Source organism: Lichenostomus cassidix, chromosome 22 (genome assembly GCF_008360975.1).
Source record: "Lichenostomus cassidix isolate B80296 chromosome 22, HeHo_3.0, whole genome shotgun sequence".
Classification (NCBI taxonomy): domain Eukaryota; kingdom Metazoa; phylum Chordata; class Aves; order Passeriformes; family Meliphagidae; genus Lichenostomus; species Lichenostomus cassidix.
The window spans coordinates 4,537,114-4,772,423 of NC_139502.1; the positions used below are offsets into that span (position 1 = coordinate 4,537,114).

General features: G+C 48.3%; 6 protein-coding genes and 1 long non-coding RNA gene across 27 annotated transcripts; 3 read left to right on the forward strand and 4 right to left on the reverse strand.

Annotated features, from left to right (window-relative positions):
• Positions 1-9,803: 9,803 nt before the first annotated feature.
• Positions 9,804-49,880, reverse strand: GFPT1 (glutamine--fructose-6-phosphate transaminase 1). Of its 4 annotated transcripts, XR_014856235.1 has the most exons (21): positions 49,753-49,880; positions 40,900-41,007; positions 40,390-40,497; positions 38,882-39,007; positions 38,110-38,168; positions 36,828-36,962; positions 35,823-35,884; positions 34,988-35,067; positions 33,987-34,040; positions 30,795-30,900; positions 29,440-29,603; positions 28,770-28,865; positions 28,378-28,475; positions 27,187-27,307; positions 25,456-25,613; positions 23,528-23,642; positions 23,149-23,276; positions 22,143-22,310; positions 21,658-21,819; positions 10,160-10,504; positions 9,804-10,113 (listed from the first exon to the last, which is right to left on the reverse strand). XR_014856235.1 is itself a non-coding variant. In XM_085080774.1 (20 exons), exons 1-20 carry the CDS (start codon positions 49,757-49,759, stop codon positions 10,475-10,477), a joined length of 2,085 nt encoding a protein of 694 aa, XP_084936900.1. In that variant the 5' UTR covers positions 49,760-49,880; the 3' UTR covers positions 9,804-10,474. The 4 variants fall into 4 exon arrangements, 3 of the variants coding, with proteins under 3 accessions (XP_084936900.1, XP_084936898.1, XP_084936901.1); XM_085080774.1 differs by having other exon boundaries at positions 9,804-10,504; XM_085080772.1 differs by lacking the exons at positions 9,804-10,113; positions 10,160-10,504 and adding an exon at positions 16,983-21,069.
• Positions 49,881-52,649: 2,769 nt separating this feature from the next.
• NFU1 (NFU1 iron-sulfur cluster scaffold) lies at positions 52,650-67,573 on the reverse strand. The gene is made up of 8 exons (XM_085080776.1): positions 67,422-67,573; positions 65,183-65,289; positions 62,429-62,564; positions 59,985-60,051; positions 59,077-59,191; positions 57,460-57,523; positions 55,107-55,281; positions 52,650-54,379 (listed from the first exon to the last, which is right to left on the reverse strand). Exons 1-8 carry the CDS (start codon positions 67,466-67,468, stop codon positions 54,332-54,334), a joined length of 759 nt encoding a protein of 252 aa, XP_084936902.1. The 5' UTR covers positions 67,469-67,573; the 3' UTR covers positions 52,650-54,331.
• A 2,193-nt stretch (positions 67,574-69,766) lies between these two features.
• On the reverse strand, positions 69,767-152,413 carry AAK1 (AP2 associated kinase 1). Of its 15 annotated transcripts, none has more exons than XM_085080757.1 (21): positions 152,219-152,413; positions 127,232-127,350; positions 125,074-125,182; positions 122,827-122,969; positions 117,694-117,815; positions 116,173-116,254; positions 114,148-114,280; positions 112,807-112,910; positions 111,763-111,842; positions 110,166-110,320; positions 109,801-110,072; positions 107,761-107,982; positions 104,382-104,608; positions 103,576-103,733; positions 103,105-103,221; positions 101,319-101,414; positions 90,753-90,854; positions 89,120-89,221; positions 88,160-88,270; positions 84,831-84,935; positions 69,767-75,422 (listed from the first exon to the last, which is right to left on the reverse strand). In XM_085080757.1, the coding sequence occupies exons 1-21, from the start codon at positions 152,379-152,381 to the stop codon at positions 74,290-74,292; spliced, it is 3,855 nt and encodes a 1,284-aa protein (XP_084936883.1). In that variant the 5' UTR covers positions 152,382-152,413; the 3' UTR covers positions 69,767-74,289. The 15 variants fall into 15 exon arrangements, with proteins under 15 accessions (XP_084936883.1, XP_084936882.1, XP_084936884.1 ...); XM_085080756.1 differs by having other exon boundaries at positions 104,382-104,614; XM_085080770.1 differs by lacking the exon at positions 69,767-75,422 and adding an exon at positions 81,182-83,256 and having other exon boundaries at positions 104,382-104,614.
• Positions 152,414-160,086: 7,673 nt separating this feature from the next.
• Positions 160,087-172,210, forward strand: ANXA4 (annexin A4). The gene is made up of 13 exons (XM_085080427.1): positions 160,087-160,337; positions 163,724-163,780; positions 164,890-164,965; positions 165,345-165,439; positions 165,728-165,841; positions 165,993-166,083; positions 167,939-168,018; positions 168,393-168,449; positions 168,863-168,956; positions 169,384-169,479; positions 169,984-170,042; positions 170,325-170,447; positions 170,713-172,210. The coding sequence occupies exons 2-13, from the start codon at positions 163,778-163,780 to the stop codon at positions 170,770-170,772; spliced, it is 948 nt and encodes a 315-aa protein (XP_084936553.1). The 5' UTR covers positions 160,087-160,337; positions 163,724-163,777; the 3' UTR covers positions 170,773-172,210.
• Positions 172,211-173,083: 873 nt separating this feature from the next.
• GMCL1 (germ cell-less 1, spermatogenesis associated) lies at positions 173,084-193,965 on the forward strand. Of its 3 annotated transcripts, XM_085080424.1 has the most exons (15): positions 173,084-173,347; positions 173,809-173,936; positions 176,679-176,771; positions 177,079-177,176; positions 177,645-177,757; positions 180,235-180,300; positions 180,483-180,567; positions 180,755-180,845; positions 181,031-181,171; positions 185,831-185,900; positions 188,602-188,661; positions 190,342-190,417; positions 191,173-191,318; positions 191,494-191,581; positions 192,683-193,965. In XM_085080424.1, the coding sequence occupies exons 1-15, from the start codon at positions 173,172-173,174 to the stop codon at positions 192,809-192,811; spliced, it is 1,560 nt and encodes a 519-aa protein (XP_084936550.1). In that variant the 5' UTR covers positions 173,084-173,171; the 3' UTR covers positions 192,812-193,965. The 3 variants fall into 3 exon arrangements, with proteins under 3 accessions (XP_084936550.1, XP_084936552.1, XP_084936551.1); XM_085080425.1 differs by lacking the exon at positions 188,602-188,661 and having other exon boundaries at positions 173,086-173,347; XM_085080426.1 differs by lacking the exons at positions 188,602-188,661; positions 190,342-190,417; positions 191,173-191,318.
• Positions 193,966-196,570: 2,605 nt separating this feature from the next.
• Positions 196,571-229,815, reverse strand: LOC146428116 (hexokinase-2). Of its 2 annotated transcripts, none has more exons than XM_085080423.1 (18): positions 229,657-229,815; positions 214,918-215,080; positions 208,713-208,861; positions 208,371-208,490; positions 206,305-206,400; positions 206,104-206,203; positions 205,659-205,842; positions 204,638-204,793; positions 204,268-204,501; positions 203,686-203,990; positions 202,963-203,111; positions 202,143-202,262; positions 201,950-202,045; positions 201,089-201,188; positions 200,800-200,983; positions 200,361-200,516; positions 199,622-199,855; positions 196,571-198,762 (listed from the first exon to the last, which is right to left on the reverse strand). In XM_085080423.1, exons 1-18 carry the CDS (start codon positions 229,780-229,782, stop codon positions 198,618-198,620), a joined length of 2,817 nt encoding a protein of 938 aa, XP_084936549.1. In that variant the 5' UTR covers positions 229,783-229,815; the 3' UTR covers positions 196,571-198,617. The 2 variants fall into 2 exon arrangements, with proteins under 2 accessions (XP_084936549.1, XP_084936548.1); XM_085080422.1 differs by lacking the exon at positions 229,657-229,815 and adding an exon at positions 223,344-223,495.
• Positions 223,617-226,384, forward strand: LOC146428117 (uncharacterized). Its single transcript, XR_014856188.1, has 2 exons — positions 223,617-223,693; positions 225,342-226,384. It is a non-coding gene; the product is annotated as an uncharacterized LOC146428117 (long non-coding RNA).
• Positions 229,816-235,310: the final 5,495 nt, after the last annotated feature.

A 235,310-nucleotide genomic window follows, 5' to 3' on the forward strand; every position in this document is an offset into this window, starting at 1 on the left:
TAAAAAATCACAGTTGCTTTGCTTCCCTCTGAGAAGGGGACAGGTTAAAAAACCATAAAGTTAAACCTGAGCCCAAGCTCAGAAGAGATGATGTAAACCTACTGATGGCAGCTCTGGGTCAGTCAGGGCAGGAAATTACACAGAAGTGGCTGCACAGCTCTGCATAAAGAACCATCAGTACTCTGGGGAGAAAAAACACGGGGACCTGGACAGGCTGGTTTTCCTTTCCATCAGCTCCAGCCTCACTGCCCAGGAAACCCTCAGCCCCTGAGTCCCAGGAAGCCCCACTGTCCTACCACCAGAGCACCTGATCAAAACAGGACAAATTACCCCAGAAAGAGCATTTATTTTGGAGCAAAGTTGCCCCAAAGCGTCACAAGGACATGGCTGGTCCGTGGTCACCCCAAGCTTGATGCCTTATCAGCTGGTAAAAATATGAAACAGACACAGCAGTAAAGGGAAAAAGGGTATTACCTCAGTTTTAATAGGATTTTAGGTGCTCAACTCATCAAAGGTGAAAACACGCCAAGGAGCACGCATGTGTACAACGTGTATACAAATTTATGGACTTCACAAATTAGTATATCTGCCTAAAATCCCCCAATAAGAAACTTAAATGAAGTAATTGTCCCCCTATTCTGATTACCCCTCCTAAATGAGACTACAGCCTAGGTGACAAAAACATGTTCCAGAGAGGAAGCTCCATTCAAGGTTGGAGCCTCTAGTTTTGAGATAGTATGAATATTTGGTCTTCCCACTTTGCAAAACCCCGAAACATAGCTAAATGTCAGACTACATGAGTTATAAACGTGTGGTGCTGTCCATGGAGTGTTTGTGAAGGGTACACGGGGAGGGAAAGGGTATAAAAATGTATTAAAAGGGTATAAAAATGTATTAAAAGGGTATAAAGAGAAAGGACAAAAAATCATCAGGCATCACAAGCCTCATGGGAGCAGGGCTGGGCTCCCAGGGCAGGCTGCCAAGGGCAATGGAGGCTCAGGGATGGGTTTGGGGATGGTGGGGGGCAGAGAGCCTTGGGAGCAGCTCACTGTGGGACAGGGAAGTGGGGAGACCGGGATGGGGCTGAGGCAGCTGCAAGGAGCCCAAATGGGGAGTCCTGGCTGGGCCATTTGCACTGATTTCTGTCCTTTTTGTGCTGAGGCTGCAAGGGAGAAGCTGCTCTATCCTGGGCTTTGTCCCTCTGGATAGAGGACAGGGAGCTCAGGTGGGCTCAGAACACCCCCAGCAGTGGCTGTGTCACAGGGGGTGTTCCCAGGGCTCTCCCTGCAGGTGAATCCTGCTTGTTCTTCCAAAGGCTCGTCTACCCTGGGAAAGCTGAGGAGCTCCTCACTTGGCAGGGAAATAAATTGCTTTTTTCTTCCTAAATTTGGCAGAGAAAGCCCCATCTGAGTCAGAGATAAGGGTTTGTGTGGGGCTGATGGAAACGCCAGGGAGACTCAGACAGAGTATGCTCTCTGTTGTGGTGTTGCTGGAGAGTGTAATGCATCTCTTTTTTTAAGAAACAGCTATAAAATAACTTGTAAAAATAACATGAGCTATAAAATAAATCAGTGGATTCAGACAGTGGCTGAAAGTCCGTAGAACATTGCCAGAACTTTTAGACTATTTAAGTATTTTTTAATACTTAAATGTTTTGAAGGGTCTTTCCTGCTAATGTGGAAAAGAAAAATATCTTGGAAAGGTCTGGAGAATGAGGGGAAATGTTTCCTCTTGCCACAAGATCAGTGCAGTTGTCCCCCAAAGTGAGGTGTCCCTGGTGGTGAAGGACTTGTCCCCTCCACCCAGGGGACATCCTGGCTTGTGCTGGATGTGTCCAGAGCTGCAGCCGTAACAGGGAATTCTGTAGTTACTCACAGACATTAAATCGTGGGGCCTTTTCCAGAGCTGGAGGAATTAATAGGGATGGAGAAACCATAGCATGCAAAAATACCACAGGGAGTGGAAAACTGAACTTAGCAATGAGGTAACTTCTACTCACAAGAAAGCTGGGGATTTCTATATTCCACTTTCCATTCCCATTTCAAATCCTCCCTGGCATCTCCTCTGGGTGTGTGAGCCTTCAGCTGCTTCCAGAAGATGCTTTGTGCTTCTCTCCTGCTGCCTGCAAGACCCTGTGGTCACTTTGGGCTCACCAGGAAATGGCTGGGAACAGAGGTGTTGGGATCCTTTTTTGAGGTATTTCTTACTCAATGGAAAGTCTCTGGGAAAGTAAAACCCAGGCAGGAACAGGGAATGTCTGCATTCCTTCAGTCTGTTTCACATGTGAAATGTGAGCACCTTTGGCCTTGGCAAGCTTTGTCTGCCTGTAAGCATTCCCATGCAAGATCCCATCTTGCCAGGGCTGTGACCTGTGTGGACAAACCTGGAGCTGTTTGAAAGAAAAGCTGGGAAAAGTCCTCTGGGAAAGCGAGATTTTTGGACTCTGCAGTGCCTGGGTTCAGATAGAATGAAAATTTCTGTACATGACAGATGCTCCCGACTGAAGTGGCTGAGGAGAAGGCTGGGATTGATTCCCAGGTTTTATTTAAGATGTGGGCACTTGTGAGCCTTTAAACACCTTAAATAAAAGGGTGCAAGGATGAACCACCTGGAAATACCCTCCCCATCAGGGGCCATGCAGGGCCTCACCCTCCCTGTCCAAGTGGCTCCAGTAACCACAGCAACAGCAGATGTGGAAAAAAAAAACACTGGGAATGAATGGGGGGTATTTTTAGCTGTGTCTAAAGCAGGGCAGGTGAGGAAGCAAGCCTGGGCTACACAGGCAGCATTCCAGGGACTGCCAGAGCTGATCCTGTGGGATACAACTAGGGAACTTCTGTTTTGGTGTGAATTTGACAGTTGTTAACTTTTGGGGGGTAAGATGAGTGTCTGCGGGTGTGAGACACTTGAAGTAAAAGTGATCACAGCCGCCTGTCCCACAGCCTGCCATGGAAATTGGAGAGATTTCCAGTTGCTAAAAATGTATTGAAATAACTGCAGTAGCATCAGACAGTTTCTTGTTTGTTTCTTTAAACAGTCCAGCTCAGTAGGTCAAATTCTGAAGTCATCCTCACTTGTCTGCCTCTGCCTGTCCCTGTCTGGGGAGGAATCGGGATGGCTTGGTCCAGGCTGCTCCCCCAGCCTGAGATAATCCAGCAAAAATAATCTACTTGCAAAATAAAATAAGTATTTCTCTTTTAATTGAAGAAGGATGTGGAGGCAAATAACCTGTCGAGGGTGAAAGAGGGAGTTGTTGGCAGAGCAGTGAATTGTGTCCTGAGTGCTCTGAAACACTTCTGTGACAACAACTCCTCCTCCAGACATGACAGCAAACCCTTGTTTTCTCCTTGGCAGCTGTAGGAGAATCTTATAAGCTGCATTTTGGAGACTGAGGAAATTTGCATTGACCCAGATAACACAGAGAAATGCAGTTTTAATTGCTGACTGTGGCAGAGGGTGTACTGAAGGTACATGTTGCACCCTCAGTCTTCAGAGGCAAAAAAAACCAGGAAAAGTGTTCAGCAGTTTTGTCCCTGGTCCCTCTGGCTTTCCAGAGCAATGGGGTTCCCTGGCTGATCCCAGTGGAGGTGATGGAATGAGGCTCCTGTGCAGCTCCTTCTCAGGGTGCAGACCAGTCTGGAGGGGCCAGTACAGCAAGAGAAACCATTTCCATCCACTGCCTGGGCCCATCTCCCAGACAGCAGTAATCCCAGGTTTGGGAAAAGCCAGGTCTGGAGGATACAAGGAGGAAGCTCCTGGAGCAGAGCTCTTGGTGGCACTTGTTGCTTCAGAAGTAGAACTGGAGCTCAGGTACTGGAATACCAGGTTCAGTGGAAGTTTCCTCTTCTTAATAATTTAAACCTGTCAATTTGCTGCATCACCAGTGTTCCCAGCTGGAACACACATTCCCTTGAGATTTAATGGCTGGAACCAGGTGCTGTGCTCTGAAAGGGGTCTGTGCTGCCCTCAGCTCTGGCTTTGTTGCAGACCCTGAGGGTCCCTTGCAATTCTCATGTCCTTCAGCCTTACAGGAGCACCAGGGACAGGATCTTGATCAGTGCCATCCCCTTGGTTCTGTTGCTGCTCTCTTTGGGCAGGAAAAGCTGAGCAGCTATGGAGTTTTCTGACAAAGACACCCAGGATTAGTTCCTGTTAACAGATTCCTGGTTCTTTAAACATCCAAATGTTTTTCCAGAGCAGGCAGGCGAAAGTTTAGGTAATGCTACAAACATGAAGGTAACTCTATCTTCTTCTCTGAGGCCAGTTTGGCAGGGGCTCACAGTGCCCACTGGAATTGGGAGACAGCAGATAGTGACTAAGATTAAAGCCCTGTGTGGCTGCTGATCCTGCCTGGATCCTCTCAGGATCCCAGCCCATCCTGTTTCCGTGGAAAGGCCAAGCAGACAAAAGACTTCCGTGTGTTCTGTCTGACATGGGAATGAATGAAAGGCAAATAATGGTAGAGGGGAGGGAGAGCTGGGGTTTTCCTCTCAAAGCCAAAAGCTTTTCAGACATTCCTGGGAAGCATCTCAGAAATGGGAGGACCACCAGCAGTAACTGTATCTACCATTTGAGAAAACCATGAAAACTCCCAAAACTTGGTAATAATCTGGGACACAGTGTGATGTCTAATGCCATAAATCCAGAGCCAATGCCATGTATCCAATGCCATGTATCAAGTGCCATGGATTTCACTGATCAATTCCCTGAGCACAGCCCTCGGTTGTGCTGCTGCTCCCAGGGGAGCAGGAGAGGCCACAGCAGCACCTCCAGTAACAAACTTCCTGGTTTTTGAATCAGAAGGGTCTCATATCCCAGACAGCTGAGAGAAGTACGTGCCTGGATGCCAGAGAAATGCCACATTCTCTTTGTGCAGCTTTTCCAGGGGAGCTGCAGCTGTGATCAAGTTGTGCCCAGCACTGGAGCCATCTTGTGCCTGGTCCTTCCCTGGGAAGCTGTTACACTCCTGAGTGTGAAAGTTTCCTCTGTGCTGCTCACACAGCCCAAAAGCACCAGGGAAATGCAGAGGGGCTGCCCCAGATCTACCCCTGATGCTGCCAGGAGAGGTGTTCAAGTGGAGCTGTGCAAGGCCAGGTTGGAAAGGGCGTGGAGCAACCTGGCATAGTGGAAGGTGTCTCTGCCCAGGGCAGGGCTGGGACTGGATGAGATTTAAGGTCCCTTACAACCCAAACCATTCTGGGATTCCATGATTTGCAGGTCCCTCCTGGCTGTCATGGTGCAGCAACATCCCACACGTTCCTGCAGCCTGTGGTGGGTTAAACCCCCTCAGTGCCTGGTGCCATCAAACACAGGGGTCCTGGTCACCATCTGTGCCATTTTCCAGCACAGATTTTCCTGTGTTGTTGATTTTCCCACCTCCAGGATGGGCTCTGACTGTGGGGGGGTTTGTCCCCCACTGACACAGGGTTTGCCCTACACTGAGGAACAGAGGGAGCTGTGTCTAGAGACAGCTGCTGGTGCTGGAAGTGCTGGGGCATCCTGCCCTCAGTGCTCTGCAGGGATGTTTTATGGAATAAGGACTGCTGGGCTTAGCCTTCACTTTATACCCCTTCCAAATGATTTCTTACTGCAAAAACTTAGCTGACTCAGGCAGCAGCTGAGCCAAGTGTGGGACCACCCAAGCCACCAACCTCATCCACTGTGGCACATTTTAACATTCCTACAACATAAAATTAAATAAATAAGAAACAGACCCAAATGCGAGGAAGAAATAAGAAGGCACAAACTTGCTGGCAAACAGCCAGAGATTCCATTGGTTCAGCAGGATAAACACAGATCTTCATGGGGAACAGCAGGTAGGGATCCTGTTGGCTTAAGGGATCTTAGATTATTCAGTGTTAGCAGGCAAAGGTCATGGAGCACAATAAATAAATCACAGTAAATCCAAATCTGGGTTTAGAGAAGGAACCGGAGCATTGCAATTCTGACACCTCTGAGCTCCCACTGCAGAACAGCTCTGAAACCAGTTTAAAGAGGGGAAATCACAGAAATCACTGCATGGGATTGCTAGGGAGGAAGGAAACTTCCCACTGGCTCTGGAGGTGGGAGCAGGGCCAGGACATGTGGGACGGGTGGGACATGGGACACGAGGGAAATGGGACACAGGGGACAAAGGCACAACAAGGGGCTGCAGAGCCACGGGTGGCCCTGCTGGGGTGTGCAGAGCAGAGCTCCTGAGCTGCTTCTGGGAGATCTTTACCTCTCCATATTTGCTGCAGTATTTAGGGGAGGAGAATGCTGAGTCCCCAGAGGAAATGTTTTCATTTCCCTACAAAGTAATTCAGATCTAGGCTTTAACAGGGGAGCTTTATTTGTTGTATTTGTTTGAAAACAACAATGGCAAATTATTTATCTGAATATTTACTGAAAACCGTGGTCTAGCCAAAATTGAAAAATAAACCATTTTTTCTCTCTCCTCCCTCCCTTTTTTTGCCTTCTTTTTACCAGAGGCCTTTTTAAGGTCTAATATATTTTTCAAGCTGACAACTGTTACTTTATGCTCTACTGCAGACATCTAAAGCATCTTGGCAGAATCACATTTACATACTGCCCTATGCATCCCTTCTCTAGAAGACTGATCCGAGGGGTGCTGGTGGCTGGAGGCTGTTGGGGGGTTTCTCTGAGTGTTTCCTCCCCTTTTATCCCAGTGAGAGCTGGGAACAGCCATGATCCTACCGTGATGGTCTCCCCCTGCTGCATGGGAGCTCTGCTGCCACCACGAGTGGTCCTGGTCCTGCTCCTAGTCCTTGGTTCCTCCCTGCTGCAGACAAACCTCTGCAGGCACTAAACTAGTTCAGTGCAATCCTCCTGAATAATGCTGAGCTAAACCAGCAGCGAAGGGTTTTGAGTTCATTTGGGGTGGCTACAGCAGGCGGAGTGTCCTTGTGCCTGTAAGGGGAAGGCTGCAGGGAATTCTCTGAGATGTTCCTTTCCCTGTGGTCCCTGTTGTGTTTGGAGAAAATGCCTTTGAATTCAAGTAATGCCAACTCCTTCTGGGGAGACAGCGAGGCAGCATCAGCTGCACTGGGGATGTCTGTCTGTCTGTCTGTCTGTCTGTTGGTGTGTCTGTGTGTCTGTCTGCAGCCAGCTCAGCGATAAATCACTGCACTGGAACCTCAGGATGTTGCTTTGGGTTGGGTTTTTTCCCTCCCTCTCTACAGCAGAAAAGCCACAGAAGGGATGAGCTGTGCCAAAAGCCCTTCCCACCTGCAGGGTTTTCAGCCGGGGTGGATTGGATGTTCTGTGTGCCCAGTCCAGAGTGCTGCAGTTTGTAATGCACTGATGGATCCCAGAGCTGCTTCCCATGCTCCAGGGATGAGGGAGGAGGCTGTTGGAGGAGCTCAGAGGATCTCTAGCCCAAGGAGGAAGGGGGATGTTGTCTCAATTAGGAATTTCTTGCAGAGCTGCACCAGTTTGCAGCAGGAGTGGAGCTGCTGGTGATGCTGTGCAGGAGCAGGAGGAGTCGCATCAGCCTTTGGACACACTCTGCATCATCAGTGCTTCGGTTTTGTGCAAAAGCATCAAAGCTTTTCCCGGCTTGGCTTTGTCAGTCCAATTAAGTCTGGAGCCTTTTTGTTCTATATTATTTTTTTAAATGCATTTCCACCAGAGGAGCTGACTCATGCTGGGCTCAGCCTGCAGTGTTTGTGAGGGTCCTGTGCCATGGTGGCTGATGTGTGTACACATCCAAAGACTGGACTGATGGTCTTGGAGGTCTTTTCCAACTTTAATGATTCCATGATTCTGTAGATGGAGTGTGTATCCGCTGGTTTATTTAGACCCATGTGTGGGCTTTGAAAACATTGCGAGGAGGAGGGGACAAACTCACTTACACACACACACAGCTGTCCTTTATTACCCTAAAATGAGGTTCTGGCAAACAGCAGCCCCACTCCTGCTCAGATGGTGGGAAAAGTGAGGATGTTCCAGGTTGATGTGCAGCAGTGTCCAAGTGGAAGCAGACTTGAATCATACAATCATGGAATGGTTTGGGTTGGAAGGACCTTAAAACTCATCCAGTCCCACCCCTGCCATGGGCAGGGACACCTCCCACTACCCCAGATTGCTCCAAGCCCTGTCCAGCCTGGCCTTGGACACTTCCAGGGATCCAGGGGCAGCCACAGCTTCCCTGGGCACCCTGTGCCACGGCCTCCCCACCCTCACAGGGAAGCAGTTCTTCTGGCTGTCAAATCTGACCCCACCCACTTTCACCCTCCTGCACAGCCTGACCCAAAGCTGGGAAGGTTCTCCTCACTGCAGTGACTCACCTCAGCCCTGAGCTGCTCCTGAGAATTTATGTCAAACTCATCCCCTGCCTCCAGCAGATTTCCCTCTGCAGTGCTGCTGGAATGAACACTTCCCTGCTTGCAGCCCTGTCTGCCCTCCGTGAGAGAACACTTTGCTTTGTCTGCACAGCTTTTCAATTTCTCATGCGTCCTTGACCTGGAGTAAATCTGTCCCAGCCCAGCCCAAGTGCTCTGGAGTAGCTGAAATGGAGCAAGATGTCATTCTGGGGTGTTCTATGCTCTAGTTTGGATTTTTCCCCCCACATTCCAGGACATATTGACAGAACTGGGATAAGGATGCTTTATAGCTCAAAGGGCCCATGTTCCAGGAATTTTCCGTACCCTCCAGAGCTGGATTTTGCACAGCCAAGCAGGCTGGGGGATGGTCAGGCTGTGTGTCCTGTGCTTTGGTGTCCAAGGAAGTGTCCTGGCCCATGGCAGGGGGCCTGAAACACGATGATCTTTAAGGTCCCTTCCTACCCAAATGATTCCATGAATCCATGAAAATGGATTACCCTGGTAAACCTGTAGTCACGGATTGCTCTGGGGGTGGCAGCAGCTCCTGTGCAGGTCTATGGCACCACTGTGTCCCCAGCCCCTCTCTGACAGCATTGGCACAGGTCTGCTAAAGCTGGAGGTGTGGGACTGGACATTGTGGGTTGTGTTAAAAATCAGAAAAGCTCAATCTTTCACTCCAAACAAGCTGTCCAAGCCAGTCTGAACCATGGCCTCATCTCACATCGACACCTCCAGCACTTCCTCACCAAGGTCTGTGTTACCAGAGCTCAAAGCACTTTGGAAAGGACAATCAGACCCAAAGGTAACTCCTGTGCCAGGGATTGTCACAGCCAAATGGTCTGGGTGAGTCCTGGTTGTATCTGGGGTGGTGACAATCTAAGGCCAGGTGAGATCTGGGGTTGTTCTGTGCAGCTTTGTGCCCAAAACCCTCAGGAATCCTTCCCCTGCTGGATTTATGGCAGTGGGAGCTGGGAATGTCCCCCATGGGCCAAGAGGCATTTCCCAACATCCCTCCCCAAGCTGAGCACCAAACCGCTGCTCCTCTGCATCCCATATGGGCTGGGAGTTTTCTGATCTAATCCTATGGAAGCTGGTGGTTTTCTCTGTTCCCAGGAGCTTGCTGTGGACATCTCAGCAGGTTTTTGGGTTGGACTGGGGGGATTTTTGACTAATTGCCCTTGTCTGCATGGGCCTGGTGTGCTAAAGTGCAGGACTGTCCAGGCAGGCTGTTGTGACAAAAGCACCACAAGGACGGAAGGCTCAGCCCTCACACTCTGTGTGAGACACATCCCCACCACACTCACAGGCAGGGGGAAATTTGAGTCAAAGCCCTCAGAACTGTCATTGAACAGGAAAAGAAGGCGGAGCAGGAGGGAGTCGTGAACTTGGCCTTGTTTCCTGGGCTGCAGAAGCCAAGAGGGGAAGAAATCATCCAAGAACAAACTGGCATTTCTAAAGCAGAACACTCCTCTTTTGGCATTTGCTCTAAAAATCAAGACAATCTTTGGAGACTTTTATTGTTTAAAACCTACAAGCAAGACAAGAACTGCAGTGCAAAACACAACCAGAGAGTAGAGTGACCTCTGCATGTGTCACCTATCAGGGGGTAGCTCTAGGCTTTGTTCAGTGCTAAACACTCACATTTAGGGCTGCTGGGCAGGGCTGTGGAGCAGATGGGACCTGACTGGAGCCACCACTGCCTTGGTGGGGCCTGGACTGAGCCCAGGGGTGGTGTCACCCTTGGGGTGACATCACCTCTGGGATGGTGTCACCCTTGAGATGGTGTCAGCTCTGGGATGACACCAGACATGGTGTCACTCTTGGGATGACATCACTCCAGGGCTGGTGTCATCCCAGAGCTGGTGACACCCCAGAGACAGTGTCACTCTCGAGGTGGCATCCCCCCAAGTCTGGCATCACCCCAGGGCTGGAGTCACACCAGGGATGATGTCACCCTTGGGATGGCATCACCCCAGGGATAGTGTCACCTCAGGATTGGTGTCATAGCAGGGATGGTCTCACCCCTGGAATGGTGTCACCCTTGTGATTGTGGTACCCCAGGACTGCTGTCTGGATGCCACTGCTCACCCCTTGCTCCTGCTCCTCGAGGCCCTGGATGGCTGCAGCAGCTCCGGGGGAAGTGCTGGTGCTCAGTCTCTGGAGGCAGTGATGCGATCGACCTGCAAAAGGGACAGGCAGCCATAAAAACAACAGCCCTGGGATGGGGAATGATCCACCTGCAAAAGGGACAGGCAGCCATAAAAACAACAGCCCTGGGATGGGGAATGATCCACCTGCAAAAGGGACAGGCAGCCATAAAAACAACAGCTCTGGGAGGGGGGTCTTCAGCTGCTTGTGGGTGTCAATCCAGCACCACAAGAGTGTGGGGAATGAAAACCCCTGGATTTTAGGGTACATGAGGGTATTTGAGGGTATTTAAGGATATTTAAAGACTTTCTGGGGTGTTAACGCTGGTTGAAACAAAGGAGGACTTGGTGTGTGCACAATGATGAGGATGCAGACTTGGTGGGATCACTCACTGTCAGGGAGAGACTACAGGAAACACTCAGCACAGTGCAGGGTAAATCTCTGCTCCACAGGGATGTGTGAGGTAGCAGAGCTCCACTTCTCTTTCTGGCCTGTCTGAAGAGGGGGGTCAATGTCACCTCCTCAGCTCAGTGCCATCCCGTCTGCCATCCCCTGTGGGATCCTGTGGGGAGTCTGCAAACAGCCCTGGGCCCTTGGGGATGTTGGTGAATCAGTGGTTGTGTTTTGGGTGCAATGAGTTACAGGTACTGTCCAAACATGGTGGGCAGGCTGGAGGGTCAGTCCAGCACAGAAACTGGTCTGGTCTTGGCTCTGTTTCCCTGTGAAACCTCCTTGCACTGGAGCTCTGCAAGAGCTGTGGCTCCTGAGGGACCAAGGGAGGGGGACAGGAACCCCCAGCCTCATGTGGGTTGTCAGAGACAGGCTCTGCCACGTTGGTGCTGCCTGGGGACCACCCAGGATCCCTCACTCTGGGCTTTGACACCCATTTTCAGTCTGGGAAGCAGCATCCACAGGCTACATGGCCTCAGGAGCAGCTGTAGATCTTCCTCTCTTTTTCCCAGCCATAGAATAAGGGCAGATATTTCCCTTTGGAACATGGGGCTTTCCACAGCCACTGAAACAAGCAGGTGGTGTCACAGACTGCAGCACCCCAGGTCCTGAGCCTTTGTCCCAGATGAACATCTCCCTGCTTGTTCATGCCGATGACAGAGGCATTTCTAAGCTGCTGCTCCACGGTGTTAAAGCCCAGCTCTTTTTTTTTTCTATGATAAGGCAACCACCCTTTAAAACCCAAAAACTCCAGAACAATTTTTCTCGAAGCTGTGACCAGTGTAAGGCCAGCTCTCCACACTCCCTGGCTGCTGGCCCTCTCCATACCAGCTGGTCACATCCAGCTGCTGCATTAAAGGGAAAACAGCTACAAATAAATCACTTGTTTTATTGCCTTTCTGGGTAGGTATTGGCCATGATACCACTTAGACACATGGTAACACAAATGGGAGGGGTGTGACATCCAGAGCACTCCTTGGAGAAACGGGACAGATTTTAAAGTGCAAAGGATTTAGGAGCAGGATTGAGCTCTTGTTTTGTCTCACCTGCTTAGCAGGAGCTGTGACTTACACCTTACACTGCACAAAGTGGCATCTGGTGGCTGAGCAATGACCTTTCTAGGAGAGGAAAGGACAGATGTCCTTTTCTGGGAGAGGTAATTGCCCCCAAATATCTGCCTTCCTGCCCTTTCATTGTGCCGTGGTTTCACCCCGGTGAGATCCAGCCTGCAGGTTCTCCCTGAGCCCGTTCCTGCCCCTCTCAGCTGGGCCAGCAAAGCCTGGGATGAACCTTGGGACCATGACAAGCCCTTGTTCCTGGCTGGCAGCATCTGGAGGAGGCTGAGAGGCAGATGGCTTTCAACCCTGCTGATCCCTGTCCCAGCTCCTGTGTCCTGCAGCAAAATTTCCTCCCTAATCTGCTGCAGGTGCCTCAGGACCCACTCAGCCCCCACCTCGCTTGGCTGGAGTCCTGCAGGGACATCCTCAAGCCACTCAATTCATCTGACACTTGAGGCCATGTCTGAGACTTCCCAAGGGCCTGAGGGAGGGGACATGGCTGTGCCAGGCTGAGGTCTCCTCCATTAAGAGGAGGATGAGCACTGCCATTCTCTGTCAGCACAGGCTGTCACACACACCCACTGCATCACAGAAACCTGTCCCTCCTCATGGTTTGGCTCACTGGCAATGTGTGCATCATTCCCAGCTTTGTGCTGGGATTCTGAAATCCCCCCTAAATTCCAGTGGGTGATGGCTGGAGGCTCAGGCTTGATGTTGTGTCACCAGGGAGGTTGGAGGTCACCCTCTGAGTGTAAACATCCTGTCTTGGTGGGGCACGTGTGCCTGGAGTTTCCTCAGGAAGGGCCAGTTGGGGCTGTTCGGGAAGAAGAGAATTTTAATTGTCAGCAGTTTCAGTGCTGGAAAAGCCTGTCATCCTGGGGAAAGGAGCTGCTGTAAGAAATGCCAGCAGGAATGTGAGTCCTGCCACAGCTCAGAGTGGCTGGTGACCACAGGGGCCACTCTGTCTGTCCTGGTCTCATGCTGGGGAGGAGGTTTTGTGGCTCCAGATGGCTTTTCCCAGTATCCATGTACTGGAGGGTGGCTCTGGTTACACAACCAGCTTCAGACACATCCTTGGGGTTTGCCACTGTGTCCCCTGTGCAGGCTGAGTGTCCTGCCCAGCCCCAGGTGCCACAAGTACCCAACTGGGAGCTCGAGGGCAGCAGGTTCTGGAGGCAGCTGGCACAGGCAGGGAGGGGAGGCAGTCAGTCCTCCTCCCAGTGACTCCCTGCTCATGGACAGGACAGGCTGCTGGACTGTGCCACCCCTGCAGCACTTGTGTGTCCCTGCCCTGCTCTGCTGGGGACATAGAGCTGTGCAGGCAGAGCTGGCTTGTCCACTCTGGCCAGGAGGCTCCAGCCATCCCCTCCCTGGTGCACATTAATGCTGGGCAGGAAGGGGAGGAGAGGAGCACAAGGGGATGAGAGGAGTGCGAGGGGATGAGAGGAGCACGGAGGGATGAGAGGAGCACGGAGGGATGAGAGGAGCAGGAGGGGATGACAGGAGCAGGGAGGGCCTAGCTGCTCCCCTGCAGGTTTGCTGATTGCTGCTCTTTGCAGGAGCTGCAGCAGCACTTTGGTGCAGGCAGGGTTTGCCAGAGCAAGTAATTTTGTCCTTAACAAGAACTTTGGGTGACCTCCAAGCCCTCTGGCCAGGCCTCCCATGCTGGCCCCATCGTGCACATGGTCCCAGTGTATCTCCCAGTGCTCTGGGGAGCCTAACTGGGCTGAGCTCTGGGCTGTGGTTGTCACTGTGAGTGCCCCGGTGTGTCTGGGCTCTCTGCCTTGCAGGATCTTGGGTCACAGCACTGCTGCTGCTCCCTGGGCAGTTTATTTAAGCTTGTTTCCATAGGAATTTGTAAGGACCATGGGAACATATTTTATTTGACCTAAAGAACAAAGAATGAGACTGAGGAGGGGGAAGGAGTCCTGTCCTGTCTGATTTGTGGGTCTGATTTTCCTGGGGGACTGGCTAACCTCCTCAGCACTGAATGGACCATTCTGGTGAGCCAGGTTTTCTTCTTTCCAGTGCCTGTGCTGTACTCCAGTCATCAGATAAATGCATGGAAATTAGTCAGAATAGCCTCTTTTGAAGCACACAGAGTGGGTTTGGGGTCACAACAGCTTTTCTGCCTGAGCTGCAGCCAAAGAGGGTGAGCCTGTCCAGGAGCCCTGGCTGTGCCTCCGAGGGGAGCAGCTCCATCAGCATCTGATGGTGCCACCAGAGCAGGAGCAGAGGATTTGCCTCCTGGGAAAGAACAACGATGTCTCCTGGAATGCACAGGGCTGTGCAAGAGCAACGTGAGCTCCCAGGGTGCTGCCACCCTGAGGTGCCCTCGAGGCAGAGGTGGCTCAGGGAGCTGTGGCAGAGCTGGGAGATGAAGCCAAGCTGTTGCAGCCTGTTCCTCCCTGGCCCTTCCAAGCTGCAGGAGCTGGAGGTTGGAGCTGGATGTAACAGCATCAGGGAGGTGCTGGCAGAGCTGCCCAGCACAGATGGGGGTGGGCAATGAGAGGCAGCTGCTCATTCCTGGAACTGGCCAGGATGTCTCTCCGAGATGGATTTCCACCACTGTGCAGTGTTTTTCCATGTTTCCCAGGATGTCCTGTCAGCTGTCACTAAAGCTGATGCCCTTAAATCCCTCTTGCTGATGCTCTAAGTGCTGAGGAGATGCTCTGGGGGACTCCTGAAAGCACCTGAAAGGGCTCCTCAGGGTACAGCCCTTGGAGTGAATTACAGTGAATCACAAGTTCCACAGGTCACGGGTGCTGCTCCCAAGAGCTTCCTGCTGTCTCCTCCTCCTCCCTGTGCACAGGGGGTGGCTCTGTCACTTGCTGTGTCCTCAGACCACAGTCTGGCTGTGACTGTGGCTTTCTGGGGAGGGCAATTAGCAAAGAGCTTTTAGCTCTCTAAGGTGTGCAAAGAATGGACACTGCTCCCAAACCAGTCTGTGAATGGGCTGAGGTGTAAGGATGGCAAAGCAGTGTGAAACAGCACCCTGGTGACTGGGAATCAGTTTTACAGGCAAAACATTCCACCCATGTTCTACCTCTGTCCAGCAAAACATTGCTGTGTACCACTTTCTTTCCAAACTTGTTCGTGTCCAAAGGGATCTGGGGCAAGAATTCCCCACAGCATTCCCTAGGGACTGCTGCTCCCCCTCTGAGCTCAGTGACCTAGAACTGCCTTTTGGAGGGGGTAGGTGGCATTTCTGCAACCTGCATGGGCATTTGCTGTGCCAGCAGCTCATGCTCAGGGCTCCAGGTGTTCTCTGCAGTGGTGACAACAGAACATGTGGAATTACCACCACTGCCAGGGGCTGGCCATGCACAGCCCTCACACACACAGTGAGCACCACTTTATCCCAGCGAAGGGAAGCAGAGGTCAAATAAACTTGCAGGGAAGTGTTCAGGCAGCAGCTTGAGGCTCAGCACTGCCACTGCTGGGAGCCCACACACTGTGGAGTGTGAGGAGAACATGGCAGGTTGCTCTAGAGGGGCCCAGGAGTGCTTTGGAGCAGCCAATCTAATGTCATTTATTCAAACCAAATGCTTCTGCCAGTCTGGGAATCTCACTTGGCCTCTGGGAGTTTATTTATCTGCAAATGTCAGCTTGTATGAGCCAAACTGTGCAGGGTTGAAGTTTCCATGCATGGGGCCTGCAGTCCTTGGCCCCTTGTCCCACTGCTTTTTGCCACAGCAGGATTTAAGCTCTGGCTTTTTGGCAGCCAAAGCTCAGGTCTGACTCACCAAGGACCCACGTGTGGCCCTTTGCAGGGCCCTTCATTGTCACCTGCACCTGCTGAAGCTGGTGCTGTGCAAGGCTGTGCTTGGCTGGTTCAGGTGGGAGGAGGAGCTGGCAGTGCCCCCTGGTGCCCCTCAGGGTACAGCCCTGGGGGCGAATTACAGAAACAGAGGTGCCCCGGGTGCCTGGAGGTGCCACCAGCCCTGTGACAGGAGCTGGTACATCCCAGCTCTCTGTGGCTCAGGGACAGACAGGGGCTGGTGCAGCCATGGAGCCACTTGGGGCAGATCCTGCACCCAACCACCTTCCCAGGCCAAATCCTTCACCATTCCCTGCTCCTTCAGTGTCCTGAGAGCCATGAGCAGAACAGCCCTGGCCTGGGGCTCTTGGACCTGTTCTTGTTGCCATACCAGTGAGAACTGCTGGTTACTCCTGCAGAGCTGAATAGGCAAAAGCAGAGTCTTGCTCCCAACTTTTCTTGCACTCCCAAGGACACATGAGCATTGCTCCAAGGCAGGAAGCCCAAGACAGGAGCCTTGGGACTTTTCAGTGCTGGTATAGCAAAGGTATTTTAGAGAAGCCTGAGCTGCTCCCTTTGTCTAAGAAAATAAACAACAATGTTTGATGCTGCTCCCCTGGAGAGGCGAAGATCCCTGAGGAAAGGAGTCCATGAACGGTCCAGCTGGAGGGGGGGTGGAATTTCAGACAGCTTTCTGTCACTGTGGGTTTCCCTTACAAAGTCACCCAGGTGTGTTTTAGCCCTGACCAAACCCTGAGCCCCCAACGTTGGTCTGACCAGAATGTGACCCTCGTGGTACCAGAGCAGCAGCTCCAGGCCCAGCCTTACCCACACAGGGCTCTTCCTTCTTTTCTGTCCTTGGAAAAAAAGCCATGAAATTTCAGAAGTTGTGGAATGGGGGTAACACTTACTGAGTATGGGTCAAGTATGGTCTGTGCTGACTGTAACTGTCTCAGTGAGAGAAAAGGGGTAATTAAATAAGAATTAAGGTACAGAAGGTCACAGAAACAGTTCTGCCTTAGAGGGATCTTGTGAGCTTTCTTGTAGAGTGGAAAAAATCACAGTTAGGGAAGGGCAGGTGAAATATGAAATACAGGCTGTATCTCTGACTTGAAAATAGCCTGGCTGGTCAGAAGAGGGGCAAGTTAAGCCCTGAGGTTTTCTGCTTTTTACACCCAGCCCTTAACTTCCACAGGGGTTACACCTGTTCTTAATGGATTTAACTAAAGACCCGTAATTCCATTTGTTGAATGTAGGGCACTTGATTTTATTCAACGGGTGAGATACAAAAGAAGTAAGCAAAAAGACAAAACCCAAATTATAAAACACTACAGACAAAAGTAAGACATCTTCTGCATACAGCACATGACAGGAAACAGTACAGTCTGGTCCCCACAACCCAAGCCAGCTGGATATGTACAGCAGAGGCAGAGAATCTACAAGGGAGGAAATGTGGGTTTGCCACTCAAATGTCTATTTACAGAAACTGAATTGAAGGCAGATAGTTTTCTTTCCTTTTATTCAACCCAAATACTTCTGTTTCTTCTTCTTCCTGTTTCTGATGAAGAGGAGGGAGTCCATGCTTTGAGGCAAGTTTGGTACATTCAGGTAGGATCTAAAATTAGCCACAGCTAAACACTGACGTGCTACTTAAGCCACTTAATTTCAGTCCCTCCCTCCATCCAACACAGCCACCAGGCACCTACTTGTGGCATCAAGGACTCCTAGGGACAGCTACGGAAGGGAAAGGCCCAATTCTGTACTAGTCTGGGTTTTACTTATACCTTTAGATGCTTCACTCTGCAGCTTAACCAGACCTCTGTGACTGGGCTGGGCTTAAGGCTCCAGACTAAGGATTCTGTGTGAGGCCCATGAGCTCCATCCCACATGGCTGGGAAAGGCTCTGGGTGAAGCTTTTGGCTCTCCCAGTACAGGGGGTTAAGCCTGACCCAATGCAGGGTGTCCAGGCAGCTTTTTGGACAGAAGGGCATCCCCACCTCACACAGGAGATGGCATCTGCCCAGGCACTGCTGGGGGCTCTTGGTAAGAACATGCACAGACAGTGCTGACTATGACAAATTTGGGAAAAAACGGTCCACAGTGCTTCTGCAGCAGAGCCAGGGGGAAAAAACCTTCCTGGCTGCAGCATATTCCATGTGAAGCTTAATTTCCGTGTGTGTGGAATCTTCTCAGCAGTGTGGAATCTGTCTGAGAACTGCTGGGCAGAAACATGTGCTGAGCTGGGAGTTCTCTGGTCTTTGGTAATTAAACCCCCTCAAGACCTCCAGGCTTCTATTTGAGTCTCTGCAGGTGAGGAACAGAGTTACTTACCCCAAAATAAACTGTGACCAAAGTAGGCAGGAATAGGAGCTGCTATTCCAGATGGCCAAGGCCTTTATCTGTATTTACCTGTGGCTCAATTTTAGAGACAGGGCTACTGAATTTTTCAACACCTCAGTGAGGAAGGAGAGAATTTTACCGGCTCAGTAAGCAAAACATTGATGTGAGAGATTAGAAGACTGACTGGCTGTTAATAAATACCACAAGACATCCTAAAAGTTTTCTAAGGAAAAAGAAACATCATCTGTTCATCGAAATGCAACACATGGACAAAATGAGGTAAGGAAAGCTAAAAAGAGTCCTTTGTACGTTCTCACTTCACACTGCATGGCAACAACAACAACGAGATGCTTAATGGGTTCCCTGCCATGCTCAGCAGAGAAATTCTTCATACAGGTGTGCTCCAGAGCATCCTTTGAGACTGAGCCTACAACATCCATCAGCCTCACTGCAAAAGCTACAAACCCTCAGTTTTGGCAGACAAGAGTTTGACACACTCCAGGCAGTTTGCTGGCAGGAGCTGGGGGAGGGCACTACCTGTTCCCCTGATCCATCATGAGTTCAATGCCTCCAACTACAAGGAAATAAGGATTTGTCTGGCACAGCATCCACCCAAAGAGCGCAGCACGATCTCTACAGTTTCACCGACACGGCCATGTCAGACTGAACATTTCTAACTCAGACTCCTGTTCTTTGGTCCTCTTTGTACACAACTTTCACAAATATGTAACAGCCTGCATTAACAAACTTCTACTGAACAGCAAGTTGTGTTCACTGGGGTGTTTGCCACCCCTGCCCACAGGCAGTCATCTGGGCAAGGCAGGGTAAAAGCAATGCTTGCTGCAGTCAGAGAAAAAGGTTGCTAAATAATTTCCTTGTGGGGTTGTTTCACATGAGAACAAAGCATGTTCTGAGAACAAAGCATGTGACACTGCACATCCCTGTGCCAGGGGGATCCAGGGGGAGCCCAGCCTGGATCCAGCCGTCTGCAAGAAAGGTCTGCACAATTTCTCTTAAGCAAGCTGGTGGAAGGAGGAGGAGGAGGAAGGAGCTGTTTTCCACCTGTTAGCACTGAACATGCGTTGTTTTTTCTTTAAGGACCATTATCATCCTCCAATGAAGCAGGGAGGGCTACTGGTCATGTTTAGGCAGAAGCACAGCTGCTACAGGGCAGTGCCTCACACACAGCATTTGCTTAACTAAAATGCAGTATTTACTACTTTGTTCTTAAACAGACACTGGCAGCACAATGGGTTCATAAATTAATCGCCTGAATATGACAGATTAATAAACACATATAATGGCTTTGAGAAGCTGTTTCCAGGCATACAGCATTTCATTCTCATAATGAAACTGAGCCTTGAGCTGACACTGAATTGAAGTGAAATAGTCCCTGTGGGTTTATACAAAGTAGAATTGCTACAGAGTCTTTGGGATTACCTTGCTTGGAGCAGCCATGGACCAGCTTGGGTTGCTGCTGCTCAGCACTGGCACCCTGTGCCATGGAACTAGGCTTTGCAGGGCACTGGGCAGTCCCCAAGCACTGCATTTGCTAACCCCTTTTTCAGGGGCACTAAATGGCCTGGAATATTCACCAGCACCACTTTATACCTTGTAGCATGTTTTTACGGTGCCTCTGTAAAGGTAATTCAAAACCCAGCAAGATGGGAGGAAATTCACCTTTTTGTATTAGGAAATAGATAATAACTGTCCTTTGATGACTCTGAAAAAGTCAGGTTTAGGTCCTGAAGGAATATTTTCTGTGTCATTTCTGATTCCCTGCAAGCTTGTTATAGAACTATTACCAATGTATTTATTTCTGTCATGTTTATGGAGCCTTTTCGTCCCCTTTAATTTTAAACCAGCTGAATTTGACACAAGTCACATATGAACTGCTGCTAAATAAACCTGAGCCCTCACTGTCATTAGGGGACTTTGGCTAAACAAGCCTCAGGAAGGAGCTTTAGTGCCATCTCTGCTGGGGAGAAACAAGGTAGAAATACAGAAACACATCCACACTAGAGAGTGACCTGCAGCAAAAACCCCTGCACAGAGCTGGGTCACTCAGGTGTGTTTAAACTGCCCCAGTGCTCTGTTCGAGGGCAAAATCCTCAGCACAGGAAAACTTCCAGTTGTTTTACAAAAGCCCAACCAACCAAGAGCAGCAGCAACCACCAGCTCAGAGCGAGCACTGGTCACCTCCTCTTTCCCCTCATCCACACTGGGTCAGCCAGAGCTCCCAGTCCCAGCCAGGCTGGGTGCCACTGGCCCTTGGGGTGTGCTGGGGTCACAGCGTTGTGGCCACCATGGCTATGAGATTGTCACTTGCTATGTTTTTGGCATAGATAAAATCCTTCTGGAGCAATGTTACTTCCTTGGCACATTTACCACGTGCCCAGAACCGAGGGGGCTGTGACAGCTCAGCTGAATTCCCTTTTGTACCTGAGGCAGGAATTTACCCCAAAGGCTTGTTTGCAGTTTCATTCACTAGCAAAATATCTGCATGAGCATGACCAGTACCAGCTCTTGTTCCAGTTGTGTATTCTGGTGTCCTGCTTCACTGCCTGAGAGCATGACAGGTGATTGATTAATTCATTCAGTGGTTCCTCATCAATGACTGGAATGAGCCACATTGGGCAAGAGACGATGACATCAGCTCAAAGTAAAGTGGAGGGCCCCTTAGCTAGAAGACTCAGCAACCTTTAAGGAAAACCATTTAACATCATTCATGGCAGTCTATTGTTCAAAAAAAACCCAGAGCTATTGACATAGCATGTGGAATCAATTGGACAATCACTAAGGTAATGGAATTATGGTGATCTTATACACAAACAATGATTTACCAAAATAAGATTTACCTAGGGGGCTTTAAAATCAAGTTATTTTGGTACCAAAAAAAGTCTTTCATTTAATTCCCCTTTGCCCCTATGATTCAGATGATCTTTCACTCTACAGTTACGGACTTGGCCAGATTTCTTGGAAAATCAACCTGCAGAGAGGGAGGAGAAAGAACAGGCTTGTGAGTATTTACACACTTTGTTTGTTTGTGTATTACTTTGTAACGTGTGGAATGTCTGTTCCATGTTTAAATTGAAAACAATTCAACATATTCTCATGTTAATTTAGGACAATTAGTGCAGAAAAAGTCCACAACCTTAATTGTTAAAATTCCTCTGTCAAAACTAAGGAGTGAATCCCTTTAGTCCACGTTGTTCCAGTGCTCAAATGGTAAGAGGTCACTGATAACAGGTAGAGGCCAGTGTCTGTATTAAGATCAAATACCTAACACCAAACTGTCAAACACCCTTCTGAGGACTCTTACCTTCCTTCTAGCTCCCTAGCAGCCCTCCAGAACCTGTGTGCTCCTACCAGACCACAGACACACATCCCAGCTCAGCTGCACCAGACTCGGCTGCGTGTACTGGGCCTCCTCCCAGTTCTGTACTGGCCAGGACTACCCTCAAACCTGGTCATTCCAGCAGCTCAAGCAATTACACAGCCAGCCCCCAGAGCCTTCCAGCATCACCCAGCACATGGCAGCAAACAGGAGTGCAGAAGGAAGGAATGCTGTACTCACATCATAGCCTCTGAGCACGGCAAGGTGGAAGGCCAGCAGCTGGAGGGGGATCACACTCAGGATTCCCTGCAGACAGTCCACTGAGTGGGGAACTTTGATTGTTCTTTTATTGTTTTTAATGGTTTCGATGTCCTCCTTGTCACAAATCACCACAGGTCGTCCCTGCAACAAAGGGGAATGTTGAAGTAAAGCAGGTCTGCAAGGTTCTTTTCTCACTTCTGTGCAGTGGCAGTGGCAAAATTCATTACTTAATTTAGAACCAAACAGGTTCACACCCCCTGGGCAGCCCTGTAGGGTATTTAAGGGTGAAAAAGACCATGCCAGGCTTCTGCAATTGCTGCAAAAACTGCTCTTGAGATGCCCACAGTATTTACTGAACTCACACTTGGGCAGTGACACTAAAGCAAACAGACTGGGTGTCTGTGAACTACTTTTCTATTAAAAGCAACACCTCTGATGCACTGCAAACCTTGCCAGGCCCTTACCTGCCGTGCAATGACCTGCTGGAGAGCGTTCTGGCACTTGGCATAGGTGTGGTCTCTCATGATGATCATGATCACAGGCATGAGCTTGTCCACCAGGGCCAGTGGGCCGTGCTTTAGCTCCCCTGCCAAGATGCCTTCTGAGTGCATGTAGGTGATTTCTTTAATTTTCTAGACGAGGAAAAAAATTCATAAAACTTTGAGCCTTGTAATATTTTTATTTAACCATCTCTATGAATTCTTGCACTTTGTAAAGCTCAGTTCTAGCTCAGTTCCTCAAGTCAGCCCAAAAACCCAGATCCAAGCAGTGCTCCTGGGCTGGGCCAGGCTGTTTGCAAGCCCCCAGCACTTACAGTTCTACCACCAAACCACCACAGCCCTTATGAGTTGCTATCAGCCAAAATATCCATCCTCACAGCCTGACTGGGCAGGCAAAGGCAAAGAGGACACGTTTGCATGTCAGTGGGAACAGCACTGAGAACAGGAATCTCCTCAAATTTAAAAACTGCATTATATCGGTTTGGAAACTTTCCATGCTCAGTTTTCTATTTATTAGGGTGCCCAGTCTGTCACAGTAAAGCACTCCCAGTGTGAACATGGAAAATACACCCTTTCAACCCACTGTAGCCTTGACATGGGAATCTTTCAGCAGCAGCCTCAGCAGTGTTACAGTGGCTTTTAGCTATTTGTAATCACAGAATGGTTTAGGTTGGAAGGGACTTAAAGTTCATCCAGTTCCACATCCTGCAATTGGCAGGGACACCTTCCACTATCCCAGGCTGCTCCAAACCAAATCCAACCTGGTCTTGGACACTTCCAGGGATGGGGCAGCCACAGCTGCTCTGGGCACCCTGTGCCAGGGCCCTCCATTTAACCCAGTGTGTTGGCCAACACACCAGAGCCCTGGCTGCATTTACAGCTCCACTTGGAGCCAGATGTTGCTCCCTGTGTGGAGGTCTAAGTGTGTGGTTAAGTGTGTTTAAACCAGCTTTAAATAAAGAAAACTTACCAAAGCTCCCTCCAGACACGTGGCGTAGTGGTAGCCACGTCCCATGATGAGGACAGACTTCTGATGGTACAGCTCTGTGGCCAACTTCTGGATCTCATCATCCATGCTCAGCACTTCTTTAATCAAGTCTAGAGGGAAGGGGAAGAATCCATACTGAGTGTGCTCATGTCTGTGTCTCACCCTTCACTCACACAGCAGCAGTGACTTGGAAAACCACTGGGCTACTGCAGTGCTTTACTGGTCCAGTTTGGTGGTCTGGAGACACCAGAGAGAAGGTGGCTGCACAAAGAATTGGGAACAGCCCCACTGCCCTCCCAATCCCCTCAGCCATTCTCTGCAGGGTCCAGCTCTGCTGAGCCCCCCCTGCCTGGGGTCCTACCTGGCAGCCCCTTCAGCCCCCGCATGATTTCCTTGCGCCGCTCCTGCATGGAAATCCTGTCATCACACATCATCAGGGCAAACATCACCAGGGACACGAACTGGCTGGTGTAGGCCTGGGGTGGGGACACAGAGAGAAACATCACTGCTGCACCAACCAGGTGATGTCACACACCAGGTGAAATCCTCAGACCAGCTGTGCTTTTATTCCCAACATGATACCAAGTGGCAGCTTTTATTCCAAGGTAGCAGCAAAAATGAACATGAGTTCACAAGGCAAATCTCATTTGAGCAGATCTCAATGGAGGCACACAATGATCTCCTCACACTCCAAGAAATACGGACACAACAACCAAGATTTTATACTCTGTGATTCCCTGGTAACTACTAAACCCTATTTTGTGACCATACCCATGTCCTCCTTTACTGCCAGTGACTCCTGAGATCACTGAAGATGAGCAGACCACTGACTGGAGATCTTTGGGAGAAGCCCACGAGAACCAGTGAAATTTTTTTGGACCACATTCAAGGAACTCAAAGGCACAAAGGTGATTTCCCACCTCCCTTCTTTAAGAACAGACTCTCCTGGACTCTTCCACTGGGTAAGGCTCACTGTCCACAGGAGAACAGTGCCAGCTGTCACTGACTTTGGGGGGGAATCCCCTGCACAGGCAAGTGAAACGAGGGCCCACATCAGGACAGTTCTGGTCACAGAAAACACATGAAGGACACTGAAACAGCAGCTGCAGTTTGGCCTCTGAAATCCTTGCTAGACAAAAGTTATGAAATGGGCTTGGGGCCAGCCTGGGACTGAAGTCTCCTGAGATAAGACTGAGTGTTGAGTATTTCTGTCCCTTCCTAAACAATGACCAAACTTCTATGTTGCTATACTGGAGGAGATGTAAATGGCTCTGAAGAAATCCAGAAAAGCTGCAGTTACACTGCCTGGAGGAGTCTGCTGTGGAATGGGAGCTGCTCTGCTCTGTGCAGCTGGAAGCTGCTGAAGTCCACAGCACTCAGTAGCCAAATTAACATGCCTGGGCTGTTTAGAATACTCTCAAAAGGAAGTTCTGGGCAACCTCAGGGCAGAAACTTTTCAAGTTCCTATTTCATATATGCACAACTTTGGTAACTCACCACATCATCAGAGAAAAAAATGCCATTTATCTCCAAACTGTAACTGTTGGCCATGTGAAAACAACAGGGACAAACAGCTCATTCAAGAGTTTCTTGTATGAATTTTCCATGATCAAATTCCCCAATGAACTATTAAACTCAAATGTGGTTTTTGGCTGAATTTATGTAACAGATTGACATCATCTCACCTCTAAATATAACTAAACCAAAGCACACTTCACCATGCAGAAGGCACTTGATCAAAATGAAACACAGCAAAGTAAGTTGTTTTATACAGTATCACACATAGCCAGAATAATCCTGTTATCTGGACACAAATACTGTGAAAGACTATTCCTACATTAGTTATAGTTTTAGTATCACATTTTCTTTGGTAAATTAATGTCAGTAAGGGAGGTACATGCAGTCAAAGTTTCCATTATCTTGTCTAATAATTTCCTTTTTCATCTCTGCCCTTAGTTTAAACTGAGTCTGCACCTCAAGACAAACAATAGCAAAGAGAATTCTGGCCTCTTAGAGAATCATTCCCTCTGAGACCTGTTTGTTTTCAATGTTTAATGTAGATTCCTTATTTCATTTAAAAAAGGGACCAAACAAAAAGCCTTTTGCAAGCTTCGAGACAGAGAACATGCAGGATGTTGCTGGTCTGTAACTACATAATCATCAGCAGCAACAGGTAAAAAGGGATCAGGAAGCATTTAACAGAGGGCCCATGCCACAGCCAAGCCCTTCAGGAGGGATTTCAGTGACAATAACCCCAAATAACGAGGAGGTGTGTGAATTGTGCCCCACCTTGGTGCTGGCAACGCCGATCTCAGGGCCTGCATTGATGTGCACCCCACAGTCTGTCTCCCGGGATATGGAGCTGCCCACGGTGTTGGTGATGCCCACAGTCAGGGCTCCCCTCTCCTTGCAGTACCGAAGGCACATCAGAGTATCTGCTGTCTCCCCTGGGAACACAGAGAAGCACAGGGAAGCACAAGGAAGCACAGGGAAGCACAGGGCTGGGGTCCTCAGTGCTGCTGGGCAGTGCTGGCTCCTGCTGCCACTGCAGGTTGAAAATGCACCCCACACAGAGCCCCAGAGTGTTGTGCTCCCTGCAAGTCAAGGAGGTGGCAGCAGCCACTTCAGCCCCAGCACAACCCTAAACACAGGGCAGTGACACCCAGAAAACACAAAACCTATCAGCAGTGTTTGGTGTAAAGAAAAGCCAGTGTTCTGCTACGGTTTAAAAAAAGAGGGGAAAGGCAGTTCAAGGGTAGTCCCCTTAACAAAAATCAACTTTATTTGTTTTCCTGATTAACAAAAATTCACCTGGGCAGGAATGTATGGGGGAAAGACATTTCAGGGATGTCTTGAGCTGCTCATGAGCTGAGCTCCAGAGATGGGCTATAAATGGAAGGTGCTGTGTTTGCCAGCTCATGTCACCAGTTTGCTTTTGCCCTAAAAGGACACACCTCCTGTACATGCAAGGTGACAAGAGAGAACAAAACCCCCAAGGTGAGGTCGGTCCAATTCTCCTTAGTGCCCAAACCTGCCCTGCACAGTGCTCTGCTTAAAGCCAGTGATACAGGGTGGGAATCTACGGCTAAATACAGATTTATGGGTGAGGGGAACGAGTTATTTGAGGTCAATATTTGCTTTGGGTTTGTACTGCTTGATGAGCAAGCTCAGGTTCCAGGAAAATCTTCCTTAGTTTGCCATATCCAACACTTCAGGGAAAGACTGAGCCCCTTGTGTGCCCTCAGGAGTGTTCCCTGTTAGACTGGGACAGGACTGGCTCTAAAGGACATGTGTCTTCAAAAACCCCAGGGACAACCTGACCATGAGCTCCCCAGAGAGGATATTCTGAGACACTCGGTACTGAGAAGAAAAAAATCATTACTGAGAAGAAAAAATTGCTCCCAAAAGGGTATTTTAACCTGTGGAAATAAAGTCATGACTGGTTTTAGTGTCACAGCTGAAGATCAGTCATGAAAATCTGAAATGGTAAAAGCAACTAAGGGGAAAAAATGTAGTTTTGTATTGCAGTAGTCCTTGAAAATATGAAATACATCATATAATTTTGTTTTTGCTTCAGTGTGCCTTTTATCTCCTACTCTGTTCCAAGTTAGTTGAATTTTTTGATATTCATGCCTAAAAGTTTCATTTCTTCTGTGGCTCCAATCCACCATATGGTGGTACTTTAACTAGAGAAGCAAAACTATTCAAAAGAAGCTATGGTGCTGCTTTATCCCCATCAGCAGCATTCTCCAGTCTGTTGACTGATGCAGCATTTCCTCCCAGAGAAAAGAAACAAAACTCCTGTGACACCTGTCAGCCTCAGCCACAGGAGCTCTGCAGCCTCTGTGATGGAGGGAGGAGAACTACCCTGGTGCTCCCAATCCCTGGAATCTGAGTGCCACTGTCCTCCTCACATGCACCACACACAATCCCATCACTTGGCCCTGATGCCTTCTCTCTCCCTCCCTCCCTCCAGGGTCTGGGAAGGAAGGAGGGAGGGGTGGGGAAGGGAGCTCATACCTGACTGGCTGAGGAAGAAGCAGACATCGTCCCTGAACACAGGGGTGTTTCTGTCCAAGAAGTCACTGGCGAGTTCCACCATGACAGGTAATTCAGTCAGTTCTTCCAGCACCTGGCGGGTCTGGGACAAGGAGGTGCAGAAAGTCAGGCATTACATCATGTTTATAAAACCAAGTGTTTGCACAAAAAAAGCTTTCCAGCTACCACACACTGGAAAATATTACTATTAAAACCCCATGTGAAAATTAGTGCTGGATTATACTTTAATTACTCAGTATGCCCACACTGCAGTCACCAACTACCACTGCAAGAAGCAGCCTTGCTTTGGCACCACCAGAAGCCTGTGAGGCTAAACCCTCCCTCACATAGAGATTTCTCTCAACTAAGTCTCACTTATTATGTAACCCTCCATATGAATTATGTAATACTGGCTGTCCTGTATGTATATCAGTCTGTAGCTTGAAGAACTCAGAAACCACCTATATCCAGGCCAAGCCAGAAATCCTACCTGGCTCTGGGCAGCCCCTGCCTGCTGCAGCATTGTCCCTCCCTTGCCAGCTGCCTTTTACAACAGAGCATTTGGCTTTGTTTTTCAAAGCCTTCCACAGCCATGGAAGTCACAGGAGCCATTTCCCTAAGTTCAGGTTCCTCAGCTTTTATTTCCTCCTGCTGTTGCTGTCAACTGAAAGTCCTTTTTCACCTGTGTGCACTTGCTTACTCTTAACCTGATTAAGGTTAAGAAGCAATCCTTAACCTGAAAGCAATCCTTAATCTGCTTGGCACACTCCATACACTCTCCAGGGAGACCTCAGAGCCTCTTCCAGTGCCTGAAGGGGCCCAAAAAGAGCTACAGAGGGACTTTAGACATGGGGCTGGAGTAGCAGGACAAAGGGGAATGGCTTTAAACTGAAATATGGTAGACTTAGATTAGATTATTAGGAAAAAATTCTTCCCTGTGTAGGTCGGGTGGCCCTGGCACAGGGTTCCCAGAGCAGCTGTGGCTCCCTGGATCCCTGGAAGTGTCCAGTGCCAGGCTGGACAGGGCTTGGAGCAATCTGGAATAGTGGAAGGTATCCCTGCCCATGGCAGGGGGTGGGACTGGATGGGATTTGAGGTTCCTCCAACCCAAACCATTCTGTGATTCTTACACTGCTGCTGAGCCCAGCCCAGGCCCCAGAGCATAGCACTCACAGCCACTCCTGCATGGTAACTTGTGCCACAGGCAATAAGGATCAAACGCCGACACCTCTGGATCTCCTTGATGTGATCCTTCAGCCCACCCAGGTTCACTGTGAGCAGGAATCATAGAGGAAAATCAGGGAGGCCATATAGCAGGAATTCTCAAGGTCACTGGCTCTAACACAGCATTTTACAATCACCATCATCCACTTTGCAAAAACCATCATAAAATGTGATCTCACATCAGCACATGGAATCTTGGAGGCACTCTGTGACACACACTTCATCTCACACCAGCAAGGTTTTCATCTCCCATGTCATCACCTACTTTCCCCCCTGTAACTACCATGAGTAACTGCTGGATACTGAGCTGTCAGGAATGAGGGAAGCTCAAGTTCAATTACCAGTGTAGTCATCAAAGTTGACCCTTCCTCTCATAGTGTTAACAACAGATTCTGGCTGTTCAAATATTTCCTTCTGCATAAATGAGCTGAAGTTACCTATGAAGAAAGAAAAAGCCAAATTAGATCACTTTACTTCCTCCTGCTAACTTAAATTTTAAATTATCTCGTGGTAATTGCCATTTTTCCTGTGTATGTAGGGAAAAGCTTGGACCAGCTAGCAGACAGACACTATTAAACTGATACTTCTTTTCTGCCAAACCATCAGCTCATTGTGAGAGATTGATTCAAATTTCTAGAAGGTGCCAGTGAAGGGCAGATCCAGACTGACAAGTCTTGGAGGGATCAATCTTGGAAAAACCAGATGGCTCCAAGGAGGAAGCAAAATCCACAGCCCCACAATTCTCCTCATTATGATGTTGGCAGCTAGAGGGAAAGTCCCATTACATGTAAGGACTTTTTTCACCATGAGGGTGATAAAGCATGGGACCAGGCTGTGGGATTTGTGTCCTTGGAGATGCTCCAGACTTGACTAAGCAAGGCCTGTTATCACTCGGGTCAGGGATGGCACCAGGTGACCTCCAGTCCTTCCCACCCTGATGCAGCTGTGACTGCAGGATGTGACTGCTGTGACTGCAGGATGGCTCCCCAGGTGCCACCCAGCAGCTCTCACCCTTCATGATCTGCTGCAGCTCCATCTGCAGGGTCTGCACAGCCCGTCCCGGGTGGTCGCCAGCCGTGCGCTTGATGCGGTGGATGGACAGACGCCCGTCCACTACAGCTGCCACGTCGTCATCCTCCAGGAAGATGACACGGTTGGTGTGCTCAATGACAGCACTGTGGGGGCACACAGCACCATCAACATCAGCTCTGAAAATTCTTTCAGAGCTACAGCCCTTCCTATCACCCAACATGCAGCTCTTGAGTGAAGAAAGTTGCTCATTTCAATGGAATGTCTTTTAAAATCAGACCAGTCCTGTAAAGTACATTTCCACCCAGCCAATAGAACCGGATTTTTTTCCCATGCAGCTCATTATTAATTTCAGTGCCTGCTTTAAGGAGATTCTGAATTGCTCAGACAAAGCAGTGTGTGCAGCAGCGGGATCTGTCTGGAGTAGAGTGAGGTCAGGAGGACAGGGATTTGCCCTGGCACACAGGCTGCTCAGAGGAACAGGTTCCTTCCTTGGCTTTTCCAGGGATAAGCCACTGTCCCTCCCTGTAGCTCACTTTGCCCATCTGTAAAACCAGGGACAGCTTTGTCCCATTAAGGCACCAGAGATGAGCTCAGCAGCACTCCAAGAACTGGATTCTATCACACACCTGTCCTGCCTGCAGGTCACTTGGGGAGGTCAATATTGGCATTTCCAGTGGGGTTTAACACCTGGGGCCAGGTTTTAGTCAGTGCTCACTCTCAGCTGAGCTGACAAACAGCAGCTCCCTCTTTCAGTAGCTTTTGTCCTGACCTTGGCCAAGCCACTGGAAAGCTCTAAAACCAGAACACATCAGGGTGTCCTAAGGCTCTCCACAACTCTCTGATGGAAGAGCTGCAGAAGTCAACCACAACAGTATTTTTACATTACTGGAGCAAGCACTCATTTCTGTTGAACCAGAGGATCCCAAAAACTCTGCTAAGGCTACTGCCAAGTTAGTCTCTCCTCGCTCCTCTGAGATTACAATATGCCACCTTTGATGATGAAGCAATTGCATGTGTGCAGAGATCCCTGGAGAACCAACATAATTCTCCTCATAATTAGCATGTGTCCTGCTAATTTAGGTCAGTACTCTTTCAGGTTTCCTGTCACTGGAAGATGTTACCAACAGATGTGCCTGAAGAAGGATAACACCCTATTCCAAGGCCAGTGTTCGTTCCTTTAACAGCAACTCTGTTTTGGTTAGTATTTGTAAAGTAATGGCCACATACACGTAATTTACTTTATTCACAGAAAAACCACAGCCTCCCCATCTCTTGTTCAAGAGAGCTTTAAACAGGGTATTTCTACATACACCAAAGATGCTGGAAAACCCTACCTGGCATCAGAAGCAAAGTAATATTCCACAGCTTTCTCCTCCACGGGGAATAGGCAGGTGGTGCTGTCAACTCGGGAAAGGTTGCAGCTTCCCTTCTTGTCTTTCCCTAGGAGACAGGAGGGTCAGGTGCTGCCCAGGCTGACACGCCTGAGCACAGGTCACACCCAGCAGAGGCCCCAAGGCACAGTACCAACATGAAGCACTATTTTCATGCCCGCAGGTGGTCACAATAAATGGCACAGCAGCACTTGTGCGTTTTATGTGCTTTTCACTGTCTGTAAGTTTATTGCTAGTGCACGTTCAAGTTTAGAGGAGAATATCAGGAAAAAATCCAAATTAAAGTTTTGTGTGGCTCCACTAGCAGAGAATTCAAGCTAGTGAGCTTGAATTTATTAGCAGCCACATTTGCCCACATTTCCCCACCAAACCTCCCCTGTGTATCATTTTAAGTTCCTCCAATGTTCCTCCTCTGGTGAGACTCTCCTGGGAAATGAATGAAATGGAATGGAATTGCTTTTTCTTTGTCTGTTATTCTCAGCACTGGGGAAACCCTTTCAGAGCTGCCACCTGTGTGACCACATTGCTCCCCTGAGCACCACAGGTGGAACCCAAACCTATTTCTGTCTGGTTGAGCTCATTGGTCAGACACAGCTCAGGAAATCCAGGATTAAGGGCTCGGCCTTGTTCCTGCACTATCAAACACAACTACTTCATCCTGACCCAAAAAAACAGACCTGTGCTGTTGCCAGGGAGGTATCCAGGGGTGCTGGAGGACACAGGACTGTGGGGCAGCTTTGGAAAAATCTGCCCTAAAAGTTCAGTGTTTCATCAAGGATTCTTTCTGGAATACTCTGGCAATTCCCAATACTGTCTAATCCTCCTCAAAACTGCTTCTCACTGGGGAAGCTCATCAGGGATGCAGATGAGGCACCAAACACCTACTGCTCAGCACCAGCCTCCAGCAAAATTATTTGCCAGTCATTGTGCAGGGTGTGGGCAGGGTGGGGGTGGATTAATCAGCTCATCTACCAAAATGTAACTATTTCTGAAGAATAATGACACTGAAGTTACTCTATTTTATATTTATTCCATAATCCTGAGGTTGTTTCACCTACTAGATACTGATCAGATTCAGTGATGCAAGCACTGTGGTGTTCTGATTTACACTTCTGCAATTGAAAATGTAAAGGAAAAATACTGCTTTCATGTTGATACTCCATAAAAAAGGTCCACTCAGCCAATGATTTAGAGCCTTCCATTTCAGTTAAGTCAATGAGGAAAACAACGCCTTTGTTGTTGAGTTGTGACAGGACAGACTGATTTGGTGTTGAGAAAGGACAGAGCAGAGCTGTTAGTGGCCACTCCCCAACAGAAACACCCAGACCTGATCAAAACATGCAAATTTGGTTTCTCAAAATAGAGCTGCATTGACTTTATTATGTCGCACTGCTTTCCTGCCCTGTAAAGCAGTGCTCTGCTTTACAGATTGTGCACTGGAATGTGTTTATTGTGCATGCACATGTGCATTGTGTGTGTAACTACCAAGGCTTGGTTAGGAAGTTACAGTGAGTATTATCAGCCAATTATGTTTTTTATTTTATCAGTGGATTTGTCCAAAGATTGTCTGTTTATTCACAGATAATCTGGACTGTTGTTCTACAGCACCCACCCCTCATTTACTACAATTTAGAAGCAACACAGAAGGAATTTTTTCATCTCTTCCCTTCTGAACCAAAGAGTGGAGAATTAACCCAGGTACAGTAAAAACAGGCAGAGGGCAACTTCTCAGAAAAGCTTCAGTGCCTCTCTGAGGGACTTGAATCCTCAGAGCCCCTGGGAACTCACCCAGGTTCAGAATTTTACTTCCAACATTTCATACAGAGAGAGATACATTTGGTGAAGAGAAACAAAATCTCCCCTGTTTGGAGTCAGGTAAACCAGCTTCTGGCAGAGAATACTTCCAACAAATTCAGGTTTGTTTCTCCTCCAGCAAGAGAGGTCTCAGATATTTTACCCAGGGAGCTGCCAGAGCCTGAGGCCACTGAGGTTCTGATGAGGGTGGAATCCCATTTATTTACAGTCACCAAGAATCAGATCCTTCCCTTCACACAAAAGGGCTCTCCTGCTTCAGAGGTGAACTTGGTTCATCCCATCACATGTGATGGGTTGGCCTTTAAAGAGATTTACAGATTGTTCCCCCTTATAAATGAGCAAGGGAAGGAAGTCCCAGCCTCAGGCCAACCTTAGGGCTTCGACGAGAGGCTGCAGCTCAGACTCACATCACAGTCAGGGGGAGGACACAGCTCTGACAATCCAAACCCCAAAAGGAATTTTGGGGAATGCTTGCATTAGGATTATTAGCATGATGCCTGATGGGTTTTTTGTCCTTTTTCATTATTCTTTTATACTCTTTTTATATCCTTTTTACCCTTTCCCATTCCTGTACTTTTTACTCCCTGTATCTAGCCCCACGTTTATAACCCTTGTACTCTTGCCTTGCTCAGAATTCTTTGGAGAAGACGAAACATCCCCACAACCTCAAGAGCATGAGGCACCAACCTTGAAAGAGCCCCATCACTGGGACATGTTTTTGTAAACTAAGTTGTAACCTTTTTGGGGGGAGGTAATTTGAATAAGGGGGCAATTACTTCATTTGTGAGGCTTCTCATTGGGGAATTTTAGATAGATATGCTAATCTATGAAGTCCGTAAATTGTATACGGGTGATATCATCACTCTCTTGGTCATCGTAGTGCACCTGAGATCCTATTAAACCAAGGTAATACCCTTTTCCTATACTGCGTGTCTGTGTCTCACATTTTTTAGCAGCATTTTAGGCATCAAGCAGCCTCCTGCTTTATTGGGGTTCATTTTTAGGGTAATTTACTGTTTCCTTCTGTAGTCAGAGCTGCAGGAACACTCAGTATAGTCTGCACTGTCATCAGTTTTGCACATATGCTGAGCATTATATTCCAATATTTGAAATGGGATGAGTGGATTTTCCTGTGTGTTGCTCATGGTGTTTCTGATCAAGAAGGAATTTTGATTCTCCCACTTGTCTCACTACACTACACGGAAAGCAATAACCACATAATAAAGAGACAATGCATCTTGGTCTCATTTATGATTTCTCTCCTAAGGAACTGGAGGATTTGTCTGAAATTTTAAGTATTAGCTTTTCTCTGGTAGGCACCTTCCTCCATTTTTATGGATATTCCATCAAAAGAATGATCCATAGATTGTACAGCTGAAAGTGCAATTGGAAAAAGAAAAAACAAACCAAACTTCAGATAATCAGTAAAAATATATAGTGTTACATATGTACATTAATATTAGTAATTATCCAACACAATCAAAAGGCAAAGCTCCTGGGACTGGTTCTTGCAGCAGGGGATCAGGAGCTACACTGTTAGAAAGCAGCAAGACACAGGACAGCAATTCCTCTGGAACCCTGCACTGCTCAGAACACAAGTCCGGGGCCCAGGGACTGAACAGGTTCAGACCCCTCTGACAACAGTAAATTACAGAGTAATTCTTAGTCACTTTTCATTTTCAAGGGTGTCTACAGTGGTAAAACACATGTGAGAGCAGGATGGACAGACAGCACAAACAGACATTGTCCCACAAAGGGTAACAGCTTCTAACAAAGATATGGGGTGGCATGGGCAATCTGTGACAGTGCCAAGCCTCCAGCCTGCAAAGCTCTGCCATCTCTATTCTTGCAAACCACCAGGTTCACAAATGCCAAAGTGCCACACACAGAATACAGACCTGAGTTTATCTACATTGTTTAGTTTATTATCCTGAAATATTCCAACATCCCTGGAAGTGTCCAAGGCCAGGCTGGATTGGGCTTGGAGTAACCAGGGATAGTGAAGGTGTCCCTGCACATGGAAGGGGGTTGGAACAAGATGGGCTTTAAGGACCCTTCCAACCCAAACCATTCCAAAACTATACTCTATTCTACTAAATTAAGTTGTATTTTCCTTGCAGTAACTGGAAATTAAAGCTTTGATTATAACACTAGAGGCCAGCCTGAGGTATATGGTGGGTAGAACACATGGTTAAAAGCCCGCTTGAAAAGATCTCTCTAATAATGGTTTCATTTACAACCAACAGCTGAAATCTGCGTTCCAGAGCACACAGCTGTCTGTGCTGTGCCCTGGAGGGTCAGGGCAGGTGCTCCCCACTCACCTGTGCGGTACAGGATGGGGATGTGGTCGGTGGAGAGCTTGTGCTCGCTGCGCACACCGATGAGCAGGGGGCTGCCTCGCCTGCAGGGACACAGAGACAGCCTCAGCACCCCAGCGACACCCCCACACCCCCGCTCAGGGACACCACCACACCCCACCCAGGGGGTTCTGCTCCCCAGCAGCAGCTCAGCTGCACCGCCAGACCCTCCTGGAGCAGCAGCTGCTGCAGCAAACACAGGGACCAAGAAACAGAGGGAAAGAATAGCATGATGAACAAAAAAAGGATGCGAGGAACCAGCGTCAAGATTAGACAAAACTCTGCAAGAGTCACTACACACCTTAAACAGGGACTGCTCCTCACTGTACATACCTACAAACAGGTATTGGCACTGAAATTCAACCTCTGTGTAGGCACACATGTGATGAAACCACTCCAGCTAATGCTGGCATTTAAAAGTAGGATAGAAAACCTGAACACAAGGCTGGCCCAAATTCCAGGCCAAGTGGAGGACTTGTACAAGTGCTGCCACAAGGGGAAGCATAAAGGAAAATGTAAAATCATTTCCTTTCAAATCATAACCAGAGGATACCAAAACCAAGCTGTTCCAGACCAGTTGGACACAGCTGATCAACAAGAAACTTTCAAAATATTTTTGGTAACTTTTTCTTATGATAGATGGAAAACAAGAGAAATGAAATTAAAAACAGCAACAGCCCTCTCCCCAGCATATACAATGTGATGAGAATGATCTCTACGCTGTCATCTAACTTGGGGGCACAAAAAAAAAAAAAAAGACAGACAGGGTTGCAAGAACATTCTTTCCCATGACATTTACCTGGTACCAACTGCTTGCCCAGGATAATGAACACTCTTGAACACGAGGGCAAAAGCACCTTCCTGGAACAAGAGAAACACAAACTGGTTATCCTTTCACCTGAGGCCTGGCCACCATTTCAGTGTTCCCAGCACAGAAACTTCTCCTGTGTTTCTGTGGACAAGGAAGAGAGACCAAAGAGGTGGTTTCAGATGTTTTCAGAACTGCCTATAGCGCCAGGCCCCCCATCTTGGAAGGATGTCCCTCACCTGAGCCTGGCATTGCATCCTCAACCACTGAATGAGTCTACTGAACCCCCAGAGAGACACTCAGACTCCCTTGGTTATCCAAGTGGCTCCTGCTTTAGCTCAGGGTGCAGTGAGGCAACCTACAAAGGCAAAGATCAGCTAAAAGAAGCACCAAAATTTCAGGGTGTTGGCTCAGCTGGGGTGCCACAACCTGCCAGCAACACAAGTTCTTGGCCTGTTGCTGCAAGAGCTCCTGTCAGATATACCAGTGAAAAACTCAGCTGAACAAGGTGCTCTGGGATGGGAGGGGAATGGAGATGGATCAGGCAGGGCAGTAAGGGGCAGGCATTGACACGTGGAAGCAGAGGCTCCGCGGTGCAGCTCCCACCAGGGGTCAGCAGCTCTCCCGGACAAAGCTTTGGGGAAGGACTGAAGACTCGGCCTCTCTCCCGGGCCAGCTCCCTCCCTGCTCTCACCACACTCTCACCACGACTGGCAGCCTCGAGGTGCTGCTGTGACCAAAACGTTAGACATTTCCCAGAGGAAAATGCCATGACAAATTTCTTGACAAATGTTCAAGAAAACCAAATGTACATCTGAGATGAACTGTCAGAGGTAGGAGAGAAAAAACCACACCTTAGCACGTGCCCCAGAGCATCCTGCAGCAGTGGCACGGGCTGGTGCTGCAGTGCTGGAGTGCCAGGGTTATTTTTTAGGGGAACGGAGGTGTCCCAGTGTGTCCATCCCCCCAGCTGTCCCCTCCCTGCCCCAGTGTTACCAGCTGCTGGATGACCCTCTCCACCAGCGTGGTGAAGCTGATGTCGTCACTGTCACGGTTGTCATACATGTACTTGACCAGCTTGGCGATGCTCTCCGTGTCTGTCTCCGACTCGAAGTCATAGCCCTTACTCTCCTGCAGGGACAGCACGTGTGGGTGACCAGCCCTCTGCCTTCCCTTCCACCTTGCTTTGCCTTCCTTCCCTTCCTCCTGACTTTTTCTTCCTTCCCACCTTTCCTTCTTTAGTTTTTACTGCTCCCTTTCCTTCACCTTGCCTTTAACTTTTTCTTCCCACTTTTTCTCATGCCTTTCCTTTTCTTTGCACCAGCCTTCCTCCCTCATCTTTCCTCTTCCTTCCCTTTTTCTTGCCTTTCCTTTTTCCTGCTCTTCCTCTTTTTTTCCTGCCTTTCTTCCCTTTCTTTTTATCCTTCTATAACTGCAGTTCTTCCTCTTTCACTTCCCATTCTTCACTCTACTTTTCCTCTTCCTTTTACTTTCCTGCCTTTCCTTTTTCCTTCTTTCTCTCATTTCCTCACACTTTCCTTTCATCCTTCCTTCCTGCCTTTCAAATTCAAGAATATGAGGAGAGGAGGAGAGGGCAGTGAGTGGGAGTGTGAGGGGAGTGAAAGTGTCAGAGTAAAGGAGTGAGTGTGAAAATATGAGGGGGACTGTGAATGGATAAGTGAGAGTGGAAATGGAAAAGGAGTGAGTGGAATAATGGGGGGAAAGTGTCAATAAAATGACTGTGAGAATGTAATGGGGAGAGTTAGTGTGGGAAGGAGACAGTGAGGGAGTTTTAGCGGGAAAGTGCAAGTGGGGAAAATCTCAGTGGGAGATGAGGAGGGAGTAAAAGCTGAGGTGTGTGAGCAGGGTAGTGAGTGTGAATGTCAGAATATGAGTGGAGGAATGGGGGGAGTGGGAGTGAGGTAGGGAGGGAATGCGGGGGATGTAAGTGTGAGAATGTACTCAGAGAGTAGGAGAGTCTGTGAGAGTGTAAGAGAAGGAGTGTGAGTGCAAATATGGGTGGGAGAGAGGGTGGGAGTATAAAAATATGAGTGGGGGAAGATGAATGGAGGTGAGAGGGAACATGAGTGGGGGAATGACTGTGAGAGATGAATGGAGAGTGAAGGAATAATGGGAGTGAAGGAACAGGATGAGTGGTGAGTGTAAATGGGGAGTGAGAGTGAGAATACAAGAGGGGGAGTGAGCTGTGAAGTGTGTGAGAGCGAAGGGGAGTGGGAAAGGGAGGGAGGGAGAGTCACAACCCCCAGGGGTCACTCACCAGGAACTTCCGCAGGTCCTTGTAGTTGGTGATGATGCCATTGTGGATGACGATGAACTCTGGGGACAGAGGAAAGACCCTGCTCAGCCCCATGCCAGCCCCAGCCTGGTAGGAGAGCATTACTGTGGGACAGGCCCTTGGCAGAATAAAGCACATTTCACTCCCTGGTGTAATGCCCTGCTCTGCCCCACTGGTACGGCTGGCAAGGGGGGAGGATAACATTGACCTGGGTGTGACCAGGGCTACCAAGACCCTGCAAACCTTCTGGAGGCACTTGAGCACTCGGCAGCTTCCATCCCACTGGGAGCAATGAACTCCTCACTGCTGCTGCCAGCTAAGCACTGCTGTCCCCTGGGCAGCCACACCCAGCACAATCCACACTGTGACAGCCCCAAGCACACCAACCCCCTTCCTTACAGCTGGGATGAGAGGAAAAAAAGTTTGCAGAATTCAAATCCCAAGAACAGCCACAAAAATTCTCACCATCCCATTTCCTTCTGTCTTCTCCTCCTCGCTCTGTGCCCACGCACCCAACCAAGCCCTGGGCACCCACCCCAACGCTTTTAGGGATCCCTCACTGCTGGGAACACAACCCATGGCCACAACCCGAGTCCAAGTCCTGTGGCTTCACCGTAACTGACCTCAGCACCACGGCCTGAGCAAACCCCCTGCCTGCATCCAGCCACCCCTCCCCACCATGGAGAGGGCAGGAAGCTCTTCCAGAGGCTCCAGGACCTGCTGAGGAATTGAGGATCCTGGAGAAGGCACTGACCATTGTTCTTGTCAGAGCGCTGCGGGTGGCTGTTGATGGGGTTGGGCTCCCCGTGTGTGGCCCAGCGCGTGTGAGCGATCCCCAGGTGGACGTCAAACTCAATGTCCAGGTCCATGTCCTGTTGCTCTGCCGGAGAAATAGAAAGTTTTAGTCCTGAGGAGTTGTCCACACCCCAGGTCAAGCTGTGAGTCTCACCAGGCCTCAGGGACTACAGGACAGCAATGCTGACAGAGCCACAAATCCAACAGGACGCAGAATCACAGAGTTGTTAAGATTGGAAAAGACCTTTAGGATCATCAAAGTCCAACCAAAACCCCAAGAGGTTTCAGGGCAAGGCACAAGATGCACACAGAAAACACCCCTGCGTTCCTCACTCTGCCAAAACAAAAAGCAACCTTTAAGGAAGAATCCAACCCTGAGCTGTCTCTCAGGGGTGCCCCATCCTGTCACCTGTGACTAAGCCAGCCCTGCACACCACCATGGTTATTCCTTCATCTCTAAGTCCTGTCTCTAGAAAGTGTACCATGAGCATGAATATTTCTTTGGAAAAAATACTCCCCTTGTTCCAAGTGTTTCCACAATCTCTTTAAAACTGTATATCCTGACATTTTCTTGAGCAGGCAAACCTCTTTTCAGGAATCCTCTGCCCATCTCCTATTTCTGTACCACACACCCCACCTCATCTGGGCTTTTTGGCTCCTGCTTTACACTAAGATTAGACTGACCCACAGCACTCTGCATCTGAAATGGACACAAGAATGGGTTAAAAAGACTTGAATTACACGTGTCAACACAGCAGCTTTTGAATGTGAAGCTGAGATTCTGACTGCTCTGAAAAGCATCTCCCCACCCTCACACAGACTGTATTCCACTCCCAACAACTTTGTGCATCTTTGCATTGAGCTCATATTTAATTACTCTAAGGTTTAAATGAAGGGAATATAAAGAGGCAGAAAGAGATGCAGAAGCCCTCAGACTCTGCAGTCTGATCAATGTGACAGTGACACTCACCAGTGCCTTCCTAAAGCCACTGCGGAGCCTATCCTCACAGAATGGACAACTCAAGCTGAGATAAGCACTACACGGGAACAATTAAAACCCAGCTGGTGAGGTTCTCATAGCATTTCTCCTTCTGCCCAAGCTCTAAGTCTTGATAATTATGTCCTGCTAATTCCTCTATCCCCAGTTCAAGGATTTTTTTTGGTTGTTTGTTTTGGAGTTTTTCTTGTCTCTTTTCCAAGATATATTTCAGGTCTATTTTACTTTAGCAGGATGCCACTCCTTTGTCTTGAAAAATCAGGACTTCTCTGTAACTTCACACCAACAACCACAGGATCACCAGGCTCTTCACAGCTCACCCCTGAGTGTTTACAGCTTTGGCTCTTCACACACAAGTTACTTGGAAATACAATGTTTGTGGGTAAAACAGGTGATATTCAAAACACAAATGAGGTGAGAAGACATCTCGAGGGAAGAGGGCAGGCAAAGGGGGAAAGGGAGATACTTACTGTGAACTTCTTCATCCAGAGCCTTCACTTTCCCCTTCTGCTTGATAATGTGGATTTTGCAAGCATTGGCTTCCCAGTCTTTGTCATTTCCGCCATCCAGTCCCACACCTAAACCCCACCATGGAACACAGAGAAAGAGGGTCAAGGACAGAAGTTACTACAGTATTTTATGTAACTAAATACTGCCCTTTCTGATTATTCTGGAGCCCTTTCTCCAAGAGCTGACCCTTCACATAAAGGCAAGAAATCCCTTTTATTAGAACTAAGTTTTCCCTTTGTCACCTTGTCAGTATTTTTAAAGCCTTAGGGAAAAAAAAAAGCCATCAAGAATGTTTATAGAAATCTGTATATTGAAGTTAATCCAAACCTCTGACCCACAGGCACATCCAGTTTGTGTTTCAGCTTTCTTCAAAAGTAGGAGGTGGTAGAAACTATTCACGATCACACCCCGAAAACCACCATTTACAAGCCCAAATTTCAAAAAGAGACACTGCTGTTCAGAGAGAGTACCTGCAGAGTCATAGCCCCGGTACTCCAGGCGCTGGAGCCCTTTGATGAGGGTCTCCAGGATCTCCCGCCTCGTCCGGGGAACATGGTAGTTCAGGTAAGCAAAGATGCCTGTGTGGGGAAAAGAGAATCATCTTACAACAAAGTCACAGCTGGGGAAGCACCTTATCAGCACTGAGTTCCGACTCCAACAGCTTCTGTGCCTGCAGGAAGCTCCCACTGCACTCCCAGCTCTGCCGTGTCCCCCTGAGGCCCAATGGAGATGTCACTGACATTTAAGTAATCAAAACCATCCCCATCTGACACTGAGAGCAACTGAGCAGAACAGGCCTGGGCATGATGGGAGAAGGAATTTCCATATAAGCTGGACCTACACAATGGGATGAGTTCTCAGGAGACAACACAAGGCACAGGAAACTCATCCCTGCAGGTGAATGAGTCAAGGCTCCCTCACATGGAGCTCAAGAACCAGAGAAAGAAATTCTTCCTCCAATAGCTTTTTCCGAGCTCCTCCCACAGACTAAGAAAAAAAAAACATTTCACTCATGCAAATTAACACTCTCAAAGTAATGGAGCTCTCTTTCCTGTAGGTTGCAAAGGAAGATAAATCGTTGCTTCTAATTTTACACAAATTCCCCAATCTCTAATGCCAGCTTTGGCTCAGAACAATTTCTCTTGGTGCCACGAGAAAGCAGTAGGATGAGAAGACATTTACTGGATGCTACAAATATCCATACTTGAAACCTACAGATTCACCCTGTGACATTTGAAAGGAGAAAATATCCGTGCGGAGTAAAAGCAAGACCAGTTTCACACAAATATCCATCTGTATGACTGGGAATTCCATGTTTGCAATTTGAGAAACTTTATCAAAACCTCTTGAGGAGAACAGAATTCAGTCACACACACACAGACACAAAGTCCTTTTAAAGGCATCCCAAATCTTTGATATTTTCCTGATGGTGCTACCATGCAGCTCCCAAACTTTTATTCATGAGAGTTTTACTCCCAAGGTGGCTTTTGGAACATAAATCCTTACGTTTACCCACAGAACATTTGAAAAGATGCATTCTTAAGCTGTTTGTGTTTTGGAACTAAACTAAATCATTCAAAACCTTTCAGTGCCTTATAAGTAGAAGTATGGGCTACTCAATATAGATGGACACAGAACATCACTCAGAAAAGTGCTGGACCATTTACAAGGACTTTTTAGCCAGAGCAGGGACAAGGCCTCTCACACTGTTCCAACCCTCTTCTGTTCCCTCTGCCTTTTCCATGGACAGGTCTCAGGGTAAGTTTGTCCTAAACTTCTCATTCCCATTAGAAGTTACATCTCCCTGCAGCTCTACTGCCAACAGAGCACACCATGACTCACTGATTTTGTTCCATACTGCTGGAGAAAATCAGATGCAAGTTCCAGCGTTTCTTAACCCTAGTCAAATGAAGGAAAACAACGAAAAAGGAGCTTTTCACTTTGATTTCTTAGCTTCTGCTTTCATTTCCCCAAACCACCTGCATGATTATCAGGATGAAGTTTACAAAAATTCACAGTTCGATTTCCATTGCTCCTGACATCCTAAACCAACAAGGCACATAGGGCTGCTGCTGCCCGATGGCATCTGTTCAACCCCAATGTTGAATCCAATAATTCCATGGACAGGGTAAGCTCCTCCTGCATAAACCTCCCTACCCTCAAAGCTCATCAGACAAAACCCCAAGAGCAGTGAACCACCTCTGCTGTGTTCCAAACCTCTGAAGGATGCTTCGCCCCATGCTCTCCATCTCCAAATCCTCATCCCCACCCTCCTGGCAAAAAAACCCCAGTTTCCCAATATGAGATACTTTGTTCACTTTGTTTGTAAAAACTGACAACTTCAGGCAAACAGCAGCCTCCCTGTTTCGAGTAAGCTGACCCCAAGTAGCTGAAGGATGGCACGTTTCAGCTATATCCTGGATGCCTAAAATCCTTAAATGACCACCAGGCCTTACAGCAGAAAGGAGTACAGAACAGACTGCTTTGCTGGCAGGAGCTGGAACAGCCCCTTTCTTCATACAGACACCCACTGCAGTGGCAGAGTTACACATAAAACAAGTGCACCACAAAGCAGAGACAACCAGCACATCCGAACTCTCAAAGGCAGCTGAGCTGCAGCAGCCAGTCCCTGACACCTCCCTGCACACCATCCAAAGTACAGCTACTCCAGAAGACTCCAGAAGCAAGGCCAACATGAGTAACTATGGGCTCGTGAATGCTGCTGCATTTTTCCAAATTAGCTAAATCATTTGAGTTGGAACCTCTCTCTGTTTTATGCACCTTGGATCCCATTCCCACCCAATCCCTGGAGCCCCACAGCTCTTTCTGATGGTGCTGGGCCCATTACAGAGCACCTACAAGCCCTGCACCCCTCGGTGGCATTTCATCTCCCTTGCCAAGGCACAGCCCAGGTCCACTCAGGCACAACTACCTGGGAAGTTATTCCAGGGCACAGCACCAAAGGCCACTCCAATGGGATACACAAACAGGCACCAATGAGGAATGCTGAGGTGCTCTGGGATTTGAGCACTGAATTCCTTGCTGTGGCCAGCCTGTCTCCTGGACATCCTTCCCAGTGAACAGCACCAGTGAGAGGCACAAGGGCCCCATTGATGGAGCACAGAGGGGGCCCTTCTTCCCAGCAGGGCATCGGCCGAGCCACGGGGCACGGGTGGGACAGGCTGCCAGGGAAGGGTGGGACAGCTGGGAACGCCTGGGGAAGGAGCAGTGGGACACGTATGGACACATGCCAAGAGGGGAGAAAAGAACTGCAGGGAAGGTGGACGGGAAGGAGAGCACAGCAACCTCAGTCTGTGAGCTCTGCCACCTCACATGCGGCTCGGCTCAGCCATGTCTCCAGCCTGGGCAGGACGCAGCATGTCTGAGGGGCATGAGGGAACGAACTGGGACCACAGCATGGCAGGGATGAGGGGTGTGAGGGAATGGTCCCAGGATCATGGCATGGCAGGGATGGGGGGTGTCAGGGAATGCTGCAGCACCCAAAGGATGGCAGGGAAGAGGGGTGTCAGGGACTGCTTTAGGACCATGGGATGGCTTCTGGCACAAGGATCACAACTTATTCTGAAATAAAAAAGTGGCTCCCTCCAGAAGGGTTGACTTTGGACACCTTCATTAAATCTGAACCCAAAACAGACAGTGACTTAAGCTATTTTCTCTGCAGATTTCAGCAAGTTCAGTCACACCTAAAATAAAAAAAAACCCCAACTAACAGTTCAAATCCTGACTCCTTGTCCCAGATCCCAACCGCGGGCAGTGCACGACAAAATGGGCATAAAGTGGCAATGACTTCCCCACAGGAAAGGGTGGCTCAGCTGGGATGAGAAGGAAAATCAAAGTGTTTATTCCTGCCTGTACTGCAAACAAATACAAAACACCCATCCAGAAAGGAGCCAACTTGTCATTTGTCTCAGGCATTGAAAACAACTATTAATTACAGCACAATTATATTAAGATTATTCATGAGACCAGTAAAACAAATCTGAATCTAAGACTAAGAATGCCACAAAAACCCAAAAAAACAAACAAATAGAAAGAAAACTATCCCAAGGAATTCTGCTTCTCAGAAAACATAGAGACTATGAAAAGTAACAAAACCAGGAAAAAATGCAAATACAGTGTTAATTCTGCAAAATATGGGCACACTCTTCCAAAAAAACTAGACCCTGGGAGGTTCAGTTTTGACCCAGTTCAGCTTTTAGGTCCTGAGAGAAAAATAGCTTGAATGATAATGGAGATGCCACTGGGAAAATCAAATTCTAAGAACTCATCTGTGAGAAACACATTTTACAAATGAGAAGGCAAGTAAGACAGGGAGGTTTAAAACTCACCTTAGAGAAAACAGGAAAAAATAAAAGAAAAATAGAATACGTATAAATGACGCATCATTGAAGTAAAATATGAGGCAATAAGGCTCCTGGAGAAGAAATAAATCTTCCTAAATGCATTACTTACTAATCTGCAGGCTAAAATCCAGTATTTGAAGGCTTATCTCCCATTTGTGACACTTACCATGATGAACTATGTGTAAACAAACTTTATTTATTGGAAATATTTACAAATGCATTTCATTTTCCCCTTTACAAACATCCTGTAATGATGTAATTCTTCATAGGTGGGGCAAGCTTGAATCCCCATTTAGAAAGCAGCATTTTTACTGTCTCTTAACTATTGGATTATGCAGCATATGAGCAATCACACCTTGTAATCACTTCCACTTTTAAGTACAGTTCCACTGCCCTTGACAGAAACACTGATGAGGGGAAAAAAAGATGCAAAGTGGTTTTTATACTTCGCTGATCTAAGAGTATTTCTGAAAAATGTTTCCTTCTCCCAGCAGCCACCAACAAGGCTCTGAAGAGAGAAGTTTTCTCTGGAATTAGCCCTTGAGCCGCGGGTCCCACCTGTGTCACTGTCCAGTGAGGATCCCATGGTGATCCTCACAACGGCCCAGCAGGTGACACAACGGCCCAGCAGGACACAGCCACGTCCCTTCAAGAAAAGCCCTCTTTTTACTCAAAGCGAACAAAGGATCACTTCATGCAGCTATAAAACACAGCTGAGGTGGCACACAGAACACCCAACTCTATCTCACAGCTCAGCCTAGAAAAGACCTTTTGTCACACATCAGAGACATGTTTTCCTCCAAGTCACAATGCCCTGTTCAAGCCTTGTTATCTCCACCCTGACCTTATATTCAAATCAATTGACACAACTCAAGACATGAAAAGACATCAAGTGCACAGAGCTTTGTCAGGAGCCCTCTCAGAAGCGCAATTTCTCTGTCACAGTGACAGTTCATTGAAACCATTCAATGGAAACATGTTGGTTTGGATGGAATTCCAAGGCAAATCAAATAGTTCCATCAGGGTCCCAAATGGTGCACCACCAGCTTGGATGCCAGGTGCTGAATATGTACAAACTTTGAAGTCCGAGCAGAATGTTCCCAAAACCAGTGCACCATGAATCTCAGGTCCCCAGCAGACCCAAAAAAGGAGTTTTGGTTTTAGTTACACATTTAGATCCCCTTCCATGCAAGTGCTTTCAGCAATAACGTCACACCTGCCCTCTGTAACATTGCAGAACAAGCCAGCAAGAGGAAGTATTCCAGAAAACCAGGATATATAATGACATTTAATCACTTTACCTTGACAAGCTCTGAGCTGGCATTGTTCGAGGTGAAATACAGGTGAAACAAAAAACCAACCCTGTGAACTTCTTTCTCATCCAGCACTGTTTATAATTGTGTATTCCCACCCACAAGAAGAGAGCAGCAAGGATACTACAGGAATTCCTATCTGACAGCCTCAGAAAACACAACAACCCTGTCTGGAACACTAACACACTTCAGAATTAGAACAGCAGTCACACTTTACAACAACATAAAACACCTAAACTACTAACCTGACACAGGACTTCGCACATGTGGACTGAAAAGACCAATTCAAAGCATGTCAGCTTATCAGACAACTCTTGAATCATGCTAAGATCCACAGTAATAAGTTCTGTATATATTTCTCTTAAGAGAAATCCCTTGAACAACATAATCTAGAACATAAACCATTTCTTTTCTTGCAGGTTTGCCTTAAATATCTTACCTAGGGAACCACCAGAAGAGGAATTCACCTGCTTGTGACACTCAACTCTCTCTTAGAGCTGATTTTTGATACTCAAGCACAAATCCTAGGCCTTCTTGCCATCAGCTACATAAGAACTCCCTATTAGGAGCTGGTAATTTTAACAGAATAGCATTTTCAACAAATGGACATTCATGATTTCTAAAGCTGGCAGTCACAGTTCTGAGAACTTTATTTTCTTGTGAACTTTTTTGGAGCCCAGGTTCCTTTATTCCATGGGACATTCACAGGCAAATAAAATTAATAACCACTTTCCAGGTAAATGATCTTCTCCAGATACATGAAGTTACTCAGGAATTGCTTCTCCTAATCCTTTTCCTTCAAAAGTAGAAAAGCCTTCAGGCTGGGTTTACTTACAAATTCCTTTACCCTGTTACTGTTAACTCATTTCCATAGACCTTGTTATCAGTACATCCACCTGGCAATTCCAAAGAATCCTATGTCCTAGAACTGATGCTCCTTTGCTGCTGCCCACCAGGGAGGTGTCAACCCCTGCATACCAGAACATCCCTATTCCTGCAGAGTCTGAGGAGCACAAGGTCAGGCACAAGCTCAATGTCATTGTCTGGGAGCTGCACAGGGGAGAGTTGACACTCAATTCATCAACTCCAGTCTCCGAAAAAGCAAAGCAGAAGAACATCCACTCCATGGACATCCATGTTTGTCCACTGAACACTTCTCTTCCTGACCACACACACACACAACACCCTCTCCAGCTCAAAAAGGGCAGCATATCTCTTGTTGAGAGTAAACCAGAGCAGCAATTCTAGGGACTCATTCTGGGCCAGAGCCACTACCCCATGCTTCACTCCAAGGCAAATACCACGTACACCCAGGTGTAACAGATGTGGAAGGGCTGAATGTCCCCACCGATGTACATGAAACCCCAAAACTAGAAACTCAAGTCTTTCCTAAGTCCATTTTCTCTTAAGTAATCAGTAGTAAAACAAGATCTAAATTCTACAGTCCAAGACCTAAATTCTACAATCACTTTTTGTCATTAAAATCAGTCATGGCATATGACAGGTTTACTGATTTACAGAACAGTCTATCGAGCCTGGCTACCTTGAAAAACCTGTTTTCTGAACTATTTCATAGATGCCATTAAACTGGTTTGGTACATTCAGACCAAAGCACACCCAAATTATACCTGGCCAAGTGTTCAAACTGCAAGTTTCTATTACACACCAAGGACAAACCCTATTTTTCACTAACACTATTAAAAACAAAACCCCAGCACATCTAAACAATATTTAAAGCTGGGACCAAGGGACTGGACTTTGAGGCTCCTTGTCCAGCAGCACAAGCCCATCAGACCATGGGATTTCGTCAGGTCACAAACCTGAACATCAGGCTGAAAACACTGTGTTGGTAATTCCAGTCTGGAAGCTGTTGATGAAGTAAAATGTCCCTTCAGTGTGACAAACTGAGGTATCTGAGAATTCAGATAACAATAGCAGCATTGTCACATTTATTTCTTTTAAAGCTCATGTTAATAACTACCTTTCTGTGCAAGATGAACTGGATAAAACTCTAAACGTGGATAGGTACCCACCAAGCAGTGTGGCAAGATAAAGCAAGGTATATCCCCACTTACAATTCCATCACAGAAATATTGTTGTCTGAGAGCTCATACATGACACCAGGCCTGTGCAGCTGCCACAGCTTGAGAAATCAGCTCTGCTTGAGACAAACCACCAGCACTTCAGTGAGGAGAAAAGTTATTCTCACTATGGGATATACACTCCCGACTACCAGAACAAGACTCAACAGAGAATAATCCCTAATGCTTTTTTTCACTCTTTTAATAAAATGTTTCAATATCCAAGAAGAACTTCACTTGTATCAAAAAGGAGCGAAACACATTAAATCTTGAACACAACTAAGTAACTGTCCACAGTGTTTTCAGGGCTTACTGCAGCCAAAAAGACAAAGAGCAGAATGTCAAAGGCCAGACCTCAAATAAGGCAAGCACAAGACACCAAAAACATTCCTATTCCTGCAGCAAGCTATTTATAATAATAATTATCCTTTCTATTCTTAGCGTTGCTCTGCTTTGTACTTTTAATACAAATTAACAGCGTTAAATGTGAGCTGAGGTATGAGCTTCTGATTGATTCTCCACAGCATTCCACAACTTGACAGCTTGAAGGCAATGCCGGTTCAACCTCACAAAGATAATGAGAGAAATGGCAACTTGCACATCAAGTGTAAAACCCACAGTCTTGCTTAGAGCATAGTGTTGCACACAAAAATACAGAAAGAAAAAAAAAAAAGAAGGAAGTGTGGAAAGAAAATAGGAAACTCCAACAGAATACTGTTGCATAAATTTCCATGGAAAAATACGAAGACGACAGGATAGGAGGAGAAAGGATAAAGCCTATTCCTGCATCTAAAGGATGAGGCAGCGCGGTTGTATTGCTCTGAGAAGCGGAGTGGAAGGCACGGCGGTGAGAGGATAAGAAGCCCCGCCGGCCCGAGCTCGCCCTGGGCTTGTGCTGAGCTCGGGGCACATTCGGGGCACAGCGGGGCCAGGCCGGACCCACGGCCTGTCTGTCCCCCAGCCCCCACTGAGCCAAGCCCAACCCACCTGTGAAAAACACAGTATCAGAAGTTGTACCGCTTAAAGAAAACACCAGCACGACTTTGCACCCCCAGTGGGAGTGGTGACTCCGACAGGACCAGAGCCACGTCTGGAAACGCCACCGGAGCGCCCCTTGCCACACGCCCCTGCCTGCGCCGGGGCTCCCGTGTCAGCCGGGGCTTTCGGGAACCACCCGACTGGAGTTCCCCAGCAGCACCGAGCCAGCCCCACGGGCACAGGGCACAAACCGGCCGCGCTCGGTGCTGCCGGGCTCGCACCGCCCGGGGCACCGGCCCTTTGTCCACTCCTGCCACATCCGCTTACCGTCTGGGGACAATTCGCGCTTTAAGTCACTAACACGGTGCGAGCCGCCTCCCCGGGCCACTGGCACTCGGGATAACGGGGCCGGGGCTGCTCTCGCTACACCCGGGGCGGCGGCAGCGGCCGGTGCCCACCTTCCCCCCGCTCACAGCGCCCGGCCGGCCCGGGCCCCACCGTCCCCCCCTGCCTTGCCTTGCCTTGCCTTGCCTTGCCCTGCCCTGCCTTGCACGGCCCGGCCCGGCCCGGCCCGCTCCCGTCCTTACCGCACATGGTGCGCTCCGGTGCACAGTCCCGCTGTCTCTGCGCGCCGGGGCCGCGCCCCCCGCACCGGGCTCAGCGCAGGCCCCGACCCGCCCCGCCGCGCGCCCCGCCCGCCATTGGCCGCGCCGCCACCGCCCCGCCCCGCCCGTGCCGGGACGTGGCAACCGCTGCCGGGGCCGCGTCCGCCGAGGGTGGAGGCCGGGCGGACAAAGGGAGGCCGCCTCCCCCGAGGGACGGGCACCGGCTACAGGGCGGCGGAAGCAGCCCCGGGACAGGGGGATGGGCTCGTTCCCTGAGACCTCCCGGCAACTCCCAGACCCCAGACTCGGAGGGTCTAACCCAGACCCTTCCCCGTAATTCCCAGACCCAGGGCTGGGGGTGCTCATTCGTAGATCTTACCGGTAATTCCCAACCCCAGACAACGGAGGGGAATGTGCCCTTTCCTTGAGGCCCCCCCCCCGGTAATTCCCACTGATGCTAGGCAGCAGCAGCACCCATGGGATCATCCCCAGGCCTTTCCACAGCAGTCAGCGTTTGGAAATCACCGAGTTATGAACCCAAGCACCCAAGGGCTGCTCCAGGCTCGGGCAGAGAACAAGCGGCCTGTCAGGCTCCCAGACCCCCATGACATGAGGTACATCATTCCCAAATCCACGTGGCCTGGCCTCTGGTTTCTTACTTTGAGTGTTCTACAACAGCACCTATTCAGAAGCAAGAGAAAAAAACCATTAAGATGAATCTGCAAAGCAAACTGGGACAAGCATAACCGACCAAGGAGTGACATCCATGCAGCTGGAGAGCTTAGTGATGCTGTCTGCAACTACCACAAACAAACCCTGCTTGAAAACTTATTAAAAGCCTAAAGCTACCAAAGAGAGCAATGCCTTAAGAAGAATGCCATTCATTCAATTCATTCATTCAATATTACACCAAAAAGTCAATAAAGAAATGTTTCCTTCAAAAGCCTAGAAAACAACCCACAATGTCAGGACATATAAAAGAACTGGGACAGGGCGTATTTTGAACTTGCTGCCAGAACCTGGCTTAATGCAGAGCAGTGCGAAGGTCACCGATCTCAGAAACATTAGAAGCCTACAGCCAACACACAGCCACCTCCTGGCTTTTGTTCCACAGGGAAGACACGCTGGGACAAGCCAAGGCAGGTATCCTGCTCCCCGGGACTGGATCGTGCAAAGCAGCCCTCTCTCATTCTGCTCCCAGTGCTTTATCTCCTCCTTGTCATTTGTGAAGCTGGAGAAGGGCTGACTTCACACTGCTTTTTCTTCCATTTTCCCATCTTCCAGTAGAAAGGCAAGTTGCACTGAGAGCTGATTTCCCAGATGAGAAGGGAACCACTAAGTCCTGGAAAGGTGTGATGGGCAGGAATACACACCCTGCAGGCTGGCACAGCAGCACTGCTCCCCTCAGCACTCACACTGCCCTGCCTCCTGACCCACCGGGCTGCTCTGCTTCTGCACCAGGCATTCCTTCCCTGCCCTGCAGCAGCTCCTGGTCCATGACTTCTTCCCACTAACAGCATTTCTTAATGTATCCACTACAAGCCTGAAATAATCCATAGCATTATCTCAAGACAAATTGAAAGGCTACAACGCTGTGTGTAATGACAGATGCCCTGCACACAGCTCATGCCAGCAAAGACCCCACTTTATCACTTAACCCTATACCACACTTGATCTTATAAATGAATCCCTGTCTACCTCATCCATATGAACCCACCTGGTGCCAATTCCTCAGCACTCTACACCTACAGAAATCCAGCTCCATGTGTTTAATATGAAGTGACTATTTCATTTTTTTCCCTGTAAAAGCCAGTATTCCCCACCATCTAACTTGTTCGTTTATCCTGAGGTTTGCTGTACATACAGGACATGGTGTAACTAACATGTGGATGTACAGTGCAACTCACTACCAAATGGAGAAATGTGAGAACAGTTTCCCAACCTGTCTCACACTTGAGCCTTTTAAAATTAACCAAAGGGGTCATGGTCGGGTAAAAAAATACCCATTTCTTCCTCCTCTATGCTCAACGTGCTTCACAAATAGAAGTCTGGGCTCAAGTCCTGAATTTTAGGCAGATTGCAAACTACCACCTCCTGAAAAAGAGTTGGTTTTGTGATCCCTTATTTAACACATCTTGCAGATTTACATCAGGTAACGTCAGGATTTCCTCCTGCTGCAACTCAGGTACCTGCTGCAAACTCCTGTCAGCCCAGGCTGGGCGGGACCAGAGCTTCCCCAGAGACCAACCGGACAATTCCTCCCGAAACACAGGATGAGTCACATCCTGAACAAAACCACGTGTCCACCTGTGAATACTGAATACAAGAGTTTAGATAGCTGTAATCAACTTTTCCTGTAAGGGAGTGCTAGAAGAGTGCCCATGAAACGTGAATGGACTTTGTGTTTCCTCTGAATGGGTGAAAACAAAATGCCTCTCTGGCAGACTGCAATTCTGCTCTTGGCTATGGCACAGCAAAAATACCACAGTACCTTTTTCCTCTAAAAACATACCAGAATAACTTCAAGCAGCTGATATTCCTGTAAATACAGTGACTAACTGCAATTTGTAACAAACTTCAGTCAAAACACCTTGCTGACCTGAAAGGCTTCCCAGCCCCCACCCAAAGAGCCCTCTCTAAACACAGAGCTGTAGGAACATCCCATCCCCTGCCATGATGCTAGATAGGAAAGGTATCTCTAGGCTCAAGATCACAGGATGCTTAATCTTCCCCCTGAGTACACACAGGCTTAATTTGGTCCTATCTGTACAAATGGAAACCCATTAAAAACAAGACTGGAAATACAAAGCAGCAGAAGTGGATCCTTGCAGTACCTGGAAGAGATTAGCACGGCTCAACTGAAGAGTAACAACCACATCTTTCATAGGTATATTTTATTTACCACATAAAACAGCTATTTTGCTGTTCAGGTTTTGGCTTATATAGCGCACGAAATGGAGAAATCAGTCCTAAAAAGCTCTATTTTTGAGAAACCAGAACCATGACTCATCATTTTATGGTTTGCTGATGAAGAACATGACAATGTTGTTTGCACAAGCTCTCTTTTGGGTAATCTGAACCAGCCTCGAAGGGAATTTTGTCATCAATACACTTGTAAGATCAGGCATTCTTCATCAGAGGGTAAAACAAAACATGGTAATTTCACACCAATCTCCAGATCCTGAGAAGGTAACTTAAACAACTGTGGGTTATTACTCTCCATGAAAGCTGAAGAAATATTTAGCAAAAATATTTATTTTCAAATTTCTAACAAGTAATAGGAAGTTTATGGCTACCACATGCTGATGTGGTGCTATAAAAAAGATTCTCCACCAACTGAACTAATTCTGTTTAGGGACTCAGTGGAATAATTACACGGGCAAGGAATGAAATGGGGGAGCACACCAGAGGCTGTCAAGTCCTTATCCACAAGGAATACAATTGTAAACTAAATAAGGACCACAAACTCAGCTCCATGGTGGCTGCACAAAGAAGAAACAGAATTCCCAGTCACAAAGCCATCTGCTAAAGCCAGGCACCAGGAAGAAATTCCTACACACAAAAGTAAACACAACACCTTGCAAAGCCCCATTGATGTATTTCAACATCAGAACAACAAATACTTCTCTTCCCACAGTCTGCAGGCCTGGAAGGAGCCCTGTTCTGCCATGTCCCCTGCACAGGCAGCCAAGGTACAGCCGGAGAGCAAACAGGATATGGTAGGAGCAAACACAGCCCCTCCTTCCTTCTGCCATCCGACACAGGCAATTCCTGCCCTCCAGCACTGCACCTTCCTCCTGATGGTGGAGAATTACGGTGAGAAATCAGCTGTTGCATGTTTGAACAGACCACTAATGGCAGCTGAATAATTTTAGCTCTAAATGAGCTATTAGTCTCTCTACTTACTGAAGTTGATAAGGATCATCCTTTTCTAACATTTACTTTAAAAGGTATGATTTTTATAACAAACAACTCACAATTGTTTCTGTTGCTATTTGTTTGTACAGTGGTAATGAGCAAGCAAGTAACTTTGCACCAGCCATGGCAGCATTACATCCTCCAAAATGAACAGCTGATGTTACAGGTTATTTTTCAGACACAAACATTTGATAGGAATCAGCAGCTTTTTAACAAGACTTGACAAAATTAATATTCCTGAAGTTCCCACTTACAGAGCAAGGGCAGAGAGTCCTGCCAGTCCCATGAGTGGGGGAATAAACATTTAATATTGCTATTGCACAAAAGAGTCAAGAAACTTTACTTCTGCCTTCCCCTTTTTAAGTATTGAAGTTTCTGTATGAAAAAACAATGCAGAAACATACCACTGTTCTCCAAGCCCATCACTTCTTTCTAAAGACATAGCACAAAGTAGAGCAAAAGATTTTTTATTTTTTTTTTTAATACAGGGCATTTAATAAATTAGTGGATGATCTTCTTAAGCTTACATTCTCACAGTAAGTACAACTATTTTTCTGACAAGGCAGATTTGCTTATTCCTCAGCACAAAGATGGTTTACATACACCAGGAGGTAAATGATTATTTGGCCACAGATGACGAAGCTCAGGTAGAATTTGCTTCTTTCTCCACGTCATCGTCGTCGTCAACAACCTGAAATCAAATCCAGAAGTAGTTTAGATAAACAGGTTAAGCTCTCAGTCCTGCAGGATTTATTACATTAAGTCCCTGCTGGTCCCAAGGAGAACAGCAGTTATTCCACACTGCTGAACAACAATGGGCTCATGAGGAAGGTAAGAAAAACTGGCAATCCAAAATACCAGGAGGAAATGAGCTTTAATAATAGGAGCTGGACAAGTTACCACAAAGGCCACAAAAACAATCGCTCCAGAGATCAAGATATTTCATGAGAAAGCCAAAGAATCTGCATTTCAGGGGAAAAAAACTCATTGTTTTTATCACATTAAAGTCTCCAAAGCACAAAGGTAACAGCAAACAGAGTGTACAGCTCTGGGCTCCTCGGTAGAGGAGTAGAGATGTGGCACACTGTGGGGAGTGCCGTGAGAGGTCACCTCCCTCCCCTGCTGCCAACACCATCAGCCATCTCTGCCCCAGAGCCACTGCTGCTGCTCAGCTCAGCCTGGCACCCACAGCACCCAGGGCTGCAACACTGCTCCCCAGCCAGGCGGTCCCAGCCTATGGGCTGCTACAGGACCTTGCAGAGTTCTGTATCTTTAGCCAGGATACAGCTTCTGCCTTGGACAACCTGATTCTACACAGCCCTGTTTTTCCCTAAATTGACAACCTGTTCCTACTGGAAAGGGACAAAAAGCTCCTTTTTCATTGAAAAGAAAACACCTATGATCTCTCCCCAACCCACCTGTTCCACACCTTCAACCTCAGGGATGTAGAATTGGAGCATGTTCTGTATACCATTCTTCAGGGTGATGATGGAACTGGGACAGCTGGTGCACGAACCCTGCAGCTTTAGCTGCACAATCCCATCCTCAAAGCCTTTGTAAATAACATCACCACCATCTTCTTGCACTGTCGGCCTGATGGAACACAATATTTAACTTAAAGCAAATGGAGCTGAAACATGATCCTTCCAGAAGCCCTTAGTAAAGCAACATTTAATACTCACAAAAACTGTCAAGATAGAAGGATTTAGGCACTATTTCTCTGGTTCACATTTCCAACAGCTCCTACTTTGCTGGACTATCTAACATGAAATTTCTACAGAAATGTTTTCTGTAGAACAGTAGGCAAAACATTTTTGCAATGAATGCAACAGTGCATGAAGGAATCACTGAAATTTTAAGGTAGAGAGCAAACACCCTGGAGCAGAGCTTGATCCAGCCTGCAGACACCCTGGTTTGCCTTGAGGCCCTCTCCACATGCAATAATTGCCTCAGTTATTGCCAATACAACAGGGGTGTGTCCTACCATAAGGATGCAGTGCAGCTGCCACCTGTGATAAGAAGTCCTGCTTCCATAAATAAATATGAAGTTCTCCACAATTTACGCAGGATAGAAAATAGCTCCAACTATAAAAGCTTAATCCTGCTCAGGGGTGCAGGAGCCAGCTCCTGATAAGCTCACCCCAGTGCCATGAGCATTTCTGCAGCCTGCTCTCCCTCTGCCAGCCACAAATGCCTAGCATTGTAACTCTGTCCCCATAGCAACATTTTTCCAGACCAAGTTAAAACCATCAAGTTACTCTAACAGAAGCTCTTTATACTGAATTCCAAAATAACTCTCTGAGAGCTACAGTCCTAACAGAAAAATCTGTGAACCTGACACATTTATTAACTCACCACAGCAAATTATCTCCACTCCAGAAAGCCAAAGATCATGATTTAAAATTCCATTTTTCTTACTTGAATTAACTTTTTAACACACTACAGGACCTTTCAGATCTATTTTCTCTCTATCCTGCACCTTCTGACAACTTCTCAGCATTTAATTTTAATTTACTGGACAACAAATGCTCTGTGTGTAGCCTGCTTTATGTGTAACTTCTGTGAACTACCCTGCTATAAAATGAAGGAAGATACACCACTGCTGACATTCTCATCAGCAGCTTCTTGGTCCACTGATGGGTACAGGGGGGAGGAAATGAAAGGGTGGGAAAACCAGGATTTTGGACAGAAACTCTATGCCTGTTATAAAAGGCCCCTGGGAAATGAAGGACTGAGACACCCCAGGGAGCTTAAACAACCAGGTACCCAGCAGGAGCAGGGCCTCCTGAACATTACTGTCACAGCTTTATACAACATTATACTTGGCTTCTGGTTTCAACACGTAGCACAAATGTTTGGGAAAAATGCTCCAGCTTATTCCTACTTCTCTACCTTTTCCAGGAAAATTAGCCAGCACCATGTGTCAGTGCTGAGATAACCAATTTTTAAATTAAATTAAGTGATATAACTTTAAATGCAGCATCTAAAAAAAAAAATTTAAAAAAAAAAAAAGAGGGCCCAAGTTCATCATAACTTCTATGATTTTGACACACAAGTGTCTAGTTTTTGCAGCTTGTAAGCCGGGGAAGATGCCACCATCAGATATCACAAACACATCACACATCTTCCCTGCATCTCAAATGCCAAGTTGCTTATTGCTTTCAGTTTGCTTTGGAAGGCAATTTATGACCACAAAAATACCCTTCAGGTAAACAACATGATCCACAGCCACTCCTGAGACTTCATCAGTTACCACCAGTTTCTGAATTCAAGCTGTGTTAAAGCACCAATAAAATCATGACAGAATGCAAGGACAAAATCCATTGAAGCCCAAAGGAAATTTTCCTTTGGAGTATAAACTACTTTGGAATACTTGGAAGGGAAGGACAAGAACAATTAAGACAGGCATTAATAGAGAGAGAGAAAAAAGAGCCTGTAAAAGCAAAGCCTATTCTGTTTCCACCACTTAAAAGCAGCCAGGTTAAACCCACTGGACCCATTAAAGGCACTGTGGAGAGCAAGCCCAAGCCCTGCTCTGAAGTCACTCAGCAAGGTGGACTCAGCTCAGCACAGGAGCTTCAAAAGGAAAACCACAGATAGAGTCTTCAAATGAGCAGCATTCCCAGCTCTGGCAAGTTCTGCACTTGAACCTCTCCTCATGAGATGCTGAACCATGAAATCACACATTCCCAAAGAAAAACGTGCTGTTCCCCAAATAAACTCAAACCCCAAGACTAAATCACTCATCTAGCAGCAATGTTCCCCGTTCACCTGATTCTTGTATCCAGCAGTTCCTTAATCATCAGTACAACTTCATCATCTTCCTCTGAAGCAGCTTGGGAAAAGAAAAATGTGCAAGTCAGAACACTGAGAGGATTTCAGTATGATTGCTAACCCTGGATATCCCAGTGGCAGAACGAAATAGCATAAAAACGACTGAAAAGCAAGAGGCAAAAATCTTAATTCAGCGTAAATGTTTTTTTCCTGCAATATGGAGCTTTCAATGGCAAAACCCAGTGTTGGTTCAGAGTTCTCCACAGACAAAGGCCTTAACAGACAGCAGCAGTGCCACCTTTTAAAGGATGCAACAATTAACATTCCAAAGGGATACAGGGGTTAAAGGGTCTTCAGAAGAACGTTTTTATCAACCTAAAAAATTCAGCAGGAGAATTATGCACAAGCCTGGGTTCAGCAGCTCTGAATTAAATTCTAAGATCAGTCTCACAGAAGAATTTTTAAAGATAAGTTTTTCCAATAAAATAAAGACTAGGTTAATATCAAAATTAAATTCTGACATAACAGAGCTGAGAGAAATTCAGTAGTCCTAATTTTCCTTAAAATCCTGGAAAAACTGGAAGTATGGTCCAAGTGAGAAGATAAAAGGCAAAATACTGCCCTTGAGTTAAATTGTGAATTAGCCCGTTACTTTCTGTTACAGTTTTCAAAAGACCTCTTACTATGTTTTGTTCATTTAAGACCATAAACCTATCACTAAGGCACTAGCATTAAGCCTGGAGAGTCCTTTTTTAAGAAGAGAAGTAAAGCCCTTTGTAGGTGCCCATACAAAAGGAATATGCAGCAACACCCCAGAGCTTTCTAAACTCAACTTTCAAAAACATTTCTCCCTCAGAGTGTACCAGGGCCCACGCTGCCTGTCCTAGGTTGCAATATAGATGTAGTTAAGTATTCTATTACCCCCAGCTGTGGGCCGTTAGCTGCTATCACCTGCTAATGACCCACCCGCATGACAGGCAATGGGCCATCAGGGACCCACCGTGTGACTCATGGACTTATCCCATTGTGGGATGCTCTGCCCAGGAAGGAGGGGCCAGGTGTTCCCACCTGGATATAACCTGGCCTTGGAACTGCCTGAGCTAGCCCTGTCTACTGGGTTCCCAGAGGACAAGAGCTACCACTGGATCTTCAGCTGGAGACTGGACCTTCACAGGATCACTGCTTCAACTGGACTACTTCAGTTGGACTGCTACCACCACCCTAACAGGGTGTTAGGTTGTATCTGACTTTGTCAGTGCTTTTCCCTGTACTGTTTCAGTTATTTTTTAATTTCAATCTTGACTTGTGATCTCCCACTGGTTTGTTTGCAAACCAATACACTGCCAGAGCTCCCAGCTCAGCATGGCCTGGGACATTCTGCTCCTCACACACCAGCACAAGAGAACCAGCTCTGTGTTCTGGGGTAAGCAGCTCCTTCTGACAGGGCAGCCCCTGCCAGAACCCATGCAGGCTGCAAGTTCCTGCCTGTGTTCATTTTATCAGGCTTTAAATTCTCTTGCATGCTTTTCTGAGGGGAAAGCGGGGGGTCTTCTGAATGTCACAAAAGCAAAACCCAAAGGCAGACCTTGGCCCCTCCCTGAAGATGTGATTTACCTGTATCTGTCCTAGGTGCCTCATCAGTAACTACAGGTAAGCCAGAGGCAAAGAAATCCATTATAGTTGCATAAATATCTGGTTTCAGTAAGTTCCAATCCAGGTCCTCACTGTCCTGTGAGAATCAGAAGGGGAAAAAAAAAAGGGGGAATGAAAAAGAGTACCTGCCTGCTGCTGCTAAGTTACAGAGATTCTTATGTTAAAAACATCATCATGGGCTCTCACATTTGATGCATGGATTGGACTTCATAATTCTGTCAAGTTCAGCTTTACAAAGAAGTTTAGTAAGATTCAATTTCTAACAATCAAAAGAAAGGTTTCCCAGTTTGAAAGCCAAGGAAGTGCTTTTAAAATATTATCTAACAAGGTGTCAAAGTCTCCAAAATGCATTATTATTTGACACATATTTTTACCAACTGTTTCAGAGACTCAAGTTTATCAATTTACCAAATTATAATTCCCTGAATTGCCCCGTACTCTTCCCACGTAAGAGCCTGCCAGCTCCTACGTCACTCCTTATCTCTGGTGCCACGAGCTCCACACCTTGTGCAAACACACCCTGTGCTGGTGCTACACTGACTCTGGCCGTGTCCACAGGTCCTCCAGTCCTCCTGCTTCACACAGAGCCAACTTCTGAGTTGACCACGAGCACAGGGCCTCAGACAGTCTAATGTCAGGCATTTCCAAGATCAAAGAATCTACAACTTCCCTGGGAAGCCTACTTCAGTGCTTAGCCATCCACTGCAATTATTTATTTCCTTTTATATTAAAGGCAACTCCCTTTAGTCACTTGTGGACACTGTGTCTGGAACTTCCACCATGCCTGTCCAAGAGCCTGGCTGGATCTGCTCTCTGGCCAGTTCCAGACAGCTCATCTTTTAGCACAGCTGAATATCTGCTCTGCTTACCTTGGTGACTGTGATGAAGTCTGGCCCAAAGAAAACACTTTTAACTCCTTCAATCCTGAATAACTGTCTGTTAAGGAAACAAAAACAAATTTAAAAAGGCAAAAAATGCATCAAATCTGCCACAGAAGTAGTTCTCAAATGCACTCCTAGACAAAAAAAAAAAAAAACCCCAGAACCATTAAGAGAAACTCAGTTATCTCACCCATAGCTTAGGAAGAAACAGGGATCCTGATGTGAAATAAAGGAAAACTGAACACACATTACAGGACTTTCCCCAAAATGTATCAAAGAGCTTCTGTCAGTTCTCTGGAGGCAAAATTATATTCTGTATATTAATAGGTACTTGTTAGCATCAAAACCAAGAGGTACCTATTGTTGCAGGTAGGACTAGTGCAAATACAGGTAAAGTTTCTTAAAGTTATTGAAGTTATTGAGCTCCACAAAAAATGCCTTCAACTCTGCTGCCATGAAATAAAAAGGTTGGAGTCCAGCAGCCCACAAGGCTTTGACACCAACTCACCTTGCAAGGTATCTTCACTACTTTTGGTCATTTACATGGCACATGAAGATTAAGTAAAGGCATGAGACTCACACTGAATTGTTTGAGGTGACACCACACAGCACCCAACATCCAGGTCATAAAGGAGCAACACATTCGAAGCAGCACAAGAACTCAGATTACAGGAAAGAACGTATTTTGGACAATGCCTTAAGTATAAAAATGAGAATGAGAATACAAAAACCGATTTTCATAAATGGTTAATGAAAACCCAAGAATTTCATCCACAGAAAAAAAAAAAAACCCTATGATGCACTTGGAGGTAAATACAGTGTAACGCTGTAAGAGTGCTTTTTGTAATTACAGAGGGAAAAAAGATATTCTCCTGAAAGACTGGAAAACATCAAAAATGCAATGAAGGAATCAGAAATCTTACCACAAAAGTATGTGAAATGGAAAATGATAAAAAGTGATTTCACAATACCCACTTGAAAGAATTTCTACACATGAAACAGCTGTACGAGCACTGAACATTTACATCACTAAATCAACTGTATTTTGAAATTACTTAAACCATGGAAATATGCAAGTGTACCAAACCATCTGAAATAAATTAAATAATTATCTTTCCTCCCTCTCCTCCAGGGAGCGTTTGTAAATTCTTTGAAAAATTCATACTCCCTTTTAAAAGTCATTCCATTTACAAACACCATATATACAGAGTAGACAGTTTTTCCCATGAACCTGGACAATACACACAGCCAAGTTGGTTTGCACTGCACACATTCCAGTACATAAATCATCTTGGAAGAAAATGTCTATTTGCACATATATGACAACAAAAACCCACTTTCTGACAGTCGATTTCACTCTGCAACCTGATGCACTTTGGCACAATGAGATCCTACAGCTTCAGCACTCTGCTAACACGTTGTGATGTCCTCACAAACCTTTCACATTGGATTTATTACTGCAAGTCACGGAGCTCTGCTTGCAAAGATCCTGACTGCTCAAACAACTCTGCAAGAGACTTTTGGAAACATCAGAGCTGCATGTTTGATAACCCCACAGCTCCTGGAGGGAATGCCACAGCCAACAGCTTCTGCTTTTGCACAGAATTCTGCCAAGTTACACAAAGATGCCTTGGCCTGGGATCTCCAGAAGTAACCTACTGCAGCATTTCTGGATCTCACCCCCAGCATGAAGCCCTTCCACAAAAAGAACACAAAGTTTATTTTCAGAGACTGACGTGCAAGCAATGACACACAAGCAAAATGGGTGCTTCCAAGTATTCCCAGAGACTTCTGATGGTGCTCCAAACCCCTTCTATGCCAAGACAATAAGAACTGATTCTTACTCCAGATTGTGCATTTTGGTTACTCAAAGCTGCACTCCCAAGACCTGTTCCAGGTCCAGCCCAAAAGAGTGGCCTTTCTTCAAGTGAAGCATAAAACTTTAGTGAAGGAAAAATCCACTGGTTTTGAAGTTCAGGAGTGGCCCAACACCTGCCAAAGTGAGCTACTGCATTTATTTCAGAGCAATTGGAGGCTATTCACTGCCTGTTTCCCAGTTCTGAAAATTTATGATTCCCAAGTAACTACCTGAATGAAGAATGTTCTGATGAGAACGAATTTGAGAAATCAGGGCCAGAGGTCTCACTGACGATGCTGCAACTGCTCACAAATATTGATTTGTAACACCTTTCAATCTAACTCCATGAACTAAACCATGGTGCCTTCTGTCATGACAGAGCCATGGGGAGTACAGACAAACAGCTTCAGCAACAACATTCTCAGCTTTAATCTCACGCAGCATTAAATCTCAAACACAAGCAAGCTGCTCCTAAGAAGGAGCAGAATGATCCAAAGTTGTGCTTAAAAACATCAGTTGTAGACACAGAACCCATACCAACCCCCCAAACCAATTATGATGTGTTTAATAATACCTTGCTAAAGGCGAGCAATATGCTGCAGCTGGTGTGGAAAACTCCATAGTCCTCGACTCCAGTACTTCCCTTCCTGGAATAAACTTCAAGCTATTTGGATTTGGTGTGTCCTGAGTTTGAATAAACATGCCTCTTACTGGAAAGACAAAAACAAAGAAGGAAAGTAATACAATCAAACCAAGGAGCTTAAATGAAAGTCAAGTCCTGATTACTCAGCAAACCCAGGGTCATTCCTCTGAACCACAAAACTGCACCTCAGGCAGCCATAAGGCTTTAAAAACACGACACCTGGGGTTCCATGAGAGCATCCAGAGCCACAGGAACACAGGTACATCATCTCACAGCAGACAGCATGAGAAAAGGAACTTTGTCTTAGCTTATTTTTGTAACTTTTATTTACTAAAAATCATTGAGCTGCAGGGGCCAGCCTCCCATTCCACTGAGGGCCAAGAGCTGCACCCTTTTAGGTCTCTGCTGTGTTTGTTTTTTTTATGAGCATTTAAAAATGCCATTTAACCCCTCTTCCAGCATTACCACTTCCTATTCAAAGCATAATCAGTTTTGCTAACCCTCTTGCTGATACACAATTCAGAGGGGTTGATTTTATCTTATTTTTCATCACTATAAAAAACAAGTGTAATGACAGTTACAGAGAAGCAGACCCTGCTTAGATTTTTCCACAGGGTGAAAAATTACTGTAAGCCATCATTTACCCTCCAGAAACTGAACTGACCAAGCACTTTAAAATAAAATTATTTACAATTCCTTAGTAAAAATGTTGTAAGATACATTTCTATTGAAGCTCCTTTTGCGACACGGGTTGATCTTTCACTGGAAGAGCGTAAAAAGCTCTGATTTTGATTAAAATTTAGTACTCTCCATACAATCACATTTGTGATTTTCCTCCACACAGCACATGCCTGATGTCCTACTGAAGCTGAATATCAGTTAGGGACTTTCCTTTATCTTCTGGTTCTCCTTCCTAACCCCCTGCACATCCAGTAGCACAGTGAAATATAGAAATGCAGGAAAGAAAAAAATGCATTTTAAAACCAAAAATCTTTAGGGACTAATATTAATAAATAAATTATATTTCAGAAACAAGCTTGCACAACTAAAAAAAAAAAAAAACATGCACTAGAGGGATTTAGAGCAGCAAAAAGAGATGACATTTTCATTTTTGTAAAGTGCCATTTTGCTCATGACACCATGGCATTAGATGACAAATCACACTGTTCATAAATTGCCAATTGTTGCTTCTTGTGCCTGTCATGGTGACAAGACCTTTAACTTGAACATAGACAGTGGCAAATATGCACACACAACATCTTGTGGTTTTTAAAAGGGAAAATAACTCCAAACTTAGGATAGAAACTTTTAGTTTTATCATGAAAAGAATATTCCTGACAAAGCAAGCAAGTAGGTTATCCATGGGGATGGAAGAACTACTCATCCCCCAGATTCAGCCGGCATCCAAATCCCATCCAGCCTAACAGTGTCATTTCCATATAACCCACAACTGGACTGGATGTGTGAGTACACTCTGCCTGGTTTTTGGAAGCAGTGGGTCACTAACAGCTGGATCAGCTCTCAAAAGGTGTCAAGGTGGGCAGTCTCTACATTTCAGGTGTCCTCTGCAGCTGAAGATCTGCTTTCCTAAGACCAGGATTTTTAATCATTAATTGACCTGGAGAGTTCCTTGCCCAGCTGTAACTCCTTGGGATTTATTACTCAGAAGTTGGTAACTGGCTTTGTTCACCTCTGACATGTGTATTTGTTCTTTGGAGCCCCTGTGGAACATTGTGAGTACCCACCTGTCCTCTGCTCCAGGTGAGAGGAACAGATCAGACTGAGGCTGACTTCAGCAGGACACATGCAGAAACAGGTAAAACACTAATTCTACTCACCAGTCTGCCTTTTGATTAGAACTGAAATACAAAAAACTGTGCTGGACTAGCTAAGATTGGACTCTGAAACTAAAATTGAAAAGAAACTTCTGCCTGAGTAGACTCATTTCAATAACATTTCCATCTGTGACTAATTAAATGCAACAGCACCTGCCAAATCTTTCTGTCTTAGACTAATTCTGCCCCAGCATTGAGGGGCAGTTGCTAAATCCCTCAGGCAAAAGCACAAAGTTTTCTGTAGTCCAAGTTTCACAGGTTTTTATCTTTTTCTTTCTTTCCTGAGCATTCCAGCCTACCAATATGTGGCAGGTACAACAAACTCAACCTCAAATTCAGGGTAACACCAAATTATAGATAATATTAATGGAGAATCCTGTTAATGCACCACACACGGATACATATTCAAAAAGGAGAAAATTAAAAAGAGAAAATGTTGCAGCTCCGAGAATGAAAAACTTCACTTGCAGCCTTCCTGAGCTCTTGGATGCTTGGCAACATGACCTGGCAGAGCCAGCAGCTGCAGCAGGACAGAAGGCAGCACAAAGTCTCTCTCAATGGACACATTTACACCAAGATAGAAATGAAATTAACAAGTGCAGCAAAGCTCAAATAGTATTTTGCACTAACAGAGTCTTGGCAGCTGAATGATATTAGAAAAAAGACATATAACCAGCACATGGTGAGCTCTCCACATCTCCCTGTGCCCTAGATGTCCAGATGCACCAGGAATGCATTAAAACCCACCAAGGAATTGTCACCACTGAGAATAAACAGCAAACTTCCAGCATTACCACAGGACATAAAAACCCACAACATGCTCCTTTGGTAATTTTTAACTGGTATTTACCTGCACGATGCCATACTGCAGATGGAAGAGAGGGTTTCTTTTGCAGAAGTTGGTGGAAAGGCTGTCGAGTTGTCAGATTATGATCTTTTAACAGCATATGACAGAACCTGGAGAAAAATAACTTTATGAACTATTTCTGTATTACACATTTGCACTGTCCCAAAGACTACTGCAGATGCTGTTAGCAGCCCCAGGACTCACTAAGACACACCTGCCTTAAACCTCTCAAATAACGCAGCAAACTCACAGAACATCCCTTTTTTGCCCTTCCAGTGCTTCCTCTCCCTCATTTTGTAACAAAACAGACATAACTCTGCAATTTTAGCCACCCAAAGACTCCTTCAGTCACAAAAAACAAGCAGATCAGCTCACTCACCTATCACAGGAGATATCACCCTAAGGGGAGGCTCTTGTCTTTCTTGTAACAGTTCTGAGCACCCGAACATCTAGCTTGGACTGAATACCTAATTTTCAGAAGATCACAGAGAGCTGAGATGAATCCAACCCCAAACATCCAAGGCTAAACCAAGGCCAGAATTTACTCCTGTACTCTGTGGGTTTAGCTGGTCAGACATAAGGGTCTGACCAGCTAAAGGCATGTCAACAAGAGTCTACAGATCTCTTAGAAGATACAAGATGGGCTGAAAAGGGTACCCAGTAGCTGCTCTTACACAAATAATTCTCATAAGAAAAAAAAAAAATACCAGGACAGCACTTGGGTAAAAGATAAAAATTATATTAGCTACACATACCAAGCCATATCTCAGCCCTGTCTGCCTCTTTTATTCCCTTTAGGGAATAAAGAAATTCAGCATATTTCTGTACAAGTACTGTCCCATAATTAAACCTCACCAGTTACAGTTCCACACTGACCGTGGAACTCACACTCCAGTCAGAACTGGGGTGGTGTCATTGGCTCAGACTAAGGTAAAGGGGTGGGGGGGAGCAGAGGGGAAAAGAGAAAAAATGTTAAAAGTAAAACCAGGACAGAGTGATGGAGTAACAGCCTCCATTTCACAGGTGTGAATAGCTGCCTGCACACCTGATTTCTGTTACTGTATGCACAACCAACAGCATCCAGGTATTTCAAAGCAAAGCGAACATCAGAAAATGAAAACAAAACACCTCATGTCACAGATTAACTATTACATACTAAGGATCAATTATTATCTGGCTCCTCTCCTCCTTTTCCCTCTCCACAGGGGGAAAGCTGGTAAACTAAGGAAATACCATCTGCAAGGGCTATTCTGTAAGAGGAGGCTGGTTATCTCAGGGGGTCATAAACCAGAACATAGGCACTGCACAGAGACCCAGAAACTTCAAACATGGAACAGAAGAGAAGCTCTGTCTCATGATATGAACATCCCTGCCTTGAGCGCAGGACACATGAACACAGAAAAGGTGTAAATCGCGTTACTGGCTTACTTTTGTGGGTTTGGGAGCAGGTAGAAACCACAGTAAGGAAAGTCCCCCGACAGTTTTTTCTCCCTTTAGCTTTGGCTAATAATGATTATATCCCATTTTACAGTGCTCAGCACAGAGAAGGTGTGCCCAGCGCTACAGGGTCCTCTAAATTCCCCCTTATTGCTTGCAGGGGGGGAAGGATTTCCTCCTGTTTCATGGTCCTAAAGTTACGGGGGAGGCGAGGGGAGGAACAGCTCCTCACTGCCTGATCCTGTGCACACGTTGGGTGCAGAATTACCCCTCATGCAGGATCCTAAGCACGCGTGAGGGGAATTACCCTCAGTGCAGGGGACTGAGGGGATGTGTGGGGAATTACCCTCAGTGCAGGGTTCTGAGAGGGTGTGAGGGGAATTACCCTCAGACCAGGGTTCTGAGAAGGTGTGAGGGGAATTACCCTCAGTGCAGGGGTCGGAGGGGATGTGTGGGGAATTACCCCTCACGGCACTCCCCGGGCGCGCAGGGCTGAGCACTCCTCAGGAGCTGCGTGTCGGGAGAAACTACCGGCTCGCTCCTGGAAATGGGCTGAGAAGGAGAAACAGCCTCTCGCTGCCCGCCAGGAAGAAGCGTCACCCCTGTCCACGATGGGGAAAGGAACGGGAAGAGCAAGGAGCACCCGGGGCGGCCCTAGAGGTCATGGTGTCGCTAACTGCGACACGGTGCCCTTTCAGTCGCGCGAAGAAGGGGCGAGAGGGGCCTACTCCGGGAATACGCCGGGCTCCCTCCGGGAGAAAGCCGTGCCGGGGCAGCAGGAGCCGCGGGCCCCGCGATCACCTACCGCCCGCCCAGCCCCGCCGCCACGCAGAGCCGTCGCGCTGCCGCCATCTTGGCGCTCCTCGGGGCCTCTCCCGCCCCCTGGCGCCAGCGCCTGAGGGGGAACAGCGGCGATGGCGCAGGCGATCGGGACGAACGGTGAGGCCACCGAGCTCAGCTGCTGCCAGCACTGCCAGAGCCGCCACTGACCCCTGGGCCCGAGAGCCACATCCACACGGCTGTTCAATGCCCCCAGGGATGGCGACTCCAGTACTTCCCTGGGCAGCCCTTTCCAGTAAGGAATTTTCCCAATATCCAACCCAAACCTTCTCTGGCACAGCTTGGAGTTGTTTCCTCTTGTCCTGTCCCTGTTCCTTGGGAGCACAGCCTGACCCACCCCCCGGCTGCCCCCTCCTGTCGGGGAGTTGTTGAGAGCCAGAAGGTCCTCCTGAGCCTTCTTTTCTCCAGGCTGAGCCCTTTTCCAGCTCCCTCGGCTGCTCCTGGTGCTCCAGAGCCTTCCCAGCTCCATGTCCTCCCCTGGACATGCTCCTGCCCCTCAGTGTCTCTCTTGTGAGGGACCTGAACAGGACACAGCACTCGAGGAGCCGCAGCAGGGCCAGGTGCAGCCCGGGTGCCATTGGCCTCCTTGCCCACTTGGGCTCGTGTTCATGTGCCTACAGTCATGTTCTGTCCCACAGGCAGCAGGTTTAATAAAAATACAAACATAGACATACAAAGAACAATATAGAAATCCTCCCCCCCCTTCACCAACCAAGGGCAACTTTTTATTTTTTTAAACATTCTTCTTACCACCACAGCACATTCCAGGGGTGTGAGGCACCAGATCCATGTCCCAGTTCTGAAGGAGCACAGGGTACCAACAGTGCTCACAAACAGCCTCTCCAGCTCCCATTTCACCTCGTAGCCCAGTAACTCACAAAAAGCCTTTTCTCTCCCCTCTCAAACAAGTCTCCCAAGCTGTCGAAAATTGCAAAGTTAGCCCAGTAACCTTCCAGAGAGGGTGGCTGCAGAAGGATTTAGTGGCAATACTTTTATTTTGATTAGAATATTTTTGAGGTGGAAGCTCTTTGTGCAGCTGCCAGTGCTCAGGGCTGTTGCACAAGAGGAGGAAGAGTCTCCCTCAGGAAGGAGGAGATGCATCTGTAATTTCAGCAAGGTAAAGAGGTTCCAGGTCATGTCTGGGTCATGGCTGCATGTGCCCCTTGAGTCTGATTATAGTCCTGCCCATTTTGGAGCAGAAAGTCACATCAGCCTCATGATCTCTGTGTATTCTCTCACAACTAATACAATCTAGAAATCCAACCAAGTTCTCCAAATAAACTTGCAACCCTTTGTTTCAGTCACTCCTCTCTGGATCCGCTGCACTTGGCAAGAGCTGCACTCAGAGAACACACATTTCCTGGGCTTTGACAAAGCCCATTCCTGGATCCAATTATTCTTGCCCCTGTGCATGGCTTTAGCACAGATGTAGCCATGGACCATTCTGTTCTCAGATCCACTTTGGGTATAGGTTTGTGCCGCACCTCTCCTGCAGCAGCAGCTCCTGGGTTTGCAGGGAGGGCTCCATTGCTCTGCAGTGCAAGTTTCACAGGTACTTTTATTTTTTTCTTTCCTGAGCATTACAGCCTACTAAAAACAACAGGGACAATAACATCAACCTCAAACATGGCTTTTTCAGGGTAACACCAAATCTTCTTCATGCACCACACACGGATACATATTCAAAAAGGAGAAAATTAAAAAGAGAGAATATTGCAGCTCCGAGAATTAAAAACTTCACTTGCAGCCTTCCTGGGCTCTACTTGGATGCCTGGCAACATGACCTGGCAGAGCCAGCAGCTGCAGCAGGACAGAAGGCAGCACAAAGTCTCTCTCAATAGACACATTTACACCAAGATAGAAATGAAATTAACAAGTGCAGCAAAGCCCAAATAATATTTTGCACTGAGTCTTGGCAGCTGAATGATATAGAAAAAGACATATAACCAGCACATGGTGAGCTCTCCACATCTCCCTGTGCCCCAGATGTCCAGAAGCACCAGCAATGCATTAGAATCACTGAGGGAATAGCAGCTTTGCAGGGAGGGCTCAGTTGCTCTGTGCTGTCTGCAGCTGCAGTGCTGCCCTGGATGGGAAGGATTCTCTGTGGAATATAAACTCAATAGAAATGGAAATATCCTCTGCTTAAAGCAGCAAGAGCAGTTTGACTTTACAGCTGCCAGGTAAAACAGCAGGGTCAGACCCAGTTCAGCACCTTGGTAGGAAGAACTCATTAAAACCCAGATTCCCTGCATCTAGCAAAAATATTTTCCATGAGGAGAGGAGAAAAAAGGCACAGCAGAGATGGGCTGTCATCAGATACAGTTTTAATAAAATGTACATAAGTTTACAAGTGGAACATTTCTTCATGATTACCAGGAACAGATGATCCCATCTGGAGTGCAAAACTTGAGCCCAGGGATCTGGCAGGCAGAGGTGCCGGGGGGACAGGATGAACACAGCGCATGGGACATAAGTCAAGTGTGTGTCACTGTGTGTCACAGTGGGGACCACTGACACTCCCAGCTGCGGCTCCATGTGGACACAGGAGTTTCTCCCACCACCAGACTCAGTGTGGACGATGCTCCACCTGCTGCATCCTACACCAGACAAGCCCCCTGCCCTCCCATCCTTCATCCCTTTGGAGGCAAGGGATCAGGAAGGCTGGATCAACTTTATCCCTCTAACTTCACAGCGAGTATTTCTAGGTGTATGTATTTACCCACCTAAAACAGAAACTACAGGCCGTGGGTTATTTCTAGAAATGCTAATGCAGCTGATCAGGTTTCAGGAATGTGTTTCAGAACTGGAACAGGATTTCACTGTCATGATACTACTGTAAAAATGCTTTGGGATCTGTGAGTGTGCTCAAAGGCCTTGATTTAACACCGTGAGGAAAGAAAAAAAAAAAACACAAAAATTCAACTCCACAGCACAACAGTCTTTGGTGGAAGCTGAGTTAAAGTAACCAATTACCACTTTGGAGTGATTGAATTCAGCAATTCAGCAGATCTTGCCCAATTTTGCTGCTGTCACACTGAGGACACGATCAGGCCATGTCACCAGTGCTCACATGGGGTCAGGGTCACGAGCTCAGCGTCACTTACGTGCTCCATGCAGAGTGTGCATCACAGCCTGAGTGTGCACTGGCTTCAGGAGGCTGAAGTGTAAACTTGACAGACTGGGACTGATGCTGAGCTGGCTGAAGGGAGAGGGGACATGGGGAAAGCCCCCGAAGTCCTGCAGCAGCTGGGGAGAGCAGGGTTCCCCCCAACATCAGGCAGTGAGCACAGAGCCAATTGCTTGTTTTATTCATGCAGAAATTCTGATTAATCACTTTCAATAGAGGCTTGAGTGCATTCAGCAGGAATCCCAGATTGTCGCAGGGATGTAATAACGCTCTGGCCATGCTCGAGGATCCAGTGCAGTAACACCATTTACTACAGCTTAACAAAAGACATGAAACCAGTGGTTCTGTTCAGAAAACTGATTTCAAACCACCACATCGAGTCTGTGTAAGTCTTACTTCATTAAGATCACCAATTGTGTGGCAAATAATTAGCATGATTCTTCCTTATTCATTAAAACAGTAAGCTTTTAAGCTTTTTTAAGCTAACAGAGGCTACAGAAATGAAATTTCCACTTACAGCCCATCACACTGAGGCTGCAGCAGTGATAGTGCAGGATTAGGAGGAACACAGGCTGGAAATGAGAATGATATCAGAGTAACAGGCATTGAAATTGAGTTTTCTGACCATAACCAAAAGTCCCATTACTTTATGAGTCACATGCAGAGATACAAACGAGCTGCCTCCACCCCCAAAAGAGATGTAAAACCATTTAAGCACTGGATGTGTCTGGCAGGATCATGAGCTCTGGAGCACAGTTAGCCTGCTCCTTGTGTAAAGTGCCTGAAGGACAGAAAAGCTGCCAAAATGCCAGCTGGAAATTCAGCCTCACCCAAGCCAAGGAGGGCTGGAGTTGAGCTCACATACCTCGGTGCACCTTCCCTCTCTCTGAGCACAAAGGGATAGGCTGATGCTCCCCCAGCATCAGCTCTGTGGGACCTGGACGTGACACAGAAGCTTCACAGAATTATTCAGAAGCAATTTTTCAAGTAAAAATGAAGGAAGGAGAACCTGAATCCAGTGATCAGAGGTAACACCTTGAACCCACATGGTTCACACAAGGTACCTGCTCACTCCAGCAGGGCATCTCCCTGTTCCACAGGTTCATCCCACACCACCAAGGCCTGGCCTCTCTTCCAGCAGCTTCTGAGCAAATTCGACAGCTCAAGCGCAGCTCCTGGCTCAGTGTCGCTGTGACACAGGCTGGTGTTGGAACAAGTCTGGGCCCTCACATTCACTCTCCTTGAATTCACAGTTTGCTTTCACAGTCATTCTCTGTATCTCTCACTGATCCCATCCGGGAACAACTGCCTTGGGGATACATATAGCTAAAACAAAAACAACCACCTTTTAGGTGTATATGTAGACAGAAAACTAAACAACAAGAAGACATAATAACAGCCTCAGCTTTGTTGAAGAAATATCTCAAGGGAAACCCAGAAACTTCTTTACAGTACTTCTGTTTTCAAGAGGTGATGATGGAGGACAGAAAAAAGCCCCATAACCACCACTACACACCAGTATTTATTAACTCCAAGCACAGCAGCACAGCCCAGAAGGTTCCCAGCTCCACAAGCTCCCCTGACCTGGGCTCACCAGCAACTTGTGGGAGCTAATGTAGCCCCCCTGCATTCCAGTATTCTCCCTCCCCAACCCAAGGCTCTAGACCTCAGTCCAGGCTTTTTCCTCTTTCTTCCAGGCAATCTCCATGTCCAGCAGAACACTTGGCTTGTCTGTTGCAACCGGAGATATTTTGGAGGGGAAGTGAATTAAGGGAAGGGAAAAAGAACACAAAGCAGTTGGTGATTCCCATTTGCAGATGCACTGCAGTCCCTTCCCAGCACTCAGGATTTTTCTAGCCATCCATCCACCCACCTATCCATCCTCCCCTTATGCTAGGATGAAAACTCAGCAGTGAGTCCACCACTGAACTATGCAATGTTCTGCTTTTTTGTGGCCTTCATACAGATCTTCAATAAACCTCCTGAATTCCTTTAATGCTTAGTGTTTGGGCTTCAGATAGAGCTGGGTGCTGGAGGAGGTGTCAGATATTTCTCCTCACAAAACTAGATCAAAGTATTTTCGGCCGCAGCAGCTCTCCCTGGTGTGACTCCAGTGAGTTGGGAGGAGCTACAGCTGATCCTTCCCTCTCTTCCAGGGACACTGCTCCCAGGACTTGTTCCCCAAGTACAAACACATCAGGAAGTAGGGAAGAACCTGCTCTACCTACAGCCAGTCCTATCTCAGAGACCAACACATGGCCTTAGCAATTCCCCTGCAAACACCCAAAGACCTCAAAGCCACTCATGGGAAACCCCCAAATGTAGAATTTGCCCTTCACCCTCAGCACAAGGTTCCAGCTTGGACTGGGAGCCCACAGAGCCCTAATAACCAGGTATTTGAGAGCCAGTCCACACTCACAAGCAGCCTTTGCAGGCCAGAAACAGCAGATCCAGGACAACTTACACAACCAGGCATTTTTCAAAATAAAGATGGTTTCACCCGTCTATCTGTGCTCTATTAGTGAGAAAAGCTGGGAGAACAGTCTGCCCTGGGTCTGCCCAGCTGCCTCTTCCTCTTGACTGGGATTCACTATATCGCTGACTGACCAAGCAATAAGACTGTCCTGCTCTTTGGAATCAGGATAGAAAGCATAACACTTCAGAAGGGGAGCAAATGGAGTTTTAAGTTCGTCCTTAACCAACAGGAAAACAATAGGCAGAATTCTCTTTGAGTCAAGCTCTCTGCCAGTATAAACCAGTCTAATGGGGCTGTGGCCGCTGCTGAGTCACACCACGTGAGGTACATCAGAACAGTTATGGAGCTGTTTACATCATGAATTTCCTCATAAGGTCTATTTTTAATACTGTAAATACATGTCTCTCCTTCACCATAAGCAGATTTCCAGGTCCTACACTTTGGCATAGACTGGACAGGAAATACACGTGTAAAAGTGAAAGCTTTGCCTGATTGTTTGCACGATCATTTGATTTTCCAGCAACACTAACAGCCTGATTGCCTGGTTGGCATTCACAGCATGAAGGCACTGTCAGTCCTCCCCTGACTCTAGCCCCAGCCCTGGGGCAGCAGCACTGCCACGTGTTCCACTCCTGGGTGAGCAAAGCTGTGCTGTTGCCACGGCTCTGCTCTCACCAGCACTGCCCAGACTGGCACCACATCACAGCATGGCTCTGGCTCCATGGGCACGTCACCCACCAACACACCTGGAGCCGTGGCTACTACTGCTGCCAAGCAGCAGGAGTATCACTGATAGGAAAAATCACAATAACCCTTTAACCTGTGAAATCAGGTCCTTTCCAGAGCATTAGCAAGTCCTGCTTGACTCGCTCTGTAATTAATAAACCTTTTAATTCATCTTGTAATGCATTTCTCCACCCAGGACCAGAAAATATGGAATACTATTGGTTTGAGAAAAGCATCTAAAAAAATAAATGGAGGGAAGACAGTGAGAGGAGGAAGGTGAGAAGCAACTGGAAAGGCCATGAAGATCCTGAGAGCCAGGCATTTGGACTAACATAACTTAAATGGTTCAACTATGTATCACTGCAAATAGAGTTCTGACCAAAAATAATAATTATAATATATATATATATATATATTGCTATGTCATTCATTTCAGCTAAGAGGTTTGAGGTCCTGTGCAAGGTGGTCCTGCAGGAAGCACAGCCCCCAGCTTCCGGCACATTAAGGCTTCTGCTTTGCCGCTTTGGAAGGGAAGGGTGCCGAGGCAAAGGGATCCGCACCGGGCAGCTCCGTAGTCCTGGAAGACAGTGGAACAACAGAGACAGACCCTGCTATGGCCTGTCTGTTGGTCTGAGACACCACTTTGTAAGCAGCTATGGGCTTGGCTTCAAGGCCTGGCCCATCTTCAGGACTGTAGTGCCGGGAATACTTGGACAAGGATTGCGGACGGAAAGGCTTGTTGGCCACAGAGCCCAGCACAGCTTCTCGGGGCAACGCGTGGCTGTGGCTCCTCTCGCTGGCCACATCGCTCTGCTCCGGCAGCACTGCTTTAGCAGGGACACTCTCCTGGGCCTCCACGGCTCTTATGGAGCAGGGATGGAGATTGCCTGGCTGAGCAAACCCAGCAGAAGGATACGGAGGTCTCACCGAGGCCACGGACCCATGTGCTGCTGAATCCAGGCTTGGGAACATCGGGTGAGCTCGGACATCTCCTCCTTGGCTTAGGAAAACAGGTGGTGTGAATGGCTCCTTATGGGAAGTCAACTCTTCCATGCTTTTCTTCTTAGTGAAAGGGGCTCTCAGAAATACATCTGCTTCTTCTGGATGTCGTAGGGCTGCATTGCCCTTGCAGATAAAAGGAGCTTTGGTAAAGACATCCATTTCATCGGGCACCTTCCTTGAGCTTCGGAAAGGAGCTGTTGCAAAAACATCCGGCTCATTAAAAACCTCCCCGCTGTGCAACTGGAAGGCTGGGAATAGCATCTCCCCTGCTCTGGCCTGGGAGTGGGGATCTTCTTTGGAGGCCTCATGCCTCTCCCTGGGTGCAGGGTGCAGGAACCCTGGGCTCAACTTGCAGGTCTCCTCCTCCTCTTCTGAATCCATCAGTAAAGGCCTAGAGCCACTGCAATCCAAAATATCTCCCTCATGGTCTGTCCCCTCTCCTTCACTGCTATAGAAGGAGCTGTTGCTTGAAGGACCATCTCTGGCCAAGTAGTCTGACTCTGAGTTGTGCGGCACTTTCACCTCCAGTATCTCAGGCTGACCCTTGTACAAAGCAAGTCCATCGCTGCCAGAATTGCCTTTACAGAGCTCAAGAGCTACAGCTGGGAACAGGCCCGGATCCCTCTGCAGACCTACAAACACAAGAGAAGAGTGTTACTGAACCAGCTCCATCTCCTTGGTCAGCAATCAGAATGAAAGGTACTTGTTACACAAGAATGTCACACTGTTCACATGGAAACCACCACCACACATGGAAAATGGGCAGAAGAGGGAGGGCAAATCAATGAAAATAAAATGCCAGGGAAAGGTGTTTGCGACACAGCCCAGGCACACCACAGGTACCACTGCTCAGAGCATGGAAGATGTTTGACACACGCATGGGCACACACAGCACCCTCAGCACCATTCCACCAGGTTTCTCCCCCACCCACCCACAATGACAGCACCATCACAGAGTGTTTCCCTTCCTAACGCTGCTGCCTGAGGGAAACTCCAGCAGACAGACAAGTTCTGTCACTCCATCCTGCACTGCTGCCCACCAAGCACATCTACTGCTTGGTGCAGCTTCTCTTCCTGTGGGCCAGCCCATGGATACGTGGAATTGCACTTGGGCTTGTAAAATACATAGGGATGCCCCAAAACCTGCTAAAATAACAGGCTCATTTCAAAGACTGAAGGTCAGCCTACAGCTTTTAGTGAATCCTAAGTAGCAGCTATTCTTTTTAACCACTGCCAGACAAATGGTTTTTAAATACTCCATAGCGTGACTTCAAATCAAGAATCATAACTACAATGACCTGGCTTGTTTCTGCATTAGCATAACAAGGCAGTGCAGGGAGAGACTGTCCTGCCCTTCTCCAGCTCCAAGAGCCCACGAGAAGGCTGGGTTTGCCTTACAACTCACACAGACAAAACAGAAGATCTCTTACCTTCACAGAACTACTGGCAGGTTAGAAGTGTGTCATTGGACTCGTTAGCAAGAGGATAGGAGAAAATCACATGAAAACTAAACAGTAGGAATTGCAGGAAGAACGAGGAGGGTGAGGAGGCTGGTTGGTACCCAGGGACAGCAAGGCACCAACCAACACACCCTGCAGTGACAGAACTTCACCCAGGGAAAACTCTACCCAGGTTAATTGTTCATGTTTACGCACCCATCCAGCCCTCAGGCACTGCTTCTCCATCACACCCATGGACATACACAAGTTATCCCCTTCTCCATCACTTCTCACCAGTAAAGACACAGCAGTCGTTCATTAGGCATCAAAACCAGTATTTATTGGGAAATTCTTCACTGGGATACATTACACTGCTAAATAAAGACAGTGCAGATATGCGAACATATGACCAGTTACTCTACAAAAATACTCTCTCTCTCCTGCAGCCTGTGTTGTCCACACTGGTTTACCCTCAGATACCACTCTTGGATTCCACAGCAGCACAGCTAGGGTGGAGCTCCCTCCCACTGGCCAGGGGCTACTGTGAGATTCTAAGGATACAGACTGAACCAGAGCAAGACCAGCTGCCACATCATACAAATGCCTCCAAATAGCCCAGTCCACACTGAACCATGGGAAAAAGGTATTTATCATGGAGAACACAATGCTGATGCAGACTAAGGGCCCACTCTGCACAAGAACAGCACATTTAGTTGGATTTTTCTTTCTAACTTTTACATGTGTTATCAGGTGCCTGTGCCCATGTAAGCCATGACATTTAGGACAGAGTAAGAGACAGATGACAGGATATAAACCCATCTGCTTAGGCTTAGCAGCATGCAGCTCTGAATGTAGAGACATTGCACAAGAAGCAGAATGTCCTATTCTGGAAAAAATTACTTTTTCCAATGCTCTCTCTGCCCGTGAGAGGAGTGAGAAGGACAACAAATGAGTGAGAAGGACAACAAATTCTCAGCAGCAGTTTTCTCCCTTGCAAAGGCCAGTACAGGAGCTCTGAGTTACTCTGGGAGATAAAATCCAAGTGATGCTTTAGCAGGAACTGCTTTCAGTCAGAGCTGCTGAGTGATACCACAAGGGAAGGGCCACAATAACCTGGACATAACAAAACCAGGCACAGGAATGTTACCTGAGAGTCTGGGGATTCACTGACAAGGCAGGAGCACCACCTACACTGCCAGGGTCTGTTTCTCTAATGCTGAATGAGGGAGACCTGGCACTTCCAGACCCTTCCCACTGTAACTGGTCTCAGCAGCTTTTCTTTACCACATTCCTTGGTTCCTTCAGTGCTTCCTTTGGCAGAAAGCAAAGGAATGGTCCCAGAAGGAGCTACAGCAGAATCATTACAACAAGGAAGACAACATCATACCAGCATTTTACATTAGTTAACATCTGGTTGTGTGACTCAGACATCTCCTCTCCAGATGTGAATATCATGTTAAAAAAGGGTCTGAACTACACTGACACTAAAATATCCTATCAAATCAAAACCCAGCCCCTTTGTGTGAAGGTCAGGGCAGAGGTAACAAGACAAGGCCAGTGCTTCCAATAAGCAGCTGGAACTACAGGCCTTGCAAAGCAACATTCCAGGTGTCCTTGACTTACAGGACAACAGGGAATTTCACTTTGCCAGTGCCGATGGATGCTTTGGCAGGTCTGAGATCAGAGACCAGCCAGGCTGAGGCACTCGAGGGACATTTCCCTGGGAAAAGGCCTGGATGCAGTTTGTTATGTTACAGAAAAGGGGTCACTCCACGAGCTGGTGACAGCAGAAGGGTAAAGGACAAATCTCACTGAACTAAGGCAGTGCCTTTTGGTTTGGAGCCTTGACCCTCCTCTGTGGGGTCGCAGGCCTGTTCACAGGAGGCCTGACAGAACCAGGCAGATTATTTGCTTGGATTGACACAACAAAGCACCACAACCCCTCTGCAGAGATGCCCTTTTTGCAGAGGGAATATTTCCCAACAAGTGCCTCTCCTGAGACTGGGCAGCTCCTGTCTGTCCCCTCCTCCAGGCTCCCAAGATCTGGGTGTTACTCCACGGGGAAGCATCCTTCAGGTTTTCAGTAAGTGCTCAGGTTTAAGCACACTGCAAACAGCCATTTTTATAGCAGGAATCTTTACAGAAGCTGGAACTTGGAGATGAGGATTCTCCTTACCCCTTTACAACACTGGTGTGTAATATTTCATTCCAGGGTCAGATATACATACCAAAAAAGATTCCAAACTATACTCAGGCTCTTTTTCAAGAGGGAGAACCCTAAAAAAGCCCTCTTATCACTCAATACCCCAGGAACATATCCAGACAGCAACCTGAAAGTGCTTTACCCCAGCTTACAGCCCTGGCACCTGGAGTTTCCCCAGCTTCCAAGGAAAACAGTGCCCTGAAGTGGCAGAGTACTGAAATAACCAAGAGGAAAACTAGAAAAGATTTATTCCCTATTACAGAAGGCAGAGCAGTCACCACAGTGATGAGGATCTCATTTCTAGAGCAAAGCCCAAAAAAGGTAAAGGGAGACAGAGCAATTCCTGGAGTCTAAAGCTACTCTTTCACCAGGAAACTCTCCTGATTTCATCAAGCCAAAGTCAGTCAGCATTCAACGTAGAGTAACAGGTAGCTAAAGATCAGCATAGTTACCAGTGTGCAGAATTACTGGTTTGGAATTTTAAAAGGGTCAAAAGAGTTATCATTCCTTCATTCTTGCACAGGGGAGATTTTCCTTGTATTCCAATTCCTAGAAGCAAACTATTCCAATTCCTAGATGCAATCTCATTAGACAACAATACAGAGCTATCCCCACACAGCACTTTCAGCAAGGAGGTACCACAGCACAACACCAAAGGTCAGTGTCACCTGTAGCACTGGACAATTTGCAGAATTAAGTGTTTCTGCTCAAAGACACTCACAGTGGGAGACCTGGAGGCAGATCCAGGGCCTTCAGTTCCAGAGGAAAAGGAATTCAATGCTGTAGTTCTGGCACACTTGTACAGTCATCCGCACTGGGCAGGAGTTAAACACACCAACCCACACCCCACATTCCAGCAGCTCATGGACAGTCAGACCCCTGGACACCAACAGCATCCTCTGGCTCCCCCTCAGCTGTGCTGTGCCCAAGCCAGGGGCTTCAGGAGCCTTGTTTAAGGTACAGTCAGGGACCCTCTGTGAAAAACACGAGTTCCATAGGGTGACCCTCGTTCTTGTGCCAGGCAGGAGCACCACTCCCACAGCAGAGATGTCCCCAGACCAAGCCCAGCCAGTAGCCCCTCCTCAGTCCTGAGGGACAGCACAGTGAGACCTAGAGCCGGAGCTCAGCTTCTCCCCATGTGGAAATGCACAGCACAGGACAAAAAATACCTAAAAAGGAACACTTTTTTTCATGTTTTTCCCCCAAGCCTGCATTTCCTACTGGAGTGGTGCAGCTCAGTGTGCAGTGCCCACAGCTCAGCACTGAGACATGAGGGAATTTCCGCCCCAACTGCTGTAGACTGAGCTGTCCATTAGCATCACTCACCAGAGCATTCCATGTCACATCCGTGTCCCCCACACATCTCTGCCAGCTACTCCCCAACTCCAACAGATTCCTAGGGGATTTCTTGAACTACAAAAGTTTGGCTGAAAAGGAAATAACTTTCACATGCCCCCACTTGAGCTGCTACTGCAGCACCCTGGGTGCCCAGTGATGCTTCTTGGAGTCAGAGACCTACATGCTGCACAGTTCATGTTTGCTTGGATACCCCAAAGCTTGTTGAACTCTGTCTTTGCCTGAATCACATCCAAAATTTCATTGCAATAACAATTTTTTAAAATCAATTTTTAAATAAGGTGGTTTTGCACAACCACTGGATGCAATACCATGTAAGCTTTCAGGCTAAGGAACACCATCATTGTTCCTTAACTCCCTCTACAAATAATCTTCCTCCACACAGATTGGCTCAAGCTGCCCTTGGCCTGTGATGACTGGGCTGGAGGAGGATGCAGGTCTGCCACAAAGCCAAGATTCTCCCACCCACTGTCTTAGCAGGTTGGCACAGCACCCGAAGCCCTGGCCAAGGACGTCCCAAGGGATCGTGTGAAGACTTGGACAGTCCAAACCCAGGAAGTTGCACCTTCTATTTTAGGACATATCCTCCCAACACAGTGGATATTGTCAGCAACAAGGTGGCTGACTGAACTGAGGATGTGACATTTGTACTCGTCTGGGTAAAGATGAACAAGGTTTCCAAAGGCAGGGGCACTTCCAACCTGAGTCCCTCAGAGTAAGTGAGAACCAACATCAAAATTCCAACTATTCCTTTGAATCTTTGCTATCCAAACACAAAGTTTGTTCCTGCACCCAAAGCACAACCTTGACTTGAAGGGAAATTGCTCCATGTGCTGTGGTTGTGTTTGTAGTACCCTGACAAGGGATCCACCAGAACAGTCACTGCCAGCTCCAGCCCCCTCTGCCATCCCACCAAAGGGAACAGTGCACATGGGCAGAGAGAACAGCCCTGCCAGGATTTCACTGACTGCTTATGTCACTTAACACCTCCTGACACCACAACACTTCAAAGCGGGCAGAAACATCTCCCTTGGCTTCTAACAAGGCTTCAACCAAGCTGCAACAGACTCATTCTTAGGACATCAGGGGTTGCCAGGCACCAAACACGTCCCATGGGGACACAGGATGAAGTTCAGCTCGTGCCCTCAGAGCAGCAGCTTTCACACAGACTCCTCAGTTCTGAGCAGCACCAACACTAAACCAGAGCCCATGGGACAGTCACAGTTTCTGGAGAGTTTAAAATTAATCCCCAATCTCCACTCATCTCTCATTTCCATTCATTCTGCAAACACATGGTGAGCATTTTCTGATGAAGGAGGTCTAGGAACAGCCATCTCTAAAATACCACATTTCCACCCATACCCATGAACAGCTACTTGAATAAACAATAAAATAAACATTCACATCTGCTTATTTAATAGCATTATTAACAACCCAGTGCATTTGTCATTTTTTTCCAGAACCCTTGAACAAGTGCCATTAGATTTAAAATCTTAAACATTCTTTAAAAGTACTTTAATTCACAGAAATCTTTGTTTCTAATATACAGTAGATGGTTACTTTTTAAAATCCATTCTCTTTTCATATAATCTCAGTATCTGACTATACAATAACTTTCTATCTATAACGTCTTCATGTTTTCCAGTCCAGCTTGCCTGTGCTTTAGGAATATAAAACAAAAAAATAATAAAGTTCTATCCACAATTTTACTAAGGTCATTTCCATAGTTCTCATGTAAAGCTTCTCTTGGAAAGTGCAGTATACACATGTAATGATACAACACACTTAAGCAATACTTTTATTAATAAGTGTAAGTTTTAAAAGAAGAGTAATGTAGAGACACAACTGATGGGAGTTCTATGTACAGAATTTGTTAAACTAAGTGTTGGGGTGGGGAAGAGATGGAGAGAGGAAAGGAGGAGTCACAAACTTGGGGTTCTTCCCTTCTCAGCGAGGTCAGCACAGACACATTCAGTCGCTCGTACTTTCGCACGTGGGAACTGCACTGTTACTAATACAGCTACAAACACATACACAGGGGAGCAGGAAGCTGGGAAGTATTCCACTACAGAGGAAGAGTCCTTCTGCTCAGAAAGGGCTTTCAAATACAAGATAGAAATTGCAGACTTCATGGTAAGCCAAGGAAAACGAGTTGAGCGTATCCAGCTATTGACTAAGCGAGTGAAGGGAGAAAGAAAAGGGAGAACCCATCGAGTTGTAGCAGCACTGATTTCAAACCACCTGAACCAAGTGCATGCGTGTTCACAGAGAATGGGGTGGAAAAAGGCCCACGGGAATCTTTGTCTACTGAAACAATGGCTCCATACTGAACTGGGGTGCACTATAGCAGTTACAAGAGAAAATGGAGAACCCAGAACAGATACCAGATGCTTGACTAAAACCAGGATTAAAAATAGACAAACAACCGTAGGACAATTTGTTTCATACACAATTTACAGCAGGTTGAGGGGATTTTCTTTTTTTCCAGTCAAACACAGAAAAGAAGTCACAGAAAATACATCTGCTGCTGCCACAGTGCCCTTTTCACCCAAAGAAAGGTCAATGAGACACTAGTCACAGCCATACTCACATGGATTTGGTTCAAAACCTTGTTATGTTTCACTTAGGGTAATTTCTGCAGCTTTAACAACCTGGTTTTTTTCTTTTCTCTTTTTTTCCTTTTCTCTGGTTTTCCCTCCCCCAGGAACCACAGTTTATTCCCAGCAGGATTGTTAAACAGCATACCACAAGCTGGGGGCAGCTGGGAAACTCTTCCATATGCACCATCACCAGAGTATGGCCAGACTGCTCCGGAGGAACTCAGGGCTTCCTCCTCCTCTGAAGCAATTCAGAGCCACCAGCTCTCCTAACCCATGTCCTGCAGGTGAGGGATGTCCCTTACCACTGTCACCTGGCCCCTCCTCCTGCCCAGCTATGGGAAAACGGGAACAGAACCAAAATCAAACCCAAAAGCACAAAGCAAAGATTGGGATGTGCTGTTCACGCTCTGCTCTCCGGGCAGAGCAGGCTGGTGCAGGGTCACAGAGCAGCCACAACTCCCTGTGCAGTGACAGGAGGGCTCTCCACAGTGCTCCCTGGGACAGGGCTATGGGACAGTGCACAGGGAACCCCCACAGGTCTCTACCAGCTTTAGAGAGAACAGGCTACCTGGAGAACTGAGCCAGAATCTTCCCCAGGGCATGGGAAAACAGGAAGAGAGGTGGGTGACTGTCTCCTGTTGGCAGATTTTTCTCTTAATTAAGAAAAAAAAAAAAAAAAAAGCAAAGCCCCAAAGAAGCACAACGGAAGGAAACTCTTCTGGCAACGGAGGTTTGAGTACGTTACAGAAACTGCGTCTGCTACTGTGTCACTGCTACAGGTCTATGAGCTGATCCACCAGCAGCAAAGACCTGGCTATGTTGGGAAGACTGGACTCAGAGCTTCCACTGTTGTTTCTAGAATGCCCACCTGAAAGTGTGAGAGATAGGAATTCAGTATTGAACAGGACACACACACACACACGACAGTTTCAGAAGTTCAAGATCAAGAAAGAAAGAAAAAACTCAAAGCAAAACAGAAAATTTGCTCAAGCTCTTCTCATTATTTGTATCATGATAGCAATGATGTCTCTTGCTCTTCCACCCTCTCCCCCCAAACCAAACCAGCACAGCAGCCGACAAATCCCTAAAAACCTGTTCTTTCCCCAAGGTTTATCCAGGCTGCAGAATCCAGTTCTTACTAAGGGATCTCTAAAACTATTCAAGGACTCCCACAGCGTACAGAAAGGACAGGTCAACTGAAACAGGTTTCAGTATCTTGAAACTTAGTTGCTATTTTAGGAGCATCTTTGGGTGCTTTAAGCTGCTTCCAGGAGAGCTGGGCTGTCATGGGACTTTCTGTAACTGGTTTGGGTTGGAAAGGACCTTAAAGACCATCTGATTCCAACCCCCCAAGATGCTTCTCTGTACTCAAGGTGGCCTATTGTGGCCTAGCCTTGGGAGAAATCTCCTCTGGCTTTCAGCAGGAGCAGAGTTTGTAATATCAGAACAGTTTCTAACAAGTGTCAGCCTCTGAAATCTAAGACTAGTGCAGCACATTCCCGCTGTGACCAAAAATGTGAGTTAGGGAAGCAAAAAAGTTCTGTGACCAAACGTAAAAAAAAGGAAAAGAAAAAAAGCCTTAAAAAAAAAAGTCCTGAATTTGTCTTTACACCTCCACAAGTACATCAAAGGCTGTCATCAAAAAATCTTTCAATGGGGTAACTGCAGAGAAGGGACCCAGTTCACTGATCTGTCACTGGCCTAGGTGTGAAATGCTGCCTGATGCTATCCCTAAAGAGCTAAAAAACTCAGCACAATTGTTGCTTTTAAACCAACAGTGCTGCTGTTTCTCCATAACCCCACGTGAGGCTGAAACTACTGGCAGAGGTCACGTTAAGGAGATCTTGGTGCCAGATGGTGTAAAATGAGCAGCTTTCCAGTCACTGTCCTACAGACTCTACCTGCTCAGAGCTCCTCAAATGAGGTGGGAACATGGACCAAACTCCTCACACTCAGTTCCTATCTTTGGAAGACACCAACTAGAAGTGAAAAAAACTCACTTTCAGCAGGAGTTTGGGGGCTATAAAGGATTATCATCATCATCATCATCGTCCTTTCTTGTGCCTCATGCTAAACTCACTTAAAAGCTGGAAGACCAAAGGCTTGGACAGTAAATAAGAAGGTGGGAAAACTACAGCTCTCACTGCATTCAGCCACTGAGGGGACTGTGCCCTTGTGGCAGGCTGGGAGAAATTACCTCATGGGAACTCAAATATTGCATGTCTGGTTTTGGATATGGAAATCTCCCAAGCAGAGAACCTACTGAAATTTCAAGGCCAAGGTATCTCAGACTAAGCTCATTAAATACCATACTGGTAGTATCTCACAGCTCAGGATTTCAACTAGTCACACGTTCTGCAGCACCACTGCCCCAAAACTAATTTATATCTTCATTGTTTTCCTTTTTTCCTACCCTTTTTCACTCCCACAATCCTGGCTTACCTTGTGAATTTTTGGATATCAACACCGGAATTGGGTCAAACTCATCTTCTGTCACTTTTTCAGAGCTCTCAGGAGCATCAAAGCCTGATATCAGGTTAGTATCTTCTGCAGCATAGAAGAGAAATAGAGGTAAAGAAGCAAAGACAGTGGAGAGGCTGGTTAGAATTGCCAGGAAGTGTTAGAACATCTTTATGTTTTCAGAGACAGCATTTAGAAGCAGGAGTTTTATTTAAAAGGTGAAATAAAGTCGGTCAGTCTGGATAGGAAAGAAGCCAATTAAACACAGAACTGGAGGGGATCAAACCAAGCCAAGCAAGCCAAGTCGTAAGTCCTAGAACAAAACCTGACCAGACTGAAGGCTCAACTGGACAGTTGGAAGCCATGGCAGAGGCCTGGGTTAAGCTCCCAAGGACTGAAAATGTTGTCATGAGCATGGTTTGGGAGCTCAGTCTGGCTCTCTGGCTCCTAGCTCTCATGCCCAGGGAGGGGAAAATGGCTGGGGAAGAAAAAAACACAGAAGAACACACATGAGACAAAACCCCAAGCTTTCAGCCACAGCAATAAAACAAGAAGGGCAACATGAAGTCAGATTTCCAAGGAGTTTTCATGGCTGAAGAGTAACCAGATGTTGAGGGAGATTTTCTAAAGATCCCTCGGGCAGTTCTGGGAGATAACTCCATTGATTTCAAACCACATCAGCTGCCGCTCAATGCTTGGTGGGAGGCGCTTTCAACCATCTCTGGAGATGAGATGATTTATCCACCTTACCAGGCAATTATGAACCTTCAGAGGCTTTCACACTCTCTGGGCATCACTAATTGTTACATTAGACACCTAAAACACCCTCCAAAACCTGTTCCTCAATTTCTGTATGAAGTATTTCTGAAAGCCCAGCAAGGACACGCCAACCTGACAGTTTTCACAGAACAGGAACATTCCTGTTCGACTCCTGTTAGGAATTAAAGCTTTCTACCTAAAGCTGACAAAGATGTTAACAGGTTTGGGGCGAGATGATGCAAGAAATCACTCATGGAACTACATTGGGGTCTGGAGGATCAGACCCAGGAAAAATAACCCTCAGATGTTGTTAGGAGAATAGTGCAAAGTGTCAAACACACAAAGGTGCTTCATCTTAACAGGAACTCTCATCAACACCTCTGTGTCTCCAGAGTTATGACTTGTGTCTCTTCCCAACATCCCCCGGGAGCTTCTGCAACTATCCCACTTCCATGCATTTATACACACAACTGCTCACAGCTCCAGAGGCTGGACAATCCTGAGGAGATGGAAAGCCTGGCCAAAATCCCTACCTGAGCACAACCCCTTTAAAAGCTCTGGAACTTGGCTCAGTGACTTGTGCTACCCCAAAAAGAAACATCCTCCCCCCTCTCATACACACAGTTTGGTGCTGAATTCAGCAAATGGCAAATTCAGGGACCCTGAAGGCTCAGCACGAATTCCAGGACCAGTAAATAGCCCAGTAAAGGACAGGGAAAGGATGCAATGACAAGGCTGAAGGATCAATCCTTGCTCAAAGCACAGCTGCTTTTCCATGATCCCACTGATAACAGGATCAGAGCACAGCTGCTTTTCCAGCCCTCCTGGTCCCACTGCTAGCAGGATCAGGCTGATGATATCCAGGGATACAGCAGCACCTGTACCACAGGGGTGTTTTATTTCATCATCACCAGGACTGGATAAGCAAAGCAAAAACAAAAGACTGAGACTGATGTTCAATTAATAACCACACCCAGAGTTAAAAATGAGGGTCTGAAAACAAGCAATAAATGAGTTCTGGAAGATTTTAGTAATTTGTCCCCACCCCCTTCTTTCACCCCCAACAGAATCTCACTTCCCTCATAAACATGAGCCTTTCCTATCCCAGAGGGAACAGCAGGGCAGCCCTGGGAGAGCCATGCAAGAGCCTGTTAATTCATTTTCTCATTAAACCTCACCACAATGTTTGGGCTTTGCTGTGTCCCAGGATGGAGCAGGAACTGCTCCACACACATTTCAATGCAAAATAAAGTGGCACAGGAGCGTATTACAGCACAGAGCAATTAGAAGGACTGCTTGTTTAACCCAAAAGCTCTATGGAAAACACAAACTCATTCTGAAGTGCAATCAAGTGTAAAAAATTGATTACAGACTGGTTTTGCAGCTATTCCTCTGAGGCCAGAGCATTTCTGTTGCTACACGGATACTCACCAAGTGAGCAAAGCACAACCCAGATGTGAGGGGCACCCGGGAATCAGCACTGATGCTCTAGGCCTCTCTTTCAAAGCAATAGATAAATAGCCCAGAAGTCCTGGCCTTCCCCCTGTCCTGGGTGGATATGTATTCCCTGAGGCCTGGCTTAGGTGAGTCACCCCCAGCACCTGGCACTGCCCACAAGGGACACCACAGGCTGTTCACAGCTGCTTCAGTCCAGCCAGGGCTGTGCTAGAGCAGGAGTTCTCTGGACACTCCAGCTGACAGCTCTGCACAGCATCCCTGTGCCATTGCTCCAGCCACACTGCACAGAGACAGCATGGGGAAAAAGCCGTCTGAGCTCTGAACAAGCTCCAGGGCCCTCAGCTCTTGTTTATTAATGGGCAGAGACCAGAACTGCCATCACTGCATAGCACATCCACAGCTCCACTCGAGCTCAAACACTGCACAGGCTGACCCGGGGCTCCCAGGAGTCTCCATACACAGTCTGCTCCTTCTCCTCAGCGCTGCTTTTGTGTTCCCATGAAACTTCCATTTTTCAGCTGGATATGGCATTTAGGCTCTCATTCATGTTTGCTGTGACACTACAATTGGACTCAAGGACTTCTGATAAGGACAACATTTTCTAGGGCTGAAAGAGCTCATCTGCCTGGATGCTAACTCCAACAAACAAAAAAAAATTCCATTTGTTTCAAAAACTTGTGACTCATGATTATTAGGCTCCCTTTCAGAATTAATAATGCAGAAAAAAAACATGCCTTAAATCTCACGTGGAAAAAGCAATCCCAGAATGCATTCACTGAGGAAGGGCTGCACACAGAGCCCGCCCTTCCTGCCTGCTGGATCCCTTGTACTGGATCTCCACTCCATGGAAAACAACTCCATTTTTGACAAACTTTGTCTTTACAGTCAAGCTGAACACTTGATATTCTTTTCCCTTCATATTTCAGTGCACATTCCAAGTTTCACCAGCTTGGGAAGGAAACAAAACAGTGGCTTGGGGACAATAAAACACCAGAATAGGTCAGAGCATCTGTTTATGTAAACCAGGATCAGCTTCACATCAGCTACAGACCAGAGGCAGGAGGGACAGAGTTGAGAGCAGAGCACCAGTTTACCTTTGTGAGGCTGAGCTGCGAAAGCTACAGGAGCAAACTCATCCACGAGGTCAGCAGCAGGGTTAGAGAGCAGAGAACAGTCAAGCAGAGAGTCTTCCCCAGTGAGAGAGTCTGGATCCAGGTGAGCATCCCAAGGTGGCATTGAACAGGACACAAACAGCATTAAGCTCATATTCCCACATTCCCATTCACCCACACTCAGGGTAGAACCACAGCTTTGGTGCAAAGCCAGCACAATAGCTGCCATTTCTGGTGATGGAAGACATTCCACTGCTCTCAGTGAGGGCAGAGAGTCCCAACACTTCCAGCAGGGGTGTCCTGCTCTCTGAAGCTGAACAGACAAAGAAGTCCCACAGAGACAGGTTAAAATATGGGCTCTGCAGAGAGGGAAGAGCTTCAAACCCAGTGCACTCCCACTAGAGACCTCTGAGAAGAGCTCAAGTCTATCTGCTGTGGGAAGTGGCCCAATCAAGGCTGCACAGTGAGAAAGGGCCAGGAGTTGCTTCTTGCCCCCATGGGACAGAAATTAGTAACTACTCCAGAGTTCTAAAGCACTTCATGGGAGCAATGCACCAGCACCTACAGGTCTGTGATGGTGGGCTCAAGGAATTCTGTACCATGTAATCACAGGATATCCTGAGTGGGAAGGGACACACAAGGATCAGAGTCCAGCTCCTGGCCCTGCACAGACAGCCCAACACTCCCACCCTGTGCCTAAGAGTGTTGTCCAAAGGCTCCTGAAGCTCTGGCAGCCTTGGGGCTGTGCCCATTCTCTGGGGAACCTGTTCAGTGCCCCACCACCCTCTGGGGGAAGAGCCTTTTCCATTCCTCTCAAGGAGATGAGGAACCACACAGCATTCCCTTAACAAGGCCTACAAGCAGGCCCAGGTCGCAGAATTGGGCAGAGCAGCCAGAGCTTTCTGGTTCTCAGAGGCCCCCAGCCCCTCCTGCCTCACCAACCTGTTCTGTTGGAGGCCACCGACTCGCTCTGGGACACGAGGCGCTGGGGCAGTGGGGCCTCGAGCCCCGGGATGAGGCTCTCGACAGCTACGTCAGGTTTTCCTTTCCACCGGGGCACAACAGCAGAGGAGAAGCCAGAGGTTAGTTTGCAAGGAAATGCAGAAGAAGGAACTGAGGCAGAAGTTGTCTGAATCATTTACTGATCCTTTAGTACACAGTCAGCTCAAGGGGCTGGAGTCCAGTGTTAATTTAATCACAAGGGAAAACTAACTCATCACAGTTTGTTTGGTTTCATTAGTTACTTGGTTTTATTTAATTTTGTACAAGCCCAATTTGAAATATGCAGAGGATGGAACAGAAGGTTATTAACACCTGCCCTGCAGCTGAGCAGGAAGCCTGGGGCTTGGCAAGAATCCACATGACTTTTGTCCAGCAAAAGGAAAACAGTGACCATTGGAGTCCCCTTGCATTAGGAGTAACTGATCATTTAAATAAGTCCCATGGAGCCCTTAGCATGGTTCCAGTTAAGCCTGTAAAAAGCCAAGATATGGGATCTTTATTTAAAGGTCCAACAGGAACCAGACTTCAGACTCTACAGAGGTGACAGTTTTGGAACTTGAGGTCTTACTGCAAACCTAAGGCCCCAGTGTCATCTCATATCATCCCACCCATCATGTGGATACAACAGAAAATGTTCACAAAGGCTGGATGGAGAGATTGAATCTGCAGAAGCCATGAAGCCAGGAGGAGAGCCATGGCAGGGGGCGGCTGCAATGCTTGCTTGGGTCTCTTCCTCGAGGCAAAGATCAAGTTAAATTAAAGGACCAGGATGCACCAAAATTTAGAAACAGAAATGGTATTATTTCTGTTTTCCCAGTAGTGTGCGTCTGTGGTTTGCAGGACCATTACCTAAAAGCATTCAGACAACTGCCAAAAATTGCAAAAGCAGAAGTTTTTCTATTAGAGTGAGTCATGTCCTTCCTTTCTATTCAGAGCCACAGGTCACATCCAGCTGGTTATGTGATCCCGGCTGGGACCTCAACCCACAGGAGGAGCTGATGGCAACAATCTGCGGCCTGCAATCACTACCTTTAGTGCATCTGCCAAGTGGATAAAAACACAATTCTGCAAAACTCCAAAATCTTGATCCTGCCTGGAGCCTGCTGCATCCAGGCCCACAGCAGCCTAGCATATTTATTCCCAGCACTCCCCAGGTCCAGGGAATGCTGTTCTTTCTCCTCATCCTGCTGAGGGTCAATGGAGACAGACCAGCTCAGTGCCTGTGCCATGGTTAAACAAAAAATCTTGACCAGAAATAAAGGTATTTTTGCCATCTTGTTCTTCAATCAGCAATTAACTTTCTTCTACCAAGAGAACTCCCAAGGCACAGCCATGCCACATCACTGTGCCAAATCAGTACACCCGGAGTTCAGGTGCAGACACCAGATTCTCACTGCTCAGGTGTCCACCTCACAGAGAAAAGGCAGACCTGTCTCAGCACAATCCATTACTTCCCTCAAGTTGTTTCCCCAGCATCAGGGGCCATTTGGGAGCCAGGGGTGCACAGGAGTGACCATGCAGGGCAGGACATGCATGTGACACAGAGGGGACAGGGGCCTGGGTGGGGCTTTACCATTCACAGCGTCTGACGTGCTACCGAAGGGGTCAGCGAGAGGCAGGAGGTCAGGGAGCAGGAGCGCAGGCTCGGGAGATTTGAGTCCCTCAATCAGTTTTTCTGGGGTAAGCAGGAAAAGGAGGAAGGGGGGCAACAGAGAGAAAAAGCAAAAAAAGAAAAGACAACATTAATCAGATGCTCAGTTCATGACTCATTGTGCCATGTGTGAGCCCCAGAGGAGCATCAGCACTACGGGGTGTGCAAATGGCTCCAGCACAGAACCCCAGACTGGCCTGAGCTGCAAAGGACTTTTTAAAGCTCATCCAACCCCTGCTATTGGCAGGGACACCTTCCACTATCCCAGGTAGCTCCAAGCCTCATCCAGCCTGGCCTGGAACACTTCCAGGGATCCAGGGGCAGCCACAGCTTCTCTGGGCAACCTGTGCCAGGGCCTCACCAGCGTCCTTGTAAAAAAATTCTCCCTTTAATCTAAAATCCACCCTCCTTCAGTTTAATACCATCATCCCTTGTGCTATCACAACAGGCCCCGCTAAAAAGTTTGTCCCCCAATATCACTTGGAGGCATCAGAGGGCCATGGCCACCTGAGAGAGGTAAGAACATCCTCACCCACCATGGGCGCCTCTCCCCAAGGAGCCACTGTAGAACACCCCACAGCTCTGGCACTGCCACCCACAAGGTTAACGTGACCCACTGAACCCCAAATCTAAACAATAATATCCCCCTCCCCGTCATGTGCTGGGAATCCTTTGTTAGTGTTTGTAGAACGAGAAGACACAAAGGAGCTGAGAGCCTCAGGTCCAGCTCTGCCTGAGGAGAGAACACTCAGCCCTGAGGAGCTGAAGCAGAACCACAAACTGAGACCTGGCAGCACCTGGCAGCAGAGCCTGCGCTGGGCTTACACAGCTGCCCAGTTACCAAGCAATTATTTCACCACCAGGTTTCAAATAACACATGTCACTGAGCAGCACAACTCCTGAGGTTCCCATTGTCCCTCACAGAGACATTCAGAGAGCCTAGGCAAGAAGTTAATCTCAATTATTCATCTGGTGGATGAGTGATTTCCCAATCACTAACCAGGTCTGCAGTAATGAGATTAATTATTTAGCTTTCACAAGGGTTGCTTCACAGAACAAGAAAATGAAGAACAATTTCAGGATTTAGTAAAAGTAATCACCTGCAGCAGAACAGATCTGATAGAATTTGCTCCACATGGACAAATCTGGCCATTTCAACTCGTTGAAATTACTCCATTTATAGTCTAACATTAAAATGTTACAAAACTGTCACATCTATATTTTGAGTTCAAAGATTGGTGTTATTATTTATTATCCAAAGAAACCCTGCTCACAACTGCCCAAAAGCACAGGAATCCTGCTGTATAAAAGACTCGCCATGCTGAGAATACCAAAGAAAAGCTTAAGTTATACTGCTATATATGTGAGAATAATATCTGTGGCTAGCACAGGTTTTTCCCATGAGAAATTTTCTTGTGTTTTATAAATAAAGATAAAGTTTGGATGTTGTTGGAACAGTGTCCCAGAACTTGGACAGTGCAGGCCTGGCCAATCAGGCCTGGGGGAAGGCTTCTGACTGACCAATCTGGGTGACTTTTGAGAACTCTATATATGTGATGAAATCAAAACAATAAAGGTCATTCCTTCTTGCCACGGAGAACTGGTGCCTTCATTACTCTGCTAGCTGCTCAACAGCGACAAATATCCATCCTTTTTTATTGCTCTATATAAATAATAAAATAGTCCAGTGGCTTTGGAACTGCTTATTCAAAGCAGGACAAATTCTACTCCCCACAACAAAGCCAACATACTAAAGCAGCCAGGAGGGGAAGGAAATCTAAAAATCAGCCCAAGAGGCACCTGTTATGTCATTACAGGCCTGAAAAAGGTCAGCTAAAAGGAAAAATGTGATGGGAACAGCAGCCTTAATATGCAGGAACCCTTCCCACCTGTAAGAATACTCCATTTTAATGGCTGGATTTGCATCCAGGTGCCATCCCTGGCTTCTGCGGCACAAAGACAGGCTTTTTCCTGGGCAGAAGGGAAAGGCTGGGTGGGAGCACGGGTTTGGCACAAAGAGGTGTTAATGCTGTCAGGAAGGGGCTAAGAAGGATGGAATTGGTTATGGTGTGTTGGGAAACAGCACAGGAGAGCTGTGGGGACAAGGGTACAGGGCAACATGCTCTGTTCAAGGCAGACTCTTCCCAAGGGCACATCAGTGCCCACCCAGCTCCTCCCAAGGCACCTGCACTCCCCTGTAGCTTCAAACCCACACAGGCAGTAACAATTCCTGTTAGGATCCCACTTCCAAGTGTCCCATTCCTTCTCCCTTACCTTCACAACAGTTTCCTCTTGTTTCATTAGTGAAGATTTTCCATGTAACACAGTGGAACTACGCAATACAGGCCCTAGAGTTGCCTACTGAGCTCAGTCACATTTTTAACCACACAGATTCTGAGAACAAACACAGTATTCTCCCCATGTTCATCTTCCCTCCAATCCCAGGGCCCAGCTGGTTTTATGTACAGCTTTAGGCTGTCAGTGGTTCTTTGTCTGATTTTGTTTCTTGTCTCATGAGATCTCCTTTCCTGCCTCCTTCACTGCTGGTGCAGATCTGCCAATGCTGTTTCAGGCAGCCACTGCATCCCTCAGTGCATGATTTAAAGGAACTTTTCTTCCTTCCCAGTGAGGCTGAGGAGTTCAACAAAAACAAAAGAAGGTATCAGGATGAATGGGGAAGAAGATAAAGTAACAAAAATCAGGTGCATCCGCCTATTTGAGGCCTAGCAGTTCATTCCCTGGCTTCTGGTTTGTGCTGCATCTTGCACTAACCTGGAGGAGTAAGAGAGAAAGCAAGAGAAGAGTTGCATCAAGTACTGGGAAATTCACCTTCAACAGGGAGCAAAGGAAAGTTTAGAGAAGCTGAGGAAAATCCACAGTTCCTTGTTAGTTAGCAGGAATTCCTTATCCACAGGAGGTTTGCTCTCACTCTTATCAGAAAACACCTGTGCTAAAGAAAGTTTTTCTGAATCCACATGAGATGCCCAAGTCCAAGAACACCTCAGGCCTTCGCAGTGCCAAACAAACCCAGCTCCAGCCTCTGATTCGCCCCAGCTCCAAAGTTTGGAGCAGCAACTCCAGGAGGGGATCTCCTGCTCAGTCCCTGTGTACAAACATGGAGCAGCTGCACTTAAACTACAGCAGACCTGGAAAGGAAAAGCAGCCTCTCGTGACACTGAGCTGCAGTGTAGGTCCTGCTGCCAAGGGAATTCTCTACCAGGAGCTCAGTTTCCAAGAGAAAAGCACTTCACCTGCCAGTGGAGTCCTGGTTGAGATGAGAAGCCAGCAATGGTGAGTGGTTTGAATGAGGAAAAAGGGATAAAACTGGGATAACCAGTCTGGTTCGTGTAACCTGGACAAAGACAACAGGTCCAAGTCACAGGTACGTCAAGTGACATCATCTGCAGAGCAGACCCCATCAGTGAAGCCCCCAGGACCTGCAGCTGCAGAGAGATGGTGGCAAAGCCTCGCGGCCTGCAGGGAACATCCTCCCCATGTGCCACCCCTCACACAGACCTTCTGCTGGGGAAACCCAGAGAGATTTTGCTGCTGCAGCTCCAATGTCTGGGAACTCTCTGGGCACATGGGCACAACCCCAGACTGGTTTTAGGAGAGGGTTTAGGAGAGGTCACGATGGCAAAGATCACTTTTGCAGCAAACAGCAGAGGAACAAGAAATAATAGAAACTCATTCAAAGCTGCAGTTTCAGGGTCCATGACAACTGATTTTGTGTATGTATAATACTCAGAGTGGAGTGTGACAGGACAATACCAGTATCAATCACCATGCAGTCCAGTTCAGGGGTCTGTGGTATCAAAGGTATTTCTACCTCAAATCCAATAGACAAACCCAGACCATTTCTATGCAGACATATGAATATGCCCCACGATAAACAAGGTTAAGAAAAGGTAACCCATTACAGAGGTATTTGACCTCATACATCTCCTGAAGAGCTCTCACGGTGGGCTTTCATCAATTCCAGCTGGGAAATGTGTGTTTTAATCAATTACTGTGCTCCCACTTGAAGCTGCCGCTTGGAGACGTTCTTTTCCTCACTTAGCCTATGGAAAACCTGACAGATGTTTTGCAGCCACAGGAAGTAAGTCTGACCCAGTTCAGGATGAGCTGACCACTGGTATTTAATTTTCTGTTGGGTTTCCTGCTTTGCCCTATTTCAGGGCAGGTTTGCTAGGGCTGTGCAGCACCCAGGGAGAACCATGGCAAGCCTTTAGAAGGTGTCTAAACTTCAAAGCACAGAGGGGGATTAAAAAGTGCCCTATCAGCCCCTTCATGAGGTAAACCCCAGCCACACACTGCAGCCTTTAAGGAAGAATGTGAAACTTTTGTCAAGTTCCCTGTTCTTCACAGTAAGAAATCACTGATTGTTTCCTGTCAGAGTGAGCAAAACAGCTGCAAAAAACCAGAGCAAGAGCCTACAGCTGATGGTCTTGGAGCATCCCCAAAAGGCTGATGCTGGTGGCTTCAGAGACTGGAAAAACCACACCACTTCCTCCAGGAATGAAAGCAAAAGCCTGTTCTCTGACTTGCACCAACATAAGAAGGAAGTGAAGCCATTGAATTAACTCTGGATTCACATCTCAGGACAAGCAAACAAGTTCAAGCCCCGTGCACTGGCTGAAAAGCACAGCTGTGGACAGTCCGGTGAGAAAGTGTTGACCTTTGTCTTCAGATTCCTTTTCTAACCCATGCACAAACCTAGTGGAGCTTTACAGTCAGTTTGCACAGACTTAGCATCTGCAGCCACCACTGCCAGAGACTCTCTGTTGCCATGCTACTTTTATTCTTGGCCACACACCCCTTCAGCCACAAAGAATACGCAGAAAGCATTTTAAGAAACACCACAGTTAGGAAAAAATATAAATCAAGAGATGAGGGAGGCAAATGGGCTTTGGGTTAGATCAGGCTATTAGAAAGAACAAGGATTCTAGGAAACTTGCAAGTTAAACAGGGATCAGCAGGCAGAACTCTGTGCCAAGTTGAGAACACACTGAACAAGATGCACCATGTCCAAGGCAGGGGCAGCAGCACCACACACACAAGACTGGTACTCACTGCAGGGCTGCCCAGGGACAGCACAGAGAACAGCTCAAGAGAGCACACAGCACAGTCCTTTCCTTGGAGTGCCAACTGGGAAAAAGAGAGAAGGCTGTGAAAATCCTGCCAGGTCAATGGAGCTGCAGGTGGGAGGGAAATCACCAGCATGGGCAGAGATTTGTCACTGGGGAAGGTTTCTGCCTATTGACTGATCAAGTATGAACAGATTAAAGGAGGCCCTGCACAGTATTCAGCAACAGAGTACTTGGACTAGTCCAGGGAAGGCACTGGACTTTCATTTTCCTAATGGAGTTGCTGTGAAATGGAATTGGTTCTTACATAACACAAGCAGAAAGAGAAGGGGAATAAAGGCAAATGGAATGCTTTGAATGCACAGGACTTTGTAAACACCATGGAGGATAACAGTGGCTCCTTAAGAGATCAAAATCAAGCAATTTTAGTTTTATATTCAAGATCTCAAATATTTGCAAAATAATAAATTCTCCCCTCTAAGATCAAACTCAAAGCCCAGACATAAGAACACTGGATGCTGTTTACACTCCTTTAGTTGGGATTGTTGTGGTCCATGGGCTTTGTTGCTTTAAATCATCACAACACCATCTTGTCCTCAAAGTTAATACAGCAATTAATCCATCAAGTGGTTGCCCTTTTGCATCTTTCCAGCTCGATGTAAGCTCAGATCATTAGTGCACACCAACAGTTGTTGTGCATATGTAATTACTTCATCTCAATGTGTCATCTTGGTACAAATAAATTCCCAGTAGAAATAAAGTTGTTTATTACAGTTGTTATAAACACCCAGACAAAGCTGGGCACCCAGTTATCTTCTCAGAATTTATGGGCCTGGGGTAGAGTTATGGTGATTAAAAACTTCTCATCAAGTATTTTGTTCCAAAAAATAAAAGACCCTCCTACATCAATCACAGTGACCCCATTTAGCAGCCAAACCTGTGTGTTTTGACAAAGCTGTCAATGGTTGGAGTCCCAGCCTGTGTTTCCAGGTGTTACAAACTCCCACCTTTAGCAATGTCACCTCAGCACCTCAGATTGTCCCATTTCCAGTTCTTCAAACGCTCCAACAGCCTGACACTCATCTGAAGCTCTCCATGCTGCTTTGGGACAAAGCTGTAACCTCAGCTCCTGAAGGCCACACATTCAAACACAGTGAGAAAACGACTTTTTTGGTTAAAACTTAGATTTTTGAAGCCAATTCCATTTTGAGCAGGAGTGGTTATCAGGGCTCCACATTTTTGACAGCAAGCTCTCCATCAGACCAGGTGTGGACACATTTTGTTTGGAAATTCCACTGCAAGACATATACTTCCTTACCCTGATAAGCATCCTCTCAGGGTAATGTGAAAACACACGGCCCAGGAGTATTTGTAGGAAATACAGAACAACAAAAGGCAAACATCATCCTTAAAGTGCTGTTTAAAGGCTTTGGAGAACCCCAACATGACAAGGACTCTGTAAGAAGCAACACTGTTTGCCTTTTCATCAAAAATGAGAATTCAGTGTGTGCCCAGATGACACTGACATGCTTTTCTGTGCATCCTTCCCCAGCTATTCCTGCATGTTTACTGTAGCTGTGCTGGACATGGAATTCCTCTTTGTTTTTTTATGGGCAAGACAATGGCAGAGGCCACTTGGTGCTGCTGTTCCTCAAACAAAAAACTCACTCCACCACAGGCACATCATTCCCTCAACTGCAGCGAAGGTGCTGAATTACTGCAGGCAGTAAATGGCTGTGTAAATTCACAAAGAATGATCGATTCTCTGGTAAAAAGAGGTAAAAAAGAGTGACTCATTGGGCCAAGATGGCATCACACTCAGCACTGATGCAGAGGGCACCAGTGCCACTCACGGGGACACACCAGACTGGAACACACACAGATCCACAGCTTGGGTGGGTTGTTTTCAACACACAATGAGCTGAGCTGCTGCTTCCCAGCTCTCACTCCCCACTGCTGCTGCTCAGCTTCTCATGCTTGCTCTGCTTGTCCCACACCCACCTCCTCATCCCCTCCCACTGCAGAGGTCAGGATACACCAGGACCACTGACACCACAGAGCACCTGGGAGAGAAATATGGAAATAGGAATGGAGGAGACACCCCCCCTCCCATCCCAAACCAACCCATCCTCACACAACTGCAAGGAATATTTTTGGCATTATCTCAGAGGGCATTTCACTGGGCCCAGCCATCACTTACTCGAAAACTTGTTGATCTGACCAGATGCTCCTGGAGACGAGAGGATGTGTCTGAAACCTTCCCTGGCACTAGTGGTTGGCTGAGTGCAGGTAACTCAAGGCATTACCATGTATATGGGTAATGAGAGACACAGGCCAGAGCAGCAGCATTTCATGCTCTGAATCAAACCCTCTGCAAAGCAGGCTTGAAAACCCCACACTTGGGACCACTCAGGGGAAGAAGCCTCAATGACAAAGATCTGTCCTGAATCTTCATAATTTGATTTAATTTCAGGTCTCACAACACCCTGTGTAGAGCGTAGTCTCCTGTGCTCACAGGAGCTTAGTTCATGTGGATGGAGATTTAGTGGCCCCACGGACAGAGCTCCCCTGACCAACACCCCATGATTAGCCAGTGGTGAAGCCTGAAATAAGCTCATTAAGAACAACTTGGCTCATTTTCCTGCCCATACACAAGAAAATATGTTTTCAGCATGAATATTCAATTCTCCCTTATTTTAACAGATGTTTTGCCATATTTTCATATGCCTCTTCCCAGATCCTCTTACTACTTACAATTCCATTAAGAACTGTAGCCATTACACACTGGAGGAGGAAAAATACACTGAAAACCACCCACTGCCACTCGACTACATCTGTCCTTCTGACATGCAGAGGGAAGGTGGGAGAGGTCAAGGAGGTCTCTGATCAATGCTCAGGTGTTACCACCTGCACCTTCAGGTGCCAAAGGGAGGAAGTTTGTGGCTTAAGCGGAAAAAGCAGCTGTGCTTTAGCCAGTCCCTCAGCTGCTGCAGGTTTAGAGGGCAAAGCATCTGTCCAGGCTCTGTAGGACAAAAAGGGAAAATACCCAATATAAAAATATTCCAAAGAGAAAGCAAATATTCAGCAAGCATTCAAAGAAATTCAGCTGCTCCTGCACAGAACTGAGGCAGCCTGGCACAGTGCTGTACTGGAGACTGGAGTCACTCCTAGCTCTGCTGACCCACAGGCACCACTGAAAACACCTCTGAGCTGCCAGACTGCACAGCCCTGGGCCAAGCCCTGTGAGTGCTGGGGATGTTCCTGCACAGGTAATACAGACACAGAACAAACATGACACACACAGACTGAGAATCTGAGTTCAAATCCAGGAGTTTGATCTTTTCTGCTGAATTTACAAGCAGACAACCCCTCTTAGTTTCAAAGCTAAGAACTGGTCTGTAGCCCTGGTCCTTGAAAATATTCATGAGCTCCTGGCCTCAGGTTTTACTTTAAAAAGAACAAACAAATGAAAGACATCTTTGCAGAAACCTTCAGGGCCAACAAAGCCAGGTCTCCTGCATGTCCTGGCCCCCATGGAAGAGGATCCACTGCACTGAACAGGATCACAGGGAGCAGGGAGAGCAGCAAGAGCAGGTCAAGCACCTGCCTACAGAGATCCACAAGCAGACAGGATCAAATCTGCAGGATGAGCAACCTGGCACCACAAAACCTGCATCCAGTGCTGATCTGATGAGCTGCCCCAAGGGCAGGGCTAACAATTCCTCCACCGGGGTCCCTCTGCTAGAAAGAATTCCAGAGCTCCCACACCTGAGGCTGCAACTGCTGTGCCATGTGGTCCGACTCTGTGAAAATGCAACAGGCAAGAGGGGAAACATCATGGTGTCCAACTGTGTGCTGAGGATGCTGGCAGAGAAATAAATGGCCGGGTTGACTTCAGTCAGGACAAGCAACACTTCCAGCAGCATTTGGAGGGGAAGGAAGAAGGAAAATGTGCAGTCAGCTGCTTTTTGTGGGTTGTTTTCAAGGGGGAGCTGGGCAGGTCAACTCCTGGCAGTGCTCACACAGGGAACAAAGACTCCAGGGTCTGCTTCTATTCTCAAACTGCATTTATGGGTAAAATCCCTTTAGGACCAAACCACATTTCTTATGCTCTTTTGGAATTCACCAGAAGGAAGTAAGTTCCACAGAGTTATGGAAAAAAAGAGGTTTATTTTTTTCCTGAATTGCTCAACTCTCCATGGAGAGCTGCCATCTTCAAAGCACATTTTGAAGCTTGGTTCCTCCAAACTATCATGATCCAGAGCCTGGGCTAAGGACAAAGGTGGGAGCTGCAGTTGTGCTCTGAGGTTCACTGGCATAGGACCTGCCACACACATTCACAAGAGGGCTGAGAGAGGCTTCAAAATAAAAACGTTTCCATATTCCAAATCCCACCAATTTCCAAATAAGCTCCTAAGCACTTACATAATCTTGTGCTAAAAAGTGTTGGCTGCTGCATTCAGAAATGTGCACAGAGGAAAAGGCTTAGAAGAAGCACTGCAAAGTAAATGAAATAGCACCAACTGCACTAGAAAATCTTGCCAAATCAGAAAAGGTCACATGTAACTTGTGCTTCACATGATGCACAAATTTGCAACAGACTTTGGAAGCCGAAGAAACACTGACTCTTACAGGAAAGAAAGACTAACAATAATAAAACCTACAATTTCAAAGTTGGAGACAATTTGGAAACAGCTTAGGTCAGAACAGGTAATTAATTACCTAATGATTATTTCTCATAGAATCATGGAATGGTTTGTGTTGGGAGAGACATTAAAGCCCATCCAGTCCCAGCCCTGTCACGGGCATGGACACCTTTCACTATGCCAAGTTCCTCCAAGCCCCATCCAACCTGGCCTTGGACATTTCCAGGGATCCAGGTGCAGCCACAGCTTCCCTGGGCACCCTGGGCCAGGGCCTCACCACCCTCACAGGGAAGGATTCCTTCCCAATATCCCATCTCACCCTGCCCTCTGGCAGTGGGAAGCCATTCCCCCGTCTTGTCCCTCCATCCCTTGTCCTAAGTCCCTCCCCAGCTTTCTTGGAGCCCCTTTAAGCGCTAGAAGGGGGCTCTACAGTCTCCCTGGAGCCTCTTCTGCTCCAGGTTGAAAAACTCCAACTCTCTCAGCTTTCCCTCACAGGAGAGGTCTCCAGCCCTCCAATCATTTTTGGCTTTGAATACTGAGCCTTTACAGGCATCAACATTTTTGGCATTACAAACAATCAGATAACCCCAGGTTCTGCCATGAAAACCAAGCGCTCACATCCCCACTGCCAATGAGCTCAGCAGAGCCCTGCAGTGCCCAGAATTTCAGGTGTGCCTATAAAGAGAACCAGCAGGTTAAGAGAACAAAACAAACCCCAAGGCTCTGCCCCCCTCCAGCCCCTCAGCTCTGGTTACCTGGTGTGTCGGATAACGGGAGAGGAATGAAAGGATCAGGCACAGTCAGAAGAGGAGGGCTAGAGTCCAAACTCAGAATGTCTTTCGTTTTTTCAGCTTGTAGAGAAGAGGAAAAGAAAAGGCAGAGTGAACACAGAACAGGAACGGAGAAAGCACAGCCCAGCTCCGGCCTGACACAACCACATACAGGCACACTCAGACTATGTGTGTATGTAACTACTAAAAAGAATTAAAAACCAAACAAAACCAAACAAAACCAAACCACTATTACCATGTAGCTCTCCAACACAATTTAATCCACAGATCTCAGAACATTTCCTAGCAGGGAAGAACTGTTATCTCCCTTCACAAAAGGTGAAAGGCCTCACAAAGGACACACAGCCCATGTGGGGCCTCTGTGTCCGCAATAAAAGATGCAGCATTTTGCACCAGCCAGGCTGGGACAGGCTCCTGTCTCTGAGGAAAGAAAGAGAAGGGCTCTAAGTACCCAGCACAGCACCAAGATTTCTAAGACACCTTCCTATGCCAAACCCCAAGACCAGAGAGTCAAGTGGCACATTTTAAAGTCAAAACTCTGAAAGAACTGAACATGGTACAGCAACCACAAAGCCCAGGACACACAGATGCTCCTCAGGCTTTGCAGAAGGTGCATTACAGCTAAATGTAGAGCTGCTGCTGCTGCTCAACATCATCCACAAAGACTGATGGAACACCATGAACTGCTCACAGATGGACAAACTCAGAAAGCAACTCCCCAGAGCACTGCTGTGTCAGGGACTTCAACTCCTTAATTCTCAGGTAAGAACATACCAAGCTCAATTATAAGCTCCTCTAAATCTTTTATAAACAGAAGTAAGCATAAATGGATTTGTCACTCCTTCCCCCACAAAGGATTCTTCAGTCTCTTCCCAGACTCCTCTCACTAAAGGTTGTTTTGCTTCTGTAGGGAGGCATCAAACAGCTGCATTTGTCACCAATAACAATGGCTGCACAAGGCAGGTGGAGGATCCCTGGCATTTGGAGCTCCTGGAAGCAGCTTTCCACCACAGTGCTTGGCAGGTCTGTGCTGCACTCAGTGAGAACTGATGCTGAAGGATTAGAAACAAGCAGCAGCACTCACTAAGGGTTTTTGGCATAGAAAGGGCTGCTCACCACAAATACTTGGGACACAAGGACCAAAGGAAACACCAGACAAGGTCCCACATGCGGAGGCTTCTGCAGAGAAACTCCTTTGATCAGCCAAGGGCTCTGGGCTCACACAGCCCAGTACTGAATTTACAGCCTTCATCATTTAACATGTCAATTATGAGACTAATTGTACTCTCCTCGGAGGACTTTCCCTGCTCACTCATCCCTGATGTCCTCATTCTGCAGCACAGACATTATTACCCCTGTTCCTCTGCTCCTCCAAACAACCCGGCAGCTCCAGCAGGTCTGACCAACACCTCTGAGCCAATTCCCTCACTGCACACAACAATTTTTATTCCCCATCATGAGCTCCATGGAACTTCCACACACTAAGAAGCTTCCTTGGGAACTAAAGACACTCCCATAGTTTCTTCCCTCACCACAAGCCCCACCTCTGCCTCCAGTGTCTCCTGTCTCCACCACCCAACTGTGACAAGGGAATGCACCCTTCATACCTTCCCTCCTCTACTGAAGTGCCAACCCTATGCCCTGCAGCTCTCAGTGCCAGGGCCCAGCTCAATTTATATCAGTTTTAATTCCCTTTCGAAGAGGTTAAGACCAAGAGCTGCCATTCCATGTTGTTCATGTTCACACTCACCTGGCCCAGTAGTGAAGGAAGAGCCACCAAATGCATCTGCTTGGGCTGCAGATGCAGCCGGCTGGAAACCCGAGATCAAATTCTCAGTGGAACTGCCTGCCTTTTCTGGAGCTTTCCCTGGAATGCAGACACAGAATTAGGGGAAAAACTTCCACTCTGAAAGTAGGCTGCTTATGTATATTTTTAGGACACTATTCCACTATGCAACTTAAGTCTCTTCGTGCAAATCCCAACTTGCAGATGAAGCAGAGTTTAAACTGCAGCTTCCACTGAGCAGGGGCACTGTCAATGCAGCTGGTACCTCTGCCTTTGAGGCGCCACTGAATTGCAAACAGAAAGAAATTGGAAGGATTACATCAGAGGACTGTAATAATATGGGACACCCAAGCAGTCCTTGCCCAAAAGCATCCCCATTCCATGGCATCTTCCCTTCCCAGAGCAGGCAGGTGTTAAACAACCCCATGGACCTACCATCCCCCAGCTTTGCAAAGTCCTTGTTCAGCAGCTCCTCAGCTGTGAGCTTGGAGAAGTTGTCGTCATCAAAGGGGTTCCACGTGGAGACATCGGGAGGATTGTAGACATTCTGCTGCGAGGTCCTTGGTGAGCCCGAGGGCGTGGTGGAAGCAGATCTGGATGTGATCATCCCAAACAAGAGCCATTAATCACCCATCTGAAATCCTCTGGCCAGTACTATCAACTGGTCCAAGTTACTGCATTCTAATGACTTCCCAAATAAAACATTCAGTATAAATTACTGCACTCGCACGCTCGGAAGCCTGGAAGCACTCAGCCTCATCCGCTCTTCAGCGGGCTGAGCATCCAGGGGTTAAAACCAGCATCCCAAACATCCCATTGGGAACGGCTGTCAGAAGGGCCCATGGGAAGCCTTCTTGCCTGTAGACACTGTAAAAGTGACCTAGCAAATACTCCTAGGGAATCATAGCTCATTAAGGTTGCAAAAGATCTCCAAGACCATCAAGTCCAACCTTCAGGAAGCACCAGGGCTACTGGTGAAGGGCTGAAATGACACTGGCTTTTGTGAGCCAGAGTACGCCCTGGTCACTCAAAGCTTTTGGGGAGCACAGAGGACTCATGAGGACTTTGGGGAAAATCTTCCAGCACTTTCTGCGAAGCCCTAAACTGAGGTCTTGAAGACAAAGACTCAACTCAGACATCAGAGTTTTGTGCCTACCTCCATTTGGAGCTTTGTGTTGGACACCTCCCAGAGCCTGACCCAGCTCTCCCACCAACCCCACACCGAGGCCCTGGGCACCTACTTGGACTTGTTGAGGCTGGCCTCAGCAGCTGCTGCCTGCAGGAGCTGTGTGGATTTGCTGGCTGGCACCCCGAACACGGCGCTGTGGGTGACATCGCTGAGGATGCGGCGATGCCCTGCGCGCTGCGCCTTGGGTGAGGACGGCGGAGTGAGCGAGCCCAGCTTCTGCCCCTGTGCAGGGGTTGTGCCCTGAGCCTTCTGCTGCTGCTGCTGCTGCCTCGCTTGTGCCTGTGCCTGCCACAGGGAGGAAAGCACAATGTCCTTGGTCAGGAACAGCAGCCACGAGGAGAAAACAGCTACATGCTGGAGGACCTAACCTTTGGTCATGGACTGGGGACAGTCTGGAGGCGAAAAGCCAGACAAACGAAGGAATCGTGCCGGGGGAATTTGATGCTCTGCAGTATTTCAGGATTACCGCACAGACAGAGACTCTCTCCCCTTTCTGTGGTGCAGCTCTGGAGGTAAAACCTTTGTTAGGACTTGGCAAACGCTGGCTGGGCTCAAACCTGCTCAAGGGTAGAGAGGCCAAGATCCAGAGCAGAGGTGAACTCAGATCACAGTGCACAGGAGTCTTGTCACAGGGACACAGGAAGTGAGGAGAAGGTGAAGGACAGCACTACCTTCAGCAGATAACGTGTGACTGGGGTCAAATGCCTAAAGGGGTGGAGGTCTTATGCAGAAATCTTGTGAAAAAACTTTCTCTTAGGGGGATGGAAAAAAAAAAAGAAAGCAAGGACCACAGGAGGAACATTCGTCATTAAAATTTGGAGGAGAAAACCAGGCACATTTGGTTTAGGTGTGAGCCAAGACAACTCAGCTACAAACCCTTTGGAAACTGCAAAGGGTTTCCTCACGCTGATTTTATTTTTCCATTGCCTTAGTCTTGTGTTACACTCACAAATCCATAAATACTTGAAATATGGTTTTGTAGAGAAAAATAACAGCACCACTTGTGCTTGTGTGATTTTTCACAATTTATCTGTCAGTGAGGTATCATGGCTGGATTTAAAGTAGGAAAACTGGAATGCAAGGAGCAGCAAGCTGTACATGTCTCCCCTGCCTGGGCGCTACCTCTCTGTTCCCAGGCCTTTTCCAACCAAGAAGAGGGCTTAGAAAGACCTAAGAGGGCAACAGGAGAGAGTTACATGCCCAGTGTGGTGCTGAAGCCCAGTGGGAGAAGACAAACAATGGGGAGCTGTCCTGCTTTTCCTCTGGCATTTCAGGCACACTCACACTGCAGAGAGGCAGAATGACCTGCCTGCTCCCCATGCATTCACCTCCCTATGTAGGTCACTGCAGAACAGGACATTTGATGCAGAGAGATAAAAGGGCAGCACCGAAATCGCCACAAAAATTAAGGCAGAGCATATTAAGCTGAAATCTCCCAACATTAAATGGTTTTGATAGGTTCTGGCTAGGTACCTTCTGCTCAGAGACTCTGCTCTGCAGAGACCAGGCTTCACTATCCTTTTTTAAATGAGCCAACCACTGTTTTTCCCTCCTGACTGCTGTAGGAGGGGGAAAGTGTCCAGATGTGTCCATTCTGATCAGCCTACCAGGGGAATAAGGCTAATTTTCAAGTTAGCTGATTTAATAAAATTAATACTGCTCTTGTGCTAGCAAATCACAGCAAAGCTCTTCATTCAGTCTCCCATCTGAGGCATTTCTGCTTGAAAAGGAACAGGGTGATAATGGGCCTCACTCAAAACCTGTCTGCATATACTGAAAATCTCTCACCAACCTCAATAAACTGACCTGCCCCAGGTCATTCACCAGAACAGGAACAAGACCAGGAACGCAACAGCTCCAAGCATGTCCCCCACCCAAACCAGGGCTGGAAATAAGACAGCAAATGGGGGATATGGCAGAGCTCTAAGACACATCAGAGAGCAGAGCAAACAGCTGCCCCAGCACCACTCAGGTCATGGATTAGGCAGTTTATTAGCCAAATGAACTCCTGATGTCACTTCCAAGGAAACATGCTGCAGAGGGGAATTAACTGGCAGCTCACAAAAAAGCCTGCACAGAATAACCCTTAGCCTGGACTCAAACAGTTGCGTACTTTTAAAATAATGGAATCATGCAATGGTTCGGGTTGAAAGGCACCTGAACGGTGCACATCTAGTTCCATGCTGTGCCATAGGCAGGGATGCCACTCACTCCATCCAGCCCAGCCCTGAAAACTTCCAGGGATAAGCACCTGAAGTGGGTTGCCATCAGACACTGCGTGCTTTGCACACCTGCAGCCTGGTACAGCACAAACACAGGCAGCCTCCTCTTGCCTGGTGCCCAGGCTTTCTCCCAGCACCATAGCTAGAGTTAGGGACACCACTCTGAGCTCCCAAAGCCAGGGAAGAGTGGATGGGATTGCACAGGAACGTAAGCAAGAGGCACAGCTTCCTCCCACAGCACTGCAGAGCACTTTGGCCCTCTGGCACAGCTCCGTGCCCCTCCCTGAGAGCAGCTTTCTGTTCCTCTGCACACAGACGTATTTTCCATCAAGTAAAGAGCATTTATTTTAGGTGCACGTTCAGATGACTAGTAAAGTGGACGATTGAATTATTTTTAGATACGGTGCTTTCAAAAGCCCCCTCTGAAAAGTCTCCTTCCCATTGCATTTATTAAAAAGTTAACCCAGTGCTGGAAACAACCAGGAAGCTATTTGTGTCTTCCTCTGAACATCAGACAAAGTATTACAAACAAGCAGCAACATTAAGTAGTTCTGATGCCTGGTGCCTATCCTGGTGTGTTAAGTATAAATAATTTTTAAGAGAGTTTCTCACATGTCTTCTATGACAACATGACATGGGATGGAGAGAAGCTGCATTAAACAGCTACTTAGATCTTCTCATCTGCTTTCTACTAATCCATTACTCATCTTCTTTCTATGGACCCAGAGCACAACTCCGGAGTCCAGCATCCTGCCGGAACAAGAAATCCAAACAACCGCACATCTCTGAGGCAGCAAGGTCAGCACTGACATCTGTGACTCAGTAATAAATGAGTTATTACTAAGCAGGCCCCAGAACCATGAAATTGTTTGGGTTGGAAAAGGTCTAAGGTCATCAAGTCCAAACATTTCTCCAGATCTACCAAGGCCATCACTAACCTATGTCCCCAAGTGCCACATCCAAACATCTGTTAAATTCCCCCAGGAATGGGGACTCCATCACTGCCCTAGACAGCTGTGCCAGGGCCAGACAACCATCTGGGTGAAGACATTTTCCTAATATCCAACCCAAACCTCCCCTGGCATCTGTTATCTGGGCTCTGTGCATCCAAAAAGCCAGCTGAGGTGTCCCCAGCACACAGGAACTGGCAGAGGAGCATTTGCCAGTAGCCCAAGTCCCAGTGCCTCATTCCTTCTCTCGAAGTCTCACCTCCTGTTCCTGCGGCTGTGCTGGTGGTGTCACACTGGGCTGGACCTGTGCCGGGGGCTGCTGCTTCTGCTGAGCTGCTGCTGCTGCGGTCTTCTGCTGCATGGCTGCCTGCTGGGCCATCAGCTGCTGCTGCTGTTGTTGCTGCTGCTGTTGTTGCTGCTGCTGGTAGTAGTTCTGCATCAGCTGCTGCTGCGCGGGTGCTCCTTGCTGCATCACTGGGAACTGGGAAACAACCGCTGGTTAAGAGGATTGATGTGTGGTGGGAACTGGGAACCACCACAGGACTTGGGGCCAGCACAATGCTGGTTACAGCCACTCCAAGTGGCAAAGCAGCAGCCTGGAGACTAACTTCTAGTCTAACACTGGACCCTGCCTGGAAGGGACTCCCATGGCACAGACTCCAGTGGTCCCAAACTCCCTCCTCCATTTTGTTAAATTCTGAAACTTTCACAGAACAATGGAATGGTTTGGGTTTAAAGAGACATCACGGACCATCTAGTTCCCCCTCCACACCCTGCTATTGGCAGGGACACCTTCTGCTACCCCAGGGTGCTCCAAGCCCCATCCAACCTTGCCTTGGACACTTCTGGGGATCCAAGGGCAGCCACAGCTGCTCTGGGCAACCTGTGCCAGAGCCTCCTCACCCTCACAGGGAAGAATTTCTCCCCAGTATCCCATCTAACCCCGCCCTCTGGCAGTTCCAAACCATCCCCACATCTGCGCAAACAAAAAGTCTCTCTCACTCCTTTTTAAAAGCCTATTTAGACACTGGAAGACAACAATGCAGTCTCAAAGAAACCTCTTCTCCAGGCTGAGCACCCCCAGCTCTCCCAGCCTGTCTCCTTAGTAGAGATGCTCCAGCCCCCAGATCATCTCCATGGCTTCCTTTAGGCCTCCTCTAACACATCCACATCCTTTCCCCAGGATAGGAAGACTTACTGCTCCTCTGCTTCCACTGTTAAACATGCTTTAGCAGAGATCTATGCTGCTACAAACACTTCAGATAAGCACATGAGTGTCATCTCTGTGTAACTCGTCATGGGTTCAGGGACCTCCTTACCACCACAGTCTGCCAAAAACCAGACCCAACTCTGACCCTTGCAAAAGCACACAAGGCCTCTTGTAGCACAAAATGAAGAGAAGATAAATTGTACCCCCTGCTCATCAGATGAGCATTGACCTCAAGACCCTGAAACACTCAGAGCTGTAACACCTCAACCAGCACTGCTGATTTTATGTTTGCGTGTCACAGAACTATCCCAAGACCTTCCACACTGGCAGCTAAAAATGCCAGCTTTGTGTAGCAAAAAACAGCAAACCACAGAGTCATCTAGGCTGCAAGAGACCTTCAAGATCATTCAATCCAACGCCACTATCGTCACCCCTAAACCATGCCCCCAACTGCCACATCCAGATGCCAGTTGAACACTCACAGAGACAGCAACTCCACTGTGGCTAGCACAGGTTTTTCCCACGAGAATTCTTCTTGTGTTTTATAAATAAAGTTTGGATGTTATTGGAACAGTGTCCCAGAACTTGGACAGTGCAGGCCTGGCCAATCAGGCCTGGGGGAAGGCTTCTGACCAACCAATCTGGGTGACTTTTGAGAACTCTATATATGTGATGAAATCAAAATAATAAAGGTCATTCCTTCTTGCCACTGAGAACTGGTGCTTTCATTACTCTGCTAGCTGCTCAACAGCGACACTCCACCACCTCCTCAGACAACTTATTCCAAGGCCTAACCCCTTTCAGTGACAACTTTTTCTCTTACATCCAACCTGAACTTCCTCTGGCACAGCTTGAGGTTGTTTCCTCCTGTCCTTTCACTTGAAACATGGCAGAAAAGACCAATCCCCCCTCACTAGAACCTCCTTTCAGGTATTTGTAGAGAGCAAATCTTGCTAGAGAATTGGGGACATACTGGAAAATGCCTAGAAACTGCGCCCATTCCTTCCAAAAAAACCAGGAAACTTGCCATAAACACAAAGCTACAGCCTTGCAGACACAGATGTGATGAACCCGGCCACACACACCCACCTGCTGTGCCTGCATCATCTGCTGCTGCTGCTGGAAGTAAGCAGCCTGTTGCTGTTGCTGCTGCTGCTGCAAGAGCTGCTGCTTCAGGAAAAGCTGCTGCTGATGCTGAGGGGTGGCCTGGGGCTGTGTTGCAGGGACCTGGGGCTGTGCCTGAGGTGCTGATGCAGGCTTGGCCTGGGTCTGGGCTGAAGGCTGCTGGGGGGCTGCTTTTGGCTGGGGGGTGCTGGCAGGGAGCGAGGGCTGGGCACTGCCCAGGGCAGCAGGGCCTGCAACTGGGACAAGAATCCAAACTCAATGTTAGGTCACTGTGCAGCATGGCCCTGAGGCACACAAGGATGCAGGAACCACACAGACGCGTTGCTCACCCTGCGGCTGAATGACTGCCTGGGCTGTGGCTCTCTTCCTGGGTGTCAGGGCTGGCTGGATGGGCAGAATTCCAGGGTTGGGCTGAGTCTGTCCTGCTTTAGGTCTCTGGCGAGGTGCTATGGACGTTTCTGTTGTAGGGATGGGGTCTGTGAGCCTGTTAAGGAAGGAAGAGCAGTGAGAGCACAGCTTGTGAGCTGGGCAGTTGGTGCACAGAACACACAAGCAGGGTTAAACACTCATCCACACTTCAGCTGTGTGTGACTGATAAAGGTGAAACACTCATGGGCACCAAGCACGGTAAAACATCCTGGATGCATTCACAACAATTAATCCAACACTATCATTCTGATTTATCTGCCAATTGTGGCATCTTCTCCTGTCGGACAGCTGGGACTTGTCAAAACCACTCAACTATTTCCACTATTTCCTACAACACATTGCTTGAATCCACTCAGTTCTGAATGAGCACATGAAGGACACAAATTAGCTCATGAGCAGCTGGTACCTTTGGGCAGAGTTGTCTAAATTGCTATCTTCTGATGTACTTTAACTTTGGTACCTCTACCCCAGAATCAGGTCCCTGAACTCTTCTGATCTCTACTCAACGTTTACTGACCTCCAAAAATGCACAGAAAGAGAAAGGAACAGCCACCCTCCCCATCCTTCTGTGAACACAGTGGTTTGTATATCAAATTGGTTTTGATAACTAATGAACCTGATACCAAATTGTTCCTGATAGCTGACAAACCTGACAAATGGGAGAATAACTGTGCTCAGTTATGAACACAAGGACAGACTCCTGGGACTGGCAGACAGGAGACATCCCACTTTAGAATCTGAAGAAAACCACTGAGTTTGGAGTGCCCACTGCTCCCTCTGCTTTGTGATAACAGACCAGGTTTGTCCAGCAGAACTAGGAAGTCTCAATTACAGAAACACAAGCAGAGCAAGCAGCAGCAGAAGAAAACCCACAGCACTACAGTGGTTTCCCCACTACTTGGGCTCTTCCAATGGAGGCAATTGGGATTTTGTGGTTTTCCCACAAAGAAACTACAGGTAGAAATTTCTTGCAGAAATCACAGCAGTTTTGTGCAGTACCCACTGGGTCAGGTTATGGTGTGCCGATGGTCAGACCCAGCAACAGACCCTGCAACAGACCCTGATGCAGTTTCCCAACAGATTCCTGTTCTTTGGGCCAATTCCAGGCCCGCTGCGGCAGCTGCAGTCTCTCTCCTGACTCTGCTTTCAGGTATTCCCATGCTCCTGATGGACACACTGGACTCATCCAAGTGCAAGCACTCCGAGTGCTGCTGTCAAGCAGAGCCTTTGGGATGAAGAGCTGCTGAGTCCTGCTGAGCACTGCCAGCAGGACAATTTCCCATTTCCCTGCAGACAAACTTACCCAGTATCTGCATCTGCTGCCTTTCAAATCCATGAGCTCAGGACTATTCCTAGCACTGGAAAAGACCCAGGACCGCAGCATTTGTCCCCACTTGGCAACTCAAGACCCCAAGGAAGCAGTTAAATACAGCTTTGCTCATAAACAGCAGAGACAGCAGGCAAAAAAAGATGGGAGCAAAAAGCAGGTGGGGTTACCTGGCCTTTGGTTGACTCTTCTTTGCAGCAGCTTCACTTGCTTTAACTGGGTCTGGGAGTTTAGCAGGGATTGGAGAGTTCTGCAGATCCCAAAAACACCCAAATTGGTATGTTGATAGCAGAAAACAGAGTCAGAAAAAAATGTGCAAAAACATCACAATAAAACAGGGAGATTTGGGGATCCCCAAAGCAATTACTCATCATGCTGGATACATGACAAACACCCCAAAGTTCATGTTATGGGGAAAGAGTAAGTTGGGAGAGTCTACAAGGGATGAAAAGAGGGCTTAGCTTTTTGACTATTCATTACACATGGAATATGAACACAAAGCTCCACAGCACAACCTGGGTATTTTTAAAAGACAACCCAGAGACAGTAGTGATAATATTTATTAATGATGCCATAAAAATACAGGCATAATAGTACTCAAACCATCTGTTATTCATAAAGATCATAAATAAGCACCTGAACATGGAGAAAAAAACCAAAGTTTCTGTTTATGTGGAAACAACAAAATAAAATGTCTGTCACAGGTGTTCATAACAACATAAGAAAATAATTGTCAACTCTATTTTTCAGCTGAAGTCTCTAAAGACCCACTAAGAAGGGGCAGATGGTTGTGTAAGGTCTGATGCAGTTCAAATGCCAAGTCCCAGCCAAGACCCAGAACTGATGTGTTTAAACCCAAGTGCATGCCAAATTACACACGCTATGATGAGTGTGCCTGGAAATCAAATTGGTTTCCCAAGCATGGCTTAATTTTCCACGTTCACATGCACAAAATCTCTTGGTTGGCCTCACACTGCTGGCTGGGTGAGGAGGTAAATCAGAGACAAACAGAAATAAGCAACATGAGAAACCCTGATTCCTGACCCAAAACATCTAAACCAAACAGCAGTGATAGTTACAAACAAACAAGAAGACTCTCCTATTTACAGAACTGAGGAACAACCAACAGAATAGAGCCAAATGCTCGATATTCAGCAACTGCCTTCCCAGCCCCTCCCAGAGCACCCCCCCTCGGGCCACTCCTCTGTGCTCACCTGGACATTCTGCACCAGGCAGTCCTTCTTGGCCAGTTTGAACGCAAAGTAGGAGACCTGATAAATGTCAGGTCTCTTATCAGGGTCTGGCTCAAGCATATAACCTTGAAGAGACAGAGGTGCTGATATCAGAGCAACAGGACACACGATGCAGGGGAGCCAAATGTGGCAATATATCAGACTTGATACAACAAAGGAATTTTTTGTGTTGAGGATGCTGTGGCCCTGGCACAGGTTGCCCAGAGAAGCTGTGGCTGCCCCATCCCTGAAAATGTTCAAGGCCAGGCTGAATGGGGCTTGGAGCAGCCTGGGATAGAGGAAGATGTCCCTGCCCATGACAGGGAGTGGGACTGAATGAGCTTTAAGACCCCTTCAAACCCAAGCAATTCCATGACTCTATATTTGGTACAGCCAGGTGCTAACAGGGTATCCTGTCTCCTTCAAAGCACAAGGTCAGTGCAGGCTCAGCAGTGCTGAGCTGACCATGGGCTCAGCTGGAAACAGGGCAGGACAGTCACTATGGACCAGGACATATTTTCCAACAGCTGTGACCAATGTGCAGCTGCTACCAAAGCCCCTGGGGCAAGGAGGAGAAATGCTGCCTGGTCAGGGAATAGCACTGGGTGGGACTGGGCACTTCCAAGTAAAACCACAGGAAAAGGGCTTGATCCAGCTCCTGAGTGTCAGAGGGGCAGGAAGACAGGGCAGCCACAGACACCACTGCAGATATCCCCACAAAAGTAAAGAAAATACCAGCCTGCTCTGCAAACACATCCAACTCTGTGTGAGTCAAGACTGTGGCTAGGAAAAGAAAAAAAGCAAATGCTGTGCTGGAAACAAGAGAGCTGCCCCAGCTTTGCCAAGTGTAGTGCATTGTACACTTAATTACACATTCACTCTAGTCAGTGGGTTATTTATAAATCATTTCAGTTCTGTTTCCCAGTTCACAGAAGATGAATTCTTATCACTAGCCTAAGTCACTGTGGTCTTTTCAGTTCCTTACCCAAACAGATTTATTACTGGAGAAATACATTTCTGCATAAATAGGCTTATTGTGCAAGTTTCTGTAGGACTCAAACCAAACGGCTGTCTGTGTTCCTGCCTTTCCACAGAACTCCCTCCAGCCTGGCCAAACAGAAATTTCTTTGTCGTAACTGTCTCTCCAAGAGTGATCTCCTGAGCTACTAAAAGATCGCTTTAACCAACTCTGTGTGCAAGCAAGCCTCTTAAAAGGAGAGAAAAACTCATGGTTTTACTGTAGGGGCAGCAGATGTAAGACCAAAACCCCTCTGCTGTATTTTTGACCTGTGGCAATTGGTTACGGCACCGTCAGACACTCACGGATGAGGCAGTGCATGTCCTGGGAGTAACGAGAATTGTCTGGAATGGTGAAGTTGCCATCACAAATGGCCACCTGGCTCTCCCCGAAGGGCAAGGTGAAGTAACACAGCTTGTACAGCAAACAGCCTAGGGCCTGAAGAGAGAAAGAACAGGGCAAGGATTTACCAAACTGAGCCAAGCAGGGCACAGCACAACTCAAACAGCACAGCAGGGAGTAGGGAGAGTCCTGGTGATGTCACCCTGTGAAGGACCTGCTACAGGCACAGCTACAGGAAAAGATGAATATATGCAGAGCCCTCCCTTGTTAGGCTGAGACACTGATCTGGGGAATTGTTCATCATCACACTCCCCACCGCTCCACAGAGCATGACCCTTCATGTCATTAAACAGGCAAAGTCTTTTTGCCACAAACTGGGAGGAAAGAGCAAAGTAATAGTACAAATAAATGGCAACCAACATCGTTAATACATTTATTCCGACAAAGAGAAACCCAAACTGTTTCCAAGATTAAGTTCAAACAACCTTTCAACTGTTATTAAAATGCCAGGGAAGTACAGCTCACTCTGCAGCCTGCCAGGTTCTACCACCCTTCCCTCTACTCCATGCTGCTTTTGGCTGCAAGAACCACCACCTATTGCAAAAGGAAACAGTTTTTACACAAAGGGCTAATTATGAAACACTCCCATCGTCTCAGAAGGGGGGGTGCAGGAAACATTTCCTAATCTTAAGCAACTCATCATCAGCTCATTTCCTTTGTCACAGGGTTTCACAATTAAATTGCACTCTGGTTTAAAATGACCTTGGTAAGACTTAAGGGAAAGGCAGGTTTCCAGCAGGACAAGCACTGGAACACGCCTGGAAGCTGAGGCCCCCACTGTGCTGACCACCACACACTGCTCTGGAAATGCTCCAAGTGTCACTGGAACAGAATTCCTGCCATGCCAGGAAGAGCAGAGCCTTTGGATCTCCCCCCCTTTCACATTATCACAGGAAGGAGTGCAAATCCTGGTTCTCCTCTGACTGCCTTTGAGGCCCTGACTGTCTTTTCCTGCTGTCACAGCTGTGACCTCCCCTCTCCACTCACTCCAGGCCAGTGACCCTGCACAGTGCAGGGCCTGATCCTACAGACCCCCTGGTGAAATCTGCTCCCACAGGAGCCGCTGTTTCCCCATTTCCACCCAAATTCACTAAGGACAAGGGACTCTTCCAGCAGATGTCACACCAGCAATTCTCCCTCTTGTATATGCAGAATTACTGAAGATACATCAAAACTTTATTTTTCTGCTTCTGCCATGTTACTTCCAAGCTCCAGGCTCCAAAAACCCCAAAACATGCTCCCAATTAGCATTTTAAACACTTTAAAACATGTGCTGAATTGCCACTACACTCCGAACAGCACAGACTCTTCTTCACCTATGTTCCACACAAAGGAGCCTTCTCTGCCTTATCAGGTTAGCCAGGAATGTATTCTACCATAGTTGGATTTTACTCTCACCGTGAAGAGCATGGCAGGACTGCCCTGATCATCAGAAACAGTGCAGAAGTTTGGCCTTTGGCCAGTTTGATAACTCAGCCCTGTGTTACACAGAATCGATTAGCACACTACTGCTTCTGGGGGCAGGTCCATTTTCTCAGGTTTCTACTCAATTCTGACCAGAACTTTGATTTCACATACTTACAACCCAGCCACAGTGTCAGAGGGGCAGCTACCTTGAATCAGGCGACTGAAACAAATGCTGAAACAATATTCTGAATTTTCTGTTTTAACTCTTAAGATATGAAATCACATTTGCCCTATTCAAAGCTGGAGTTTCATACATCTCTAAATTCAAACCACACAGGAGGAGCACATCTTCTCCAGCAGCCTCCCTACTCAGTGGAAGCTCATCAGACACAACGTAAGAGGAATTCTTCATCCAGAAACCGTCCAGGCTCTTAGAAAACGAGGCCAACCCAGTTTCCCTGCTGTGGCAATGAAAGCAGCTGCAGCCCGGCTGGAGGATGCCCCATGGTTTTCATACATACCCATATGTCTGCTTTTGTAGTGATGAGTTTGCCACTGTATAGGTTGACCATCTCTGGTGCTCTGTAGGATAACGTTGTGTACCTGCAGGGGAGGATGGATCAAGGAGTTCAAAAGGGATATCAGATGCATTTTCTCTATATCATATTCCCAAATAATTCAAAATTCACTCTTTCCCTATTAATTTTAGGAAAAGGGATGCTAAAGATATTTATCAGAAAAATCTTCTAACAGCATCACCTTCTACACACCTCAAACAATAAAACATCCCTCAAACTGCCCTGGGAAGCCAAAATAGTAACCACAATCCTTTCTAAAGCACAGAATTCACCACAAAGCTGTACAGTCATTTTAAGAATCAGAACAGAAATATTCAAGGATTCAAAGCATTAGTAAGGTCAGTAATCAAATGTCCTCTGCAATGCCCTCAGTGTGGGGCTGTGCCAACTGTATTACAGAGATTGTAACTGGATATGTGGCTCCAAAAAATAAACTTCCACAGCAGGACTCCTCCTCATAGCCACTGTAAGCAAGGGAAGGGTCACTGTGTACCTCAAACTACAGCGAGAATCTGCCTCATTTTAACAGATCACAACAAATGGAAAAGATGGAAACTGCTTCACAGATTATGAGGTTCTTCTGACAAGATTTTCTACCAGCAGGTCTGTCATTTCTGCCTGCTGCTTACCCTGATCACAGGAAAGCATTGCTAAAGGCAAAGGTTTTGTAGGCATAAGTGTGCAAACAGGGCATTCCAAGGGGACTGCAACACTGGATTAGGAGCACTCTGAAAACTACAGTCTAACAAATCTAGGAAATCCAGGCAGGTGTAGCTGAACCCCAACAAAAAAAGAGGCATTTGCACACATTTCTAACTAGCCAGAAAGTTCTATTAACAGGAGTGGCAAGTCTGCAGCAGTGACGTTGTTAATACTAAAGCAAGACCAAGGATCTGGAGTGTGCTCCACGCCTGATCCAGGTCCTACTGAACTGTAGGTGAACCCTCCTTTTAAAAAACACCAAGGGGCACTAGAGACATTGCCACTACAGCAGCACCCTGCCTGCATGGGGCAAAAGTAGGAGCTGGATTAACCACCTCCAGGACCTGACAATTCCAATGCAGAGCCAGGCATCAGCCACACACTCCCGAGTCAGTGCCCAGATCCATCCTCCTTGAGCTCCCACTCCCCATGGGATTGTGCCATCCCTGTCTGGAGCTCAAAGAAGCCAAGACAGATGAAGGACAGAGACAGCCTGGCCCTGCACAGGACAGAACAGGTCACTGCCTCACCGAGGAGGGGCTGCTTCTCTGCATTAATCTCAGTCTTCCAGGTCCAAAGCAATTACATCAAGCTCAATTTATTGTTTCACTTTCCCCTGGGCACTCATTCACCTGCAGCAGACACTGCCATGCAGCACAGCCAATCTGTTGCAACACGCTAAGTAAAATTAATCCCAGCACAAGAAAAAATTACCCTTCAAATACAAGCTACAGCTGAGTTGAAACGGCAAAGCACACTTACTTCTTGATCTCCTCCTCGACCGCATTCACCCCTTCTGTTTGAGGGTTCTGGAATTTGTTAGTGGCACTTCCAAAGTCACACAGGACATAGTGGCCACGGTCATGCAGCAGGATGTTTTCAACCTAGGAGCATCACAGACAAGATACAGAATCACTCCGACAAAAAAATATTCAGAGTTTGGATTTTTCCAAATGAGTCAAGGTTTTAAGTGCCTGAAGACATATCAGACACATTTGACATTAAAGCCTAATGTGACAGCAAAGAAAACAGGCATCAAACCTCTGTCGTATCTCCTAAAATAGAAGTCAAATCACAGAAGCACAGTTAGAACACTGCCTTCCATCCTGCCACTCCTCTCTTCTCCTCCTGAAAGCACATTTCTTTGCCTCCTGTAAGACTTCAGGACAAGAACTGTGTCCAGTGCCTTTGGAGCTCAACTTCCTCAGCTACTGTGCCCCTGGTCTGGCGTCTGAACTGAAGACAGGAAATCCAAGCTGTCCCCAGCTTTACAAAGTAACTTCTCACCATCTATGGGGCAGAGGGAAGGCGAACAACACACAAACTTCCATACTTTATGAAATTAAAACAAATCTCCAGGTCTTTGCCTGCATTGTACCTGTCTCTGAGGATCTCGTTCAAAACAAACCTCAGCTCATGCTTGTGTTTATTTGCTTATTCTCAGAGTCTGTTAGGTGCCCCACAATAGGGGTTGAAGCAGCAGAGGCTCCCCCAGACTGCTGAGAAGACCTCTTTCTTTCATATATTATTTGGTACCTTGAATAAGGCAACTGAAACAAATTCTGAAACAAACACCTGAGACAGCTGAAACAAATAAAATCAGCAGAAACCTTCCCCTCAATACTCACAATTGTGCATTAACAAAAATCTACCTCACATCCACCTAAGGCAATCGCCTGTTTCAACACTGACTTAAAATGTGTAAAACCCTGTGTTCAGATCTTTGCTTTGGCAGAGCATCCTTGTGTTCCAACTCCTCATCTGTACAGCACCATTAACAGCACGTTCGCTTGACAGAACACACAATTTTTCATGTCTTTATCTTCAATCAATGTAAAATGTTCAGATATAATGAGATAAAACATACTGCTCATACAGATCGAAAAAAAAATCACCACACAAGCGTTTGCTAACAAAACCCTTTGGAAGTAGAGCTCCCCATCAAGGATGATCTTTACAAGGAAAGAAAAAGGAGTCAGCATTTAAAGCACCATAAAAATGCAGCCAAATTAGAGCAGCTGAGGGAGAGAACGTTGGCTTGAAACCAAGGGTTAAATACCCCCCTTCCCTTTCTGCCATCCATCTGCTTTGAATAAAGCACTGCATACAGATGTTCTCCCCAGCACATCAACACTGGCAGCGTTATTCCCTGCTCCCTGCAAATACTCCTCCAACATTTCCCCAGGAGTCCTCCCACTTTATCTGGCTGGCAAGTCTGAGGTGATTTTTCACTGAAACACCCTGTAAGGTTTGTTAAACATCAGCACAGGACTATTCAGCAATGAGGTTTGGTCAGCAAATGCCAGGAGAAGGAAAAAAATAAATAGAGTAAAAGAAATTACTGCTATCCACTGCCAGGCCAGAGAAAAATGTCTTTAAAAGGAGTATGGAGGTGTCTTCTTCTGGTCAAACACTCAGAAAGCTGCACTCCAGCTTTCAGCACTGCTGAGCACTAGAAACTCTAGCTGCAGCCTTTGACACACCCAACACAGTCAGATTTAGACCCCAAACAAAAGCCTTTAAAGGAGATGATGAGTTGTCTTAAGTTTTGCTGGTTACAGAGTGTAGTTAGCTTCAGTTTTTCCAAAATAAATGCTTCTTTGCTAGAACAGAACTAAAATAATAAAAAACACTGCACAGACATGCTGGGGAGGGATAAGGACAGAGGTTTTCTTTAGCTAGTGGATTCAACACCCGTGACCCTCTCCTGGGAGCAAAGGCTTCAAGGCCAGTATTCCCAAGCTCAGGTAGTGATCTGGGAGGGATGTGTGACCAAGACACACTTCTTTGCTGCTTTCCAGCACTGTCAGGTCTCTTCAGAGAAGTTTCAACTTCCCTTTCTCTCCTGGCAGTGCTCACTATTTACCTTTGAAAGCTGAGGCAACGTTTGATGGCACAGAGTGAAAGCCACATGGCACTGACTGATTCTGGCACAGGCACACTCCTGACACAGCTAACACGAGGTTTTACCACGAGGGGACTAACAACTGGATGTATCACACTCAGCAGATCCCTCCAAACAAATTCCAGGCAAAGACTTGTTGGTGTCATCAGGGCAAGACTTGGCATTACAAAGAGTGATGGAAGGCAGTGAGATGAAAACAGTGCAGCAGGGCAACACTGTGAGGGCTCCTACTGGATTAAAAGCAGGAGAAACTACATCCTCATCCTGAGGGTATACATACCCCTGGGCATTGCAGAAAGTAGGGAAAGTAAAGAAGAGGTTTGGATCAACAGCATCCTCAGGGTCGATTGACAGAATTTTGTGTCCTGCTGTGCATCTGCTACAGGAAAAATCATCCTCTCATCTGCCATCCAGTCACCTGCTCCTGCAGCCAGGTGGATTCAGACCAGCAGAAGCACCACCCATAGAAATGGGAGACCTCTCCCTGCAAAAATCAAAGCTGGTCCTAAGCTGGTGCTTTGAACAACATAGGTTATAGGATGTGAGACTGGAAAGACAAGGTTAAACATGAAACAAGCCATGCAAACAACTGCCACCAGCTGTAGGGTAGTTGTGTAAATCATTATCACCAGCTTTAGGCAGATTTCTCCCTCCCTCCACCTCCCTAAACCTTGCTTCTCTGGGATCTGACAGGTTTAGTTTCTCTATAGACTCTGACTTAGCAGCATGGACTTCACAAGCACATAACGTGCTGCCATCAGATTTGGCCATTTGTTCTTTGCTGTGAAAAGGCCCAGCCTAAAGATACAGGAATTGTTCTTTTTCAGAAAGGAGGAAAAAAATAAACTTCTCAGGAACTGCCCTGAAGCAGCAGTGGTCCTTCAACCCTGAAGGTAAAGAAAATACCAGCAACAACAAGCACAGGGCAAACCTACTGCCAGCAGGCTGACTCTGCCTCTAAAGGGTCCAAACTGGGTCAGAGGCAGCACACAAGGGGCTTCCTCATTCTTAGGAAAATTAAGCATCAATATAGACCTGGTTTGTGGAAACCAAAGCACATGAAACTAAACATCACAGCCTGTACTGCGCAGCAGGCAGTGACACAGGACCCAAGTCAACCACCAGCCCAGGAGGGGACACCTGAACACACCCAGGGGTGACATGGGATGTTTTTGTGATCCTTACTCACAGTGAGATGCGCCCTTTTGCCTACAGACACGCTGGGTAAAGATGCTGCTGTACCCAGCTGTTGGTCACTTCCCACCAGCTGGGGACTGTGTCAGCAGGAGGCTGTTCTGCTTCAGGCAAAGCCTTTGGGTTAATTCAAAATCAGAGCCAGGGGCCACTGAAACTCCTCCAGCTGCGCTTGTCTGAAAGGGCTGAAAGCTCATTCACAGGATCCCTTCTGCTGGCAGAGCTCTCTGGGCAGGAACCTCCAGCACCAGAGCAACATCAAAGAGCTGGAAGGCAAAACAGACCTCCAAGCCCCACACAGCTGCCCCCTCTTTAGCAGGGTTATATTCACCTCAAGAAAACACCTACACAATGGATGTCCTTCCTTACACCCAGAACTTGTACAGAATTTCTCTGGCCCTTAATCCCTCTTGGCTTTGCAACTCTCCCTTGACAGTATTACACTTTAACACAAATAAAGTCAAAATATATATAAATATTAATTCTGTGTTAGTACTTAGATCCCCAGAGGTCACCATGACAGAAACAATACACTACTCAAGCAGAAAACATGTCTCCAAGTAGAGAAGACTTGAGCCAACTCTGACTCTGGGCACAGTTTACGAAAAGTCAGGCCTTGCAAAACCTCCCCTAACCTAGGCAGGCAACAGTGTGCTGGACACCAGCCCCCAACAGCCCATTTCAACTGCAACTCAGGGCAGAAAGTAACACTCCAGATCAACTCACTAATCCAGCACAAATGTCCCAGATTTATTCCCCTGCAACACACTGAGTTTGCTCTTTATTAAACCCCGCAGGGATTCACCAAAAAGGTAAGGGCAGGGGTTAATGTCATCTGCGGAGGTTCCTGTTCCTCATCCTCTCATCCCAGTTCTCCTGACCTATAGAAACTCCTGCAAGATGCCCACAGACTTTACAGCTTTAAATCCAGGCCTCAGACTGGTAAAGCATCACCCATTTCCTCCTGGAAAGAGACACATGAGTTGCTTCTATATCCAAACTGACTGAGCAGTGGCATCACCATCATTTCAAACATGCCAGAGCACAAACCCTAAGGATTTTTTCCCCTGCTCTACCTGGCTCTTCTGGGCACACATGACATCTTTGGCTCCTATAAAACAATGGCCAATGGCACAAACAAACATCTGTGAGAGCTCTGAAAATAGAACCTGCCCCCCAAAGCGCATCTGAATTTCAAATGCACACGGCAGCCTCCTTCTTGGCTGAGTATTTCATTCTGGCATTTTATGAGCTTGTTGAGAGCAAAGGGAACATCTTTTTCTTTGCTTGATTACAGGCGTGGGATTTTTCCCAAGCTGTCCCTGCTGGCCCAGCTCTGTTCCCAGCTAAGCACACAGAGTTTTACAACACACTTTCATGGTCAGAGCTCCAGAGGCCACTTCCAAAAGCTCCTAAAGATTCCTGCCCCAAGGCCAACAATTCTGGAAGGCTCCTCTTAATCTGGGTCCAGGAAACATCATCACAGCACACCTTTTGTGAGGTACCTTAAATCAGCAGTGTTTCAGGTCACTGTGAATAATTCATCAGGTACATTCTGGCACATGTACAAGCCAGAATTATTCACAAACATTTGTGTTTAAATACATCTATAGATGGCAAACATATGGTAAGTAGTAATGAGAGGCTCATTTCTTTATTTATCTTCCACTAGAGAGGTGTGTTTATGCCCACTTTCCCTCATTACCAGCAAGAGAAGCACAGCACTGGGGTGGGCAGCCCGCAGACATGGAAAGAAGGATGAACCTCCCTGTTGCACCCCTGGAGCCACAGCTCACCTTCAAATCCCTGTGGATGATGGGAGTCTTGCACTGGTGCAGCCTGGCCACGGCCTCACAGGTGTCACAGAAGATCTGCAGGACCTCACTCTCGGTGAAGCCAGTCTGCAGGCGCTGGTTCATCAGGTTCACCACCTGCCCCCCTGGCGAGGACAGAATCACAGCAGGCACACAGTGAGCTCTGGTCTCCCCAAATCACTGCATGCATACAGTGATCTCTTGTTTCCCCAAATGACAGCACGCACACAGTGAGCTCTGGTGTCCCCAAACCCAGTCCCACCAGCAGCCCTGGTCCTGGGCTGCTCCTCAAACTGGGGCTCCACAGTCAGTGCACAAGGAGCTCAAATTAAATTCACTTCAAACCTTTCCCAGGGGCTTTTCACAATCTGCTTTCTCAGCTTGTTTCATTCCCCTACATCCCAGGGATTTGCATAACCTGTGGGCAGGTGTTACAGCTTACCTGGGCTCTGTGCAAAGCTTCACACCAGCTCCCACAGTCCACCTTACCCTGGCTGTGTCAACACTCAAGTAATTCTGACTAAGCCACATAATTTTCTTTATTCCGAATAGGACTTATTTTGTCTGACTAGAAGAATAAAAGGCTGAATTTGGGGCACCCACAGTCCACAGAAGAGCTTGCCACATGTAAGCAAGAGGGAGACACTCAGAAAACCCACACACAAGTGGCTTGGCTAAAGCTGTCAAGTGGCAAAGAAATTAAAAACCCTTCTGTAACAAGGGAAACTCTGGACAAACAAAATTAAGTTTTCATGAACGAGTCTTGACTGGTCTCATCTTTGAGGTTTTGTTCTTGTCAAAGCCCTTCCAAAACAATCCAGAGGCCCTTTTCTCCTCAAAACACCCTAGAGAGACAGAGAAAAACTCCTTTCTGAAGCTCTGGCAAAGCAGTACTGTATCATTCCACATCACAAGTGCTGGAAAACTTCATGGTAGGAAAGAAAAGCTCAGTTTAATGAATACTACAGCTGTGAACATTTTACACTCAAAATGAATGCAGTTCTACACACAAAGACACTGATTTGGTTTGGAGACTGTTGGCCACAAAAGGAAAGTAACAAGGGAAAATCAGTGTGCAATAACCACTGCAGTGGGAATGTTGCAGACAGAGGCCAGCACGTGCTCAGCACAGCATCTGGCAAGAGCCACATGAGAAATGCCACCTTGCAGCTCTCCTTTCAGATGGAAGGAAACTCCTTAGAAAGACGGATTTTCAGCCCAAAATTTGGGTAATGCAGCTGAGGAGGTGCATCTGAACAACTCAGGTTTGTACCTCCCTCCACAGTGGGCTCTACACATGGAGCAGAGCAGGGATTGACCGGCACTGCCAGGCCTAGTGCTCACAACAGTTATTGTCATGTTTACGTTTAAGCTTAAAGAAAGCTTATGGAAAGCAAAACTACACACAAAGTTCTTCCTTTCAGCAAACAAACCCAGTGCAAGGCAATCAAGATTCCTGCATCAAACCAAAGCAGCAAGGGGGACACAGCAGAACAGAAAACTGCACTGTGCACGTTTACACACATCCTCATGTCCTTGCTACAACGCATTTGAGTTTGAAAGCAGATAGGCCCAAAAATACCCAATTCCATCAGCTGCCACCATCCAAACCCACCACAGGCTTCTGAAGTCACCTGGCCAAAACAGTATTTTTGCTAAACACTCTTCTTGCGAGAGGCATTTGAGCCCAGCACATGCGTCATGTTCCAAACACCACATCCCAGCCACAAAGATCAAAGCTTTGGGACAGCTGGAAGAGTCTGTCTGACTACAGACAGCCAAGCAAAAAGGTCAGAGGTAAGACAAATGCTTTTTGACTTCCCATTATCCATTTCATGCTTCTTCCAGAACAATCACAAGCCAAGCTGATGTGGAACAAGGCTTGCAATGAGACTACAGTGAAGAAAAATTACATTCCTAGCAGCTTTAGAGGAGCCACTTCTTGTGTGGACCATTCCACAGACAACAGCATGATGCATTTAAGGGTTCTCCTTCACAACAGAGGGGATCCAGGACCACCCTGGGCAGTAGCAAAGATGATACCAATCCCATTAGCAGAGCCTCATATGTCATCCATTTCTCCAACCATAGCCCTGGCTTTGCTTTGCTCAGAACAGCTTCCTGGCAACTTAGGAACAGCTCTTTTTTCAAAGGAAGATGTTGTGCAAATTCCCTATAAGCATGGAAGGACAAACCCACCCATGACCAACATGCCAAGTTCCCACTCACCCCGGCAGAAGTCCATGAGGATCAGCACTTCCCACACATCCCCGCTGCTGACAGAGTTGATACTGGAGTCGATGTACCCCACGATGTTCTTGTGGCCAGACAGATCCCGCTGGAAGACAAATTCACACCATGGACCAGCCATGCAGAGTGAGGAGCATTTTCATCTGGTTCCTCCACGCTACACAAGCTTCTGTCACTTGGGATTAACTGTCATGCAGAGCTTGAGCAAACCTGAGATTTGTCTCTACCTGTTTTCCTTCCAGAAGGATCTGAGACAAACAGCAAAGAAGCAGCCAACCTGATGAATTAACTTGTTCAGGACTGGTTCAGATTTTGGCACATTCCCTGAGGTGGCCAAGGCCAAGCCCCAGGAGCTGCTCCTCCTCTACAAGAGAGGAGAACAGGGCAGATGGTAGGGGTGGCCATGTCTCATCTCCTTCCAACTCTTCTGCTGACAAAACGTATCTCAAATTTTCACACACTCAAGAAAACCCACTTATACAACAAAATGAGCTTTAACCTTCCTTTTAGAAGTGTCCTAAGTAACACAATGGATTAAAGCACAAGTTCTCATATCAATGACCTATCACAGAATCACAGACTGCTTTGCGTTGGAAGGGACCTCAGAGATCCATCAAGTTCCAAACCCCTGCCATGGGGACACATGCTAAACTGCAGGGGAAAAATGTTTCTTTGGGACTGACAGCTTCACACACACTGTCCCAGCTGTGACAGCCAGCCCAGTCTGATGCTCAGCTTCACCAGTAAAGGAAAGCAAGGTTCTGCAGCGCACATTGTGCTGTAACACTGTAGGGTTGCAAAAATTGCGTTCATGTGTAAAATCATTCCTTATTGCAGAAAAGCTGGGAAAGAAGTAAACATTTCCTTTTAGGGATGCACTGGTTCTTCAGGACATGGATAAGTGCCTGGGATAAGATCCAGCCCAGGAGAAAGCAGACCTGCCAGGTACGAAGGACCCTCCTCACCCTCATTTTCCAGTGAGCCACCATTCCAAAGGCACCAAAGACATGGAGACAAGAAAGCAGCAGCAAGTGAAACCCAAGTAAACAAGCTCTGTGAGCACAGCTAAACCTTTGATGTAAGATCTAATCTCACCTTTTCCCATGAAGCCATGGGGATGCCAAACCAAGCCCAAAGCTTCCCTGTGCTATCACAAACTCCAGCAGTTCATTTTAAAGGTATGGAGCTAATTAAAAGCTACTTCAAAAATCACACCCAGAATTGCTACAGGTAAGAGTTTCTGATATAAAGATCATCTACCCCAAACCTGTACCTTGTGTGGTAAATTCACAAAATGAAGATTTTGTATTTCCTTCCCCACCTGGCAGCTGCTTTAAATGCTCATCAGTATCTTTGAATGATACTGCAATTTCAAAAGTGGCACTTCCCATGTTTAGCATGCTACAAACAAGATTAGGCAAATCTATTTGGATCATCTCCATTTTGTCTTTGTTTAGAGAAGCTAAGTTTAAAACAGCTATTAAAAATAGCTATCCCATCATATAAATCTTTGTGTCCAATAATCTAGAGAAACATCCCAGAGCATATTACAAATACTTTACATTTCAAAAGCCCTGGCAGCAACTACCCCACAAATACTGTTTTAATCTACCAGCCTCATCAATGCAGAGATAACCTTCATCCCAACCCAAAGAATTAGAAGCTGTTGTGATATAGATTTTATCTCAGGAAGGAGGTCTGCCATTCAAGCACTGATTTCAGTTCAGAGATATCAGAATCATCAGCCTTTTCTGATCAAGTTTAAAAGGCTGAAGACTTGAGCTCGCAATTGAAGATTGTGAGAGTCCGAATTCCAACACTCCCAGCCACACTCACCTCATCAGCCCTTCCTTTTCCCATTAATCCATGCAGTTCTCCCCTCATTTCCCTGAAATTCCCTGTTTTTTTCAGGTACCAGGTTTTCCTTGTCTACTGTAACTACTTTTGAAATAGTTCAGTACTAGATTTTCACACAGTCACATAACTCCAGGAGTCAGGTCTTTCCACACAAAGGCCAGTTTTGCTAGGAAAACGCACAGTTTGTGACCTGATGCCACAGAGTTCACAGGCAGAAGGTGACCAGGCTCCCACCCCATTGCATTCCAGTCTGGGACCCCAGCACAGAGTGGTGACTCACCATGATCTGGATTTCTCTCTTGCAGACCTGCAGGTCGTACTCGTTATTGACGTACATCCTCTTCAGGGCACATTTCACCCCATTGCTTGTCCTCACCAGGAACACAATTGCAAAGCCACCTATGGAAGACACAAAATCACCTGCTGATTAACAAGAAACCTCTTGGTCTTTGCTCCCAACCCTACCCCTGCCAGGGGAATACAGTAGGAAGAGGGAGGGCACTGAGCAGCCCCCACCACTCCATAGTGGGAATGCTCCTTACCATGCTCATCTCCAGAGTTTCCAGCTCTGCCTGGACAGTTATTTCTAGGAACTAAAAGGGATCCAAGTAGGTAAATCTTCAATTAACAGCAACAGAGTTAACATTTAACATCTCCATAAAAATGAGCAATTACACCAGTTCTTGGTCCTGCCAGACAGTCCCTCATTGCTCTGTTAATTCCCGTTATGAAGAAGAAAGCTGAAGGACAGCAATGCTGCTTCGGACAGAAATCAGAGCTACAGATCACCCACTGAACCACCAAAGGCCTAAACTTAAAAGGCTCTGCAACTTTGAAGCATCTAAGTTACAGTACAAAGGTGATTTGTACAAGAAGCAGAAGAAACATCTCCCACATGTGGTTTGATATTAATGCTTTTAAATCATGAGAGAAGAACAAGGGAAAAACCCACAATTCATTCTGTGGTCATTGCTATTAGTAAAATTAGGACTCCCAGGATAAACTGACTTGTTTCAGATGAAAGCCTTTCATCTCTGTCAGCTCTCCATCCAAACACATGGGTTTACATGTACAGTCCTGGCAGAAATAGGAATCTGATTGAGTATGGAGGAATAGAGGCATCAAAAGTTTCACGCCAGGCTCCAGAGATCTGAATGAATTTAGGCAGAACAGCACAGATCCAAGCAGCCAGAAGTGCTGCACACTGGTAAAAAGGGAGGCACAATGACACTGCTGATGCCACAACCCAACAGTACCTCACTGGCTCTCTAGCACCTTACACTGCACCACACATTTCTTTACGAGTTCAAGGACTCGTAAAGACTCAGCCCTCGAATGAGTTAGCTAAGTCCCACAACAAAGAGAGCAACAGTTACACACCACAGAAGGCAAGTCACACCCCAAAGAATTCCCCTTTTCCAAGTCTGAGCCCTTCAGCAAATCCCGCTCTTCGCAAGCTGCCAGAAATGACCAGATCACCACCACACACACAGCTCCACCGGACATGTTTGTGCCTCATGGTTATTCAGCACATGCATGAGTTTCCCCTATCACATGACATGTGACAAAGCCACATTTGGGTAAAATTTACTATTAAAATGGGTGGCATATGACCAGAAAACATTGAAAAAGAGCAAATAACCAGACAACACTGCTGTGTTTAATGTACAACTCTCCCTGTTTGTTATCAATGGCTTTTATGATATTACAGCCCCTCTTCCACATTGACACTTTCAATGTCAATGCTGCTCAACAGGAATCTCTCTCAGCAGGCAAACCCCTCAGGTTTACCCAGTACAGTTTGCCATAGGAATTAGAGCAGGTTCCAAGGAAGCCCCACTGACTTTTAGGAGCAGCCCCAGACATTTTGCAGAAAGATGAAACAGAACGAAGTAACAAAACAAAGCAGAAAAAAAAAAAAAAAAAAAGAAGAAAAAAGCCACAAAACAACACCACCAAGCACACATACCAAACCTCCCCTAAAAAAGCCCCCCCCCCCCAAAAAGCATCAAGACTTCAACTAAAGGTCTTAAAAACTATACCCAGGCTGCAAAATGGACATTCAAATTCACAAAACTGGGACATGGCCCTGGGATGCAGCACATCACAGCTGCTCGAACCCCCTCGCAGCTCTGGAGGGGCCTCCATGCACAGTGCTCGATTCAGACCCAAAAATAACCCTGACTTTCTCCCTGAAGCTGCTTCAAGTTGAGCATCTCAAATTACAAGTCATTTTTAAGAGCTTCTGAACCCACAGCAGTAGCCTTATTGTTCTCCCCAGCCACATTTGTCTCGTTTTTGGAGAACAAATCCACACATCCTGCTGCGAACCTTTAGCCCAAAGGGTAGCTGTGGAAAAGAGCAATACAGCACTGCACTGATATTTCTTCCCCCTCTTGTAACCGACAATGGTGCCAGAAAGAAATAAGAGACCCATAACCAACACAATTTTCCCAAACCCTGTTTTCCTGACAGTCTGTATTTTTCAGAATCATTTGAGAGATCGGGTTTGGATCTTTTTTTTTTTTTTTTAAATTTCTGTGAAATACTTCCATGGATCTCAGAAGAAAAAACTAGAGAAAACATTAAAAAAAACAAACAAAAAACCAAAACCAAACAAACAAAAAAGCAAAAAAAAAAAACCACCCAAAAAAAACCCCAAACAAAATCCCAAAGAGTTGTCTTTTTTAAAATTTATTACACTCTCAGCCATCTTCAAAACTTTTTGGCAATCACAAAACTTTTGGGTTCCCCTCCCCCCCCCACAAATGAGTAATCTCCCACAAGAAGCCCCCACTCCACTCCAGGGGCTCAGCTCCCCTTTCCCAGCTCTGGCCAGGCGAGCAGGATACAGGATCTCTGTTTACAGTGCTGTGCTCAGCAGAAAGAAACACGAGCTGAGCAGTAAAAATAGATCAATTAAACTTTTCTGGGAAAAAAAAAAAAAAAGGCAGCTCCACTAACCTCAAGAACCTACTCCTCCCAAAGCTTTGCTTCAGCTGAGTGGGACTGGAGCCTCTTCAGACCAACTGCTAATGCCTCATTAGCACAAGTCCCTTCCCTCTACCAGGATCCTGGGCTAATTAACAAAGTCACCTCCAGAGCACCCTTGTTAGAATATGCACATCATGCACAAGCCAACTGGCACTGAAAACCACAGTCTGTGCGAGGGAGAACACAAATAAAGCATACCGAGAGCTCAGAGACATCCATAATATTAAAAAATAATAACAGAAATTGAGCTAATAGTTTCTGATATAGGACTGAAACATCAACACAAACTCATGGCCCAGAGCATCTTCCAAATGCAGCAGTGAGACAAAAATACATCAGGTGAAGCCACATCCAAAGAAGAAGAACCTGCAACACCTGCACCTATAGAAGTTTCAATAAAATATGACTTCTTGTGTCCTTCCCTCCCTCACCTTTGACTCCTGCAAATTCAGCTGACAACACCACATATGAAGACGTGCAAAACTGTTGAACTGATTGATTTTGTCTGCAAACAAACCCACCAACGTTGTTACTTTATTATGGAACTCCCACTGATTGCAGACTAAAGCATGACAGTTTAGCTACAGGTAAAATCATCATGGCTCCCTCTGGAAAAAATAAGGACTGGTTCCATTGGGGAAAACACAGCAATTTTTACACAGCAATCCAGAGAAAGTGACTGTGCCATCAAAGATGCAAAATTTGATGATCCACATCCATTTGAGAGTTTTGCTTTCTATACAACTCCTATGTCATCTGGTCCAACTGCCTCAGTCAAAGCAGACCACAGCATTCCTTCCCAGGCTTTGACTGTACCTAGGATTTTGTCCAGAAAGGCACAACACAGTCAAGAACTTCTAACTGCCCTCAGGTGATCACTCCACATTTAAATCAGAAGGTATGAAAAACACCACCCAAATTTGAATTTATGTGCATTTATTACACCTTCCACTGCTAACTGGCTTCAGCATTCCTAGTCTGCCCTGCAGAGAACAGAACGGCAAACAGGAACAGAAGGGAAAGGGAGGAAGCCCAAAGTACAGCAAGAATGTTCTTGCCACATTCTTTATATGTCGAGCCATCTGTATGCAAGATCCAAGTCCATCCAGTCAGGTCAATTTTAAGACTATTGAGAACCTTCCCCTCCAACCTGACCTCCAAAGGAAGCACAAAGATAGGGCTTCTCAGAAGTCAGGCCACCAACTTTCACACAAATCTACAGGAAGAGGGCTTGGGCACATCCACAGGCTGGAGCAAATTGGAGCTACAGCAGGAATCCTGCTCCTTCCAGAAGTGTTGGGGCTGCAGGTGCTCCTAGGCCAAGGTCAGAGGTGTAGATACATCTGCTAATGGGCTTCTTGTGTCACAACCTCCATTACACACTTTATCTATCTATCTACCCATCCACCCATCCAATTTCTTTTGATTTTGACATGTATACATACGCTATTTATATATTCTTTTAAATTTATATATATATTTATAGACAGAGATAGATATAGATAGACAGATAGATATAGAGACAGATATAGAGACAGACAGATGGACGGATGGAGGGATGTTCAGCACTTCATATCCTGAAGTGCTGGAAGATATGGAAGAAGATTTCCTGTCATATGGGAAGACTTCCTGTCAAGTTTCCTGTGCACAGGAGATAAGTCTGGGAGCTTTGGCCCATCCTTCACCTCCCAAATGCCCAAAATGTGTGTTACTGGCTGCTCATGAACTGTGCAAAGATAATGGCCACAAACTGTTGCACTGCAGAAAAGGTGCAGCACCTTAAGGCTAGGGGGCAGGTGCATTCATAGGTTACTGGCCAATACACTCACAGTATTTGAAGTACTTGAAACCTTTTTATTTGCAACTGTGGTTAATACATCAAATTCACACCAAAAAGCAGCTCAGAAGGACCTGTGCTCCTGCAGACCCCTCAGCAGCACTGTTTGTAGAGCAGACAGCAAACACAGCTCAGGTATGACAGCAGAGGGGCAGGAGGAACCACCAGATGGCTGAAAGTTTCCTTTGGCAGCATCAGGCAGCCCACAACAGCCCAGGGAGGGACCAAGCTATCAAGCACCTGGACTGCAGCCAGCACTGCTTAACCAAGACTTGCTAATGGACTTAAGAGTTCTCCTTCACCCACCACACAGCATTTCTGGCAGAGGAGGGGCCGTTCCCAGAAGCTGGTGGGTGTCTCCCATGGGTTGCAAGGGTTAGGATGGATGCAGCCCTGCCTGGTCACTGCCCACTCCACAGCCACATTTTGCCCAGAGAAGTCACCCATCTAAACTCTTTTTCACAGCATCATGCTGAAAATCATACACTTACCTTATATTTTAACTGCTGACAGCTGGTTAACCCTTCCTCCTTGCCCACTGCAGAGCTACACCACCACCACCACCTCCTCAGCTTCAAGGGCTTTCAGCTTCCAGAGCTCCAGACCACAACCAATTTCTCCCTCATTATTCTGGCCCAACCCCCAACTTGGCTAAATCTGGGTAAAGTTGAAAGGAAACAGATCAAAGACAAATTTCCAAGTAATTATGATGAAGCCCTGGCAGATGCACATTGCAGGACCGTTTACTTCTATTCTCAGAGAACAGCAGGACAACAGCCAGGCACTGCCAGCTCCACTGTAAAAGACGATCATCCTAGGATCTGTGCAGCTCCCAGCAGCCAAGGTCAGCTCAGGACCCTGTGCTACGTGGCCAGGGAGGGTGGGTCACACACACAGGCACAGCTTAGAGGCAAAGTGTTCCAGGCACCAGGAACATCCCTGTATCTTTGCTGGTAAAGCCTCTTTTCCACTACACGTGTGGAAAGCAAAAGGCACGAGAGCAGTGCAGACTTCAGCTGCAATAGAATAAATAAATTCAGAGACTTGCAAGCGCCAGAAGGGACAAAAGCAAGAACTAAGCCTGAGAGTCACCTCAGAGGACAGTTTTCCCCTGCAGATGTGCCTGTGATTTAACATTCTGAAGGAAATTCAACTCTCTTCCCATAGCAGCCAGCAAAAGCTAAAATACCATTCCCACTCTAAAACATTAAGTTACTTCTATGTTCATCCTTAAGACATATTAACATTGTTGAGAAGGCAGCACACATCCAGCATTGGGATCACTGTCAGCTTAGAGCCAGCACTAGCCAAAGCAGTTTCTCTGGGGAAACTTTTTTTGTGTCTCTTTAGCACTTCAGGCCTGCCTCAACAGCATGGAAACATGGTTATCGTGCTACACACTGTTGCCTGACTGTTGTTCTTGCTAAAAGGTTTTAGGATAAGCTGAAAAAATACTGGGAAGTTCCAATTATCTCCAGTCAATACAGATGCCAAAGCAATTTTCCATGCAGCTTTATGTCAGGGAACTGGCAGTTATGTTTTCAGCCCTTCTGTAATTTCAGCAGGATGCCGAGCCTCACAGCCAGGCAAGCACTTCTAAACCAGATAAGAGCAGCTGCATGTGATCCCTCTCAGCTCTTCCAAGGTAAAGAGATAGCACTGTGCTGAGTTTAAGCGATTCACGTGGATTGCAAGCCTGGAATCCTCTTGCAGCCAGCAAGTTACAGGCAGCCAGCAATGCCAACCTGCAATCAACTACGGCATTATTATTCCATGGACTTTGCACCAACTGATGTTACGGTAAGGAAGAACCACAGAGAGATGGGCTCCTTGCATTACCCTCTGGTGACAAGCATTTCCAGAGCTGCTTTTCACTGGGGGTCACATAAATCAGCCAAGCTCAGCAAGTGCTGTGGCCAAGCCCAGCAAGTGCTGTGGCCAAGCCATCCTCCAGACACCACCCCCTCACCCTCCACAGACCCACCTAGTCCTTCCGGGATGGCACCCCTGGGGGAGTGGTAGGGAAACCACCCGAAAGCGCTTGTCCTGAGAACCCCGTTCCTACCAGCACCACAAATGTACCATCACACACTATCACTTCCTCCGCCCTGCTCCAGATCTTCCCCCTCACAGGTAACTTGGAACAGCAGAGTTGTAAACAAGGCATGTCCACGGGCACGTGTTGTGCCTGACAGACAGCAGGTCCCCACAAAAAGCCTGTTTTCATAGAATCGTAGCATTTCCTGAATTGGAAGGGACCCACAAGGATTACCCAAGTCCAACCCCTGGCCCTGCACAGGACAGCCCAAGAATACCACCACATTTTGTCCATGCCAAATCAAAATAAAACAACTTCAGCTGGAGCCAGACAATGTTTGAAGCCCCAGCTCAACAGACCACTTCACCCGAATTAATCACAGTCCAGGTGTGGGGCTGGACTCTGCCCTCTAAACACACCGAAAAGCAGGTTGGATTTCATGGGATCTGGACGACCAAAGGCCCTTCCACATGCCATCAGTGCTCCCAAAACACACTGCATTTCTATGCTACCCAGCTATGCTGATCCAACAGCCTCTGCCTAGAGACAGCAGGTATACTAACAAATCAGGAATAGCCTCATCCAAACACAATTAGGCAGAACCTCCTCCTAAAATCCTGCTGAACATTCCTCCCAGAGACATGAGTGCTGCCCATCCAGGAGCAAAGGAGAAATGCAGCTCCATGACCTCCCAGCTGTACATCTGAGCTCTGCAACAGTAGCTACAAAAACATCTCCACAGATGTTTCTTCCCTCGGCAAACATTGTAAAGATTTTCCTCCAATCACATCCGTAATTTTTTTCTGAGGCTATGCTGAATAACCCAAAAGCAGTTGTGTTTGAGGAGAGATCACTCCACTTTTCAGTTAAGGCAGTCAAATCATTGGGCTTGAAACTGTCAAGTGACCAATTTCCACTTTCAAAAATAAATAAAAAATCACTGTTTCATTTTGGATTTTCTCCATCACTCTTCCACAAACAAATTAACAATACCTGGAATTACCATAGCTCCTGGTAAGCATTGTGGATACCACTAAAAACTTTATTCTTCAGGGTTGAAATTCTTTTCCAAGATGGACCAACAAGGCATGTGGTTTTCCACTGAGTTATTCCCATCTTGCTGTGTTTTAGCTTCATTTCATCCCCCTCAATGCTCTGCATGCAGACAGCCCACTGTGCTTCAGCACTGCAGCTGCGGGGAAGCCAAGTGCAGTTCAGATGTCTCCTAAACTGTCCTGGGAACATTCAGCCTCCAGGGACAGCCAGCAAGGCATTTTAAGCTCCAGCTGTACCGGCAGGCACTTAAAATTAAGTGCTCTGCTGAACCAGGAACAAAGCCACTCCACTTGCACAATTCCAATACTTACTGATTCTTATCCATCAAGAATTATGTCATATTTTGCCTTATCTCACCAGCCAGAAGAACTTCCTTAGCACTTACCTTCCTAAGTACAAGGGCAGGCTCACTCAGGTTTTGTTTTTTCCCCATAGTCAGGATGCTATGATCCAGTTACAGGAAAATCATAGTGACTCCCTTGCATGGGGTGTTTCCAGCTCACCATTTCCAAAGCTTTACTAAAACACAGTAATGTGTTTTTCCCCCAGTCACAGCCACAAGCAGCTGTCACACAGACATTGCACACTACCCATCACTGGACATCATCACCTGGCAACACCAGAACAATTCTGTCTGCTGCTGTCCTGAGGAAGCCATCCTCCACCTCTGACACCTCTAATGGAGCAACATAGAGTAATTCAAAACAGGAAGCTTTTCCCCTAGTTGTGTATATACAACAGTAACTCCTTCCAACCCAAACTATTCTATGATGTGATTCTTGATCCTAAAGCACCAACATTTTTGGGCATCTTTTCCAGAGACAGAGATGGCTACAGCAAACCTCAGCTTTGGAGTCACTTAAAAAGTGGAGTCACCACAAAGAAAAAAGGCCAAGGAAAACAGTTGGGCTAAAGTTAAACAATACAATCATCTGTAATTATGTCAGGCAACAGCCAAGCTCAGCAGAGCTCTGCAAGCACATCAAGGAAAAGCACTCTGTGCCAGTGCTGCTCCCCGACAGCACCCTGGGCCAGCTTCCAACAGAGATGAAGGGATACTCCAGGTTTGGCTCCCCACACCTGCAAACCCAGGACAAAGATGGACAAGTGACTCATTTGTAGGACAGGGAAAAGAGCTGCCCTGGGATCCTGTCCTTGGAGCACACTGGGGCTGCTAAGCTGCACAGACCTCAAAAAAAAACCTTCCTGTGACAGCTGGAAGTGTCACCGGGACCACACGACGAGTTTCGAGGATAGTCCCCAGCAGCTCCTATAAAAAGCATCACACTGTCCCACAAACCCAGCAGTGTCAGAAAGGAAAACCAAGGAAAACAGTCCCTACTCATCATGTCTCATGTCATAATCTGGTGTGGCCCCTCCACACAAGCAAACATTTGTTGGCATATTTTAATATGGGCTTTTTATTTTAATAATAGCTCCCCATGACGAGCATCAGGATTACAGAGCTATTTTTGTGGCTATCAATCTGCACCAATACATTCTTTCTGCTGCCTTTATTCCACTCTTCCACTGCCCAGCAGGAGGATATTCCTGCACATACCTGCTAAAAACACACCATTTCAAATCCCATTTTCCCTGGTTTTATGCCACTTCTTCATCACTTCTGAGCTCTTTGTTTCCAGGACAGGATATTTCACCCCAAATTATTTTCTGTTCCAATATTACTCCTTGTTATTATCAAATGTGCCCACAAACCAGGAGCAGCATTGTGAAGTGCTCTGCTGTGATACAGAACAAGGGATTGGAATGATCAGGATCACTGCACATTGCTCTTTATGCTTTATGAAGCATCTGCAACACCGTTAAAGTCACAGAGTGTCAGCATTAACACCTCTAAAGAAAAACACAACTCACTCATTTTGTTTTTAAAGTTATTAAAGTTGTAATTCAGAAGGCACAGTAATGAGGCAGACTTTGCATTAGGGCTGTAATATCCAAGGTCATAAAAGTATCAAAGGAAGACTGGTACAATCTATGATTTACTGAGTTCACTTTGGCACATTATCTCTGCTCCCACTTCCTTCACACAGAGATAATCAGAAATACAAGCAATGTGCAAATAATTTCTCTGTTCTTCGAGCCATGGTGTTAAAAAGGATGTTACTAAGGTGGGGAAACCTGTGATTAATAAAAAAGGGCAAAAAACTTAGAATTTGACCAGAGAACATTTGGGTCAGTGTGCCAACACATCACTGACAGCAGCAGCATGAGGCACAGGCCCTGCTCACCCAGCTGACATCCCTGAGACCTACTCTCACACAGGCGCTCTGCAGCCTGGCTCCAGAAAGAAAATTTGTGCTAGAACTGCACCTTCAGGTGGTCCCAGTCCAGATGAGAACCCTCAAACCACAGCATCTCTTTGTAAGAGAAAGCAGCAAGTCATCCCTATAGGACAGGACTGAAGGTTCTCGCTCTCATGAAATTTTGGGTATGGCAGAACATGTTACCAACAGAAGAAACATTTTAGAGGTTTCCCAGCACTGCCAGGTACCACAAAGGGCCCTCGCTGTTGTCAAGAATCCAGTGTTAAACTGGACATTAGATCTGTTACTCCCAAGGTTGTTTTGGTCATTGATCACTGATGCAGACAGACAGCATTTCCCACCCCTCTGTTTCTCAGCAGGCAGGAGGAGGTTGGCTGCTCTTCCAAACCCTGCAGGTGAAGGGGCACTTCAGTTTTCCCAGAGAGAAGACACCAGACTCACTGCAGTCAAACAGAGCCCAGCACAGCCTCTGATACTGAATTCCTTTTCCATGCTCATCTCAACCCCAACACCCCAAAGGTGAGCGTCTGGGGCCTTCAAGTCTCCCCTCCTCTCTCCTGTGGTTTTACAGCTTTGTGACTGACATACAAAACTGCACAGAAAAGCAGTTTTTATTCCTGCCCCAATGGAATCAAATGGAGGTAGGCTGAGCATGACAAAATTAGAGAACAGAGAGAGGCTTTCCCTAGCCCTGTTTTACCCTCTCCAGGCTGCGGTAGGATGGTGGTGAGCAACACAGGCCTGTGCCACTGAGACAGCATAGCCACGTCACCACATCACAGTGACACGGATTTCACCCGAATCAGCCTCTCACAGGAAAGACTTTGACACTGCCCATAGTCCCTTCCCAGCACATCCTCTAACCTGTTCTTTCACCACTCTACTCACACTCCCCACTGCTGCATGCTCTGCAGCAGTTTATTCCTGGGTGTTGTCACCCTGTCACCACCAGGAAGTCTCACCAAAATCTCTACTGGATTTCAACCCCAAGTTCTTCCCTACAGGCCAATGTAGCTATAACCAACCTTTTCTCCACAACCTCCTGGGTAGCTGGAAGGATTCTATCGAGAGTCTTTTCCACATTATCCAGCACAAGACTAGAAGGACTCAAAGCAGTGGTGGTTGTAGTAACGTTCTCCTTGGTGTTTGCATTGTTGTTTTAGTACTACACGTTGGAGCAACACGACACTTGGAGCTTGGGATTTAATTAGTGCCTATGACTCACTCTCCCACCCAATTCCATAATTCTCTGGTTACATTAGGGTATTTACATGTCATTTTATATCCATATAAATGAAGATTATTCACCCTCAAGTTGCAGGCACAGAAAACACAGAGCCTATCCCAAGGCACAGGCTCGCATCACATCTCAGGAGGACATGGACAGATCCGACGTTTGTTCCCCACAATCCAGGCTAAAAAAACAGGATTTTCTTTACCTGGGCTAAACTGTTGTCAACAGTCTGCAGGCTGAAGCACAAAGCATTGACAGGGTGTGCTCAGCCACAGGCTCACACAGAGACCCACAGGTCTGTACAACATCTGAAGGTGGCAGTGAGGACAGAGATGACACACAGGACACACCACACACACCACAACACAGCAGGCTCTGCTCCAGGAGGGCCTGAATGTGGATCTCCTGGTCTTACTACACCCAAATGTCAGTAAACAGTGCACGTATCTGCGTGTGTTATAAACCAGAGTCCAGCTCTGAACAAGAACAAAACAAAACCTCATCCCCTGCCAACAGCCTCCCCAGCTGAGAAGAGCAGATAATAACACTATTTTAAACAGGGCCTCTCTCAGCCCAACTTTTCTACCTCAAAGGAAATCACAAGCTTGATGTAGTTGTTTTTTGTATTTTTTAAAGTTCCTTGACTTATCTAAAGTGTAACAGTGCCAAGTTTAAAGGGCTACTTCAATCTAAAGGCCTGTCCCAGCATCTCCCCAGACCAGTATTTGGAGCAAGCTATTTCAAGGAACTCTGCGTATCAGGAACACAAAGCACTGGTCTCTGCAGGGCAGACAGGAGGGCTCTGGGCAGTGCTGCCCTCCTTCAGCTCAGAGCTCTAAACCACCAAGACACAAGTCCTTACAGTCCACACAGACCTAAAAGAAAATGAGACTGCAGAAAACACTGTACCACACTTCCTTCCACCACAGCCCCTGGGAAGCTCCCCGTGCTCATTTATAAGCGGAGAGGTACAGCTCTCAGTGTCTGATCTAATCATATTCACCAGTACAGGGAGTTAAACACACTAAAACAAAAATCAGCGCAGATTCTGGGTGTTTCACTGAGCTTTCAGTTGTGGCTTCGTCTGTTCCTTTGGGCTGTTTCCACTGCCCCTAAACAGCACTTTAAAAGGTTTCATCCTGCAGTGGAGATAGAACTACTCTGGAAAACTTATCAAATCAGATCTTCAAACATCAACCGCCAATTAAATAGTCTGAACATTTAAGAGTTATCTTGAGGGCAAAGAAGAAAGGGCACACCACTAACTCCAGCTGAAAGAGCTTTGTCTGTGTAAGGAGGAATGGTCACAATAACTCAAATTTCAACCCTGTTCTGACCATTTTAAGTGGCTGTAGGAGGCAATCAGAGCTCCAGAACTCTAGGGAAAGTAGACAGCACCTAGATACAGCATAGAGGACATCGAGTATTTAATGACAGGAAACCTGAAATGGGCACAATATCAGGGGAATCAGCTGAATCCTGCATATCCCCAGATGGAAAATGAGCTAAGAAGGTATTTTTGCAACAAGATCAGGAATTTAAAAGTGACCGTAATTAAAAGACGATTGTAACAGTGAGAACTGTAAAAAGTCAGGAGAGCTCAGAGCTGAAGTGAATATACAGGAAACACAGCTTATATTTTATAAATATTTGTAGTGATATTTTAGTTGAAGAAATTATACAAGGGACACAGATACAGGTTGTGTGTCAAGCCAGCCAAGGACAGAATCCTCCTGGCATAGGACAAACTCTTGAAGAATATTCAAGCTTTGCTGGGCAAATCACCAGCTCCCCTTCCCTCCCTGCAGAGCATGTGCACAGCTTGTTCCCTCCTAGCAAATGCTGGCATTTCCCAGGCTTCATCCTACTGCCAGAGGAAAGCAGTGCCGGGAAATCAAGGCGGATTCTGTGCTCACCTCGTCCATATTCACAACAGCAGCTCTGAGCAGGGCAGGTAATAAACTCACTGTTTCACATAGTCCATAGCAGAGAAACACATGTGCAGCCCTACAACTCCACAGCTCCCAAAGTTAGGTACAGTCCTTCCAATAATAACCCTTTTAGGCAGCCAGAAATTCTCCACACAGCTCACATTCAAGCACGGAAGGATTTTATCTGCACATAAGCAATAGCGTTTTCATGTTAAAGCAGCAAGCAGAGGAACCTTCATGGCTGGCCAGCAGAAATCCCTCGGGCAGCCTCACGCTGAGCGAGTTCTCCAGGCACGGAAAACCCAGCATCTGCGTCAGCCTGGTGCCCACACAAAATGCAACTGGGATTCAGTGGGAGGTGGGAAGAAAAAGGGAAAAAAACAAACAACCAGCTTCAAAGATACCTCTGGGGTCCATTGGACAAAACCCATCATCAGGGCAAAGGTCTGCTTCCAGTAGAGCAGAACAGCCCAGGCAAAGCCCTGCTTTTCCCAATTCCTTCTCACTCCCAACTCCAGAAAGCAGCAGCTCTTCCAGCTCCAGCTGCAGCACTGCTTAAGCTTTAGGTTTAAATACCACCAGGAAAACTTTAATAGAACATCCAGCACATCTGAGCAAAGGACTTCTCTCCAGATAAAACAAAGGCTTGAGCTTACACAGAGTTCATGGGTCAGACTCTCAGCCAGGGGAAAGCAGGGCCATAGTCAGCCCTACACAGATTTACTATAGCTGAGAATCCTAATGTGATTATCCAATATTACCAACATAATTATAGGGCCCTTGCTTAGTGTCACTCCTGCAGTATCTAGGCCATGACAAGACAGATTTAGATTTACAAGCTCCACCCTCTGCTTTTAAATAGGCAGGACGTTACCATCGTTAATGTTGGTGTGGCAGCCCCAGCCACAAGCACCTGAACTGTGCAAGATAATGTCACCAGGAACCTTATCCAACACACAATATAAGCATGGCCTTTACCTCTCCTGATTTTAGGAGAGCAAGACTGGTTATCTAGGGATTGTGGCAGTTTTGAGAGTGAACGCTCAGTCTATCAGCTGTGACACTCACATCAGCAAAGAGACACAAAATATTTATGTAATTTTCACTGCATGGATTACATGGAAAAAACATAACTGCCTCTTGTCACTTCTCTGGGGATTTATTTTGACAGAGCTGATTTAAAACCATTCAGGTTCATTTCTTTGCATGTTTCAGGACCCAACCTCATTACAGACCTCTAGGAGACACCCCACTCCCCACACAATTCCCCTGCAACTCCCAATCAGGTCCATGGAGAAGGACAAAAGAGGAAGCTGTAAATCATAACACAGCAGAGAAAGAAGGTGAAGGAAATTAATCTCTGCAATGCAACAGCATTTTAGAAGCCTAAAATAATGAGTGGGCAAGATCCAGCCTGTGCATTAAATCCACACTCTTGTCAGAAGCTCCAAGTCCAAGGGCAGCAGTAGCTTGGCACTACCCATCTTCTGAGAACAGCAGCAGAGCACAGCCCAGACACCCCAATTCAGCGGTATTAAAGTCTCCCAGTATTTGCAGTAGTTGTGACAGCAATTTCATAACAAACAGCAGCTCACTGGAGGCGATGGAACTGTACTGGCTGTCACAGCAGGAAGCACTTTTAGGTGCTCACGTGGGCAGATTTGCTGGGCATGTGCTCCGTTTTACAGCCCTGTGCATCTACTCCATTTCTCCCTGACAGGCAGACTTGGAAAACCAAATCTGATAGAACAGTGTTTCATTACTATGCAGCAAGACATGCTGCCTCAAAATAGATTACTTGGCAAGGCAGACTCAGTCCCTCTCTATTGTAACAATTTTAGTCCTTGAACTTCCACTGTAAGCCTGAAAAAAAAATAAATTAATGGGTCATGAATAACTCACAGCTTAAAAAAATTAAAAAGAATAATTTGTTTAGTTATCAGTCAGCCCTTTAAAAAGCACATTTCAGCTGCTATTATTCCAAGCAGCTGCTAATAGCATCTGAGCCCTTGTTCATCTCCAAGTGAAATTAGCACTGGCATCAACATGCTGCGGAGCATGACAGGCTCGGAGTGAACACAACTGGAACTGCAAAGCCAGCAAGAAGCTGCAGCAATTGCAGGCAGCTGAAAAGCTTCCTTAGAAAGGCAAGGAAGCAGTGAATCACGCTGGCAGGAGGGGAGAGAAAAAAGCAAAACAAGTCAAGCAGAGAGCAGGTTGTAGCTAGAGGTGTAAAGGAGGTAGAAAGCAAGATGAAGGCCAGGGCTGGGACTGGTTTTTAACTGGACTGGCTTGCAAGGGCCAGGCAGAGCAGGCCATGGAGATCTGAAGTGCCATGGTAACAGCATACTCCATTTGGGAAGCAATTATGCAAGGATCCAATGACAGTTCATGGCAACAGACAAGTTAGACACTTAGGAATTTTGATTACTATGGCAGCACCCAGACATCCCTCCTGAGCACAGCAGCAGGAGAACCACAAGCAAAACTCCACTACATACATTCTAGGAAGGGCCCAAGCTTACATCCAATTGTCAGAGCTTCACAGCAGTGTATGGAGGCTTGTCTCCAACCAGCTGCTTCTGCTTAAACCCAGGAATCCAGGTTTCAACCATTCCAGGAATGCCATGTAGCTACAGGTTACAGGTACCCTTGGGCCACAGAAGTGCCACCTCCCTGAGTAACAGGAAAACACAATTTAAGGACACATCCCATTCCTCTGGAAGGGCATATGCTAATTGACTCCTGAAGACAGCAATGAACTTTTCAACTCCTCAGTCCATGCCAAGCATGGAGAGAGGTATCCACTGTCCCACCAGGCAGCTCTCAGGGAATTTAAACCCCCAGGTACAGCCAGGAGCACGCAGTATCCATCATTCAGCATTTAACAGGAAAAAAAAAATCAGCTCTACATGAAACAGGGCTTTGAGTTTTCCACACATACACGGGTAAGGAGGAAGAGGTATGAACTATTTGCCTGTTCATTTGTCAGATGTCCAGGAACAGGAAACAGTTGCAGGCGTCCAGAACCTGCAGTCTCGTGACTGTTACTCACCAAGCTTGTAACCATCAGAGATTGAATTCATCAGTTCAAATGAACTTAAACAATTGATTTATTTATTTATTTATATCCAAACTTAAATATGTCACTGAATGCATCACCAGCAGAAAAACTTTCAAAGGTACTGTTGAAGGGTTTCTTAGGTTGTTAAGTTTAAAACAAAAGCAAAAGGTAGAAAACCACCATCTGTCTCCCTCCAAAAATAGTATCATTTTAATTTTTAAAAAAATCCAATACATTTAATCCTATCACATGTTCTGCTGAAAGCTGGGTGAACAAGGTTGAGTTTGTGTGTTTCCTGTGGTCTTCATATAACATCAGATCTCCAGAAGATCCTGTGTGTCAACTATCACACCATGATCAGCTGTACCATCACAGCTGCTTGTACCTCACAGCCTCTCTTTGAAAAGGCCTCCTAAGGCAGCAGCACACAAATGTATTCTGATACCAAGCACAGTGCTGAGCATCAGCAGGCACAGGGAAGGGCCAGGAATCTCCAAGGAGCAGGGACAGGCTTTGTTTTGCATTTGCATTATGTGACATAGGGCCCTGGTCCATGATAAAAGTTCCTGGATACTATGGTGACATGAATATTAATGACCCCGTGATTAAAACACCAGACAAGGAGTTATATTTGCATTTAATACAAGACTTTGTCCCTGCTCTCCTACACAGCCCTTATCAAATGGCTTCATCTTCATGGGCTTCAGCTTCTCATTTGTAAAATAATTTGATAAGCCTCCCTCCCACCATCCGTTTGTCAGCTCTGCAGAGAGGGGATGGACACAGAACCACAGGTTGTGGACACTTCACACACGGAGCCTTTGTGCTCTTCAGAGAGCAAAGACAGCTCAGCAGTTCAAACTACAGCTGGGAATGTGGCACAGAAACAGAAGGGTATTCACATATCCAAGTACATCTTCTGACTCAAAAGCAACAGGTAAAGGCCAAAAGAAAGGCTCTGACATTCAGCAGATTTTTTCTTGCCAGAAATATGTGCCAAAGACTCACAGGACAGTGTGACCTGCCTGTAATGCCCCTTCCCCTTCTCTCTGCCACACTGTCTCTCCTCCATCCTTTGCCATCCCACAACCCACACATCAGGGCTCTATGACGTATTTCTTTATCTCCTTACAAACATAACCAATGAAAACCACAAGCATAAGAACCAGCAGGATCTCATCAGTTGACAGCTGGAGCTGGCCTCATGTGTCATCTTACACTGACTGCGTTGTGACAAACACACAGCCACCAAAGAGCTCCAGGCAGAACACACTCGAATGTGCAAGTAGCACTGGCTGGAAATCCCAGAGAACAGCCAGTGTACGCTAGGTGGAGACCACACCAGCTGCTCCCAACACAGCCATGAGCATCCTGCTGAAGTTTCCTACACTGCAAGAGGGAAATAAAGCACAGAGACATCAGAGGAGTTTAGTAGGTTCCTCTCAAGTGTGTATTTGCCTAATGGGACATTGACAGAAGAACCTTAGTCAGACCAACCCATGCAATCCTACAAAGAGAATCCATTCTAGCCCCTGAGCCATCCTTGCTATATCCTGCCTTTCCCCAACTCTCTTCCAAAGACACATGGCACTGCCTGCTCCCTCCAGCCAAGATCTCCTGCCTATTTGTGCTGTATCCCATCACTACTCCCCACCCACCACCTCTATGCCTGTCCAAGGAGAACTGCTAGAAAATCTGGGTGAAAAGGCAGGTGTGGCAGCACCTGAGTCTCTGCACACATGCAGGTGCTTTCACAGATCCTTCTAACTCCAAAGGGTATTTTCTTTAAGAATCTTACTGTCTTGTTCATGCCACCAGCTATTTGCATACCCCTGGTATTAGACACTTCTTGCCAAAGGTCATGAAGAGAGTTATTAGACCACAGCCATGGGCCAAGAGCAGCCACAAATAACCTTCATGTGGTCACACTGCAGCCGTAAGTGAGGATTTCCCATCGATCCACCTCCCTCCTCCCAAGCAGCGGCTCAGCACCAGAGAGAAGGTCTTTATGGCTGAGGCACTTCACAAGTCAGAAGCCATTAATCCTTCAAAGGGTCACAACAGGTAACTAAAGTAATACTGAATTACCAGGCAGGTCATGCAGAAAAGGCACATAAGGCAAAAGGCCTGCACTTCTGTGCTTCTCACATCAGCACTGATTACTTGTATTCTGAAGCATTTGAAACCACTCTGAAAGCCCAAATTTTGCGTCACTCTCACAAACATCTGAATAGCTCCTATACACAACCTGGCATAGCAGTGAAGTCACAAAAACATGTATAACACACCAAACCAAGGGGTTCCTCCTGATTGCTCTGGTGCTTTGATGAGTGACTGATGTTCAGGGACAGCCACAGGAACCAGGCACATCGTGTCCTCATAGAGCATTCTACACACCTTTGAGACAAGCTTGAGTTTATTTTACTGCTGCCATTTGTACAGCAAAAGCACATGTCAGCCCTGCAAGCGTCATTTCACTGAGGAGAGACAAGCTAAGATATCATCTGAACAACAGCTGTGCAATTAGGGAGCCTCAGAAGATCTTGCATTTTGCTCTCACACCCTCAAGAACAGCTTGCCAGATTGCTTTGTAAGTTCACACAGGCACATTTTGGGGTCCCCTAACACAGGCCTATGATCATCTAATGGGAAGGAGAACCAGTGTGTGACTAACAGGGAATGAAGATCAGCTCTACCTGCCCTCATCACACCACCAGCCAGCTTCCAGCTCAGCTGTAGGGGGATGCACATGCAAGTCCTGCTCAGGGAACTCGGCTGCTGATGGCTTTTTTTATTTTTAATCTATGAGATCACCTGTCACTGGTACGTAATTTGTTTCTGCAAAATCATGAAGCAAACCAGATGCTATTAGCATCTTGTTCCAAAAAAAGTCTTTAATCCAATCCTGCAACACATGGCCCAGGGTCCTGGTGTCACCAGGGGCTCTGCCACAGAGCAAGTGTGAATTTACACCCTGATCACACGTGTGCCAAGAGCATGTTCACTGAAATCACAGAGAAGCAGCACTTGAGAGGAAACACAGACTGCAATTAAAGCACCAAATCTGGAAGGCCAGAGATCAATTCCTGACTTGGCCACACATGCTCTCCATTGCTTCACCTCCCTATCTGAGCTTGTAGCAGCCCTAAAAGGGATGGAAGGACACACTGACAGACTCTGCCAGGGCTCAGATACTCTGGGTAGTGAGAGCTCCTCACATTAGAGGAGCTGCAGCAGCTCCCCTGTGCTTTCACTCTGCTGCATCACACTGTAGGCAGCTAACAATAACCTTCATTTCATTTAGTGGCAATTCCTGGACCTCCTACAAAAGGAGAAAGTTTCCGTAATGACGAAGAGCCACAAATGAGAATTACCTTGCAGTGCCTCAATTAAGCCTTTCCAAATCTCTTCCTTGTGCTTGTAAATCACTGTCAGTATTGTTCTTACTCTCAAAAAGTACAGCAGCCAGTATCTGATCCAAGGAGGTTTGTTTCCAGCATGATACAGCCACAAGGACATCCTGTGCTTCCCCCATCCAAGGAAGCCAGCACCCTTTCCTGGGAAACTTATAGTTACCTCTTGTTATCAGAAGATAACTCCTCCACAAACCGAGTTTGCTTATGGCATGTTCTCCTCAGAGACTTCCTGTCTCCTTCCACATGTTGAACACAAGTAAACACTTAGCACAAGTGAAGGCAATTGGTTGTGACTTTCCAGAGGAGCAGCACCAGCCCTGTAGCTGGCACCCTGCCTTCCCAACGGGCATAGCCTCAGCCTGCCCAGAACACTATTTACACTGAAAAAAAGTCACCTTCAAGGGAAGCAGCTCCCAGTCCCAACACAAGTGTGCAGCAGCTAGCCAGTCCTGAGCCCTTATTAGCCATGACTAATGCAGGTGGGTGAGCTTGGAAGGCAAGAAGTGCTAAATCCAGAGTGTATTCCAGCTTGTCTTCAGCACATTTATAACTTCCCACCTGCTCTCCCCAGCTGCTGACAAGCTCCTGCACAAAGGGGAAAAGGCCCACACCACAATAAAAGCATTATGGCAGTGCGCATTCTCCTGAGATCCACAATGTCAGCACTGATGTTGCAACCAGAGATTAGTAACCTGTTCCTTTATGACTACTAGAACACTTCTGCAAGACCCCAGTCGGAAAGTTAAAGCATGTATTACCCTCAGCCAGAATCCTAAAACTACGCTTTCTTATACTGACAACTTCATAGCAGGACTGCTTGAAATAGGAACTATTTTGGTTTAGCATGTGAAGTTCCTTCATGGGATGACTGCAGGAGACTCCCACTCCCATGACTGCACTGGGCTAATACTGCTTTTAATTGTGCTTTTAGCTACCACAGCTGTTACGTAAGGAACCAGCCCCCTCAGGTGCAACCCAGACCCCTTCTCTGACAGGCTGCACAAAGCTCACAAGCCAGGCCAGTCTCTGGCCTACACAACTTCTTGCACACTTAAATCTACTAACACCTGCTTTTCCTCCCTAATTACACCTCAGGACCCAGCACACACTGTCCCAGCAAAAGCTGTGCTACTAAAAGCACCAACACACTTCGGGTACCTCAACGTTTACCAAATAACTCCCTTGGGATTCTTCACAAGTTCCCCTGGCTTCTACCCTCAAAAAAAACCAGATTGCTAGAACACAGAATCAAATATGCTACCTAGCAGAGCAGAGTGCAGAGTACACGTTCTGCCTCACAAGAAACACACAAAAAGCAAATGGGGAAAAAAAAAAAAAGAAAATCACGTCCCATTCCAAGAGGAGAAACAGTTTAATTCCGAATCCAAATGTCACTGGTCAGCTGATTAGCAGGTGGCCCTTGGCTGAAGCTAGAAAGCAGTAACTCACAAAATACACTTCAAAGCAATGTTTTGAATGCAGCCACACCGGAATTGGGTTGAGAATCATATAAATCTCCAAAATTTACCTCAGATGTGGTTTGCTTTAAAGTGAAATTATTTCAGAAAAAGCTCACAGGTATTTTCAGTGGTTTCAGGCTATGGTGCTGCAAGGAAAGGAGGTGCCAAGAGTGAGCAGCGCAGGAGTCAGCAGAAACCCTCTGCACTCACCCCAACCATTCAACGGGGCAGCTCAGGGAATCCCCTTCCTCACCAGGCACGGGTGGAGCATTCACAGCCTCTCCCAGCTGCTTCCTACATGCACTGGCCTGCAGGTCTGCTAAGGAAAGTCAGGATGAATCCCACGATGTCCCTCTTTTTAAAACTAAGGAAAAAATACAGCTGGCAATCATAAGCTGACTTTGTGACTTTGCACTGGTTTGTAATATCAACCATTAAATGCTTTCAAATCATCACTAGTTACTAGCACACAAACATGTACCTGAAAAACTTCAGTGAGATATCCAATAATTATTAAACCTGAACTCCTTACTTACACACTTTAAGCGAAAAAGACCTTCAGAAAAATAATACTAATTTTAAAAGTAACTTTTCACAGACCTGCAGAAATGCAGCCTGTACCTTTTGCTAGAAGCAAAGCAAGACAAACAAAACTGTGCTCAAACACGTGCCCCATCAATGTTTACACACCTTGGGTCAGCTCAGCACTCTCTTACAATATTGTGAGTACACAGAGCCATACAAAACACAGAGGCCCTCAAAAATGGGACACTGGGGCAATCCCCACCCTGTTTAAGCTCAGAGGAGTACCTGTGGTTTATGGTACTTTGCCACATATGCACACCTCTCAAACTCATTAGCAAATTTCTAACATATGGCAACATTCTTCTCAATGTTTCTGCTGTTTTGATGCTCATCAGAGGGACATCCACCTCTCTACAGCTCCAGTGTGGGGCTTTGGGATGGGCTTTTGTTTTGTTTTTTTCCCTACACATAGGCAGAAACAAAGAGTGGTATATGATTTGATCACAGTGTTTTGGTTTCTTTGCAGAAAGAAAACAGACAGGCCGCAGCCTGACTCAGCCCCACACTGCAACAGCTCCTGGGCATTCACCTCTGCTCTGTGAAACACCAATTACCCCAAAACCAGTCACAACACCCCTAAGCCCACAGTGGGGCACTGTGTGACTTTAAACCTGGCTCTGCAGACCTCCAGAGTCAGCAGCTCTGCCTTCCCTCCACAATCAATCCTCGTGCAAACTTTGAGAATTTTTCAAGACATTATTTAGATTAGAGCAGGACAGCTACAAAGACCCAACTAGGAATCACCTATCGCAACACTCTGCAAAAAAACAAAAAAAAACCCACTGATTCACCAGTATCATAACACCAAAACCAACTCCTCAAATTCCTTCTATGTTACTCCCATCTACTTCCTTCCAAAAAGAAGGAAGGTTCCTCCCAGCCTAGGAAGGCAAGTATCCACACACAACTATTTTTCAGGGGTTGGGGAGGTGCACCTAACCCCAGCAGATATTTTGGGGGATCTACACAGAAGCCCAGGGGCACATGGAGCCATTTGCCACCTGGCACACGAAGTGATGCAGCCCAGCCAGGGTGCACTCCTCATCAGCAGGGTTGCTCAGCAGAATTCAGGGTGACCAGGCACAGCTCTGACAGACAGAGGTAAATCCCAACACTTCAATTCCAGAAGTTCTGGTTCAACTCATCTCCTCCACACCATTTATCATTTCATTGATCCTCTCTTTTAAGCCACTTTTACATCTCATTTCTTTTAATGTCTCACATGCTGCACCGAAACACAGGCCTCCCCACTCCCTCCTAAAGCAACGGGGATGAGAGGTCTTTCCTTCCCAGACACGATACTCTTCCTACAAAGTGCTTCCCAGGGGACTTTTCCTTTTAGCAGAAATAGTCAAGAGTTGCCTTTTCAGCACTGCTGAACCACCACTGCAGATACAGAGAGGTCTTCCAGCAGAGGTTTCAGCCATCAGGAGTGCAGGGACCGGGCTGCCCACGAGCTCCCCAGGTCTCCAGCTGAGTCAGGGAGAAAAGGCTGTTTACCAGCACACTCAGCCACAGTCATGCAGAACTGCAGCACTTCTGACCCACTCTGCCTCCACAGATGGCCCAACTTTCCTACAGAGGAAACAGCATTTTCACCTCTCTGCTCCCATCAAAAGATGACAACCTCCAAACCAACATACCACCTCGCTTTTGTCCCCTTGGAAGCTTCACTCTGCACACAGAAGGATTTCACAGCAGAGTCTCACTGTAAGGAAAATACTTATGCAGCACCCTTCACCAGAACTCCCTCTGCCACACAGGAACAGAACACAGCACCTATTTCACAGGTGAGCTTGGCCTGTGTGTGAGGATCCCAGAGCTGCAGCCAACCCTACATCCCACAGGCCAGCCAAGAAAGCAGCAGTTGCAGGGAAAAGCCCCCACAAGCAGCAGTTCCTCCAGGACATCGAGGTAGGGAGGAGAGGCACTTCTCCCAGGCAATCTGTGCTACCACCTCCACCTCTGCTGCAGCTCAGCCCTGCTGAACAGGAGAGCCCAGTGACACACGGCTTCGCTTGCCGAGGCTGTCAGCACAGGGCAGAACCTGCCAGCAGATTACTCATCAGCAAAAAAAGCCTCTGCCTTCTCATGTTACCAGGATGAAGCCACCCGGCATTAAAAAGAGACTCTGACAGCTTCTCAAGTTTAGCTCATGTAGGTCCTAAGCTTCCAAGGCCAAAAGGGCCTTTGAAATACCAGTCAAGACAAACCTACATTGCAAATTTCAAGGAAAAAAAAATCACTACAGTTACTAGTTAAAAGCCTGGTTTCAGTGCTCCTCTCTGCAGAACATATCAGAAACCACATCTAAAAAACAGTCACAGACCTATTTTCTTGTACACCATGGTAAATTCTTACAAACCTGAACACAGGCAGCACACACAAAGTCCCTTTTCCATTTTAGGGCTCCTTCTGTAAAAGCCAACACAGGTCCTCCCACTCAGCTCTCTCCCAGCAGCTCCCCTCTCCTTCACCATCAATACAAAATACTGTTTTGACTAAAATTGCCCAGGATGCTGCGCAACAGGGACCAGGAGCAGATGTAAGGAGGCCAACATCTCTCCAAAGGTTGAATCTAAGGTTACCAGCCAGAGCCATTCAGGAGGTTCCTCACAGCCCCAACAAATAAAATGTAAAATGATAGTTCAAGCAGCAGAGCTGGTTACAATTAAACAAATGCCACCAGCAGCTCACTGCACTGCAAGGCCTGCACACGTCATGAGTTCTATAATCCCTGCAATTCATTTTTAGGTCTTTAACTGTTTTATTTGGAAAAAAAAAAAAAAGGCAATTGGGATCACCACTTCCCCCTGCAGAAACTCCCCATGCACAGAAATCTCTCATCCCAGGTCACAGTCAGCTCTGCTCAGCCTACCTATGTGCATGACATAGCTACAAGGAATTTACTCCAGTGTTTTAATCCTCTCTGCTTAAGGTAGAAAAGGAGGAAACAGTTGAATAAAGTTTAAGAGTGAAGGACACTGCTTTTTTTATTTACAGGATCTTGTTCCACACCAAAATATTTGACAATTTTGGTTTGGGGGGTTGTTTGGGTTTAACTCCCAGTTTGGGGAGAAGTGGGAAACAATTAACTTCTGAAATCACCCCAATTTCTAAAGCATTAAAAAAGAAAGACGAATCCAGCAAACCCACACTGGATTTACACATGGGAAGACCAGACACGTCAGCTTACAGACACCACTGGACTGCAATACTGTTAAGGACAATGAAATATTCGGGAATCTGGGGGTAAAGGGGGAGGCTGGGTGCCCGGGACAGCTCAAGGCCTCCCTTTCAGCTTGAGGAGGGAAATGGGGAGGGAAAAGCAGCACAGGTCGAGCTCTGAAAGGCACCGGGGTCTTACCTTCCGCCAGCACCTCGTCCACAGTAACCTGGTGCCGGCCGATGCTGAAGACCCGGCCGATGTAGCCGCTGCCCGGGCCGCTGCTGCTGCCGCCGCCGCCGCTGGTGCCCGACCCGGGCCCGGAGCCGCCCTGCTCTCGACGCGAGTCGAAGAACTTCTTCATGTCTCAGGAGGCGGCAGCTGCCGGTGATGGGGACGATGCCGGTGTCAGGTCCCGAGCCCCTCCTGGCTCCTGCAGCGGCCCCTGAGGGGGGCCCGGGGCCGCTCGCTTGGCGGGGCCGAGCCGCGCTGTCTCCCGGGGACTCACACCTGCAAAACCACAGGAGATAACGTTACGCCCGCGGGCTGCCGCGGGCCCCTCGACGAGCCCCGACCCACAGGGACCCTGGCCGGTACCTCGCAGAGGGTGGCGAGTGCCTCCATTCGCCCCGCGGGGCCGGCGTGCGCAGCCCCACCGGGTCACGGCGGGGGCCGGCTGCCGGCTGGGCCCGGGGCCCGCATCACTGCCTGGCGGCGTCACCGGCGGCCACCGAGCCCGTCAGGGACACGGACCGACCCCGCCGCCGCCCCCCACCGGCCCCATCCGACCAGGAAATGGGCCGTCACAGGAAGTCCCGGCTGCCGTCGGGAGCACCGCCCCCGCGCCTCCGCCAGCTGCAGGGCCCAGCCCTGCCGCTCTGGGGTGTCCCGTCCTGGGCTGTCCCGTCCCGCTCTGCCCCGTCCCGGAATGTCGCGACCCGGAATGTCCCGTCCCGGAGCCCTCAGAGCGCCCCCCGCCCCACAGCGCGGAGGGCGGCGGAGTGGGGGCTCGGCGGGATGGCGGCGCCGCACACGGCACTCTGGGAGCGGTAGTTCCCCGTCACGAGCGGAGGGGGTGCCCTGGGGTGGCGGGCACTACAAGTCCCGGCATGCCCCGCGGCCCTGCGCGGCAGGGGGCGCTGTGCCGGCGGGGCCGCGAGGGGGCTGTGGCGGAGTCCCCTGGCCGGGATCGCCCCTCAGACTGGCCAGGACTGGGCCGCCCCAGGGACAGCGCACGGCGTCTAGGGCCTCTGTGTCCTTCTCGCCGCGAGGGATGGGCGCAGAAATCCTGTCCGTGAGGAGCCACGGCCCTTTGGGGCTTTGAGTGGTGATGGCTATTTACGTTTGTCTTTGAAATAAAGCGCTAAACTCCATGTTTTTGTGATATAATAATAAAAGGCCACTGCAGTGACATCTTAGGATTAACCCGAAGCACGAGGCTTATCTTCACACAGGCCCGGCTAGCACCTGCTTTGAGAGCCTCAAAAAATCCTAAGAACAGAGATATCCCAAGCACTCAAAAGGTCTTTAGTGTTTTACACCTGGTATCTTGTTTTGTAAAGCCTGTGCCTTTGATTTGCTGTTAAGTTACACTTTTCTTTCTCCTTCTTGCTCGACTACCAGCAAGATACTCGTCAGAGGCACTGCAGCTCCTCCAGAGCCCAAAAGCCACTTGGGCCAGGCTTTGGAAAGGTTTAGTTTAGCTTGCATCTTGGAAAACTTACTTTAAATGCATTTTGGGTTCTTTTCAGAATTTTTTTCTCAGAAATCCAGAGATTTTCTCAGCCTATGGCATCCCAGAGCAGCCGACTCCTCTCCGCATGCATTACAGAAGGCCAGAGCTGGGATTTCAAACAGCAGAGGGAAATGTTCAAATGGCAACATTTGGTTTTCCTAGAATGAAGCCCCAGAATACAAATCCCAAGAAGCACGTGGCTGCCAAATGAATAGCTCCATGACACACTACTCTCTTTCCTCTGCTCTGACTGGGACAGAAGAGGAAACCAAAGCATGGTCCTATTTGCCCGATGACTATTATTTCCTGTATTATGGTAATAACTACAGCCATCCTGCTGATGACCCCAGTCCCCAGCAGATAGGCCAGGCCTGGTTACTTTGGGATGACAAAAACGTTTGCCCTTCACACAGCCTTTTTTCTTCATCCGGCCTTGCTTTAGTCACAGGCTTCCAGCAATGCCAATGAGATTGGATCAGCATGTTGTTAATGGATCTAACTGGTTTTTCCTCACAGTATTTGAAGACTTTTAAGGTGCATATGGCTCTGAGAACTGGCAGATAAAATTGCTGGTGGTAACATTTAGCACCTGGATAAATAGATCTGATAGCATATCACGGCACAGTTGTTTTTCTGCTGAGCCACTGTGCCTCCTCACTGTGGATAACACTACACCTCTTCCACCATTCTGGTCCTCAGCAGTTCTTATAGGTGAGGGCCGATAAGCCCACCCTGCAGACCTCAAAGTCCTCCTTTGACCACCTTCAGTCACCCATAATTTGTAGGGTGGCTCCTGACTGCACCTCATCTCCAAGTACACGCCAAGTCCACACAGCTGGAACTGCAATCATTTCAGCCAGGCGGCCAACAAACGTGTGAAAACCATAATTTTTCATTTTGCAGGCTTAAATCTGCATGAAACCTGCTTGGTTGTGGTTTGGGGCTCTGTGATGAATTAATTGCCAGTGATCAATACAGAAGGTTCACATGTCCTTCAGAATAAATACAAACTGGGTAAAGTCTCAGTTGCTTCTATCCATTACTTTTAATTTTTTTTTAATTCCTCTAATGTGTGAAAATCCCTAGGTAACTCAAGACTGAGGTAAAACACCCAGTGAAAAAAGCAAGTCCCATAATTGGGGATTTCTGGGGACTCTGCAGAACTGAACAATTTCCAAGGAAATTGGGCATCTCTGTACAGTACAGGGAAATGACTCATTTCCAACTAAAGAAGATAAAAGCCACTGCATGCAGAGAGCTGCAGATGCACTGCTGAGCCTCCTCCCTGGCTCTGAAAGGGCTTTTTTTAACCATACCTGCGGTGCAATGCAGGGAGTGTCAGACCCATGCACAGCTGGGTCACGCAGGCACACAAACCCCACCTATGACCATTTTGGGGAGCAAAAGCACAACAGGAGCCATCCCCGGTTCCAGATGCTGAGGATATTCTTTATTCCAGAAAGCACAAGGCTTGGCTGCACTGCTGCAATCCCAGTGACCTTCACAGGGATCAGAGGGAACTGAGCCTGAAAGCTCTAAGTGAAAAAGCTGATCAGTGGCTGCAGCACAGACATGGCCTGGTACTTCTCCCATGTCAGCCCAGAGCGACTCCAGAGTGCTCCCAGACTTGTCCTGCTGCAGAGAGGAACCTCAGTCTGACTAATATGCTCAATCCTGAACACCAAATTTTAAACTGCTAAAATCCCATGATGCGAGGTTTAAAATATCTGAGTGTGGTCAGCAGAGCTGTTTCCCTGCACATTATCTCCCTGATCCCTGGTTCTCCTGCGCTGCTCAGAAAATGCATTCAAATCCCTAGGAAGAAGCACATTAGTACAGCTGCATCCCTCTTCATCAAACTTTCCAGACAGCTCAGCATTTTCTAAATAAAAACACAGGCCTGGACAGGTTTCCTGCGGTCCCCGAAGGGCGAGGGCACACTGGCCCCTTCTGGAGAGCTCGAGGAGCAGCAGTGAAGGAGAAAAGAGCCGGCACAGCTTCCTCTGCTTGTGAGATTTAACTGTCCAGGGGAAACGAAGCAATGCTCACATTTTCCTGAATTCACCGCATAATAATAAAGTCTTAATCACACGACTATTTTTATCTTGGTAAGGATGTAGGGGCAGCCACAGCTTCCCTGGGCACCCTGTTCCAGGGCCTCACCACCCTCACCTATTAGGAAGGGTTTCTTCCCAATATCCCATCTAACCCTGCTTCTGGCAGTAAGAAGCCATTTCCCCTTTGTCCTGTCCCTCCAGGCCCTTGCCCAAAGTCCCTCAGAGCTCTCTGAGAGCCCCTTTAGGCTCTGGCAGGGGCTCTAAGGTCTCCCCATAGCCTTCTCTCCAGGCTGAACAACTCCAACTCAGCCTGTCTCCATAAGGGAAGCAGTCCATTTCTCTCAGGAAGTAATGGGAATGGCGTATCAGGCTGCCATAGATCCTGTGAAGATTCCTGTGCGTTTTCTGCCACAGCCTGTGCTTCAAGCTCCACTGGGGATGTTAACAGTAGCCCTGTTTTCACTTTGAATAGCAGAAGGTGAGACAAAACAAGTAGCATCGAAAGCAAAAGACAAATTGTCTGACAGCAAGGGGCTCTTTCGAAGGGAAAAGTGTAGCCCCACAAGTGCCTAATCACCATCCCAACCCCACTCTGGAAGTATTTGCTGACTCCCATCCCCCTTTGGATGGGTTCATGGACACAGGCAGCCAACGAAGCCATCAGACCACCGATAGCCCCAGACTGTTTGCATTCCCTCCTGTTTATAGCTTCAGTGAATAAAAGAAAACAGACTGGGCTGGTGGCCAAGTGCAGCCTTCAGTTTCTCTGTGGGAGGAAGGCAGAGTGGGTGGGTATCTCTGAGGTAGTGTCAGCACAGCATATGCTGGGGGCCAGCAGTGTGGAGAGCCCCAGCACCCGAGATGCTGTTAGTTAGAACTGTCAGTGTGAAGAAATGTGAGAACATCCAGGATACCCTCCTGTGTGCCTGCCCGCTGAACACATGAGCATCCCCACCTTAAAAACCCTGTGATTGAAGCACACTTGAAACGGGGAATTCGACTCCTGGCTGTCTCATCCTTGCAGTGCTCATTGCTGTCTCGCCTTACAGGTTATTGTCTAAGGCATTTGGGGCCCCATGTCCAAGTGGTCTCTCATTAAACGCCTTCTGGGTTACAGCAATTTTCTCAAATCACTTCTGCTCCCCAGCTCCTTCTTGGCCTTATGTGACATTTATGTTTATGAAATCTACCCAGAGAGCCTTCGACTTGCATAGCAGTGCTGGTATGCTGTGCTGAGGGCTCTAAATCCTGCTTGGATTGCTAAAAGGGAGAGTCCTGTGCATTGCCCTAATAATAGAGTGCAGAAGCAGTGCTTCTCATTGTTATGAAGAGCTAAGAACACTCTCATTTCTGATGTGAATTGGAGTAGTTAAGTTTTTCCACCTCAAATGAGCACTGCTTACCTATGTCTGGAAGTGTGTTTCATCTTCCTTCCTCTCTTTGTGTTGAAAGGGCTTTGCTCCAATCATAGATCAAAAGTTCCAGGCTGTCTCTTCCTAAGGTCTTCCCCAAAACACCTCTGACTTGTGGAAATGGCTGTTTCACCTTACATGGTGCTGAACAGCAGGTAAGGACACCCTTAGTCTAAAGGTCAGGAGTGCCCCTGGATCTCTGCAGTGAGCCCTAACAACTGCTGTTCACTTTGGGACTGTTGTGATATTAATACACAGTATGTGAAAATTCTTTACCCTCTTACAAGCACAGAGAAGTCAGTGCTTTCAAAAAGCAAGGGCTAGCTTTCAGCCTCCACCCTGCCTTCAGGTACTGCTGCTATAGAGACAGCAGTGACTGAGCTACAGCATCCAACACACTCCCACAGCACTTGTGCAACCCTTAAATAACCCCATTTTCAGGGGCTGCTGCTTGCAAACTGCCAGTGCTCAGGTATGAAAATGAGCACTGCCCTTATGAACCTCCTGAAAACACCTGCTTAATCCCCAAAGGCCCAAATCCTGACCCTCACTTGGTGAATGACTTCATTAGTGCCAGAGTTTGGAGCTCAGTGAATGAGGTTTCTCTAAAGCTAAAACTGTTAATGAAAGGACACACTGAAAATCTCTCCTCCTAGTACAAGGCTCCTTTGCTCTCTGAGGTGCAAATTTAAAAGGTCAGATCCTTCAAGCAAAAACAAATGCTGCCATTTTCTAGAGGCTCAGCTCTGTTCTCATTGTGGGACTTTGAATAAATACCTCCTTCCTAATGGGCTGCTGCTTGAGCTCAATTTATTTACTTAATGCACGCTGCCCTCCCTGTCTTTCTTTCTGTGACTTAATTTCTATTAAAAATCTTTTGTAGATGGAAGAACAGCAGGATGGAATGGGAATAGAAACCATGCTTGAGGCTTGAACTGAGTGGAGTCTGGGGTTTTCAGTGCTTTGTAACAAGGGTGGTTAAAATAATTGATAGAACAAATGAAATATCCATGAACAGAAGAGTGATGTGCTCTGTCACTGCACCAAGAGGAACTGTAGGCTTGTCCCTTGGCTGTCCCTCTTTTGATGCAAGGACAGCAAAACTATGCCAGATAGTGCTTCCTCTGGAGATATTGAAGGATAACCACAGCCTTTCCACCCTTTCAGAGATTAAGACAACATGGTGAAAGCTGAGCAGACCCTACACAAAGGGCTCCTGGAGAGACAAAGCTTTGTCACCTGAACCTTGTGTAGGAAAGTACAGCAACAACCTTTCGTCTTCCCAAAGGGAGCAGCTCCTATAACAAGGTACAACAGGGTTCCCTAAATCCCCTGTCATTCCATCCACCTTCCAGAGAAGCTCAGTCAATTCTCAGCATGCTCAGAAGCTTTTGTGCCTATTCTTTTTCTTCATTTTAGTCCAAATAATCGTGACTGAATCAGATGGCTCTGAAGCCAGCACCCATAACTAGCCAAGATTACAGGGAACTTAGCTGTATGTTGCATCAGGACCTAGCTGCTGAATGGACTACACTTACATGACTAATTCCAGGTGGCCAAAAGCACACACATGAACATTTTGTAACTTGAAGTATTCCTCCTACTTGGAGCCTCTCCCAGGGGGAAAGAAAGGGTTGAATTAGGAAAATCATGAATGGCAGGATTAGTGCAATACTTAAAGGATAAAAAACTTGCAAAGAAAATTAATAATTCGTGGTGTTAAATAATTACTGTTGCATGTACCAGTGACTGCAGTGACAGAGCCTTCCAGTCCTGGGGGCTGAAGAGACTGGGAAGCAAACAGAATGATGAAAACACACAGGCTAAAAAAATCACTGGCAATGTGAGATGGAGAAACACAGGAGTTCCTGCTGGTGGATTTAAATGGGCCCAGAGCAGGGACTGCTGATGTGAGAAGAAGGGATGAGAATGGAAACTTTCAGAGATGTAGGGAAGAGAAGAGTTTCTCCATAGCGACTGTGTGTCAGTTTGTAGACAGTATGTACTGGTCCACACTGAATCCTGGTCAGGGTCAAGTGCCAGATTTTGCAAGGAAAGAGGCTCTGCAGTGCAAAAGGAGAGGGCTTGAGGCTTGAACCTAGTTTTTCTGTTCCCCTGGTCCATGTTCCCTTGCATCAGCAGTAGGTGCGGTGGAGCTGTTTCAGGAGGCTGAGCTGCAGTGGGAGCTGTAATAAATAAACCATACAGACATGCTCACTGGAACACAGCCTGCCTGCATCCAAGCTGCTAAATTTAGGTCCCTTCCAGCAAATGAACACGTGCAAAGAGGCACAGGGATGAGACAGAGCTGTTGTAGGAGCTGGAAAAAAAACTGAGAGGGTTGGTTTACCCATGAAAATAACAGCACTTGTGACATCAGAGGAGACCAGAGTTCCTGAGGATAAACACTTGAAGAAAAGTTATGTATATTGCAATGCTGATTTCCCTCTGTCAGCCTTGTGATCATGTCCATGGCTGACCCTGGCAGGGTCACATCAGGGTAAAACTGAAGTCCCTTTGCCTGAAGGGTTTTGGTTTGAGGGCACTGCCATTTATTGGGGCAAAATGAATAATCTTTATGCAAAGAATCGTCCTTACTGAAATCATGGCCATTTGCAATGCAGAGTTCTTCGACAACAGGTAAGGATGCTGAAGACCCAGAGAGGTGCTGTGGGAGCACAGGAGACAACACAGATAAGAAATCCCCACAAACAACACCGGGGAAGGAACAGGACTTCTTGCTCGAGGCTGTTGCTGCCTGGCGTGCTCCACGCCGTCGTCCCCCTCGCTCCCCCCTCGAGTGCGCCCTGCTGCAGACGCCAGTGAGAGACCAGAGCCCCCTCTGTTCCCAGAAATTTTTACAGGGAATGTCGGGGAGCGTGGAAGCCATTGCAGCCTGCCAGCCCTCCGTATTACACCCCAAACATGCAATGTGACTGAGATTCCCTGAGGAACTTCTCCCTGCCCTGCATTACAACTAACTGTTTAGGAATGGGCAGAGCAGGGCTGGAACTCCTTCACGTCACTGCCGCGTGTCTCCAGGGCGGGGACTTTGCCACCCAGGACAGCCACCAAAGGTCTCCCCATTCCTGCCAGGGACTCGCGTGGGACAGCAGGTGAGTGCCAAGAGAACTGGGGATCCCCCTTGGCATTGGGACGGCGCTGCGTGGCTGGAGGTGCCTGAGAAGGTGCCAAGCGCCATCCCCGCTTTCCAGAGGGCAATGACGGCAGTGCGGGAGTTGCAGCCGCGGGCTGGGCGATGCCCACGATGCCAAGGCACTGGGGCGGCCCTGGGGGCTCCAGCCCGGGCTGAGGAAGGACGGGGGGCAGTCGTGGGAAGGAGGAAGGGCTGACCCTTCCCGCGCACAGGGAGCTCAGGTTTTGGTTCCTATTTCTGCCGTGCCCAGGCTGGCACGTCCTCCCCGCTGGCCGCTGGAGTGCGGAGGGCATGGCAGGGGCGGTGACACGGCTCGGAGTGGGCGCACAGGCTGAATGAGGACTACAAGGCTATAAAAATCACATTTTTATTCCTTCTGAGGGCAATGGCCAGGTAAAGGTTATTGTGTGGGAGGCGCTGGGATGTTTCAGCTGGCTCGGGGCTCGTGGCAGACGGGAGATCCTTTCCTGAGCTGCAAACTGGGCTGGGATCGGTGTCAGCGACCCTGCGGCGAGCACCAGCCGTACGCCGGGCACCCCGGGAACACAGCCAGGGCTGCATCCTGCACACCGGGAGCAGCTGCGGAAAAGCTTAGGAGCTGTGGAAAAGCTGATCCGGGGCAGGGTGTAGGTTGTGTTTGGGTAAACGTGAATCGACTGAAGGAACTTGTCAGACAAGTCCAGTGTTTGCCTCTCAAGGAGAAGGGTCACAAAGCGGTGGGTTTCCATCCAGACCCGAGATGTACGACTGGCAATGCTGCAAGCTCGAACTGGGGGGAAGGGAGGGGGAGAAGCCCTGTGTTTACATCATCCTAAGTTGTTGGAAGCTTTCCTTGTTGGTTCCTGGCTGTGTGCTCCGAGCACAGTCAGGAAAACCTGATTGTGTGCAAGCATAAACTTGAACTGGCCAGCACACATGATAGTCTCAGCTGTTTTCTGATAAATTAAGTTTATTCTGGATTCAGATTTTAGAGGATGTTGATATGGACTTAAAACAGGCTGATTAGCTGATAAAGCCTACCAGGAGAAGATCATCCATGGAAAAAAAATCGAAAAATCGAGTAACGGGAGGGATACCTCCTACACTTGCACTCTGTCACCTGGGCACAGTGCTTTAAGCCTGCTTTAAGCCAGGTTTATTGTATCAGGCCTTTATTCTGGGGTGAAGCAAATAACATCAGGACCATAGCACTGGCTGGCTGACTCTTGCAAGCATAGTTTAATTCTTCGAAACACAGAGTGAAGTATTGTTCCTATCCTGAAGCTGTTTTTCCCTGATTGAGCTGCAGGCCAGGAATTGTGTTAAGCTGCTGAGCACTGGCAAATCTGCTGAGCAATTCCCATCTCTCTCTGCTTGCCAAGGGGTGGCTTAGGAGAGTTTTATTCATCTAAAGCCCCAGCCTGAACAGTTCATGCAGACCCCTTCAGCTGTGAAAGGGTTACAGGGGCCATTGCTGGACAGCCTGGCTGAGCTCTCCCACCTGTAATTTCAGTGGCTCATTCTCATACAGAAATGCACCAGGAACAAACCAGCATTTGCAGACTGAGCAGTGGGGTTTGCATTGCTGCCTTTTCAGTGCTCTGCTCTTTCGATTCCCAGTGGTGTTCACTGGATGAAGAAATCAGTCTTGCAATCAATATTCAATGTGATATTTCTGGTGTAAATGGATGTTGTGAGAGCATTTGCCCTGAATCCAGTACATGCAGCCTCTCTTCATGGTTTGGTTTCTTTCTGCCACATCGTTTGCACTCAGAATTTCTCTGCTTCCCTTTTCCTTGTTACCGACCTTTCTTTTGCCCTCTAATTGACTTGCTAAACCAGCATGTCTGATATTCCTGCTTCTGTGTACAGACCAGCTGGATGGTAAAACTGCATCATAAAAACAGCAGTGAAATTTGCTGCCTTCATTTAGTGTCCGACTAAAGCCAATAAAATTGGCTTTTTACTTCTGTAAAAGATTAGAGAAGAGCAAAGATCACTTTTCTGATTTCTAGGTCATAATCTGATCACTGGAATTTGTGGTCAGATGAAAGAAAGCAAACTCAACACTAGTAATTGCCATATGTTGCCTGATTGCACAGGGTGTAGTAAGGCAGAAGTGCACCTGGGAGTGCCTGTGCGTAACACATTCATGGCAAGTGCCACACTGAGAGTTAACTGGCCTGAACAGCACACCCTGTGCATTCCAGGTCTGTAGGAGTCATGTGGAGCGTGAGCAAACACACTCCTGCTCTTGCACAACTGTCTGAGTGCATGGATAGCAGCTCTGAAGCACCATGAGTAGAGTTAGGGAGGGATGTATCCACTGCTGGCACCTCTGCTTCTGCTTCAGGGCCTTAATGAGAGAACTCACTCAACACTGGAATAAAACCACATAGTTGGTGGGCAGACTTTACTTGCTGTCACTGTGATTGCATCTTTTGAATTTATTTTTTATTTAATTCAGCCCTACTGTATGTAGGTATCCCTTTGACTCTGCCTTTCCTAACTCCTCTCATGTGATGCTGGGATTAATTTGAGTTGTGGGGAAGTGAACCTTGTCCTGTTACGTGACATTCTGTCAAGTGATCAGGAATACAGGAAAATTTGGGTGTGTTCATGCAAAGGCTCTATGACTGAATACAAAATTATGAGCAGAACTAATAACCCTGGACAGATGGCAAGTAAGCTTTGGGGTTTTTCGAGGGTTTTGTCAGTTAAAACTGCAGCCTTACAAGGCAAGACACAGTGCACCAAACTGAGGGGATGTTGAATATAAAATGTTCTATTAAAGTATTAAGAGGGAAAATAATTCTCTTGCCCAGTGCTCAAGTGAGGTTGTCCTTTATGTGTTCACCTACAGCCCAATGTTGTCTCTGCCTCCCAGGCAGGATCCATGAAGGCTGTGTGGGCACCCTCACCCTACTTCATCCTCACTCTGCTTCACTCTCAGGATCTCACCTGCCATGATCAAAGCCGTGCATTTTGAAGGACATGGGAATCAAGTCTATTTTCTTTGCTCCCAGGGCAACACTGTCTACTTCTTGTAGCCTCAGCCAGGCTGTCAAGCTGACAATAGAGAAAAATCATATTAAATTACCAGTGCTAATCACCTGCCTGTCCATCACATCCCTTCCAGCCTGGCCCTGCCCCTGGCAGTGCTCTCGTGATCCAGCCTTCTCTCAACACAAGCATGGGTGGACACTCTGGGAAGCTACTATGGGCATTCACTCGGGCTGTTCAATCGTGCTTTTAGTCCTCAAAGAATTAGGTGGTGACATAGCCAGCATCATTAAACTTCAAGGGAAGGTGTATTCTATTAATTATTTGCTAGAAAACTACCACTCCCTGTGTTTTTTATTACAGCTGTCTAAGTGCCTGGGGACGCAGACAATAACATATTGACCAAATCCGAGCACGATGGTGAGTGTGTGTGTTTGCTGTGCCAGGCTGTGCCAATCCTTTGCTCTGACCTGATAAATGTGGGGAGTGCAGCTCAGATAAGGACACAGCAGGAAAACACTGTCACTGTCTGTCCCTTCAAGGGGGTTAATTTATTGCCTCTCTCTGCTTCCTCATTGTAGAGGAGAATGACCCACACATACAGGCTTTTGCATTTGGGGAGTTAATGGAAAACCTGATCAGGTATTAATTCAGAGAACATTAATTTCTCCAGATAAACTTCCTGGCATATTATTCTTTCCATGTTGAGCCTGCAAGGCAGCAATTGCTATGGTAGTGATCCTAGAATCATGGAATGGTTTGGGTTGAAAGGAACCTTACATACCGTCCAGCTCCACCCCCTGCCACAGGCAGGGACACCTTCCACTAGACCAGGTTGCTCCAAGCCCCATCCAGCCAGGCCTGGAACACTTCCAGGGACAAGGGAACACTTTCCTGTCTGTTTCACAAAGCCTGACCCTCCTGAATGTTAAGTGGTGTTTTGCTGATGATTTTCTTGGGAACACAAAGAGCTTTTTAAGAGAAGTGTATTTCCCCAGTAATGGTACTGGACTGGAGGCAAGAGAAACCTGTTTGTGAATCACCATTTTGGGTAAAACACTGCACTTCCTGGTGTATTTTTTAACAGAATTATGGTCCTTGACTGCTCTTAGAGAAGTCAGGAATGGGGCTTTGATGGGAAGAGGCTTTTCTATGATTTACATGAAAAACTGCTGGGAAGACACTGAACTCAACAGAGATGTCAGGCTGTGTGCCCTTATTTAACTGGAAACCAGATGCTCCATGGGCAGCCACATTAAGATACTTTCTCCTTTCAGTTGTGTTCTTGTGGCTTATTTCTTTTGTGGCTGGGAAGTCCCTCTAGAACAAACCATTTCTTTCTAAGATAGGATGGATCCTATGGTATAAAATGGTATAAAATCACTTGTGTTTGGAGGGTGGACTTTACTTGGTGTCACTTTCCAAAAAAAGATGTTAGCATCTTTTGAATTGTCTTATTTTTTTAAATTCAACTCTATATATGTATCACTTTGTGTCTGCCTTCCATAACTCCTCTCCTGTGGGTTTAGGCAACAGTCAAGGGCATCTCGACTTTCAGTGCTGAGCAAGAAGCGCAGGCACTAAGGAAGGCCATGAAAGGATTTGGTGAGTTGATCTCCCTCCACTGTTAAGCCCTCTCTTTTAGCTCTGATGATTGGGAAGGTTTTTACTGGTGCCTTTTTGGAGGGGAAGTTCAGCCATTTGCATAACCTCACTGCCCTGTGAAGACACTGGAAGGAATTGAGCGACACAAGCCACACTGGAAATACAAGTCTTGGCCATAAAAACACCCTTAGTCAGGCTCTTGTTTTCTCTCTGCTGCGGTGTACTGCTGCTGGGCTGAGGCACTTGTGCACAGATGAGAGCCAGGTTGTGCAAGGATGTGTGTAAGGTTGCGTGGCCAATGGCACACCTTGGGCAAGGCCAGATCAGGCCTCTTGTTCTAGTACAAGCAGCTTGACTGGTTTTCATTGGTTTCTTCCAGGCACAGATGAAGATGCCATCATTGAGACCTTGACCAAACTGAACGTTTCCCAGCGTCAGCAAGTTCTGATCACCTATAAAAGCACTATTGGCAGGGTAGGTGGTCTTCAGAGATCAGTGGCTGTGGCTCTGTGCTCTCTGATTGGGAGATGCAGACTTTTTTGGGTTGTGTCACTCAGGTGAAATGTGAACAACATCCCAGTCTCCACAAGACTATGATTGGCGCTGAGCACAAGCTTTCCTTGGCCAAGTTTTTCTTGGTCTTGTTCACTTCAGAGTAACTGTTCATTCAGGGAGGGCTACAACATGAAGAAAAGTGATGAATGAGTTCTTCCTCTTCTCAAAGGCTGTGTCTACTTCTCCTTTCTTCTCCCTGTCTTCTAGGATTTGATTGATGACCTGAAGTCTGAGCTGAGTGGGAATTTTGAAAGGGTGATCATTGGTTTGATGACTCCTACTACCATGTATGACGTGCATGAGCTGAGGAGGGCTCTAAAGGTTTGGCAGTCTTCTATGTTGCATGAGTTATGGTCAATTCAGTATGCTATGCATAATTGTATATTAATTATTAATTTCTTATTAACTTACATATGATAAACAAAAGTCAAAACAGTTTTCATAGTCGGCTCTTTTCTCTGCAATTCCTTAGGGAGCAGGAACAGATGAAGGCTGCCTGATTGAAATCCTGGCTTCTCGCACCAACACAGAGATTCGGCACATCAATGAGAACTACAAACTCCGTATGTAGTGCACTCTGCAATTTCATACTGGCTGAGAAGCTACTTTTCTGTGTGCAAAGGTGTATGAAGAGCCAGGAGAAGGGTTTGTCAGCATGAAGAACTGGAATTCCACCCAGAAATTGAGTTGGTATAAATAAAACAGGGTGGGGTGGTTATGTCTGTCAGCTGGAGGTATGTCCATGTTGAATCTTTTGCCAGTTTTATACTGGCTGTACTTCTTAATTTTGTCCTGTACCACTCAAAAGGACTTCTTGAAATTCAAGAAGGGCAAGGGCATCCTGGCTTGTCCCCATCACAGTGTGGCCAGCAGGACAGGGCAGTGCCTGTCCCCCTGTGCTTGCACTGCTGAGACAACTTGAATCCTGGGGACAGTTTTGGGCTCCTCACAACAAGAAAGACATTGAGGGGCTGGAACATGTCCAGAGAAGGGAACAGAGCTGGGGAATGGTCTGGAGCACCAGGAGCAGATGAGGGAGCTGAGGGGGCTCAGGCTGGAGAAAAGGAGGCTCTGAAAAGGCTGGAGAAAAGGAGGCTCTGGCTCTGCACAACTCCCTGACAGGAGGGTGCAGCCAAGGGAGTTCAGGCTCTGCTCCCAGAGAACAAAAGGACAGGACAAGAGGAAACAGCCTGAAGTTGTGCCAGAGAAGAATTAAGGTGGATATTGGGAAAATTCCTTCCTGGAAAGGGCTGTCCAGCCTTGGCACAGGGCCTAAGGCAGTGGTGGAGTCCCAGTTCCTGGGGGGATTTAACAGCTGTGTGGTTGTGGCACTTGGGTGTTGCTGTTGAGCAGCTAGCAGAGTAATGAAGGCACCAGTTCTCAGTGGCAAGAAGGAATGACCTTTATTGTTTTGATTTCATCACATATATAGAGTTCTCAAAAGTCACCCAGATTGGTCAGTCAGAAGCCTTCCCCCAGGCCTGATTGGCCAGGCCTGCACTGTCCAAGTTCTGGGACACTGTTCCAACAACATCCAAACTTTATCTTTATTTATAAAACACAAGAAAATTTCTCATGGGAAAAACCTGTGCTAGCCACACTTGGGGACATGGGTCAGTGGTGGCCTTGGCAGTGCTGGGGGAACAGGTGGACTTGATGACCTTAGAGGGCTTTTCCAATCCAAACCATTCCACGATTCTATAGTGTATAGGGCCCTGAGCACAGTCACATACTTACCTAGCTTACAGCTGGCAAATGTTGCAGACAAACATTGTCCAGGTGATGGACCAAAGCATGACCAGCCAGTCAAGGGAGGGGATTGTCCTGCTCTGCTCTGCACTGGGGCAGCCTCACCTTGAATATTTTGTGCAGTTTTGATCACTGCAATATAAGAAAGATATTAAGCTGTTAAGAGGACGTCCAAAGAAGGGCAGCGAAGATGATGAAGGGCCTAGTGGGGAAGCCATGTGAGAAGCGGCTGAGGCCACTTGGTGTGTTCAGCTGGAGGAGAGAAGATTGAGAAGAGACTTACCGCAGTTGCAACTTCTCTGTGAGGGGAAGCGGAGAGACAGCTCCAATCTCTGCTCTGTGGTGACAGTGACAGGACCTGAGAGAATGGCCTGAAGTTGTGTCAGGAGAGGTTTAGGTTGGATATCAGAAAAAGGTTCTTCACCCAGAGGGTGGTTAGGAGCTGGAACAGGCTCCCAAAAGTGGTTGCAGCACCAATCCTGGTGGAGCTCAAGGAGTGTTTGGACAATGCTCTCAGGTACAGGGTGGGACTCCTGGGGATGGTTCTATGCAGGCACAGGAGGTGGACTTGGTGATCCTTGTGGGTCCGTTCTGGCTCAGCAAATCCTGATTCTGTGATTCTGTGAGCTGTTAGTAACAGATGTGCTCTGTGTGTGCGTGCTCTGGCAGAATACGGCTCTACCCTCGAGGACGACATTGTCTCTGACACATCCTCCATGTTCCGAAGAGTCCTCGTGTCCCTCGCAACAGTGAGTCCAGGATAGGGGAGATAATCGGGGTGAATCTGCTGGTGGACATCTCTCACTCAGTGATGAGATGCTTCCGGCTGTTATTTCACTTCTCTTGCATTTCACCCCACCAGTTCCACACCAGCTTCTGCAGGGAGAGCAGCCTTACTCTGGGCATGCCTTAATGCCATATGCTCTTTTTAAATTAAAGTGGAAGGTTGCTCATTTAGAAAAGAAACATCTGAATCATGTTATGCTGTATTTGTAACCCAGTATTCAATGTTAAGAATCCCACTATACATCTCCAGTACCTGGTTTTGAATGGGGAATTTGCAGGACTTACTTCCATTAGTTGCTCTGTTGAAATGAGTTCTTTCATCCTCGTATCTCTGCAGGGTAACAGAGATGAGGGAACATTTGTGGATGAGGCCCTTGCTCAACAAGATGCTCAGGTGTGTAGCAATTTTCTTCCTTGCAAGAATTGTCTGGGTTTGTATGTGTGATGTGTGGTGAATCCCTGCTGTTTCTAGACCTCTTTTTTTTCAAGGTAGATGAGTAAGCCTGAAGCTGTACTAGTCAGCAGTGCCCTAGGAGGAGACTGTATTGGATGTTAGGAAATATTTTTTCCATCAAAGGGTTGTCCAGCTCTGGCACAGGCTGTCCAGGGCAGGGGTGCAGTCCCCATCCCTAGGGAGATTTAACAGATGTGTGGATACTTGGGGACATGGGTTAGTGGTAGCATTGGTAGTGACCACTCCATGACCTTAGAGGGCTTTTCCAACCCAAATGGCTCTGTGAAGTAAAAATCTCATTATTTACACCTGGTGTTTTCAATTATCCTCACTTTGTTCATACTGTCTTCAAGTGCCTGTATGAAGCTGGGGAGAAGAAATGGGGAACAGATGAAGTGCAGTTCATGTCCATCCTCTGCACACGGAACAGGTGCCACCTGCTAAGAGGTAGGACTTGTTCATTAACTGATTGTGATCCCTTCCTGATATTCTTAAGGCCAGTTGATTAAATTCTTTTAGACCATTTTATTCCCTCCTGAGACAAAAAGGGAATTGAGAAAAACAACCATGCAACTTACTCCAGCCTATGAATTGGAGATAATGAAGTGTGACTCCCATGGGACGGAGCTAAGCATGGAAACTTTCTGCATTAAATACCAGTTCTGGAAAATCCTAGCAGCAGTGGTAGACTAATTAGTAAGACAGCTGATAATTAAAATGAAATATATTTCTGAGGGGCAGCCCTGATTTAGCTTACAATGTCACGGTAATTGTGCAATGTTTGTACAGGGTATGAGGAGCTTGCAAAGTGATCCTCGGGGGTTACACACTGAAGCAGCTCACTTGGCTCTTTTTATCCGACTCTTCCTCCTAGTTTTTGATGTGTACAGAGGGATTGCTAATAAGGACATCACAGAGAGCATTAAATCCGAGATGTCAGGAGACCTTGAGGATGCTTTGTTAGCTGTGGGTGAGTTCCCTGCTTTTAAACTTTGTCTACAAACTAATTAAATAATTAAAGATCCTGTGTCTTGCCCTGACTGTTTGCGTAGCTTCAGGAGGCAGACTCTTTTTCATTATTTTATAAGCCACAATGTTTTAATCCTTGCAGATATGACCTGGTAAGAAAGCTCTGCACTAAATCATATATATATTTTGTATATATTTATATATTTTATACATATATATATATATATATATATATACTTTATATATTTCTTTGCCAAGGGATGGTTTGGCAGCTGACATTTGCTGTCTGGGAGCTTTAAAGCCTTAAAAATATTTTACTGCTGTGCACTGGGCATGGAGACATCAATTGACAGCAGGTCACTGACTCTGGATGTCTGCACTGTGCTTGTTGAGTTGCATTTTTACAGAATAAACATCTGTACTGAGAAAGTGCTGGAAGGGTTTGGAAGACCTTCTCCTTCAGTGTTTATTGGTTTTAATTCTCTTGTTCTTGTTTCCCTTGCAGTAAAGTGCTTGAGGAATAAACCTGCATATTTTGCTGAAAGATTATACAAATCCATGAAGGTAAAGAGCTTTTGCTATTTTCCCCACTGCCTTTCCATGCTCGAGTCAGTAGCATGGCAGCAATTAGAGAAAAAGAAACTCCATGTTAGTTGGGGGGAAAAAAAAAAGTTTGAGCTTTTCCACGGACCTCTTTTCCTTCAGGAAGTTCTGAGCTGGTAGTAGATCACTGCATTAATGCAGAAATGCTCTAATAAGGAATGGATTCCACAGAAGGCTGTGTCTGTCACTGGTCTGTCCAAAATGCTTTACAGCATTTTGTAGCTGGTTGTTGTGTTCCTTTAGGGCCTGGGCACAGATGACAGCACGCTGATCCGAGTGATGGTGTCCCGCTCGGAAATAGACATGCTGTACATCAGGAGGGAATTCCTGGCACTGTATGGGAAATCACTCCACTCCTTCATTAAGGTAAGCTTTGGAATCCTAGAAACGGAGCTGGATTTGCTAAGCAGCTTAAAGGAGACATGTCACCCCTTAACACTTTTCGGGTATTTTAGAGGAGGCAGAATTAAGGAGATTTTACATATATGTACTGAAAACATTCCTGAATGTTCTTGGTTATTAAATTGAGAAAGAGGATACAAGCACTACAGTAAGTTGTATATGCTGGAAGGAATCCTGCCTTCTATGGAGCTGCAAAATTAATGGTGTTCCTTTTTTCTGCTCTCTCTAGGGAGACTGCTCAGGGGACTACAGGAAGGTTCTGCTCAGGCTTTGTGGTGGGGAGGATTAAAGGAGGCCTGTGGGACTGCCAGGGTGATGGGAAGCAGCTGATCATAGAATCATTTAGGTTGAAAAAGATCTGTAAGATCATCAAACCCAATCATGATACAGATTTCTTTCAACTATTTTTTTCCCAAATGCCTAATTAACTTCTCTGATTATTGACTTAGGTTAGTTCATGCTCTGATTAGATAGTGGCCATTCTGGTTGATCCTTTTGACAAACTTTTATGCTTGGGAACACCCATTTGCCTACTAACTGGGCTGGTGAAGCCCATCTTACACGGAATGCTGTAACCAAAGATACAAAAGTTAAATTGTTTCCTGACCAGTTGCCCCTTTGCTGGTCAGGAAGATGCATCAACTGAAGCAAACCTGGATGCATAGTGTGAGAAGCTGCACAGGGAAAAGCCAACCTCATCAGTACGTGAAGAGTGCAGAATACAGCTTTGCTTCAGTTTCTTGGTAGAATTAAAACACAAAGAAACCAAATATCTAAAATACAAGCACATTTACATGTTAACTTGCCTCTGTTAGTGTGGAGCATTAACAGCCTGCTTGCACTGTATGTGTATGTTGCCTGTAGACCTGTAAGTGGGGAAGTTGTCACTGGTGACATCAGAAAAACCTTTTTCAGCCCTGGTTAGAACAGCCCTGTGTGCTTGGTCTGTCTGCTTGATTGTTGGAGTATAAATAATTAGGGTTATATTACACCTATATAAACCCTGTTCTGGATAAAGTGATGTCATTGGAATGGTGCCTTTTAAGGAATGACCTGTCCCTTAAACCCCACCTCATCAGCCTGGTGCTGGGATACCTCCCCAGATCTCCCTGTGGCAGCTCCACAAATCTCCCTGAGGTAACTCCCCAGACCTCCCTGGGACACCTCCCCACATCTCCCCACACTGTCTGGCAGCAGCCCCATGTCACAGGACCATTAAAGGATCCCATATTTGTGCCTGGGCCTCACCTGGACTTCTGCATCAACTTCTGGGAGGGACTTTTCTCCCAGACCCTGCACACCTGCCTGTTCACTGTTTTCAGTACAAAAATGGGATTCTGCTTTGGCTTAGCAATTTATTTTTTACTGCTGGTGTATAATCCTATTCTGAAAGATCAGGCTGAGGTTAGATTGTCAATGCTCAAACAGCTGAGGTGGCTACACCCCAACTCCATCACTCATTTTCCTCTAAAACAGGGTCCTGCTGGCTGGAATGGGAGATGCCTGTGTGGCCTCCAATAAAATAATTTTCTCTCTGGTTCTCTGAGCTGCCATTGTAGACACATTCCTGACTTTTGCTGGGAGAGGAGGCAGAACTTTAGGGCTCCGCTTAGGACAGGGAAATGCTCAGCACAGCAGCTGTGGAGGTGCTCAGGCTGGGGGTGGCTTTCAGTGCCTTGGGTGAAGTTGCTGAGTTTTGAAAAATGAATAAAGAGTTTGTTTCTGTACTTTCTGTCCCGATGGTGTGTTCTGGGAGGGTACACAGGGAAAGAACTTGTTTTGTCCCAAACTCCTGTGCTCCACAGGAGCTGCTTCTCCTCCTCGGGCCCGGCGGGGTGGGGAGCAGCTGCAGGGCTGCTTCTTATGCTAATTAGTCCACGGTTTTAGTATTTTTGGTGTCTTTTTCCTTTGGTAAGGACTTTCCAACCAATAATCTTGCTCTTTGTCTCTATCATCTGGTTTCTGGAAATTGTCCTTGTGGTCCATAAATTCTACATTCTGTTGTCACCAAAACTAGGGGAAAAACAAAAACCCTCCAACATTATTTTTAATGTTAGAGAGTCAAGGCATTACTTTATTTGTGGCCAGGATGTGGCCTGGCTCCCAGTCTGTTGGTATGTTAAGCTCATCTCCGTAGAGTGGTGCTACATTCCTTAAAAAAACTTAAAAAATTCCTTTCCTTAATGCAAACTAAGCCTGACTAGAGAAATAAAATAAAAATTTTAAAAGTTATATTGTTTCCAACACCGTGTCCAACCGCAACAATACGTTTGTCTCCCAGTCTTTGTTCACTGAAGGACATCAGAGTTTGTTTATGAAAACTTAAAGTTTCAGTACTTTCCTAAGCTGTCTTCCTACAGAAGCAGCTTGTGACAATTTTGCTAGATGCTACCTAAGAGTAATTAAAGAATAACGCACTATTTATTATAAATATATATATATTGATTGTTATTATTAAAAGAATTACTATAGAAGTCAATTTAAACCATTAACTAAAATTATTAAGAGATTCTATCTCCCTCCCGCCCGCGCCCCCTCGGGCCTGGCCTGGCCTGCTCGGGCCCTTCAGCGCCACCTCGGGCCCGCCCGCGCAGGCGCACAGTCGCGGGGCCCGTGGCCGCCGCCGGCCGGGGCGGAGGCGCCGCTGCCGCTCCGCTCCGCGCGGCTCCATGCGGCGGCCGAGTGGCCATGGGCTCTCTGGGCAGCCGCGTGCTGCGGCGGAAGGCCGGACTCCCGCGGGGCGAGGCGGCGGCCGCGGGCACGGGCTGCAAGAGGAAGCGCGGCGGCGCCGAGGGGCCCGGGGACAGCGACAGCGACGGCGAGGCCGAGCGGGAGGAGCGGCTCCTCCACCTTCGGGGCCGCAGGTCTGGGGGCGGCTGAGGGAAGGGCGCCGGCGGCCTTCGGCCCTGAGGGGGCCGGGAGCAGTCTGGAGGGGACTGCAGGGCTGGGCCGGGCTGAGGCGGGCTGGGGGGCTGCAGGGTCGGGCTGGGGGGCAGCTCTGGGAAGACACTCGAGGGCTCGGCCCGGCCTGCCATCGGGGCCCGTTGTGCAGGAAGGAGCGGGGGCTGGAGGGGAGAGGGGTCGGGAGGAGGCCACTCGTGGGTCGCCCTGGTGAGGAGGTGGTTCTGGGGCGCTCGGAAAGGCCCCGGCAGCAGCGGGGAGCGGGGAAGTGGTGCCAGCACGGGGTGACACGGCAGTAGCGCTGGGCTGCGCTGGGCTGGGCATGCCGAACCCTCTGAGATCTTGAGACCGACTGCTGTCGCTGTAACAGGAGAATTTGAAGGACTGTCTCACTGTTTGGGGTTTGTTGTTTTATTTTTACTAGGAAAAAATTGAAAAGCACGTCGAAATATATTTATCAGACGCTGTTTTTAAATGGGGAGAACAGTGATATCAAAATTTGTGCTCTGGGAGAGGAGTGGAACTTGCACAAGATTTATTTGTGTCAGGCAAGTGACTTCTTTCTGACTCCCAAAAGGAACTGTGTTTTTCATAAATGAATGCCTGAAGTATGACTGGAGATTTTTCCTTCCCCCCCCCCCCCCCTTTATATTTAGTACCTTCACTCTTTTTAGATGCAAACAGTTAACCAACTTCCGTTAGCAGTGTTGGGAAGCAGACCTGTACCTTCATGTTTGAAAAGTTCCTTTGCTTCTCTCTCTTGCTGTTTAATTTTTTTATTCTGTTTATTTTATTCTTAATCTTGGTGCATTCTCTGTGAAAACAGTCCTGAAATTTTTCTTTGATGTCCTGAGAACATATTCTTGTTTGCTGAACAAGTGGCTGAGAGGCTCCTTGTGATGTGAATATTCTTGCAGAGCAAAGGAGGCACTTCCCGAAGGGATTCGTAAAGCCTGTGGTGCCCCAGCTCAGTTTTACTGTCCACTGGATTTGGGTGCAAGGATCTGCAGGGAAGTAGCTGGTGCTGTATCTCTGTAGTTATTACTTAATTGTTATGAGTCCTCATGAAAGGATTCCTTGCTGCAGGAGGAACGTTTGCTCAGCAGCTCTAAAAATGAATAAATCATAGTGCTTACTAAGGTGCTATCTCTATGCAAAAAAGACGCTGTCTCTACAAACGTTTTCTGTTGGGCTATGTTCAGGTGGAGTCCTTTGTGTTTGTGTTTTGGGAGCACCGAGGTGCTGTTGGCTTCATTGTCTGTTCTCTGTGTCACTCCGCCTGTGGCAGAAGTGGGGAGGAGCCATGACTGTGCTGTGAAACACCGAATTCAGTTGTGCCAGTGGCTTTCGGGGGAGACCTTGGCAGGGGTTGATGTGAAGCTATCAGGTGATGTTCCTGGACGGGAGGGCACTTGTGTGCCAGCTGCAGTGAGAGCCAGAGCAGGGGGTGTGACACAGTGGCACTGGGAGGTGCTCAGTATATGGCTGCAGTTTCCCTGGTATAACAAGTGACAGGAAGAGTGAGTTCTAGGTTTTTGTGGCTGCTGTTGTGTCAGTGCCAGAATTCCAGAGCAGCTTCAGCAATTACTTGTATGGCCCCTGCAGGGGAAGTGTTTCATTGCTTTCTTGTAGGAAAAAGCCTTTCCTTTTTTGTGCTTGAGGGCCTTTTAACAAGCATAAACTGAAGGCAGGAGAGTCTTTTGTGTGAGCCAGAGCTGGAGCAGTGGCACCGGGGGGAGGGGCATGGGGTGTGTGGCAGGAGCAGGGCTGCCAGGCAAAGCTCCCACTGCCACATGGGACTCTTGACCCCATGAAGGGGGGACAGCCAGGGCTGGGTTGTGCAGGCTGGGCACAGCGCTGGTGTGGCCTCAGGCTGCTGGTGTTTTCTGTCATTGTGGGTCTGTGGTTGCTGCACCTCAAGTTCATGAAGCTTCTGAAACCTTAGCACAGGTTGGTGACTGAAATTGGATGTGAAATCCCTTTTGTGAATGCAGCTGTTTAGCAGGGTTTGAAAATCGTGATGTTTTCTGTAGAGGCCTTGTTGTAGGAGTGGCGTTCTTGGGAGATGAGCTTTTAGGCGGAGTTCAAAATTCTCCTCAGGCAGGTTTTGTTTCAGGGCACACTGCTGCATTGGAATTATGTCACTGTAGGTAAAATAGTGTTGGAGGTTAGAAATAACTCCATGTAAATGACTCTTAATGCCATTGTGCCTCCTCCTCTGTGCCCCTGAGCAGATTCTCAAGCCTGGCTGTTTCTGCTCCCCTGGTCTCTCCAGGCACTGCCTTGTGTTCCATGAGGGATAGTCAGGTGCTGCTCTGCCTGGTCACAGCACCTCTGAGAAATGGGGAATTTCTTTCCTGTGATGCTGTTACAAAAATGGTAAATCTTTTTGAAATTGGAGAGTTGATCTCTATGGCAAAGCTGAGGCAGCCTCATGAGGAGGACAGAGATGACTGAGGTCCTGGGTTTGAGAGGAGCATGTTGTGTCGTGTCAGTTAGGAATACGCCAAGGGTACAGAAATACCAACCTGATCAAATGAAATCAAAATTGGGGTTTGTATTATTTGCTGCCCTGAGCTGAAATGCTGAGTGAAGAGGTCAGGGGCTGTGGTGCTATACAAATAGACTTTATTTTTTTGATCTCTCAGGTAAACTGCATTGATAGCATCTCATAATGGGCACATCTGCTGCTGGGAAGGAAAATCAGGAACCCTAGTAGAGCATTATCTTTCCCTTCATTTGGATGGAAACCTCAAATTCTAGTTTTATGTGCTTTTCACTTAATAATAAAAGGTATATTGCTGTAAATGGTGTGTGTGTCTGTGTCCTTGGTATGAGACTACAGCCTTGTACAGTAATTTGTATGTCTTGCATGCCTTTTTTTTTTTTTTTTTTCTCTCCCAGTCCCCAAACTGGCATTCCCTAATGCCTGCAGGATTTGTTGTTTGCCAGTAACATTAAGGACTTAGTTCTTGGACTAATTGTCCAGTGCCCCCCACTGGTGATGTGGTTTGTGAGAAAAGAGCTTTTCTGGCCTTTTCAAACTTTTTTCTTGCTCTGGTTACACACACATAGCCCAAATTTTCCTGTAGGCATATTGAGTGTCAGAGATAGCAACTACAATCAGCCCTTTGAGTCTGTCAGAATGTTTTAGCTTGTGAAAGTTCCCTTAATTTTGTTCTGCTTAAAGGTAAATATTAACCATGTTTGGTTCCATGTGCTGCTTTTGGCAGTTTTAAATTGGGGTGAAATCTCTTAGTTGAGTTCTTTTTCTCTCTTTCCTCATACAGTCAGGCTATTTTTCCAGTATGTTCAGTGGCTCTTGGAAAGAATCCAGCATGAACGTAATAGAGTTGGAGATTCCTGACCAAAATATTGATGTAGAAGGTAAGTGAGAACCTTTTGTTTTAACAAAACCCTGAAGGGAGAGGTTAAGTTAAACCTCATGGTGCTCTGAGAAGGCCCATGAGGTTTAACTTTTTTATGCTGAAGAGTTTGTTTATGTCGTGGAAGCTCAGTAATGGATTGGTTAATGCCCCGTGTTGTTTTCTGTCTGATCAGCTGCTCTAGATAAAGAGCCAGTACTGAGACCATAGAGAAGGTATGCAGTGAAGGGGTTTGGTTATATTTAAGGACTCTTTTAATGCTCCTTGATCAGTGTTCTGTCTCTGTTTGACTCCTGTTCCCTTTGCAGCTCTGCAGGTGGCTTTTGGCTCGCTCTACAGAGATGATGTGCTGATAAACCCCAGCCGTGTGGTTGCCCTGTTGGCAGCAGCCTGCATGCTGCAGCTTGTAAGTCAAAAGTGCCAGTAGTTATGTCTTTACCTGAAAAGAAGCAGAGCCATTTAGAATATCCTCACCCATGTGGCCTTTTTCATCCAGAAGAATGAATCAGCTTTTAAGGCTAAGTGGGGAAAAACCCAAACACAACACAGTGGGTTTATTGAAAAATGCTATGACTAAGATTGAGGTGTGAGATTAAGTGCTTTGAGAGTGATATCTAAAAGTAGATTGAGTAGGTTTTGGAGCTCACTTGCTCTACCCTGAGGGCATTCATTTTGCTTTTCTTTCATGGGAAATATTCTTAAGGAACATTTGTGTTTCCATGATGATTTAAATGTTTTGAACAGCATAGCACAGCAGCCCATGGGACTTCGGGGATGGCTCAGACATGCAAATCTGTATGAATAGCACAGTGTCTGACATTTCCTTTTGGGAAATGAACACTCAGAACATTTGTGGGGTTTTTCCTCCCTGCAGGATGGCTTAATCCAGCAATGTGGTGAAACAATGAAGGAAACCATCACTGCCCAAACTGTGTGTGGTTATTATAATTCTGCGGGGACGTATGGGCTGGACTCCGTGAAGAAAAAGTAAGAATTACTGTCTCCAAGCTGCTTTTGACATCGCTAATTAGCTGTGAATTTACACACAGTACCATAATGACCAGGTTAATTTTTTTTTTTTTTTTAGAATAGAATCATAGAATCATCAAGGTTGGAAGAGACCTGTAAGATCATCCAGTCCAACCATCCATCCACCCAGCCCTATCACTGAAACCACTAAACCATATCACCCAGAGTCAGATCCAGACACCTCCAGGGGTAGTGGTTCCACCACCTTCCTGGGCAACCTATTCCATTGCCTGACCACCCAAACAGGGAAAAAGAATTTCTAACACCTCATCTGGATCTCCCCTGTTTCAGTTTAAGGCCGTTTTCTCATGTCCTCTCACTGCAGCCATGAGAGAAAAGACGAGCTGCATGTCACTACAGACTTTCAGGGTGTTGCAGAGAGCAGGGAGGTCCCCCTTAGCTCCCTCAGCTGTTCCTTATCAAACATGTTTTCTAGACCCTTCATGAGCCATTTTGCCCTTCTCTGGACATGCTTCAGCCCCTCAATGTCCTTTGTAAAGTGAGGGGCCCAGAACTGGATGCAGCACTCAAGATGCTGCCTCACCAGGTTCAGGGGGATGATCACTTCCCTAGTCCTGCTGGCCTATTCTTTGCACAGGCCAAGATGCCATTGACCTTTCTGGCCACCTGGGCACGCTGTTGGCTCATGTTGAGCCATCTGTCAACCACTCCCAAGTCCCTTTCTGCCAAGTAGCTCTTTAGCTACTCCTGCCCCAGCCTGCAGCTGCAGGGGGTTGCTGTGAGGACCCAGGATTTGGCCTTACTGAGCCTCGTGCTGCTGTACTTGGCCCATTGAGTCTGTCCAGATCCTTCTGCAGAACCCTCCTGCCCTCCAGCAGATCCGCAGTCCCACCCAGGTTAGTGTTGTCTGCAAATTTGCTGAGGGAGCACTCAATCCCCAAAACCAGATTTTCAATGAAGATGTTAAACAGGAGCAGCCCCAATACTGAGCCCTGGGGAACCCCACTTGTGACCAGCACCAGCTGGATTTAGCTCCATCCACCACAACTCCCTGGGCCTGGCCATCCACCAGCTTTTTACCAATTGAAGAATTTTTACCACCCATTTAAGTCACGAGCAGCCTGTATTTCTAGTAGGATGCTGTGCGAGATGGGGTGAAAGGCTTTACTGGAGTCGAGATGGACACATCCACAGCCTTCCCCTCATCTACTAAGCAGGTCACTTTATTGTAGAAGGAGATAAGGTTGGTCAAGCAGGATATGCCTTTCATAAATCCATGTTGGCTGGACCTGATCTCCATGTCCTGCATGTGCCATGTGATGGCACTCAGAATGATCTCTTCCAAACCTTGCCCAGAACTGAGGTCAGGCTGTGGAGTTCTCTGGATCCTCCTTCAGACCCTTCTTGTAGACTGTTCTCACAGATTTGCTGATTTCCAGTCAGCTGGAACTTTTCCAGTTAACCAGGACTGCTGGTAGATGATCCAGAGTGGTTTGGCAAATTCTTTAGCTGGTTGCCTCGTTTCTCTGGGGTGGATCCCACCAAGGCCCACAGACTTGTGTCTGATTGGCAGAGCAGGTCACTGTCAATTCCCTCCTGGATTATGGGGGCTTCACTCAGTTCCCCATCCCTCACTTCCAGCTCCAGGGGCTGGGTGTCCTGAGGACAGCTAATCTTGATATTACTGAGACTGATGCAAAGAAGACATTACCTCTGCCTTTTCCTCATCCCCTGTTGCTGCACTATGCTTGGCATTCTACAAATGATGGAGACTCTCCTTGAGCCTCCTTTTGGTGCCAGTGTATTTATGGAAATGGGGTTTTTTTGCCTTTAACTGTAGCAGCCAAATCAAGTTCTGGTTGGGCCTTGGTCCTTCTGATCCTTTTAAAGCTGCCTAACTTGGGCTTTGCTTGTCTTACTGGATTGTTGGGTTCTCCTGTCATCAATTCCCTTAAAATAGATGCAGATTGTTACAGGTTGATTGGCTGTGCTGTGACTGAGTGAGTTATAAAGTAAGGACAATATGTCTGGTCTTCAGTGTGACAGTGAAGTAACACTGATGATCACAGACTGTTCTGTCACAGAGCAGATTTAATATTCAGAGCTGAAGCTGAACTTTGTTTTAATGAGGAGGGCTAATGCCACATTTGGGAGCAGAATGCTGGGCACTCCTAAGTACTTCTTTGTGCCGTGACTGTTCTCAGAGTTCTGTATAACATTAACAATCCTTTCAATTCCACTTGTGCTGTGCCGTGATAGAAACTCAGTACAGGTTTAATAAGAGAAAATTTTCTGGCAAACTTTCCGTATTCAAAAACTTCTTTAGTATTTTTATGCATTTCTGGCTTGGGTTAAGGCAGCATTTTCCAATCCTGTGAGGCAGTACCAGGCTTTGTGAGCCTGAGCAGCTGTTGCAGGAATGTTGACATGGGGAAGAAACAGGCAGAGGTCCTAATTCCTTCCTTTCCATACAGGTGCCTTGAGTGGCTCTTGAATAACCTGATGACTCACCAGAGTGTTGGACTCTTCAAGGAGCTCAGGTACTGGGGCTGCACGTCCCTTGCAGGGATGAAAGACAATCTCTGCCCACATCTGGAGCTCACTGCAAATCACTTTCTGGGCTACTGCTGGTTGCTTGTTCCCTGCCTCCCCTTCTTCTTTTTCTCTCTTCTGTCTCACCTGTTACTTTTTAACTTACCTGTTACAATTGATTTTTTTTCAGCATAAACCTCATGAAACAGCTGATCAGCTCCTCCAACCTGTTTGTGCTGCAGGTGGAAATGGATGTGTACACTGCTCTCAAAAAGGTACTTGCCTGGTGCTGGCTGGGGTTCGATGCAGTGGAACCTTTGTGGGATTGACTGAAAGGATTTAGTGGAGTAGCAAAACTTTTACATAAATTAATGCACTGTGGAAATATCTCTTATTAATGTGCAGATTATTTCTCTGAAACGTTCTTAAACTGACTCACTGGAATTTATTTATTTTGCCCAGTGGATGTTCCTTCAGCTCGTGCCTTCTTGGAATGGGTCTTTCAAGCAGGTGTTAACGGAAGCTGATGCCTGGTTTGCCGAGCGCAGGAGAGGTAGGAAGAGTTGGCCTGGCCTTGGTTTGGGATTTGAATGTGAGTAATTTCTTAATTTTAATGGCAAAAGGTGACTTGCATGTCCATAATAACCTTCTCTAATCAGTAAGTAAAACCTCCAATATAAACAAGGTCTGGAAAATATTTGGGGAAGCAAATGGTAAAGCGGGTGCTGTGTGTTGCAGAGTTTGGGGGTGACATTGCCTTCCTGGAGTCGGCGCAGGGGAATGCATTCCTGCCCGTGTTCGCACACCTGAGGCTGCAGTACATCATCAGTGACCTGGCCTCAGCCAGAATCGTGGAGAGAGATGCCCTGCTGCCCTCAGGTGAGTGAGTGCTGGGCACAGGTGAAGCCTCGCCTCGATTCCTGGCTTCAGTTTTGGGCCTCTCACCCCAAGAGAGAGACTTGTGTTCTGGAGCATGTCCCAAGAGGGACAGAGCTGGGAAAGGGTCTGGAGCATGAGTTTGAGGAACAGCTGAGGGTGCTGGAGAAAAGGAGGCTCAGGGAGGACCTTCTTGATCTCTGCAACTCCCAGGCAGGAGGGGGCAGCCAGGTGGGGGTTGGGCTCTGCTCCCAGGGAACAAGGGACAGGACAAGAAGAAATGGCCTCAAGCTGTGCTAGAGGTGGTTCAGGTTGGATATTGGGAAAATTCATTCCTTCATGGAAAGGGTCCAGCTGTGGCACAGGGCTTAAAGCAGTGATAGAGTCCCCATTCCTGGGGGGATGTGGCACTTGGGGACATGGGTCAGTGGTGGCCTTGGCAGTGCTGGGGGAGCAATTCGACTCAATGACTTCAGAGGACTTTCCCAGCCCAAAGCGTTCTGTGATTCTACTTGACTGATCATGTTCCATGTGCCTTCCCCAGCCTGTCCTGCCCTAGAGTAATTGGGAAGATCTCAGTGTGTTCACTTGTCTTACTGCTCACATGTTTATCTCCAGCATCTGGTTTGTGGTTGAAGATTCAGCAGAAGATGAGTGTGAAAATTATAGGCATAAAAGTCTGCAAAGTCACCCATGTACATGTGTTAAGCATTCTGCTTATCAGTTGGTTTGTCAAAATGCTCTATAATCAATACATAGTACTTTATCAATGTTTAAATGGTCCCAGGGGCCCAGATAAGCAAAAAATCCTTTTCCTTTTGGGAGAGTGAAACTTTCTGAGACTCGACTATTTTCCACCCATTACTTTCTAAAAAGAGCTGGATAGGTTTTGATAGGATTTGGAATAAAACCCGAAAATTAAATTGAAATAAGGTGCTTTGAACTCTTCTTCCCGTTTCCAAAACAAATGTTATTTACTAATAGAGATTTAGGATGATTTGGAGCAGAGAGGATATTCAAGTATTCCACTCTAGTACATTTATCTGCATTTTGACTTGTGTAAAATACATCCTTCTCTTAGGGCCTGGTTCTTTTTGAAGTCCAGAGAGCAAAATGCCATTTCATGGTGTTAGAGATTACTGCTGTTAACATCCCAGTATCACTGGAAAATTAAAAGCCCCTTCTCATCCTGCTGTGGATGTCTGAGTCCACAAATCAGCTTTGTTCCCTGCTCAGGAGCTGTGTGAACCTGGCTGCTCATAGATAAATAAGACTGGAAATGAGTTACCAATTGGGCTCTGACTTGAAAATGTTTTTCCACTATTTTTCTGATCTCTTATCACAGGAAACACCTGCCCTCCTTCTTTTTCCTTGTTATTTTTTTCTTCCCTTCTCTCACCTGAGATAGTTGAGCTCCTTTGTAAGTGTTTGGATTTCTCATGCTCGACCTTTGACTCCTGGTATCCTTGTTCATATTCCCCTCTGCTCAGTGTTCCCTTGTCAGGGTTGAATCCTTGCACGGAATTTTGCATCTTAACTCTGCTGGCTTTTCCCTGGCTCTCACTTTTATACAGTATATAAGATTTTAAAAAAATAGAACTCTTCCTTCACCTGTGGCTGTGATGTCTGTTTCTGGGTGTAATTACCACATGCCAATTAGTACCGACTTTACGAGTTCATCACTTATAAATACAACTTCTTTGACATCTGTGTTCTTGTCATGTAGCCATACGTGAGGTGTGAAGTAGGTAAATCCATACATGCAGCCATGGGGGATCACAGTGGACTCTTGCCATAAGGAAATGTTTAAACTGTCTTTGAGCTATGCTGCTGCTTCCTATAATTTTTTTTTTTTATTTTCATCTCATGTTGGCCTTTTCCTTCATGCTGGCATTGATGTCAGCACAAGGATGCTGTGATGCCAAGTTGAGGTGTTTGTTTTGAAGCCTGTTGGCCTGATGGAGTTGTTAGATCCTTCTGAAGTGCTTTCCTCGCCATTAAGCTGGTATAGGGTCATGTCAGTTTGCCTTTCCTGTACTGGCATCTCCTATCTCTGCCAGCAGCAATGGTTTAGTTGCTCTTTGTAGCTGAGTGTCTGAATAACCTTGAGTTCCTCTCTTTCAAATGTTGGATGGATGTGGCTCTCAGAAGCTGGATTAGGGCTCTCTGTGCCTGTGGGGAGTGGACAGGGCCTTTCCTTCCCAGAAATCTGCCCATCTCCTGTGTGAAAACGAACAGGTACAGGAACAGTACTGCTCAGATGTGCTGGCTTTCCCTCCTCCCAGTTCTGGTTGAAATGAATGCCCTAATACCTGGAGAAGAGGCTGTTTCCTGCACTCGTCCTTAAACAGTAAAAGAGGAATGAACTTGGTTATCCTTTGTTCAAAATGCTGCTTTAAAGGTGTTCTCAGAGCAGTAGATGGAGGCAGCACTAGGTGTGAGTGGTCTGGTCCATCGTGCCCAGCATGTGGGGCATCTTAGACCTCCAGCAAGTGATAACATTTTGTTACTGCATAAAAATCCCAAAAGAGCAAGTCTCAGCTTTCATACATGATATTTTACTTGTTTAAGTGATGTATAAAGTAAATATAATCAGTGTTTCTTCACAGTAATATTGGTACAGGTTACAGGCAAAGTGCAAAAATTATAAAAAATAACTTTGGGTGAATGACTCTTTGGATCCCTAACGGTGACACAGCAGAACGGTGAGATTTGTATCCTTGTGAATTGGCTTTGTCAGCATGTCAATAAGATGTTGCAAACCAGAAATTTTCTGGAGCTACGTTTGATTTCCTCCTCTAAATGTCTGCTGTTACCACTTACCAGGTGTGTGTGATGGACTGTGATGGGCAGCCTTTTCGTAGTTCTCTTCAGTGGATAAACATTGTGTCTGTTCTCAAAGCCAGAAGCCTTTACCTGTGTCTGTCAGAGGAGGAATTGTTCCAAGATAATTGCATCTTTGAGGCTAATTTCCTTGTGTGCATCGAGAAAGAATGTGAAATTGGTGCGTAGCTCACAAGCTGTGAGGGAGCAGTGTTTGCTCTGTAGGGAAGCAGTCCCTGAGCTGCGATGAGCGCTGTGCTGGCTGGGTGGCACTGTGGTGCAGAAAAAGGGGACACAGGGCCACGTGCTCAGTGCACGAGGAGGATCTGTAAGGAAGTGCTGTTGGAGTTTTGCCTGCCCTTGTAATCTTTTCATACCAGGGTGTAGCCACAAGATGTGTCAAGATCAGAACTTTTGCTCTTCGTACCTGAGAGTCTGCAGGCAGGGCCATCGCTGGGTACTTTGTGTTCTGGCAGAAGCTTTTTTGATTATTCCAGATGAAATTGGTCTCAAGGAGGTAGATAAGGAAAATGCACTGAAAGTTGAAAGTAATGCTGTGATTGTTTATCCATTTATTTTTATACTCTGTGTGTGTAGGGCCTGCCGGGGAAAACTGAAATTCTGTGTTAGGAGTTCACAGCAGTCTGAGCTTTGTGCAGAAAAGGTGCAAGATACAGGAACACATAATGTGTCTGTGTAAGCACAGTGTTTTTCTGTTTTTCTCAGTGACTTCTGAACATTTCCTAAGCTCTGCTTTCCCTCTCCATAAATCAGCAGATTCATGCAGCCAAAATGTGAGGTAGGAAATAGCTATGTGCACATACACATGCACAGAAGATGCTCTCCCGCCTGATATTTTTTCCTTCCCTTTTAGCACATTTCTCTGTTCCTTATCTGTGTACTTTTCCTTAATTCATTTTTTTATTTTCTGTTGTACTTTGGTTAATTCCCAGTTTGCTCCTATCACAGCCTGGACTTTCACTCTAGAGTCAGTAGAGCAAGGGCTGGTTTTAATTTTTCAAGTCAGGACTTCTAAGTTGCTGTCAGCAACGTGATCTCGTCTCTCCTCCCTTTTGTCCCATTCATCAGCTTCCTGGTTTGTTTTTGGTCACAGTGGCTCTCCCTGTTCCTCTCACCCAGCCCATATTCCAGAGCTGGTTCTTATACATGACCTTGCCCCCTTGCTCCATTTTTTATCTTGATTAATAACTTCTTACACCACATGCTTTTGGGATCCACTTTGTGTAACTGCCTGACAGACTGTTGGATTTTGCTCTGTTTTATCTCTCGGTTGTAACATTAAATTAACACAGCAAATAAAATCTTTGTGTGTTTCCCAAGGAAGACATGATTTATGTTTATTCCTAGCAGGGTACAGTTTCTGTTTGTTTTACCATATTTGTCTTAAGTCACTGTTTTCTTTTATCCCTTGATTGTGTTTTCTTCTTTAACTTACGTAGAATTCCATTGGGGATTCAGAAAACAGCAACTTCGCCCAAGAGCTTGTTAACAAACTCCTTGGCTGAACAGAGCTTTGTGTGCTGAAAAATGTATAGAGTTGCATCACTTGTGGCATCAGGGGATATTTGAGGAGATGAACATGGTCTGGAGTTACTGCCTGTTAGTTGTGGATGTTTATCCTTTCCCCTGTGTAACTCCCTTCTCCCCAGCTGGGAGCTGGAGAACACAGGGAGTTATCAGGGGGTGGGTTGCATACACTGTCCAATTAGTAAGTGTAACTTTATTATTTCAATGTCATTTTATTTCTCTATTTCAAATGTATATTACCATCTCCAAAGACAACACCAAGCTTTTTTTTTTTTTTTTTTTTTTTTTTAGAATGGCTGTCCTCTGTTTACAAACAGCAGTGGTTTGCCATGCTCAGAGCAGAACAAGACAATGATATTGGGTAGGTATGCTACAGGCTTTCCTTTATTTCTTTCTTAAATTAGAAACCTTCCTCTCATAAATACTGACATGATTAATTTTGGAGTTTACATTAAAAGGAGGGGGGAAGCATACTCCAGTGCTTTTAAATTGTTGCTCTCTGTGGAGCTCTGTTCCCTTGGGCTGGCTGGTCTTCCATCCTTCAACCAGTAGAACTCTGGAAAATTGGTGTAATGGGACCAGAGGGAAATGCTGGGTGGGGGACACATGTTCTGTATTTCCTTTGTGATGGTTAATGCTTCTCACTAGTACTTTGCCTGGAAATACATGTTGAGGCTGTCAAAAGGTAATTTATGAGCCTTCCATTTTAGGAATACTTCGGGACAGTACTGCAGATGGAGAAGCCTGCCCTGGCCCCTTCCCCCAGGCTGGGGGACAGGAGGCTGTGGGGAGCTGCAACTGCGTTGGTGAAGGAGGCAATCTGTCATTTTTTATCTGTCATTTTTTACCTTTACTCCTGCCCCTCCCACGCTGGCCTCCCAGCACCTAGCAGGGTTCTGCATCCTCTCACCTCCCTTGACCTCACTCCTTTCTAATTTCACTGCCTTTCCCCCTCAGTGTTACGTTCCGTAGCTCTCCACTGCCAGTGCTCCAGCTTTTCCCAGTAGATCTTCCTTCTCCACTGCTAAGACCCCGTTCTCTCCGTAATCCTCCAGTTCTATCTCTTTTGTCCCCTTCCTACACTGTGTGCTGCACTGTGCTGGCATTGCTTGCCAGTGAGAGAATTCCATGAGACCTCCGAGCATGTGAGTGTCATTTCTGTGCCCCCCAAAGGCTGGTGTGTGGCTATGCTTTGTGTGGCTGGTGCCTGTGATGCTGAGCCTGTGCTTGGCCAGTTTGTATGTTTGATGTGTGTTACATGTGTGTGTGGCCATCAAACTGTTTCCCTTCCTTCTGCTTGCTCTTGGCCATGCTGCAGTGAGCCAGGTCCCTGATTTAACACCAAAACTATGGCAAAATGTAGCTGGAGAGTTGGTCCTGCCTTTGTCTTTTCTCCTGGTTCCTAGAGTGGTTTGTGGAGAAAAAAGGTCAGGTTAAAAAGCTGCCAGGTCAAGCAGCTGCAAAATGCCTGTCACCTCCCAAAACTAAACAGACTGACATGTTCCTTTCTCCCATAGCTGTGTCACCCAGCAGGTTGTTGGGTTTTAATGAGAGCTTCACTGGGTGATCACAGGCTGAGAAGTGTGAGAACCACTGATCTGCTTTGAACCAGAGCCATGCAGGCTTTGGCAGTGTTGTTCAGTTACATATCTCCCATCTTCCCTTAAAGTGAGGAGTCAGTGTGCTTGGTGTGCTTCCCTGGCAGCAGCAGTTCAGGATTTTTGAGGAGGGGGGTTTGGCTGGATTGTCACTGAACAGCCAACAACTGCTCTTAAACGCATTACATTTCTGTCCTGAAACAGCCCCATGGCGTGGCTCCATGGCTTAATTATGTATTGCACAGAAAATACTTCTTCAATTACTTCCTTTTGATGTCATCATGTAATAGTGTAAAAAAACCCAAACTCTGGTGTGAAGAATAGCCAAGATCTTTGAAAATGTTGTTCTCTTCAGTAGCAGTCCTTTAGGAAAGAGTGGAGGTAAAGTACAGAATTGTGACTCTCATATTCAACTCTTGAAGATTAATTCTGGCTGGCTGTGTTTCTGATGCTGTTTTCTTGGGAAGGCTTTTGCAATGCTGCTGTGGCTGTATCTGAGAGTAGACAAGTGTTACCTCCTGGCTCGTGGGGAACCAGGGCTCACAGGGAAGTGAATCATCAAAATTCTGGTAAAAGACCCTGTATTTGCTAATTTTGATTTTTTGTTTTGGTAGTTCAGTGCAGTGGGAGCATTTGAATTGTCAACCACTGGATGTACATGCTTCTCGAAAAGCGAGCTCCCACAGAGCTGCAGTGAGGATGATGCGGATCATCCAGCTTGGAAAAGAGCAGCTTTCATATTCAGCTACAACTAAGGATTTCAATGGCTCTTGGAATGGGCAGAGTATTTTTCCACATTTTTTGCGCTTGTCTAGTTTTCTCTTTTGCAGTATGGGTTTATTATTTCTTTTAAGTCAGTGAAAACCAAAAGTCTCAGCCAGAGAACGTTGAGTTTAACAACAGCTTTCAGTTTGGCTCAATCTCTTAGTCTGGTGTCCATTGCCAAGGGCAGCGTTGCTGGCAATGGTAAGAACTGGTGAGATGTAGTGTTTCTCCTCAGTATCTCTCAGCTTTGGCCTTTACTAGTTTATAAACATAGTGATTCTGGTGGCATCCAGGTTACTGTTTGTGTAATAATAATGAACTGATTGTGTCTGGTGTTCTCTGGGGCTGTGGGGAAGAGATGGGGTGCCAGGCATGGGGTATTGCCCTGCAGTTGCAGCAGCTCAGCTCCACTGCCACTCATCCATTGCATGTGGTCTATGAGATCAGTGGGATTCGAAGCCCTGTGGTGCCACCATGCAGGAGAGGCCTGTGGTTGATAAGCTGTGCCTTAGAAGGGCACATGTACAGCTGCTCCTTAGTGGTAGTGCAAATGTTTTTGTCATTTGACCAACCTGTAGCTGCAGGAAAAGAATTCAGGTTTTATAAGCCCATGGTTTATCCAGCTCTGCTGCCCTTCCTCTCACACCTACTTCCATATCAGTATGAAACACTGTTCTGAAAAACTGTGTTCTCCCTTAGGGGTAAGGAAGCAGACTTGGGAATCAGATCAAGACATGAATCTGATTCCTCTGAGCTGAAGTAAGGCTCTATTTCCATATCCCACCTGGTGCAGGGCATAATTCTAACACTGCCAACATGGAAATGGCACTGCTTGGAAGTGTGTGATGTGGTTTATCTTGATTACTTTATAGAGAGGAAGAGAAGAAAGTGTTTCCCTTCTGCTTTGAGTTTGCATTTAAAAGGATTAAACATTTATTCATGCTAAAGAACTGGAGAGTGTTTTTAACGTAACATGGGAGTTTGTTACTTTGAACTGTAGCTGCTCAAGGTTTACTTGTTGTCCTAAAGTGGATCACTTTTTTTAAAATTAAACATGTGTTTTGTGGCAGGAGCCAGACAGATCTTTCAAGTCCAGGACTGGAATCACTTCTGCTCTTAACAGTCTCTTTGGCAGTGTGTGAGAAGGAAGCAGAATAACTCTATTGTTCACTGTGTGGCAGCTGGTGGAAGTGGTTAAAGCTGAAATTCTGCATTGTCTGAGGCTGCTTGAGGGATGGAGAGGGAGGTGTTAATGTCAGTCTGAGCATTATGGACTAATGTTTGTGAAATTTGTCACTAATTAAACAGAAATAAATCCTGTATCACCATTACTGCATTTAGGTCAGCCACAGAACCAGTTCATCTGGAAGATGTGGAAAAGCACACAGGAGGTTCCTGGGTGAATTTGTTCATGTGTGATGAGCTTGTGTGCATAGCCTGTTCATAGAACCCTTCACCTGCCAGGATTGGTTTTTACAGAAATGAGAGAAAATACTTGGGCTGAGTTCATAAAAGCTTTAGCAGCAAGTTCCTGAGGAGTGTGAGCAGTAGGAGGAGAACAGATGCATCTTTTCTGGCTTGGAGGACATTGTTGGGTCTTGTGGGTTTGTAGTTTAACCTGCAGAGATTGATGTCACTGCGATTAATAAAGTTCACTGCTAGCTCTTGGCCTAGTGTAACTTGAACACTTTCTGGCAGTGGGAGTTGGGTTGATGATGTCGTGGTGTGTGAAGCAAAGTGAGTTACACACTTCTGGAGATTCAGGACTGATCTCACTCATGCTGGCTATGCAAGACTGTTCTACGTGTTGAGCTGCTGGGTGAAAGGAGCTGATGTTGGTGTGAGTTGACACAACCGAGGGGCTGTGACAGCTCAGGAGCTCTGAATGGCTGTGGCACCTCGTGAGCACTGAGGGGAAGTGGGTTTTTTTAGCCAAGTTGTGTAACCAGCCCCTTGAGAAACCTCTCCCAGTGTCTCGTGGCTGCTGCTTCGCAGCACTGCTGTTGTGCAGAGCCCTGCAGCTGTGCCCCAGCACTTGTCTCTGGTTGTGCCTCAGAAGTCAGCCTGCTGTGTTTAAAAACACCTGGGTTTCTACAAGGCTGGGAGAATGTATTTCATTGCAACAGCTATTATTTTGTTATCTGGAAAAGTTTCGTAAAAGAAGTCCTGCCTAACTGAGGTGTCACAACCTAGTTTGTATTGGAGTTTTGTAGTGTAGGTGGATGTTTATGGTATAATTTGGGATGGAAGAGACTCTGAGAGCTCATCTAGTCACACATCTGATAAAAGAAGGGTCGGTTGTGGGTCCCTTCCAACTCAGGGTATTCCACGGTCTTGTGGTCAGACAGTTTTACTCCAGTCTGTTCATCTTCCCCGCATTAAGGTATCATACGAAGCTGTTGAAGTGTCCTTAAAGATATTGTTTTGGGGTTTTTTCAGGCCTCAAGAAATCAATAAAGAGGAACTGGAAGGAAACAGCATGAGGTGTGGTCGCAAACTGGCAAAGGACGGTGATGTAAGTGTGGCACGTGGCAAACTGCAGAGCTGGCATGGCTGAGTCAGGTCAGGCATTTCCAAATCATATAGATCCTCATTGTCAAACTGAATCCAAAAGATGTCATGGAGAAAGATACAATTTTTTTATCCCTAGAAGGATGGAAGCAATTGTTGTCTCAGCACAGAGTAAGAAACAGGTGTTTCATTGTTCTCTTGTGCTGCAAAAACTGTTAGTTTTCATTTGAGACTTGGAAAATCTAGGCAGTTAAATAGAGCCCTATCAGGGATGTCTTTTTCTTTTTAGCAGGAAAAGGAAGTTCTCTAGATAAGATTTGTAATATTCAGAGCCAGGGCCCCTCTGTGTCTTTAGGTAACAAGTCTTGTAAAATAAATAGAGAACATGAATTTTTCCCACTGAAGTCACATAAGCTAAGGCAGTTGACCCCAAGGAGTGCTTTGAACATGGCTGGGACTCACAGATCAGCCCCGTTACCCAGTGCTGAGTATTTGATACCCACTTGTGTGACATGTGTTCTGTCTGTCTGGGAGGCAGCTGACAGTCAGCTGCTCTCACGCAGTCACCTAGTACGGTTTGCTCCTACCAAGTTCTCTATTTCAGACAGATGTTGGCAGGGATGTTGGCACTGAACCCCCACTCTCCATAGTCCAGAACCCCATTCCCAGGACTGACCAGCTGGAGCTCACGTGGCACCCCTGGTCTGTGTCACAGCTCACCCTCAGGCTGCTTTCTCTGGTGTCCCCTCTGTCCTGCAGTACTGCTGGCGCTGGACTGGCTTCAACTTTGGCTTGGACCTGCTGGTCACCTACACCAACCGTTACATCATCTTCAAGCGGAACACGCTGAACCAGCCATGCAGTGGCTCGGTGAGCCTGCAGCCACGCCGCAGCATTGCCTTCAGGTGCCGCACCCAGCGGGGCTTGGGGGCTGGCTTAATGCTGCCAGCCCTGTTTGCCTTAAATTTTGTTGCCACCAAGTCAATTATATTTAAAAATGTTACCCCGTCTCCTTGGGAGAAACTCCTTGTGCTGAAAAAATAACAGGAGATTGAAGTGATTTCATTGTTCTGTCCCCAGGTTACGCCTGGCATCATTCGATAGCAGTGGGAAGATGATTTGCAGCAGGACAACAGGCTATCAGATCCTGACCCTGGAGAAGGATCAGGTATATCTGTGGGGTTTTGGGCTGTTGAACTTCAATGGTGGAGTTCAAGGCATGAAAAAAATGCTGAGAAGTTACCAATGCTTTTGAAGGGGAGTTGCTTCTTCTTCTTGTCATGCTTATGTGGAATCTCAGGCATTCCTGTTGGAGGTAGAGGGTAATTAAGCTAATCTGTGAAGTGGAACTAGAGTAGGGTAGTGTGGGTTTCATTAGTGTTGATAATATGAAATTAGTTCCCATATTAGTAAAATTAGTGCCTGTGGTGCTGCTGTCTGCTGCCAGTGTCATGTTCTGCTGCTCTCCCAGCCCTCCAGCACTGCTGACATCACCTCTCTGCATAATCCGTCCATCAGACTCCTTATTTAGAGGCAAATGTGGAGTTTGAAGACTCTTGTAAGTTGAGGAGTTAAAAGAATGTCTACATGTTGTTTAAGGGTTGAATTTATTACTCTTCTAAATGAATTGATAAAAGCCGCAGAAAGGAGTGGAGTTTTCTTAGAGTATGTGCCCCTTTCCACCCATTGCTGACGGCAGGATTTAGTGAGGTGTGTGCAGGACTTGTTAATCAAGTTTCTCAAATCCCTGCCAGCAGTGCTGCAAAGGTGGTGAGAACACAGAAAACCTCTTCTTGTCCGTGCCATCCCTGCTGGAGGGTGACGTTTCAGTTTCGAAGTTTCAATTGTTTTGCATCCTCACTAGGGTGAAGTTTCAGTTTTGCTGCCCCAAAACCCTAGAGTGGAACCAAAAAATTCCTACCCCCAAACAGAAATTTGTCTTAAACTGTTGGGAATGCCTGGTTGGTGAAATCTCCTAAAAATGAAAACTCTCCCTTCCTCCCCAGCATGTTGGAGGGGAAATTTGCTCAAGCATTTCCTGTGGTTGTTCCCTGTGCTGCAGAGAACTGGGAGCTCTGGGGTGGGGGCTGTGGGCAGGTTGAGAATGTGTCAGTGTTTTAAGCTTGAGGTGAAGGTGAACTGTCTTTGCTTTATTTTTTTCATATTCTGATTTTAATCCATAGTCATTAAAATGTGCAGAATGACTATTTTATCAGTCTTGTTCTTTGTGGTCACCCATCACCATGCAAATGTGCCTTGTGTGCCTCAGGAGCAGATAGTGATGAATTTGGACAGCAGACTCCTGACGTTCCCCCTCTACATCTGCTGCAACTTCCTGTACACATCACCAGAGAAGAGGACAGACAGCGAGGCACAACTGGATCATTTGGAACCCTGAGACTTCCTGGGGGTCTGTGGCAGCCCCTCTCCCACCCTGGATGCTGCTCCAAGCTCAGACAAGCAGGCCTTACACTGTAGCAACATCACTGGCTTTAGTGCTCTCCTATGCACCTCTGAAGAGAGGATCAGACATTAGATAGGTCAAAATCAGCTACCCTTTTTTTTTTATTATTTTTTATTTCTGTTCTGCATTGTCAGGCAGTAGCCATTCCATGTTTGAGAAGTGTTATACTCGGGCTTTTCTGGGTGAAAACTGAGCCAAATTGGAAATAGGGAATTTGTGTGGATCACAGTTGTGTGGGTTTTGTTAGTGTGGGTTTTGGTTGTATTATTTGTTGGATTTTTTAATAATTGACCTGTAAATACCAGACCCATATTTTGCTTATTTTCCTGGTCCTTTTCCATTAGGGCCAAATAATCTCTGTAAATGTGGCCTCTCACCTTTGATTATTTAACTGCCCAGCCTTTCCCACCTGCTGGGTTTAAGTCTTTTTTGCAGCTCACACACACACATTTCATTCTTGGTCTTGTTTTAACACTGCAGCCAATAATTCTCTGTCTTTTACCAGGTTAATTTACTAACAATTAACAAGGATGTTCTTAAGTAAATTTTTTTCCATGTGCAGCAAATACTCCAGTGTCTTCACCATCACTTGAGTCCCCTCAGCAGCAGCTCTCAGCTGGAGTTCTGCTGAGTGCTCATTCTGCTCACGCAAACCAAATACCAGTTTTTAAACATTTTTTGTGGCTTGTTTTAGCTGTTACCTTGGGAATACATCCCGTGTTATCTCAGGAACTTGTGACTTTTGAGTGCCTTTTGAGTTGTATGTGTAACACCACCTTCACATCAGTTCAGCAAGGTCACGGGATCCAAAGGCAGAGTGGGGAAGAAGGGATTCCTCTCCAGTTGGTTTGATGGATGAGTCGTGTCATGGTACTCTGTTCAGTCTTTGTTGGGTTTTATGTTTGTCTCTTACAATTTTGAATTCTTACAGCAGGATTTTTTGATTCAAAGTGGGAATTTTTGCCTCATTAGCCTATTTTTTTATGTCAGAAAAATATAAAACTATTTGTACTTTATAACAAGGATAAAAATATGTTGGGCAAGATAGAAAAACATGGCAATTTGTCATTAAATTATTTCAAGTGGAATACTTGCCTGTGTCTGTTCTTTCCTGCTGGGAATAGCTGAACCCTATGGATTCAGCCCCTGTGTGTGATCTTGTGTTGTGTCACAGCTGTGGCAGCAGAGAGCAGAAGCATTTTAAGGTGTTAAGCTGCTTCAGCATCAAATTTATTTATTGAATCAATTCTATTTAGATACTTAACTCTGGTTTTAATTAGAAGTATGAACTCCTTAAAATTGATTTAGTGGAAATTGATTCAGTAGAAAGCCACAGGGGCTGCTGGTTAATGGCAGAGGGAACAGGTTCATCAAATCCTGGTGGTTTTTAACAGCAGGTTCAAGTCGGAGCTGTGAGGGTGGGCTGAGCTGCACAGGGCTTTGCACCCCTGCCAGGGCCCAACCCTGCTCTTCCCTCTGGATCCCAGAGCCCCCCACTGCTCTGGACATGGGGCCCTGCTGCTGGGACCCACCCAGTGTCACAAGGACATGGGATGTGGAGCAGAAAATGAATCTTGGTCTTTTTTTCCAGGCAACAACCTGTTCCCTGGATCCCTGGGTGTCCTGGATCTCCCTGCACCCTCCCGGCTTTGGGGGCACTGTCAGTGCAAGGAAACAACCCCCTTCCCTGCTGTGTCCCTCTTCCCAGGGGCCAGGATCAGGGATTGGTGAGGGGGTGAGGGGAGCACAGAAGCCGAAACACATGACAATGACCCCAGAAATGGATGGTGGTTTCTCTTTCCTTTATTGTCACCGAGTAGGAGCAGCAGTGGTGGCCGAGGGGAGCTGAGCAGTACAACACCACACTCAGGAAAACTGTATGAAAAGTACAAAAATAAGGAAGCCTATATATAATATCATTGCAGTCAATTGCTAAAAATAAATATTGTAAACACCAAAGAACAACATCAGGTGAATCTACAGCACTCATTTCTGCCAGCAGCCACACAGTCTTTGGCTTTATGACTCCCCTGCCCATACGGAGCCAGCACCCACATCAAGATGCATTTTCTTTGCTTGAGGCCAGAAAGATTTCAGACTGGTCAGGGATGTCACAAGGGAAAGAATTTCCCTGTCTCTAAATTGCCTTGAGAACAGGAATTGCCTCTTTTTGCCTTCAGTGCCCATTTTTCTACCAGAACAAGCAAATCATCAGCCCAAAGCAGGCATTTTCCTTGTCTGGAGGGGAGGGATTGTGGCAAGGGCTCCCCCATTCTAGTTTACTTTGTTGTTATCTTGTGCCTCACAACCCTTGCATGGTGCATTTTGCCACCATTTTACACCTCTCTCCTCACATGCACTTGGACCTTTCACCCCCTTATCTTTCTGACAGCCAGATGGGTTTGGATTGCCTGATAAGGGAGAGCAGGCACCAAGTTATCTCAGGTCAAACTGCATCCGAGCTGCTGCCAGGCTAGAGATCTGTGCCCCAGTGATACCCTTGTAGCCCTCGGGTCACTGAGCACGAGCTGCTCCTTCCCGGCCTTGGACTCCAAGAAGGGAAGAGGCAACTTCTGCTCAAAAGGCTCAGTATTTGCTGATTGTGTTTATATGTATCTACATATATATTCAAAACACAATAAAATCCGGTCCAAAGTACCAACGAGGAGAGAATTGCTAGGGAGCAAAGGCCAGAGACTCTGTTCCCTGCTCCCTGCGTGGCTGGCAAACATCTCAGAACCCCGGGAGCACAAAGAAAATGCATCCAAATAGGAACAACCAAGCAAAACAAAACCATCCTAAATCCACAAAGCAGCGCTTCTTCCTGCAGGGAAGAGACAGACTGGACAAGTCAGGCTGAGCAGTCTATCTATCTGTCCCTACAGATAATCATTTGATCTTCCCTTCATATCAATAATTATAATTTAATCTTCCCTTCTTCATTTTAAACACATTCACAGAACATCCCATGGCAACATTTTGGCGTGAGGTTCCAGTCCCAGCCGTCACAATCAGACTGTACATCATACACCTCCAATGCTCGTCCCCTTGGGGACAACAAGGAGCACAAACTCCTCCAGGTGTTCCCCAAAAACTCTCCCTGCAGCCCCAGGGAGGGTGGATCTGCACTCACAGGTAACACAGGTGTCTCGTAATGCTTCGAGTACTGCTTTTAACTGGGAACATTCCAGACTCTGCTCGATTCTGAGTCAAAGCAAAAGCTTTCCAGCACTGTGGGAACCTGGGCTATCCAGGTGGTTTTCCAGGTGTGTATCCCTCTGACCAAGCCCAGGTAAGCTCAGGGTGATCCTTCCCCACTCCTGTAAAGCTACAGCCCCTCCTTCACCCCCAGACAGGTGAGGGAATGTGGTGACCCTGCTCCAAGCCAGGAACTCAGCTCCCCAGTTTCCCTCTCACCTTGTCAGTCACCTGCCCCAACAGAGCCTGAATCAAAAGCAGGGCTGCTCAGATCCCAATCCTTCCCATCCTGCCCCCAAAACTACTGTTGTATAAAATTTCGCTCACTAACTGATGGAAACACTACGGATTTCAGAAGGTGTACAGCTGGCTAAGAGTAGAAACAGCCACTAATGCAATTCTGCAGAGTACAGCAGCTAAAAACATTTCTGTTTCAATTTTTCAGCAGGCAAAATGCTGGTTTTCTGAGGAAAAAAATCACACAAAACTGCTTGGTACCAGATTAGAGGATTGCTGTATCATCCTTCAAAGATTTATTTGATAGTTTCCAAAACTTCCACTAAAGTTGGCTTCTTACATCATTTCTATACACAGGTTTTATTTGTTATAATTGTCTTGAGGCTTATAAAAAAATAAGCATTTAAAATGCCCAAAAGAGTAATTTTGCTTTAAAATTGTGCTACTGAAATTGACCCCCAACACAGAAGAGAGACTTTTGGTAATGAGGTTACCCCAAGCAGTATAAAAATATACATAAAAATAGACAAAAACTCTATTCTCCAATCTGAAGGGCTGTTTGTGGGGATTATTAGTTGTTTGGGGTTTTTTTGTACATCACAGAAATCTCATTAACTTTTGCTAAATATTTACAGAAACCCCCCCCACCCTCTGTCTGCCTCTGTTCCCCGAGGCAGAGACCTGCAGCTTTTAGTTCATTCAGTTTTTTGTTGGCAAAAATTGATCCCTGCATTTGACCATGGTACAGAAGTGATGCTGCGGGTACAAGTGGCCCTGAGGATGCTCACAGACAGCCCTGAGGATGCCAAATGGGAATGAAGTGCCACCAGTTGATGTCACCTCACCAAAGAGATGAGCTTGGCTTTGCTGGTGCCAGCACTAGACCAGGATGGTGACATGAGGCTGAGAGCACTGCAGAGCCCTGGGTTATGTCACCCACCCACCTTCCAGAACACAGCTGGGGAGGATGGGGACAAAATAAAACCTCTCCTAGGGTTAAACCCAGCCTAAACCCGACAGCATCACCGCACGGCCCTGCTGCTCCTGCACGCCGCGTCCCTGGCTTTCTGCTTTCCCTTTTGTCCTGCTGATAAAGTCAGAATGCCCAAACCTCTTGCACAACTGTCCTCAGGAATTTGGGTCTCCTTCTCCAGTCCACCCCAAGAAAATTTTAAATTAAAAAAAAATTACACAACCAAAAGAAAAAGAAAAAATAATTACTCTGTACTCTTCTTCAACAACATGAAAAGGTGACGTTAAAACTAAGTGATACAACCCCCCAGAGACTATGTACATAAAAAGACATCAGATCTCTTCAAACATAAATATACAGTGTATAAATCCAGGTGCCACCTAAAGGCTGCAGCCACAGAACTATTTCACAGACACAAAGCAAACCAGACTCTCCACACCAAGGGCAGACACACGGCCATGAGTTTGGGGCTTGGCAGGGGAGATACCAACCCATGGCAGTGGCTCCTCGTGCCCACACATGCACCAGGGAAGGGGGTAGTGGTGTCCAGGGGTGAAACACAACCCTATGTACATGCCACGTTCCTATACACTACTCAGGGTGTGGGTGAGAGGTTGGGAAATGGGATTAGACCCTGAGTCCCCAATTATTTCCAGGCACGTGCTCTGCCAGAGCCGGCCGAGGGGCCCCTCTAACCTGGCTCCAGCAGGTTCTCTAGTATTGCTCACCAAGGGAGATACGTGGTATCTCCAGTGCAGCCGTGGCCACGCCATTGGAATTCTGCACCCTGTGCTTTAAGAGTTACCATGACTTTCATGGAAATAATACAGCCTTGATCAGGGTAAAAGACTAGTGGAGGTCTTTAGCCCAATCTTAGAGGTTTGCTTCTACAGCACAGACAGCTACGACTCCGACATACATAAATAGGTACTGTTAAAGTGACAATGCAGTGTCTTAATTATCCGAGTGTTATCCCTACTGCTGTTAGGAGAGGGCGAGTGGTTTGGAGTGGTGGGAGGAGAGCTGGGGTGTGACAGAAGCTGAGGGTGGGACAGCTCCAGCTCCACCTGAAAATGCAGGGAGAAGCCAAAAGACACTGTGAGCTTTACTCGACAGGCGGTTTTATGTCATGCAAGGAAACTCCTACGACAACACTTTGTACAGAGCCCACGGAGTCTCCAGTCCCACCGTGGTGCCTCAGAGAACAAGTAAAGCTACGAGTCTGCTTGGAGGAGAGGGGGCGCATGGGTGTGTGAGTGTGTGCATGGAGGGAGAGAGGGAGTCGGTGAGGAAACGTCCTGTTTTGCTGAAACCAAGCTCTTGGGCAAACCTCTACCGCTGTCCTGCCTCGCGGATGCGGCAGGCCACGGCCGTGATGAGCGCGGCGCCTTTGCCGCTGCCATCCTCTGACTGCAGGAAGGTCACTTCGCACTTGGGGGACAACTGCTTCACTGTCTCGTGCATGACGTTGGAGAAGCTGCAGGGCAAGGGGAGGGAGAGGTTCTGAATTAACTGGCCATGAGATCAAGGTGTCAGTCCCAACCCCTTCGCTGCCTTCCATAGAGCCCCAAAGAGCAATGCAGACCCCGAGAAGGTTGGGTGAGTGGGTGGATGGATGGATGGATGGATGGACAGAGGGAGGGAGGGAGGGAGGGAGGGAGGGATGGGTAGGTGGGTGGGTGGACGGAGACAGAGCTGCCAGGGATGAAGCTTGGAAAGCCTGAGTCTCTGCACTTCAGCCCAAGCCCACAGTTACAAAGCAACAGTGTTGCACCTTCACTCACAACTAAACCCAGCGCCTTCTCGAATCCCACCAAGCCCTGGGAGCACTAACCAACCTCAACAGCGCTGACCAGCCTCACCTGGGCAGAGTTCTCAGAGGCTCCCTTTGCCCATGGGCTCATGAGCCCTATTTAAGCTCAGCCCAGTGCTTTAGTCCCTGTCTGAGCCCCACTGTCCAGCAGCACCAGCTGCCAGCGCTGGCATGGACAGGTTTTTGTGTGGCCATGGACCTTCATGGCCTGGCTCATGGCTGGTTCGAGCTGCCTCATCCCCATAACTTGGAGTCCTGGTTGAACCTGGTCACCACATCTGGGTCAGGTCCAGTGGGATTGGTGGATTTACTGCTGCATTACCTGTCTTCTTAGTGCCCCAGCCTTAAAGGGAGTGGCTGACTCTTGCTGGTCCTCAAGTTTGGGTCAGTGAGCTCCTGGCAGCCCTCGACCCCTTGAAACACCTCAGATCCTCCCCTTCTGCCCCCTGAACCTTCCCCCCGAGCACCCAAGGTGGGCAGGTGCCCCTGGCAACCCCCCTGGAGCACAACCCAAGCCACTCACTGAGGGTGGAGCTTGTAGAGTGTCCCATCCACGCCAACTGTGATCTTGAGGAAGTCCAGCCCGCGGTTCTCGCGGATCTTGTCCACCACGGCAGCCATGCCAGCGCCACAGAGCTGGGCTGCCCGCCGCGCCACCACCGTGCACACCTCCTTCACGATGATGCTGTCGTCACACGTGGACTCCAGGCCCAGGTGCTGCAGGATGGAGCGCACCTGGAGCAGGGCCAGGCAATCGCTGGGGGGACACGGAGGACGGGCAACATTAGGATATGGAGCAGCTGAGATGTGTGGCTTCCCTTTCCCAATCTACATCCTGCAGAGCCCAGGGACTCATGGCGTGGGTGACACGGACCAGGGGGACTATACAGCCCCACTTCAAGCTCAGCTTTCAGACTTGGATGTGGCCTGGTGTCACATCCTAATCAGGGAGGCTATTTCAGGACAAAGCCATTGGAGTGTGACATCCCTGTAACCCACGGCCCCTCTCTGCCCAGAGCAGAGGATAAAGAGCCATCTGTGCTGCCAGCCCCACACAGTCTCTTCATCTCTCCACACTGGTGCTGCCAGGACCACGTGGGCTCTGCTGATTTATCTGTGTGGCACCATCCTGCATAATCCTGGCTCCAGACCAAGTATGTGTAACTTCTCTCACCAGCCCTGGGAGCATTTCCCCCAAATTCCATCCCTGCTGTGATCCATACCTGTGGGCAGCTGGTGCTCACAGGCCTGTTGGACCTCACCTCTCTATCTGGGACAGGAACTTGGTCTCAAAGATCCCTCTGGTCTTCAGCCTCTCTGAGATCCGTCCTCGGAAGAGCAGCCCTCGCTTGGTGAAATCTATCAGGATGTTGCGGACAATTTCCCCCAGGTACATCCCACTGATCATCTTCTCAAACCTGGGAAGCAGAGGATGAGGCAGGGCATCAGGACAGAAGAGACACTGGGTCTGGATGGGGATTCCAGCTCTGCCAGGTGCCTTCAGCACAATTGATTCAGAAAGCCCAGCAGTGCGGCCCCAAACTGCAGGCAGGGGACAAGGGAAACATTGGTGTGTCCCAAAGCCAGGCTCTGCCCTGCTTGTCATCCCCTGAACCCACCAAGGGGATGGTGGGGCAGAACTGCTCCTGGACCCTCAGCCTCACTGGGGGCCCTTCCAGCCCCCACAAAGCCACCACCCACCTCTGCTTCCCAGGGTTGAGGGACAGCTCGTCCACCGCCAGGTCGAACTCTGTCGTGAAGTCATCCAGGCACCCGTTGTCCCCGAAGGCCCCCCACTCCATGTTGACACACATCCTGCCCTCGTCCCCTTCCACCAGCTCCACATTCCTCATCTCCTCCATGTAGCAAGCATTGGTGCCCGTGCCTGGGAAGAGGAGTGGGATAAGAGTCCTGGGACACCTCCCACACCCCATGGGGGCAGCTGTGGGATCACAGACCAGGAGCTCTGTAAGGAAGTTTCAGTTCTCACCAACAATCATCCCAACTTCACAGTAGGGATCCTCGTACCCACAGGTCATCATGGTGCCAACAGTGTCATTGACCACTGCCACCACGTCCAGGTCAAATTCCTGCAGCGGGATGAATTGCACAAGTTATTCCTGGAGGACTTGGAATTCCTGCTAAGTCTGGTCCCATGGCTGGGAAAGGACCCGTCTGTCTTCTGAGTGTGGAAATCATAGAGTCACAGAATTATGGAATGGTCTGGGTTGGAAAGGACCTTGGTTCCTCCCAGGTTCCACCCCCTGCCACAGGCAGGGACACCGTCCACTATCCCAGGTTCCTCCAAGCCCCATTCAACCTGGCCTTGGACACTTCCAGGGATGGGGCAGCTACAGCTGCTCTCAGCAACCTGTGCTAGGGTCTCACCACCCTACAGGGAGGAATTCCTTCCTAACATCCAATATAAATCTCTCCTCTTTTAGTTTAAAGCTGTTCTCCCTTGTCCTCCATGACCACCCACCTCCACAAACATGGAGGCACTCCTGGACTTTCCATATCCCACCTGTCTGCAGGGAGGGCTCACACCTCAGACACCTCCAGCTGCCAAGGGGCTGCATCAGCTCCACCAGGAGCAGCCCCCAGGCAGGAGCTGGTGCCTCCTGAGCTCAGGGCCAGACAAGCCTGCTCCAGCCCTGGCCAGGAGCCAACCCGTAGCTCCAGGGTCTGAAAATCCAACCTCAAGTGATGAGTAAGGGCGGCTGTGAAAATTCCGACACTCATTAGCCTTGGGCTGAGCCCAGTAATTTGTTTTATAGGCCAATTAATGATGCTAAAGAGAGGCAGGATGTGGGAGCAGCCGCCAGCTTCTCTCAGCCCCGTCCCTGCTGACCTCTCTCCTGTGAATGGCATCCTTCAGCAGGCCCACCACGTCCTCTCCCTCGCAGCCCGTTGCCTTGAAACCTTTCGTCCACTTCAGGAGAATTCCCTGATGTGGAAAAAACCCCGAGTGAGTCCCCCTCAACACCAGGTGGGAGGGACAGCCAGGTACCAGATATAGATGCTGCCAGGAGGGGTGGGGTTACCTCATCCAGGTTGTTCTGCTGGCAAGGGAAGGAGAAGGTGAATCCGAGTGGGAGAGATATGCCCTTCATTCCCATGTATTCCAGGAAGTCAGAGATACAGTGGACAATGTGGTCAAAGAGCTGGACGAGCAAAGCCAAAGGGAGAAGTTACCACCACAGCCAGAGCCCAGCTGGAAGCCAGCATTCCAACCTATTCCCAGGCCTGTTGGAATGTTCAAATCACTCCCAGATTTTGAACACTGCTCAGCTGCACCACAGGAGGTGAGCAAACCCCAAAAGCTCAATTTCACCCTCTTCCTCCTGCGCAATGTGGCCAAATCTCTGCATTATCTCCACCTCACAGGCCCCAAGAGGGGTGGGGGCTGGCAGGGAAGTGACATGGGAATCCAGTCTTTCTGCCAGGGATCCCCACAGCCCTCTAGCCCAGTCTGCTGAAGGTACTCCCAGTCCCCAAGCACTGCCTGGAGTGGTTTGCAAAACTCTTTCCAAATCTGTCTCCGGAGATGTTTCTCACTGCTTGTGTTGTGGTTTCCCTATCTGGGAAATGGGGATGATGCTTATCTGCCCTTGTGGAGTGTGTGGGATTTGGGGAAGCTCAGTCATGTCTGGGAATAACACCATTTCTAACCTAAAAACCAGTCTCCAGCTTCCCAAACTCCAGAGCCTTGGGCAGAACTTGCTGCTCTAAGGGCAGAAGATCCCCAGCCTTCCCCACTCCTGATTTTGCTCCCTGCAAAGGCAAGACCAGCTCCATGGTCAGCCCTGCTACAGCCACCCCAGGAAAGATGCCCCTTTCCCCTCTCCAGCTGCCCATCCTGACCTCTTCTCCCGTCCCCTGCATGATCTCCACAGGGATGGAGTAGATCTTGTTGTGCATCTCCACCCCGCGCCGCATCCCATTCCTGACGCGCACCAGCAGCACGCGGAAGTTGGTTCCTCCCAGGTCCAGGGCAAGGAAATCCCCCTTTTCTGCAACCCAAGAGAGAATCATCAGGAGAGACCCCAGCACAAGGCATCCGGGATGTGGCACAAAGCAGACTGGAATCTGCCCTCTTCCAGGGAGAGGGATGGAAATGGAGACATGGCTGGGAATGAAGACTGAGGGTGCAGGTAGAAAGATGATGGAGAGGTTCGCTCCTGACTTGGGGTGATGATGAGGCTTTGAATCATAAACCTGAGTTGGAAGGGACCCACAAAGACCACTGAAGTCCACTTCCTGGCCCTGCACAGGACCTGCAAAAGCTTCAAGCCAAGGTCAGGCACTCGCCCAAGCCACACACAGAACCAGAAGCAGAACCCAGGATGAGGGCAGGGAGAATACTGCAGCGGGGAAAACCACAGCCAGAGCCAAGCTTTGTGTTAAATTAGGTGCAGAATGTCCTGGAGGCTCAGTGCTCTCCCCAGTATCAAACTGGAGGTTTGTGCCACTCCTGCCACAAAGAGGAACTGGCCATGGCAAAGGATCTAGCCACTCCCAAGGATGCAGGACATACATGGGCTCAGACACACAGGACACACAGAGGTTTTACACAGGACACATCACCTGTTCCATCGGGAGTGGAGCACACATAGGTGGGCAGCATTTTCACCGTTGCCTCCGCATGCGTCTCCTTGCCCAACCCTCTCTCCATCTCTATCCTCATCCTTTCCTTTACTTCCATCAGTTGCTCGTGGCTCAGCTTGAGGGGCTCCAGGATCTTCTGCCGGGCCTTGTGCTGTGCAGCCAGCCTGTAGGCCACCGCTGTCACCATGGCTGCCCCTTTGCCACTCCCGTCTTCTGACCGGATGAACCGGATCTCGCAATCCGGCAGCAGCTTCCGCACTGTCTTATGGAGACGACGGGCAAAGCTATGGAGGAGGAGGAAAGGGGACCTGAGTGTGACCCTCTGGGGACCCCTCGGGATCCAAACGAGGTGCTTGAGGGGCTTATTTGGAGTCACTTCTCTTGTGCCAAGCTGTACCCACTGCTGGGAGGAGCAGACCCCTCTCCCTGTCCTCGTATCCATGATCCCCTAGATCCCTCTCCCTTTCCCCATGATCCCCCAGATCCCTGTCCTTGTCCCTGTATCCACGATCCCCCAGATCCATGTCCCTGTCCCTGTATCCATGATCCCCCGAGACTCACTGTGGGTGTTTCTTGTAGACAGAGCCGTCCACGCCGACGGTGGAGCGCAGCCGCTCCACACTCTTGTTTTCCTTGATGCGACGCAGCACCGCAGCCAGCGTGGCACCGCACAGGCTGGCCGAGCGCGTTGACACAATCTGGCAGATGCGTAGCGTGGCCAGGCAGTCTTCATGTGACGGCTCCAGGCCCAGCTTGCTCAGGATCTCATGGGCTTTCTGCAGCCCTTCCTTCTCCCTGGAAGGACAAAAAGAGGTTCACGCCTGGGAATCCAATTTTTGCTCCGTGATGGTCTGGGTTTGCTCAGTGATGGTCCATCCACGGATGTCAGGAGATGGGCTGGGACCCAGGAAACCCCCTGGATCCTACTTACTTCTCAATGGCAGAGACAAATCTGGTCTCAAAGTGGCCAGTGGTGAGAAGATCGGGCGTGAGCCTTCCCCCAAACAAGAGCCCTTCCTTGGTCATCTTCACCAGGATAAGTCTGACCAGCTCCCCCATGTACATGCCGCTGATCATCTTCTCAAACCTGTCCACAGGGAGGCATGAGATAGAATCAGGGAATGATTTAGGGTGGAAAAGCCCTCTAAGACTATCAAGTCCAGCACTGCCAAGGCCACCACTAACTCACATCCCCAAGTGCCATATCCACACAGCTGTTAAATCCCTCCAGAGAGGATGACACCACCCTGGGCAGCCTATGCCACACCTGACTACCCTTTCAGAGCAGAAATTTTCCCTAATATCCAACCTAAACCTCTCCTATCCCACCATAAGTTTCCTTGAGCCTCCTTTTCTCCAGGCTAAACAATGTGTGTGTTTGGTTGTGTGCACCACGAGGTGGCCACAGGCTGACCCAAAAACCCCTTGGCAGCCTCCCATCCCAAATGGAATCTAGGTAATCTCTTCCCAGAGCAGCTTATCCCATCACTGAGAATGTAAAGCCATGTGGACATGACCATCATTCTGCAAAGAGAACTCGTGGCCACCTGAAGCGGCTCAATCAGTTTGGGACCCCCAGATGACCCCCATGCCGCAGCAGCCCTGTGGGGAGTGGGAGATCTGTAGGATCTGTAGGATGTGGACATTAGGTAGGGGTGTCTGCCTGGGGTGGAGAATGACTTTGCCGGCCAGGAAGGGAACAGGAATCAGCACATTCACAAGAAGGGTTCATGAGGGCAGCAGGTGGGGGGGACAGCCCTGGTTAGGGACACTGCCCCAGTTTGGGACACTGCCCCAGTTTGGAACACAGCCCTGCTCTGCACCAGCGGCAGAGGACGCGGTGACCCAGTTAGCTGGGATGACCTCCCCAGTCCCAGTAAGGCCGGTGATATGGGAGGACAAACAATGCCAAGCAAACCACGAGCCTGAGCTCGAGCCAAGAATCTGCTCACAATTGTTTGCCAGGGTTGAGCGAGCCCATGTCGATCTCATGGTCGAACTCTGTGCGGATGTCATTGAGCACCCCATCGTCACCGAAGGCTCCCCACTCCATGTTAATGCACATCCGACCTTCGTCCCCTTCCACCAGGTCAATGTGCCTCATCTCCTCCATGTAGCAGGCGTTGGTACCGGTACCTAAGCCAAGCAGGGGGACAGGGTGAGCAAGGACATTGCCTTTCCCTCATTCCCTTTACCCCTTATTTCCCTTTGGCCACAGGCAATGCACCAAAGAAAGGGAAAATTAAGCAAACAAAGATTGGGCAATGTTTCTTTTGCAACACTGATATCCCCCTTCTCTTTTTGTCCCAAAAGACCCCAAGGCCTGCAAGAAGCAGGAGATCTGACTGGCATTCCTGGAGGGATGGACCCCAGCTCTTCCCTCTTGCTGCAGCTCACCAACAATGAGGCCAACTTCACAGTGGTGGTCATCATAGCCACAGGTCATCATGGTCCCCACGGTGTCATTCACCACGGCCACGATGTCAATGTCAAAGTCCTGAGTGGTGGAAAGGAGAGAGGATGACCCAACATGGACAAAACAGACCAAAACAGCTCCACGGAGCCATGTGCCCCCATCCTACCCGCCCAGCATCTTACCCCTCTTTTCTTGATGGACTTGCGCAGCATTGACACCACATCCCTCCCCTCCACGCTGCTGCACTTGAACCCCTTCGTCCATGTCACAAGGATGCTCTGGGGGGGACAGAAGGAGGGAAGGCTCAGAGGTTAGACACCAGCACACCATGGGGCTCCTGGCACAAGGGACATATGGCCCTGTTGGGAAGCCCCATTATCAGCTCACCAGCTGCGCTAGCAGCCACAATTTCCGTGTCAGATAAAGTTTATGGCCACAAAATAACACGTGAGCTGCTCGTTGCTCCCCTGGCAAGAGGAACATGGTTCCCATGACCAGGTTTTATCAAGCCCTGGAGCAAAACCTGTTCACAAGCCTAAGGAATGCTCCGTGACCCATCCCTGAGGGGTGGGTGGCTTGCTGTGCCTTTGGAATGCTCCTTGACCCAGCCCTGTGGGGTAAGAGGCTCAGTGTGCCTATGGAATGGTCCCTGAGCCATCCCTGTGGGGTGGGGGTCTCACAGTCCCCTGTGGCCAGAGGCACTAATGTGTCCCCACCTCTGCCACCTGGCCAGGGGCTGAGCTGAGCCCTTCGGGGAGGAAAAGGACTTAATTACATTTGAAATCTCCAACCCTATGGCCACAGCCCCCTTAGGGAACCAGACCCCTGCCCTGCCTTAGAGCTGGGGAAACTGAGGCACGCAGAGACACAGCCCGGGCAAGGCCACAGGGCACAGACACTTCCTCCTGCAGCTTCTGTATTTTAATGTTTTTTTACAGCTCCTTGCCTACCAGGAGCAAAGTGTTAATCCCTGCCTCACTGCCACCATGGAGCCACTGAGGCACGGGTGCCGTTCCCCATCCCGGCACCTCACCACGTTCCTGCCGGGAGGACGTGCTGGAGCTGCCACGCTCCATGGAGCCAGCCTGCTCCCCGTGCCACCGGGTGAGATAAGGGCAAGGAGAGTATCGCCCCCCTCCTGCCATGAGCCAGAGCCAGCGAGCGCTGGGTGGGTGGCAGCAGAAGCCACGTGCCTCACTGGGCTCGGGGATGTTTGGTCTCCCAGTGAGGTCATGGCTCCCGGCGCGGCGGCAGTGGAGCTGACAGTGACAGCCATCAGTGCCCGGGGCTGGCAGAGGGGGACAGGGGACCCCCCTCCCCTTGCCGGCTGCATGGGGATGTGATGCTCAGCACGTCCGGGCTGCCTGGGGCTGCTGTGGCTGGAGCTCTGGTGCAGCCAGGGAAAAGCTGCTTTCCATGGAGGCATCCCATGAAAACATCGCCTCCCAAACCCCTGCAATTCCTGGGACACGTCCCTTGCTCCCTCAGCACCACGCCCTGCAGGCACACAGGGTGACCCTGGGCAACAAAGACCCTGTCAGAGTTCACAGATGGGTGGTAGCCGAAAAACCCGCAAGATAAATTAGGCGAAATCCAGAAATCCAGGATGGGGAGGGGCTCTGGCACAGAGTGCCCAGAGAAGCTGTGGCTGCCCCACCCCTGGAAGTGTCCAAGGCCAGGTTGGACAGGGCTTGGAGCAACCTGGGATAGTGGAAGGTGAGCCTGCTTACGGCAGTGGGGTGGAACTGTGGATGGTCCTTAAGATGCCTTTCAACCCAAACCACTCCAGGATCCTATGAAAACCTAGCCAGTTGTGTTTAAAACAGGAGATCCACCACCACTTATTGTCACCAAACAGCTTTATAAAAGGCAACCTGGCACATATCCGTAGCAAACATTAATTCTCCTTTAAACAGGGGGTTTATAGTGTGTTTGGAGAAGATGACAGGCAACAGTTACTGGGAAGTGATGCCAAGCTCTACATTCCCTGAAGGAATGTTCTATCCTTTCTGTCCCTGACCCTGCAGCCACTGAGTCATTGCACGAACAAAAGATATTCATAAAAATAAAGGGACGGTGCTGCTCTTGAACTCCTTTCCTGGGAAATGGCTTTACAGGAATTAGAAATGTGGCCCTTCAGGAAAGGTCACATGACCCAAAATCAAGGAGCCTAGTTAAAAACCTGAGCTAAATTGGTGTGAAACGCATGGTGAGAGTTCAGTCCATCCCAGCACAGCCCCTCACTCACCTCATCCAGCTTGGTCTGGTGACACGGGAAGGAGAAGGTGAAGCCAAGGGGGAGTTTCTTGTCTTTGATTTGCAGCTTGTCCAAGAAGTTGGCCAAACACTCGGCAATGTGGTCGAATAGCTGAAAGAAAGAAAAAGAGTGAGACCTCGCCTGGCTCCCCGCTCTGAGGGGTTGCTGTGCCCTGCCTGCCCTCACCCATCACCATGCTGGCTGCCAGGAATTCACAGCTCCTGGCAAAAGATGCAGCAGGATCCCGCTGGCCCAGGCCGTGCCGGGATGCCCAGTCCTGCTCCAGCCCCGCAACACATCAGGGACTCTCCCAGGGCAGGGGGTTGGACCCACCTGCACTCCACTGCCACGCATGAGCTCCTCGGGGATGGCGTAGATTTGGTTCTCCATCTCCACCTTCTGCAGCCCATTGTCCGACACCTTCACCCTCAGCACACGGAAGTTGGTGCCACCAAGGTCCAGTGCCAGGAAGTCCCCGTTCTCTGCAGGACAGGACAAAGACAACCAGCTAACATGGGCAGTCATGCGTCTGCACCATGCCAGAGATCTGAGGTAACCAGCCCCCTCCCATATACAAGGATAAGGTCTGATTTTTTAATATATTTCATTATTTTATTTGTTAGTATCTTTTTTGGTATTTTACTGGAGCTATGGCTGTATTCCCTATCCCTCCCCTGCACCCCTGTCACCCCCACAGCCAGTGGAGGATCAATGCACCATCGTTGAGCCAGATCCAGATGCTTTGGGGAGGGTGTGGCAGGAGGATAAATCCTACCAGCCCCACCCAGAAAAACCCATGCCCAAAACAACAGTGAGCCCAGAGAAGATGAGCTGCAGTCTCAGGCTCCATAAGCAAGAAGGTAGCAGAGCCATTCCTGACCCTACTGATGCTTGTGGGAGCTCCTAAAACTCCATCCCAAGGGCTTAAACCCTGCTGGCAGCTGTGGGAACTTGGCTAAAGTTTTGATATATGGAGAAAACTCTCCTGTTCAGGCTTGGCCTCCACGGTCCAGGCCAACCTCCCTGCCCTGCCCCAGGAATCCCACACACTCCCGGCATGTGGCTCCATGCCGACGGCAACATGGGAAGGTGGAAGCAAGAAAACAGCGAGGGAGAAGCTCCAAAAGACTTTTGGGGCCTCATTGCTGCCTTCCCCAAGGAGAGCTGGGACACGGCTTCTCCAAAGGGAGCTCCAAGGGCTGAGCCTGGAGTCTTCCCTCCTCTTTGTTTTCAAGGCAGCTCTCTGAATTCGGGAGCTAGGCAGCGGGAAAAGTGCCCAGCTGGCTGTTTCAGTGGGGAGAGGGCCGGGGAAAGCCCTCTATCAGCACTGCTGGAGTTCTGAATGCATTAAATGTGCTGTGCTGGCTCCCCCGGGCCGATCCCGGCGCCCGGGGGCTGCTTTGTGCCAGCCGATGCTGGTACAAAGGGGCCACAGTTGGAACAAAACCTGCGGGTCATTAGTATGCACACGCCAGCGGGGCCGCCGGCATCTCCAGTGACTCCAGCTGAAAAGGCAGCTCCCGTCCCAGCCCGTGGGGCTCCATCTGGCCTGGCGGCTTTCCTGGGCTGACCCTCCGAGGGCTCGGGGTGAGGGAACGGGGCACGGGACCGACTGGGAGCTGGAGCGGCTCTATAGAGGTGGAAAAGGGCCATGGAAAGCAGTTGTGCTCCAAGAAGACAAGGAATGAATGAGAGGACTCGAAGGGCATATGCGGCTTCAGCGGGATCAGAGCTGGGGTTGGAGAATGGGGAGTGCACTCGGGGGTCAGTGCAGCACCTTGGGGGGCCAGAACATCACCCAAAGTGGGGTCAGTGCATTACACCCAAGAAGGGTCAGAGCATCACATCACCCCAGGCGGGTCAGAACATTCCCCAGTGAAGAGCACAGAGCCATCAGAGCACTCAGTTCCTGTGTTAGGGCACTCAATCCCTGGATATTCCTTTCTCCTCCTCCCCTTGACCCTTTGCAACAATGAGGCCTAAACCAGTCTGGCAGCTCATTTCACAGCCTGTCTGCCAGCCACTGGGCATGCCATGGCCACTGTGGTTCTTCACGTGGAAAACACATCAGGAAAACCTTGGAGAAGCTCCCGACTGCCCTGCTGTCCCTGGTGAGCCCACCACAGGCACCCTCCTCAGCCACAGATGGACAGAGCTGGATGTGATGCCTGGCTGGGCAGCACTGGCATTGTGTCCTGACCCTCACATATGTCATGCTGTGCTCCCGCTTCCCTGGCCATTGGCACTGAGGCCGTTCTGCTCGTTAGCAGAGCATGGAAAGCACTTCAGGGTGGCTGATAAATATGCCAGGGATAAGGGTGCTGGAGCCAAGAGGGTCGCAGGTTGCTCAGCTCCTTGGAGGTAATGCAGGGAACCCAGGAGGATCCCAAAACAAGGGTTAAGGAGCCCAGATGGGGCCATCCTTCTGTCCTGCCCAGCACTCACACAGCTGGTACTTCGTCCAAACCACCCCATGGGGCTCATGGCCTTGGAGCCATGTGAGACCAGCTCTCTTCTGCCCTCACCAGGGAGCCCCAGCAGGATCCAAACGCCACCCAACACCTCCCTCACTCTGCTCAGCACCACAGGAAGAGCATGAGCAGTTTGGGGTGAATTCCTGGGTGGATCAGCTTTGAAGGAGGAAAAAGGCAGCAAACCCTCCCTCGGAAAATTCCAAGCCATTCTGAGAATGTGTGATGGTCTCCATGGGCCAGCACCAGGTCTGAGCCCTCCCCCTGCTTTGGGCTCCCACATTCCATGATAAGGTATCAGTGCTGGTGCTGAGCCCACAAGCCAAACAGGGAGGGCAAACATGGAGCCCTGATTCCAGCAGCTGTTTGCTCTCAGCAAAGGGTGAGAGTTGAGTGCCTGGAAAACCCACTGTGCTCCTGGGAAGAACAGGTGGGGCAGAGCAGTGTGGCCAGGGGACCAGAACAGCATGTGTGGGATTATGTCCCAGCACCGCAGGGGTTGGTCATACCAGAGATCCTACCTCAAGTCTTCCAACCAACTGCAATTCCACTGTGTGGAATCCTCAGTCAAATTGGATTAAGAAAAAATAAAAGGAAGAGGAAAAGCTGGGAGGCACAGACTCCAGAGAGGTGCAGAAGGTGGAGGCAGCACTTCCCAATCCCACCCCCTGCCAGTCCCACCACCCTTCCATCTAGTTCATGGAATCATGGAATGGTTTGGGTTGGAAGGGATGCTAAAGACCACTTAGTTCCACTCCCCTGCCCTTTCACTGGACCAGGCCCTATGCCCCATCCAGCCTGGCCTGGGACACTTCTAGAGATGGGGCAGACACAGCTTCCTTGGCAAACATTGCTGGGAATGTGGTAAGTCCCCAACCATGGGACTTTGTCATGAAAACAGCAATTTTTTCAAGCCTTTCAAGCCCATGTACTGTATGAGCTGGTTTTCCTGCAGAGGCAGCCAGTTATGGGCAGGAGCTGAGCCCCCCAGCCAAGGGAAAGGTGTTGCCAAGAGCCATCCTTCAAATTTCCAGCGATCTGACCCCCAAGTCCTGCAGCAGCCTCCTGAAAGCTCCAGGCTAGGGTTATCAGCTGCTGGGGCTAAACAGAGGATGCACCACAAGATCGTTGTGTCAACACCACTGGGGAGGAGGAAACCTGGCAAGCCTGGAAAAAACAGGAATAGAGCAGGGAGGAGAGTGTTGGTTACACTGAGCAGGGAGAGCCCTTGGGAGAGTCACCGGGGCTCCAAGGAGAAGCTTATTTGGGATCTGTTTTGCCACCACCTCACTTCTAGCATGGCATGGTGGTGTTCCAATGGGTGCCAGAGCTGAGCAAAGCAAGGAAAGTTGTTTTTAGAAGAGTTTCTGCTTCCAAAGCAGAATTGCCACCTCTTATCACACCACATTGGAATGGCAAAGCCACCGAGAGCCGGGAGCCAGGGCTGTGTTTTGGCTTAACCTGCAGATGTGACCTTGTATTTCCATAAGCGCCTCTCATCCTCCTGGATCCCAGGAGCTGGGATCTGGCTGCGCATTAAATGGGACGTAATCCCAAAGTAGACACTGGGTGCTGCAGCAGGAGGGGAGTGAGGACAGGGACACTTTACAGGTGGATGATTGAGAGCCCAGTGGCACCAGAATCAGGTCAGAGAAGGGCTGGAGCAGAGGAATAACCTGTCCTTGCGCTGGGAGCAGCTGCTGGCACCGGGAGACAGTGGGAGCGGGGCTTGGTGCCCAGCCCAGGTCAGACTTTGCCCAGGAGCTTCAAAAATAGCGAAGAAGGAAGGACGTAGCCCCGGACACTGAGCTCCTCCTGAGCTGCTGCCAACATCATCTGTGCCAGGGATGTGGCACCAAGTCCCCAATCCTGACATGTCATCTTCCAGCCGCTTCTCCAAAACCCAAGGGACACTGATGCCACTCAGAGGCTGGATCCAGTTCGAGCTGGACAGAGAATCCCAGCCAATCCCTGGGATTTGCTCAAAACGCCCACATTTTCCAGTCCCCCTGGGCAGCTGCAGCGCTGTGATTGCCCCAGCATCCTTCTCATGTGACATTTTCCATGCTGCTGTTCCACTTTCCTCCCTCCCCTGGGTGAGAAATGCCAGCTGGAACACTGGAGAAGCTGGAAACAGGGAAGGGCGCCAAAGATCTGTCTTGTAAGGGCATGGGGGGGATTGCTCCTTCTCCTGACAGCGGGTCAGGGAAGTGCTGACACACGCTCCACCAGCACACAGCACCTTTGGCTGCACCAGTTCCCGTGCCCAGGGGCGGCTCCTGGCTATCCCTGTAATTAAAAATATCCTCCAACATTTAAATAGATTGGAATCTCAATCCTGGGGCAGGCAGCCAGGTCCAGCTTTTGGGTGTAGGTGCAGCTGGGGGGGCGAGATCAGGGAATGCTTCGAGGATTAAAGGGGTTCATGAGGAAGGTGGAGACAGACTTTTAGCAGGGCTGTAGTGAGAGGACAAAGGAGAATGGTTTTAAACTGAAAAAGGGGAGATTTAAATTGGATGTTAGGAAGGAGTTCCTCCCTGTGAGGGTGATAAGGCCCTGGCACAGTTTGCCCAGACCAACTGTGGCTGCCCCAACCTTGGAAGTGTCAAGGCCAGGTTGGACGGGGCTTGGAACAACCTGGGATAGAGGAAGGTCTCCCTGCTCATGGCAGGGGTGGGACTGGATGAGCTTTAAGGTCTCTTCCAACTCAAACCATTCCACAATGCCTGTTTCTCCCTAAGGACACAGGAGATGCCACCACCACCCTCAGACCTTATTGAGACATTACCAGCAAACACCCAACAGTGCCTGGTGGTGCAGAGACCTTCTGTTACCACCTACAAATCCCTGATAAGACGGGGCAGCCAGGTGGGTGTTGGGCTCTGCTCCTAGGGAACAAGGGATAGGACAAGAGGAAATGGCCTCAAGCTGTGCTAAGGGAGATTTAGGTTGGATACTGGGGAAATTCCTTCATGGAAAGGGTTGTCCAGCCCTGGCACAACTACTCAGAGCAGTGGTGGAGTCCCTGTCCCTGGGGTTATTTAACAGTCATGGGGACGTAGCACTTGGGGACATGGGTTAGTGTGACCTTAGCAGTGCTGGGGAGAGGTTGGATTTGACCAATGTAGAAGCTGTTCCAATCCAAACCATTCCATGATTCCATGATTCTGTGATTCCATGGTTCTATCACCTCTGTCCTTGCCTCCAGGCAGTGGACAGCCAGCAGCCATGAGGGATTTTGGCTCTGTCCCTCTTTATTCACCGCTCTTGCTGGTGACCAGCAGCCTCTGCCACTGAGGTTTCACACAGATCCCTGTATAGGTGTCAGCACCAGAGCAACCCCAACTCCAAGTAACTCCATCCAACACAACCGAGCATTCCTGGAGTGTTTTCCAGGGCTGCTGCCAGCCCATATGTGGAAGTGGAGCAGCTTCAGCTGCTCAAGGCTCTGTCCCTCCTTCCCCTCAGCAGCCAGAACTGCTCCAAATACTTGGTTGGTCCTGGGTGCACCTGAGGCCAAGGTGTAGGGATATAGAGAAGCTCCTTCCCAAAACACTGGGCTAGGAGAGGGAACAAGGAACTTTCCCATATGGATGCTTGAGGGACCAGTTTTTTGGTCTGAGAGGAGGATGTGCCTGGCTGGAGCGTGCTGTGGGCAGCACGACTCTGCCGGCATGGGGAGAGGCAGAAAGGCCACATTGTGAAGACTGGAGAGCCCCTGCTCCTGCTGGGGCCCTGGTGGCACTCAGACAGTGCTGGCACTGCTGCCGCCTCACTGCTAATGAAATCTGATGAGCTGGACCCGTGACTGTCTCTGTCCTGCCAGCAAGAGCACGCGAGGGCAGCTTCCCACCCTCCCTCCCTCCCTCCCTCCCGCCAGGGGGAACTGGGAGCCCCTCCAGTCCCAGCACGAGGCCTGTCCCTACACTCAGCCTGAGCAGGATGAAGCCCCAAGGACCAGCAGTGAAGGTGGCCACGGGTGCCATCCCTGTTTTGGCAGTGCCAGGAGGACACGTGTCTCCAGCTCTCCCTCTGCTCTCCCAGGAGAATCTCCTGTTTCACAGTACCTGTCCCATCTGGGGTGGACCTGACGAAGGTGGGCAGCATCTTCACGGAGGCAGTGGGGTTGGTTTCTGCTCCCAACCCCTTCTCCATCTCCTTCTCAAAACGTTGGGACACCTCCATGAGGGTCTCATCGGAGAGCCGCATGTGGTACAGGTACTTGTCGACCTGAAAGGTGGAGATAAAGCCCAAAGGTCAGGTGGAAGGTTGGGGACACAGGCACAGGCCCCATGACACATGCAGGACAGCGTCCAGCCGCTCCCATGGCTGCTGGGGGTGACATAAGAAGCAGGAGCAGGGTCTGACCCATCCCCAAAGGCAGAACATGGCAGCACCAGCACATCAACAGCATTGCTGGAATAGTTCCTCCCACCACTGCTCCTGCACCCCTCTACAAGGAGTTCACCAAATGCCATCCTGCATCCCCTTCCCAGACTGCTGCCAGCTTGGGAATGCCGAATCACAAGTTGCTCCTGATGCTCCAATGCATCTTCCTACTCAGTCACCTACAGACACCCAAACAGGTTGCTACAGAAGTAGGAATTCAAACTCAGGAGTGAGTCAGGAAGTCAGCAATGGAGGTTTTCCAGGTGCAAAGCCTTTCCCATTCCACGGCATCAACACACCTTGACCTTGACCCCTGAGGCCACTTCCGACACCAAGGATGCTCATCAGGAATCCACTGCTCTGTCATTTCTTCACTGCTGAGATCACCCCAAGAGCCAAGAGCTACTCCCCTCAAGCAAACCATGCTGGAGTGACAAGTAGGTGACATGGCCAGAGAGGGAAGAAATCCACACCCCCCCCATTCCTGGAAATTGTTATACCCTTGAGCTGGGGATACGGAGAAGCCCTTCTATAAATGGCATCAAAGCATCTTGTCTTTCCTGGGAAAGGCAAGGAAAAGCTCCTCCTTGAACCATTGAGCAGCACCGTGCGTGTCTGTGCAGACTGGCCAGAGCAGGGAGCGGGAGAGCCAACACTGCCTGCTCCCAAACGATGCCCTGTTTCAATTAGCTTCACTTAAAATTAATTAAAGGGCAGCTGCAAGCCATGAGAAGTCAAGAGGAAAACTCCACCCCGTGCACTCACCTGTCCGCAGGCACGTAACACCGGGTCATCAGAACCCGGGCTCGGATTGTGCTTTATGGGGCTACGCTGGAGGAAACGGGCATTTTGTGGGCAAGTAATTGCACCTGCCCCAGCGTGACCTCGCTCACGGATGTGCCGCTCCGACCCTGGGCTGGACAAAACAGCCCTGCTGTGGTTTTGGCTGCCAGTGTTTCACGCTCAGGATGCTCCAGTGCATCCTTTTGTCCCCACCCCCAGCTCTGTTGAAAATTTGGGAGCTGAAATCCCTTCAGTGAGGTCAGAGGATAGAGAAAAGCCCGGCCCAGCACATTCCAGGCATGATGCTGCATCTCCTGGGGAGCAGCCTCCTCTGGTGTGATGGGTAAACCTCTTCCCTGTTTCTTCTGGTGCTTTCAGCTCCTTCCCAAAATCAGGAGCTGGGAGACCAGGTAGACATGAGGGAAAGGTCAAGGAGAAGGAAACCTGGAGGTTTCCTGGTACCAGTTGTTTACCAGCCTCTCCTTATCCACCCCAGCAGCAGGAAGTCAAACACTCTCCTTCCTCCCCTCTTGTTTGCTTTCACCTGCTGAAAATTCCCTCCCATGTGCTGAGGCTCTGGTTTACTGGCACCACTAACCTCCAGTTAACTGGTTAAGTGGCTCTGGGGCTCGAGCTCATGTCCATGCCAGCCCCAGGGTAGGAAACCTCTCCTTGAGCTGTGCCAAGGGTTATCCTGAGGGTTATCCTGAGGGTTATTAGTTGCCACCATCGACCCAGGACAAACAGTCCAACCCCATTTTTAGATGTGAGCTGGAGGGAGAGCATTATCCCAGGAGAGAGAGTGCTATCCTGGCTCATGGAGAGCTTTCCCAACCTCTTCAGGAGCCACCAACCCGCCCTCAGCACAGCAAGAGCTCCGACCAGCCTCATCTCCTCCCAGCAGCCTGTGGTGGCCTGTGGGGGGTCCTGGTGGGACACCTGTGAGTGGGAATGGGGTCCCAGCAAGGTGTTCCCACCTCAGGAGGTGTCCCTATGCTAGCAGTGAGGTACAACACCACAGAGCTTCACCCTTGCCCAAACTGGTGTTTCTCCCCCACCTGCCACCCTGACCTTGCTGCTTTTCCCCCTGCCAGGTTAAGTTCTCATTCCAGAGAAGCTGGGTGCATTGGGAGCTTGGATGCTCTTCAGCAGTGAAGACCCCTACTCAAAAAATCCCAGCACAGGGAAACCATCCTGACGCTTCACCTCCTTCCCCCGGGACAGGCACCACTTGGCACGTCCCCCATGTCCTCCAGGCTCCAGCATACCAAGAATAACCATCAGCCTGAGGAACAGGCTGACCTTTCTCTAATCTCCAAAGCCCTTTAAACCTGGATCATCTTCTCCCAATGTAGATATCGCCCCACTTGGCAGCTAAGGCAGGTCAGGGCGTACAGCAGAACAGCTCATTCCCTAGTGAAAGCACCCTGGGTGTGCCTGGCCCCCACTGCCTGGCCCCCACCAAGGAAGAGCCATGGCCACTCTCATTCCCAAAGCTTCCCAGCTCTCTGGCCCAGTTCGTTATTCCAAACACCTCTCAAATTGTTACAAAGATAGGATAAAACCGGGGGAATTCAGCCTGCAGCGACGGAGTCTGAGCACCTTTCAAGACAAAACAACTTCTCAGTTGCTTAACGTTTTTGAAGATCATGGAATAGCTTAGGTTGGATTGCCAATTCCAAACAAATAAACTCACTAGGTTAGGATCCTGAAGGGGGCAATTGAATTTCTGGAAAGCTTCCAGCCTAAATAATAGTGTTTCCTCAAGGAAATCTAAACAAACTGAAGGGAGAAGGAAGGGATTGAAACTGGGAAGCACAGGGCATGCCCCAGCCCAGGACATCGCGTTAAAGCTCTGGATCACAGAGTAGCTGTGGGTGTAATGAGCTCAATGCCACGTTTTTGAACCAAACCCCAGCAAATCCCCATCTCTTGGCTCAAGGCTGTCTCCAAGGCTCAGCTCATTTCCAGGCCGGATGCTGGAGAAGTGCCCAGGGTCGCCTATCCCGGCTGCACAGCCACCGCTGGGAAAGGTCTGCCTGCCCCACAACTGAAGAAACCTCAACTTGCCCAATTTTTGCTGCTGTGTCCGAACTGAGCTGTACTGAGCTTAGAGCAACCCAAAAAACAGCTTTTGGTTTCCAGACTCATGGTCCTGGTGCCAGCACTGCAGCTGGACACTGTTCTGCTCTTCAAGACTCCTCCTAAGGAGCCTGGACACCAAGGGATCAGTGCTGTGGAAATATTATCTAGGCTTCATATAACTTAATTCCAAGTCAATGCCACTGTCCATGGAAAAGAGTTGGGGCTGTTCAGCCTGGAGAAGAGAAGGCTCTGGGGAGACTGTAGAGCCCCTACCAGTGCCCAAGGGACTCCAAGAGAGCTGGAGAGGGACTTTGGACAAGGGATGGAGGGACAGAACAAGGTGGAATGGCTTCCCACTGCCAGAGGACAGGATGAGATGGGATATTGGGAAGGAATCCTTCCCTGTAGGGTGGTGAGGCCCTGGCACAGATTCCTCCAGAGCAGCTGCTGCTGCACCTGGATCCCTGGAAATGTCCAATGCCAGGTTGGACAGGGCTTGAAGCAACCTGGGATAGTGGAAGGTGTCCCTGCCCATGGCAGGGGATGGGACTGAATGGGCTTTAAGGTCTCTTCCAACCCAAACCATTCCAGGATTCTATGAATTCCTTGGCTTATATGCTGCCATTCCAGGGGTCCTAGGGACCCTCTCCCTATCACTCAGGGAAACAGGACAGGGTTGCTGTGGGTGGTGGAAACTGCAGCACAACAGTGTTTCCGGCATCACGCCACCACTTCCTGCCCAGCAGGGAAGGGGAAGGGCCTGGGGAGCTTTGTTCTTTTGCAATGAGGTCCCAGATACATCTTTCCCGTTAATGATCCCAGGTTCCGAGAAGGAAAAGCTGTTTCTCTTTTGTTTTAGTTTTACCCTAAATCCTTTTCCAAAGCCACATGGCTGCCAGGAACTGGAGTGGGAGCACGTGTTTCCAGGCCCCCAGCATCTCCCCTCTGTATCTTTCAGCTGGATGTGACTAATTCCAGCAGCTTTTTGAGCAAAAGCAGAACAGTGGGAGAGGGTAGCTGCTTTCTGGGCTAGATTCTTTACCTTTTCGGCAACAAAGCCAAACATTTGTTGTGTGTGAGGTGATGGAGCAATGTTCACATTTGGGGAAGGCTGGAATACCCCAAACCCGAAGCATACACTGTCACCCCTCGCTCCAGGGAAATTTTTGCTGGGAATTATATTTTCTCTAAACTACTTCCCTCCCTATTCCAGTTTTTAACTTCAAGCATGCTCCCTTGTAAGAATTCCTGATGTTTTAGGGAATGCTGACTCCCTGCTTCTCTGGGAAGGGATGCTGTGCAAGCACCAGCCATGCTCCCACCCCGCCCGAATCTGTGGTGGGACATGATGAATTTGGGGAAAGTGAGGCAGAGGGAGCAGCAGAGGCTGCAGGGTGAAGGCCTCCAGCACTGGGAAGGTTTTATTCCCTGTCTCAAGACAAAGCCTGCTCCATGCCCTTGGTCCCTGCACACAAAAGACCAGTGCTGCCATCCCTGCCCCTGTTTCCCACCCCGGGTGACTCAGGGCAGGGAACCGGCTCGTCCCCTTCTCCAACCTCCCGTGGGTGACACAGGGGTGATGCTGGGCTGCACCCACCCTCCCCAGCCCTGGCCCAGGTGGCACCCACATCCCTCAGCTCCTCCGCTCTGAATCCAAGCCCACGTGCCCTCCTGGCCACGGCCAAGCCTCGGATGACACACGCCCGGAGTCATCCTGAACCCGAGTGAGTCAGATGTTTCCTGCTCGGCCGGTTCCTCCCCCCCAGGACAGCAGCTGAATCCACGCCGCCGGAGGTGGAGCCGGGCACCCATAGTGAGGAAGTGACACCACGGAGCATCCATCAACCCATCCTTAGGTGACCCCGCTGCTCCACAGCCCCACAAAAACCCACTTTAACCAGGAAAATGCTCTGCTTTTCCAGTTCTGGAATTGGAAACATCTAACTGCTCCTGTCTGCCACCAGCCCTCGAGGTGCCTCGCTGCCACTTGTCCTCCTTCTCACCCATCTCAAACCCAGAAGGTCTTCAGGACAGAGATCCCACTTGGATGCTGGATAACAAAGCCTCACTGGCACCAAGAATCCCCCCTTGGATACTGGGAACATCTCCCTACGGAGGGGAAACCGAGGCTGGGTAGCTCTGATGAAGGGGAGAGGAGCGAGGGGACACAGGATGGCTTCCCAAAGGTGGGAAAAGCTGCCCTGACATTGACCTTGGCTCCTGCAGCTCCTGTCCTCGGCAGCCTTAAGGGAAGCTGTTAAGTTGGTTTTCCAGGAATTTGCCATAGGTGCCCCTCCCATATCCACAAAGGCAGACAGGTAGGAATCAGCTGGGTAGAACTAATACCTCAGCAAAGGAAAAATTTAAAAAAACACCCAAGGAAAACCTGCCCCTGCTTGGGAATGGCCACAAATGCAGGAAAATTAACTCCATCCCGAGTTTTTCTTTCTTTTGAAGGAGGAATGGGGAAGAAGAGACACTTGACTCCCACTCCCATGGCATGATGAGGTTGAGGTTGAAGGACCAGGAAGCCCAGTGTGAGCCGGCACATCCCAAGGGAACGCGGTTCAGCGGCGGCAAACTTTCAAGCCGGGATCTCAAAGGACGCTGCTGAGGTTAATTAAAGTTTGCACAATCCCTTGGGGGTTAGATAAGTCTGGACAACCCACTTTCCAGGCAGGAAAAGGGCAGGAGTTAGGGATGAAGGTACTATGCCCCCAGATGAGTGGCAGAGCAGGTAAAGCTGCTCCATGGCAAGAATGGGAAGAAAAATCCCATTTTTGAGGCTATTTCCAAGGCCTTGGGGTGGACACAAATGAGAGCTATTGGAAAAGGCACTTTTTTACCCCAACTGAGTTCCTTTTCTCCCTGATCCTCATCCCAGGCTACCACCTGCAATTTTTTTCCCCAAATATAGTCTCTAATATCGGGTTTGATAAAAAGACCCAACTAAATAAAGCACAGCTTTCCAAAAAATTTCACCCCCTACATCTCCCTGTGCTGGGGACTCCCCCCCTTTTCCCCTTGCCAGGGGAGATTTATAAACCAGGAATAATTTTTATATCCATGGTGGAAGCAGCCAGGTCTGACAGCTGGCTTCTCCCCCCTCTCCCTGAGCCAAGCTGAACTCCATGCTCTCTCCCAGCTTTGCCTCACCAGGAGCATTCACAGGAATTTGTTTAAAAATATCCCAGAGAAATCCAGTTGTGGAGGCGGCCAGGAGGGCAGTGCCATCTCCCACAGTATCCCAAGCTCTGGCCGGCGGCTCCTGGATATTTTTATTCTCCCTCACATCTCAGCAACCTTTTTTATTTGCAGTTTGGAGCCAGGAGGGAAACGAAGCCGGTTCCTGAGGCTTCGCACACCCTTTTCCCAATGTGTTATGAGGGCGAATTCCTTCATCCAAGCTTCCCCTCTCCATTATTCCCACCTCCCGATAAGGAAGGCGTGTGCAGCCCGGAGCCCGGAGCCGGGCTGTGCCGCTGGCCTATTTCTGCCGTCGGGTTACACAACCCCTTCCCGTGGATTTGGCTGTTGCACAACCCCGGGGCCACTGGTGAGCGGAGGTAGAAGCCGAGCCCGTATTTCCTTACGGATCGCTTTGCGTTGGGAAGTTTTCCCTGCACTTTGTTTGGGTTGGGGTTAGGTTTTTTTAAAATGTTCTGCCTCGTTCTCCTTCCTATTTAACACCGGTGAAGGGCCAACGTGGCAAGTTTCACTTCCCCAGTGACATCTCCAGGGTTATCCCGGGGCTCTCGAAGCATTTTCCTCATTTTTTTAAGACGGTATTTGCAAATCCCGACCACCTCACACTCAGATTGGCAAATCCTGACCACTTCCCAATGTCAGGAAACACAGATTAAGTCCTCTCTGCCCTATTCCCAGATACCAGGGGAGCACTGCAGAAAGAGCCTGAGCCTCAGCACTCTCTCCCATCCAGCATTTTTTTCTCCAGGAATAATTTATTAAGCCCAGCCTGAGCGCTGTCCTGGCCAAACAAAGGCTGGCTGCTCCCCCAGCCATGGGAGAGCAGAAACACTAGAGCTTTTCCAGTGCCTGAATTTAGGAACTAGGGGTGACCAACACTCCATGCATCGCAACGGGACACTGCTACTTGGGTTTGCAGTCTGGGAACAGGCTCAGAGAGTTCAGGACCCCGAAATTAAGGATTCAGAACCCCAAAATTAAGGGAACGGGAGACGGGAAGGTGCTTTCCATCGCTGTCAATGCAGGGATGAGGGGACACGCGGTTTGGGCCGGGGGGGGCACAGCGTGGGGAAGAGGACCGGAGGTGCAAGTGCGACCGCCGCGCTCGTGCCCCGGGCTGACCCCGCTCCCCGCAGGGGCCTCGGCTCGTTGCCCTGGGAGGGGGGGAACAGTGGAACCGGCTCCCGGGGATGCTTCGCGCCCGCGGATGCTCCGCGCCGGCGGGAAGCGGCGACACGTGCTGCGCGGGGCGGCTGCGGGGGTCGCGGCTCCGGCGGGGGGGAGGCACGGAGATTCCCCCCCTTCCTTCTCCTCCTCCTCTTCCTCTTTCTCCTCCTCCGCCCGCCCGGCCACGCGGGGTCCCGCAGCCGCGGCACGTACCGCACGCGGCCCCGGCCGGCCAGCGCTGGGGCCTCCGCCCGCCGGCCCGGCCCGCTGCGCCCTGGTTCCCCTCCGCTCTCGAGTTATTTTGTCTCCTGTTCCCTTTAAAAAGTTTTTTTCTTTTCTTCCTTTTATTCCCTTTTTTCTTTTTTTTCCATTTACTTTTTTTTTTCACTTTCCCTCCCTCCTTTTTGCTCTTTTTACTGCTTTCCTCTCCTTTTTTTTTCCTTTTTTCCCTTTTCCCCTTTTCTGCTTTTTTTTTCTTCCTTCCTTTTACATCCTTTCTTTTTTCAACTTTTGTCCCCCTTCTCCTTTTTTCCTTCATTCTTCTTGCTCCCCCCCCTTATTTCCCCTTCCTTCTCTTTTCCTCTTCTTCTCTCTCTTTACTCTCTCCTTCTCCTTTTCCCTCCGGTTTTTGTTTGTGGGTTTTTGGGTTTTGGTTTTTTTTTTACTTTTACCCATCCTTTTTTCACCCCTCCTTTTTCTCTTTTTCTTTTCCCTCCTTCCTTCCCCTTTTTTTTCCCCTTCCCCTTTTTCTTTCCCTCTTCCTTTTCACTTTTCACTTTACATCTTTCCCCTTCCCTCTCCATTTTTTTCCTCCCCCTCCCCACTTGCACCCCTGCGGGTGAAAGTCCCGCGCCCCCCTCACCTTCTGCGCCTGGTCATGGTTGAGCTCGGTGAAGAAGTAGGCGAGGAGGTGCGATGCGATCATGGCGGGTGCGGAGGGTGCGGAGCGGAGGTCGGTGCGGAGCAGCCCCGGCAGCGCCGCGCGCTCCCCGCGCCAATCGGGCTCATTGAGAAGGTTCCCCCAGCCCCGCTGACGTGGCCGCGCCGCCGCTCCCCATTGGCCGCGCCGCGAGGGTGTGTGCCCGGCGCGCGCGGGGCGGGGCGGGGCCGCTCGGAGGGCGGGGAGGTGGCACTGGGGGGACACCGGCGGGACACTGAGAGGGCACTGAGGGGGCATCGTGGGGTGGGGGTGCACTGGAGGGGTGCATTGGGGTGGGTACCGGAGGGGCTGCGAGTGCACTGGGAATGCACTGGGGAGGGCTGAAAGTGCAGTGGGAGGGCACTGAGGGGTGTATCGGAGGGGTGAATTGGGGCGCACTGGGGTGGGCACAGAAGGGCTGGGATGCAGTGCAGGGTCAGCGGGGTTGCACACTGGGATGTGCATGGGGGGTGCAGTGAGGGGACCGGGGGTGCTCTGGGAGGGTGTTTTGCGTTGAGCACTGGGGGCCTAGCTGTGCATTGGGAAGGTGTATTGGAGGTGCACTGGAGAGTTGGGGGTATACTGGGAGGGCTGAGGCTTGCACTGAGGTAGGCGCTGGGGGGGTGAGGGTGCAGTCGGGGAGTGCATTGGAGGTGCGGTGGGGAAAACTGGGGGTGCACTGCGAGGGTGTATTGGGATGGGCATTGTGGGGCTGGGCATGCACTGGGAAGGTGTATTGGGGCTGCACTAGGGAGACAAGGGCAAGCACTGGAGGCATGCACTGGGGGGATACTAAGAGGGCTGGGGGTGCACTGGGATGGACATTGAGGGGATGGGAGTGCAGTGGGAGTGTGATGGGGGGCTGGAGGTGCACTGGGGGACTGTGAGTGCACTCGAATGGGCACTGGGGATGCGGGGGGGGCGTATGGGGGGGCATTGGGTGGGCTGGGGATGCACTGGGGGGCCTGGGGGTGTACTGGGAGAATGCATAGGGGAGCACTGCCGGGGCTGGAAGTGCACTGGGGTGGGCACTGAGGTGTCTGAAGGTGCAGTTGGGAAGTGCAGTTGGGGACACTGTAGGGGCTGGATTATACAAAGGGGTCTGGGCATACAGTAGGGTATATTGGGAGTGCACCGGAGGGCTGTGAGTGCACCGAGGAGGGCAGGAAGGGGCTGGGTTGCAGTGGGGGGCTGGGGGTGCACTGGAGGGGTGAACTGGGGGGGTGCGGGGAGGGTGTACACTGAGGGGGCTGGGGATGCAGTGAGGGTAAGCTGGAGCAGTGAATTGGCTGGGGGTGCATGGGGGTGTACAGGGGGCTGGTGGTGCAGTGTGTGAGTGGGCACTGTGCGGGCTAGGGGTGCAGTGTGGGGTGCACGGGGGGTGCATTGGGCATGCACTGGGGTGGCTGAGGATATGCTGGGGGCTGCGTCAGGGGTACACTGAGGGGGTGCATTGGGGTATACGGGGATGCATCGGGGTGCATTAGGGGTTTGGGGTTGCACCGGGGGTGAATTAGAGTGGACTGGGCGTTTATGGGGGGTCATGCATTGGTTTGTACTCGGGAGGTGCATGGGAAGTGCATTGGGGGGCTGAGGGTGCCCTGGGGTTACATTGCAGGTGCATTGGAGGCTACTGGAGGTTGGGGGTGTACTGGGGGATGCATCGGGGTGCATTGGGAGGGTCCGGGGCGCACTGGAGGGTTGCAATGAGGGGTTGGGGGTGTACTGGGGGTGCGCTTTGGGGGTCCATTGGGGTGTATTGGGGGTGCAGTGAGAGTGTCCAGTGGGGTCTACCGGGGGGCTGTATTTGGGGTGCTCTGGGAGTGCATCACGCGTGTGCCGCAGCCCGTGTGTCCGCGCACGCAGCCGCCGCTCCCCGCCCCGGTGTGCCCGGCTGCCGTCACATGCGTGTGAACGTGCGCGGCCCTGTGCACCCGTCAGGTCGCATCCATCAGCCCGCGGCCCGTGGCGCTCGCTCCGACGGCCGCGTCTCCCGCTTCCCGTGCGCAGGCACGGACGGCGGTGGGTGCCCGCTGAGCCCCGAAAACCCTGGGAAGCATCTTTTGGAAGCATCAGTAGGGCTGGGATCTGCCTCCACCATCCTGCCTTCCTCCTCGCCTCCATCCCGTCTCCATCTGGGAGTCCGCGGGCCGCAGCCAGGTGTGGGTGGCCCAGAGCCCTACGAGGGCCGCAGCACGTCCTGGCCCTCCGGAGCGGCTCCCGCTCCCCGCTCCCAGCAGAGCCGGTCCCAGCAGCCCTGCGGCAGGAGTTACCCAACCTGTCTGCCCGCTCCCGCCGCTTTCCCAACCAGTTCGGAGCAGCGCCGGCTCTTCTTGCCTTCACCCTCTCAAGAGTCCTTTCTACATGGCCATTTACATCATTTTGGTGATTTTTGTTCAAAGACTTGTAACTCCATTTCAAAGGAAAGAGGGGGAGAAGCAACCAAAGCCAGAGCCAAGACAATTCTGCTACCAGACACCTTTTCCTGGAGGATCAAGTCCCGCTGGACCCACTGTGAATCTGTCAGGCATTCCAGTTAAATTCCCGGATTGTGACCTGATGCATTTTAGGATTTGAACTCAATGATCCTTGTGGATCTCTTCCAACTCAGGCTATTCTATTAATCTCTGTTGCTGCCCCTACATTTCAATTCACTCTCTCATCCAGCTTTTTTTTTTTTTACCCTAAAAAGCCAAATTCTCCGTGGTTGAGTGGAAATTAAAGCAGTGCTTGAGCCTAAAAATAGCTGGACACATCTGTCCGCCTTCCCCATCTGCCACCAGCCTGGCTGGATGAAGGAAGTGACTGTCTGCGCAAAATGAGGGACCTGTCTCATCCTTCTGTCCCACAAGATCAGTTTATTCAGGGAGAATATTCCCCAAGATGCCATTGATTTGCCAGATAACACCCTAGCTGGGAAAAGACAGGAGGAGCTGGGCTCTGCTCAACCAGTTCCTCTAAATAAAGTAATTTTTTTAATTTGAGGTTTTTCAGTTGGTTTTGGAATTCCTTTCATGGAATAAAGCTCCCAATGGAAACCTTTTCAAGGCATCCCAGCTACTTGCCGTCTCCACATGGGCTTGTAATAATCTATCGGCATTTAATGCCATGTTCCTTACGAAAAGGAAGCAGCTGATTGTAGGGAGCTACAACCGGCTCTAATTTCTCTAATGTGATTCCTTAAGGACGAGTGATGCAGTAATAACAATGTCGGAGCGTGAGGAAGAGCCATGCCCAGCAGCCAGAGTAGGGACAGAGCATCCTGGAACCCTGGGACCAACCCGACCCACAGCACAGGGCAAAGCCCTCCTGGGGCACAGCTGCTCCTGGGGACCCCCAGGAGACTCTTGGGAACCCGGTGAGGGTCATATCCCACTTTTATATGAGGGAAACTGAGGCACAGGTGGGGATAGAGGATTTGGGAACCAGACCATCCAAGCACGGAGCAGCTGGTATGATCCTGGAGCTGGAGCCACTCCAAGAGAGGCATGAACTCATCTGTGATCACCTGCCCCATGATTCATCACTCCAGCACTGCTCTACATAGTTTCCAACAAGGTTTCATTGGACACAGGCATAGACACACACATCCCCATGAACCCATCGGCATCAGGATGACACTGGTGACCAGTTATTGACTTTGCCCTGTCACCCAAAGCACCGGAAACCTGGCACTTGGCTGGACCCAGCCCTCGCGTGGGGCTGAGAATAGAAAACCGGTTGGAGAACTTTTCTTCGGCAGCCACAGGATGAGCTCGTGACCTTGGGCTGAGCTGGATGAAACAGCCTTTCCCCAGCTCTGTGGAGAGGGAGGGGGCTTGCCCATCCCAAACTGCACCATGAAGGGAGAGGGAGGGGAAGATTGTGCCCTGCCCGTGTTGGGGGTGGTGGGAATTCATCCATCCATCCTACTGCTCCTCCTCTGCAGATCTCATAACACCAGAACGATTTCCAGCCCATCCCAAACCCCCAGCTGCACCCAAAGGTAACCCCCCACAGCCACCCCTCCCCAAAACAGCTGGCAGAATTCCCTGGGGGTCAGACTGGATGTCCCTGGGCTGGGCTGTCCCAGCTCCCACAGCCTGGCTTCCCACCCCACTTGTCAGGTTAATCTCTATGGAACGGACGGAAAAGGGGAGATTAAATTAGATTAGCTGGAGCCACCTAATTTTAGCGTCCTCACGTGTCACTGACACACTGCTCCGGCTCTTTCCTCACTCCCCCAACCCCGCATGACCCTCAAAGCCACCAAGGCCACCAGCCAGAACAGGAGGAATCCAAAGGGAGTTTGGCTGGGAAGTGGCACCATGAGATGGGTGTGAGTGGGTGTGCATGGGGGTCACTAGACCTGTGCCAGGAGGGGACTGGGGGTGATGGCCACCTTCTACTGGAGATGGCCATCCTTGACTGGTGACAGCCATCCTGGAGTGGTGCTGGCCACCTTTCATTAGTGATGGCCACTCTCTGTTGGTAACAATACATCAATATTGGTGAGTGCCTCCAGTGATGGTCACCATTCCTTGGTTGTGGTCACCATCCCCTTGTGGTAGCCACTCTCCACTGGTGATGGCAACCCTCAGCCTTGGGATCATCTCCATCCCCAAGCAGCCACCTCTGCCCAGGAGGATTTTGTAGCGGGACACTCCACACCGGCATATCCCATTTTCCCCCTCTATTCCCACCTCTTGCCCTGCATATTCTGTTGCCTCCTCCCAAATCACCATACCGTGAAGATGACATTGGCCTGACCACTCCCTCGGGGCAGTGCCAGCTCATCCAGCCATAGAGGGGCCTGCCAGCTCCATCAAACATCTCCTGATCCATTGGATGCTCCACAGGATTGGCCCCGTGACACCACAGAAGATAGAGGAGATGTCTGTCCCCTTCCATTCCCAAGAGCCACACTGTCCCCAACATCCCAGGAAGATCCCCAAAGTCCCAAGAAGGTCCCAAAAGACCCAGTCCAGTACCCAAAGCCTGGATACTGGGGCTGGCAGGAGCTGTGGCAAGAAGGAAGGTGTCCCCAAAAGCCATCATGGCCAAAGGAAGGGAGAGCTGAGGACCATCCTGCATCCCAGAGGGGCTGTGCCAGCGGCCACAAAACCTAGCACAGTTCCAAGGCCAAAAGTCCTGGTCAGGACACAGGATCCTGAGTCACTCTGCCCTGGGATGAGCAACACCCGCATGCGGCACTTTCCCAATTGCAGCAGAAAGGAGAGGTTTCCCCTGCATCCCTGAGGCACTTTCCATGGGCACCGCCACGTCCCACGGCATGGGACATGCCACGTCCCTGTTGCCACCAAACTGGAGCAGGGACACGAGTGGGACTGGGCAGGGAATGCTCAGTGCCAGGGGCTTTTCCCTCGCCTCTGCCATGGAACCCTCATCCTTTTTCCCAGCACTGTGGGTGTGAGCAGGCTGGATCCCAGGAGTCTCATTGGGAGTGGGATAACCACCCTGATGGTTCTGTGCCACAGCCATATCCAGCTTGCACTGACCCCTGTGAAATCCTTCCCAAACAATCAGAGGAAATAACCCAAAACTGGGATTTGAGGAAGACGCAGGTGCACGGCTGCAACACAATCTCTGCGACAGAATCTCACCCTTCAGCCCTGTGGTGTCCTGAGAAAGTCACCACATAGGCATGGACAAGCGTCCACATCACCGTGGCAAAGCCACGTGCCAACAAATGTGCCTGCCAGCCCGTCCTCAGAGTCTGGGTGAGGCACAGGGAAGAGTTGGCAAGGGAGAGAGGGACTGGGAACCCACCTCCTGCCCTCCAAAATTCCAGCCAAAAGGCACAGCACTGCTGGTGGGCAGGGAAGGATTGAAACCCCCCGGGTCCCGCAAGTCCAGTACAATTCCTAAATCCAGCCCAGAGCTCTCTCTGGGATGCAGGAGCAGATCTGGGCTTCCGCGGGATCCTCGCTCATCACAGGCAGCATCTCCCTCTCTCCCTGACAGAATGAATGGCTCAAAGCCCCCAGTCACATGTATTTCCACCAATTTGCTCTGACAGGCAGAAAAATGCCCAAAATATTACATCCCACTTTGCTCCGACATCACCCCACCTGGCTCAAGGCTGGAGATTTGAGAAACAACTCCCCTCCACCCTGCCATCATTCTCCCCATCCATCTCATGATCCCTTGACACCCACAGTTGCTCCCCTTTCATCCCTTTGCGCTGCATCCCTTGCACATCCTCATGTGCACAAACTCCCTCACAATCCTGAATCCAGGGAGAAAATTCCCTTACCTGGGTGAAGCTTTCGCAGTCCATCCCGTTCTCCGTGTGCATGGACGTCATCCTTGGAGCATCCACAATGGTTTGCTGAGACTGAGACCTCACCGTGCTGAGCTGGGTCTGGGAGGGCTTTATCATCTCTGATCCCTGCGGAGGAAGGCCCTGCGTGCCAGCGCTGAGGTCATTGGCTGGGCACCGCGCGGATGAAGATGGGATTTTAGCAGCAGTGGTGTAATCCCGGAGCCTTGGGATGAGAATGACAGAGCTGTCTGGGATGAGATGCTCTGTGGAGGGTTTGGGCTCCTCCTGCCCCACACTGACACCCCCACAGAGGACCCCTCCATTTCGTACCCCTTGGCACAGCAATATGTAGCCGGATCATGGATCAGCCCTGCATTGCTCCATCCCTGTGGGGATGACCTCACTTGCCCCCAGCCCAAATTTCAGTGCAGAGAGTTTTACTGATGAATCCTCTCTCCTTTTTTGCCAGAGAGGAAAAATAAAATGGAAAAATCCCTGCTAGGGTGGGATGGATGCGTTCAGAGAGGCTGGAAGCCCTGAGGCGGAATGAGTCCATACAGCCCTAAGCCTGCTGGAGACACATCATGCGTGTGCAAATGTGTGTTGCGTGTGAGGGCACACGTGGGACAGGGACACGTGGCCTCCCACAAGGATCTGACCCGACAAAGGGCTTAATTGAGATCTGCAGCATCTGCCATGGCAGCAGCAGCAGCTCCTCCGCGTTGAGAGTCCTGGAGAATTCCAAAAACCCAGATGGGGGATAAAAGAGGGGGAAAAGAGCTGCCTGGCTCCTCCCCCACCCCGTGGCTCTGTGGCCCCGTGGGTCCATCCCTACGTGACAGTGGGCACGCAGGGTCTCTCTCCCTACTGCTGGAGAGGAGCTGCCAGGCAAAGAGGGTTAAGGTTGATTCATTTATTAATTCTAACAGATTATCCAGCTCGGAGGATGCAGCAGCACTAGCAGCCAGTGCTGGAGGGTTATCTGGGATGGGGAAGGCAGGAATTGCTGCCAGGGAAGAGGGGGATGGAGCTGCAGTCCCAGGTTTTCCCATCACAGAGATGGACGGCCTTGAGAGAAGGGGCAAAGATTTGAGAGCAGCAGGCTCCAGGCTGGGTTTAGGCACCACCTGGATGGGCTGAGGGTTAAACCCAGACCTAAATCTTAGTTCAGGTGCTGAGCTCAGCCCCAGCTCTTGGTCAGGTGCTGTGTGAGCTGAGGGAGCAAGGCTGATCTGAGCTCCAGCCCTGGTCCCATCTCTGTCCTCATCCCTGCCCCTATCACCATCCTGATCCCTGTCCCAATCCTATTCCCATACCCATCCCATCCCTGTCTCCATCCTGGTCCCTGTCCCTATCCCACCGCCGCCCCAATCTCTGTCCCAGTCCCATTCCCATGCCCATTCTCATCCCTGCCCTGTCACCATCTCCATCTTCATCCCCATCCCCATCTCAAACCTGCTCCTATCCCTATCCCTTCCTTGGTTCCTGGTCCCATCCCATCCCTATACCTGACACCATCCTGGTCCCTATCCAATTCTCAAACCCTTCTCCATCCCTGTCACTATCCCCATCTCAATCCTAGTCCCTGTCCTTTTCCCTTACTCACCCCTGACCCCATCCCTCTCTTGGTTCCTGCTCCCATTTCATCCCCATTCTGTCTCCATTCCCATCCCTATCCCTGACACCATCTCTGTCCCCATCCTGGTCCTGTGCCATCTCCATCCCATCCTCATCCCTGTTCCTGTCCTGATCCCTATCCCCATCCCCATCCTCATCCTCATCTCCATCCCTGTCCCTGTCTCATCCTTGTCCTATCCCCATCCCTTACACCATCCTTGTTCCTGTCCCCATCTCATCCCCAATCCCTTTCCTGTCCCTACCCATCCCATCCCATCCCATCCCATCCCATCACACCCCAGGGCACATGGTCATCGGTAACAGCCCAGGACTCATCCGGACCCTGCGACAGTCAGACCCCCACCCCGAGCTGTCCCCATATCCACCTGCCTCGTGATGAGGGTTTGGCAGCGCCTTCATCCAGTGGAAACTTCTTTTATCTCCAAAAATTCCTCTGCGCTCGGACGGGGAAAACTCCGGCTGCTCCAGGCTGGGATCCTCCCTCCGCAGCCCTCAGCTCGTACAAAGACTCCTTCACCCGGGAAGGACAGAACCACCTTTGTTCATCCCACTCCGACCGCGGCCGGCATGGCAGGAACTGCACTAGCCCTCCGGCTCCACGATCCACCTCCCGGGAATCTCCAGGAATGAGAAAATCACTGAACTGCGAGCGTTGGGTGGTGGGAGACGTGAGGTGGGGGCATCGCTGCTTGTCTCGGATTTGCTCTCTCCCACCAATCCCAGCAGGATTTTAGTCATTATTTGGATTTAACCTAGCCACGATTGTTTAATATCCCCCTGGAATAATGGGTAGGATTGAGGGGATCCAAGCGATGCCAAGCCCCACAGCCCGGCTGTCCCTGACAGAATTCTCGCCATGCCAATAAATCCCTTTATTGTCTCTCCCACCCCATGGATAATCCAGGCATGGCGGGGGTGAGACCTGCCCCTTCCCAGCATGGGACTCCCGGGAATCTCAGTGGGTGGCCGGGACAATCCCCACCCCCCCCAGCGCCCCACCCCCTGTTCTTCATTACAAAAGGAGGATAAATAATCCCTTTATAAGGAGGGGCTGGAGGAGCGAGTGCCTGGGATGCAGTAGGATGGCGATGCCCCCTAGGATGCCCCCGAGATGTTTCCCCGAATGTCCCCCAGGATGTCCCTTGGACCCCGGACATCCAACTGGGAACCCATTCAGCCACAAATCCCACAACATCAACCCCAGGGCTGAATGCAAATGCAGCCTCTGGAATTCCCTCACAAATATCCCTTCAAATTTCTGGGTGAGCAAGGAAAACAGAGCCAGAAGAGATCTCTGTCTCACATCGGAGCACCGGGATGTTTGGCAAAGATAAAGTACTTGGGAGATGCAGCCCTGATGTCACCAACAGCATCGATGGCAGTGGGAGAGATGATTTCATTACTTTAATGACAGGATAAAAGTTTTCCAGGAGCCCCTCTGTTCATATGGATACCTACTCTCCCATATTTCCCTACACTGGTGGCTGCAAGCCCATCCCTGGGCACCCAGAACCCACTGGAAGAGGGATGGGGATCCTGATGCCAACCCAGGCTCGACCCTTGGAGAGCTCAGGGAGCAGGTTATGAATGACGCCAGAAACTCTGGGGTGCAGCCTCCCAGTAAAGCAGGTGTCTTGGGATGTGTTTGGCAGCATGAGGAGCAGGATGGAGAGGTGGAAGTGGCCAGAGGTGCTGCCACAGCTCCATAAACCCCTTTGGAGTGTTTTACTCCCACTCTCCCCACCTATGGCCAGGATCTGGGCACCATGGAGCCAGCACGAGGCTGGCAGCTCTGGCAGGAACCAGCCACTTCCGAGATGTTTGGGACTATGCCAAGAAGGATTGGGTTAAATCCCATGCCAACAGCTGCCACAGCCCCAGATTAGCCCTGGCACTGTCCTCCTTCCCTGGGCTTCACAGGGCACCGCGCTGCTGTAACTGGAAACCCAAGGGTCATTTTTCCAGTCTCATGATATCGGCAAATGTCAGATCCTCGACAGATCATTGGCGTTGGGGTGGGTGGGATGGGGCAACTCCCGAAGGATAGAGACACTTGGATTTATGGAGCATCCTGAGATGGGGTGTTGGGACTGGATTACTGTTCTGTCCATGCTCAGAGAAGGAAAATAAGAGGGATAACTGAGCCTGAAGAGTTGGAAAACAGCATTCCCGATGAGCATTCCCAAAACATTACCCCCGGGGCTGCTGGGATGATGTTTCGCAGGAGTTCAGCCTTTTCCAAGTTCCTATCCCTAACTGGCATTCCTCATCACCCTGCCTCCTCATAACTGTCACCCCTAAAAAACACAATCCCTGAAAAATGAAGTCCCTAAATAACAGTGACCCAAAAAAACAGTGACCCCTAAAAAATGTAGGCCCTAATGACTGTGACCCCTAATAACCATGATCCCCAATAACCCCAAATGCTAATAATTGTAACCCCTAAAACTGTGACCCTAATAACCTCAAACTCTATTAATCCCAAACCCTATTTAGCCTGACCCCTAATAACTGTGGCCTCTAATAATCCCAAACCCTATTAACCCTGACCCCTAGCAACTGAGACCCCTAAAAAGCATGGTCTCTAATAATCATGACCAAACCCTAATAGCAGTGACCCTAAGAAAATATGGTCCCTAATAAATGTGACCCCTAAGAACCATGACCTCTAAGAACTGTGACCCAAATAATCATGACCCCTACAACCCATGACCCCTAAAAAATGCAGTTCCTAATAACCCTGACCCCTGATATGTGTGACCCCAAAAACCATGGTCTCCAGTGACATGTTAAAAAACACGAACCCTAAAACCCACAGCCCCTGACAACCATGGCCCAAATGTGACCGTCAATAATTGTGACCCCTAAAACCCATGATCCCTAATCACCATCACCCCTAATAACCCTGGCTCCTAATAACTGTGACCCCCAATTAGTGTGACCCTTAAAAACCAGTCCCTAATATTTGTTGTCCCTAAAAAAGAGCCCTAAAAACGTCTCCTAATAACCATGACCCCTAAAATGAGTTCACTAATAAGTGTGACCCCTAAACACCCTGGGTCATAGCTCAATAACTATGACCCAAAATAACCATGACACCCTCAATAACTGTGCCTCCAATAACCCCCATCCCCAATTCCTTCCTCACTGGCTCCGTTCATTTCCCCTCAAGGCACAACCCCTGCAAACCCCATTTCCACCAGCCCCTTCTCCGCCCCTCACCCCTCATTTTTCCCTCAATATTTAATTCCCCTCCCTCCAACTTGGAGCATTTCCCAGCTTTTCCCAACACAGAAAAGGAACAAACCCCAGCTAAAGGGGTTCGACCCCCCCAGCTGCTCCCAGTGGTGAACCCAGCTGAGCAGCTGGGCACAGACCCATTTTTGGGGTGACTTTACATCTCCCTGCCCTCAGATTAATTTGTCAAATGCCAGAATTATGCCCAGATCGGGGCAGGAATAATGGGATTATCCAGAGCCTGCTGCGGGATAGGGAAGCTTATTACAGAGCATTAAAGAGAAGAAAATTAGGTTTTTCTAAGTTCTTAGAAAAACCTCAATTAACTTCCAGGTGCCTCTGAAGCTCATTTTAGGGTCATTTTGGGATTTCTTTACAATTTGCTCCACACCTTCACTCTCTTCATGGACACAAAACAACTTCCAGGATCCCAGAGCAGCTGGAGATGGCATCCAGCCTCCACAGGGGTTTTCATGTTTGGGGAACTTGAGTCACAGCAGCCCCAAACCTGCACAGGGGACACATCCACGCCCCACACACACCAAAGAGCACCCACTCCCTTCTGGAGCCCCCAAATCCCCCAGGAAAACCAGGATGAGCCCCCTTGGAGGGTTTTTCCCCATGAAAACACTAGAGGAGAGGGAAAATCCATGCCGGTGGTGGGAGTGGGATGAGGTCGCCCTCATAGTGGATAACAAAAGGTGACCTGACATTTCTTTTAGGTGTAAAAAGGGAGGTTTTACCATTGTTTTTCCAGCTGCCCGGAGTTT

What these genes read in the sequence shown, in the direction of transcription:
- GFPT1 (XM_085080772.1), bottom strand. An exon ending in TACTTTGCTTCTGATGCCAG is followed by an intron (nt 29,604 to 30,794) that starts GTAGGGTTTTCC and finishes GTGCCCCCACAG; the next exon opens with TGCTGTCATTGAGCACACCA. An exon ending in TCGGCGTTGCCAGCACCAAG is followed by an intron (nt 23,643 to 25,455) that starts GTGGGGCACAAT and finishes TCCCCACCCCAG; the next exon opens with GCCTACACCAGCCAGTTCGT.
- NFU1 (XM_085080776.1), bottom strand. Translation starts at nt 67,468, where the DNA reads ATGGCGGCAGCGCGACGGCTCTGCGTGGCGGCGGGGCTGGGCGGGCG. An exon ending in GCGGCGGGGCTGGGCGGGCG is followed by an intron (nt 65,290 to 67,421) that starts GTAGGTGATCGC and finishes ATTTTTCTCCAG; the next exon opens with GTTCTGTCATATGCTGTTAA. An exon ending in TGCAGTATGGCATCGTGCAG is followed by an intron (nt 62,565 to 65,182) that starts GTAAATACCAGT and finishes TTGTCTTTCCAG; the next exon opens with TAAGAGGCATGTTTATTCAA.
- AAK1 (XM_085080756.1), bottom strand. Translation starts at nt 152,381, where the DNA reads ATGAAGAAGTTCTTCGACTCGCGTCGAGAGCAGGGCGGCTCCGGGCCC. An exon ending in GGACGAGGTGCTGGCGGAAG is followed by an intron (nt 127,351 to 152,218) that starts GTAAGACCCCGG and finishes TGTCTTCCATAG; the next exon opens with GTGGCTTTGCAATTGTGTTC. An exon ending in GCCTGGTGCAGAATGTCCAG is followed by an intron (nt 111,843 to 112,806) that starts GTGAGCACAGAG and finishes TGGGATCTGCAG; the next exon opens with AACTCTCCAATCCCTGCTAA.
- ANXA4 (XM_085080427.1), top strand. An exon ending in TCCTCGTGTCCCTCGCAACA is followed by an intron (nt 168,019 to 168,392) that starts GTGAGTCCAGGA and finishes GTATCTCTGCAG; the next exon opens with GGTAACAGAGATGAGGGAAC. An exon ending in GATTATACAAATCCATGAAG is followed by an intron (nt 170,043 to 170,324) that starts GTAAAGAGCTTT and finishes GTGTTCCTTTAG; the next exon opens with GGCCTGGGCACAGATGACAG.
- GMCL1 (XM_085080424.1), top strand. Translation starts at nt 173,172, where the DNA reads ATGGGCTCTCTGGGCAGCCGCGTGCTGCGGCGGAAGGCCGGACTCCCG. An exon ending in GATTTATTTGTGTCAGGCAA is followed by an intron (nt 173,937 to 176,678) that starts GTGACTTCTTTC and finishes TCATACAGTCAG; the next exon opens with GCTATTTTTCCAGTATGTTC. An exon ending in CCAAAATATTGATGTAGAAG is followed by an intron (nt 176,772 to 177,078) that starts GTAAGTGAGAAC and finishes TTCCCTTTGCAG; the next exon opens with CTCTGCAGGTGGCTTTTGGC.
- LOC146428116 (XM_085080423.1), bottom strand. Translation starts at nt 229,782, where the DNA reads ATGATAAAGCCCTCCCAGACCCAGCTCAGCACGGTGAGGTCTCAGTCT. An exon ending in GTCCACCCCAGATGGGACAG is followed by an intron (nt 208,862 to 214,917) that starts GTACTGTGAAAC and finishes CCTGTCCTGCAG; the next exon opens with AGAACGGGGACTTCCTGGCA. An exon ending in AGCAGAACAACCTGGATGAG is followed by an intron (nt 202,046 to 202,142) that starts GTAACCCCACCC and finishes TTTCCACATCAG; the next exon opens with GGAATTCTCCTGAAGTGGAC.